The sequence below is a fragment of the Antennarius striatus genome, chromosome 1 (assembly GCF_040054535.1).
Source record: "Antennarius striatus isolate MH-2024 chromosome 1, ASM4005453v1, whole genome shotgun sequence".
NCBI lineage: Eukaryota > Metazoa > Chordata > Actinopteri > Lophiiformes > Antennariidae > Antennarius > Antennarius striatus.
Genome location: NC_090776.1, coordinates 28,928,747 through 29,202,623, shown reverse-complemented (window position 1 = coordinate 29,202,623; position 273,877 = coordinate 28,928,747). Strand labels below are relative to the sequence as shown.

The 273,877-nt window shown below is 40.6% G+C and overlaps 12 protein-coding genes and 1 non-coding gene across 22 annotated transcripts; 5 read left to right on the top strand and 8 right to left on the bottom strand.

Annotated features, from left to right (window-relative positions):
* The first annotated feature begins 81,919 nt into the window (after window positions 1-81,919).
* On the top strand, window positions 81,920-89,208 carry LOC137598872 (proline-serine-threonine phosphatase-interacting protein 1-like). Of its 5 annotated transcripts, none has more exons than XM_068319410.1 (15): window positions 81,920-82,057; window positions 82,595-82,695; window positions 83,513-83,587; window positions 83,800-83,834; window positions 83,927-84,033; window positions 85,152-85,214; window positions 85,453-85,545; window positions 85,855-85,900; window positions 86,185-86,264; window positions 86,485-86,583; window positions 86,713-86,809; window positions 86,926-87,007; window positions 87,355-87,443; window positions 87,622-87,749; window positions 87,863-89,208. In XM_068319410.1, exons 1-15 carry the CDS (start codon window positions 82,025-82,027, stop codon window positions 87,992-87,994), a joined length of 1,260 nt encoding a protein of 419 aa, XP_068175511.1. In that variant the 5' UTR covers window positions 81,920-82,024; the 3' UTR covers window positions 87,995-89,208. The 5 variants fall into 5 exon arrangements, with proteins under 5 accessions (XP_068175511.1, XP_068175503.1, XP_068175530.1 ...); XM_068319402.1 differs by having other exon boundaries at window positions 86,926-87,037; XM_068319419.1 differs by having other exon boundaries at window positions 81,956-82,057; window positions 82,642-82,695; window positions 86,926-87,037.
* Window positions 89,209-89,395: 187 nt separating this feature from the next.
* Window positions 89,396-93,552, bottom strand: LOC137598896 (tetraspanin-3). Of its 2 annotated transcripts, none has more exons than XM_068319451.1 (7): window positions 93,430-93,552; window positions 91,959-92,150; window positions 91,734-91,808; window positions 91,256-91,357; window positions 90,897-91,049; window positions 90,650-90,733; window positions 89,396-90,241 (listed from the first exon to the last, which is right to left on the bottom strand). In XM_068319451.1, exons 1-7 carry the CDS (start codon window positions 93,490-93,492, stop codon window positions 90,134-90,136), a joined length of 777 nt encoding a protein of 258 aa, XP_068175552.1. In that variant the 5' UTR covers window positions 93,493-93,552; the 3' UTR covers window positions 89,396-90,133. The 2 variants fall into 2 exon arrangements, with proteins under 2 accessions (XP_068175552.1, XP_068175562.1); XM_068319461.1 differs by having other exon boundaries at window positions 89,396-89,901.
* A 2,934-nt stretch (window positions 93,553-96,486) lies between these two features.
* Window positions 96,487-97,248, bottom strand: nmbb (neuromedin Bb). Its single transcript, XM_068322665.1, has 3 exons — window positions 97,054-97,248; window positions 96,694-96,881; window positions 96,487-96,582 (listed from the first exon to the last, which is right to left on the bottom strand). The coding sequence occupies exons 1-3, from the start codon at window positions 97,217-97,219 to the stop codon at window positions 96,529-96,531; spliced, it is 408 nt and encodes a 135-aa protein (XP_068178766.1). The 5' UTR covers window positions 97,220-97,248; the 3' UTR covers window positions 96,487-96,528.
* Window positions 97,249-98,696: 1,448 nt separating this feature from the next.
* Window positions 98,697-102,420, bottom strand: sec11a (SEC11 homolog A, signal peptidase complex subunit). The gene is made up of 6 exons (XM_068317826.1): window positions 102,241-102,420; window positions 101,733-101,842; window positions 100,244-100,393; window positions 100,013-100,132; window positions 99,352-99,409; window positions 98,697-99,247 (listed from the first exon to the last, which is right to left on the bottom strand). The coding sequence occupies exons 1-6, from the start codon at window positions 102,289-102,291 to the stop codon at window positions 99,197-99,199; spliced, it is 540 nt and encodes a 179-aa protein (XP_068173927.1). The 5' UTR covers window positions 102,292-102,420; the 3' UTR covers window positions 98,697-99,196.
* A 5,073-nt stretch (window positions 102,421-107,493) lies between these two features.
* On the bottom strand, window positions 107,494-122,215 carry alpk3b (alpha-kinase 3b). Of its 3 annotated transcripts, XR_011035584.1 has the most exons (16): window positions 122,032-122,208; window positions 119,905-119,998; window positions 119,515-119,739; window positions 117,669-117,790; window positions 117,432-117,549; window positions 116,035-117,268; window positions 112,492-114,403; window positions 111,965-112,112; window positions 111,671-111,798; window positions 111,541-111,576; window positions 111,176-111,450; window positions 110,923-111,011; window positions 110,615-110,817; window positions 110,450-110,498; window positions 108,769-110,347; window positions 107,494-107,686 (listed from the first exon to the last, which is right to left on the bottom strand). XR_011035584.1 is itself a non-coding variant. In XM_068317503.1 (15 exons), the coding sequence occupies exons 3-15, from the start codon at window positions 119,640-119,642 to the stop codon at window positions 110,032-110,034; spliced, it is 4,758 nt and encodes a 1,585-aa protein (XP_068173604.1). In that variant the 5' UTR covers window positions 119,643-119,739; window positions 119,905-119,998; window positions 122,032-122,208; the 3' UTR covers window positions 108,665-110,031. The 3 variants fall into 3 exon arrangements, 2 of the variants coding, with proteins under 2 accessions (XP_068173604.1, XP_068173681.1); XM_068317503.1 differs by lacking the exon at window positions 107,494-107,686 and having other exon boundaries at window positions 108,665-110,347; XM_068317580.1 differs by lacking the exon at window positions 107,494-107,686 and having other exon boundaries at window positions 110,160-110,347; window positions 110,446-110,498; window positions 122,032-122,215.
* Window positions 122,216-122,402: 187 nt separating this feature from the next.
* Window positions 122,403-126,306, bottom strand: cry5 (cryptochrome circadian regulator 5). The gene is made up of 10 exons (XM_068317699.1): window positions 126,098-126,306; window positions 125,739-125,933; window positions 125,384-125,502; window positions 125,095-125,249; window positions 124,797-124,937; window positions 124,450-124,617; window positions 124,138-124,278; window positions 123,889-124,040; window positions 123,583-123,803; window positions 122,403-123,468 (listed from the first exon to the last, which is right to left on the bottom strand). The coding sequence occupies exons 1-10, from the start codon at window positions 126,304-126,306 to the stop codon at window positions 123,416-123,418; spliced, it is 1,554 nt and encodes a 517-aa protein (XP_068173800.1). The 3' UTR covers window positions 122,403-123,415.
* A 676-nt stretch (window positions 126,307-126,982) lies between these two features.
* Window positions 126,983-127,054, top strand: trnah-gug (transfer RNA histidin (anticodon GUG)). The gene has a single exon. It is a non-coding gene; the product is annotated as a tRNA-His (tRNA).
* Window positions 127,055-127,948: 894 nt separating this feature from the next.
* Window positions 127,949-167,123, top strand: LOC137596428 (FERM domain-containing protein 5-like). The gene is made up of 14 exons (XM_068316958.1): window positions 127,949-128,050; window positions 155,655-155,759; window positions 156,359-156,401; window positions 156,509-156,587; window positions 159,791-159,888; window positions 160,582-160,705; window positions 161,766-161,853; window positions 161,972-162,060; window positions 162,952-163,015; window positions 163,163-163,254; window positions 163,336-163,410; window positions 163,535-163,603; window positions 163,681-163,787; window positions 166,102-167,123. The coding sequence occupies exons 1-14, from the start codon at window positions 127,949-127,951 to the stop codon at window positions 166,683-166,685; spliced, it is 1,719 nt and encodes a 572-aa protein (XP_068173059.1). The 3' UTR covers window positions 166,686-167,123.
* A 4,038-nt stretch (window positions 167,124-171,161) lies between these two features.
* On the bottom strand, window positions 171,162-176,049 carry wdr76 (WD repeat domain 76). 2 transcript variants are annotated; one of them, XM_068317465.1, is made up of 15 exons: window positions 175,915-176,049; window positions 175,561-175,671; window positions 175,376-175,480; window positions 175,175-175,273; window positions 174,769-174,827; window positions 174,392-174,512; window positions 174,157-174,258; window positions 173,876-173,913; window positions 173,636-173,789; window positions 172,763-172,921; window positions 172,426-172,541; window positions 172,228-172,326; window positions 171,990-172,142; window positions 171,856-171,909; window positions 171,162-171,737 (listed from the first exon to the last, which is right to left on the bottom strand). In XM_068317465.1, exons 1-15 carry the CDS (start codon window positions 175,960-175,962, stop codon window positions 171,482-171,484), a joined length of 1,674 nt encoding a protein of 557 aa, XP_068173566.1. In that variant the 5' UTR covers window positions 175,963-176,049; the 3' UTR covers window positions 171,162-171,481. The 2 variants fall into 2 exon arrangements, with proteins under 2 accessions (XP_068173566.1, XP_068173569.1); XM_068317468.1 differs by having other exon boundaries at window positions 174,392-174,509.
* Window positions 176,050-180,777: 4,728 nt separating this feature from the next.
* Window positions 180,778-208,379, bottom strand: LOC137596539 (ras-specific guanine nucleotide-releasing factor 1-like). Its single transcript, XM_068317181.1, has 27 exons — window positions 208,104-208,379; window positions 202,301-202,407; window positions 200,594-200,741; window positions 199,908-200,000; window positions 198,982-199,235; window positions 198,812-198,891; window positions 196,948-197,141; window positions 194,383-194,492; window positions 194,133-194,251; window positions 192,480-192,640; window positions 191,923-191,986; window positions 191,393-191,535; window positions 190,093-190,175; window positions 189,582-189,830; window positions 186,921-187,294; window positions 186,486-186,602; window positions 184,734-184,907; window positions 184,325-184,431; window positions 184,112-184,224; window positions 183,607-183,667; window positions 183,363-183,469; window positions 183,186-183,270; window positions 182,891-183,088; window positions 182,073-182,152; window positions 181,844-181,961; window positions 181,629-181,697; window positions 180,778-180,900 (listed from the first exon to the last, which is right to left on the bottom strand). The coding sequence occupies exons 1-27, from the start codon at window positions 208,377-208,379 to the stop codon at window positions 180,808-180,810; spliced, it is 3,777 nt and encodes a 1,258-aa protein (XP_068173282.1). The 3' UTR covers window positions 180,778-180,807.
* A 17,102-nt stretch (window positions 208,380-225,481) lies between these two features.
* Window positions 225,482-227,947, top strand: tmed3 (transmembrane p24 trafficking protein 3). Its single transcript, XM_068334279.1, has 3 exons — window positions 225,482-225,689; window positions 226,009-226,254; window positions 226,794-227,947. The coding sequence occupies exons 1-3, from the start codon at window positions 225,531-225,533 to the stop codon at window positions 227,025-227,027; spliced, it is 639 nt and encodes a 212-aa protein (XP_068190380.1). The 5' UTR covers window positions 225,482-225,530; the 3' UTR covers window positions 227,028-227,947.
* A 2,634-nt stretch (window positions 227,948-230,581) lies between these two features.
* Window positions 230,582-236,186, top strand: LOC137608078 (isocitrate dehydrogenase [NADP], mitochondrial-like). The gene is made up of 11 exons (XM_068334152.1): window positions 230,582-230,934; window positions 231,963-232,054; window positions 232,153-232,318; window positions 232,393-232,553; window positions 232,648-232,791; window positions 232,902-233,038; window positions 233,116-233,267; window positions 233,382-233,494; window positions 234,119-234,216; window positions 234,320-234,412; window positions 234,538-236,186. The coding sequence occupies exons 1-11, from the start codon at window positions 230,640-230,642 to the stop codon at window positions 234,620-234,622; spliced, it is 1,536 nt and encodes a 511-aa protein (XP_068190253.1). The 5' UTR covers window positions 230,582-230,639; the 3' UTR covers window positions 234,623-236,186.
* Window positions 236,187-236,641: 455 nt separating this feature from the next.
* Window positions 236,642-256,551, bottom strand: znf710b (zinc finger protein 710b). 2 transcript variants are annotated; one of them, XM_068334022.1, is made up of 5 exons: window positions 256,442-256,551; window positions 239,706-241,301; window positions 238,818-239,009; window positions 238,188-238,359; window positions 236,642-238,060 (listed from the first exon to the last, which is right to left on the bottom strand). In XM_068334022.1, the coding sequence occupies exons 2-5, from the start codon at window positions 241,257-241,259 to the stop codon at window positions 237,879-237,881; spliced, it is 2,100 nt and encodes a 699-aa protein (XP_068190123.1). In that variant the 5' UTR covers window positions 241,260-241,301; window positions 256,442-256,551; the 3' UTR covers window positions 236,642-237,878. The 2 variants fall into 2 exon arrangements, with proteins under 2 accessions (XP_068190123.1, XP_068190037.1); XM_068333936.1 differs by lacking the exon at window positions 256,442-256,551 and adding an exon at window positions 242,654-243,371.
* Window positions 256,552-273,877: the final 17,326 nt, after the last annotated feature.

The window sequence follows — 273,877 nt, the reverse complement described above, 5'->3', positions numbered from 1 at the left end:
AGGTCAGGAGCACCTTAGATTAAAGTGGGAGTAAGTGTGAGTAAGTCTGAGTGAAGATGTAAAGACATGTAAAGTGACTTATGGCACAACACACAGCAGTGATAGCCTGTCTTCTGTCTCTTCCTTTTCCTATATATCAACAGTAAATGTGAACACAGAGGGAAGACAATTGTTTATATTGTACATCCTCTTTGCAGCTCACATGCATACATTCACATGATGTATATATATAACCTGTCGGTAAAACTTTAATGTAATATAAACATGTTCAACACAAATTTTCCAGTGTTTACTGATTGAACATAGTCCTTGATTGTTTTTTTAGTAAACATTTACCTTGAAATGTGGGGAGTGTAAACAGCTCACCAGGATTTAAATAACTAAATCTGATGTATGAATTCTAATTGACAGATAATGGCAAAAATACCAACATTTTAAATATGATTAAAATTGGAATATTACTTTAATTATGACTTGAATAATAATTAGTTTCTTACTTATTTAAAGAAAACACATTAAGCTCATTTCCCAATCATTTCATTGAGTTTTTTTTGTCGCAAATATGTAAATGCAGCTGCCTAAAGCCCCCCTCTTTCTTTAATATTTCTGGTATGTTGTAGCATGTTAAAATCTGCAGCAGAGCAGCGTTACCCTTTGATGAGAACTGTCGGAATTTCAAAAACAGTGGCACACATCACAATACAAGTGATTCTGTGACAACAGCCACCTTGCTGATCGTCACTTTGTTTGCGCACCTGTGATCAAAAACATGCCTCAGCACCAAGATCCACCTGGCTTCCCAGTGATGTGTTCAATCCTGCATCCTTCACTTTGATACCACAGACACCAGATGCGTGATGATGATGATAAGGAACAATACTATTCAGCTGTTGCTCATCAAACACTTTCTTCATGTTAGTACACCAAATCTAAATAAATAGGTTAAAAAGGTCAAGATTCTTAGTCTTGAGAGACTTGAGTGCATTTTGAGTCCAAGTTTCAAACTTAACAACCCATCTCTGGCAGTAAAGACTTGATGTTTCAACATTATCATGTTAAACAGAGGATCAAGCTTTGTTGTGATGTACAAAAAAAAATCATGGATGTACCTTTTGAGTGAAGTATAGGACTTGAAAATGTGATGTATGAATCCAACATGTTCCCTTCTGTTTGATAGAGAGTAAGCGCTGCAGGGTAAGTGAGAAAAGAAATCTTTGATTGTATGTACTTGAATCTATGAGAGCATGGTTTTCAGATCAAATATATTGTTAAGTTTTAAAATTCAAACCTGCATTTTCATATATTAGAAATGCAACATGTAAAAGCCACCAAGCAATGCTTTATTTGACTTAGTATTTGTCAAGATATAATGTATTCTCATTCAGTCACTTGCGACTAGATAAGTTAACATGTATTTTATCAAGCTACACTGAGAGGACTGGAGAGTAGACAGGAGTACAAGGAGATGCAGAGTAAGGTGAAAGTAGAGGTAGCAAAGGCCAAACAAGGGGCTTTGATGACTTGTATGCTAGGTTGGACAGTAAAGAGGGAGAGACTGATCTATACAGAATGGCGAGACAGAGATGGGAAGGACGTGCAGCAGGTTAGGGTGATTAAGGATAGGGATGGAAGTCTATTGACAGGTGCCAGTAGTGTGATGGGAAGATGGAAAGAGTACTTTGAAGAGTTGATGAACGTGGAAAATGAGAGAGAACAAAGACTAGAAGAGGTGACTGTTGTGGACCAGGATGTAGCAAAGATTAGTCAGGATGAAGTGAGGAGGGCATTGAAGAGGATGAAGAGTGGAAAGGCACTCGGTCCTGATGATATACCTGTAGAGGTATGGAAGTGTCTAGGAGAGGTGGCAGTAGAGTTTCTGACTGGGTTGTTCAACAGGATCTTAGATAGTGACAAGATGCCTGAGGAATGGAGGAGAAGTGTGCTGGTGCCCAGTTTTAAGAACAAGGGAAATGAAGTTATGGGAAAGAGTAGTTGAAGCTAGACTAAGGGCAGAAGTGAGACTTTTTGAGCAGCAGTATGGTTTCATGTGTGATGTGTGATAGAGGAGTTTCAGCTAAAATGAAAGGAAAGGTGTACAAGACTGTGGTGAGACCAGCGATGTTGTTTGGTCTAGAGACAGTGTCACTGAGGAAAAGACAGAAGACAGAGCTGGAGGTAGCAGAGATGAAGATGCTGAGGTTCTCTCTGGGAGTGACCAGGATGGATAGGATCAGGAATGAGTACATCAGAGGGACAGCACATGTTAGAGGTTCTGGAGATAAAGTCAGAGAGGCCAGACTGAGATGGTTTGGACATGTCCAGAGGAGAGATAGTGAATATATTGGTAGAAGGATGCTGAGTTTTGAACTGCCAGAAAGGAGGCCTAGAGGAAGACCAAAGAGGAGGTTTATGGATGTAGTGAAAGAGGACATGAAGGTAGTTGGTGTGAGAGAAGAAGATGCAGAAGACAGGGTTAGATGGAGGCAAATAATTCACTGTGGCGACCCCTGAAGGGAAAAGCGGAAAGGAGAAGAAGATGTTGTGACCACATAAATAGAAACTGCTAATTTGTCACATTTATTCAGACCACATAATTACAGGAATCTCCCATGATTCCCTTCACCTGATTTTATGTTGAACAGACAGTGCAAACCCAGTAGTGTTTATCTTTCTCATTATGAGTTTGGTAGTCCACATTAGTCAGAGCAGTTGTATAAATTGCAGACTAAACAACTGGAACCTGGTTTTTATGGTCGTTGAATAAAAACCTGATTCACTGACAGCAATGTCTGTCGGGGCTTCCTCCCTTTTCCTGGCTCAGAGGTCAGCTTTGACTCAGCCTGTATGAAAAAGTTTGATCTGACGTGCAAGGAGGAAATCATAGATCACCTCAGATATAATCATCATAAAAAAACTCTTCCAAACTCCTGCTTCTTCCCCTCCTTTTTTTTATTGTTTCTGGTTTGATGTTCATCTTGTTGATTTCTACTATTATCATTTGTCACGTCTCTGTCCTATGATTTTCCTGTTTGTTTTACTGCCACTAACATGTCATATCATTCTAGATCCTGTCTCATCTTCAATCAGTTCATTCCCTGCATCTGCTGTCTCTCCAGACACCTGTAGACACTCTCTAATCTGTCTCCACACTACATATACCCAGCTCAGCCCTCAGGACTCTGCCAGATTGTTTAGTGTCTGCCCTGACTCTCCAGCCTACGTATCCTGCCTGCTTTCGTGACTGCGTATAAATCCCGTCTGCTCTCTCGACCCAGCCTGTCGTCTGCTCCTCATCTGATTTGTCTGCCTGGTTTGTTGATTGTTTCGTGCCTGACCCTGCCTCATTCTGGACTCTGCCATTTGCCTTTCATTTATTGGCTACTTCTTCCTATCGGACTGATTATTTGGATCCTGACCTCTGCCTGTATCATTAAACCCTTTTTTGATACTTTACCTGCCTGCTACTTTGTCTTGCTTTTGGCTTCCCCTTGCCGGTCGTGCTCGAGTCGTGACAGAACAATCTGGCCAATATGAACCCAGCCAACAGCATCCCCGCCCAGACCGAGTCCTCCATAGACTCAGACAAGATCCAGTTCCTCGACCACCACCTTTCCTTCTTGTCTGAGGCTATGCAGTCCAACAACGCCTGCCTGGAGCGCAACATAGAGGCCATCTGGGAATGTCACGCTTCACTTTCTGCAGCGCCTCCGACCAACCCGGGTTCTGCTGGTGTTCCTGTTCTGTCTGCTAGTCCGCCCAGCCATTCTGAAGCTCGGATTCCTCTTCCGGAGCGCTATTCTGGAACCTGTCATCCTTTTTTGGTTCAATGTTCTCTTGTTTTTGAGCAGCAGCCCTTGGTTTTCCCCATGGAGCGGTCCCGTGTGGATTACATTGTCTCCCTGCTCACGGGGAAGGCCCGTGACTGGGGAACTGCGGAATGGGAGCGACAATCACCTGTCTGTGCATCTGTCCAGTCTTTTTCTGCTGAGTTTTGGAAAGTGTGTGATCTTGTGACCCCTGGGAGAGAGGCAGCCCGGGGGATGTTAAAGATGTCTCAAGGGGGAAGATCTGTGGCCGAGTACGCCATCGACTTCCGCACCACTGCTGCTGAGAGCAACTGGAATCCTGCTTCCCTTTTTGATGCCTTTTACCACAGTCTTTCCGACCGAAAGATGAACTGGCGACATGGGATCCCCTCACTGATCTCGACTCTGTTGTGGCCTTGGCTATCACCATTGTTGGCCGCCTTCGGGAGCAAAGAAGAGAGAGACTGCGCTTCCCCGAGGCTGTCCAGGCACCTCGCGACCCTCCTGCGGCTTGGATGCCTCCACCGACGACGGAGGAAGTCCCTGGAGGTCAAGAGGAACCCATGCAACTGGGTCACTACCGTCTGCCCCCAGTGGGGAGAGAGCGTCGCTTGCACAAAAATCACTGCCTCTACTGCGGCCAGGCCGGCCATTTTGTTTCTTCTTGTCCGGTAAGAGGGGTGAGCTCATCAGGTAAGCGGAGGGTGCTGGTGAGTAGAACTTGGAATGCTGATATGCCTTCACGACCCCTGCTGTACGCAACTTTTCGTTGCTCTGGACATGAAATTAAGGTTGGAGTTTTAATTGACTCTGGGGCTGACACCAACCTGCTTGACTGTTACCTGGCAACTCGTTTAGGGATTGGCATAGAGTCCCTAGATGAGCCCTTTCATGCCACCGCCCTGGATGGTCAACTTCTCTGCCGTGTCACTCATCAAACTGTTCCTCTGTCCATGTGCGTGTCTGGAACTCATGGGGAGTCTCTCACTTTCCATCTTATTCACGCTCCCCAACAACCAGTTATCTTGGGGTATCCTTGGTTGAGGAAGCACAACCCTCACATTGACTGGGCATACGGAACTGTGCTGCAATGCGGTGCTGCTTGTCAGAAGAACTGTCTCAATTCTGTCTCGTCAGCTCCTGATGCCTGTCATTCTGGAGGATTGTCTGACTTTGCAGGAATTTCAGAGGAATACACGGAACCTCGGGGGGGTCTTGGTTCTACCTCCCCTAGAAGCAGACTGCATTTCGTCTCTGCGTCCAGATCCCGGCCTGCTCCTGTCTCTGGACCTCGACCCGCTCCCGTCTCTGCGACCCGGCCCGTTCCGGTCTCTGCGACCCTGCCCGCTCCTGTCTCTGCGCCCAGATCCCAGCCCGTCTCTGCGCCCGAATCTGGGTCCTCATTTTTGGGACATCAGGGGCCGTCCGTAGAAGGGGTGGTTCCATCACGTCCTGTCTCATCTTCAATCAGTTCACTCCCTGCACCTGCTGTCTCTCCAGACACCTGCAGACACTCTCTAATCTGTCTCCACACTACATCTACCCAGCTCAGCCCTCAGGACTGTGCCAGATTGTTTAGTGTCCGCCCTGACTCTCCAGCCTACGTATCCTGCCTGCTTTCATGACTGTGTATGATTTCCATCTGCTCTCTCGACCCAGCCTGTTGTCTGCTCCTCATCTGATTTGTCTGCCTGATTTGTTGATTATTTTGTGCCTGACCCTGCCTCATTCTGGACTCTACCATTTGCCTGTCGTTTATTGGATACTTCTTCCTATCGGACTGATTATTTGGATCCTGACCTCTGTCTGTATCATTAAACCCTTTTTTGAGTCTTTACCTGCCTGCTACTCTGTCATGCTTTTGGGTTCCCATTGCCAGCCCTTTGAGTTGTGACATCATTTGAACTTTGATGACAGGGTTTGTTTTCACGAATCCTCAAAGGGCTTCTTCAAAAGCTGCAGGTCTATTTTGCTTGGCTGATGTGCTAACAATGCTGTCTCTCACCCTCTCCTTGTTTGTCAAATTGACGGATGAGCGAGGGTCACAGGGCACACAACGGAAACATCCTTTCATGATGACAGTTTAGAGGCATATTATAAATGCTTTTTTCAATTACCTGTGTACTGTGACTGTGCGAGGTGCTTGAAACACGGAAAAGCGTGTCGACATGGATAGGAGGCTTAGATGCATTAGCTGCTGTGCACTGATCTGCAATGAAGTGTGTTAAATTGCATTATGCAAAATCGCTGGATTAGTAATGCTGATTTTAAACAAAGATTGACATTGTCTTTGTGATGATAAAGTAAGTATAATATAAACTTGTTGTTGATTTGTTTTCAAGTGTTAAATGTGTTCTACGATGAGTTTGTCTTTATTTCTCCAGCTTAGCTTTGAAAATACTGATGTAATAATTAAAGTTTTGTTGGATTATTATTTTTTATCATGAAACTGTCAGTACAGTATATGATAAATGTCGTGTAGTATCTTGACACTTTAAATTAAGAGTTACATAGAGGTAGCTCTAGACTCCAGGGTGTGGTTAGGTCTAGAGGGAGTATACATAACACTTTATTTGTGGCATTGCACATGTAGTATGCTTTTGAGGCTTAGTAAAAAGTTCTGAAGAACTGCTGCTGTTACATCTCTTCCTTATTTTTGTATTTACAATATTGGTGATGAAGATAATCTGGAGAAGCCTGGAATCCAGCAGCTGGGGTGTGGATCAAGAAATTGGATTTAAGATTCAAATCGGACAAAGTACTGGAAGGCAAACAAAAGAGCAAGCGGGGGAGTAATATTGTGAAATAATGGAGCATGTCTTACCTGCAAACGATTTTGATAATGAAGATAGAAGAAATCCATATTGCTCAGTGCTGAAGGAGCACCAACTTATAGTTTGATCAGAAACCTCCTCAGTCCTGAAAAACCAGGAGAGAAAACTTTTGCCCAGTTGGCTACTTTGTCAAAAGACCACTTTGACCCCAAACCATGTATAAAGTCCAATGATTTTAATTTAATTAACGCATCAGAAAACCTACCGACTCCATGACTGAGTATGCTGCTGAGTCACGAAAACTAGCACAAGATCATAATTATAGGGAGAGACTTCCACAGATGTGAGGGACAGACCTGCATTTAGGAGTGGCAGATTAGTGACCAGGGGGTAAGAAAGAGAGGGAGTAGTGACCGAGCAGTGAAGGAAAAAAGTTGTTACCGCGGCAATGAGAAGCATGCACCGGCACCTGTTTGTCAGTATAAAAAGAAAAACTATCATGCCTGTGGCAACATTGGACACCTGACCAGAGCATGTCGTTCTAAAAATAATCCAAATGGGAAGAGAGAGCTGACAGGAGACCCCGAAAAAGAGAGGACACTTTTAACAGAAAAAGGTGCATTATTGTTCTCCTAGTGTGAAAACTGGACGAGAGCCTCACTGGGATGTGGATGATGAGAAAGATTAAGCACACTCTTTATACATTGTCCTGGTTGAGGATGGTGAGGGAAGAGGACCTCCATATAAGGTGCGTGTGATTCTATATGGGGAACCGTTGACTCATCTAATTTTGAGAAAATATACCTGCGATAAAATACAGGTGCTGGGGAAAACATGTTAAGTGAACTAACATCAGCAAGAAAAAATACTGCCTATCATTGTAGTTGAGGGTACCGGTCAAATTTTCCAGGATGAAGGTGGCTGAAGCAAATTAAAGAGAGAAAAAGCATTACCGACGCTCCACAGTCGATGAACCATGAGCAGATTTAACTAAGCATGAGCAAGTTTTTAAATAGGAGCTGAGGATATTAAAGGGGTTCAATACTACTATCCATGTACCTGTTAATACTGTCCCTCGCTTTTATAGACCCAGACATGTTCCCTATGCTATGAAGCCCAGAGCTGATGCTCAGATTGACAGGTTTGGTAAAAGAGAAAATGATTACTCCTGTAAACTATTCTGATTGTGTAGCTCCTCTGGTTCCATTGCTCAAACCTGATGGCACTTTCAGATTATGTGGGGATTATAAATTTACTGTTAATCAAATCTCCACTCTTGAGTAATACCCAAAGTGGAGGATCTGATGGCTGTATTGGCTGAAGGGAAACAGTTCACAAAACCCAGACTACAGTAACTGAGGTAAGGCTTATTTGGGTTTGTTGAACTATTACAATAGATTCCTTCCCAATCCTCCCATCTTGCTGGGTTTTTTACATTATCGACTGATAATGGATATGATCTTCAATAAGTCTAAAGACTAAAGACTTATTGAAGTCATCCGATGTTTTAGTGCATTATTCAGGAGAAAAGGCTCTGATTTTAGCCTGTGACGCCTCACCCTATGGTGTGGCTGTAATCTTGTCCTGTAGTGTTGTAGATGGAACACAAAAGAACCACTGGATTTGTACCTTGGACTGTCACTAGTGAAAAATACAGCTGGACAAGGAAGGTTTAGTGGATTGCCACAGATACTGGTGAGTGATAATGCTTGCTTTACAAGAGCAGTTTGCTGATTTCATGTCAAAAATGGAATACGTCATGTGACCTCAGCCCCATTCCATCCATTCCTCAAATGGACTGGCTGAACAGGCCACACAAATGAATGAAGAGAATGCCAGGAGAAAATGAGTGTCCGGACAAGTGTCCAGATTCCTGTTCAGTTACAGAACAACTCCACACTCTTCCACAGGCTTATCTCCACTGGAAACGCTGCTGTCTAGGGGACCATGTTCTGTTTTTGACCTTTTGCTTCCAGACTTGAAAAGTAAAATAGAAAAGAAACGGTGGATGCAAAACGTTAACCAAGATGCACAAACCAAGATCACAAGTTTTGCATCTGGAAATCTGTTTTTCAGAAAAAACAATGGATATGGACCCAAATGGACACCCAGAAATTTGGAGTCGCACAGGTCCCCTGTTATATAGAGTGCTCAATGGGAATGGACAGTGTCTTGAGGAGACATGTCAACCAAATCAGGAGGCTGGAGCTAAGTGGGATTTCTGATATAGTTCCCAGTACACCTCATGTTGGAAGTACCCCATCGCCTGTGAAGCAAGAGCAAGCTCTGTCCCCTGAGGTCAGGGTCTCTGATTCTCCATCCTGCGTGAAAGACTCTGTAAGTGGGCACACCACAACAGGAGAGTGTGTCTCCAACAGTTTCACAGTAACAGGCAACAACAGAGGCGCCCTCCTGATTATTATAGAATCTAAGTTAAGAGAAAAAAATGCATATCATAATCTGCAGACCTAAAGAGGGAGTAATGTTGAATCCTGAGACTTGAACTTAATAGTTACCTAGAGGGAGCTCTAGTCTCCAGGGGGTGGTTGTCTGCAGGAAGTATGCAAACATAAGGAAAATCTTTTTCTTTGTAGGGTGGGTTTGAGGCCTAGTAAAAAGTGCTAAAGAGCTGTTTTGCCTTTCCAGTATCATCCTTTTTTGAAATTTTTGTTTACAACATTATATGTTATATAGCATTCATTGATGCAACCCAACATTCAGACTGGATCTCCATACCAGCCAAATATGACCTGATCTGTCACAGTTTGTTTTCAACCTCTGACAGACAAGCTCACCTGTTGTATATTTACTGCAGAACCACATAAAACAACCAAAATGAGTTTGACTGCTGTTCACCTTAACACAACACAGTCAACATGCATTTTCTTAATCGCAGTTAATAAATAACTAAATTACCTGACATTAATTTGATAGCTGAAAATCTGTGCAGCGATGATTGGTTCAGTAAATTCCAATTCATAATATTATACAGTAGGTTACTCCTTTTGAAAATGTTTCTCCTGCAAATCGTCAGTGTGTTACTGACTCTGCATGGTCCAAAAATGACTGGAAGCCTGTCAGGCAAGCATATAAAGATATTAGATGTTGAAAATCTGCTGTCTAGTTGTCAAGTTCCACATACTAAAAAGAAGTCCTTGTTCCCATATGAAAGTCAGGCAAGCAGGTTGGAAAAGTGATGCTTGGATTTAACATATTTATCGTTAATAAAGCAATTACGTAATTAGCCTCTAATCTCCAGTTCAACCCAATAAATGGTTGTTCACATCAGGAATGAAAACAAGCACAAGTCTTTCTGATCTCTCAGAGTGCCACAACTTAAACCTCTTTCAGGATTCATAATGACTCAGCAAACATTTTTATTGCACATTCGGACCACTTTCAGACTTAAATGGGAGACCTGCATTTCCTCCTATAAATACTTCAAACAGGTATCTCTTACTCAGCAGCATGCTGAGCACAGGATGGAGACCTGTATGCCAATACCTCCAGAGTGTAAGGGCCTGATTGTGAATGGGGTTGCCTGGTCAAACGTAATGCTGCACAGAGACACCTGAGTCTGGAGGATAACTATTGTACATCAGCCAGCACCGCTCCATGGCCCTCCTGTCCTTGAAAGACCATGGAAGGAGGGAGGAAGTAAGAAGGTAGGCTCATTTTCACCACCACCCACAAAAATCAATGCATCTCTTGGACATCGGAGGGTCAGGACTGTCAAATGGTACTAAAGAGACACTATTAGATCTCCTAGAGGCCATAGGTCACTTCTTGATGTACTTGTCCAAGACAGCACTAAAGACAAGTGTGCCTCTGTGAAAAGGTAATGTTTTAAGTATAGATATGCAACTGAATAAAAAGAGCATACCAAAAAAAAATGTCTCTCCTCTCCTCTCCACTCTATTCCCAGACATCAAACGTTTTCATATTATCCACGACTATAGGTTACATTTACTGGCTACTGTTCAAACTGTGGTTATGGTAGGACTGTGAAATGAGTGAGGGAACAAATGGCAGGTTTCTCACACATATTCAGTGACAGGCATACAGCCGATCAAACAGCTGGCTGTCATTAGAGCGCAGCAGCTGGGGTTGACATGGGCTCTGGCTGCAGGATGCTGACACTGACACAGACCGGAATCACTGACATAAATGTGAGATTCTTTAAGCTGCTGGTATACTTTCTGATGTTAATATTAATTAGTGATTTACAGAGATTTTCAAAATGATATGTCACAGAAACAGAACAAAATACACATCTCAGTGTCTCGATATTGGTATTATTGTAGTTTCCAGTTTTGTTTTTCCATTTTGTAGAGAAATTCATGTCTTTCCATTATATTTCTCAGTGGGTGCCACTTAAGAATGGAAGCATTTCCCCCAAAAGTATTGATGGAATTTGTGCGAAAGTGCTACTGTTTTGAACTAAATTGCCTCAATGGGTGAAGAAAGTTTATTTCAACATATTTCAACAGCATGACATTTTAAGTAGTTTACATAAAGTGCAGATAATTTCATATAAAAAAACAAAGAAAGACAATTTACAGAGATTTTTATTGACGATTTTATTGTATAGGTAGTCTTCAACATTCAAACACAAATGATTCCAAGAGGTTGTTCGTAAGGTGTATTGTCACTATTTATGAACTTTCAATCTATAATCAGCATTTGGGGTCATTTAAATGCCATTAATACTCTAAATGTGAAAGTACTTTTCCCTAAGACTTACCAGAAACAATAACAGGACATAAAAACAACACATAATATAATAAAACACAGGTGCAGGTCTTTCGAGTTAAAGTTGTTCCTGATTATTTGGCTGTTTAAAAGAAAATACATGGAAAAATGAAGATCAAGTTTGCGTCTTTTCACTCGACCATACGTATGTCCACCACAAATACTGGACTCTCTTAGAGGGATTGAAAATACTTCTCTTAAATATTCAACAATGAACCTGAAAACTTGTTTTCACCACCGTCATGGACTCTTTTTTCCATTCTGACTAGTGCGTCATTTCCCCATGGAGACCTTTTCTCACCAGAGACAACCTTCACCTTTGTGGATGCAATGACACCAAAAACATGTACTTTAAGAATCCAAATGATCTACAAGCTCATTAACCGGGACACAAGAGAAGGTGTGGAAGAGAAAGCCAAATAAGTACTGTAGATATTTCACTGGTTTGTTCAGTGATGTATTGTTTTGTAATGACCTCTCTTTCAACATCTATCTGCATGAAGATTGTGTTCTTGAAGAAAATCTCAGGAATGATCAGAGAGGACGACATCAATCACAGATACCTTGGAATTCTTCTGACCCTTGGAGATGGTTAAGTCCAGAGTGTGCCTTTTGTTGTGTGCCAGTTCTGTCACATACTGAGTCATTCAGTAGTTATCAACAACACGCTGGTGGATGTCAACATAGATGTTAAACCACCAGCAATAATTACACAGTCAAAGTCATAGCCCCCAGATATGAAGGAGCATAACTCTAGACAAGGAATTGAATTGAAGAGCGGCACTCAGAAGAAGGAAAATGTCCACAAGGTGTCTTCTTTCATGTCTCCTTGAATTGTAGGGATTGTCTAAACTTGATGTTTGACAAATCTATATTTAAAGTGTTTTGTCTGTTTGTCTGACTGTGGCTGGAGTAATGTTAGTTTTCATTTTGCTGTGTTTTCTTAGGCTGGACAGATAGAAGAGACATGGAAGTCTGCTGACGTCCAAGGAGTTAACATTAGCCTTGCCCATAAGTCTACTTACCCCTATATCCTGTGCATATCATAAATCACTTTTTTTTTAGACATATTTGAATGTTCTGATTTTCATGTCAGTTGATTCACTTTCATTTTTAACAGAGGAAATGATCAATCCACATCAGCACAAATTTGGTTTGAAATCATAGTAAAAGCAAGCAAAGAAAAAGTTCAAACAAAGTGAACACAAGACCCATGTTTGACCTAAGCCACTGTATTATTTCTACTTTCTCTTAGGAAAAACATTTCAGCACTGTCGAGTTGTGTAGGTCGTCCCCCCCCCCCCCCCGAAGGCATTCTGTCAATGTTCATCACAGGCATACTCACATCAGTTTCTGAAATCGAGTTCATGCTGAATGAGATGACTGTCTTCTAGATTACTATCGTCACCTCTCTGCCGCAGCAGACTGCTCACATCCCACATAACACTGATTAAAGCTCCGTGAGCAACATCAGCACCTGAATGCAAAAGCAGCCGCTTACACCTTTCATTGCGCCGAATGAAAAAGAAATTCACCAGGTGACAGTGCTGTTTGAAGGAGGATGGGAGAGGGAGAGGAGAACCTGATAGTGTGAGAGGAAGTTCAGGCTGTTCCTTTCAGAGGTGGTTTGGATTGAAGTGGAGCCAACATGTTGAAGTCGATAGAAGATGGATAAAAGAGACAAACTGGTTTTGTGTGACTATTCCCATCTACATCTACAGTATAAAAACCTAAAAGCCTATAATTTTCTCCTAATCCCATAGTGCGCTTTATAATCCAATGGGCCTTATATATGGATTAATATTAATATTAGTATTGGTTAAAAACAAGTTCCCTGAAAAAAAGCCGGCAGTCTGGTCGACAGTCATGCCACACTACGCCACCAGAGGCATCCTCATAAGGTATTTGGGCCGATGCCCCCTAACAACGGTAGTCAAGGGGCGTCGCCCCTGGACGGTAGCGCAACTACAGCCACAAGTTTTTAAATCTTTTTTTTTTTGTTATATGCGCCTTATAATCCAGTGCGTCTTATAGTGCAGAAAATACTGCCTATATTGTAATTAAAGTTAAATGGACTTAAAGGTTCACCTGCTAAACATGGCAGCAGAGCACAGAGGAGGCCACTGAGTATATATACAGATTCCTCCACTCATTACAGCCGAGTTGAAATTCAATACACTAAGAGTCTGACATGACAATGCGTTATTGTGATATCACAAATTTGTCTGGCAATGACAGGTCCAGAGAGCATTCCCTCTCCGCCCACTGCAGTACAAATCACAGTTAATTGGCCTATTACTCTGTCGCCAGATCTGCCTCAGCAGTCGAGCTCACTGAGCCTTGGGAGGAGCTGCTGCCGGGATTCGTCTCACCTTGTCTGAGAGGCTCAGGTATGTCAACCCCGGAGGGACTGCAGCCCACTTTTATTAAAGGGACATCCAGCAGTGAGAGCCGTCGATCACCAGACCTCCCAGTGTGTCAGGATTCTGGGAGTCAGCTCTCAAGGCCGAGCAGCATTTGACTGTCGCTGCTGAGAGCATTTAAAACAGATTTCCCCTTATCCAAGACAATCCCACTGCTCTTTCACGTCTTTGTTGGAGCTGTCAGTCATTGTGGACTTCACATATACCAGTAATTACATTTTTAAACTGCTCCCAACCTGGCTACTCAGTGTGTCACATGTCACTTGGGCTTAAGCTTGTTGTTATGACATTCTCCCCTTAAATGGCTTTACTAAGGGATCCATTGTCAATTTGTCAATTTTCCTAGACTCCAAAAAACTGGGAGTATTTAAGGTGAATTTAGGAAATCACTTTGCTACACACACTGAATACAGTCTTTAAAAGCGTTATTTCAAAATTAAAAAAATATAGGTAAATTTAAATGTTACTGAATATAATGCTTAATGCCATCAATTTTCTGAGTTGTGTCATTCGGTTTGCTTGATGTTTAGCATGACCACCATCTGTTTGTTTTTTTGTATAAAATACACAGTGATGATCAGCTATTTATCAGAGTTTGACTCATAAAAAAAGTCAACAATTTCCCCTACTGAATTAAAAAAAAAAATCAATTCCACATATAATGTATAGCAACTGTTTGGTTATTTGACAATGAAATTATATTAAGTTTTATTCTTCTTGAAATATTAGTACCAGAGTAATCCTTGCAATTTAAACATTACATCCTACATTGACAGATTGTTTGAATGTATTACAATGAATTTTGATGTTTGTGCTGACAGATGTACAGAGTTACTTCTGTCAACATTTAAAGTTTATTTATAATTCTATTTATTTTGAGTTTTTTTCCTGCATTTATGTTTCCTGTCCTTTCAGAGACTTCTGAAATGACAGAGCCTTCTCCTGGGGGTGAGCATGACTGCACCCAGTCAAGATCACCCCCTTCTCCTGTGTTTCCTCTGTCACCTGCAACCCATCTCTCAATCAGTCTCCATGATAAGAAACGCCCTCTAAACACTACAGACTTGTGTCACACTCACACTCACACACACACACACACACACACACACACACACACACACACACACACACACACACACACACACACACACACACACACACACACACACACACACACACACACACACACACACTCACACACACACACATACACACACACACACACACACACTTTTTAGCATCTCAGTTGATATATTCCTGGCTGCTTGGCCAGTTAAACCTAAAACAATTTGATTTGATAAATTGTTCAACGGTGTCATTTAAAAGGGAAAATAACTATATACGTATTTGTGTTACCCAATGGGGCCTTCGATAATGGACAAGATCATTTACACTACAGGGCACCATCGGAACTCTGTCCCTTCCAGCACCTAGTGAAAAGTTGGCTCAATTAAAAGCCCTTCATAAATATTATACAACAACTATCTGTAGGTTTTTTCATATAAATGATGTATATAATCGTAAGCATAGACTATCAACATCAAAACGTTCTCTGTAAATACAGCTCAGTCACGGAACCCTCACTCTGCTGTAATTTCAGAGCCACCCAGTTTAAAATGGGCATGGAGCCAGGTCAGCACTTTGCCATGCTAGTTAACAGAGAGGCGGCAGCACTAATGTTTGGCTCTCGCATGTATAGTAAGTGATCAGTTTCGTCAGAGCAGGGGGATCCCTGCACAGGGCTGAATCATCTGTCACCAGAATGAAGGAGGCCCGCTGAAAGACACAAAATGCTTGGAGGGGAAAATAAGACTGAAGAATTTATTCATAGTTACACAAAGTTCTTTGATATTTCACAGCTGAATTTGGTCAAATTCCATATCCAATTGTGGAAAGATATAGCATATCTAAGTACCCTGTAGATAGATTACCAGCTATTTAGTAATAACAAATGATAATACTTACAGATGTTTCAGCTTATAATGCACCATAGCACATTATTCACTTATAATAGAATGAATGTATGTTTGAAAAGGGAAATTTACGTTTGTCAGATTCATAATGAAATAAAATTTCAGGGGCATTTTGCGCCTTCTCAGTGACAATTTGCCTCAGAGTGAATCCTACAGCATTGTGCCATGAATAATAGCACAAGTCTCTTTATTATTTATCAGCTCTGGGCTACAGTTGATCAGTAGAAGTTGCAGTGACAGATGCTTTCTGGTAAGGTGCCAAAAGCAACCACGTAAGAAGTCTCGGAAGTGCTTGTAGCAACCATAGCTAAACACACGGGCTAACTAATATACTGTAGCTGCACAATGAAAACACAAAATTAACCCTTGTGTCTCAGGTGGACAACATAGTTGTGTGGTTTAAGTGTGCTTGTAAGATGAGAGAGTGTGATGATAGAAAGCAGCAAAAGAATTTGGAAAAAGGTTTAATCTTTAAATAAACTGGGCACTGCTCTTCTTGTTTCATAACCAACCTGGTCAAATAGGATGAAAGAAACACGACTAAGAGGGGCTGCGTATGGTTTGTAGTACTAGGCCAACAACATATGTATATCTTGTACAACTTTCTCTTTATGCATTTTGATAAATGTTCTTTTTCTGCCAAGTGTTTGTTTGTCAATATCCCTCTGGAATCAACAATGTGTAATTTAAAGTTTAAAGGCATTTGAAGGTATTTGACTTGCTGCTCTCATGACCACACAGGCAAGAAGTGAAACAGTCAATGCTGTGTAATGTAGGTTTTCCTAATACGAACCACATGTGTTGTGTATTTGTGAGTGATTCTGACAAGTCTACATGTTTAGTCTGCATGGTTCCGTTTATATGAAAATGTGACAAATTCAACATCCCTGCTGTCTTTTCGATCAAGAGATAGGCTTTAAGAATAACACATTACCGCAATATGCAACAAATTAAGTTATCATGAAAAACAGAATTTCTGTAGTTAACATGTGTAAAGAGTTAGTAGTATGGGGGTGAAAGCTCAAGGCTCTTTTACTAATCTGTCACTTAAAATGTTGAAAACAAACATCAAATTTTATTCTAAAAAAAAAAAAAAATTAGGCATGCCGGTTGTTGTTGTTTTTCATCAAGCAACAAATGAACTCAAGAAATGATCTAGAAAATGTCTTTAGTTAATCTGTCTTCAACTCTATGCCTGTAGAGGATTCAATCATGCCAATTATGAATGGTGCAAATTCCACAGACACTGTATTCAATTATTCATGTTAAGTACATAACTTTTCTATTAAGTAATTGCCAGCCTCTGGAGAGATCTAGTAGGACTCGGGCAGCCATGGCAGAGATTTGTTCATCTGGTTTCTTAATACAGAGTGACTTATAGAGAATAGTATGTAGTAAATATTTAAGAGAACAAAATGAGCTTTTATAATAAGACATCCACCGACTCCAAGACTTTTGTCATGCATGAACTTTCACTGCGAGGCACATTCAAGAACAGATTCACTGAAGCCTTTTATAACTTTTCCATAACTGTGTAGTATAGTTAAAACATTATTCATAAATATAGCTAGTCTATCAGTCCACAGTGGCTGCAAAGATATCTTGCGAATGTGTTGAGATACAGATTAAAGTCCACAGTCTTAATTGTTGGGGAAAAAACCAAATCAGGTGCTTTTACAAATTAAATGATTATAATCTACTAGTGCAACAGGACATGATGGAAGCTGCATCTATGGATGAAGAAAAAAGAAATCTTTTGCTTCTGGTAATATATTTATTAGTGTGACTGGTGTTATCTTAAACTTCAGGGTTTTTTTTTTAGATCTAATGAGCACAGGAGGTTTTTATCTCTTCTCACGTTGTTTCAGTTATTTCCTGAATGATGTACAATAATAGATGTCCATATGGATTGAGGAACAATTAATAAAATGACTTTGATTTGAATCTAGACATAAAAACATACATATTCAAGGAATATGATAATTAATCAATGTGTTTTTCATAGTAAAATAACAGCCCGGTACTTCAAATTTAGTCCTATTTTCAGATCATCTGTGGTATAAAGGATGGCGCAGTGGGTAGTGTTATTGCCGTCCAGAAGGTTCCAGGTTTGATCTTGTTCTTCCTGTGTCTGCGTGTGTGTGTTCTCTCTGGAACATGCAGCTTAGATGAATCGGTCACGCCAAATTGTCCGTAGGTGTGAATGTGTGCGTGTTTGTCCTTCATGTGTCCTCACAATGAGCTGGCATCTTGTCTTATGGATGGATGCATGGATGGATGGATGGATGGATGTGTTATAACACAAAGTCTTTGGTGCTTAAAATTAAACAGAGTCTGACGTGAGCAGCAGAAACTCTGTCGTCAGTGGGGTTTAAGGGTTTCATCACTGATCTTTCCAGTGCTCTTAGACTACCTCCAGCACAACAACGATACATTAATGAAGGCCTTGTTTCTCAAGCTGTGGCCTTCTTGCAGATGCCATTGCTTTTTAGATCTGGGGATTGGATAATAAAGACATTGTGTTTTTTTATTGTATTTTTAGACTCAAGACTGCTCACAAAAAAAGCTTATAAAGTTGTCCAAACCTTATAACTTCAGAATGAAAAGAAAACCTGCCCTACAATTACATGAACAACAACAACAACCGTTTTAAAATTGAGGAAAAAGTTTCTTTAGTTTGGCCAAAGAGTGAGTGTTTTCTTTGTACCAGTACTGTCTTAGTATGATAACCAGTGCATTGAAAAGGATTATTTTGTCTTTTTTTTTAGACCATTCAGAAATGTTTCAAGTCTATAAATTTAACATTTAAATAACTCCACCATCGTAAAACAACAGAATACAACAGGACTCACTTTTTGGTTGTTCGTTATCGTAAGAATTGTTCAGAAAATAATTCTGGTAATGCTGGGTTCTTGTCTTGAAAGTTGTTGAAGAGAACAGCAGTTAATGTCTGAATTGTAAACTAGCAGAGGGAGAGGGAACTGTGAATGGAGAGGAAGTGTACAGTAGACAGCTCTTAAAAAACCCTTTTCAATTCCTTGCCAAACTCTGTCAGGTTACTGACAATCTAATCTTTCTGACCTAATGACCAGTCTGCTCAGATAAGAACCAGGGACAACATGGAGGTCGCATTGTGGCGCTACTCTGAGAGGTGATGGATACACAGCAGCACTTATCTCTGTTGTTACAGTCTGTGCTTACTGAATTTACCACCTTGCAGAGATTAAGTTTTACCTGGAATAACCAGCTAACCAGTGTTAACAGGCCATGTAAACTTTCTCTTTTAGAAACATTAAAACTACAAAGGCCAATACCACACATATAAGAATGTTATCGGCGTTTTTTTAATGGGGTTATGTATGTATCCTCCCGGTTTCTCAAGAGCTCAACAGGAACAGGAAAATGGATGAGAGCTTTGAAAATTCTTAGATCTGTAAGACTTGTGATTTTACAGAATGCAACAAAACATACACAACAAAATATAACTGTTTTTTGTCTTTGTTTTTTTTAACCAGAAATGGAATTTGAAAGGAAGTGATATTTCACAGCAAGCCCTTGTTTATTCTTTGTCCTAAACATTTCAACATCCATCATTTCTTTCCCCATCTGGTCCTCATTCATAAACCAATCTTCACTGGAATAACAGCACACATTTTGAACCACACAACATATCATCTTATAGAAGCTACATGGGGACTTGTGGTCGCTGCGGACCAACTAGATTTGAATGTAGTAAAAGTTCCGCTACCTCTGCTTTCAGGCAGGTAAACAATGTAATAGGAAACTGTCACAACTTATTTGAGGAGTGCACAGCCAATAGAATGAGACACTATGATACTTCTTCAAAGATCACAGCCCCCTGATGCCCCTCTGCTAAGGTGGGGAGCATGTAGGAGCAGCAGAGCGTAAGAGGAGAGGGGGTAAAACTGGAGAAAGAAGAGAAATACTACTAGTCCAAGAGCAGAATAGGACTGAGATGACATGAGGAGAAAAAGCAAGGGCCGGAGGCAGAGGAAAAGAGAGGAGGTGACAGGGTGAGTGCTGTACAGTGATAATACTGGCTCCTTTCAGCCGGTGCACATGGGTAAGGTGAGACTCCCTACAAACTGTGCTTTCTGGGCACCGACCCAAGCCTGGAGCTGCCTGATTGATTTGCCCAGTAAAAGGCACATTTGTGCAGCTGTGCCAAAACTGATCTCGGAACATGCCGACAACAGCTCCCACTGCAGAGAAACCACACTGCATGGCCCGAATGAGGGTGACAGCACTTTACCACTGTCAAACTTTGAATTATAATTCAAGAACATAGGTAGCAACATAAAATATGGTGTAAAGAAAAAAAATAGAAACCAACAACTTTAAAAAAAAAACCTCTTTAATCATCAAATATGAGTGAAAATGAGCAGACCGAGTCAGTAAGATATATTTACTGACTACATTAACATGCAGGGAGTGACTGCGGTGTCAGACTCCATGGCATGTTTAAGGTGACACTGTTTACAGCCTGCCGTCAGCTATCGAAGTTTCCCTTATTGCCTTGACAGATATGGAACTAATGTGTCACTCATTTAACTAATGACAGGCTGTCTCAGTTATGAGGAAACATTAGGTACAAAAGTATCTCTGTAGTGGTACTTAGGGAAATGTTTATGCACCGTCTGACCTGGTAATCAAACCAATTATAACATTAAAAAGCCCATATTTTCTGGAAATTGCAATGTCATGGACAGATGCTCACACATCTCATTCATCCATTGAGGTTATTTGAGATTTGCTGGTGGCAAAGAATGTCTCTATGACTATTAATAACACAGAGAACATCTAACTCCCCCAGTGCCATCAGCAGAAAACCCTGAACAATCATAAAATAGTTTCCGTGAAATGTCAAAACAAAGTCTTGTAAAAGCTTTCAAGGAAGATATTCTCAATTGCATCATTGCACCCAGGGGCGCAGCACACAGTGTTGATGCTGTTCAATGATGACTTTGCTTCACTCACATCTGTTTCAAGCCTAGTTTTAAGAATACCGCCTAAGATTATATACACACAGGGTTGAAATCATTCCCAGCAGCTAGAATCATGTGTTTATCATCAGTTGTAGTAATTTTCATTCTTCCTGTTCTGAATCCATACTCACCTGGATATAACCTCTTACCTTTCGCACGTCCATTTAAATGACTTATGAATCTGAATTATCTAAAAGAAATAATTTCCTATAGGATCAATAAAGTGTATTTCTTTCTTGCTTTCCAACTGATATCTTCCATACAGTCAAAACAACAACCAACTCTCACTGGTGTCCGTCATGTCAAACGAAGCTTCCATACAAGCAGCTAAACGTGTTTCCTTGTGGACTACTGAAGCCATTTATTGGCTTGTGGAGGTGCAGGTTTCTGGAGCTGCGCTCATCCCTGTGTGAATCAAACCCTCCCTGATTTGCCATTCAGAGTAGATGGGATAAGGCAGGCCCCAGCTGGCCCCCTCTGTTAAATGGGAGATTAAAGAGTACACAACTAATTTCTTTAGCCTAATCTTATTAACAGGGGAAAAAAAACAGCTGTCAACTGTCACCATATGAATACAAATGGTCTGCAACAAGAGTAGAAGAGAATGTCCGTGCTGGGATGGTCTCTAACATTGCATTCACAGAAAATACATATTCATAACCTCAGAAGATTGATGCCTATTCCATGTATCCTGTGTTTAAAAATAAGTATTAATTTGGAAAATCTGATGGTGCAGTTTTAAAACTTGACTTAAATCCCTAATTATTATATAACTAAATGAGAAACAAAGTAAAATTGGTATTTTTACATTTAAATTGTCCTGTAATGTAAATGTAACTAATAAAAAAAAAAAGTATGATGAAAATATTTACATACAGCATGTATGTAAACAAACTACATATAAAAATACATGCATTTTATTTTCAGCACTGTGATGTAATTTCTCATTCTACCTAAATAGACTGAAAAAAAGTTTTTACAGAATCCATCTGTACCTTTTCACCATCATCACTTGCTCACATTCACTGTTCAAACTTGGAATTTTCTGGCCCCCTGCCCTCTGACATGATCCGACACCAGGTTCTCGGGAACCCAGAGGTCTTTTTGAGATTGTTCATCACCTCTGAATCCCCTCCCATGAAATCCTACCACCCCCATATGCTCACACAACAACTCATGCACACTGCAGCAGCTTCGGCTGCATCACCGTGATGCATAAGGAAACAACCATGAGAGTCTCAGCATCTGAGAAATTGTTGGTTTGAGTTGGTTCACAGAGGCTTATGACACCTTAGTACCCCAGTCCACACACTCTAGTCCTGCCCCATCATAGCCTTCTGATTGCTCCTCTTCTCTGTAATTGCCAGTGATTAACCCTGGCATGAGAGTAGGGCAGAAAGAGTCTTTCCCCCTCTCTGCTGACAATCTTTGTCAGTGGGTTTGAGGGGCAATTTGGCTGCTGACATGCCTTCACCAGTCTCTTGTTACTGGGAAGTATGACCCGGTAGTAACTGACAAGCCAAGGTTTTTGAATTTCTTTCTCTTTCTGTCTTTATCTCCTCTCAATTTGCCCCTATCCTCTCTGTTTGCCTGTCTCTGTTCCACCATTACTTCTCCTGCGCTCTGTCCTCCATCTCTTTCTCAACATTTCCTTCCCTTTCTGCTAGAGTTCACACCGGACAAACAGACTCCCTGGCTTTACTGCCCAGGCTGCCTGAATCTACCTGCTTGCAAGACTGCACAAGGGCAACAAACAATGAGCATATTGTTAATCTGTCCATAAGAAAGACTTATCTTGTTGTAGACATCGTATTAAATTTCAGTGTGGCCCCATGCAGCCAGCTTTTGGGAGGAGTTGTATGTATGAGGGAGAGAGAGAGAGAAAGAGAGAGAGAGAGAGAGAGAGAGAGAGAGAGAGAGAGAGAGAGAGAGAGAGAGAGAGAGAGAGAGAGAGAGAGAGAGAGAGATGTGGATAATAAGCTATTTAATCTCCTCACCTACTCGAAACAGCTTAACCTTGTCAGTGGCTGCTGGATAGAGGGATAACATATGGTAAATATCTACTGTATGGAACTCTTATTTTGGGTGAAGTTGGTGACACTGGACGAAGTTCCTGTATTCATTGATGTGATTTCTCTGGAAAATTTGTTCTGTAGTATATCATTGTTCCTACATTAAAATATGGTGGCTTACAAACTGCCAAACTCACAAATGAGAATGCATTTTTTTCTCTCCATTTTTCTTCAAAGGGTTTAAGGGGTTAAGATGCTGGGAATTTATCTCATTAGTTGAGCTTTCTTATCTCTGTTTGAAGTCCATTCTGAATTCTAGAACAGATGGTATATCTGGGTGCGAGAAAAGAGGATTAGAGGAGCTACAAATGACAATTTTTGCTCCAGACAACGGCCGCATTGCCCGCGGTGTCAGGACATCAGCAGCGGCAAAGTTGAATCTTCATATCGGAAATGGAATAAATTTAATCAACTGAGAGGAACCACACGTGATTAACAAACTCCGTGATAGAACGACAAACTATTTATCCTATCATTTACGGTAATTTGAATGTTTATAAACCCTCCCCATACCGTATTACCATCTGTATTACCTTTTCCCACACTCTTATCGACTGCTTAAAGCGCTTTTTGTGTCTCATGTTAGTCTGAGACTCATGGAATATAGCGCACTTCCGGATGCTGTCAGCCAATAGAATGCACATACGTTATCACGTGACTGCCTACCAAACATCCGCGATGAGGTGAAGTTGCGAGCGTTGATGCGCGAGGGCACACTATACTGTAGATTACGACATCAAGCCATGAATATGGTGCCCTGGTGTTTTTGTAAAAACTGGGAGACATGGGAGACAGACACAGAATCTACCACAACATGTGTCTTATAGTTTGAAAAACTTTTATATTACAGACATAAAATGAAACAATGTTTAAATATAAAACATAAAAGGCAACCAAGTCATTTGAGACATACAAAAAGACACAATAGTCAAATTCTTGTTTAAATTAATCTTTATTTTTATTTGCCACCGAGTTTAATCAGACCCTTGAATACATTTGTGAAAGATCAAGAGCACTACTGTGGCTTCGTGCCGTTGTTACAGCTAAAGTAATTTGCATTCGTATCCCAACCTGATGAGGACACCAGTTAAACCAGTTACTTGACCAGTTTGAAATACATGTGAATATTTGAACAATTTAAAACAGTCAGAAACCTGTGGAAATATTTGACACATGGGGTTGACTTGGATATTTCTTTGTCATTCCTATCTGCGGACAGCACAAAACCACTTAATCAGTTGAACTGTATTTTGCAGATAGTGTCTCAGGTGTGAATTAGCACTTAATGTTGCTGTGGCTTTTTCTATCAGCGTCTCCCTGGAGACGTGGTGAGTCGTGGTCTAGTACGCTGACAGGAGGTTGGTGGGGAGCCCATACTATGAAGGCTGACTCACACAGACCAGTGTCGACTCTACTGCTCTCCAGCAGCACCTACTGGAGCAGGCCTGAACCAACAGTCAACACAGTCACAAAATGCTCATTAGGAATTATAGAAGTGCATTTTATCGCTGCTGCTAAACCACAGCCACGCGTGTAGTTACACATTAAACATTTATTTGATTAGCTGTAGGAATATTATTGAGAAGAAAGAGCATCCTGGGCCACAGAGATAAGAATGAGTGTAACTGTAGACTATTACATGTGCTTTATCATAGTTTTTAACTTTTGCATGAATAATCGCTGCTGAAAGGGAGAAAAACACCACTGCACACATAAGAATCATCACACATAGCACTTCAAAATTTATAAAATGCATATTTCCATCCTGAACAATTACGATCGATTAGGTCGAACATAGGAATTTACATTTACATACGTGTGTAGCACCTTCTTATTATCGCTCTCCTCCACATGAATTACAGCCATTGCAGGGTCAGTTCAAGGAAAAGAGAGTGGGGGGTGGGGGGATTATATAAAAAAAATCAATCATTATTATCCATTTGAAGACAGAATATTATGTGTGTGTTTTCTAGAGAGAGAGGGGGGGGCATGAATGTTGGGCATAAAGAGAAATGGTGAATGCCACTAATGTACGTAAGCTTGTCTTTATTTATTGGGGTCATTTGGGGTCAATGTCTTGGAGACTGTCCATGTACATTATATGCATATTCCTGCTGCACATTCAGGATCCGGTTATTTATGTGGATCAGAGCAGCTGTTTCTCTCTCTGAGGACCACAGCCATCGTCCTCTGGGTACGACAGGAGGGGGTCTGTGCTGTTAACAGAGTCACTTATGATTGTATTTTACAATTTAAGCTATTTGACATGTAAACATCAGTCACAAGAGCTTTTACGTTGGTTCTAGGCTTTAAAAAAAATTTCACAGTCAGAAACTGTGAGATTGTACAGTAATGGACCACAGGGAGGACACAAAAGCCACATCCCTCTAAAAACTAGGATCACTGACGTCCTAGTTTGTAGAGGGATTTCAACGCACCACACTTTATTGAAAAGAAACTGGTTCCCTCTAGGTAGCACACTTTGCCTTCTGTAGTTTAATCCACCTTGAACAGGTGATGATCAATAGGGTACACTGGCTTAAACTTCTGCCACATGTCCAACCGTCACGTCACCTTTGTAATCATCTGTCCACCAGTTTCTATGTAACTCCCTTGAAAAACAAGAAAAACTCCTCAGCTGGGATGAAATATATGTCAGTGATCCTGGTTTTTAGAGGCATGTGGCTTCTGTGTCCTCCATGTGGTCCATTACTGCAGAACCCAGGCCTTGAAGGAGAAAAGTCCCAGTGGACCACCATAGTGGTCGTGAATTTTTACAGCTTCCTGGTGTTCATGATTGTGTGTTTTTGTGTGAAGTGACCGTAATTTCTTATTTTTCTTTTAAACTATACCTGGGGATGAACTGATACTCATGTAAACTGGTAGTTCACAGTTGTGATTATTTTTCTGTTTTTCCAAAAAATCACCCTCAATGGAAAATGACACTTTGTGAATGTGTGTGTGTGTGTGTGTGTGTGTGTGTGTGTCTGTGTGTGTGTGTGTGTGTGTGTGTGTGTGTGTGTGTGTGTGATTGGACTGCCACAACATCACATCGAGCTGAAGGCACCACTGATGGAATTCCTCATTGTGATACAATCCCCTGTCACACACTTCTTAACACCAGCGATAGCACAAGAGATCTGAAGAGCGCTACACACACACACACACACACACACACACACACACACACACACACACACACACACACACACACACACACACACACACACACACACAGGAAGCAAAGGTGCTGGGAAAGCCCCCTTCAGACCAAGAACAGTGCCCCTTTTGCTTATCTCTGCAAATACTCTAAATTAACATTACTCCTAGAAATGTGAAAACCCGCCGGACACAACCCAGACAGAACCCACTGTGAAACTGTAGAGACTGTGAAATCATTCTGGTGTGTTTTTTGTGCATTCACCCATTTTCATTTAAGTGATGATTTCAAACGGTTTTTCAGTAGTTTTGGATGGTCTGCAATATCTACCTTTGAAAAGATTACAAAAAGGGAGGCTGGGCCAACACTTTCTAATTCAAAATAGCAGATTTCATAAACAGTAGGGTGTACATTTTTTATTCTTTATTGTTCATCTACCATACCAGCATATACTATATGTTTCTGCTCTGGACAGCTACCACACCCTTATCAAAGTGTTTTCTTGTTTTGCAACTCAAACCAATAATTTCTCCCTAATGCCCAGAAAAAACTTACTTCATATTCCACAATCATGTAGATTATGATATTGATCGTCCTGTTCTGTAAAAGCATTATAAATATAAAGAGCATTTCTCCATTAACAAAGAGTAGGAAGCTGGCTAATGCTAATGAGCCTCTGAGTGCCCATTCCAGTCCATTAAGGGCTCTTAGCGCTGGGAAATGATTGTGCTTTCGCAGGGAGAAAAACTAACAAGGCCACACGGACCCACAACTTGCACACAAGGAGGTTAATGATAAATGAAACTAATGGACTTTTTGTACATTTGAGAGGAAAAAAATAGGAGATTGAAAAAGGGGAAATGTATTTGTTGCTGTAAACTTGAAATGCTCAATTAATTTTGGGATCTAATTTGATATTCAATGCCTGAGGTGAAAGGGTAAGTTTTATGAAGCAGAGAAAAAAGTTATGCTCATGTTATGTCAAGGATGTGATGTGACTGACTCAGTATATCACCTGCGGGACCTTGTGCCACGCATGAAATGACATTTCAGGTCACAATGATGTAAGCAGACACATGAAGATACAAGTGCAAGAGCTACTTGAACAACATGCAATTAGACACAAAACTGATTTTAGGTTAAACAAATTCCAGGTGATTAAATTTTTAAAAAAAAATCAACTTTGTAAATAATTACTTAAAACAATTATGTATTGTTCATTGAAGCACCCTGAAAAGGTTTGACAAAGAGATCAGAGCATTAAACAAAAGAGCGCTACGTAATGAATGGTGTGTTCAGCGGGGGTCAGGCTGCTTCTGCTTAACACTGAATTTAAGGAATGCAAATGGGGCTGTGAAAAAAGGAGTAGATGGGTGGTGGAGCTGGTGGAGTAAGAGCAAACTACCTATCGACTGAACAAACAGAAGACAGAGCGGGTGAGAGAAAATGAGGAACACAATCTCAATGTAAACACACAGGAGAGAAGGGGAAAAGAGACCAGGAAGGATGAGAGTAAGCATGTTAGAAGAAAGAAATGGAACTGGTTTGTTAGTGTGTGCAGAGGAGGACAAATAAGTGGGGGCTGTGGGGAGGAGGTAACTACTTGTCTGGAGAATCTGTGCTCCCCTCTGACCTGAAACGTTACTCCATTCGCATTGTTCAGTGATGGACAGAACAAGACACAGTCAAGAACAGCGCACCAAGCCGAGGGATCAAATTATTCTCACAGAGGTAAGATTTACCCTGAACACCCCCACCCCACTTCTACCCCCTGCCCTCATCCACCCACATTCTCCCTACTTTTTCTTCCCTGTCCTCCCCCCAAACTCCCCTCCTACCTCTAAAACTGAGGTGAAATTTGAAACAGTGATCTCTGAAACATTCCTGCTAAATCTCAAAAGCCAGTGCATGTGCCTCACCCGGACCGACACACACAAATACACACGGACATCCACCAAAACACACAACATACCAACACATTCTCACACAAACACACAACTACTGCGTGTGCGAACACACACACAAACACACACACACACACACACACACACACACACACACACACACACACACAAGTGAAATTGAGAAGAAGCAGATCTGTGTGTGAGCGGCAGCAGGGAGGTCTGCTAATCCAGGGCGTCCATGAAGAGGAAGAGGAGGAGGAGGACACCATCCACAGAAGGTCATCACTCATACACCAACAAGAACATATCCACAGAAATATATTGTAGATTATGTACCTGTTTTGTGTTTATAGTCAGAAATTAAAAAAAAAAAATTCCCGGACCTAAATCATAAAACACCCACAAAAACACACACACACACGCACGCACACACACGTGCACACGGATGCACGTGCAAATTGTAGTTATCAGTGATTGTTTGATTTGTGAGAAGGTTTGTTTCCAGACCTTAGTCAGGTATCTGTCTGGGCTTGCATATAACATACATAATCAAAGAAAAGCGTTCCCACAGATAAGCATCAGAGGAAACTTTCTTCAGATTAAATCAGTCTTATGCTATACAGTTCTTAGCTGACAGGTATTTTAACCCGTATCATTGAAGAGTATAATAAATAACAATCGCACTTTGATCAGTAGAGCAGGAGAAAATCAGCCAGCGTACACCACTCCTCCCTGCTGTCGTTTTGAAGCATACATAGAGGTAATGTTTGTGCTACTATTTATGATCTCTAAAAGAGCTCACCTAGAAAAACTCTAACACTCAACATCCTGTCACTCAGTAAAGATCAAAATCCTGTGCTTATTTTGTGGGGTTTTTTCTTAACAACTATACAGAAACAAAAGCACAAAAGACATCCTGGTTAATTTTTTTTACAAGCTTCATGCAGCCTTATGAGATACATCAACTCTCTGGAATTGACAAGATAAATACATAACTGTTTGCAAATAGACTAAAATATACAAATGTGGAAAAGTAGGATAATGGCTGCAGCAGCAGGCCTTTATGTTCTGTTTGTATTGCTGACATACTAACCTGTTTCCTGGACATGAACCCTGAAGGCTTTCTGTTTGTTCTCACAAATGTTTTTGCAGTGAGAGCGCTTAAGCTCAGAGCCTTGTATGAAACTAATGCATGACTAAGAAACGGATCAACGTAGAAAAAAAAATCAACTCAATGTGATTCAACATATATGAAATCAAGCTTATCTGCTTCGATAAGTTGAGAATTCTTAAATATTATCTTTAAAATGTCTTATTGCTTTTATTGGCATGACTCATAACTAGAGTCAATCTGATAAATGTTAAGAAAAACAAAAACAATGATGATGCATACTCAGATATTGTATCAAAGAGAAAAGGCGTTCTGGGCCAGTGATATTTCACAACACTTGGGAAATGGTGGCAAGAGGGTTCAAAGATGAACAGTACAATTCTGCTGATCCAGCTTCAAACAGACTGCATGACAGTCATGCTAGGGATGAGTGAGTATATACACCACTATCTGTATCTGTATCTGTTCAACCATACAAGTGATCTGTATCTGTACTCGGAATGGGCGGGGCTTAAATTGGTACATTAATTTAACTCTGACATTGATATGGATTGATCAGAAGTTGATATATTGTTTATTTTAAAACTATTTACAGAACAGCCTCAAAATTAAGATTCAAATCAATGTTTTTAATCACAAAAGTAAGAGAACTATTTCCAGAACCATTTTTTTATGAACTCAGAACATGAATATTCTTAAGTGTATGAATGAATATTTACAGAACCGCCTCAGAATTGAGATTCAATGCTTTTGATCACAATAGTAAAGGAGCTATTAACAGAACAAGTTATTTATGAACTCAGGACATGAAGTGCATTCATGAATACAACGCATGCCGTAGGAAATTATGAACTACAAAGTATGCATGAGAAAAATTTGTCACACACAACACAACTTACTAAATTTTTTCCTTTTTATATATATTTTTTTATTTTCATGAACTTTTTTTTCCCAATTATTTATTTCTTTTTAACACCCAATGTTCTTGCCATTTTTTTCACGCAAAGTCAAACAGTTTACTAAAGGTGTGTGTGTGTGTTTGTGTGCGTGCACGCGCACACGCTATGTAACAGTTAAAATATCTATATACAGTATGTAAATTATTAAATTATATAAATTATTAAATTGAACTGAAGTGAGAAAGTGTCAAACTAAGAGCAACCAGGTAAAAAAACAAAAACGACTGGAGTGGAGGCGGTGACTGATGCGACACGAGCAGTTTTCAGCTCTGTCTGGTCAAATGCACCGCGTCCGCACAATAAAACAAAACAAGGAAACAAGTTCACCAAGTAACCTTAAATAGACCGATATAGGGGCAAGCTGAAAAAAATCTAAGGAAAGCAACATGAGCTACAGTGAAGCCAAGCACAGAGAGATCAGTCAATGTCTGTGTGTGTGTGTGTGTGTGTGTGTGTCTGAGGATGGGGCATAGTGTCCCTGTAGTGTCTCTGTAGGGAGGGGCGGGTGCTGTGTGTGACTGGCCAATCACAGAGCGTGAAGACAGTCAGTTAGGAGGATTTTCCTTCACCTATGCCAGCTGGGATTGGTTCCAGCTCCTGCGCAAGCGGATGAAGCGGTCAGGAAAATGAATGAATGAATGAATGAATGAATGAGTACGAGTATTGGCAAGTTGTTTTTTTTACTCGTAGCATGCTCGGCTGAAACGAGTACCCGGCTCAACCCTCGCGGGTACATTGTTCTATCATCATGCAAGTTTCAACACATTTTAAGAGGGAAACATGGGAAAGTTTGAGTTTCCCTCAGTGGTATCCAGGCAGCTTTCTGTCCATCACTTCAACTGTCTCATCATGCAGCAGGAGCCAGGAGGACAGCATTTTGGCATTTGGTAAAACGCTTTGATGTCGTCTGGCAGGAGTCCACCTACACATCTGGCTAGTCATTGAACTGTTTCCTGTGATTCCATGATGAGACATGTCCCTCTGTGTGTTTACTTACTGCCATGCTGTATGTGTAGCGAACCTCTATCTGAATAGCATATTTATCCCAGTGCAGGACAGGGAAGTCCCTTGTACTGAAATAGAGTCTCACTAACAAATCAATAGTCATTACAAAGTGAATCTGCTGTGTAAGTCATCAGCACCTATGCGCCATAGCAAACCTGCTGGCACCCTTTGATTAGTAGAACAAGACAACAGTGACCTGAGTTTGGCTGGCATCATTCAGTTCGATGAAATTCTCATTGGCCTAAACGCAGCATATTGCTGCCCTGTCATCATTAATGTTATTAGGTATTTAATGGGGATGAAGCCAGCATGAAGACATTGGGCTTGCTGAAAGGACCAGTTGTGACACACTCCACAAAAATGCTAGAATACAGCCTTAAAAAAAACTTCCACTTCCTCCCATTTCATGCTGTAGCCATGCAGAAACAGGAGTCATCGTTTGAGTTTATCTCCACTGATTCATTTTTTGCTACATGGCTTACATAAAACATTTTCTTTAAAAAAATATAATTGTGGATTGCTTTTATGATGCATGCAGTATATCAGCCCAGTTTCTCGAGGCATTTGTTTCATACATATGTGCAGTGGCACAATGGTGCAGTGGGTAGCAAGAGGTTCTTGGTTCGATTCCTTTCTGTGTGGGCTTTGCAAACACACGCAGTTTAGGTGATTTATCACAAAAGGGCACCAAATTGTCTGTAGGTGTGAGCATGTGTTTTTTTTCTTTTTCATGTGGGCCCCACAATGAGCTGGCATCTAGGGTGTACCATGTCTCTCACCCATAGCCAGCTGGAATATGCTCCAGCAGACCCATCACCCGCAAGGCAGATAAGTAGCCAAAATGAGGTATTCAGGGTGGTGGATGTACGTGGAGAACAGGAAACACTGTGCCAAGAGATACTTTTGTCACAGACTTTTTGTTTTAGTTGATTTGCTTTGATTATTCCAAGATCAATGCAATTGCCTCGACATTTTTTAAAGTTAACAATAAAATATTCTCTCTGCACAGATATGTCAGAGTTCTTGTTGTCTGATGATCAAACTGTATATTTTCAATGTAAGCAGATTTTTATTCATTGAAAAATATCATTAGCCAAGTATTTAAAAGTTATGAAGGGCAAGAATTCGAGCTACTCTATGATGGATCATTTGAATGCATTTAGTTTTTTTGGAATTAACAGAAGTGACTGAGAAGAGATGCTTCTGCTGCATAGCAAATCAGAACAGTATGTCTGTCAAAGACAGACTGAGAAGGAGACTGTGTGCCTCGCTGACCAGTGACTAGATTAGAGGCTCAGTTTGTGAGCAGCAGACCAAAGGCAAACAAGAGAAGAGAACAGGGTGGAGCGGGAAGGGGACCATCCCAAAGATGAGTGACACAGCCCAGCCAGTTGTATCCCATGATTAGCCCTTTGTGTCTTGGTGGTCTTGGCCCTAATCAAAAGACGAAGATGGGGCTAATAGCAAGAAATGATGGGTCACAAAAAGGGTGGAACGAGGTCAGCGGGTGGGCCAGACGGTCTTTGTACTGCCCTTCCCGTACTCCCCATAATTAGTTGACACTGGGAGAGGAGGGTGGAAAGGAGGGCAGGGGAGAGTGAGGAATGAGATGTATAGGGGTGGAAGAGAGAAGGAACATAGAGGAGGAAGAGGACAACAAGAGAAATAAGAGAAGTGAAGATGCTACTACTGATGATCTCAGGCAACAGATGGAAAACAACTGGGGGGTAGTTGACCACAGAGCAGTGGGAGTGATGCGGGGCCACCAGGCCTGCTACTGTTGCACTGTTATAGCACATGTAACACAAAACATAGTGTCATGGAAATTGACACAACCTCACCAAACACCCAACCACATGGCTTCAAACCATTGTCTGGAACCACAGTTCATTTGAAAATCATTGTACTTTTTGGATTCTAGGTTGGTGCATTGGATTTTCAGGAAAAGCAAATTTGTAAAATGAGACATATTTTACAAATTTGATTGATTAGTTTTGTATCCCAAGAGTGTCTTTTGTGAAAGCAAAGTGACGTGACACATGATGTGATGACTTAAGAATGTCTCTACATGGAAAGCCAGTCAGGCAGCTAGAGAGCCAGCAAACTTTACTTCCATAAGATGTGACTGACATCCAACACTCAAAATACCCCCCCCCCCCCACACACACACACAAAAACCCCAAAAACTTAAATGATTAGGTAAAAGCAACAATAGTGATATTACAATATACACAAACACATTGGGGGTGGGGATTTATGAATTCATGTTTTTTGAAAGACACTGGAACTCTGAAATGGGAGACCAAGAGCTGATTCTGGCCTCATCAGGGGAGATTTATTCTGAAAATAGCCTGTGTTCTCAACAAGGTCCTTTGAAAACAGCCTTACAGGAAAACCTAGTCGAACTCAACACGATATTTAAAAAAAAACTTCATGGAAATCACATATGGCAGAAATGGTTGAATGAATTCCCATTTTAATTTATTCATATCTTATTTGTTCAAAGGCAGAGCAGCTCCATAAAGGACACTGGTCCATTGAATGTTAAAGGTGGTCATGAAGCTGCCAGGCAGACAAAGTCCAACTGCATTGGAAGGCTGGGGAGGGCAACCTTCAAATTAACCTCGAAACACCATCCCAGTGGATACAACTGCCAGCCACAGTCCCCGAAGACTCCCAGCATCCTGTAAACACTGTCTATCTTGGCTACCTTTTATTTGAAAGGTGTGACAAACAATGGTAGCCCTGCACTGTAAACATGTGAGCTCATGACTGGTTTGAGTTGCACAACTGCTGAATTTGTCCTGCAAATTTGAGCATAGTGGAACCAAAATGCAATTTGACACAAAATAAACCATTACCAGTCACTGAGGGAGCTGCACTACGAGGTCAGGAACCTCGGCTAATTAGGAGATGAGGAGAAGCAAGGGAGGGTCTGAAAGCAGAGGGGCAATAGTGGGGTAGGGGAACAGGAGGGGAGCTGGCTGCCTTCTCTACTCACATTGCTTTTGAGCAGACATGTGGTACAAGATCAGATAATCCAGAGAAAACAAACTTTAAATTAGGGTGGCTCCAGGACACCAGAGCTGGTGTTTATGGTCTAAGAAATAAAGATGTATTTTTTTGCCAATTTGTTGGTCAGCACAGCAGAAGGTTGTTTTTTATAGCCACCATTGATTGATCAGACGGTTCGGACTCTGATTTAATTTCAGATTCATTCCCAGCTTTAACAGTCAGACTTTTAATGATTTAATGGGTTATCATTATAGTAAAGGGAGTGCTTTCATAAAAAAAATACACAACTCAGTTGAATTACTTAATCAGCAACATGCAATGTTCATGCATTGATCTTTATCTGTGATTTTGGAGGAGAACATAAAAGAGATCCAAATATACTGTTAATCGATGTGCAGCAGTTCCACAGTCTGTCTGTAGAGTCTATAGAAAAGGGAACAGTATTGTCAGTGTCTGCAGCAGTGACAGCAGACAGTTTATTGACTGGACTGGATATGTGATCTGAGGTCTCTGCAGGGGGACATCTTGCCCTTTGACCCTGCAGCCCTCAGGCATGGCCCTTGTGCACGCTGGCAGATGTGACTTACTGGAGCAGACTGTCCTGCAGTGTGACAGCTTGTTGCCCCCACCCCTGCACACACTCACACCCCTGACACACATGGCTAAACACACAAACTCCGCCTCCAGCACCTCCCCTCCTGTCCCAGCTCCTCCCTTCCACTCAAGCCCCACAATCTCTCCTCTCTGGGGAGATTCATTAATGAGCCTCAACCCCCCCGCCCTCTCCAATGATTGGCACCATCAACCACCTATCCACTCCGCCCCTTTGCACAGACGACGTTTGTACTGCTCTCTTAGAGACTGTAAAGTAACAGCTGGAGAGACAGTGGAGATTAGAGGATATATGTGTCGTAGTAAGCACAAAAGCAACTTTTGGAATCGAACTTGTCTGACCTTCCATATAGAATACAAGGGGAGGGAACAGGCGTAAAACAGTGACAGTAACAAGACATTGATTATCGGTCTGTACCCTCCGTGTCCAAAAATCCCTTTCCTCATATATTTGTCCTTTCTAGTAGGTAAAGCAACTCTTACATCATATACAGAAGAAAACGTACCTGCGTCCTCTCCATCAAGATATTTCATAATAATCCATAAAACACTTTCAGCCTTGTAGTACCGGTTTACTCAAACCGCCGTAAATACATAATTAAATACGTAATCATGCAGATAATGAGAAGTATCTGTCCTGCCAGTACAGTGATGTCTCTACAAGCCATGAGATATCGTCTTTCTCACTGGGTGCATATCTTGCACGGCTCTGCCATGGTTAAGTGGAAGGAAAACAGTGAGTGCTTGCCAGAGAGAGGTGTCACTTGTTCTCAGTATTAGTAGTGGAGAAGATAAGAAAACAGATGGGACAGGGGAGGTCAGAGGGCCACGCTACGGTTGACAGGTTTGTTTATTTGGCCTGTCTCTGATATCCTGCTTTTCTCTTCCACGCCCCTCGCTGACTCTGCCTACAGCCTGACCTGGAAGTGACCATGCAGAGATGGATCAAGGCCACTTTTCACCACAGAGTCAACACTACCCACCTCAGTGATCCCACAGGCCCACTCAAAACACATGGGGCAAGTGTGGACTTATTACCCTATTCTGACAAGAACAACAATGGAGTAACCTGTGCTGAAGTAGATGTGCTGATTTTACATACAGTAGGGGGATTTCAAGAAAAACAAACATGGCTGGCACCAGAAACAAATATGCACATCAGATTAATCTGATTTAAATGAAAATAACTTCAGGCATGTTGCCATGTACAAATTTATGTATCTACATTATTTATGTGTTTGATAAGTTTATTTATTGCAGGAAAATTTTCTAAAGGAATTCCAGGCTTTAAGTCCAGTATTCCCTCTCCTCTGATCTGTGTGAGGTCTGAGGTCTTTATGCCTGAGGTACGCCAGAGCAGATAACGCTGCCTGGCCACTGACAGATAAGACCATTCAGTGAAATCCTACCAACAGCAAGTTGAATAGACTCTATAGGCAAGAAGAAGATAAAGTGGATCCAACATTACAGATATTCTCAGTTGATATGAGTCATTGTCTTTCATGACAGATTGCAACACACAGATGGTGGAAGTTGGGAAACAAAACAATGTGTCTAGGGAGACTCCTGCGACTAATCACAGTGCAAGTTTGCAGCAAAAGACGTTTCTTGTACATATTAGCCTGGGATGAACTGAAATTGTCCAGAGTTGTCCAACATCTGAGTTTGCAGGGTAGGAAGTGATGCTGCAAGACGCAAGACTAAACCATGCATTGATCTCATAAAAAGTTGATCCCCTTTAGTGGTGTTTAACTAAGAAAATACATGCAGACAAAGGGGATAAAAGAGTAAAAATGGAGGGAACTGTGTTCGGACAGGACAGGGAGTTTTGATGACAATGGTTTTGATTTAGTTTGTTATCCACAACTCAGAGAATTAAAAAGGGACTAGTTGCAGTTAATTCAGAAAAGAAAAAAATCGACTAAAAATATCCTCAAATTTGGGAGACAACATGGGATCTCCTCACCCAGTAGGGAGTGACAAAAAGAGCCATGTTACACAATTGTAGTTACTTTCTTCCACTGCTTGATATTAGACTACACTCCAATAGTACTCTGTTATATGCCACCAGCGGGAACCCGTGGAAATTCCACGATAAAACAATAATATCAGAATTCATACCAAACATATTAAAAGAATAAATAGCTACCTTGTTCTATGGAGCTAACGCTACACTGCTATCGTGGAGAGCTCCAGCTAAACAACAGCCAAGTGATGCTAGCAGAGCTTTTGTTGCAACACAATGTGAGACACGGTGATGTCATGTATACTAGATTACTTTTCTACCTGAAAAGGGATTTCTACATTTTATTAGAACAATAAAAGTTGAAGTTTTTGATGATGTAACTTGGAAACATCCTGTTGAGAAAGTTGGACACCAGGAACCAAAACCAGCAGGACGTCCGTTACGGTGCCAACGCCATCCTGAGTCCTTTCAAAATCATCCGTACATAATGAGATCACAGTAGGGATTCAGCTCATCTTCATCGGAGGAGCATTAATAAACTCAACAGAGTCTGCAGCAGAAACACAACTGGATGATCTGATGATCTGATGATCTGATATAATATTTAAGTATTTAGAATAGTTAACTTATGAATGAACAGTTTGAGACACCACCTGCCGGAAACAAATTCCTCGTCTGCTTTTTTACAAACGATGGCCAATAAAGCTGATTCTGATTCTGATTCTGATTCTGATGTTTCCTTGTTTTTTTGGCCATAGATTGGTTGTTGATTGCGCACATGAGCAAGGCTGGAGGGAAACTTAATGAATGTGCAAAGCGAAGCTTTCATTTAATCCTTTTCAGTTGAGTTTTGCCCATTTTTTTGACGATGGCACGGCAGCATTTAGAAAAGTTTTCTCCCCTTGCTGTTTGCCAATGGACGGACATCGCAAATATTTCCTTTTTGGCCGGAGCAGTATTGTGTAAACTGCCATACTTTTTGTATACCCCACATCCATTGGCTCTGGCTAAGTAGCACTTCCTCTCTTTCAGTTGGAGTTTCACTCAGAAATTGTTGCTTTCTGTGTCGTTCCTGCTGTTTGGACTCTGCTCAAAAGCATGAAAATTGTTGGAACAGTTATGACACTCTAAAATTATGTTAACTGGGAAGTCCATGCATAGTTATTTCTTCTCCTAACATAGCAGATGCCTTACAACATATTGTTCATGTGATTCCTTCTGGCAGATGCGCCGTGATTGGTTGGGTGCTTGATTGACAGCTAGTGGTTCAAATATATAGGTGAGGAGATGCCTTTTTCGGTGGTAGAATACAGGCATGATCTCTAAAACCAATGAAGTGTCACCATTAGTTTATCCAGTGTTCAGTATAGAAATAGGGCCTTCTTTACAGCACTATTGTACAATCCCTTTTGCTAAATCAATACCAGATCAATTCACAGGATTGTTTCATGCATTTATTGTCACATTCAATGTGGGCTTTCTCATTTGTAGTTAATTCAGGAAACTGCTTGTAGAGAAGTAGTTCCAGTGGATGGAATTCCACCATGATGAAAATCTCTAAACTATGTAATCCAGAGATCTCAAATAGGAGTGTGCACAGTATTTTTCACATCATAAAGTTATATTCTGCAGACACCACATTCTTCACACAATGTGAACATCGAAAAATAAAATCATATTTGTGATGGTTATGGGCAAGAAGGGAAAGAGTTATTTTTGAAACCTGAGTTCTTCATACGGTGAAAGATAAGCGAAGCGGCACAGACAGTTTTATAGGCAATGCACAACACTGAGACTTAAGTAACACTTCTTCAAGTGTCTCATAGTGGAAGGCTTGTAATCCCCCCAGTTCTAAACAGATGGGGGGATATGAAAAACATAGCAGCCCTGGAAACAGCCAAAACATCTGTGGGGCTGCCACGCCAAGGCAAAGGGGGAAATCAAGCACGCACATTTTCTGCCAAACAGATGGTTCATCTCTGCCGCCACTCTCACACACATATTCTGCTCAGATACACACTCATAGCCCAGCGTCCATACACCAGGCCTTGCCTGGGAGTGTCACTATGTAGATCCAGTCCAGCAGCTGGGAGGATGAGGGTGTGTCTCATAGTATGTGTTTGAAAAACCAAGATGAAGTAAGACAGCGGTCAGTTCAAACCTTGTGCTAACATGCAGCAGTTGTTAAATGCACACCCCAATATTTGTGCACTCATAATAAGTAGCGTAGTGTGTGAGATACACTCTTAACCAGGGTTGCTTATTCTGTCATTCTTGTGAAAATAAGATTGTGGAAATCTCATTTACCCGTTCACAGTAAAGTGTCTCTAAGTTTTTGTACTCAGGGATGCAGGAGGAACAGGGTGCTAATATTTTCCAGCTAACTGCAAACAACAAAGGCGTGTGTGCATGTAGCATGACAGATATATGTCAAGGATGGGGGTCGGGGTGGGTGTTTTTGTGAGTGTCTGAAGCTCTTCTTCTATGTCTCTCTTCACATGCCCAGTGTGAATCAGACCTGTTCAGACAACAAGGACTTACTCCTGTTTAGACTGGGCCGGCGCCAGTCGTCCCCTCATTTCGCCTCCGCAGCGACAGGTGAGAGCCTTCAACTGACTATCATCACCCTCACCACTGACAACCCAGCGGCACTCCACAGTCGATCCATCACTGCTGTCACACAAAATAACTTGTATTTCCAATGTAGCGTTAGAGTATTAAAAAAGGATAATTTTTCTCTTGTTTTCAACTTTTTTTTTTTGGGGTAGGGGGAGAGATTACAAGCCATGACTCGAGAATCAGGGGTTACAACAGCAAGACCACACGACTTTTAGACAAAAGATAGAAGAATCAAGAAGCAAAGAAGAAGAAACACATTTTTAAAATTAAAAAGAAACAAAAAGAACTGGAATTGTACATGACTTAAATCAATAATGTGATATAGTTAGATCACAATTCCTATAAATTAATACCTTTAGTATTCCATAATTTGTGTTCATGTACTCACATACAAAATGTGCCTTTTTTTTTAGCTGTTTGCTAATATAAATAGAATCTGTGTCATACAAGAAGTGAAACAGAATTTAAAACTTTGTACATTTCTTTCACATGTTTCTCTTCAGAAATACTTTTAAAGGAGATGTCATTGTCCAGATATCAGTACATAAAGGTGTAATGGATGCACAAAATGTTATAAATCAAAACCAATACAGGAAATAATTTAATGCCACTTCCTCTTAAGCTGCTCAGTGTTAATTGATAGCATATATCAATCTCACTGTTCTGAGAAACCTGTTGAACAAATTAAATCAGAACATATTGTATGTATGTATTTTTTAATTTAAGATTAAATGTTCTTTTATCATCTAGTAAGTTATTATTTTCTCTGGTTATGACCAACATTTTGTCCCAAGAGGCAAAAGTTCTCTTGGGACAAGAGTGATCAATCTGAGGTGTGAGATTGTGGTGTAAAGTTTTAGACTGTAGTGGCAAAAGGCTGCGCTATAGCTCACCCTCTCATGAAGGTGAATATGACGCTGTTCCTCCAAGACAGCTTTACAGTCTGAGGTTAAATGAGAACGAATCAGGAAGTAATATATTATATGTAGAGTAATCCCGGTTAAATGGGATGATTATAAATATTAGTAATCAACTCTAACAACAAAGGAGGAAAACACAAAGCTTCAAAGCTGCTCTAATAACCCATTAATCAAAACTGTCCTCACATTCACCCTTTGGTAGGATTGATCCAGACAATCCTCATCATAAAAGAGATCACTTAGGAATTCGGTTCTCAGAGCTGCTTATCATTCACTGACAGAATCTGCTTAAAAGGCATCGTGAGAGCATGCTTTCATTCCTCATAATGTGTTCTGGAACACTCATTTAAGTTGCATGGTTTCCTATAATGACCGAATTAATATCTATAAGTGTGAGGCTTTCTACAGAATATAGTGTCTGCTATGGAGAACAAAACCAGGTCATTTATTATCATGGATGATAATACAACACCATGATCCATGCAATGTATTTTGCTTTTATGATAGAGATATACTGTTGACAGAAAGTGAGTGAGAAAAGTATAGACTCTCTTGTTTCAAGCAAAGCTGGTCCCAGACCTAGAGACAGAAATAAGACGTGGCACGGGTCCCTGGGTGCTGACAATATGGCCTGTGGACACAGAAGCTCTGCTTTATGGGCTACATGGCATGCTCTATTTAAAAGGCTAATCCAGCCTCACCTATGTAGCAACCTGTTCCCCCTAACTCCCTGCTGGGCATGCTCAACACACGCACACACACGCACACACGCACACGCACACGCACACACACACACACACACACACACACACACACACACACACACACACACACACACACACACACACACACAGCATGAAATGTCCATTGTGACCCACCTTCTATTTCCCATTTACAGCCTCTAAAAGCCTTTTCCATTTACCAGTGGGCCTGGGGCTGTGAGTGACAGGGAACAGAATGGACCTTATGTTGTCACTTTCACGGCACGGTGGCCTGGAGGGAGGCCTGGCACAGTGGTCTGCTCCTGGTGGTATACAGGCTGATGGGTGTGGGAGACAGTGAAGGTGGGGGTACGGCAGTTCACCTCAGAGGGCACGAACATAAACTTGGCCACAGTCTCAAATTTACTTAGAATATGGCCTGGAGGGAGGCCTGGCACAGCTTGCTGGCCTTTTGAATTCAGAATGAATTGAAGTGAACAGAGATTTCTCTGGGTTGAGTGACATTTGACCAGACAGAGGGAGAGGCTAATGGGAAACCAATGGTAATGTCCTCAGCAGTCACCAAATATAATGCACCATAAAAACCTACTGTCGAGCTTGCAGCCAAAGCCTTGAGTAGATAAAAAAAAAAGAGAAAGAGGCAAAACCCACTAAAAGATCTGCTGAACTGGGCGTGTTGTAACCGGAACACAGTTTCGGTCATCAGATGTCACAATCGGTTATGACGTGATGGTCAGCCAGTTTTTTGTCAAAGTTAGGTCTGTCCACATCAAAGTTTCTCAAATTGTCAGTTGTCAACTGAGCTGTGATCACATGCACCTATTAAACACTATGAATTTCTAATTCGGGGTATAGTCACTAACTTCTTCCCCTGTGGGTCTTTGCAACCATCATCGGCCCAACATTGGCTCAACATTCAGGTATGCAGTGAGGATGGAGATGCGTGACGTTGACGGATGGCTAGGTGTTGACAGTGAGCCACAGGTAGACTACCTGCGCCACAGTTCACTGAGAGATTCATTAAGCATTTTGGACAGGCTCCTTTTGGAAAGACCTCGCTGAGGTGTAACTTGATTCCAGCCTGAGGGATACTGTAATGTTTTTACATGACTCACCCAAACGGGATAATTGGTCTGTTCCAGGCCAGGGGAGAGAGAGGGAAGAGCAAGGGTGCAAAGGAAGAGGAGGCGTATAAGTTGGTACAGTTTCACATCTCTGTTCTCATCGCTCCTCTTCTCTGATGATAAATGACCTATCCCACAACTCACTTTCCATTCATACCAGGTTCCCTAACTTTTTTTTTTTTTTTTACGTCTCCCCTTCATCCCCATGTTGTGACAGGCTCCTAAATTGATTAAGCTCTGCCCCAGGATCTGACACTACAGCGTGTTGCCTTCTATTTGTTGATTACTATTGATTTTCTTTGATACTTCATTTAAAGATCAATAGCCAGAGCAGGAGAAAAATGGGCGCAGTTTACGCACACTTTAACATACTATTGTGCAAGAGAGAAGGCCACAATTTTGGCAGTAGCTGTGATGGCAGCAGCCAATTACGAGGAAAGCTCTTAACAGGTGAAAGAGAGAGGCCGAGATCGATTCTAAGCTTTCTTCTCCAATCACAGAAAGTGGTCATAAATTAAAGCGCATCTGTTTTGTTTTGAAGACAGCCATGAAGCATGAGCTGCAAGTTTTTTTTTTTTAATTTCTTGGTATCCTTTACTCTATATGGAGCGCCTCTGAAGTAACTGTTCTAACCTCCATCATTATATGACAGACAGAAAGGACAAGTGTCAAATAACAGGCAAACAGCCTGCCTACAGAATGATATATCAGTGAAATCTGACCTGTCTCACTGCATCTGAATTTACAATAGCAGTGCGAAGTAATTTACAGTAAGTTATGTTTTTGTACTCCTCAGATCTGCCACTCTCGCTGTATTGCTTCATAACCAAGATAGGAATTTTCTGCATTTTCCCCTTAAACAGGAGCAGAAACGTGTCTGTCTTTACTGACCCTCTATAACATTTCAGGATTGATATTTTTGTTATGAAGAACAACAATAATTGTAACGCTATGTGGGGAAAAAAGAGAAAAAGGAGTCACTGGTTGCAAGAAACAAAAATTAAATGCTCCAATTCCTTGCAAACAGTCCAAATTTGATCTCAGTCTGTAATATTATTTGTTATGTCATAAGAGGAAAAAAATTCCATAAGCTTTTGGTGTGTGCTGGGTCTTATGGGCATTATCCCTGGACAAAAAATCTTGTTACTGTCCTTATTCTAAAATGGTAATAAATAAATAAATAAAGCAGCTCTGAAGGAACATTAAGATCCAGGTCACCGCCAGAATCTGCTGATTGTTCCTTAGGTCATTACTCTCCAAAAAGAATATCATCAAACAATGTTCTTAACTTTGTTGATAATCTTGCGTAAAGACTAAAAAAGTCTTAAGATTTAATTGGGACTCGTCGTATGCTTTGGATGTATTAACCACTGGTCTAAATATGTTTAGTTAGTGTCCACACAGGATTCAAACAGTCGCCAACCCTGAAAAAAAATGGATAGTTATCCGGCCAGTGACCTAGGAACTGGTGTAAACTTGAGATACCCTTAACCTTTCTTTGTTTCCTGTCGTTTGTCCTCAGTTGCACTGATCTTTTCCTCTCATTGCTTTCTCCTTCTCACCTTTTCTCAGCCCCCTTCCTTACGCCGCCACCCAAACTCAAGCATGGAGAACAGAGCAGGCAGGTCCTCTCTACCAGACCAGAACGCTCTGTTCTCAGAGTTCTCACCTTTCACCCGGGGTGAACGTGAGGAGGCATCACCAGGGCTCCCAGAGCCCCGCGGAGACCAGAACACAACACCAACCTGAAGCGCTGAGCTCTATGGAGACTCGGCGGTGCGCTGAAAGACGAAGGCTAGGAGAACGAAGCAAGGAAGAGTAAACAATTGACTGACATCATGGAAGATACACGCAGGTGACATGGTAGCATTCAAAGCTGGTTGAATGTATGGATGTCAGGCTTTGGCCTCATTCAGGAAGCAGGTGTCATTGACACGCAAAGCCCTCCAGGGGAGGAGACAATTTGTCATTGAAGACCTACAGTAGGTTACGATGTATGGAAGTATATCTGCAAAGTCTTCCTGCTGTCTAATGATGGCAGGTTTTCACAAGAAATCATCCAAAGACTACCAGAAGTCAGCAAACATTGACAACTTCTGGTATTAAAGTCAGCAACTTGTGAAAAAGGCTACAACTACCTGGTCGTAGGAGTAGAATATTATTACCAAACATGACCTGTTTGCTCACATTAGTAAGTCGTAAATCTGGTAAACTTTATGGCATTATTAGATCAACAAAACGTGTTTGCACATTATACGCGTGGGTGTGTGATTGACTGCCTACAGGCCATTGCGTTGGTGTGAGTCTATGTGTGTGTTCCAGCCAAGAGCCCGGTCCCCTCCAGCAGGACTGACAGATGCTTGGTAATCTGTGTGAAAGGAGATCCACCACTTAATGGGATTGTTTCTGTTACACCTTAAAGAAGAGTCAGCCGACGGACCAGAGATGAGCAGTCGTCCTCCGTAACTGCTGTCCTGGGACCTCAGGTGGACACGGCAGATGAAAAGATGCAACACAAGCGTGTGGTAGGAAGAGGAGGGGGGGGCTTCATTCATCAGAATCATAAAACAGTCCAGACCTCCCCACCCTGCACAGTACATTGTCTTATAACAGATGGCTGACATATTGACAAGGCGCAGAGAGTTGATATGGTTAGAAAGTGTGAAACCCCTTGAACATATGGAAGCCTGACTGTCGCAGATATGGGTAAGTTTTGTGGTGCTGTCAAACAGGTGTCTTCAGGCTAAATCCATCAAAAGTTCAAATATCAGAACATTTGTCCCTATTTTTTAATGACTATTATGGCTATAATAGTAACTTTCTAAGGCCCAGCTGCCCCAGAAATACTTTAGAAAGAAACTAGAAGCAGTAATTTTGTCTGTGACAGCTCCTTATAGACATACTGTAAATAACCTCCTGAAATGATTAGCCAGCAGTGTGAGACATACGCTAAAACTCACTTTCTAAATAAGAATTAAATGAGATTGATGACTCACTCGTATCTGCAGTGCAAATATGAAAAAGCTCCACCAAGGTCACAAAATCCTCCTACCAGCATGACAAAATCTCACTAATGAACATGGAACATCAGTTGTTTACCAAAAACTATTGTAATAATTCATCCTGGTGTCAATAAACCTTTTAAACAGCGACAGATAAAGCCAGGAAGAGCACTGGATGCTTTAATTGATTTGTTATTTATTACTGCCTTGTATACGTATTTTTTTATGTACTTTAATTTATTATACACGTTCTGTTAAAATGTATTTTTGGATGAAGAGCCCTAGACAAATCTCCCACAACATTTTTTTCTATTATTGGACCAGTGAAGCAAAACTGTGTTGCATTAATGAGGTGAGACAATGGACTGCTGATGGAAACTTTACAGCTGCCTGACAGACATGAGAATGGTATCAAAATGCTCAGCTAACTTTGGAAAATCGTGGAAATATGCTTATATTCTAAAAAAAATCCCTTTTAAAGTCGTCCTCTCAACACAATCCCTGAAACCAAAGCTATCCCGCATTGGGCGGAGAGATCAGAGAGACAAACCCTCACGTACGGACAAAGAGAGGTGATGATACAGAGGAGAAAGATAAAAAGATTTAAAGACAGGACAGAATCTGTATGCTCATAGTAACCTGAGAAGGAGTTTCCTTCCTCCCTCTCACCGATGGCAGCAGTAAAACTGTCTGTGTCATAACGCCCAATGTGTCAAAATGATATGTTAAACCATCTCATGCCTATTATACAGAACAATAGTTACCCAGGATACATTTCATCCGAGTGTGAAATGACAGATTCTTCTTCTTTCTTGCCGATTGCCCACTCGGCTCAGCGCTCCTGTTCAAAAGACTGCGACTATGTGTCATCCGTGGATGTAAAGACACGCTAGACGTGATAGAGTTTCACAGCAGACCTCTATTCAGGCTTATGATTGTTTTGTTTGGTGGAGAGATTTTAGTGTCCACAGGGGGCAGGGAGGTGGGACTTTGGCTTTATAAATGAGCCTTTACTTTGTGATCACAACAGGGAGGTTTTCTCATGCTGCAGCGAGTTGATTATCAGTATGATTGTAGTATGGTAATTATGACGATATACATCTGAAAGGATCAATAAATTATTATTAATATCATTAAAACAACATGCGCATGAAGTAACATTTAAAAGCTATTATCTGTATTGTGTGATAACAAGTCTGGAAAAAAAGCCTCCTCCATTTGTCCTTTTTCATCCATTGATTATCAATGTTCCCGATTCATCACAAATAATTTAATTGATTTGCTAAAGAATATTTGATTGAGACAAAAATTGGTTGCCTAGCAGTTATTTCCTCATTTGTTCCTCATTTGCTCCCTGGTGACTGGTCAGAAATGTGAGCCGAGCTGTGGATGTGGTGTCATGATTATTTGTTCACACGTGTTGTTGATGTAGCTCAACCATTATGTCATTCTATCCCTTTATGTAGCCGTGTGAGATATGACTGGAAATAAGGGGAGTGAAAAATGTGAAATTAAACAAAGCTGGTTTGCTTAATACGAGCTTGTGATGCCAAGGTTTATAGCTGGAATGTAAATGATGACTTTCATTACAGATGAAATTGATTAGGATTTCCTTCCATTTATTTGAAACGCAGTTTGACTTTCGGAACAGGCTTCATCCTGATTTAAATTAGTTTTGAAAAATATTAATGGTCTCTTTTCATCATGCTTAATATCCTGACTGTTTCAGAACGGTCACAGCACTGAGATACTGTAATACACATTTACATCTGATATACATTTAGACTAACAGCACATCTATATAAACCAGACAAAAATATCTAAACAAATGAGATGAATGCTTCAGGTACCTTTGAGAAATTTATATTTTTGAAACTATATTTGAGGTCGACACGTTGGATGAGTAAAGATCTGGAGGTCATAACTGAGGGGTGTGGAGCCACAGATCAGGGGTCCCGTTCCTTCTCTAGCCTTTTCAATTAAGCCTCAGCACACTGGTAACAATTTATGAACATGACCTTCCAACTCTCTGGCTCCTGTACGCAGCCCTGGGAGCCAACCTCTTTCCCCCTTCCAGCTACATCAAACCAACCCCCAGCACCCCTCTGACCCCCTGACCCACAACACATACCGCATCTTGACAAGACAAACATAATGTCATACATGCAAAACTATATATGTATTATGTATGTTTTCAAACAGGCGCAAAGGTGCACACACACCCATCCGATCCGAGTCCCCTGTGTTCACATTGAGAGGTCAGTGTTATTCTTCAGCACAGGCTCAAAGGTGAGTAATAAAAAAATCCAATAGAGTAAATGCACAGGGTCACCAGCATATCAATATATAATACAGAAAGGGGACAGATGACAAGCCATAAGACGATGGAAAACGATTGAATTCTCTGTTTCTCCCTATCTCTGGATGCATCAATCTACAGTTGTTGATAATTGAATTAAGAAGGGGACGTGATTAACAAGTTAACAAAAAAGCTGGAATCGCCTTCAATCTGGCGCCTGAAGACCTTGATGGGTTTCTTTGGGAACGAAAACTATTTGTGACATCTCCACAGTTCAGCCAGCTATCTTCATTTTAATTAAAAATCTTTCACGGGTGTAAGAGTTATGGAAGGTACAGCGAGGGCTTCTGGCAGCTGCCTGAATGAAATACCACATAACAAATTGTGTGTGTGAATGGAGTAAGCAACAGCTACATCAATTGGATCTGATGAGGACGTGATTTCCCAAAAAGGGGGCATATACAGCCAATATTACTGGGCAACTTTATTAGAACTATGAAACTTTATATGATATTAAGAGGCCCACCATCATTAACCTGAGCTCATTGCATTACCAATATGTTTAATGCAATGCCGTTTGACTTTGGAAGGACTATTATAGATGTGCGTTTCTTATCGTGACTTTTATTCAACCTGAAACATGAATTCAGACCTCAGTTATAAATATAACATCAAATAGAGGCAAAACTTTAGGGCTGTGATGGAAAGGTCATCAAACTAAAGATGCCCTTAGATATACGATTGTTTTAAGGGCAAGGCATTCTATTCCGTCATGGAACAGGACAAGACAGGCTTCACATGTTTCACATGTACAACAGATTGATGTCGCACTCAAATAACTCATCGACACAGGCAGAGGAGGAATTAGTCGAGGTCAGGAAAGATTAATTAAATCTGAAGTTGGTTTGCTCAGGTTTGATATCATTGTTGAAGAAATTCCAGGTGGTTTCATGTAGCACCAGTCCAATTCTCACTGTCGTATGTCGGTGACTTTTGTTCAATCTAACTTCATTGTTTTTGTGTGTGTGTGTGTGTGTGTGTGTGTGTGTGTGTGTGTGTGTGTGTGTGTGTGTGTGTGTGTGTGTGTGTAAACTGCATTGAAAAAAATAACAGGACAAAAAAGCAACAAAGGCAATTAGAATAATCTGTACATTTTTAATGCGATAAACATTAGTAAAATGTATGTCACCTGTTATAAACTTACTGTATTGAATTACTAGATAGTTTTAACAAACAAAATTGTAGTAAAAAAATTTTATGTATATAATTAAATGCAATAATTCTTTTTATTGAAACATTGGCAGAAATTAGAACTGGTCTTTTGCATTGGTGTATTTACTGCACAGGATATACCAAAACATTTGATAATGTTTATACACCCCTGAATTAACACATCTGTTGTCCATTAGGTGAAAGGAACATCTGGTTCATCTAATGTTAAGGTCTTTATGTCAATTTAAAGTAAAAAAAAAATGATGTGGCGTGGTTTCAGAAAACTGATCCAAGTGAATAATGTTTCCTAACTTTCACATCATATTCATTCAAAGTGATGGAGCGTCTTGCAGTACAAAGGATGTTTCACAGAAACGGTTCATTTGCCCAAAAACAAACAAATAAAAGGAAATAAATGACGCACGGAATTTGCAGAAAATTACTCTGCCTGTAGAGATATTGGAAATAATTTCTTAAGTTTGAGCCTCAAAGCTCTGCTCTCAGTTGGCATCACATCACAAACAGATGTTAATCTCTTTAATACTATGTAAGATAAGCCTGCAGAGAGGAGCAGAGAAATGTGTCCATGCAAACCTTTGTTGAACGACAAATAAAACTATTGACATCACGCACTATAAATATTTGTAATGTTAGATTATTGGTAATCCTAGATATTTCAAACAGCAGATGCCTGATAGGGGGCTGAGCTCAACCACAATCATCATATGAATAACATCCATGCCAAGCTCAGCAAACGTAAGACACAGCAGGTCGTTCATTTGAAAATTAATTGTCAAATTAGTTCTGATCTCATTGCTTATGTCATGTCTGTGCTTGCCAATGAATATAAAAAGACAATATGCTATAGATACAATATACAGGCTGTGGCAGTAATTTGAGACACATGAGTTTAATGACTATTTAGTATGGTGGGGCCATATTTGCAGATCATTTTAAATACCAAAGGAGTGGGACATAACTGAGTGACCTTGCTGCAATTAGACCTTATCTTATGTCAGATAACATCGCTTGTTCAACAAGTAAGAGACAGAGAAATGTATTTCAAAATGTGCCTTCTTTGTTTGAAAATATAAGAAAGCAAGGGCCCATTTCTGTGGTTTTTTTGCTATTTTTTAAGATAAACAAATTTTATCCTCCCCACCTCCCATCTCTATTCAAGTCCACTTGAATCATAACACCTTCATAACACTCCCTGCTGCTTCTTAACAGACTTAAGTCACCACATGGTGACACCATAACTCAGTCACACATCTTAGCTATTGTTGTTCTCACCTTTTCACTGATCGTCTTTCACCGATTGGCTGCAGCCACAACAATCCGTTACCAATGAAAGTTTGTAATTACGTGCCTCATTTTGGTTTTACTTTGACTCCATGTCAGCTTAGTGTTTTCACACTCTCAACACTCTGATCACTGCCTTCACATAAACAACCATACATCAGCGTGCTGCGCCAAAGGCCAAACGCAGGCCTCGGCCATAATAGGGTCCACTGTGGTGCAAGTCATTTATATGACCATGGCAGTGCAAGGGGAAGCAATGAATTAGAGTGGAGCTTGGAAGGCATTAGAGATTAGGCAGCAGAGTGGGCTCCACTGAGAAATGGCTGCAAGGTCAAGGGTTAGGAATATACCACCAACTGTTGTTGGACAACCCCAGCATGTTTATTAAGCATGGGGCTGCTTATGGTAGAAAGGGAAAGGACAGAGATGGACTAGTTTCTACTGCAAAGCCAAGAGCCTGTCCAGTTTTTGAATTTAGTTTTTACAAGCAGTTCATCTCGGGATGGCACAGCCTATATGTTGCCAAATACGGGACACTTTCAGGATGAGTTGCTCAGACACAAAAATTTTTTTTGTAATACTGTATTTTATTTTTCTCAAGAAAGTTTTCTCTATTAATGAAGACTTTAAAGTGATAGCATGCTTTACACAATGATTAACATTTTACACACAGTACCTTTGTAGTGCAACCACAGAAGCAACTGACATTTTTATCTCATTTGTAAATCAAGCGGTATCTCTTTCTTTAAACCTAAATCAATGCTGGATTCATTGCTTTGCGGATCTGATCCTTCCCCCTTTGAATGTAAAGAAGCGCTCTCAGGCTGCTGACGAGGTATAAATTGTGAAAAACTCTGTGACGAAGACCTCATTCTCTCTCCCTTTGCTGCCTGACCCATAGGTGCGACAAGTAAAGCATCCTCATAAATCTGTGGTCACCAAAGAAGTTCTGCCGCAAGGCATCGTAACCATAGACTCTGATATGAGACACAGAGGGGTCAGGAGCGCAGGGCATCCTGACTCACACAGAGACCGTCAATAACAAACTCCTTCTCTGACCTTCCAGCTTTCTGCGCTGGTTTCTTCTGACACATCGTTTTGTTGTTCTTACAGTGAAACATTACACAGATTACAGCCATCTGACGAAGTCGTAAATGATGACTGTACCCAGACGTGGGAATCCTTGTGAAGTTGGCCAGGCTTGTTGTGATGTCATTTCCTGCTTGCAGTGATCATGACTAGTGACATGTGTTTAGTATTAATCATTATATATATTCTTTTATGACACTGTTTTCCTATGATTCTTGTCACGAGATCACATAGTGTCTGAAACACCTGGATGCTGGTCATGGCTGTGGAATGGAAACTTGGATACACGTAGAAACATTTTCTTTTTAAATTACATTTTATGGTACATGTGCCATAAATAAGTAGGAATAGCTACAAGTTTCCTTTATAGCATTTAAAGACTTGACATTGCTCTGATGCATCTGCAGATGCCTCTGACTGCAGTTTGAAAAAAAATGTTCTAGTGATTTTGAAATGTAAAGAAAAGGAAGAGGCTCTGATGATCCATTCTCCTTTTATAATAACAATGTAGCCTCCATGACAAATAACTCATGATTACCAGAACAAAAATTAGAATAGCACTAAATGCAGACTCTAGTCCCTCAAAGGACTAACACTCTCTAAGCTGTTTGATTTCTACACCAAAAGCTCGACACCAAATTACACTCACAGATACCAGCTCCCTATATACTATATATATATATACAGTATATATAATTTTTTGCTTTAGTTAAAAAAATAAAAAATAAAAACAATGCTAACATGTGTCACATGGAGATTTGTTAACAAAATACAAATGATTTGTATTCTCACTGTTCTGCGCATCATCTGGCAATAGTAGGTTGAAATCTTGTGCATATGAGCAGAAGCTAAATGCTGACATTTACAATTATTAATGTTAAGCCTGTTTCTGCGTGCCAGTTTTTGTAAAAACTGAATTGTCTTTCTGTGTGAATGGTGTGACTCCTCTGTGAAGCCTGGCTGTACAGCCATGGCTAATGTCAATTAAACAGAGTGGCTTAGTGACTGTGACCTAAAGATGATCGCTAGTGTCAGCTGCTTGGCCAAGGTCATGCCACAGTGTTAACAAGATTTGATCCTCTGAGCTCTCCGCTGCACTTTCCTTGCTCCTGTCTGTTTATCCTTTTGTTGTGTCCTCTTTCCCATAATAATATTTCACTGTCAGGTTTTTGTTGCTGCTTGGTTTTTACTATAATCTCTCTTTTTCCTCCTTACATTTGATGTCCCTCTTTGACCCCCCCCCCCCCCGTCTGTCTGCAGACTTATTTTAATCAGCAACATGCCGGGTGACATTTATTGTCTCATCCATTCCATTTTGTTCCATTGCAGATAAATGCCCCGCGTATTCTGATTTGTGACTTGCAGCCCCTCTTCTATAACTACTAAATATTCATTTATCACCACTACACTACACATTTAATGAAGATACTTAAATCTTCATTTAAATATGGTCTGTGCAATAACAAGAGTACAGGGACCAACCTCTGCCTCCTCAGTATGTGTCCAAAAGCAATATAAATTGATTTTATACTGCATTCTAGACAGTAAACACAGACTTTCTTTCAATTGCAGCATAATTTAAGGCACCATTGTTTCATAATATTTTTATTTTAGTACTTTCAGGAAAATATTATGTAAAAGCTTATTTGCTTTGTTTACAGTCAAATCTAAAATTGCCTTTACACAACAGACAATTTTACCTGTATAGAAAAAAGCATATAATACTAAACACTTATTAATGACCATGCATCAGCACCATGAAACCAAAGCAGCTAAATGGAACTCTGTCATTAACTGTATTATGCTTTGCACATGTTTTTTCTGCTGTGACAAGTTAAAAATTCTCTTTCTTTTTTTTCATTCATTTTCACAACTGCTTCATCCGCCTTCGTCGCGGAAATTTTGCTATATATATATATATATATATATATATATATATATATATATATATATATATATATATATATATATATATATATATATATATATATATATATATATATATATATATAAAATCAGCAAAACACTGCAAATACATTACTTACAGGGCAAGGATAAGGACAGAGAGTAGCTATTCTACTGATCACAAAGATTGTTGTTCAATCCAGAGACCCCCCAGAGGGTTGAATGATGAAGGGCATCTCTAGTTTTAAAAAAAGCCTATGCCAAATCAAATATGTGGATCACAAATCAGATTTACATGCCGACTTGGATGATGTCCGGTTAGCCGATAAGATGAAAACAGATGATCCATATCTTTAGGTATTAATAACAGACTCTACTTTTTTTTAAGTAAAATATGGGTTGGTCTCTCTCTCCTCTACATTTAAACATACTGTCAAATATTTTTTCCACAGTAGCAATGGCATTTTTTTTTCTCTGATGAGACATTCAAAAGCAGGAAACCATAAAATTGACTACTGGTGTCATGTATATACTATATATACTATATACACTAATATATATATATATATGTGTGTGTGTGTGTGTGTGTGTGTGTGTGTGTATATATATATCTGAGCGAGTTTTTTGGGCTTAATTTTGGATTTTTTTCTGTGTGTGCAATTTCCTCTGGAATTAATAAAGTATTGATCTATCTGTCTATATATATGCTGCATTTATGACATGTATGACTCTAGATGTTTGCATGTATATATGTGGTTGCATATATATACACTATATATGCACCCATATACAGTATATATACACACACCTGCTTTTGAAATTTGCTATCCAATCACATTGTGCATCATCCTCTGTTCTAAACATTTAACCTTGACAATAACTGCCTGTAAGTCTCTTACAGTTTCCATGAATCACGATGGGGCAGATGATGACTCATCAATAAACACAGATGATATTTTTATTTTTTAAAAACCCAAAACATCTGATGAAGAAGTGGTCATACAGACAGGCAAGTAGAAATGTATTTAACTAATATCATATTCAGTATTGCTGTGCAGTATATACTAAGTACTGCAGGTTTTATCTATAAATACATACAAAGGGTATGATACATGTACACATGTGCATTAGCATAATCTACATCATCATCATCATCATCAGTGGCAGCAGCAGTGGGCATAGCAAAGACACGTCCAGGTTGTGCAGGTCTCATTCAGATAATGTGATTATCTGCTCCACTGGTCACTGGTCGTATGACTGGTTGGCTGGCTGGAACACATTAGGGACCAGGATATTTCTGCCTGGCAGCACCACCACTCCAAGCCTCACTAAGACCTGTGGGTGTGTGTGTGTGTGTGGGGGGGGGGGGGTCCATAAATGGTTGCATTTCCTGACTGGAACATGTTAACAACCTGGATGCTTCTGTGAAGGAGCACCAACAGTTCACACTGCTGCTATGTTATACGGAAGTCACGGTATTTCTTTGTTAGGCTGTCTATTTGTGTGTGTGTGTGTGTGTGTGTGTGTGTGTGTGTGTGTGTGTGTGTGTGTGTGTGTGTGTGTGTGTGTGTGTGTGTGTGTGTGTGTGTGTGTGTGTGTGTGTGTGTGTGTGTGTCCTCACGTATCACAACTATTAATATGAATGTATGTGCATGCGCTGAATGCCTGAGTCTCCCTCTGGACAATGCAGCTGCACCAGCATCCTCTCGGTCAGTAGCATCAAAGTGAGGCGGTGATCAAGCAGACGTGTCGGACTGAGACCTGCTGGAGCTCCCTGCTGACCCAGCAGAGACTCGCTCTCAAACACAGCAGCACTGTGAAAACAGCCTTTAACACACCTGCACGCTTCACTGAAGCCACCACAAGTGTGAATATCTCAGCTCAAGCGCAGTAAACATGAATACACTAATGAAAATATGATGAAGGGCACTGGACCCTAAATAATTGTTTCACGATGCAAAGACTGATGTGTAATTGTAATTAAAAATTTGTGCTAGACAACAAATTTTGCATTTTTGTTGCAATCTGCAGACCTTTTATCAAGCAGAATCAACAATAAAAGTTTCACAAATGTTGGTAGAGCATAGATTTACACTGCACCTCTAAATGTGAAAATGTGAAATGTGGGTCTGTTGCTACTTTAGATTTAATGTCAAATGTCATGTAGTCAGGTGTTTACACTGGTTAATATTAGTCAAATCTGGTTTTTTTAAAGTGCAATATCTTATTTAACGCTCCTGCTATGTTCCGGGGCAAATTGACCCGTTTTAAAGTTTGAAGATCTAGGAAAAATAGTTGAAATATTTTCTTTTAGTATGAAACTTCTTCTGCTTGGCTTGATTATGTAATCAACATATGAAAATGGTTCATCTCACATATTAGCAACTACCCCCTGCATGTTTTTAAAACATTACTGTACGGGTCAATCTGACCCAGCAACCAGGACTATTTTCTTTGGAACTGAGAAACAAATTTCACCCCAATCTCTCTCTCTTTCACACACTCACTCTCACACACACACACACACACACACACACACACACACGCGCGCGTGTGTGCAAGTGTGATTTGACAGGAACCATTTTGACGGGAACCATTTATGTTCACGCGGGAAACTCCACCCTCATTCAGTGGACACTGAACAGTGGAGGGACAAAATATTTTAATGATTCTCTGCATGGCAGTCCTACCAATATTACACTCTGTCATGCAGACCTTTACAAAATGAGCAACAGAAGCAAAAGGTGACAGTCCGGGAGGCTGTGGAACTCATCTTTGATCATGACAGTGATATATAAGAGGATGTGTCCAAAGATGAAAACTATCTTGAGATAAATTCTGATTGTAATGATTCTGATTTTGAACCAGATGAGGAAATTGATATTCCTATTCCCCAACTAGACATTTATGTCAGAAAATATGCGTCAGGCAAAACTGTCTGCAGAAAACATAATAAAGACAGCGCCAGGGCCCACTAGGACGGCAGTGACATGTCTGACAGATGTCAAGTCAGCTTTTGAGCTGGTCATGCCTAATTCAGTACAGAAAATCATGTTTGAAATGACTAATCTAGAGGGGAGGTGTGTTTTGGGGATGGAGTGGAAGGAGCTGGACAAAACACATTTAGATGCACATTTGGAGCTCCTCATCCTGGCTGGGGTCTATAAGTCAAAGGACAAATCAACAGCCAGCCTGTGGGATGTAGAGAAAGGAGAGGACTGCACCTAGTACACCAGTGTGTGAGGTCTGTGTGCGTGTGTGTGTGTGTGTGTGTTTGTGTGTAGGTGTATGAGAGTGCATTGTCTTGGGATCAGCAAAAAGACACCATAGTAAAGGAATCATGGTCGTCTTGTTTCTCGGTTACTTCTGGGGGAAAAGGGAAGAGAAACAGGTGCCAGGTCTCCAGGCCATCTGATGATGTGGAGACAAGCATGACCTGTGTGAAATATGCCAAATTCAATTACACAAAGCACAGACATGTCACTTATGTGCTGTGTAGATGAACAGACAGACAGACAAACACAGAAACATACCTTGTTCTGACCCACAACATCAATGTCGTTTGTGACAGGTCGACATAGAGGGAGGGTTAAATGTATGGAACTAAATGTGTGTGTGAAGCTCAGCAATGCCAGCTATCAAAGCAGTGAATAGACACGAGCAGTATCCAGGTGAGCTAATCAGAAGTGAAACCACACAGGTCATCCAGTCACACTTCATGGTCTCCCTGAGATGTCCAAGTCTGTCAAGTGCTGCCAAGAAACCTTGTCTTAGCTGAATAGTCCACACTTGTATACAGTATTTGTCACTTTTAGATTCTTGACATGGGTCATTGTCTTTGGTTAAATCGCCTCCAGCCTCTGGTTTGTATCTCCAGCAGCACCTCTTCAAGAGCAGCACACACAGACCAACACACGATACAATACAAACTGAATTCTTGTCCCTCTGGTGTCTCTGCTTGCAGACACCAAACCAACCGGTACACAGCAATCTGGGACATGCTTGACAGCAGATAGTATGAATTATTTCCTGGTGTCCTATCCTAGGGATCAGGGCACATTGGTTTTTTGAGGTGAAATATTTATAGAGCCAGTGCTACTCGAAGCAGACGGGTACCTTGTTGTTCTTTGTGAGGAAATTAAGGCCAACCACAAGCACGGGGTAGAGGATCTCTCTGCAAGATGAGTTCTGACTGGTCTCTCGTGTGGTATCAGCACAGACACATCAGCTATGGTTATGTTAGATGTCAGATAGGTTTAGCTCCGACCATGACGAAAAGCTCTCCTCACAAATGGTAAGAGATAGGGCATCTCATTGTGCCGCAGTCTGCCAAGACTCATATCATCTCTGCTGCCAGATGAAACCTCATACGCCAACTTCATGTTTCAAAAAATAGGATCCATGTGGATTAGAGGTTTTTATTTTATGGACATCGATTATAGTTGTTTCAGCAATGGATCTTTTCTACAGAAGAGGCATGTTATATAATATATAGAGTCTGTGTCATGGAAGAAATTACAACAAAACAAAATCACAACATCTGTAAATGTAAATGTAAACTTTCTAGTGTAAATTAACTGGCAGTAGATTTGAATACAAAATACTGTATTTTATACAGCTTCTAATTTCCTTTTAGGATTACTATAGATAGATACTTTATTAAATCCAAAGGAAATCATTCTATATATCATGACTTCATTACTGTAATTTTAGGATGCAATGCAGACAGTTTTGACTGTAAATAACTTTATAGATTATGAATCAAGTATTAATGTATCCTCACGAATGAAAGCACAAACCAAAACAAACCAGTATTCACCCAACGGCTGTGAACTGAACCAACAACCTTCTCGATGACCACTCCGCCTCCAGATTGAAATTACTATGACTAATAACAGGAATAATCATAATAAAAGGTAAGTGACTGGTATTTGTTTATATTTAGAACAGGGCCCTTTTCTAAATTTTTCACACTTTGGCGGGAGATTTGAAAGTGAAGAACGATTTCAGTTAAAGAAGTTTTTCTCTGGACGATTGTGTAAGAAAGTAGAGGAGGTTGGAGCGCGTCAAAGATTAGTTACTACAATTTCCAATGATGCTCGGTTGTTTGCAGTTATATTTAAAGTGTTGTTTCTGTCATTTCCTCGTCTTGGTGTGCGTATGTGTCTTTTTTTCACCACCATGAGGGAAGCAGGTGCTGCCTTGCTGTTGGCTGCCAGGTGATTGATCAGGATGTGGAACCTCGACTACTTGAACCCCGTCCAGAGAAGTTAGGGTTCATTTAGATCCCATTTTATGTTTATTATGTTGGCTTCTTTTCTCCCTAGAAGTTCAAATAAAACTTTTTTACGCTTACACTTCTACTGACTGCTGCAGGTCTTTTCCTTCTGATGGAAAGGGAAGCAAGAACTGTATACGGTATGTGTTATATTTGTTTTAGGTCTTACTTTCCAATTGTTTTTTTGGCTACAATCCATACTGCCCTTTCCTCGGATACTGCATTTTCTGGTATTACAGCAAATTAAATGCTACTAATTTACAAGCTCATTAGCCTGAACTTTATTACTATCCTTAAATTAAGGATGTAGTTCTGATCAATAAATACAGCTAAGAGAGGAATTATTGTGGTAAACTTGATAGTTGACATTTTTAATTACCGTAGGTTGCCTATGACGAGGCCTCTGTGAGATAAGGTAGCTCTTATGTGCATTCCCATATACTTAGCTGATATTAAGGGTTCAAGTGGATTGATGGTTCACCAATTATAGATTTTAACTTTTTAAAATTCAGGCAAAGCATGCTTAAAGGTGTTATGGAGGCCGGCTGTCTGGGCAGCATGTGTTTGGTTTTGAAATGCTTATCCTTCTGCTGACAGACGAGACTGGTTTTTCCATGACAACCCACAGACTCAGGGCACCTAACAATAGCTCCCCCAGTCTGGTGTCTTCAAATGGACTGCGACAGAAAGTAATGAGGGCAAGAAGAGACATGGCTCCCTTAACACTCGAAGTTTCAACCATGAAGAAAAAATCTGCTCCATGCATACACAGACTTGAAGAATGAATTCAAAGCAAATAAAATGTCATGTAAAAACAAAAACTTTAAAAAGTACAAACACTTAATTATGACAATGTCAAGGACTCGTAGCACAATAAATCTATATCCCTCCCATAAATTATTTTGTGTACTAACTGCCATATTCTGTAGTTTTTCAATTTTTGAACCACTTTCAAGTGAGTGAGTGAGTTATAACTTTTGACCCCTAAGATTACATCACTGAAATACTGATTGATGGAAAACAATTTTCATGTATTTTTTAATTATATGTAGGTTTTTTTGTGTGCCATTTGGGAGTGTTGTCATCGAAGGGCTGTCTGCCACCTAATCTGGTGCCTTAGCCCACACAGAGATAGAGCCAGACCAGCCTCCTTAGATTAGCATCAATCCCTGAAGGCTATTAAAAAGCCATTTGTCTCAATACAAATGGCAGCAAGTCATACACAGCCCAAGTGATGCTTGTTATATTTTAACCCCTCTCCTGTGTCTGCCATAATGCTTCTTATGTTACACCAGTCTCCTGTTTAAAAAAGCAGTGGGTGTTCTTACCTCATTCATCCTGAGGTCCCACCAATCAGTTCTTCTGATCGGTCAGTTGTTAAATACCTCCGTAAAATCAAGGACTTTGTGATTTGTCCAGTTTGAGATGGTGAGGGGTGTGTTTCATGGTTACATGCCCACAACCCAAAAATTAATGCCTACAAATGTCACCAACACAGCAAAATGTGAATAATGAAGATAAAAATGATCTTAGAAGAAAAAGTACCCACACAAAGAGAAAACAAACATCTATGGGTGATAAATGATTGAGAAGCCACGCTGATGCCTCAGCTTCACACAACCGTATTCTGATATTAGTTGTGAAACTGCAAAATACAGTGAAATTACTGATACACGAGCTGGATTTGAGAATCTAAATTCACAACCATTGTGGCAAAAAATGCATGGAATAAAATGAAGTGATACAAGTACAGTGTCATAGCTGTTTCAAAAGCCTCAGGGTATTTTGAGCCCCTGGATTAAAAGAGAGATTAAAATAATTACCTGATACGTAATCATAGTTGAGATATTTATGTGTACATGGAAACCTCTGATCAATAATTGATATTTTCATGACAGAGCCACATCAACCTCAGTGATATGAAGGACTTCAGAAGTATGCCATACTGTTGTCATCTACTCGTATAATATACGTTCACATTTCCTCTCAGCTGTCTTTTCCTGTCCTTCCAATGACTCACTCACCTAACCTGGACAGGTGACCTCATTTTACCAGTAGATTTTATTGAAGACTCTCTTCATTTCAAGTACTGTATTACATTTAGAATCAGAGTTGTGCTGCAGTGAGGGTGCACTGGCATTTCACATTATTGAATAAGACTGGAAACAGAGGTTTATTACTCGCATGACATAGTAGTTGTCATTGGAATATGTGGCCCTTGTGACTGAGACCATAGAGACTGAGGGAAGGACGGACAGAATAGTGGAGAGAATGGCAGATGACAGAAGAGAGAAAGGAAGAAGAGATTAGAATACAGACAAGAGCAGACTGAGGCCAGGAGTTGTAGAGAGCAGGCAGGTTGGAGTGTGCTGGCCGGGCCCCAGCGGAGCCATCGATCCAGGCTGGCCTTACATCAGAGACAGGAAACCTGAGCTGCATGCTTCATCACCTTCCCCACAGAGTCTCCTCTCTCCTCTCCTCTCCTCTCCTCTCCTCTCCTCTCCTCTCCTCTCCTCTCCTCTCTCCTCTCCTCTCTCCTGTCCTCTCCTCTCCTCTCCAGCCTGTCAGCCTTCTTGCACAAACTGCTGTCAATTCATCATTCTATGGCAGAGGCTGGGTGCACCCAGTGCTAAGTGCACACAGTCGTCCATTCACAACCACTCATTCATTATACCGTGTGTGTGTGTGTGTGTGTGTGTGTGTGTGTGTGTGTGTGTGTGTGTGTGTGTGTGTGTGTGTGTGTGTGTGTGTGTGTGTGTGTGTGTGTGTGTGTGTGTGTGTGCACATCAGTATGTATATTATACACAACTTGTCTTGCCTGTCTGCTTTTGGTGGTGGTGGTGGGTGGGTGGGTGGGTGGGGGGGTGTTATAGAGGCCATGCGACTTGGGGGTAACAAGGTTAGGTTATCAAATTTGTTTGGGCGTCACAGTCTCCTCTGGGAGTCAGCTCAACCCCCACACTCCACTATGCCCACCCTCATCTCTCACTCAGTCCAGTCTAAAATATCTCAGCAGGCCAGTGTTAAGGGGTCTGCTGTGTAGCAGCTGGGATGTTTGCTTATATGTTTCATGACACTGTAAGACTCCATTTACTATATAGTTTAAGAGATGTTATCATTTACACTCGCTAGTTAGCCACAAGAAAATGCAAAAGACTAAAGAGTGTTTGTCTCAGCTGTTGCACAGCGGAGTCTGGCAGTTGTGACTGATTTTAAAGCAATTACACAGTCAGTGTGACAACAGGGGGGGCGGTTGAGAAAACCTGAATTCAAAGTCAAATGATCATGATGTTTAGGTACTTGGAATTGTATTTTGTTTTCCAGATTTTTGGAGAGGAGTAGAATAGTTCTTTATTCCAAACCCCCTGTGGTGTTCGGGTATATGCACATATTATGTAAAGGATACCAGGTGCCAAAAAAAAAAAATTAAACAGAGTAGAAGTCATAATTCTTAATCTAACTTTTCCTCTAGCACCAACAGCACATCTTTGGCTTTACTTGATGTAAAATATATACAGTGGTACCTCTACTTAAGAAACGCCTCAACAGGAAAATATTGCCTCTAGTTACAAAGAAACTTCGAGCTACGAAAGGTAAAAATACAGTATGGGCTGCTACTCGCAGCTCCCACAGGTTCCTGGATGAAACATTCTAAAAGCTGCTATGCTATTGGCTATTACCTAGCATCCTGGCATCCCATTGGCTAAGAGGGACCTCTGTGTGTAGCTAGATAGGTGTCTATGCAGCGTCCTCGTCATTCAGCCCTGTACCCGTGATGTGTTCTGATAGTTTTATGTAAATATATGAACTTTTACAGTATTCACTATGGACCCCAAGAAAGTGACGGAGAAAAGAGGAAAAGAAAAGACGAAGAAAAGAGTTTTTTGTCCGTACAAATAAAGCAAGAGGTAATAGAAAAGCATGAAAAAGGGATGCGTTTGGTTGATCTCACCAAAGAATATGGCCGGAATACATCTACATTCGCCACGTTATTAAAACAAAAGGAAGTTTAAGGCGTTTAAGGCATCGTGTGGGTGGTTGGAGAAGTTCAGAAGGAGGACTGGAATTCACTCTGTTGTTCATGGTGAGGCAAGAGCACATGAACCAACGAGGGCAAAAAACAATGAGGACAGCAGTTAAAAGGTAAATGACCACCTTTTTTATTCTTTAGTCTATTCTTTGTTTTTTACAATATGCACAACTCTCATTTATTGTGTAATCATCTAATTGTAACATGTATTTGTTACATGTTTTGATGCATTTTTATGCTTTATAAAACATTTATGTCTGAATTTTGGGGGGCTTGGAACAGATTAGGGCATTTGCATGGAAAACGCGTCTCTACATACGAAATTTTCTACTTAAGAAATTTCTTCCAGAACCAATTAATTTGGTAAGTAGAGGTACCACTGTATCTTAATATTTACAGGATATTGTGGCACAGAATGAGGTGTAGCATTGATGTCCATATTGTATTCAAATGTGGGTGTATCTCTGAATCCTTGAATGTACCCAAGTTTGCTCCAAATCACTTTGGTGAAACCTGCTCTTTAAATGTTATCATCTGCTTGATCTTTTTTATTGTGTATCATTGTTATATAAATTAAACAATAAATTGTCACCAGATCAAAACTTGATTTTGTCAAATACGTTTGTTTTCAATGAAATTCCAAACTAGTCCTTCCAGGCTGAGCTGTACTTCACACTTTGTGCAAATTACAAAACATCAGTATGCTCACACACTGGTTTAAAATGATAAACACAGTGAATCTCTCACTCGTTAAACACCATCTGGGATAAATATTGTTAAATTGAAACAGTGCAATTGTAATTGTATCATCAGGCAATGCTGCATAGCTGCTAACTGGTTGTATGTTTTGTTTTTTCTAACCAATAATAATGTTTTGCATTAATTTGCAACAGCGCGGAAGACTATGTCTGTGTTTAAATGTCATGGGAAAGCCCTGTCCAGATTTGACCGCACATTCTGCACAACACACTCTCAGTTTTCACCAGGAGACATGAGCCTAATGAGCAACCCAAACAGGACAAACACATTTTACTCCTCTTATTCTGTATTGATTTTTTTTTCTGTTGATATCACACTGTCGCTCGCCTAAACATCACATCACATCTAAAAGTTTAGCTGCATTATTGGACACAAATCCTCTTTATTTCACTGCTGTTTCATGTCCTCATCCTGCACATCCTGTTTGCCTGATGTCCAGATCAATGCTGATGGATTTCCCTGGACGAGACCGGTGGAAGAAAATATGTATACATCTTACTATGAATAATACATTGCCCAAGAACTGCAGAATGACATCAGTCCACATGACTGTGTGTTTATTATGGGAGATGAAGTAAGAGCTGTATTTTTTGTGTTGTAATGTGACATAATGACCGTTGTATTGAGAGATTTAACCTTTGTGAGCTTTGTGTTATTTTTCTACAGTATTCATGTCAAGGTCTCATCACGCTAAAATCTGCAATGTCCATCAATCCTATAGATGCAGGCTAAAACACAGTACCGGCTTTTTGAGTGTTAATTGTACCCTAAGGTAAAAATCCACTTAGTAGGGAAAATGAACTGCTGGAATTAGAGGTAAACCACACACACATTGATAACAGTTATGAAATTAAACCTTGGGGTTTTACTGTTTGCGGCATCTTGGTCAACTGTGGTTCTGAAACAGCATCAGCCTTTCCCTTTTACCTGCATGACTAGTTGTAGCATTTGGATGCCTCTAATGAATTTTTCAAGATCACAGGTAGGTTGAGGAGCCTGGTAAAAAAAAAAATGCAGACACTAACAGAAACTGAAAGCCCAGCCTTTAGTGTCTGGCCAAACAGATTTCTGGAATATTAATAATGTAAAAACCATAAGAGAGGATAGAAATAAATAGCTGACAGAAGAAGACATGGCTCCAGTTCAAATGGGATTTAGTCACAGACTTTGCTGGTCCTGTCAATGGGCCATGGCACAAAGGTTCTGGTCTGATCATTATGAGAAATTAGAGAAATGCATGTCATGCATATCCTTGAAGGAAACAACACAGTTGTCTGCATCAAGTCTTAAAGGCATCGCTGCTATCTTGATCCAACTAGGGATCTTCTTGGCGGGTCTCGCTTTGCCCCTCTACATGGCCACAGAGTGAGTAAATGGTCATCATGATCAATATCTATTTCCTGTGGTGTCAGGTTTCAGAATAATGTCCATATTGAACCAATGTTTCAGCAGACTCCCAGTTTTTCTCTCCTAGCTGTGCAAGGTTTCCATCACTGAGGGAGAGAAAATCCCTACAAATCAGATTAAACAAATTATTTTCAGAGAAGCAATTGATCGTCCATCTTGCTCCGTTGGTCTAACTGGGAGAGCCTTACAGTGCAGACTGGGTATCTGAGAAGGGAAAGTGTCTCTAATCTAGTTTGCAATTCCTGTTTATCCTGCACAGATCAGCAGTGTTAACTTAATAGGTGGGAACTCTCGATCTCACTGCTACTCTGAGTATGAGACAACCCTTAACACAAAATTCATGTGACCTGCTGGAGTTTTTTGATTTAAAACAACGCTCCAGAGTGGATAACCTGTGATCCCAGTAAAACCAGCTTACTTTCCTGACATTCCAGTCAACACTAATTTTACAAAATTTACAGTAGACCAGGTCACTGCTTTGTGTTTCTGAGAACTGTAAATCAAGAAGTGGTTCATGTTTCCATCATGTGTTTCTGTGGGGAAAAGTTCAAGTCTGACACCCAAGATCAAAGTAATGAAAAACTATTATACTGAAAGTTTGAAGGACATTTAAGGATTACGTATTTTAAATTAAATGCTTTTGGGAGACAATATTTCTTACTGTGATATTGGGTACAATTTTCCCACTGTTTTCACTAGTTCTACATTGTAAAATGAGTAATTATCTTCATGGGAAAGAAAAAGGCCAGATCTCCTGCAAACCAATCAATGTACAGTCTGCGCTAAAATCACATATAAGGGAGAGGGTACCTAATCAAAAGCCTGCACATTTATGTCTTAATCAATTCAAGGGAATATGGTCTTTCTGCTAACGACAATAAATGTTGGGTTACCTTGGTACTGCACTGCTGTTTAAATGATGGGGCTTTTCTGTTTTTTAGGCTGATAGATGTTATCATAATAACAAATCAAAGGCCCTGAAAACTCAACAGGCTCTTAGTAAGCAATGAAACTGGATCTATTGTGTGTGAGTATTAGAAATGCTTAATTCGTTGAGCTCATTTGAAAATGTATGAATCCATGTCAGAGTCTCAACGGGATTTTGTGTGATCCATCTGGTGACGTAAGCCCATTATGCTGACATCTTCTGCATTCATTTATATGCGTTTGGGTACAATTTCGGGGAGCTTAAGAAAAATGGATGAAACAGAAGAAATACTGGTGTGTAGTAGTAGTGTAGCTACAATTCATAGCACAGCATCACGTACTCCTCTGACCATCACCATATCTGTGGTCTTCAAAGCATTTGAAACTCCATTACGCACTGGGCTTGTATATCAAAATGTATGCAGAAGCAAACTGTTTCTATTGTTCAATTTTAGTAATGTGGTATGAGTGGTGAACTTGGTGACCTATTTTTTTCTTTGTCAACTGAAATTAAAACCTGATAAACTAGAAGCATTAACCAACACACCAAATTGAGCTACTGGCAAATGAGAGGTGAAGGGGTAACTATTTGTCTAAGCTAAGGGATCTATCAAGGTGTTTTACATCTGCGTCAAAAAAATAACATAGCAAGACCTGTCATTTATCTTAACATTTAAATCTCCTGGTTGTGGGCTGCTGTGCCACACTCCCAACCTGTCTTACTGCAGATGTCTGACATCCATTGAATCTTTATTCAGGCTTTATTCAGGGTGGGACAGAGGTGCTACAGCCCATCTAGCTCCACCTTGAACAGGCTATGTCAAAAGGGCTGCATTACCGAATGATGAACATGGTCTTGGGCCTGATATCTAGTCCCTGTTCAGTTTCATTTCAAGCTTGCACTTCCCTTATTCTTCCTGTGCTCCTCTCTTCTCTCTCCATGCTCGTGCAGGCAGGAAGTGCCAGGTCAGGCCAGGTTATTTCAGGCCTAATTGGGAAATTGATGTTCCTTCAGAAACCTGGCACCTTGACATGCCTTTCATCCTCCCTCACACACTTCCTCCCAAATAGCGAGAGCCAGACATGTTGACGGCTTTCTGAAACACAGACAACTGTCCTTTTTGAGGACTTTCCTCACCAAAGGCATGAATGACACTTGCGGGATGAGGAGCAGGGGTAAACCACTAGTGGCCCAAAAATCTCTCAAGAAATGAGAGATATCTCAGACATTTCTATCTTTATAATAACAAAGCAACACAAATCTTGAACGGAATAGAGTATCCCTGAAAGGTCTCTGCTAATGGGGCTATTTGTGGGGAATGTCTGGAGGAGAGTGGTAAGCCAGTGGCTCTACCGTGTCCCCTATCACCAGGTTGTATCGGAGCGGGCCGTAACCTGAACCCTTCATCGACTACTTCCACACAACTGGCAAGGAGCAGCTGATGCAGACAAGGGCCAGTGGACCACATCATGGGTAGTCCTGATTGTTTAAGTAGGATGTGACTCCTGTCCCACACCAATGCACCTGAGGTGAAATGAATTTTGTTTAAGAAGCATACGACAGACAATGTCCCAGAGACTATAATTTACCAAACTAACTATACATTTTACATTGAAACTACATCGTAAAGTAAGTTACCAAACAAATATGTATGAAAACTTGCATTGGCATTGATTTCTGTGGATTATTATGAATAATGCAAACTGTTTGAGAAGGGAGGTGGCACAGCAGACATTCTTGTATCATTCTAATCTGTCATCTAATGTCTGTAATGTAATGTACATGTAAACGCTCTACAACACTATTAAAGACTTGTTTTGAAAAATTGAAAGATTTTACAGCATTTATTGTTATAGCTTCAAAAGAAGCTCGTACAATAATGCTGTAAAATCATTCAAATTTAACATAAAGGGAAACAAACAAAATGCTACAAGCCAATGTAATGCACTTGAATCTGTACAAAAGTAAAGTTGTTAAAGTTAATTTAACTTTAGCAGCGGATCTGCAGGGAAACTTATTAGAATTGCCCACTGGAGATCAGTGCATTATTTAAAGGGTTTTATTTCTAATATTACATCAAATCAAGTCATAGTTTGCAATAATAATCCGAATCTACACATCAGTTCACAAATAAAGTAGTGAATAATAAAGTAGTGAATTAAAAAATAACATATTAATTGCCTCTTAATTGTAAGGAAGTACAAGCATTAACCTTAGTTAATACTCTGCACCTTCTAATTAATAACAGTACTTGGGCACAGAGAACCAGTGGGTTTATCCATTTTATCAGTGACCCTGCAAAAATGTGGCTCTAGGCTTTATTTTTCTGGGCACAGCTACGATGAACAAAAGCCTGTCTGAGGGGCTCCCACCCAGAACACCCACCAACACCGATTGCCATAACTCGATGCCCATCCATGACTGAATGGCCAGCTGAAATTACCAATTAGTTTACCAATTGGCTGCAGCAGATTCGATTGGTTTGTAAATAATTCTAGTTACTGGCCCGTAGAGCAGGACGGATGGCGCCATGCCTTTGTCCTACTGACACACTATCCCACAGAGCCGGGCCTTGAGGGGGAGGCAGCGGACATCAATACAGGCTACCGAACCCTCCACCTCCTCCCACACACACACAAACACACACACACACACACACACACACACACACACACACACACACACACACACACACACACACACACACACACACACACACACACACACACACACACACACACACACACACACACACACACACACGTATTTAGACACACAATACCTTGTGCACACACTCGCACTCCGATACACAAACACACGGACCCTCTTGCAGCGCTCGGCTGATTCCAGAAAAGGCGAAACCTCAACCGCCTGAGAAGGTGCTGACGACAAACCAAGACAACAGGAATCTTGTGTGTCGAGACCCTGAATCTGTGTATGTGTGTGTGTGTGTGTGTGTGTGTTTGTGTGTGTGTGTCTGTGTGTGTGTCTGTGTGTGTGTCTGTGTGAGTGAATGTGTGTAAAAAGAGAAAAAGGCAAATTCTTTTTTATGTTATGCTGCTGGAGTTCAGACAGTTTAGTCCAACAGTTGGAGACGAGAGGGAACTTCACACCTTAATTCTCGTCTACACCACCTTGTTTTTGTTTTTTTGTCACTCAAGAAGTGTGCACAAGTACGTATTTTGGATTTGCAAACATTCGTGTGTCACCCTGTCTCTGTATGACCACGTGTGAGAGGATAGTGGTTCAGCACTCGCACAGAGTGGAGGTCACATGGCTCATTTATACCTCCCACAGTGAAGGTCAAGCCTTCTACCCCCAGGAGCAGAGGAGAGGAGGTTGAAACAAATCGATCATTCAGATAAAAATACCCTTGCACCTCAGCCAGTCTCCTTTATAAGTGCACAGACACACTTTCACAAACATTCACACACTGCCAACACAAGACTTAAATGCCACAACAAAGGATCCTGGCCTGATTATAATGAAAGTGATATCAAAGTGAGAGCACCGACTCCGTAGCTTTTAGGATAAAGATACTGTAATGGACGACCATTAAAAGATCACAGTCGTTTAAGTTGTTGCTCCTGTCTGAACCTCATGAAATCAAGCCACTATTTGCACTCAATAGGAAGGGAGGGGAAGCTAGGGCGGTGAAGTTACTTCTTCTCATTGTAACACATAGAATTCAGCAGAGCATGATGGGTAAATATCCTTGCAGGATGAAGCTAGAAACTGCAGTGAGCAATAGTGGACTAAGAGAGAGAACATCGGCCAAGAGGCAGCTCGTGATAGACGACAACGTGTGATTTATGCGAGCAGAGAGAGGAGTGGTAATTGGGAGTAAAGCTCCACAATGCTTTTAGTTAATGACAAGTCAACTAGTGAAAGATGTGTGTGCCACCACTGCTTCTATCATGGATGCTGGTTAACAGTGAGAAGAGGGCTGTGCCGGTGAGCACTCATCAGGTAATGAATGAGGACGCACACTGAGAAAGGATGGGGGCCGCGGCAGCTCCAGAGCAGGAGACAGGATGTGACTCTCTAATCGGACAACCTTTCATTAAATAATACTGTCAAAAAACAGACTGATTAGCAATAGTCCTACACTTCCTGCTGCTGATCTGATAAACACGGCTCTGTGTTCACCAATGTGAAAATAAAAATTTCAATAACAATAAAAGGCCATTAAAACGCAGCACTGCGAGAGTGACTAAGTGCTCTCAAGTCATCCGGGTAAGGAAACGACCACGTAATCCGAGAAAATGAATGAGCAACACATCTGATCTCACCGCACTCCTCATCATCAGCCATCAACGGCAAAGACAGATGAGCGAAATCACCGCAGGAGAGTTAAAATCAATATTGTTACTATATTTCAGAAGGAGACAACTGCTGGCATGAAGCTGTTGTTATTAGGATAAGTAAGAACTATTGCCATTATACATTATCCCAGATCATCAGAGCACAGGAGAGGACCTAAATTGTACTAATCTGAGTAGAAACATTGATGAGTTTTGTCCCATCCAGGCCCTAATGCATTTGCTGTCAAATTATGCAAATAGTGTTCATTTGCAAGATGGTCAAAACTGCCTTGAGTCTTATGATATATGAAGTGACATAAATAAAGGAATGACAGTGACATAAATAGAGACAGAGTTTGATAAAAACTAATTATGTGTGTATCTGGGTTGCAGGGGTCATAGTGTTATTCAAATAAATACATTAATCAGAAAGGGGATGTCATATAGAGAATGTCATGACTGAGCTCATGCTGATATTTTTGCTGATGTTACTGAAAAAAAAGGATACAGGAATCCTAAACCTCTTGGCCAACACTACATTATTATGAATCATCAGCTAACTGGTCTCAATGTTACCATTAATTAAAGTTCTTTTCATTTATTGTGGTGCATAAACCAGCTCATGCTTTGCAAACTGCTATCTGCAGACCGGCAGGCCATACTATAGTGTACCAGTTGAGAACTGCATTCTCTCACTTATCGATTCTCTCAGAGCATTAATGTTTGTGCAGTTAATGCAAAGTGCTTGTTGAATCTCATGATTTCAAGTAAATTTGTTTTACTCAGACATGGGGTCTGGTTTTAAGTTAATACGATTAAAGAGAAAGTAAAATTATAACGTTCCTATAAGATTTTATTTCACCAACATGTCAGCATAATCCTCGATCACTACAGATGTATGTGGATACACACACACACACACACACACACACGGAGGCTACATTTATCCTGATGGGAAGAAAAAAAAAATCCTGCAAAAGTGTAATAACGCCAACAAAACCACAATCAATATTTCCACTGTGTCGTGACAAGAATCAGTCACAGTCAAGGATAAAATACATCACATCAAGCAACCGGCTTGATATGTCTCCATTCCAATATGGCTATATCAGAGCTGCTCAAGCTTGCAAAACATCCAGAAGGGGGGTCAGAAGAAGTGGAGGTTTAGGGTGCTCGGAGCATGCCTGTGGCAAACCTCAGTCAGATATAGTTTGTGTTTAGCACTGGGCCACATGAAGAATTGATGAAGCTCTCTGGAACGGTGCTATCATCAAGACGGGGAAGAATCAGAGCATGGTAAAACTGCATTTTTGCCTCCCCCGTGCTAAGCTCCCACCATTGTGTGTGTGTGTGTGTGTGTGTGTGTGTGTGTGTGTGTGTGTGTGTGTGTGTGTGTGTGTGTGTGTGTGTGTGTGTGTGTGTGTGTGTGTGTGTGTGTGTGTGTGTGTGTGTGTGTGTGTGTGTGTGTAGAGGACAGGAAGAAAAAAAAAGAATGGGCAAAGCAAGTAAAAATGTAAGTAAGGTAAAAGAAAAAAGGGGAGGTGAGAAGGAGACAGTTATACATTATGTATGTGATGACTTGATAAGTGAAGCGATAAGGTGATTGGCTGAAACCGTGAGCCATCACACAAGTAGGACCGTTAGAACCAGCGGACTTTGTGAAAGTAAGACAGAAGGAGGAAGAAGTAGCATCCAAGCAGGTGAAGAGATAAAGAAATTACAATGAGATAAGAAGGAAACAGAAAGATGGTAGCAGAAGACAAACCTGCGCACACACACACACACACATACACACACACACACACACACACACACACACACACACACTCACACGGCTGATCTTCTTACACAGCCTTGGCTGTCTGTAGGCTAACCACAATCCTGCTCCCTGCAGTGGTGACCGCAAAGCAGTCAACAGAGGCACACTGGGCCTTATCCTGCATGACACGCTGGTCAATAATCATGCACACCGCCGCATAGCACAACACCGCTGGAACGGCTATACCTCGGCCTGTCCGCCTGCTGCATAAACAAACATGCCTGGATGGAGCCACTCTCACACAAACAGCAATTCATCATTTGGAAATCCAAGATTTTTTTCTTTTAAAGTTATTCAATATTTGATTTCTTGTCTGCGTTCAAAGCGTTTGTACAGGGCAATAACACAATTAAGCTATTTGTAGACAAACACACAGTAAGAATGTGAAGAAAAAAGACAAATAGGACAAGAAGCTGTTTGATAATCTGCCAATCACTGTGTAACAAAAGGGCCTCCAGGGCCACACAATTCATTGTTTTATATTTAGTTTGCGTTTCATAAACGCATATTTTATTCATAATACGTGGAAACATTTATTCATGTTTCAGCTGCAGTTCAATGAATGCAGATGTTTGATTCCAGATGTTGGCGGAGGAGGTATAGATAAAATTACACAGCTGTCAACTACTAAAGATAAATTCACAAAAAGTAAATAATAAATTATTTTGCTATGTACAGTAATAATAAATTGGAATTTTTTTTAACATATCAATGATCACATATGAATATAGACATATCCAAGTTATATAAAATACAGAGAATCCTTCTGTCTTTTTGACTGCAAAACTGTCATATATTTTGCCAGCTCAACAATCCAGATCCAGCCTGTGAGGGAGGTAAAGAAAAGAACCCCTTAACTTTGAAACACCATCTTTTCATCTTGTAATATTGTAATATGCAACCTGTGGTGTCCTTAGTTTTACCATGACAATAAAAAGTATGAGAAATGGCCAACAACTAACCTTGGACTGCAGACAGTGATGCAACAAAGAAAAATTGTCACATAAAGCTCCTGATTTAGCCTTACATCAGCAGGCATCACCAAAACTGCTGCTATCATCAACTCCCACAAAGGTTTTTTTTAGATCAAATTCAATTTAAAGTTTATTTACAAAAGTAAAAGAGTCGACACAAGACATGATCAATGGTTCATGTGCTTGACTGTGCATAGAGCTAAGCAACGTACATGACAGTTACAAAAAACAAACCAGACATCACAAAAAGACCAAATTGAATAAAAATCTGGATTTTGAATTATAAAGATTAGTGTAAAAATGTAGTGAGTGTGACGAGTCTCGGACGGTATTATCGTGATTTTCTATATATTTTTAAGAAGCTGTTGAAACTGGTGAAGAAGACAGTTAGAATACCAAACTGTCTCTCAGGTATATAAGAAAAATACAATTTTATTAATACTTAAATACAATTGTCATAAAGTCATGCATTGTAATTGGAATAAATGAATCAGAGATGCAGTGGTTTACTAAGATAATATTTAAATAATTACTAAGTTAAGTTAAAATGTCAATGTGTTGTATGTTTTGTGTTTTTCACAGCTTTTAGACTTGCCTGTGAACAGTTGGGATCATTAACTTGAAACTAGACATTTAGAAATTTGGAAACTAAACAGCACCACCTGCTGGTTTATATTTGCACCGTAGAGAGACACTTTAAAAATACACAACACTTTTACAAAGGACAACACATCCAAGAGGCAGCAAAGGTATTGGCTATGTTGAAGCATTCAATGTCATATATTATCCAAACCCAATGTTTATGTCAATTATTTTTACTGCCATGCCAACAACTGAATATTCAATTACAAGAAAATGTAGGCTGACGTGGAGCCACCCACATCCTAATTTTGTTTGTTGTATCCTCAATACTATGGTTGTTATGTTTGCCTTTTGGTCACATCTCAGAGAGGGAGAAATGAGAATAGCATCAGATGGATTATTGTATTATTATAAATCCATGATGACATCAGTAGAACTGTAACCAATGGTAAAAAACAAGTTGTTCAAGTCAAGATTCCAAGATTCAGTTTACAGGCAGACCAGCCCGATTTAAAAAAAAAAAAAGTTTCTAATTGAATTATTTGTGCACTAAAAAAAATACTGCTTTATTTTTAAAACCTTTGATGGTTTTTTACAAAAATTGAGTATTTGTACAAAATAATACTAAAATTCTAAATTATTGTGTGAAGCGAATTAAAATGTACCTGTACAGTGAAAAAGATGGAAGCGTAACCCCATAGCTTTGTATGTATACACACGTAGGAAAACAAACCTGATACCTTTTATCAGTGTATCCCATCACAGATCACTTTCCTCTTTACAGCCTCTCAAACATAGCAAAGACATATAGAGAGACAGTTCATTATGTTACACATAAGGTAAACCTGCCCACACCTACAAACACTTACAAAAATCCATTTTGTAGTATTTACAGCGAAACAACAGAGTGAGGAGCTGATCCAGTCTGAGTGGTCCATGTGTGCTGGTCTTCTTCTGGGCCAACGTTGACTCCCCTTGTGGCCTGGATCAGACCAGTGAAGCCATGCACAATTCTGTTCCTCTGTCAGATGGTTAAAACACTTAGCAATCTCACAGAGTTCCCTTTCTGGATTTACAACAAACACGCAACGCAAACACAGCGTAAAAGCACACATGGAGGTATTTGCACCAGTGCACGTGCACAAACAAGCAACATGGAGTGATAAAAGGCCTTAAGAGACCATCAGTCTCAGAAACATCTAGAGGCCAGACAGAGAAGTGGGAAAGTGAGAAAGAAGAGAAGAGCATGAGGAAGGTGACATCCGACAGGAGGATGATGGCTTGGGGATGGGGGAAATATGGAGGTGAAAAAAAATCTACAAGAGGAAAGAAAGAGGTCAGGGTGTGTGCTGGTGGAGAGTGGCCACTGGGTGACTTAGAGTAAGATTAAAATGGGGGGGGGGTTAAGAGGCAAAGAGAGGAACGGCAGGAAGTAAGAGCATCCCGTGGCACGCATATATATATATATATATATATATATATATACACATATAAATATATATAAAATTTCCCTCTCACCCTTTCAGGGTGGTATCTGTGTGTCATCCTCAAGCTCGGGTCCTCTAGCAGAGGCCTGGGAGTCTGAGGGTTCTGCGCAGTATCTTAGCTGTTCCTAGGACTGCGCTCTTCTGGACTGAGGCTTCAGATGTTGTTCCAGGAATCTGCTGAAGCCACTCTTCCAGTTTGGGGGTCACTGCCCCAAGTGCTCCTACTACCACGGGGACCACATTAACCTTAACCTTCCACATCTGTTCCAGCTGTTCTTTCAACCCTTGATATTTCTCAATCTTTTCGTGTTCCTTCTTCCTGATGTTGGTATCAGCTGGAATCACCACATCTATCACCACTGCTCTCTTCTGCTCTTTGTCCATCACCACTATGTCCGGTTTGTTAGCCAGTAGATGTTTGTCGGTCTGGAAGCTGAAGTCCCACAGGATCTTAGCCTTGCCGTTCTCAACATCCTTCGGTGGTATGTCCCATTGGGATTTGGGTACTTCTAGTCCATACTGGGTACAGATGTTCCTGTACACTATCACAGCTACTTGGTTGTGCCTTTCCATGTATGCTGAGCTGGCGAGCATCTTACACCCTGCTACCACATGCTGGACTGACTCTGGGGCTTCTGCCTACTGCAGGTAGGTCATTTCATGTGAGTTCATGCACTGTCCTGGTTTTGTTCTTTGAAAAAAGTGACATTAATGCACCATTCATTAAAAACACCAGTAAAACATATACTCATGTCTTAAATTTGAAAAAAAAATTAAAAAATTTTCTTACTAAAGAAGGGTTCAGTGAGTGAGCATATGAAACCGGCAGGGTTCGGTACCTCCAACAAGGTAAAGAACCACTTCTCTAAAAGTAAGCTAGATGCTAAATGCTGCAGTACCAGATGATACTGGAGATGGTCATCAACAACTGACTGGCTGTTGATGTTGATGTTGATGCGCTTAGAAAACTGGTTGAGAGCTCATTGAAGTCTTTTCTTCTTCTCTCCTCAATGATTAAATGTTAAGGAGCAAAATCTTATCGTAAACTAATATGAAGTCAAAACAACTGCATGAATTACCGATAATGTGCCAATAATGTTTGTATGTTAAGGACTACCTCTGTGTGTGTGTTTGCGTGCTTGCGTACATGCATGCGTGTGTGTGTGTGTTGTATAGTGTACAGATCAATGTGTGTGTGTGTCTATGTCTGCACACGCAAATACTTGTACAATTTAATTAACAGAAATACATAGAGGATGACTTTACGTGACATCACTGCTAATCAATTATTTATGAACATTCTGCGTGCGTGTGTGTGTGTGTGTGCGTGCGTGCGTGCGTGCGTGTGTGTGTGTGTGTGTGCGTGCGTGCGTGTGTGTGTGTGTGTGCTGCCTTCATCCTAGTATCCAGAGAATCACATCAGGGAATAACGGACACAAGAGGATCAAATTGATGAAGGCTGGAGTTCTACAGAGGATCAGGCCGGCTAATAAATGTTTCATTCAAAGCCAGATGAAGATCAAACGTGACACAGATCCCTGGCTCTCCGGGGTCAGCATGATTCTGCTCTTTCCTCTCCTCCTCTTCTGCTCATCCATCTTCTCCTCTACCTCCCTCAGCTGTTGGTTTTTCAGCTGTATTATGACATCCACTACAGATCGCCTCACTAGCAACTACAGGCCCTGCCCTTGTACCTACACATCATTAGCTCTCCATCTGTCAGCTTCCTAACAGGTTCCCACTAATGCAGCCAAGAACTCACTTCCTACCCATCAGACAGCAGCAGTCTACTATGGACTGGCCTCAATCCAGAGATTCTCCTGTCCTTTACTGTTCTCTCCTCCCTCTTACATCCTCTTTTGCCTACACCCCTCCTCTTGATCCACTTTTAACCTTTCCGCTCCAGTCCTCTCGTCCCCCACTCCTGGTTCTCCTCCCAACTTGTTCCCTCAAGTATTTGGCGAGATTCAGGACTGGTGCCAATGGTCAACAGGGGATTAGCAGGAATGGAGGTTAGAGAATGTGTGAAAAACCCCTTAAGTCCCTCACTCTGCAGGCCAGGGTTTTTTTCCTCGGTCTCTGTCACACATGCTCACACACACAAGAAATCCCACACCTGCACAAACTCAAACAGCCAGGCGAACGCTGCATCTGGCATCACGCGTTTGTCACTCAGCATTCGTACTCTCAGTCAACACGCTGGCTTTCTGAGCATAAAAACCTACAAGAAAAAATAAACAATTGTACAGTGTTGTACAGTTAACACAACCCAGAAGGTTCTGGGTTCAAATTCACACCTTGAGCCTCGCGTGTTCTCATTGTGCCTGTGTGGATTCCCACCAGAAAGTTCCACTTTCTTCCCAAAGTTCAAAAACATGATTGTTCCCATTTGCATTTTAGACGTGAATGTGAGCATCAGTCTATTTCAGCCTGTATTGAACTTGTTCAGAATGCAATCCCTGTTTCACTTGATAGCTGGAACAGATTTCAACCACCTAGAAAAGAATAAATGGATGGATGGATGGATGGGTGGATGGATCATATCTGTTGACGCTAAAATGATTTCTAGCCTAAAAACAAATACATTTCTCAAATGTGTGTCAGAAAGATGTAGTGGCTAATGGCAGCCATGGTGACACTGGTCCTGGCAAATGGTCTTTGTGGCTCTGTGTGTAACTCTATCTGTGGAGAGGGACTACAGCAGCAGTTGGGTAATGGAAAGGTCATTTAGCCAATCCCCCAGGTAGGGGGGCTGGTCTGACACAGCTCGTTTGTCACAGTTCAATAACTGCCACTCTAGGGAGTGTGAGGGAGAGAGAAATAGTGAGAGGGGCAGGAAACTGAAGTGTGTGCGTGTGTGAGCGTGTGTGTGCGTGTGTGTGTGTGTGTGTGAGCCACCCCTGACTGCATGAACACACAGTGGTAGCACAGCTGATTCCCAGAGCTTGTCCCTCCATTAGACGCCTGGAACGGGGTCACAGTGAGGGCCACGCACATTGGACCCATGTTGTCGTGAAAACTCGTACTCCTCGGTCTGAGAGGATTATCTTTGCTCTAACTAGTAGATGTTTAGTATTACCATGTGGGAGAACTAGATACAGTACAGAACCTTTAGATCAAGCAGCAGAATGAGAAATACTCTGACATTTTCCTGGTTAAATGGTTGCACCAAACACTACAGCATGCAGAAGGAGAGCTGACTCTGAGTCTGAGTTTTGGTAAACTGTGATGAGCATTTCATTTTTAAAATTGATTACACAATCAAGACAATTTATACACTAATATAGCTATTTAAATGGTGTGGACCTTTAAATTGGTGTGAGAAACAAATAAACCTGACACATTAAGCACTTTTTATACACTAGATTACGATCTAAAGAAAACATAGCATCTGCATATTTTTCTGATAAACCAAAAGTTAAATGCTGATTTTGAGATAAAAAATATTTTACACTTAATAAATAAATCATTAATACATCAGTGGATAGGCCTATTACAGAACCTAATTTCATAGAGGTAAATGTGTTGCACTAAAGCTCATCAATGTATCACCAGTATTACAGTTGGTCTAGCTGATCAAATATTAATAATAATAAAATAACGATCCATTTTTCTGGCTGGACAGAAAGTATTAGTATTTATAGAAATTACATAAAAAAAACGTAAATAAACCAAAAAATATTGATAAAAAAATATGTTGCATCGTTATCCTCAGTTGGTTGCATTGATTTGTAGTGTCCCTAACATGTCTTCATGTGTATGACAGAATGATCCCCATTTTTGTGAAAGAGCCAAAGATAAAGATTTTCACACATCTCATAGAGCGACTGGTGAGACACCACGGTGTCCTCCCCACTTTGGAAATCAATATGAAGCTTCTGTGTACTCATTCACGTCTGCATGGCTTCCCGCAGAGATGCCCGAGTCACATATTTTTAGCTTTTGTGTGGACCCCTTGTGGATTAAAGAACTTCTGACTCGATAAGGTTTAAGTCTGAGTCTGAACAGTGCGTTCATGCTGTCACGTTTTTAACAGGTCTGTGTCGCCCTCTTGTGGTCAGAGGAAGAAGGTGCGAAACAGTTGAAAGACAATGCTTCCATGTTACAAGTCTTTTAGAAATATCGTGAATAATTTTAGTGACTTAACGCATATACGCCTTAAGTCCAATAAAAATAAAAAAGGGAAATGATCAGAAAATATCACTGTCATCCAAAATGCATTTACAGTGGTACCTCTACTTACGAAATTAAATGGTTCTGGAATTTTGGAAGTAGAAAATTTCGATGAGTTTTCCATGCAAATGCCCTAATCAGTTCCAAGCCCCCCAAAATTCAGACATGAATGTTTTATAAAGCATAAAAAATACATCAAAACCAGCTAAAATGAAAGGAAAGGTGTACAAAACTGTGGTGAGACCAGCGATGTTGTTTGGTCTAGAGACAGTGTCACTGAGGAAAAGACAGGAGACAGAGCTGGAGGTAGTAGAGATGAAGATGCTGAGGTTCTCTCTGGGAGTGACCAGGATGGATAGGATCAGGAATGAGTACATCAGAGGGACAGCACATGTTAGAGGTTCTGGAGATAAAGTCAGAGAGGCCAGACTGAGATGGTTTGGACATGTCCAGAGGAGAGATAGTGAATATATTGGTAGAAGGATGCTGAGTTTTGAACTGCCAGAAAGGAGGCCTAGAGGAAGACCAAAGAGGAGGTTTATGGATGTAGTGAAAGAGGACATGAAGGTAGTTGGTGTGAGAGAAGAGGATGAGAAGACAGGGTTAGATGGAGGACACTGATTGGCTGTGGAGACCCCTGAAGGGAAAAGCCCAAAGGAAGAGAAGAAGAAGAAAAAATCATCAATACATGTAACAGATACATGCTACAATTAGATGATTATACAATAAATGAGAGTTGTGCATAATGTAAAAAACACAGAATAAAGAATAATAATGATGGTCATTTACCTTTTAACTGCTGTCCTCATTGTTTTTTGCCCTCTTTGGTTCATGCCTTCTTGCCCCACCATGAACAACAGAGTGAATTCCAGTCCTCCTTCTGAACTTCTCCAACCACCCACACGATGCCTTAAACTCCTTAAACTTCCTTTAGTTTTAATAACGTGGTGATTGTAGATGCATTACGGCCATATTCTTTGGGGAGATCAACCAAACGCATCCCTTTTTCATGCTTTTCTATCATCTCTTGCTTTGTTTGTACGGACAAAAAAACTCTTTTCTTTGTCTTTTCTTTTCCTCTTTTCTCCGTTGCTTTCTTGGGGTCCATAGTGAATACTCTGAAAGTTAATATATTTACGTAAAACTATCAAAATACGTCATGGATCGAGGGCTGAATGAAGAGGACGCTGCATAGACAGCTATCTAGCTACACACGGAGGTCCCTCTTAGCCAATGGGATGCCAGGATGCTAGGTAATAGCCAATGGCAGAGCAGCTGTGAGAATGTTGCGTTCAGGAACCTCTGGGAGCTGCGAACAGCAGCCAATACTGTATTTCACTGACAGTAAGAATGAGAATTTTCTGACTTTATATTAAAGCCCTTTCATACACATCGTTTCCATAGCGACAAAACTGTATGGTGAGGTATTTATTGTACTTACAGGAACATAGATACTTCAAACTTATAACAGAATAATTTAACAGGTTTTTGTCTGAAACCTCCGGGTTATCCCTCCTTACTTCCTCATTAACTCCCGCCTCCAGCAGTATACTCGTCGCTGATTGGTTAGAGCAGAACATTGACATCTATCTAACCAACCACAAGAAAGAGATCGGCAGGTTTGAACTCTCCTCTAAAGATACGGTATTTCGATAGCGACCTAATCCAAATGCAAAATCATTACTGAGCCAGTCTATGTTTGGAGATGTGCACTGTAACAGAAACATACCTAACATTAAACAGCAAGGAAATCAACATCCTGTAATCCTGTTTAATTTTTGTAATGAAATAAAATTAGTTTACTCAAAAACTAAGTGTCAAATGCCTGAAAAGACACATAGCCAATCATGGTTTAGAACACTGAGGTGGCAACTGGGCCTAACCCTAACCCCTAACACTACCCTAAGCCTAAACCTAACCCCTAACCCTACCCTAAGCCTAAACCTAACCCCTAAGCCTAACCCTAACCCCTAACCCTACCCTAAGCCTAAACCTAACCCCTAACCCTACCCTAAGCCTAAACCTAACCTAACCCCAAACCCTACCCTAACCCCTAACCCCTAACCCTACCCTAAACCTAACCTAACCCCGAACCCTACCCTAACCCCTAACCCTACCCTAAGCCTAAACCTAACCTAACCCCGAACCCTACCCTAACCCCTAACCTCTAACCCTACCCTAAGCCTAAACCTAACCCCTAACCCTACCCTAAGCCTAACCCTAACCCCTAACCCTAGCCGAAGCCTAAGCCTAACCTAACCCCGAACCCTACCGTAACCCCTAACCCCTAACCCTACCCTAAGCCTAAACCTAACCTAACCCCGAACCCTACCCTAACCCCTAACCCTACCCTAAGCCTAAACCTAACCTAACCCCGAACCCTACCCTAACCCCTAACCTCTAACCCTACCCTAAGCCTAAACCTAACCTAACCCCGAACCCTACCCTAACCCCTAACCCCTAACCCTACCCTAAGCCTAAACCTAACCTAACCCCGAACCCTACCCTAACCCCTAACCTCTAACCCTACCCTAAGCCTTAATGAGCGCAATTTAAAACTATGGGGCCAGAATAATTCAGTTGTTGACGTGATGACAGCCGTTGGCTCTTTCCAGAGGACGCTGGATATTTGGAAAGAAGATCTTTAAGTGGACTGAACACTTCCCAAAACTGCAGGAACAGATCCAGAGTGAGAGAGATGTTTCTCCATATGTTCAGCTCATCAACAAGCTCATTGGAAAACTTCAGTAAAAGGTTCAGCATCTTCGCCCTGGACAGCAGCTCTACCTGCTAATCTAGAATCCTTTCCTCATTAGAGAGGTCAGAGAAGAAGATACAGACATTCAAGTGGGCACACGCAGGATTTCTATGAGACAAGCTCATTGATCTTAGGAGATCTAGTGTCAACATTATTTAGACCATTTAGACAATAGTTCTGACCACTTCTATTTTAAGTGATACAAAGGAATCACATGCTCATCTGGTTTAGAAATGTTTTCATTACTTGATTTCTCTTTCACTTGTATAACGTTTGCACTGGTGTGATGCTGAGACTGAACGCAGCATCAGGAGGTTCCAGTGGAGTCGTGAACCTGTTGGACTGGTACTACCTGCATGATGATCCTTGTCATGGAGAGGCCAGTCCCCCCTGCATGGACATGTTGGATTATATGAAGGAAACAAGCTGCGGCCTGCGGAAGGTCAGGCTGAACCAACACTCTTCTTTTGCAACCGGAACAGATTATATCAAATATCCACAGAAACATGCTATGTTATAGACACAGACCCTACTGTATATATGCTAACTATACGTAATCTTATTTATTTGACCCATATGCACGCTTTAAACATTACTGCAGGGCTTTTCAAATATGTGTCACACGAGATGAAGTGACTGAAGTCAGTGACATCATGGGACAGAGGCACTTCCTCTTTGATTCACAGTCATTTGGGTAACTGACAGTTCTGAAAAGGCTTCACTTTGCTGCACAGCCCACAACCTTCAAGAAGTTAAAAGAGTCTGAGTTCAGCTGAAGGAAGTAACACCCCAGATGACACCTCTGATGTTTAAAGATGCTTTCTGGGTGAGTCCTTTCAGTTAGTATCATACTGTTGTTATCAAAACCTGAAAGCTTTTACAGTGTATTTATGGCCACAACATAAAGAATTCTCATGGGAAGTAAATTACAACCTAAATTATACTTAGATTGTCTAGGCAATCTTTATAAATACTATGTTTTTATTTATCTCAGTCTTATTCCAGTCTCTATCATATTTGTGTAATCTAAACCACAAATATTCTGTTGATCAGCATTGAACCTTATCATGGAACAGTGTACATGTTAATAAGTACAAATACATTTCATGAGTTCACAAGTTAGGACAAGTTTGAAGTCAATTACAGTGAGTTCTAATATTTTTACTGTTCTGTACACAGAGGCTTCACTGACCAAGTGTTTCATTTTGACAGTCTACTCAACCCGTGAAGCACGAGTACATATATCCATATCTTTACTTCTGCATTTTTACCGCATAGTGACTGCAGGCGTGACTCAAGGAAATGTTGCAATGCTTGCAGTTTTAGTATCTAGCACAGGTTTTTCTGTCTCCTCTCAAAACAGGGGTCTGAGTTCACTTGTCATGCCGGGTATGATGCTGTGATCCATAGGTTACAAGATGGAAGGCAGGTGTGCAAAGATGTGGAGGAACTTTTGAAGATGAGGTAGCGTCAGTCTGCATTTCAATAGCTGAAACTAAAGCTTCCCATTTGACTTGGGGATTTGAGAAATGTTTGCAACTACTACACATTTCTGTTTTATTGTGTTTTATGTTGGAAGTATGAGACAATAAGAATCTCAGTAAATACAGAAATGTATAATGCCTAATCTTTAATGTAACTGTGCTTAATCATTTGTATTCATGCTTACAATCAGCTAGTCTCACCACAGTTATTTCATGATTTAATTTTTAATAAAAATTTGACCAAATGTTTTGATGATTATAAAAGAACAGTAAGTCCTTTCTACATGAAAAAAAAACATCTGCACCACTTACACTGATTAACTATTGGGAATATATGGTAGTCAATAAAGATTTAATCAAATCCAGAGAAAAAAATGTGCCAAACCAATGCAGGACATTTCCAGCTGAGAAATATTTGTAACACATTACCAATATCTGATGAATGTCTTATCATAATGTGGAATCTATTGTTGAATGGTGAAGTTCATCTTTAAAAATTAAAAAAAGAAAAGAAAAAGAGTCATGTGAAGGAGCAAAGTCGGCCTCTTTTTGGGTGAAAGACTAAATAAAGTGATGAATAATGCCTGTAGGTTCTCAGTCAGCCAGGTTGAGGTAAATTAAGAAGAGCAAAAAGAAACATCAAGTCCAGTTTATTCCTTTTGCTCTCCTTGAGCGGTGAGGAATGCTTTGCTCTTATTATGACTGTTCATGTTTTTGCCTCAATTAGCAAATTTATCTAAGTTATTTATTTATTTTTCCATAATCTTAAATTGTGGCCATGTATTCATGTGATGCAGGGCATTGGCGGAGGAAAAGTATGGGAAGGAGCTGGTGTCTATTGCTCACAAAGCTGGAGGACACTCAGAGATTGGGTAAAGTCGTCTACCGATAGATAATGGCTTTGCATCGACGATGTCTTATATTTAATATTTGGTTTAATGGTGAATTAAACTATGGGCAGTGTAATGTATAAAAACAGTAATGCACCAGGTTTTGTGTCATATTCCTTTTAGAGAAAATACACAAAAGTACAGAAAATGAATGTGGTGACAGAATTATCTCTGATTTTAAATTGTCTTTCCAGCACCTTGAACACATCTTTTCAGCAACTAAAAACACGTGAGTTCATCCTGTGGAAACATTCAATGCTGTCACTAGTTGCGGAAAGTGCTGCGTTATTCATGATGATCTCTTAATATTTTTGGCTGCAGAGATTGAAAACATCGGAAACTTTCACATCCATATATCTGATATATTGAAAGAGGAGGTGAAAAAGATTGAGACATTCAGAGAACGACAGAAAGAGCAGAGGAAGAAGGTACTACACAATGCGTGTTGCTTAACATTTAGTTGAATGCGCAAAAGGGAGCACTGATGGCTGCGGAACATAAAAATCTCTCTTGTCCTGCCTCTTTGTCCACCGGTCAGGGACACAGGAGGACCTGTTAAAGTAATCCAACCCAGATACTTTTCACTGATCTTGTATGTTGCATACACCGTCCTCGCTTTGACCAGCTTGTCAGGGGCCCCACAGATATCGCGGAGTAGAACATAGACGCTTCTACAGCATCATTGCTTATTTATATCTCATTTGAGGTCAGCGGCAGGAAGTTGTATCAAAGGCCTACTAGATCCACTTCTTTATATAACTTAATTTACATCACTTAATATTAGAGTTTTCTCCAGGAAGACTCACTTTTAAAGTCATCTCTTCTACTCAGCTCCATTATGTGTTTTACAGAGACAATAAGGGTAAGTGTAACATGTGTGGATTTTGTCCATATTTAATGATGATTTTAGTCAGCCAGACTAACTGTAAACACGCTAGAGGTTTAGCAATGACATCACCGTATAAATGTGAAACAGCTTCTTAACAAACAAAACTCCAAACGTAAAAAAGAAAAATTTTTCATGCTTTTGATTAAAAATCTGTATAAAAAACGTCTGTCTATATTTCGTACAACCACTAGACAGCCAATCTGCAATCTGCAGACACAGATATACCACTGAATGACACGATCCACTTTGTTACTCCAGATTCTGATGCGCCTCAAAAAAAAAAAACATTATTAGAAGTCTGGTAATACATAAGGACGTCTCCAGTCATATGATAATATAGAACAAGTAGAACAGAGGAGAAAGGTGATGCTTCATAATCCATATTAAAAACCTTTTTCATGACAAATGCATGACAAAATCTTTTATAGCCCTGCCACCCTGTAAAGGATAAGTAGCCTTAGAAATGAATGGACTCTTTCATCAAAGAGCTAAATATGTTATTGACTGCAATGTTCCCTAAATATCTCTGCGAAGTAGCAGTTGTGACTCAGATACAGATCCCGATATCAGACCAAAGGACTAATTTGCTGTGTTTATGTTTGTCGCAAAGCAGTTTGTGTTGTTGCTGATTGCTATGTACTTTGCGTCCCACTATAGTTTCAAAGCATCATGGACAAGGTTCAGAAGAAAAAGGTGTCATTGTACAAGAGGACCATGGAAGTAGGAATCATTCATTAATTCATTCATTCCTCCCTCCCTTCCTTCCTTCCTTCCTTCCTTCCTTCCTTCCTTCCTTCCTTCCTTCCTTCCTTCCTTCCTTCCTTCCTTCCTTCCTTCCTTCCTTCCTTCCTTCCTTCCTTCGTTCCTTCCTTCCTTCCTTCCTTCCTTCATTCCTTCATTCATTCATTCATTCATTCCTTCTAATTTCCTAAGTCTCTGTGTTTTCTGTTCTTCACAGTCAAAGAAGAACTACGAGCTGAGGTACAGGGAGGCTGAAGAGGTAGAGCAAGGGGCCGAGAAGATGATTCTTTCATCCAAAAACCCCGACAGGGTACAGTACATTAAATAATCCTGCTACCTCATCATAGCATTAATGATAATACGGTTTGTTGCTTAAAGGAACGCAGATAAGATTGTATAGCATTATTTTTTGCATGTCAGTTCCCCACTAAAAACAGTCATCATTTGATTTTTATTCATGAACTACAGCCAATGTAACCTGTCCAACATGTCTGACACGTTCTGTGTATTTTGGTGGGATGTTGTGAATGAATTAACATTGTGAGTTCCACTGGTTAGAGATCACAGCTTGTCGTGCTGGTCATACATGTTTGCTTCCTGTGTGCTGCCTGTTTCACAGATTCGTCACAAGGCCAAGCAATGCAGACAAACAGCAAATGAAGCAGGTATGATAGAGAATCATCTCTCTAAATTTATCCAAAATATATATTAAATGCGGATTTCTTCCAGATGCGTAGATGACTGTGTTTCATTTCTAACTACAGTATTATCTTTGATGGAGGTTGTCAAAATTAGAGGCAAAAAGTTATTGTTGAAGAGCCTTTAAATTTACAGCATTATAGAAGATTGTTTTCTGTTTTTCAAATTTTTTCCACCACTTGAGACAGACGAGCCCCACAGTGTCAGACTTATAAAAACGGATTCTCTTTAAATCTTTGCTCTTTCACAGAAAAGTTATACTTTACCAACATTGTACTGCTAGAAAGTGTTCGCCAAGATTGGGAGGAAACACACAAAAGCACAAGTGAGGTAATGTGGATTATTTTCCTGAAACAGTATCACTTTTATCTGTTCAATGCAGCAGCTTCCTACTGCTGACCAGAGGGTGAATACAATTGATTTTAGATCCATAATCAAATTACACATGATCAATTTCTGGTAAATGCAAATGACACATTCAGTGTACAATGAAGGTCTCTGCAGATAATTATGGTGCAGTAGAAATCAGTGATGTGTTCACGCTTGTCAGGTGTTTCAGCAACTGGAGGAAGATCGCATCAGCATGCTAAGGTGCACCCTCTGGAACCACTGCAATCATTTCTCTATGCAGTGTGTCAAAGACGATGAGGTGTGCACATTTTCTTATAATATATCAATATCAGGTTTTGAAATGAGCGTCTCCATGTCAGTCATTGGCCTACTGAGTTTCATAGAGCAGTCCTGATTTCAATGAGATTACCACCTGTTTTCAAATTAGTGCTATGAGGAGGTCAGGACAACTCTGGAACAGTGTGACATCACTGCAGACATCAACTGCTTCATCGAGATGAAAAGCACTGGATGGAGACCTCCAGGTGAGCTGTTCAACACTGGACACGACTCGTCCAAAGAAAATGACGAAATTCAAAAAATTTAAAAAAAAACAAAGCTTGGCCTCCCTTTTGAAATCAGCTCCCCCCCCCCCTTACAGATCCCATACTGTTTGAAAGCTGCTACCAGGCGGAGGCCTCCGGGAACACCAATGGCCAAGCTCCTTTTGAGGAAAGAGGAAGGTCTGATATGACGGAGACGTCACATTTACGGTAGTCCTATAATGTAGTTACATGAATACAGTGGGGTCAGTAAGTATTGGGCAACCTAAAAAAAATCATACCATGTGATTTCCTGGATTTTTTTTATTTTTTTTTTACATTCTGTCTCTCACGCTTGATGTGTACCTATGATGAAAATTACAAACCTCTCTTTGTCTTTTTAAATGGGTGAATTTTTTTAGGTTGCCCAATACTTATTGACCCCACTGTATGAACGTGTGGTCAAAGTAAGAATATTTCCTCTTCAGTTGACAATTACAAAAAAAAAAAAAGTGACATGACTAAATTCGACGTCTCTACTATCTCAGGTGGTCCGATTTCCCTCTTACACCTGCTGTAAACATCGATGAGGACAGTGTTCAAGACTCACAGTCTGCATTAACATTTGCTGATGAGTGTAAGTACTGGAATCCCCTGTTAGATCTCTCTCAATATTTTCCCACTTTGAATAGAGTTCCTTCTCTGTAGCCTGATCTAATGGGCTATGAGGCTACAGACAATGGTATAATTCCAACCTTAATTTTTCTATCCTGTTCTATAAGAACTCAACATTTTTCATCTTGTTGTCCTTTTAGTTAGCCTGTCTGACACTCCTTCAGCTGAGAACTCAGATGGGGGCTACGCGCCACTTCCAGGACCCCTGAATGCAGCCGCCACATTGCCTGAGGACAGCTACGTTGCGCTTTATGAATACACTGCACAGGTGATCACTCAGAAGAATAATTTCATGTCTAATTGTGTTGACTGTGCCGGATGTTAAAGAAAAGACAAATCATGACCCATGTGTACTGACTTTTATCATCTGCTGACCATCAGGAGGGAGATGAGCTGTCTGTCAGCAGAGGGGACATTGTCCGAGTGTTGGAGCGTGGAGAAGACGGCTGGTGGAAGGTGGACAGGAATGGGCTGGCTGGTCTGGTGCCAGGAAACTATCTGGGGAAAATCTAAACACACACACACATATACACACACACACACACACACACTGTCCATTACATTTGCCCTGCTGCCTTGTTCCAATGTATTGCTGGATTATTACTGCCCAAACTCCATACAATAGCCAGTGTTGTACACCCAGCATAGTCTCTTTGGATGTTATGATTGCCTATGATGTTGCTTATTGAAACTGAATGCTTTAAAATGACTTGTACACGTGTGACATTTTTAAAAGTGAAGAATATTGCTTAACTTTTAAACCACAACACAATCTATAATCTTCAAATTACAAAGAAATGAGTTAGATCCATTTATTTCAAATTAACAAAATCACTTTTTTGTATCTGAGCTCCTACTCAACATGATCACGTGACGTCACCCATTTATTTTAAGAAATAGTTTTGTCTAAATCACATCTTTGTATAAATATCATTCAGCTGCTGGTTTAGGATGAATACCATGTTGGACTACTGCCAAATTTATTTGATCTGTCAGGTCGTTTCAGTTTTGTTTGTGGACTTCAATCTGCTGTCCATATGCTTGAGTTGCCTGGCAGATGATGGTGACAGCAGTTTAGAGCTCAAAATTCAAAACATTTTTCAAATATGAGGAAACGACTTTATTTCCACACATGTCAACTGATGGCAGAGGAATGTTATTATAATACATAAAGTTAATTCAACTGATGAAATATCAAATCATTACTGTATGTATAGCTTAACTGAACTTATTTATGTTCTTATACGACCACATGAAAGAAATTCAACAGTTGAAGTGTTTATTTGTCTCAAGTCTGTTCTCCAGTATATACACAAAGATCAACTTACCATCTCAAATATTAACAGTTTCACAACTTCACAGCAATGTAGAAAATAATGTCATGGTTCTATATAATAGGTTTATATAACTAACAAAGGAAACAAAAGGAATTGTCTATAACAAATGGAAACTACACAACAAAAGGTCTTCAGGTAACACTGATAATACTAATACTAATGTTCTTGAGACTAAACGGTTCATTCTCAAATTGTATAAAGTTGAGAAAATGCCCACACCAAAACTAAATGTATATTATTAACCTGAATATTTGTGATTATGAGGAACTCTTTCTACCAAACATGGCTCTCGGGGGAAAAATCTAGAGCTGCTCCACAAAGTAAAAACAAGAATTAGACAAAGGTAAAAAAAAAAAAAGAAGAAGAACAAGAAGAAGAAGAAGAGGAAGAGGAAAAAGAAAGATGTCTTTCAATGGAAGTATTTCTCATTTTCACAAATTCTGGTCAAACCAAGTTCTTAGGAATAGTGTACACTTTCATTTTAGCACAGATTGTCTGTTTTAACAACTATGAAATGTCTCCAGAGCTCCATACAAAGTGCAAAAAAGCGAGCAAAACAATACATTTCATCCAGTACTCCCAACCACAATGTCACATGTGCTCCAAACTATTTTTGATCTTCCTCACTTGGGGTCAAGTCAATATTTTAAGAACCAAAATTAAAATGAAAACATCTGCATTCACAACATTAATGTTAATCAGCCAAAAAAAGAAATTTGGCTTCTTTAAATACTGAATTAGTAATGACAAAAAACAAAACAAAACATACATTTAGAATACCAGTAACTTATAAAGCATTTCAATAAATAACTGGTTTCCCCTTGAAGCCTCCACCCACTGAAAACACATTATTAGTGTACGCTACTTTTTTCATTAATTGTGCAAGGTGTGCTTGAGCTTATGTAACTACAGCTGAAATCTACTGTGGACTTGTCCCGTGACGCTCCTTTTGATTTTGCGAGTGCCGTGTTCGTTTGGCCGATGTGTCCTTCATGCATAGCTGTTGGTGGTGACCAGCAGCTCGTAGGCCGGGTCATGACTCCTCCTGCATAACACCACGCAAGCACAGAGCATGCCCAGCATCTAAAGACAGACAGCAAGGGGAGGGTGGAAGCAGATGTTATTTGAGAACGAGTGTAAGCTTCACTAAAGCACCAATCTTGTAATCATTATTTTAATAACTGTTCTAATCAACCATTATGATCATTTCATTTTTCCGTTTTGCTATCAAGGGAAATCATACAAAGTAAATGATATTAAGCCAATGCTCTTTTCCCACTTACAACATGCATAAACTGTCATTAATATTAACTAATCAGCCATGCTGGTTTTGTCTGTGGGTTGAGAGCGGGGGTTTCCTGGTCAGCAGGAACAACAGAGCAGACATCCTGCTGCAGTAAGCTCCGTTTGTGCTGACAGATTGCTGCAGTTGTAAACACACAGTAAACACTCTTTCACTTGATTCAAGTGAGTTGCTTTGTAAAAAATGAATTTTATTGAGTCACTTCTGCTTGTATTGGCTGTTCTATGATGTAGGATTGGTCACCTTTTCCCCTAAAGGTTTATTCCCTGACTTGGATTATAACTCTGAAACAATTCCACTCTTTTTGCGTTAGAACAAAATATATTTGATCAAATGATAAAATAGCGACTCCAACAGATTTGTGCACATCACTAGTTCAATTGTAGAATTTAAATTGCTTATTTGTGAATAGAAAATAAGGTCTGCACATAAGAAATTTTGAACTGTAAACATTTAAATCTGCAGTTAACACAGCACGACTGAGCATTATTGAGTTACTTTTCAGGGTACAATCTCTGCCCTTCTTACCTGTATAGATGCAAAAGTGAGAGCAGCCCAAATTACATACATCATGATCTCCTTTAATTTCTTCACAACAAGAGCTTCACAACCCTAAAACACACACAAAAAAATTATGTTAAAAAGTTTCACACCAACTAAAAAGATGGGCAAAAATGTTAGAGAGACCACAGAAAAAACAAAGCTATGACTAAGATACTGGTCTGTAGTTTTAGTTTGCACAGCCTTAGATTTGCTCAAAGCATTTTATTTGTACCTCTTGGTATAGATCTGCTGGTTGGGTGAGAGAACCGCTGCAGTTACTGACGCTGGGCTGACAGCAGCTGACTGGGACACTGTTGTTCTTGGACTCTTTAAACCAGCGTGTATTCTTCCAGTCAGAGTAGTTATGAATGCCACAGCAGTGAAGCTAACAGAAGAACGGAGATGAACAATGTTGGGGAAAAAATGGAGTCAAAAGTTTTTCCAAGAAATTTCAACCTCTTCGCAAAATGTGACACAACGAATAGAAAAAAAATTACAACGTAAGATCACCAATCATTAAAAATCAAATGCCTGTTCACTGGGTTTTTATCCAAAACAGTAGGAATAGTTGAGGCAAGAGTTTCTTCCCACCTGCCTCTGCACATAATCAATAGCACGACTGGGGGCATCAGCATTGGTACCATTGTACTCATTGTAAACCTTCTGGATGGAGTGATTGACTTCGTCTTCCACCTGCAACACAAACACAGCACCTCATCAGACATTGTCCAGCCACTGAAACGTATAATTTCCAATGAATAGGTTTCCCACTGCCTTAAAAAAATATTTAGGTGTATAAAAATTAAACACATCCACGATAATTGATCCCATATCATGTGGTAGCATGGTTGATCTGGAGCAAATCTATTTCTACTGAGAACAAATAAACTAGACAACCAAAACACAATAAAACACAATATGGTTGCAATGTCAGATAAATCTGTATTTTATAAAATAAAGGATAATCATCTATTTAAATCTGGGACACAAATGTGCCAAACCTGAAGCCATTTTCACATAACTTTATCTGTGCAGAAACATAATTTAATACATTGATTTGAATATTTACCTTTGCCCTGTATATGTAGCCAACAACCACCACCACACATTCTGTCACAAACACCAGCAGGAGGATGGCAGCGAACTGAAACGACAGCAAGTTAGTGAGGCAATATAGAAATGAAAAGATAACTTGATCTTCCATCCATCCATTGATCCATCCATCATCCATCCATCTTCCTTGTTTGTGCCTGTGTGTTCTGATTCTACATTCAGGTTGTGATTTCAAACTCACAGTTGCGAGCCCACAAGAGCTTTCACGTATTGTAGCGCAGCAGCCAATCAAGCCGATGATGAAGAGAAGAGTCCCGACTGCTATTATTGTGACAGCAGGAATCAGAGTGTACACATCTTCGAAGAAGTGGTCGTAGTCATCGTATGTGATGAACACATAGGCTCCAATGTAGCATAAAATTCCAGCTGCAGCCTGTAGGAAGAGCAACGAAGATCTTTGGATCTCACACAATGATTAAATTTCATCATCATATTTCTGTTCTGATATACACTCAAGGTAAAATGCATTCAGACACATAACATAATGAAAGTTCTTGTTGACAAGGAGAGGATGCAAACCCATGCCAACAGAGCACATTGTATTAACAGTCCATGGCCTTACCACCTATATCTAATAAAGAACAGCCTCGTCTGCCATGACAATGTCAGACACTGCCGTGACCCGGATCCGTGTTATTCCATGGGATCGTGACCCAATCAGAGCTGCCAGAGTTTCTGCAGATTCTACAGAGGATATTCATGTTCATCCAAAAACAACTCAGGTTTTCAACTGGCCTTAGGTTGGGAGTAGTGAGACTAAATCCAGGACAGCTCCCATCACGCCATTTCCAATGCTAATCACAACGCCTCAGCCTTGAAGGTAATGCTTTCTCACCAATAATGTCTTTTAAAACGGGTTGATTCATTTACCAAGTGTTCAGCTGGGATCAGCTGGATAAAGACATAACCACTATTTATGTAAAAAAACAAACATTTTTTTACTCAAGAAAATACACCAGGCGTGACTTAACGTACAATTAGAACAATCAGAACATCTGTTCTTCATTTAGATGTTCAAAAACAGGGTTTTCCTTCAAACTGGACCAAAATGGTGCAATTTTTAAAACTCCTCAAGAAATGACACTGAATTCAGAGTACAGAAAAGGTTTACAGTACAGTGTATACTGCTGTGTGTACATATACTACTGCATATACAGTACTGTAGATTCTGGATGAGCAATTTGTGTTTTTCTTCTTCATACACACAATTATTATGTCTAAGTGCTGGAGTCTGGTCAGAATATTAAAAAGTATGTCTGAATTGAACATAGACTGATGGTAAATTATTTATTAATCAATACAAATTGTCTTTTTTTAACAGCTTGTTTTTGTTCGATCTTAGCTCGATTCCCTGTTCAGGTGACCTGCAGCGGGTCGCATCAGTACCTGGAAGCTGCGGCACAACGTCACGGCCACAACCTGTGGGCGACAGCTGCCCACACGGTCCGGCCAACACCCGTCACGTCAGCATCTCCCTCACCGGTCCTCCCCCCCCCAACAAAAGTGACTATCTGTAATGTTTTGGATCAGAACATGAGCTCGTCCTTTCGCGGATCGCCAGCATGCGGCGCGTCCCTGGCGCAGGTCGTTAGCTAGCTAACGCTCCCATCCGGGATGCTGCACGTTGGTTCGACCGTCTGTTGTTTTCTTACCCAAAATATGAGGTTGAGAAAAACCAAAACCGTCTTGGATGACGTGATTCCACATTGGCCCATGCTGCCGTGATCAATAATATTAAAAATGTAACTATTAAAATATATATTAATGCACCTGCACCGTCGCTCTTATAATAATAAAATGGCTCCGTGGTCCTGCCCAATTGTGCAGATTTTCCTGGCTCGACCAATGAAATCGTCACGATTTAAAAAAAAAAAATCACGTGATCTGATGACGACACATTCTAAACAAACAGTCCGGACGTGTTGACAATAGCGTTGAAGTCATTCATACAACACTCAGTGTCATCATTCATTCACCTATTTAAATATTATTGATCACATCTAGGAACGTTAATACTGATCGACTACAGATGTTCTGATGACGCTGGCTGAGTGATTGCTTTAACGTTCGCTGTTATTTGTTTTTATTTGTAGCACCCCTGTTTTGAAAACGTAGGACTAAAATACATACAAGGCAGTAGCAACGGCAGTATGGCCCGTTCAGATGCAGTACAGGTAAGTCACCAGGAGGTGGCAGTGTAGTGCTGGTATTTCTACAGCACTGTACTTTAGTGCAGAAGGAAGATAATCCTTCAGCTGCATCATCCATATCCTGACAACATACTCTACATTTCACAGATGTTTGTGTTTAGATTTGAATTTTATTGTAACTGTCAGACACACATTCCAAACATGAATGAAATTGACATGATGTGCTCTGCCTCTGCTTGATTTAAATAATACTTCCTGCCATGGGGTGATTGATTACTCCGTCGAATGTTAGTGCCTTAAAGTCTTGGTTTTATTGACTTGAATATTGGCACATTTGTGTCTGCCGGTTTTCGATGACAATCAGTGAGCAGTTACAGATTTCAAGATGAGTAACCATGTCCAGAAGGTTTGACACAACATACATTCATGTTGTGAATTATGCATCTAGCTTTTGGCTATAGTTTGACTGATTCTTAAGTACAACAATAAAAAGAAAAGCAATAACACGGGTGCTGGTGACAAAGAACAACCTAAAATCCCACGGGCTCCAGCTTGTTTCTATGACTTTGACTCATTTACCCACTCATGACCTATACTGAATGTGTCTGTTTATAAGATTGTATATACCACATAAAAAATTTAATTTAAAAAGTATTACAGTGAATATGGCTTCACTTGTGAAAAAGTAAGTGGGTTTCCATACTTGTAAATACTTTGCCCTTATATTGCCCTTAAGATTCATTTCAAAATGAGCCCAAATATCCTTTTATATCCTGTTTGCATGGCAAACAGAGCAATAATAATATTGTCCGTTTGTTAAAATTCAGTGCCCTCACGGGACACCTAAAACACATTTATTACCAGTCAGGTAATTAGTGAATGACAATACTTATCACTTAACTCCTTTTGTGGAAGAAAATGATGAATGTAAAAATCATGCATTATTTAAAGCACGAGTAAATAAAGACATTAATCATTCATTACTGAAGTCACTTTTTCACACAGCAGCAGTTAACAAGCCGTAACTTTGATGACAGTGCGTCTATTTAAAAAGTTAAATGAACAATATTAATATTAATATTATATCCTTGATATAATAGCATAAAACCATTAACATCAAATACAATAAAATTTAGATAGATAGATAGATAGATAGATAGATAGATAGATAGATAGATAGATAGATAGATAGATAGATAGATAGATAGATAGATAGATAGATAGATAGATAGATAGATAGATAGATAGATAGATAGCCTTGGTTTACACCAACATGGAAAGTAGAAATACAGAGTAGTTCATTTGTGTGCTGACAGAACTAGGGATTAAAGATTAATCTGAGAAAACAGCATAGAACTAAAAACGTATGTCTGATGTTTCTATTTTAATTCAACATAATTTATTTATTTTACTTGAAACCAATTTAATGTAAATTTGATCCAAACGTACACTGAGTAAATCGCAGTGGAGTTATTCGTTTACTTTCTGGAAGCCAGTGTGAGTACTTCTTCTGTAGAACTAACGTTTTTCTGACACACGATGGGCTTGTTGTTCAAATTGTACCCATTTTCTAGCCTACTAACCTACTTGCCAGCACCTGAATGGTCAAGGGTCTCAGCAGTGTGTGACAAAAGAATCAAACCTTAAAATGTTTTTTTCATGGGTAGAAAAAAACCCTTCTTGACCTTAATTGACTAAAGATCTATTTACATATTATTAAACACTGTCAAATTCACAACTTGTTAAAATGAACTAACAGTTCAGGGGTTTTTTTGGACTATAATTTATAACAATAGGAGCAAACATGTTCTGCACACCCTCCAAAATGAATTACTAGATATTGACTCTTCAAAACCTTCACATTGGATAGTTATTATACACTGATTCCTCCTGTACTGCTTAGTGCTTCAGATAAGGAGCATTTTCCTGGTGTTGGACAACAGACAAGGCTTTGTGGGGGGGTTGTTGAAATAGCAGCTATTACCTACAAAAAATAAGCCTGAGGCAAAGAATGGGCTGTCTCTCCTCAATACAATTGATCGTATGGACACACCATACCTTTATGCAAAGCACGATATATAAAAAATATAGCATCGATGTCAGATATTCAGGGAAGTATGAGATATTATTTATATAAGCTGCCTACATTTATGTTTATGTAAGAGTTATTTTAGAAAATGCATACTGTATAGTGTACGAAAAGAAAACAGTTTACTGATTTTGTTTGTCCTAAGTCAGAAGGGATGCCAAGATAAATCAGGTAGGATGTATTGATCAGTTTACAGTATATCATGTGCTGCTCATGCCAACTGGCAAAATGTCTCAATGAATCAAAACCACAGTCTGTTAGTGTGTCACAATTTATCTACAAAAATCAAAGCAGTGCAAATAATTATTTTATTCAATATAAATAATTTTAAATGACAGTACAGTGTGAAATATAATCAACGAAAACGGAATATTGCAGATGTAGGCTGGATATGATAGTTACAGTAAAATACAATCATAATGATCACGAGAATGTCTATTTCTTTTTTTTTATTATTTACTTAGGCTAACCAGATGACCCGGGATCTGTTTCCATGCGTTATCAGATGTTCATCACTTTGTGTTTTGAAAGTAGCTGTCTAAAATCTTCAACAACAAGTTCGTCTCCTGAAACAGAATATAGAAATTACACGATCAGTCATTTCATTCATTTTAGCGCGCAAAAATAAAAAAAAATAAAATAAAAAAAAGGGGGGGGGGGACGTGCGTCGGTGGTACCTGATTTCTCGAGCGTCTCTCTTGCGTGTCCACCTGCGCCTGTAGCGCTACCCGCAGGAACTCCTGGATCAGCTCCACTAGGGCGCTCTGCTCCGACGGATCGCTGACCTCCAGCGCGTCTCCATCCTGTCCCCCAGCTGACGGCAGCAGTGGCGCGTCCACAACGCTCTTCTTACCCATGAAATGTCCTGTGGAATCAAATCATTATAAATTATTATGTGACACGATGAATTCAAAATCGTCTTTGGTGATTACAATTAAAAAAAAAGTTTATTAGATTTTTTTTTTTAAAAAGCAATATGAAATTGCATCCGAATCAAATGTAATTGACTCATACCTCTTACACCAAACTATTCTTACCTGTAGCCCAAAGATTTCCTCTTGGATTCACTTTTATTTTTGCAACTTTATTCCTAAGCTCAGTCAGGTCGAAACTGACAGCGGCGGTAAATGACATGAAAGAAAATAAAATAAAATAAGTGAATAAGCCACAGTGGAAAGGATTACTCAGTGTGAACCCGCTCATCTCAATGCGTAGCAACGTGCAGTCCTCCGGGAACTTGGAAATGACTCCGATTTAGCGGTGATCGTTCAGAGCGCCCTGGTTTTGTAGGCTCTCCTGGGGTGGGGGAGGTGGGGGTGGAGGGGGGGGGGGGGGGGGGCGGGACCTGTTTATCCTGCGTGGACATTTCGCCAAATGAAATGCAGGAGGGCCTACACGTGGGTTCCACGCACCGGCTGTTTTTGCGTCTTTTACGCACGACTGGCTTCATCTAACTTGTATTTTACTGATATTGTTAATGAGGATGATGATGATGATTACTAAATGAGATAAATATATGAATGCAGTTACTCATCTATATATAGCTATTTCTTGAACAAAAATGGCATCCCACCCCCCCCCCCCCCCCCCCATCATAATCTTACACATCACATCAAACCAATCAAGTAGCTGGGCCACAAGTGTGCATTTTATTCTGTTGGTGTAAATTGTGTGACCAGATCAGAATATCATAGGTGTGAGTTTGTGCTTACCCCTAGGGCAACACGTATTGTTTTCACCCATTTGCTCTTACAGATCCATGCGTGGTCCACAACCCTGAGCAATAGGACATTTCGCCAGTTGCTGCGAGCCGCTGCGATCATCATCGCTCCTCAGAGGACAGGAGAACACACTGATTCCCTCGTCTAATTAAGAACTGAAGACATAATGACTCTTCCTCACTTCAGGGTGCTAGATATCCAAATTTCACTTGTATTTGCTCTTTTCTTGACCTTTGACATTCACAAATACCCAGTATGTTAGTAATTTCTGAGATTAGGCACATCTGAATGTCAGTACGATTAGGAGCCTGTCTGATCATGACAGAATCATTCACAAGTTCACCAGATGGACTCAAAGACAGCCAAGGTTTTCCTTAAAAAAAAAACTCCGGGCATATATAAAACCTCATGTTCATCACTTTGTACCATAACGGACAAGCTTATCGAGAAAACAGAAACCTGTTTCATTTCCTAATGTCTGTTTTGTGAAACTAACTACCAACGCATCTTTTTTTAAAAAGTACTGATAGCATCAAAAAGGAAAGTAGATCACTTTAAACCAGAAATTTGAAGGCGACAGCAGCCAATCTCCATTCAATTTAAGATGTAGCTTAAGTACCGAAATGGTTTCAACTGAAAGCATTTGAAAGTTGTATGTTGAGCCGTCTGTGAGTACAAACTGGTGCTGGACAGCCTCAGCGCATTTCCCTTTGGTTTAAGGAATACTAAAATATGCTCACGCTAAGTGAAGAGAAGAGGACCAAGGCTTTTGCTTAAAAGGACTAATGAAAAGTTTGACTTTCCTGAAACATATCATCTTTTTAACCATTTCTTTTCCATGGAATAAATTTCTCAATTTCATACAAAATGAAAAAAACCTTTCTTCCTAGAAAATGGGGTCTTTACAAAACATTTCCACCAGAGATATTACTCAACACCAGCATAATAAAAATTAAAGACATTACTACTTTTATTTTCACAGATCAAAACTGCTCTACTACACAGTCAAATAGATCCTGTTAATTTAAGAACAAGGGACAAAAAAAACCACAGAGGTTAAATAATCCATAATGGACGATAAACAGGTGTCATAGTTTAATATCATCCTTATTCAGTATTCATAAAATACTTCACATGATTTTTTTTTTCCAAAGACAATGGCTCAAGGGGAATGAAATAATACATGATTATTCTAAATGAATGCGTTTCCACATTCTGAGAATTACAAATACAGATCGATTACAAACTTAAGGTATCCAAGTTCCCTCACAAAAATATTTTAAAGCTCAATTATTATCCAAATGTAAACACCGTATGCACATTTCTACAAAATGTTCAAATAAATGGTACAAAAGCGCCAGTTGGAATCGATAAGGTCAAACTTAATTCCGTCTTAAAAGGCATGACTGAGGTTTCTTGGACGTAGTTTATGCTTCTGGAGTCTTGACATTTGAGCACTTCACTCCCGATGGACCAACACAAAGAGACCCAGCATGAAGAGAACAGCGTACTGCAGAGAGATTTGACAAATTAGATAATCACATTCAACATCTGGAGGCTTAAAAGATGATGAAAAACCTGCGGGTCTTTTGAATTGACCACTTATTTACTTACTTTGAACTTGGGATAATCATTCATGAGAATGGTGACAATTCCAATGTATGGCACAAACCTGGAGATGCACAAATGCTGACAGTCAAGAAATTTCTTCAATGCATAATATACTGTATGTAACTTTTAAACTGATAACTATCTGTAAAAATACACTTTACATAAATAATAAAATAATATACAGTAGTACAGTTTTGTGACAGAGACAAAGCATGAAGACATTTGATGATGGTGCATTTTTCTCAACAAACTAATCAGAACAGTTACAGAACCATCCTCTTTTTTTTCTGGCAAGATGTCCTGCAAAGACCTCTATACAGCATCACTTGTACATTTAGACAAGGAATAATGGCGAAGAACTTTTACACAGCACTTACTTTATGAAACATAGATTAATCAGAAAAAATAATACAACTCTAATCCCCAAATCTTCAACTGTAAGCTGTGCACTTGCGTCTTCTTGACTTTGACCAGTCTTCAACCCAAAGTAAATACGTCTATCAGGCTTGGTTCCTTGCCCTGCCCTTTATTTTAATTGGTCGCAAAGCTGCTCATGTTCTGAGGCAAAAATAACATCACTGACGCTTGTGTCCCCTAATACGGAGGACAATGTGAACTTATCAATACATCTGTATTATTACATTTCTTCCCTCAAAGTACTTACCCTCTAGCTCGTCCAACTACGTCTTTTTTCTCCAGCCAGTGTTGACCCTGCTTGTACAGCCCTCTGTCATCCACTGCATTGTTGTCCCCTTTGGTCAAGAACTTAATGTCTCCATTTTCTCTGTGGACAACATAAAAGTGACATTTTAGACCTCAAGTCCCTTTTAACAGTATGTCCATGTCTAGATGAACATAGTGTTGACAACAATCCCGCTGAAATGAGTATCCTTACTTTTCGTGGATCTTTAGTACTCTGTGAACAATGGGGATCTCTCTGCCTTCTATCCTGAAGACAACAATCTCTCCAACTCTGATGGGATCCTCTACCCGATTGGTCAGAAACAGCAGGTCTCCTCTGTGGAAAGCCGGCTCCATACTGCCACTGTATTAATAGTACAAACACATCACAATTATTTAAACATTGAATAACATACAGAGGTTTTCCTGGAAAAAGCACAAGTATGAGGACAGAAGAAATCTTGTGAGAAAAATGACATGGAAATCAAGCCAGTTCAATTGTAGGGACATAATCATAGAAGTATGGAATTTGAAAGTTTTTGACAAGATGTAGACAGTACTCAATACCCGCAATTACCAGCAAATCAAAAAGGGTCACCGTATGTGGTGGAGGTGAGGATCTAAATAATAATTTTGATCAAACACGATCCAAATATTTGACCAGGTATAATTAGAACTAAAACAATCAGACAGAAAATCAGATTTACTTTCCAGGGCTTGCATTTTTTGGTACTTGTTACACTACAAAAAAATTCTGAGAGGCTTCGGCCACTTTGATATCATGAGTATAGGTGTGGCAATTGTCTATTTCCCCATTATTCCTATTTGCAGTATTAATTATGGAGATGTTTAACCTTGATTAGCCATGAACCACAGTAACACTGAGGTACAGCCACGAACTGCATTAAGAAGCGAACTGCATCTTTTTCTTTCCCTTTCGTCTTGTCACGTTAGAGGTCGAATCATCTTTTTCCATGTCAGCCTGTCTTCTACATCCTCCTCTCTAAAACCAGCTGCCCTCATGTCTTCCCTCACTACATTCATCCACCTTCTCACTGGTCTTCCTGTTGCCTGGTCGCTCCATCCTCAACACCCTTTTACCAGATCTCTCCTCTGAATGTGTCCAAACCATCAGAGTCTGCTAAGAAGTGAACTTAATAAACAGTAAAATCAATCAATCTAAACTTCAGGGGAAACATCAAGGACAAACTGAGCTGTCTTTTATGGGGGGCTGTGCTCTCTTAGCAATGTCAAGTTCCTCCGTGATTAAACATCTTATACAATATGAAGATGAACCAGATAGGTGACTAGAAAACCTTTTTACATGCAGAATATCCTGATTTTAAGCTCGCACGGAGCTAGAAGTTTCAAAGACAATCAAATTACATGATTTCTGAAATTAGCTGTATAGGCATATGCCATTTGGATTTGTTTATCTGGATGCCGAGTTGCGACAGAGACTTCAACTGTGCATTGATGAACAAATCCCACTATTGCAAAGCAATACTTACAAGTTGGCACACAACAGATGTGTGATGATCAACACTATTGAGACTAAAGCATGGTAATTTACTAAAAAAAACCTCTAAAATATGCATATTTAATTACTGTTGTACAACGTGCGTTCCATTCAGAACCCACACGTGGAAGTTTACTGCAAATTAAGGTGGAACAAGAAATCCTAAAGTATGCGATTAACTTACCTGAGCACAACAACAATTGGACTCTCACTGCCAGTGACAACCATCAGTCCCTTCCAGATCATCAACGCAGAAGAAACAATCATACCAAAGTTCAGAACCTGGTAATAGAGCTGCAGACAAACAAATAAAGTATAAATCAAACCTCAAAGACTGGTTAAACAACTAAGGATGAGACAATTCCAGGTGTAGACCAGCTCAAGGTAAATTCCATATGCCTGAAATAAGATCAAATTCTTTGGTGAGTCATTCATCATCATAACAGTCTTTAGAGGGCAGTTCGTCCTCATTATCTGACAAGTAACAACAGAAAATAGCTGGCTGCACTCAGTCCACATGCATTTTACGCTGCTTTATAATGGGAACAAGACGAAAGTCACATGTAGGTGAAAACCATTCACTTTTATCAGACGCTAACAAGTGACAAATAGTAAACAGCAGTCGGTGGCTACAAAGCGTTAGCTTCATACAAAGAGGCGGTCGTGGGGTGGAATAAAGCTCGAATACATACCTGCCGTTTATTCATGCGACGAACATCGTCAAGAAAGTCTAAGGATAACATCTTTGTAAATTCTACAAGGAGGAAAAAAACACCAAAATCATTAAAACATTTGAAGTAACGAGCATATGGATGTACAGTTCGAGCAGGGGGTCTCGCTTCCGCTTTTTCGGGTTGCGCTCAGCCGGAAGTCCCGCCTCCCGGAAGTGTTGTGTTGAGGTGTCAGTTCAGGATACGTGAGGGAGAGGGAGAGCGTGCAGCCCCACAAACTGACACGACATCTGTTGTTGGAGTAGATAAATAAAAGAAGAAAAATAGATTATCATCCATATCATCATTCTTCACTTCTCCATCCCACTTTACGTCATATATTATGTTGCTAATATATAATAAATACTGTCTGTGTATTCTTTTCCTTTTCAGCTTTTCCCTTCATGTCCTGCATTATATACTGTGCATGTATTAATCAGTTAATTAATACAAAGTATTCATAAATACATAGTATTTATTAACTGATTGATGACTTAAAACCAATTAAAAAGCAGTCTCCACATAAGACGAGTCAAACGTGACACAACTATATGTTTCTTGTATTTATGACCTCTTGGTAGCAGAATTTGCAGCAGAAATAATCACTGCAGCACCTCAACGCTTGAACAGTAACCTGGTGTTTTATAACATTGGTATTAAGGAATCAGTCCTAACATATGATAAAACAGCCTAAACCCTTTTCACTCCAACAGCACTGCCCGTTTATCCACTACCTTGTTTGTGTTTTCCCTCCCTGTCTCCTTTTGCTTTCCCCCTTAACTCACAGAGGTGCAGCACTTCCCTCTCTGGCTCACAATAGGAAATTATAATAAAGACTGACAATTTAGTTCCCAGAGAGGACTGGTGATGGTCACATAAATATTATTAAAATATATAAAAGATTTTGCTGCAAGACTAAAATAAGCATTGATCTCATAAAAGGTTGACCCCCTTTTTATGGGGTTAAACTATGAGAATAAAAAAAAAAAAGAACACGCGTGATGCACTTCCAGAAAGGTAAAAACAAACAAAAACAGTTGCATCAATTTGGGGAAGGTCAGCTAGTACGTGACAATTGTGCATCAGATATTTACTTATTTGTCTACTGTTTGGGTGGAGGCCATCAGCATTCACTGAGTTCATCAGGATTACAACTCTAAAGCTCATCACAGAAATGAGTTGGACAGTATTTTTCTGTAGGTGTGCTGATACAAATGAGCCCTAGATTGCTTAGACTGATGAGTGCTGCTTTAAAAATGTCAAGCCTCTGCAAAACATTCACAACACAAACAATAGTTTTTCCGATGATATTTGTGAGTCATACGAGATGGAGCTTACACTCGGTGACACTGAATCAGGAGCTATCTCAATTCAAACAACCACAAATGAACACAATCACTCAGAATCAATTATTTATGTCATGTTAACGGCTGCCTTAACAGGCTAGTAAACACTATAGTGCAAATAAATTTGTGCCTAAAATAGATATAGGTGACTTTAATTTCCATAAAACAAATGAATTAAAATCTGGCTTGCCTCTTAATCAAATTTTAATAATCAAAACAATATTGGTTGGCAAATGAAAATCTTCCATCACTACTAATTATTAACTGCTTTTTTTTATGGTGGGCCACATCCAATTTCCTGGAGGAAGTGAGTTTGACTGGATAAGTGATAATAACATTAGTAACCACTCATCGGAAACAAAGAAACACAGTTGCCTTGTGCCTTGTCTGTGGTGATTATTATAATGTAGCACACATGTTTCATGTGTTTCTGCCATCCTTAAATAGTCATGTTTTATTTCAACATTAGTATGAGTCACACCTGATTCTGGTTTTCCCCCCCAGTGTTTGTTTTAATTTCACGATATGTACTGAAAAGGTTTGCTTGATGCAATGATATTATTGGTTTGCCTGGTGACATGTGTGTTTGCAAGACACATGTACTGTATGTCAATAATGTCAGGGCCTACATCAAAGTCACACATTGTGGAAATTTGCCTTGTAATAAATATATTAACCCCAGATTTAAAATTAAAACCTATTCCATTATTTGCAGAAGTTGCTGAAAACAAATGTAAATATGCATTAAAAAAACATAAAAATATACGTTGAATGAGTATTCAGTTGGATTTGTAATATGCAGGACTAGAAGGATCAAGAAACTAAATGGTATTACCTAATTTTTTGTGACGCAGATCTAAGTACAGTGACATCTTGGTGCGACATCACTATAGTGTGCGCATTACCCTGGGTACAGTGACACAACAGCAACAAGTTCCTCACTTTGTACTATTATTTTTCAGTTTATCATTGACAGGGGTGTAAGAAAGGTTTGGGCTCTTTGGATCTTTACGTTCTACTTTTTTTACCCCCTCTCTTTTGTGTATTGTGGAAGGCTTAGTACTATAACTAGCATTATAACTCATCTTTGGTTTTCACATTTCTAAGTGTAAATGAGAAAGTGACATGAGGCGTGAATGCTAGATGTTGTTATCTCTTAATGTGTTGTTGGAACAGAAGCTTTTTGTGGCTGCATGTCCCTTTACAGTTGCGTTCAACCCGCGTTCTGTTGCCAGGTCTGGGCAGTAGTTGTGAGGTCACACCAAATACTCTAAAGACAATGAACAGCAATACTGTGAAAACATGTAGTACATGTCATCCACTCAAGCTACTTAAACTAGAACTACCAATGCAGTCATTTTGACTGCTTTCAAAATTTGCAACGTCATAATTTGGTTTTTAAACAACTTTCGTACCGATGGGACCCCAACTTCTCCTAAATGTGTGTATATTTTATTCTGACATCGTTTGATAATTAACATTTTAAAACACAAAAGAGATCTGAGTTTTACTACCTTGAATGACCATAGCAGTCATTTTTTACTGCTATGGTCGTTAATTGTATATAATTTGGATTATCGTTGAAATACCTAAGAGTAAATTGGTGGAATAGATTAAAAACACATCGGGACACTAAATTAAAACTATAATGATTGAGTGTTTTATTTATTTAAGTTGCACAAGACAACTTCTCTACAATTACACATCCAAACTCAAATTGTGAAATATAAATAAGCGTATATCTGTTGAAATAAAAACCAAATGTATACGTCTTCAAAACAGGTTGGTGTTATCATTAGACCTTAACAATGAAACTATAAATTATTATGAACGTTCCAAAATGTTGTGATGGCTGCAAGCCAGCTGGAGTCACAAACACTCAATTAACGCAGGTAACCTGTACCTTCCTTGAGCAGTTTCAACTATCTTGTGACATTTGACACAATTATTTTTCTTACACATTCTTCTCTTGGCACTGCCTTCACCGAATAGAATGGAGACATATTTATTTGTTAGAGTTGCGCTGTCACATTTTGGAATGTTCATATTAGTAAATCAGTCTCATTGTTAAGGTCTAATGATGACACTAACCCAATTTTGAAGCAGGATACATTTGTTTTTATTTCACAATTTGAGTTTGGATGTGCAGAGAAGCTCCGTCGTGTTAATTGAATAAATAAAACACTCAATTATTATAGAATTTATTTAGTGTATTGATGTATTTATACCTATTCCACCAATTTATTCTTAGACATTTTTAATGATCCAAATTATGTACAAATAATGTCCCAGCAGTCAAAATGACTGCTGTGGTTATTCTAGTAGTTGCAGAATTCTGGTAGAATGAATGTTAAAGGTTATCCACATGATGTGATGAATATCAATAATATGAATATGAATTCTACTACATCTGTACAGCAGGTGATGGCCAGAGTATTTGTTTAGCTCTTAACACACAGATGTCACATGATCTTTAAGTCTATCTTTATCATTTTATTATAAGCCCACTGGACAAAGATTATTTTTGTGGTTTGTTCTAAAATCCTTCACCTCTGCAATATTTGAAAGAGAAACAGCCTAGCCCTATATATCATGTGCATATCAATGCATTTAGACATCGGAGATTTTATTCAGATGTAGCCTTTAAGTTCCCCTATTAGAGGAAATAACGCTAGATATTCATCAGAATGTCAATTTTTCATAGTCAGCAAAAGCTCGCTGTGATATGGTAGATTAACTCAGCATAGACAGTCAACTTGGGGATGGGACAGAGACCAAGCAGCCTGCGACTTTTGGTGTACGGAGATAACACTTATTCAAATGCCAACTAGTCTGTGGCATTTGGGGAGGTGTGATCCTTTTCATATAATCTGACTAAATGGTCACAATTTCCCTGGCCCACCAATGTTAATTGAGGTCAGTCAGAGGGAGAGGGGGTGGGTCTTAGATGCAAGTCCATGCCCTTCTTTTTCTACCTTATTTTTCACTGTGCACCTGATGTGAAGTGAATACATCTGAATGTAAAGATATGACACTCTCTCCCCATATAATCTTGTTCATCGGCAGCTTTTTTTGTACAGCTCCTCTGCTATTTGTTGCTGCCAAAATGGAATGTGAGTATGATTTGTTCTGTGTGACTTTTTTTCACATATTGGCACATAATGAGCCTGAATGTGAGACCGACTGCAGCAAATCATGTTTAATGTGCTACAGATTCAGGCGCTGAATGTGAGATCTTCACATTAACTCTGTCCTATTAAATTAAATGACAATTAATTACACAAAATTTCAACAGTTGGGGACTAACAGTTCCCTCATTTGCTGTATTTTATCCTCGGTATTAACACTGGAATAAATGTGAATGATCCTGTGCTTTTAAGAACTGTCTGTCAAAGCTATTGAGTATAGCAGGAAGAGCTGTGATGGTGCATATTTTCTCTGTGATTTCCAACCTTCGCTGATAATTTCATCTGTCATGCCTTACAGGAAACTGAATTGGATTAAGGTTTGCCTCATTATCTGAAATGATTCCTCTCAGGCAAATGTAATTCGTCAAATTGACAAAGGCGATGACAACGTGAGGACGTTGAATTTTTAAAGCGGATGTGGTGAAGTTTAACGAGATTTGAGTTAATTGAAATAGAAATCAAACTTTTGAATTCGTAGCATTTTGTGTGATGATTATGTCACTTGGTAGAATGAAATACTGTATAAATAATGTAGCTTAAAATTTTTAATAGCAGTAGGTATTTGATAGCGCCAGATGTGCCTCAGTCATTTCATACATGAACCTTAAAGATTCCACACTGACTAGTCAAATAAAAGCCAACACAATTTGATCGGGCAAATCAGCGGTAGTTTTACTCATCCTATATTTTCCTCAATGGTTCGGAGATTGAACTAACAGTAGGTGGCAGGAGTGTCCTGTCTCATGATTTGCCCAATGTTTGGCATGTTGCTGTCACACCTAAATTAGTCCTCATCCAGTCTGTTGTCCCAGCAGTGCGTCATCATCTACGGCTGCTGCTGTGCTGCTCCAAGTGGGGTTTTTGTTGTTGCTGTTTTTGTTGTTGTTGCAATGTCTAGTTAGTAGATAAATAAAGAACATATACGTGTCAAAGATGACGACAAAAAGATGCTGTAGCATGTTAGAAAATTAGATTTCCTAAGAAAAGCATCAGCTTCCTCCCACTAACGCCTGTCCCTCAGTTGGCAGCGTCTGACCCTCTCACGCCACTGGACAACATTAGAAGTGGCACCATGTGAACTTTTATGTTAAGCACACATTTAGCTTCCAAGCACTGTTCACACTTGTGTGAGTGACACACACACACACACACACACACACACACATACACTTACGTAAATGATGATTCATTCATGACTGGGAATCACAAACGATTATCGTGATGAAGTTAACCTTTAACCCTGTAAACACACACGCTGGTCGTGAGTGTCTGTGAAGGAATCGGATTTGCCCCTGAGTTAAAGTGCAGTTGTGCATGTAAAGCCTAACAGAGGGGGTGTTTATTTCACACTAGCCACAATGTGTCTTCCCTTATAACAGTTGTTTATAACATGCTACAGGACACAGGGGGTGGGTGCATTCTAATCGCATGTGACTGGGTTTGTGTGTGAACATGTTATTTTTGATTTGTTGATAAAACGTATTCACTTGAAGTATTTCAACATCTACCACATTCCCATAGATAATTGCACAACCAATGAATGTATTGTGACTCCACCAAGCCCCTGATATTCATCAAGGGGTCATCATAAGGTTGATTTTTGTGTTTCAGTGAAATATTTCAGTCGCCCATTACAGGGATATAATGTTGTCCCCAAAGAGTTCAGATGGACCTACAGTTTTAGTCCGTTTTTATTTGATACCAATCCCACTTTGCTCTGATGGACTTTCTTTAAAATACCTACATATGATAGGATTCTACAGAAAAGTGGATTAACTGACATCTTTAGTAAAATTCATATGCAGCTAAAAAGAACAGACAGATATGTATAGTTTTTGTAATAATCAGTCCTAATATGGAACACTCTGTCATGGTGTAAATAAAGGGTGAAATGTCACTGCAATGACAGAAAGAAGTGTTAGTCCTCTAAGGTAGTAGGAGTCACTGAGATAGCGCAGGTTATAACTGATCCTTACCGATAAATGTGATGAGTGACTGACATTAGATGAGTGGGAAAGCTTTCAAGACAGTGATTCATCCCCGCTCCATATTTTGCAAATTTCTATTAAAAATGACACTGGGGAAAAAAACAAAAAAACAGGTGTCATGTTTGTCTCAAGACTTACAAGACATTTTTTTAATTTTACATCCAGTCAGATGCAAAGGAGCAGTTTCCAAAACGCAGTGCAATGTGCATAGAATGGCAAGTGAACATGACAGGTTACAAATCACATCTCCATTAGCCACTGTACAACAATGTTACACAAATGGAGTTGGTACATTTCTGAAAAAATAAGGTTGTTTACTGCCAGCCTTAAAAACATTTCAGAACCATAACGTTTACCTTAGGCCCACGTCATAATTATACTTTTAAATGGACATAATAACTCCTACATTCTCAAAAAACATGCTTTAACAAGTTAAGTAATGCTTAGGCTACGTGTAAAGCCACTCCACCTCACAATTTCTTATCTTGCACATTCATGTAGTACAAATACACTGACCTGAGACTGGGATTCACAAGCTGTGACCTATAATGGTGCACATATTGACAGAATACAAACGTAGGAGGAACGCTTCAGGTCACTACTTTACAGACCTTACTTTCATAACATGTGAGGGCATCAATCATCAATAACTGATTATGGCAAGGAATGATGGCTGCTGAATTTCAGTACTAATGTCAAAGCATTTAATTGACCTCTCTCCAGTTCTTTGAAGATTTTCTCCTCTTTTAGAAATAGAGGCATAATCTGTCTGTCTTATTCCTTTTACAGTTCAATCTGTGCTGTTGTGCCGACACACATTGTCCGTAACGCTGACCCATATCTGTTTTTTGTGTTGTTGTTCTTTTTTTCATTTAGGACAAGGGTCTCCAAAATTTTTCCTGTAAAGGCCACATAACTATTCCCTTCTCTGATGGGGGAGGGGGGGCAGGGTCAGTTAGTAACAGAACATTTATTGTCTTTCAGAACCAAATATCAATAACCCTTTCCGGATATTATGTCATTTGGGAGGGCGGCGTGGAAGTCAACCAGACCGTCTGGCTTGAAAGCGTCTTTCAGAACATGGCAGTTCTGATTTCTGAGTTTCTCCTTGTAGCTGCAAGTTAAGGCTGTTCTATCACGTCTGTTCTGGGGGGCCGTGGAGGTGGGCCACATCCGGCCCGCAGGCCTGAGCTTGGGGACCACTGATTTAGGATATTTGTAGCCATCACGTCCCACTGAGTCATAATTACTCTATTCCATTTTTACATGTGCGGTAGCATCAGCAGCTTTCTGTTTCGTGGGGGTCAGTCCTCCCTCCTGCTCCGACTTCCTGGGCAATCTGGGACTGCCTCCAGTTTTTCTGCTGGTCTGAGGGCTGGATGATCCGGCAGCCATCTTGCGTTGAAGAAGTGGACTCTTTGATCCCTTTGACTTCGTTGGCGTCGACAAGGAGTCCATGACCTTTAGTGACCTCAGACTGAGCAGACCACAGAAGTAGTTACACTGGTGCTGAGACACAAACTGCTCAAAAAGTCTTGGATTCCCCTCGATAGAAAGACCTTGATGCCTGTAACAACCCACAAAACAGAGAATCTATAAGTTGTTGCGTCAATGGATGTAAATTACCTGTTAAATCTTTTACGTTATAACACAATACCAACATACGAACCCTGTTGATTTGACTGAGATTCCAACGTTGGTGATCTTCGACTCAAAACCTTTGAAACAACAACGCACAATTTGCTTTATTGTCCGGGTAAAATTCTTACATGTTTATTGTCACCAAAATAAGGTCATGATTAAATACAAAAATGGAACTGAACATTCAGCTAACCTTCCAGCCGAGTAAGGAGCAGATTGCCATTGGTCCACTGAAATATCCAGTGCTCAAGGGCGCAGTACTTCTGCTCCACATCAGAGCCCGTCCCCATATGATCCAGGACACAGTATTTGTAATAAACTCCTCTCAGGTCCGCCTCCACAGTGGCATAAGGGACGGTGTTCGCAGGTCGGTACATCAGATAGGCTGGAATCACCCTGTGTAGCAGTGATTCTCATGACGTTCAGACACATTTAAAGACTGACCTGCTAATCCTGGATACTTAAAGAGGATTCAAATTTGAGTGAATAAATCATACTCACTCAAGAGTAGGGCCAAAGTTTTCAATCACTCTTGCCTCTGCGGAGAAGATTTTGCAGTATTCACGGGCCAAATTCTGAATTTTACACTCCTGTTTACAGAACATTGGAAAATGGCCAGTGAAGATAAGCTCTGCCTACGCCGGTATATGAATCCTCTATTAGATTCGTATCACACTAATCCCAGGTGGGTGGCAGGCATGACGCCTGATGCTCTTTGATGCTATATTTGACGTATTCAGTTTATCATACGCACCTGCTTGACAATCTCCAGGTTCCTATCTAAGAGCAAGCTTTCTCCTTTACCCCCGTACAAGATGGGGTTGCGAGTTTTAACGATGCACGTGTTCCCAGACTCGAACACAGGCTCCAGACCATAGATAACTTTCGCCCTCCAAACTTTATGTGAGCAACCATCACCAATATGGGATTCCTGCATCATTATACGGCCAAAGAATCTGTTAGCCCAGCTGCCAGAATCCGCCACACCCTTATTGAAAATCATGGGTGTCATTTCGATTTCCTCCCCAACTGAGTACAGAAAATTAAAGAATCAGGGTTAGACGTGCGTTCTGGTAGCAGCGCTAAATAAAAACAGTGATATCCACATTTGCATCATACCACCAAGGTCCTCCCGTAGTGACATTCCACCCAAGACTACAGCATCGAGAGAGAGAGAGAGAGAAGAGTGAGTAGTAATGCAGTGGAATATGTCAGCTTTAGGACAAATGTGAGTTCAGAGTTGCCATACTTTCTGAGCTAAGAAGACAGTCTGTTGAGTCCGTCCCATATTCATTTGTAATTGTGCATTTGTAAACACCTGAGTCTTTGGATGATGCCTGAACAATGGCAAGATTGACCTGACTCTCATCACCAGCACTGAGATACAAAGAAACGACAAAGAAGCCACAATACTTCAGATGAAAAAGACATTGTGTTCCAGAATAATCGATCAATCAAGCCTGGAAGTAGAAAAACGCCTTGTGATCATTATTATCTAAACGACATTAATACTAGTAAAGTTGTGTTGCTCTGCAAAACTTACTTTCTTTTAATCTGACCAATCTCCTCTTCATTTCTGTGCCATTTGATTGTAGAGTCACTGAGAACATTGAAGAACTGACACCACAACTTTAAGTGTCCTGAAGTATCTGCAAAGGTTTCAGCCCTGATCTTACGGATGACCTGAGGAGCTGAAAGTAAAACACGATGATGATACACAGTCGCCTTACATTCTAACCAGCAAGTAGATTTAATTTACCCAGTTGGACAGACACTGCATGCATTATATTGCAAAATACGGTATACTGTAATTATAAAACAAATTTACTGGGGTGGCGGATCAATCCTGACTGATTTTAGAACGAATGCAGCTGTACTTGGATATGGATTTTCCATCTTTCATAGAAGCAAAGGAATCATTCTAAGATTACAAATATTATATACAAAAATATACAAAGTAATGAGGGACATTTTATTGAATTTCTGCCAGTAGATGCTCTTAAATCCTGCTTGTTTTTAATTTTTAATGCAACATTTAGAAACTACGTGTGGACTTGATGGCCATTTTACCTTTAAATGGGTCATGCTTCACCTTCTCTGCAGGTTTCCCCTCAGCTTTGTCGGTGGGAATCTCCTCTGTGGGTCCCTGGCTCGTTGCTAGGGCGTCAGCTGTCATCTTTCTCCTGTTGATCAGTGGAGAAATTCTCTCCACAGGAAAGATTTGCTCACTCTTGGGTTGCAGACGTGGTGACCGTCGAGTCAAGCTCGGGGATGGGGAGGAAGTCATAGGACTTGCTGAAATCTCCTTTTTCTGGGTTTCATTATCAAACGGTGACGTGGCCTCTGAGGCTTCTTCAGGTTTAGCTTTGGGTATCGTGATTTTCCGTCGGGCACCAGAGGCTAGCTCTTGTGCTGTTGCAGAAGGAATAGGGGAAATATTTTTTTTATCTTTTAACAATGAACCAGTCTCAAAAACTGGTTTGGTTAAGGCATCTTCTTCTTTTAATTCCTTCACCGTCGAGCTGTCCTGCTGTAGTTGAAGACTATTCTCTGGTGTTACTGTGATGTTTCCACTTTGACAATCATTACCGGTCTGCAACAAATTGTTTTGTGGGTCGGGTTCCTCTGTTTTAGATGGATCTAAATGTGTTTCAGTATCTCCACCTTCAGTCGAGTGGCTGGTTTTACTTTCTGCACGTATTTCTTCATGACATCCCGTATCTTTGTCTGGAACAACTTCATCTTTGGTACGATCTAAAACAGTAATATGTGAATCTTGATCACTGGCTTTGATAGGTTCTGCTACAGGAAGAGTCCAAGATTCTTCACATGTTGTAACCAGATTTTCTGCCTGAGTTTCCTGGCAATACACTCTCTCATTAGGTTGTTTGGCAGTGCCATGAAGTCTTGTACTCTCTGTAGTGGTGTCCGTTTCTACGACGGAGATAGGTGGGATTGCAATTGGTTTTTGTAAAGCCTGAACAGATGGCGAAGTTGGGGCTTGAGACTGAATTTGTTCTTGTTCCATTTCATTTAGCAGCCGATAAACCTCCATAAGTGTTTCTTTTAAAGTTCTCGATGTAGCATCAATACACGTCACAGGCTTTGACTCCTTCCCCTCCAGTTTACATGTGCTGTCATTATCTTTGAATTCCTCAGGCGCGTGGTCAGCATGGGCCAGGATAGACGACCCTGACTTTGCCAAGGTGAGGTCAAGAGCCTTTATTTGTAATCTCAACAGCTCAGCTATAGACATGATTTTTGTTTCAGGTTTTTTAACCTCTTGGAAGTTCTCAATTTGGAGTTTGGACATCTTTTCTGGAGCATTTGTTAGTAGTGGAGAAGCAGGACTAGTTTCCTCCTCCGTTTTTAATTTACGTTTATTATTTTCATTCCTCTCACTTTCTTCCTCAGCTGCATCCATGACGATAACCTCGATGTCTTCAGCTGCTGTGTCTTGAGTATTCTCTGTTTGAGTGTGTTCAATTTCATGTACAGCAGACTTTTCAGTGTCCATCTTCACTATATCACTCCTCATCTCATTTGGGACAATAGTGTCAAACAGCACAGCATTTTCACCTTCCTCCTCACCTTCTACCTTCTCACTAACTTGTATTTCTGTCCCTTGGACAGTTTTTACAGCTCCATCCACTTGGTGTTGGTGGTTTTTAGGGGAAAGATCACACCCATTGGAGCTCTCCCCACCACTTGGCCTTTGGAGTGGTGACATCTGCAGGTCTGCGAGAGGAATCGTAGGTATTTCATTTGATCCTCTGGAATGACCCAATGAGTCCTGTGTCACTTTGTCAACGGCTGCTTGAAGACCATTGCTCAAAGGAGCAGTCCTCAATTCACCTGATGGGGCGTGTCCCTCTGATGGAGGTTTTTCTGGTGGTTGTGCATCCATCACATGCTGGTTGAGTGGAAGCTCCTGGCTGACATGTGCATCAGTTATTCTCTTCTCTGCATGGTGTTGTGTGACCTTGGAACAAAATAAAAGCAGAGATGTTTATGTAGTGAGTACTTCACTCTGTACCCCTGGCAATGAAGGGCATGGAAATAAAACAGTATGCAATACAGAAGCAGCTGCACAACAGTCAACAAATAAACCAAAGAAAGGTGTAATTATAAAAAAAAATAATCTAATTACATTTAAATTTTGATTAAATTTACTCAAAATTTAAATTTGATTAAATTAAATTAAATTAAAATTAAATTACATTAAAAATTAAATTTAATTAAGAATTAAATTAAATTATAAAAAAAATATGTTTTCACCTGTTGTAAGTAATTGATAAGTGACTGAAAAGTGTACAAAAGAATGGGATATATGGTCACATAGTGTTTGCATTGGAGTTAGTGGAGGAGAGAGATTCCGTTGTGTCCAGCTGTGAGACAGCAGATTGTAAGATAGACGATGGGAAAGATTCAAATCGACTGAGAACCGTGGAGAGTAGAACATCCTTCTTTTCACAACCATGCTGTAATATCTAGTTTCTGCAGGTAGGGACCGTCTCTGACAAACTGGGACTTTAAATTTTTTTTTTTTCAAATTTTGAAAGGAAATAATAGATTTTGAAATAGAAATTAATTATTTATTGTCTCTAAATGAGATTCTGCTTTCTATCATCACAACACAGTGGAATGATACTGACTTCTCAAAGTGCTTCACAACATTTCACACACAATTGATGCTGGCCTGCTGATGGGGGAGTGACGCTCCATAATATTCCAATGTACTATCATTCACATGCACACTCACACACTATGAGCAGTCATAAATTGAAGGAGACACATATATCCACAGCATGTTGTGGTTAACTGTTAAATTCTCATTATTAAACTGATAGCATGAGAAGTTCCTTGTGTCACATTTCACTTCATCATGAATGAGATGAGACACAAATGAACTCAAGGGTCGTTTAACTCAAAAAAGCGCCCTCAAATGTGACTATAAAATTCTTAATCATTAATACTATATATAGAGGCCTCCTCTCATGTGAGGCTGCTATTTTACATTTATGTGTGGCCGGAAAGGAATGTGAATCATTTAAGTGGCGCTTCAGCTGTGCAGTTTGTTTTTTTCTTAGCTCACAATGAGGTCAGGATTCAGCCATTCAGATGGAGCCCGGGTGATTGCATAACTATTGGACAATAATCATCAATTCACATGAGAAGAATACAGTATTATTGTAGTTGGAGAAAATAGCAGTGATTTCCTCATTTATTTACTTTCTAACCTACTTTTACATTTAAAAGATTATATTGCACATTTGGAAAAACGTCTGATTTTCATGACTTATATGAAAAATACATATCTAGTCTGCTCCAAGTACATACACTGTTACAACAGAATGCCTAACTCTAAATAAAATTTCAGATCATAGAAAATCTTGTACTGTTAACGGCCAACTTTCAGCCCTTTGAAATGACGAGATCAAATGGATTGCGTTAATATTGTGTCTGGCAGCTTGTGCATCATTTCATTCTCGTCCCCCAGTGGGAAACATGTATGAAGGCCACAAATAGCTTCAGGTTGCTTGTGTTACTGATGAGGATTACGCTGGCAGCACAAAGGCCTCATGAGCTCACGATGTAAAAACGTTCACTCACCTCACTCTGTGCCACCGGCCCAGGCGCAGACCCATTTTTTTGCCAGGGGCTTATTTCCTTCTCGGGCAGCTGGTTTTTATCCGGTTCATATGGTTGCAGAAGCAAGGCAGTCTCGCTTTCATGAGACGTATTCACAGAGTCTCTGCATGTTAACAACTCTCCAGAAACATTTGATTTCTCATCAGCATCCATGACTGTAACGTTTTCTGTTGGGATGGGGAGGGTTTGTTGGGATGCTGCTGTCGTATTTGTCTTTCTTTGTGTTGAAGGCAGATAAGAGCTTTGTTTCTTGATCTCCAGATGTTTCCCTCTCGATGTGTATTTGACTTCTTTCTGATGCTTTGCAGCGTGTTTGCTTGGAGTTCCGGACACATTACGACCAGAAGAAGTAGGAACAGCAGAGGGTACTGAAGCAGTGGGCTGTTCTTTCTTTGACGATGCAGTGTTTCCATCCTTTAAGCATCTTTGAACAGGCAATGCTGCCTTCTTTTCAGATTTCTGATATCCTGTTCCGTTTTGGAAGCCTGATTCCACAGCTGATGACGAGCTAACAGTGTTCTCTACCTCCATGACCTCCTCTGCTTTCCCCTCAGACTGCCTTGGCTCTGTGCAGGTCAGAGATTCAGATACGGAAGCCTCATCCTTTCCCCTTTTGCCCTCAGGTGCACACTCTCTGGGTGGCTCTGATTTAGCAACTCTTCCAATGTTGGAAATCTTAATCTTCTTTTTGACAAAGGGATTTTTGGGTTGGTGCGCAGTAAACATCTTCTGGGCAGCATCGTATTTTTGTGTCACACTTTTATTAGCCTTTTCCAAATCGACCTCTCCATTAGTTAAAGGAAACGGTGCTCCGTTAGTGAGAGGGACTGGCTTTTCTTTCACTTCTTCCACAGTTGCCTCCTGCAACCTGGCATCGGTTTCCACAGCTCCAGCCTGATGGTTCTCCTCGATGACATCATCCTCCATGGAGATGGATGTGCTGAGGAAGGCCTCAATCGCAGAGCGGCGTTTCCTCTGTGTGCGTTCCGGACTGACGGTTCGTAGCGGCTCCTGATTTTCTTTACCTTCTATTTCATTTCGTCTGATTTCGGCTTTTTGTTTGAGCTTGGTAAAGTAGCGCTGATGGATCTTAAATTCATTCATTTCACCCACCTCCAGAACCCCAGAACAGGACACAATACCTTTAGTATTAATTGCAGAGGCTTGGTATATAGCAGCGTCCTCTATAGTGCAACTGCAAAATAAATAAATAGATAAATATATACATAAAAAAGCCCATGTACATTAACCTTACTGAAATTACTTTAATTTATTCATTTATTTCTCAATAAAAAAAAAATCAATATTCCTGAAAAAGAAAAAACAACTGTCATATTAATCCATCCAAATTTACATACTTGTAAATGTGCAAGGAATGGCTTTCTCCATTGCGGAATATTTCATATTTTGGTAGTCCACAGTATCTGTCTAACTGCACATCATCCTTATACCAAATAACTTGGGGAACGGGGTGTCCTGAAAGAAGCAAAATGAAACCAGGAAATCATTACGTTCAAAATACAAATCTTCACCGAAGTTTGGTGTTTTTCGTTCTTACAAAGCTTTACTGCACAGTGTAAAATGTGTAGTCGTACCTGTAACAACGCAAGAGAACTTCATGTTGCTGTTCTCACAGACAGCTTTCGACTTGAGGGTTGTTTCGAAGGAAGGCTGCGTTTCCTCTGTCAGCTGCGCTATAATACTGCAGAGTGTGTTCCTGTGCAAGGAAAGGCCGCAGGTCTGTCATCTATACATTATCATATCATATCATATCATATCATTGAAACTACTTTGAGCCAGCACACCTTCAAAAAAAAGGCTAAACATAAAGAAGAGCATTGGCTCCTGTATCTAATTTGAAACAAACGCAAATCTTCTTTGTTTCAGTTTAGATGCAATGTCTGAATTTATGAGTTTTCATAAACCACGGAAAAAGAAGCAAATGAAAAAAAATATGATCTTTGACTCCCTTTGTTGTGAATATAAATTGTCATTTAACTTGTGCTTGCAGACCTCCAGTTAATCTGAATGACGTTAATTATAAAGATGAAAATCATCATCATCACCCATCTAACTATTATAATGTCTGGGGAACCAAAGGGAGTGCCACAAACACTGCACTGAATAACAGAAATTGATGTGGTTCTCTCTGCACATCAGAACAGCCTTCTCATCACGTTTGTATATATTAATGTACTTGCAGTTGATCCATGTCCAGTGTCGACATCCATTTTAGTGTTGGTTCAGCGCACAGTCAAAGTGTTCAGTTACACTTCACTAAATGTTATGCTTGATTAAGAAAACCAAGCAAGGCACTAATAATACAGACAGTTACCATGAAATATTATACTGTGTATACAATTTGCAGTTTTATCGAGGTGGCATTAAGTGCTGAGCCATACTGTAAGTCCAATAGAATTCTACAGGATTTAAAATTTAGTTTGTGGGTAAACTTTTGATTTATGTCCACCAGTATTTTGTCTTCATTGTTTAAGAAAGTTTTTTTCCTCACAGTTCATCCCGATGTCTGTCTGTCTGCCTGTCTGTCTATATATTGTTTATATGTGTGTGTGTGTGTGTGTGTCTGTCTGTCTGTCTGTCCGTCCGTCGTTAATCAGTTAGTATGTTTGGTTGTTCCATGTAATTTTGCAAAGGTGTTGATTTTGGGCCAAGAAAGCATATCATGAATTCTGAGCTGAATCCAGGTTTGAATGTGGATTCTCAGTCACTTTGTAATTTTCTCACGATAAAAATATTTGTCTTAATAATAATAATAATAATAATAACTATTATTATTATCATTATTATCATTATAATTATAAAAATAATTATAATAATAATGAGATAATGCAGATTCAGAGTAATTAAAGTCTGTAAAATGAAAGCAATTACATCTTGCTGAAAAGTATATTTTACCTATACAGAATTTGCAGAAAATCTTATTTTTTGTTGATAACTGATTTACTGGTGACAAACACAAGACTATTACTTATTGTCATAAGGAATAGTCTTGTTAAAGGACAATAAAAACCGATGCCAGCCTAATTATTATTATTATCATCATTATTATTGTTGTTGTTGTTACTAATAATTATTTAAAAAGGTATTTTACTGCTTATTCCTATCATCTAAGGTATCATTAGTGAGTTACTCCAACAGGTCAACAACTCTTGTTCCATGAACAAAAGTTTCCATGCAGCGGCTACTGTTAACATTTGCTCGTGGTAAAACGGGGCCCATGCTGCATACCTGAGCTGCTGCTCTTAATCAGCAGCTTATTTAAACTCTGGTGACCATAGCAACAAACAAAGACGTGATATGGATCACATGTCCACCTCAGGAAAACCTTTAAAAGGTACAAATGTATCATAGAGCACAAATTCAACCAACCAGGTTTCTATGGGTTGTAAAACAGCTTGCTGTGCGTATGAAGTGCTGTACCTGTTTTCCGGCCTCACGTTGGAGATGTAGCTGCAGCCACCAGGGCGACTACTCCCTCTGAGGTCATCCCCATTGCTGGATCTTCCATTGCCAGAAGGGGAGCGTGACAAAGTCCTCCGTGAATCCATTTTTCACAGATACAGAAATTCTCAGGGAAAAAAAAAAGTTCCCCAGTAGCAAAAAGTTTCGGCTTATTGTTTGTCCTTTCAATGAAGTTAATATGAGCTAAAAGAGAACCATGACAACATGAAAAAACAACTATTTCACCACACGCAAAATGACAATGGTATTTCAAAAACTCCATAATTTTTCCAAGTGGTTGAGATAAAAAACAAACACCAACAAAGAGATGCTTTCTAGAAATATTCCTCTACCCTAGTCTTTACTTACCTAAACAACATCCAGCAGTTATTTCGTACTGTAGACGAACCATTTACAGGTTTCCTCCCTTCCTTTGACTGATACCCCACTGCACTGACTGGCCCTGCAATTTCCAATCAAACATGAGCATGCATAAGCTGCTGGACTATTTTTAGCAGGCCTGCAAATAGGCGCAGGAGCACACCCAAAAGTTGTCTTTGGGCCATTTTATTAAAAAAAACCCCAAACAAACCCCAAAACACAATACAGCAACACCCCCAAAAAAATCAGAAGTAGTTCTGAAAATTAACTATGGAAAAAGGAAAATCCTTTAAATGAAGAACGCCTCACGAAATGGTCCAGTGCTTGGTCATTCCAACTGGCGTCTGTCCGAACAGAAGGAGAGGATCTAATAAGGGTTGTTTCTCATCGGTTACTGATGGATTACATGTTCTTTGAGAAGAGAACGGACACTTTAATGGTTGGTAGTTAGCTCTGTGCAGACTGTAGTAAAGAATCATTTGAGCCTGCCTGTCTGGAGAATGACACCATCACTTCTCTTCCATTAATATGAGCAGTGCATTCTGTCAGTCATCCAGACACACGGCCAACTTCCCAAACATGAAAGTGTGGAGTTACAAAGACTTCTATTTACCAAAGGACACAGTTACAAACAAAATAAATTAATACATAAAAATATTTCCTATTAAGTTTAATTTCTAGAAAACTTATGCTATGACATAGCGTAAGAGGGTGAAGACTATCCCACACTCAGGCATGCATTGTCCGCTGAGTGACAATTGCATCGGTTCCCCAGTGGGAAAGCTGTAGGAATAGAACAGCCTTATATAGGCAGATCCCAATGACAGCCAAACAGCTCTTATCTTTATACAAGTATGCACATACACACAACCTGTCAGAATGAAAATGAGAAGAAATACCTTCAGGAAGGATTTTTGTTCAGCATATATTTGTATTTTAGGCAAACCCTTAAAATCCTTAGAATAATCTCAGGTGACACAAAAACCATGCAGCATGAATTGCAGCATCCAACCTGTGTTCTCTGTGAAGTTTTAATGGTCTTGATTTCATTTTTACGTCACGCGTCATCCGTGTGTCACGTGGAATGCTCAAGTGGACTCCAATGACTCAAGACATCCAAGTCATGTGATTCCCACTTTTCTCAAAACAAATAAACATGTCAATGTTATCTGCATTCAAATGGTATCTGTTGGGGGCATGATTTCAACACCACATGGCCTCATGTTTTGCTATGTATAGCGCCGGTCAAAATCCTGTTGTGGCTTAGTCTGACAGATTTATAGAGGAGCTATAGTTAATGCTCACTGACGTCATGACCTCTGGCATTGATGATACCCATTATCTCTCTTTTACAAATACTAATTATTTGCACTATGCCTTGTATAGACGGAGGTTACCATGAGGCATATGTAAACTTGTTGGAGAGCTCTAGTGCAACCATGCCACTTTGACTGTTACATCACTACTCCCAAAAAGCAAGTTACAAGTTTGATCATAAAGATATGACTCGTGCTCCATACCCGAATCACAGTGCTATTATCACCAGAGTCATTACTAGTTTGTTATTCAGCAGAAAATCAATTTCTTCTCTGTCGCAAGTCTGTAATACATCTGTAATACTTCAAGGAGCGTCAAGATCTCTAGAAGTCACTGTAAAATTATTGCCCAAACACTGGAGGCATTACTAATGAAATTAAAAGCAAACATTTTGTATTTTCTTCTGTCTCTTAATGGCAAAAAAGTTTTGATCATGATGATGATCCAGAATATCACCAAAATCTAAAGCAAGCTCCCAAGTACTTGAGGCCATATTCATGTCCTATGCAAGATCACTGGAGTATGCTAAATAGACAGAAATAATGTACACCTATGGGCATTTTAGACATGTTAGAGTCACCTTTATTGTCATTACACCTGTACAATGAGGGAAACCCATGCAGACAAGGAGAGAATATGAAAAAGCCACACAGAAAACTCCGATCTGTTGTAAGATCCAACAACCTTCCTACTGAAAAACAGCGTGTCCCTCATCAAAATCCATTCAGAACATTTTGACTAATTTGCTAAAAAAAACATGTTATTTTGTTGTGTAACAATCCATCAAGGAACACCTACCTTCAGCCCCCAGTAAACTATCATCTCTTTGGTTTATATGCCATATCAGCCATCATAAATTTGCAAAAACAAAGGATAGTTTAGGATTAAACTGATGTAGCTGCCACTGAATATAAATCACTCCAATTAAAGCTACTTGATACACCAGCTGCGTATTGAACACACTGTCCTAATCCAAGCGGGATATCGCTGCAGATCCAAAATGGTTTCAGTAAACTTTTGGCATGGTCAGCGATGGGGGGGGGGGGGCGGCATCATTGGACAAACAAGAGTTGAAGCTGTATTTGGGGGATTTGGATTCACACATTCGTGAAAAACATTTTAAAATTGAAATTCCAAATCCGTTAGATAAAAGCAGTCGTAAAGTCTTAGACAATATCGAATAAAGCTACAGTTTTATTTTAGTTTGAGAGGACCTGAAAGTGTTTTCGCAGAGTGGCCGAGGGCCAAATGTATCCGTGAACACCTCCCACATGTATGCACAGTTGGACAGCAGCTTGTTTTGATGTTTGACAGGTCTCTGTGGAAACTGAGCTTAGTTTTGTACAGCCGTCTGGCCCGCTGCTTAAGTTGTGACATCATCTTTTGAATAGTCACACCAGCTCTTAGGAAGCAGAAACAGAAGACGACTTAACCTCGAGGGACAGCTGTGAGCCCTGCACACCGACACACAACAACATGGCTTTTTGTAGTCCCGCAATGCTTGCACAATCTTCAGTCGATCACACTAAGATTGTAAACATGCAGAAGATCACACAGTGACTAAAGGGCCTGTGTTAATATAGCAGAGATCAAGGAAACGACGGCCGTTAGGACTTTTTGTAATATAGGCAGCCAGCTTTGAAAAAGCCGGAAATGCATTTTGGCTGGGATGACTGCACACTCGAGGTAAATGTATATTAACTTAGTTGTTTATATAATAAACATCTCAAATATGTAAGTCTAGAAAATATCACTTGATTACAATAAACGTGTTTGGAATATAATATTCTTCTGCTGAAGTTTTTCACTGTTGAGCTGACCTGAGAAAATTCTTCCAGTTGTTGTTGCTCCATTGACGAATGTAAATTTCCTAAAGTCAAAATCAGACTGACTAAAGCCATGAAGATCCTCGGTGAGTGGTTACCCAGCCTGCATCTCTTTCACAAATTAATGCAGAATAAGAGAAAAATACAAATGACAGGTTTTGGTAGCGATGGAACTGCTCTGCCCCCTGGTGGTCATAATGCTGACGCGGACACAACCTGCATTAGCAGTAAGTAAACCCTTTGAACAAGATGAATGGAAATTAAAATTTATACACAACTGAACATGGTTTTTTATCATTTACCCGAATTGAACTTGAGCAAATGTAAATTTAACTGGAATACGTCTCAGAATGTCTTTACTTCTTCTTCTTCATAATGTCAACAACAGACGGTGCCTTGCGCTTTACACCTAGGAGGAAAACGTGCAATAAATTTCACAAAGAACAGATATTTTGTAAGTGTGACAGACATCAACGACAATCACATTCATGTTTATTCTTTCCTACACATTTTATGCAATTACCTTGCTTTTTGCTGGGCGATCCAGCGGAGTCTGGGGACCTCTTGGCATAAGCCAACTTCATCCTCTGGATGTTCTTCTTGCTAATCACCTCATGCTGTACAATCGGATGCGGGTAGTCTTTACCCACAATGCATCCTGCTGCCTGTTGGACACTGTGTGGAGCTTTCCAAGGCTCATAGATATATGCAGGTGGGAACTTCTTAAGAAGAGGAAGGTACTTTCTTCACAGAAAAGCAAAAACAACATTATTTAAAATGACATAAATACGTTTTAAAAACATTGGGAATGTTGGGGTTACCATCTTACTTGATGTAGTCTCCATTTTTGTCCGTCTTCTTGCCAAATGCAACAGGAGAGTAGACTCTGAAGAACTGGTGGAAGAAAGTGCTGGCTGAAAGCCACTGCCAGTTTCCGGCATTTAAAGCCCAGTCGCCATCCAACAGAAGCTCCTCGAAGACCTCCATATGAACAGTACAAACAGTGTGGGTCAGGCATCAACGTCTGGATGTGCAAATCATGTCTGTTCTAGCAATTAACGCAAACTCATTTACACACCCTCTGGCCTTCCTCCCAGCTGATCCAAAGGTCTCCTCTGGTGAGAAAACAGGCAACAGCATGCCTGGCGAGGTGGTGGATCCAACCCTCCTGCCTCAGCTGAGTCATGACGGCATCGATGAAAGGGAAACCAGTCCGAGCCTTCAGGGAAATCAGGAACATATTTAAAAACTTCTAGCATGGGTAAAATTAGATTAACTCTAATTAATTAAACAGCGCCGCTACTAAATTATCCTGAAAACGCTTGTAAAAGCATATTGTCTCCTCTTTTTATTTATTGTCATTTCATTAGTATTTCAAAGAAGTCAGTACCTCTCTCCACGCAGCCAGATACTCAGCGTTTGTGTCCCAATCCACCTGCGTACAGACAGGGTTACCCTCCATCCTGTTAAAGTTAGGGATGCCCACGCTAGCGGTGTAGAAGAACTCTCTCCACAGGAGCTGGCCATGCAGGGAAACAGGAGGATCTGAATGCTTCTTCTGTAAAGAAAAGACATGCAATACAGTTTGATGGGGTCAAACTATAAAGTTAGGAAATGTTGGAACCACTGATCAACAGCAGATCTTATTTTTCTGAAGTTTCTTTATCTTAAACCAACAGTTATTCTTCATTATACAGTCTCACTGCCAACAAAACCTGCGTGTGTGATGACGCTCACCCCCTGATAGACGTCTGTCAGCCTCCACCAGAAGGTCCGTGCAGAAAGGCAGCCAAAAGTCACATAGGGGCTGAGAACAGTGGTGCTGGGGCTCAGTGAGTTTGGTGACGTCTGTGGCTTCTCAAAGCTACACACCCATTGCTGAAGTGAAAACATACGTGCAGCGTGTTAGACCAGACATATCTGTGTGCATGCATGTCAGAAGTCTGAGATTCAGATAAGGATGTTGGTTTTATTTCACAGTGGCTGATGGGTGACACTGCAGCATCAACAAAACACAGGCATGGAGCTGAAGTACCGTTCTTTTCATATGTTCATCTAGTCTCCTCAGAGCTTCCTGTTCACCTCCTGGGAACAGCTCCTCTCCTGTAACAGCTGTTTCATGGTGCAGCTCCTCCAGTGAAGGGATCCCATATTCCTTCTCATCGGTTTCTGAACAAGGAGTCTTAACATCTTTGACAGGAGAGAAATCCCAATTAATCACTCCTTGAAATTTTGACATTTGAACTCACTGGTTTTGGTTTCATTTTGACAAAAAGTTATTATAATTCAGTTGTATTGGGGTCTATGAGTAATAATTGTAGTACCTTTCAAATCTTCTATGGTGGGTGCAGGGATTGGCCTTTTAGGAGGACCAAGAGTCTTCACTATGGCCTGCATGCGGTTATATGTAAGGGGAGCCTTCCCGTTGTTTTCCTCCATAATCCTATGAAAACATGTCAGACCAGATCCTCAAAAGAAATCATTTCAAACAAATATTTCCAAAGTAACTAGAAAACCTAGAGTGTGTAGCTCCACTGACATAGCTTACATGAAGATCTGAACAACAACTCATAATCGTGTCAACATGAAGTCCTGTAATGATCCTCCAGTAGATGATGACATCAATATAGGTTAAGCATGAATACCTTGATCTGAACACATGATCAGTGTGAGTAATACCTGTCAGTGTCATAAAGAGTGTGGGAGATTTTGTAGATGACTTCAACTCCACGTTCTTTGGCCAGTGTGGTCACTGCTTTGTCCCGACTCAGACTGTAGGGCTCGGTGTCGTACTCGTAGGTCAGCTTGGTTACTTTCCACTGGTTGATCAGATTAGGAAAGATATCTTCTGGTTTCCCCCTGAGGACAAACAGCCTGACAGAGTGACAGCATGAATAGAACAGCTGCAGAACAACCAGCGAGTGGTCACAGACAAGACCTTAACAAATGTCATAATATCAATCAGGATTTTTATTCTAACATGTTCTTTTGTCTTAATTTTCTCAACTTGGATGTGGATTTATTCAGTGTGACTCTACCTGGAGTTGAGTTTCCTAAGGCTACAATCTAAATCTTGGAGAGCTCCAACGAGGAACCTCCATCGGTTGATGCCGACACTGCTGTGGAGGTGAGGGTCCAGGATGAACACTGGGTAGAGCTCCCTGCAGTCCCTCAGAGCAGCCATCAGAGCCGGGTTGTCATGCAGCCTGAGTCCCTTGCGGAACCAGTGTATGCATGAATGAGACATGTCTGTATATGTGCAGATTTTATCCACCAGGAGCCCTAAACAAAAAAAAAATGGGGGGGGGGGGTGCAAAAATGCAATGCAAAAGTTTGTTTGGGCTGGATGCCGGTAGTTTTTAGTTTCAATTTTTCCTATCGAATCAAACTCGATCCGGTAAAAAAAAAGATATCAAATCCAAAAGACACCCGTGAAGAGACTTCACTTCGCGTTTTTTAGGGAATAGAGTGGATTAACAAAACTCGACGCGGCAGGAATAATTCTCTTCGGTGGTATGGAGCCTGCGTTTGATAACCTGCACGTTGTTTCGTTACAAAACCAGACGCTGCCTACGTCAGCTGTTAAATCAGCCAATGAGAGGAGAGCTGGTGGAGGCCTAAGGCGTCCACCGGCAGTTCGCCAGTCCGAACACTAGATGTCGCTGTAGTTTAGATGATAGGTAAAGTTTACCGCCGTGTGGCTGACTGCTAGCGCTTCTTACGTCAGCGAGGTTGGTTTCGTTGTCAATAGAATTGCGGCTTTTCTGAATACCTACGTAAATAGCGTGCGCTGTATGTAGTAATACATATAAAACATGCTCGTGGACAGTATGTATGGAAATACACCAGCCATGTACCAGACTGGGAGTTTACGTATAAATACGTATTTTCAACCTCCATCCACATCCAGCTCATCGTAGCTCGCCGTGATCGTATAGTGGTTAGTACTCTGCGTTGTGGCCGCAGCAACCCCGGTTCGAATCCGGGTCACGGCAATGTTCGACATTGTCACGGCAGATGAAGCTGTTCTTTTCTTTTTTCTTTTTTTTATTTATCGTAAATGATTTGCAACCTAACGTCGTGGCCAACATGCACATTTGGGTTTTTTGTCTCATGGATTTCAAAATCAGCTTCACTATGAGGGAATGAGGATGAGTCTGTGTGTGTGTGCGTATGTGTGCGGGGGTACATGAACCTAATTCCACCAACTCATCTCTTACATTTGGGACTTCATGTCTCAGTTTTTGTTCATGCTTCCTATAACCCTCCTCCTGGGCTGCTTATAGGTGCAAGAAAATAAAAAAAAACATTAAAAACAAAAAAACAAAACATAAGATCGGTGCGTTTTTGCGCTGAAAGTGAAGTTTCCTTAAACTTTCACCTGAACCACCACATAGGATGCTGTGCATCAGCGTCATCCTCCAGCGTGTTAGTATTCCCAACCATGTGGCTTCAGTCACGACGACCAGCAGCCTATCGGAATCCCGGCTCCTGTCGTCAACTCATTGAAGGCAGCCCCTCACTCATCGCTCAGTTGGTTGACACACTCGCCATTCACCATCCGCATCCCGCCCAGCAGTAAAAAAAATAAAATTAAAAAAAATAAAAAAGGCGGCATGGCAACGGTGAGGAGACGTAGGGGAGAAGGTGTGGTGGTGGGGTGACAAGCCCGACCGGACCGGAGAGAGGACCGCAGCAGCAGCACCCTCTTCCCGCGGGAACCTCGGACGCTGAGCGCTGGAAGCGATGCGCCACCGACCCGCACAGCCGCTGACCAGGTGTTGGACCAGAGGACAGGATCGCCGTTAACGTCACCGCAGATCAAACTTGTGTGTGTGCATGCAAGTGTGTCCTTTCTCCCCTGGTCCCGTACCCAGACGACCGAGAAAATGCTGAGCCGGCTGATGAGCAGCAGCATCAGGAGCTTGGACCGGGAATGCAACTGCACCGTGAGGCTGCTGGACGACTCGGAGTACACCTGCACCATCCAGGTCAGTCGGGATCAACGTGTCCTGCGTGAAAATCACCTTGTGGAGGACGGGCTGTCGGCACATATCGTGGCGGGGATGGTGTCATTCCATCATCCGAATGTCCGACTGTTGATTTGGGGTTTATTGCCAGACGTATGTCATCCATGGGGCTGCCGACGTTACCTGTGCGGACACGTCATGACCGCATGTGGTGTGCACCGCGATTGCGTAACGAACGATTGAAGGATTATGAAGGAGCACTGTTTTGGAAATGTGGGAAATGGGGAATAAGACACAACAGTGCGATCGTGTCTGCAGCTGCATGCATGCATGCATTGATTTCAATGTAGTGCAAAATGAATCTGGATAATCTGATTTCAGTGGAGTGCTCAGAGAGGATTTCTGCATCATTGGCAGCGGGAGAGGGACCAGAGGCACAGCTTTTTGGTGTGTAAACAGATGCTGTTTATTTGAAGCACAGATTGGTCAGTTTGCCCTTCAGATTGACCCTGCTTTGATTACGGTGTACCAGATCCCTCTGCTTCTGGGCCCCCGAATGAATGAATGAATGAAGAAAGAAAGGTGTCTCTTTTATCATCTATGACAAAACCTTATATGTAATTTTGGCAATCAAGTGAATTCACTTTAAAATCACTGATCCAACCTTTTTTCTGTACAATAAATATTGAAGTGGTTTCACAAAAAGCCAGGTTTGGAGGAGATCATCCGTTTCTTAGTAGCTTGTTGAAAATTAGCTGCGCAAACAGTGTGTGTTCATTTATTCCACCATTACAATGGACTGGAGTAGAGCTGCACTCCTATTCAAGAATACATTTATTAAAGATGGATGTTGGAATGTTTAGGGTGCAAAAAAAGACAAGTTCGTTGTTTCAGTGCCACTGGGATGTTGGTGTAGGAAACCAATCTCCTTATTCTCGGCGTTGGCCTTTAGAGGCCTGTTTCTACTGCTACGAGCCCGTCGTTGGTTTTTTATTTTCTATTGATACAGGTGCCTCTACTCTACTTAAGGGTTACCTCTGATTTACTTGTGTTCCCTTTAATGGTAACTGACTGTACCTGTTTTATTTGATTATGTGGTGTAGATCAGTATCCTTTGCCTCTGCAATAGAGTTACTTATTCAGCTCCCTTTTACTCTTGTAATGCCAAATTTATGCTGCTCATTGAATTAATCAGCCACTCAGTGAGTATCCAGCAGACTTGCTTTGGAGAATGCCTCTTCATTTCTAGCATTGTGTCTCAGAAATCAATAGTGCATTGATATGGATGAAGGTGAGACATGACTATATCATTAGTAAACAGATCAAGAGTTTATAAGTGACAGAGTGGAGGAAGCAGTTGATTAACGTCTTTACCTCGTATCAGTCAATGTGTGTTCATGTCCCTGCAACGTCTTTAGAGCAGCTGCATCATTCAGGAGTCTGTCGGCTGCATCGTCTAACCTGCTCCTTTGAGTTGCTTGTGCTGCGTTTGATGATTGTTACTCAGTGGGATTCCATTGCTACTGAATCCGGGATGACAGCACACAAAGACCATCACCACCTGTTCGTCCCGCTGATGTGACAGCAAAGACAAAGCAAACCTTTCAACATGTTAAAACTTAAGGTGGCGGTGCTTAAAGGACGGGTGAAGCGATATTCACATCAGTCTGCAGCTATTTGTCCCGGTTTGTCCTTTAACCAACTGTTGTTGTTTTAACTTTAACCAAACATGTTTTTTTAAAGAGCTACATTTAGAAAACTAATTATTTTCACAGTGTTAAATAATGAAATACAGTGCGCCCTCGTTTCTCGTGGGTAATATGTTCCTGGAACCACATGCGATTAACAAATTCCTCAATAGAACGACAAACTATTTATCTTATTATTTACGGTAATTTAAACGTTTATGAACCCTCCCCATACTGATATTAAACCACCACCTATCTGTATTACCTTTTCCCCACACTCTTATCGACTGTTAAAAGCCGTTTTGTGACTCATGTAAGTCCGAGACTCACGGAACGTAGCGCACTTCCGGATGCCGTCAGCCAATAGAATGCACGTACGGTATCACGTGACTGCCTACCAAAAATTCGCGATGAGGTGAAGTTGCGAGCGTTGATGCACGAATGCGCGAGGGCGCACTGTATACCATTATACTGTATTACGCTGCGGTGCTCTTCATCTTCTCATGAAGCACTGGTCGAAGTTGATCAACAGGATAGTCGGGTTAATCGATCCTCCAGTGTTGACATCACATCACTATTTACTCAGAATGGGTGAACATGACAGGATGAATAAAGGTGAATATGTCACTTCTCCGCTGCACGGAGGATGTTATATTGACATTATAATTAGGGTGTGATTGTAGAAAATAGGATGTCTGCCTTCCTTCCCTGCAAACCCTGGAGATGTGGCCCAGAATAAAGGAACCCCACGGGGCTCATTGATGGTCATGTGCTCCATTTAGCTCAATTAACCTTCACCTTGACCTGCCACTGGTGTACTGGAATCACATCATAACTTAATGATGGTGGATATGACTTTCATAACTGGAAAAACAATCGGCGACAGGCAGCGTGGAGTAGAAAAGGTGAAGGAAGAAAAGTCTTTTTATTTTTTATTTTATTTTTTGAAGATGGTCTGTTGTTATAGATTGATGACATTTGATTCCGTACAAGAATAAAGCCGAAATATCCGAGAAACACGTGCTGTCATCTTGCACTGGTGATGTCATTTAGCGCTGGAATCTGGCACAGTAATGATCTGGTGGTGGATCTGATCATTATAAGGACTACCTAAATGTCAGCAATCTTTTGGGGGAATAAAAATCCCTGTGTCCTTCAGGGGGGAGAGGCTTATGACCTACTCTGACCTATTGTGCCACCATCCACCATTGAAAAGTCTATGTTTTACTTTTGGAAAACTGTTATGTCATCAGTTTTATATCCAGACCACATTTCTAACATTGATATGGTGCAGCAGAACACTTACCTCACCCATCAGCTTGTCAACCTTAAAGGTAGTATCCTCACACTCTGTATCTGCTGCCCCCCCATTGCCACGCTGAGAATTTTGCTGATTGATACGTCATAGCCCTTGAAACACGGGAAGTCCTATATTCATTGATTTCTCCTTTCATTTCAAAACTATTCAGCCCTCAAGGATTTTCAGAGGCCTCTCACCACAATTCAATCCCTCAAAGCGTCAATCCAGGACTGGTGTAGGATTTATCCAGCAGAGAGTTTGGCTGGGAGGGAATCGATGAGGCTGTATTATGGATTATATGGGTGGGTGTGGAAAAATAAGCTGTAGACAAGCAGCTGGATGTAAGGAAAAGAAAGCACAGCAGAGCCAGAACCCCAACTGGTAAATGTTCAGTTGTGTTGTGTTGGTGGTGATTATCAGTGGAAATGTTCTACCTGGAATCCTAGAAGCGAATTTGAAAGCCAGGGTTTTAAAAGATGGAGAATGATGCATCACTGAACACGACGTGTGGAAAACCATCACAGTGGACACATCCTCCACATTAGAAGGAGTTGATTTTTTTTACCGTCAAATTTGGTCAGAGTGGAACCTTCCTTTCTATGCACTGCTCCTTAGAGTTGATCAGTGCTCAGAATGGGAAAGTAATAGAAAGTGATCCAATTACTTTTTTTTTTTAAATTAAAGTTAAGAATTTATGATTGTAAATGCAGCGTATAGATTCAGCACACATTTTATTGTAATTAGAAATGGTTGATTACGTAACAATTGGGATTTCATAAACTTGTAAAGTTTTAAAAGAAAAACTTTCCTCAGACACGTCTCCACCCATCTTCAGGAAAACATCTTTTCAACCATTTCCATAAAAAAACAAGACCAACAATTGATTGATTTTCATGATACTATATTTTTTGTATAGCACTTTTACCCTGAAAGGTTTTGAATCATGTAATCATGGTTATAAAGCTCTGGGTTACCATCAGTCAGCAGTATGTCACTAGATTCTGCCCCACCTGGTGTATAAATAGAATCTACTGACTTTGTTTTAGTCACTTTTTACTCAGTAAACACAAAATGTGGATCAGCGTTCACCATCAGGGTCAATCACATTGATCGCCTCTCAACAGCGCACAAATAAAACTCATCATCTGAGGAAGGACCACTGCAGCCAGTCAGGGAGTAGACTACTTTGTTCGATGCCATTTGTTCTATGTCAATGTTCGCTCCATGAACCAAACCATGTAGTTCAATGACTGAAAGCAAGATAAATGGTAGACTAGCATTCCACCAGAATAGATTCTTCATCACTAAGTGGTTCAGGCATTTGGCAGCGACTCAAGTCCTACTGTCCACTAATGAAATTAAGGCTGTTCTTTTGAAGCCAAATGCAGAAGTTGGAAAGGGCTCCGTCTGTTTTGCATTGCCAATGCATTATTTAAATTGTCTGCTCGTGTCTCCTAAGTGGTCTCTTTGCATATCTCATATTGTTTTCTTCTTACTGCTAAAATTGGAAGGGAGGCTGTAGCATAGTTTGTTTTCATGTCTGAGAAGGTTTGCTCTCTTTTTGCTTTCACACTATTATAATGGTAAGTCCTACATTTTCTTACATTTTATCCTTATTATAGTTTTTAGATTGTCTAAATTATGTCAAAAACTTTTTTTTTGTGGCTGATCAGTATTTAAATAGTTCTAATTCAGTTCAACATTCTTGACATATTAAAATCCACTTCAAGTGTCAGGGAAGATTTTGGCTGTTGAAATTGGAGTGATAGGAAATTGATGATACTGAACATATTTCACATCCTAGATTACCAGCTTAAAAAAGTATCCATCCCTTGAATTTAACAGCTATTTATGCGCTCTTCACCTGCCATAATTGCAGTAGGGGGTTTTTTTATAACTCACCAGGCTCTGACATTGCTCTGGTGGAGTTTTTTAGTCCGATCTTTCATCAGATTTACATAAATGCAACCAAATTGGGGGTTTGTAAGTGGGAGCAAATTCTTCGTGGTTCTGCTACATCGCAATGAGGTCAAGGTCAGGACTTTGACTAAGCTACTCCAAAACCTTGTATTATTATTATTATTACTACTACTATTATTATTCTGAGCAGTTTATGGATTGATTTATTCTTTTGTCATCATTATCATTGCCTTGTCTTGCTGTTTCATCTGTGATTGAGCTCCACCTCACAGACTGCTGACCTGACACGAACAGAGAACCAAATTCAAGCCTCCATCATTTTACGACAAGTTATCCTGACCCTGAAGCAGAAAGCCAACCCCCACAGTATTACACTTAAATGTAATATTCCTTTTTTGAGGAATATTCCGCTACATTTGGTTTATGCCCACATTCCAAACCATTCGACTTTCGACTCATCAGCCCATGAAATGTTCTACCAGCTCAGAGGCTTTTCTTGACGTTTTGTGGCAGTAAGGTCAGGGCAATTTTGAGTGGTTGAATCAGATATAACTTGACTTTTTTTACTTGAGGTTTGAATAAATTTCACACATCCAGACACATCTCCAGTTACCAGGCCACATTCTATAATCTGGTCCATGCTTTGACTCGAACCAGCCACCTTCCATTTCCCACATCAAGTCTGTGGAAAATGAGCTTCATATAGTGCCAGAAAACGTGTTGCTTGAGTTGTAGGTTTTCTGTATGAGGTTCCATGTCTTTCTTTCTGCTTACACTATATCTGATCTGTGCCATATAGGAGGAAAAAAATCAGAAATACTTGCATCAGAGTAAGCACAGCCTAAGAGACTTGGGTTATTACAGCACATGTGTCAAACTCAAGGCCCGGGGGCCAAAAGTGGCCCCCCACATCATTTTATGTTGCCGCGAGAGCATAAAAGGTCAGAGTATCTAAAATAAGTCTAAAGTGTGCTTTGACCAAAACTACATTCCCCACAATTCAATAATTCAGCCCATTTTAACTTGTTTTGCACAAAGTTAAGGAGTAGTTAGATTACATTTACATTTTTGCTTCTGCCCCATTCTAGTGATCATGACTCAGGAGGACTTTGAAAGTTCAACTCAAATTTCTACTTTTTGATAGTAATTGTTAACTCTTTGCTTACGAAACACTTTTGTAGCCATGAATCTTCAATTCATATCTGTATCTCATCAAGTTGTGAAAATTAAGTCGTATTTTACATATATTTACATTTTATATTATATTATATCTGCAGAAATATTTTGGCCATTACACTTTACAGTTGTTAAAAACTCAGCATAGAAAGGACCCCGAATCATAACATTCAAGAGAACACAGCAGAACATGTTTGCCATATTGATAAGTGTTTCTCAAGGTGAAGGTCGGCCTGCAGCGGTACACAAACGGTTCTCTCTGAGCACGGAGAGCTCCATAGTGAGGTCAGCAGATCACCGGCTTCTTTATCAAGCAGCATCAGAAAGAGCTACAGAGTATAGCAAAGATTATTCTGCAGATTCTGATCTGTTTTTACATTCTGCTCTACGTCTCTCTCTTTGTCTAAACCTTTCATTGTGTCTGGTTCTACTTTTTTTGTGCTTTTTCTACAATTGGCCCCTGAATTCCACCCCTCTTTTATTCTTTCCCTTTGATTTCTCTTTTTCTTCTTTCTGTCTTTACAGCTGAACACAATAAGGAGCTTGCCCCGCCTGAACCCGACACCCAATACGATACAGCAAAGACACGCTTTACGTGACACAGCAGTCTAAATGCTGGACGGATTTCACTGTAGGCTATAGGTGGTACAACACGTTAGCAGCTGAAAACGCTGGGGTCCAACCCCAGTGTTTAGTTCAGCACTAATTCTGTGTATAATAGTGAAGAAATTTGATTTTCTGGTTTTACCATCTCTTTTTTAAGTCACCTATTTCCCACATAACATGACCACAGCATCACTATTTAAAACATGTTTCAACCGACACCAGGATGGATTTTTTTAATTTAAATAAGATATAAATATGACACGACATGGTCATTTCAAGGGACAAACACATTTCAAAAGGGGCTTGTGCCCCTTTGCTCCACCCCTGAATCTCTCCATGTAAGGAGGCCATGCTAAGTGCGTAGAAAGGGTAATTACCACCCCATTGTTTCACCCTGGTGACAATCACAATTTTCCACACCACTTTGTGTGAAAATATGCATTTAAATACCCTGCACATGGCTCCATTTAATTTTCTAGCTGAAATGTAATGAAATGATGTTATATTTGTGAGGCATCACAGGGCTGGTGGGTTAAGATGGGGAAGTGAACGGCATCCAGACTCTAGCTAAATTTCCCTACAGTACTTATGACATCACTTACAGCAGGAGATTATGGGTAAGATTACCACAGAAAATGGTCTGAGAGCTGGATGTGTGGCTATATTTCTCATTTTCACAACATTTTTTCATGTATGACATGTACTGTAGGTCTCTATCCACAGCAGTGAGCCAGGCCACGGTAGGATGTGAGGTAGTACAACACGTCCTCAGAATGCTGCAGCAGACCCAAGATTAGTAGAATAAATGCATATATTATCGTCTCTACGCCCAAAGTGCTCACCCTTGCTTAGGCTCCAGAGCAGGGAAGTCTCAGGCTTCAAAGTAATAACACGTCATTTTTTTTTGTTCACACTGGAGAGCTTCTCTCTTTGCCTTTCTCTTTCTTCTTCTTTAACGTCTGACTTGAAAGCGGAGAGGGTTATTTGGTGGAGGCAGAGGCTTGCTGTGGAGCTGAAGACGTCAGACATCATGAGCGGTTCATCTGACATTCATCTGTGTAGACGAATGTCAGCCATGCTGAAGTGGGAAATCATTCTGTCATGATTTTTACTCAGACATGGGCCTCATGCGTTATTCATGATCCTGTTCCTCCTGGCTCCACGCTATTTAATCACAATGCTAATGATGTTTTCACTGTGTTTGGGTTTTGTGTGCTGTGTGGTGGTGTTTCGGAACGTGTCAGACTTCACGTTTGTTTTGGGGTTTGGTTTTTTTTGTTCCTCTCTATAATATTTTTTGTCAATTCACGCATAATTAAAATATAGCAACAATAATGCAGCTGATGTCCTGCTGCAGTATACTCTGTATACACCGTCCTGCCTTAGGAAGAGGAAGTGCACTGGACAAGAGGAAAATGGAGACGTTACACCACAGAGACGAGAGTAGTGACTCAAGGAGTCTCACAAGGGCAGTACACGGTGTCTGCTAGTTGGCTTTGCAGCAGAGGAACAAAATGCAAGCATCACTATTTAGTGATGAGAGTCACACACACACACGTATGTGTGTGCGTATGTGTGTGTGTGTGTTGTGTGGTTCCCTGTTTTGCCATCTCTGTCGTGCCAGGGTGAGTTCCAGAGAACTACATGTATCTCTCTGCGTATGACTAATCCGTGTTCTAATCAACTCCATATTGCTTTGTCACTGAGGAGACCTAATCACGTCAGTAACGTGGACGTTTAAATGCATGCAGTTTTTGCTTAGCATGTAATTTGTGTGTTTCTCGCTTGAATTAAACTGAGTGGTTTGACTAGGGCGGGTGAAGTGCCCCTGGTGTCCCAGGTCTTGTATATTAGCCTCTGCCACTGCTGTATTGATTATGTGTGTAAATGTCTAAATGGTGCTGCTTTGAGCACTCGGTCCGGTTCTGTCTAAGTGCAGTTTATTTACTCAGTTGCTGTAAAACTGTTGTTTTAGGGAGATTTAGATCCCACGATGGACACTGTCTGCGTCTGAAATTCAGTCCATCAATATAACATGTGTTGAGAACCTGGAAACACCTGGTTTGACAACAGTTTTACAGCAATTGCTTTTTGTTTGGCTCTTGTGAAACCCTGAATGACCTTTAATCGCATTCTACTATCTAGTAATCAGCATATCCATCATGTCTATACATTTATATACACATCTTCCGCTCACTGTAGAAATGCTTTTTAGCATTTTAAACTGTAATTTGATGACATTAGGTCAATCTAAATTTCAGTTACGTACATGTTTACTTAATGTGACATGTCTTTCAGTGACATTACATGTTTTGTAATGCCATTACAGAAATTGCTATGCATTTTTATGTAGATATATACATTAGTTTATGATTAACATAGTGACAACAATCTCATCCTGTTAGTCAGCATTGGTTAGAGGTTATGTTGTTTGTTGTCTCTTGCCTTTTTGTCAGTGTTGTGCATGTGGACATCTTGTCTTACTAACTTACTGGAATTGTCTTGATAACTGGAATGTTTTTATTTGACACCAGGTTAGTTTTCTCACTCCATTCTAAGTTAATCTATTGGCTTTATGTATTATGCTTTCCTGCCAGAACATAACCATATTTCCCAAAATAGTGCATTTTTTTCCCTCTCCACAACAAACCTCCACCTCAACCGAATGGGTCTTCATTTATGAAAAATGCTAAGATGATTGGAATGAAAGAATTTTTTTCTGTTGCGTGGGTTCTCTCCCAGGTTATTCCCCCCATCTAAAAAAAAAATATTCAGGTTAATTGGTCAATATTTATCATTGCTGCATTCTTAGCACCAACAAGTAATGTGTAGTACACACTAGTTACGAATCACAGAAGATGATGTTGTCTACTGTGTTTTCTAAAGGTCTGCATTAAACAGGAGGGATACAGTCAATACTTCATTCTCAAGGGCGTAGCCATCCATCCATCCTCCTCACGTCATCCACATCAGTCTGGATCGCCCTGATTTTATGCATTGGCATGCTCTTTTTAGCTCAGCTCATTAGTCCACAAGTCTGCTGCTGTCTATTTTTAAACACTTGCTATAGCAGAGCAACTGAATGAGCATGGAATATTAAGTGCTTTGACTTGGATTCGCTCAGCCCCTCTCAAACTGTGTGTGACTGCAGCCATCATCTACTCACTTCAGTCCACAGAACGCTGCACACTTCAGTCAAGTGCCAGTCAAAGAGGCCTCGCTCTTCTTCTTGGCACTCTTGCTCTCCCTTGTGTACTACTTCCTGCACACATGAACCCACAGGCGGTATGCTGTCTTTTCTCCTATGCTGCGTCTCTTTCTCGTATCTGCCTGTCATGATCTCTGTGATGTCTCCTTGTTGAGTTTAGCTTATTCAATCCCTGCTGGCGTGGGAAAGCTGTGGGACCAGTGAGCAGAATGGTTAACAGACTACTGTTTAGTCTCATAACGTCTCTGGGAGATCTCCTGTTGGCTGACCAGAACAACGTTACATTGAGCGTGTGTGTTGCTTGTAGACCCATGAAAGCTCTTTGTTCCTTTCTCTTTTGTGAATAACTGCAGAGAGGTGGACCGCATTAGAATGAGTCATGATATATACTGTACAGTACTTCATTTTGGCATCAAGCTCACATTGTTGCTGACTTTTTAAGTGAGATGCTCATTCATTGGCACTCAGGTGGTCTGTCTTTTGAAATGAAAGATTTTTTCTTGTATTTTTTGTTAAATATTTTTCAGTTCTTTGCTTTAGTATGTCATTGATCCTGTGAAGGGGAACCTCTTTTCTGCATTTGACCAATTTGTGAGGAGCGGTGGGCGTCCCTTAAGGCGCTTTGACTTGGGCTTAGGTGTCTTGCTCAAGGATAAATGGGCAAGTAGACTGGGGGGAATGGGGCCTGAATTCCCCTCCAATGAGTGGCTACCACCACTGAAGTCACATCCAAAGTGGAATCAAACCTATTTGTTCAGTATTCATGACATGTGATAAATGAGTTTGTCTTGTATCCTCATGTTTACAAAAAAACATATTTGTACATGTGTAATGGCGGAGACAACAACTATAGAATGTATAAACACACCCCCAGTCAAACTCATATCTTCATCCATTTGTAACAAGGCAGACACTAATTTTTAGTTGTGTTGTTCAAGCTGCAGACATTTGATTTCATTCTGTTAACAAAGAAGAAGTGATGGCGTGTCGCTCACTCTCCACCTGTTGTTTGTGCCGTTTCTTTTTCAAACCAAGTCAAACATCAAGGATATTACATTTTTGATGTTTGCATTAAAAAAAAAAATCTTTTACTTTGCTTCTGTCAAAATGAGTGAGAAGAAAATTATTGTTAATGGAGAAAAATACCCAGACCTCTACGTCCAATGACAACCAGGTGAAATAAGCCCTAAAATGCTCCTGAATCCAGGGCAGCAGTTATGTGTAATAATTGCATAGTCTTTTTATAGTCTAGTATAGAATAGTCTTTTTATCATCTGATTTTTCTTTTTATTTATTCTACTGTATTTTGCTAACGTTCAATAGATTCCTAGCATGTTTTCCCGTGCATCAGACATCCTGATAAGTTCACCACTTCATTTCCCTGATATGAAACAATCCCCAGGTTCTAAATTGTGATTAGATTACGACTGTTGCAAACCCTTTCTCTCGCTGTCTATAACCTTTATTTCCCTCTTCCTAGAGGCTTGTCTGGATCTCAAACCATCCATGGCAAAATAATGAAGAGGTTGTCTCCAATTAGGGCTAAAAATTGACTCGGAAGAGCACATAAACGACAGGTTGCTGATGCAGACTGCATGGGAAAACTTTGTACTCAATTTATATTTGCTGTGCATGACTAATGTGATGAAACACAGAGGAGACTCATGAAATGCAGCTGTTCTATTTTCTCTCCCCAACCAAATCCCAGTCAGCCTCCTGTTTGAGATGGAGGCTCAGACTGGAGTCCTGCCTGATTTTCACACATAACAATTTTAAATTGACACAAGGTTTATATTAAAAGAGCTGAAACTTAACTGTGTTAATGTGGTTAATTTCATGTTGTTTAATCATCTGCATAAAGTGAACATCTTGGTCCCAGGCAACCCCCTCCCTGCTAAAGCGTCCCTTCAGATTGACAGAATATTTGTAAAATGTGTGCTTATAATAATGCTGACCAGCGGAACAGGCCCAGTTCCTCCTTAGTTACGTCCAGTTTACCAAAGTCTGGGAATGAACCAAACATTTCCATCTCCTCTCCTGTCTTGTTTTTACGCTATCATATAATGTCCATCCTTTCTACTCCATAGACTCACCTTCAAAACGATCTTTGGGAGATCGTTCCAGAGTAAAGGGGCAGGTAGCTGAAGCTTCTGCCTCCTGTTCTACTCTTAAAAACCCGACGGGTCGCCGGAAATCCTGCATCCTCTGATTGAAGTGCCCTGGGGGGGTGATACACTTCAATAAGATCTTCAATGTCAGACGGAGCCTTACAGTGGAGAGCTTTATATGTGATCATGAGGACTGAATTGTATTCTCCAATTAATCGGGAGCCAATGAAGTGACGCTAGGACAGGGGAGATGTGTTCTCTCCTCCCTGTCCAGTCAGTCAGCAGCAGCTGCATTCTGAACTAACTGTAGAGTCCTAATAGAGGAGCTAGAACAGCCCATAATAAGGAATTGCAGTAATCCAATCTAGAAGTAACAAAGGCATGAATGATTTTCTCTGCGTCTTTAAAGGATAAGAAATTTCTAACTTTAGAAATATTTCGCAAGTGAAAGAAGGCTGTCGGGGACACAGACTTGATGAGAATCAGAGGACAGATGTTGATCACAAATCACTCCCAGGTTCCTGACTTCATTGGTGGAGGACAGAGCAATGCTATATAAGTGAATTACAATGTTAGAGAGATCATCTCTGAGATGCCTCGGCCCAATAATAATAACTTCAGTTTTAATAACTTCAGTTTTGTTGCTGTTCAACAAGCATCCGTGATGAAACCCATGCGGATGAATGGGCTGCAGGCTGAGGCCCAGCTAGAGGAAGAAGAGGAGGCCGGTCAGGAGAGTGGAAGGCTCAGCAAAAGAAAAAGAATAGATTAATGGCCATCCCATCGACCTGAGGCTGGGTCAGAGAGATGTCCACGGGGCTGTTAATCAGTGAAAAGGCCAGACCGACTGCTGAGAATCATAACGCTTGTATATTAGACTGAAGAGATGTCCTTCGTATTTATTATTGTGGGCAAACCGACATATTGAGTCTTCACCTAGTATTTTTTGTTTCCTCCTTGTGATAAGGACTCATTCATTAGTTGAACAGTGTTTGTGTCATTATAGAGCGTTTGTGTTGAGAAACTCCTCGGTCTGACAGCAGGTTGCTGTTCGTTATCTATTTTCATGGTTATTTTCAGGTTTATTTTCAGAGAAACGCCAAGCCTTTATTTACAAATCAGTCTGTTACCCGAGACTTTAAATCCATACCCCAAAAACTCATGTAAGCAGTCACTACTGCACATATTACTGAATAAAATACTATTGACATTGAGGAAACGTGGTGGAATGTTTTAACACTTTTCTCACCTCAGTCTGTCTCTTATTTTGATTTTTTTGTGCTGTTCAGAGAAATGTTGCAGAGATTTAAATGAGAAAAATTAAAAGAATGAAAAATCTGTGAAACAGGATTAAATAAATTTTTCTCCTTGAAAAAAGACCGTTTCCAGGGATTAATTAACATGAGACAACCCGGTGCTGCGCTCCGTTGTGCTCCAGAAGTCATGATACTCATTTTAATGAGAGCTTATTTCCATACGTTCAAATTAACTACCCTGTATTCAGAAGGAACTGAAGGAAACTGGGGTCAAGCATTTCTGCAAAGTCAGAACTCAACTAATTAATGAATCACAACATCTGAGACATACAGTATAGACCCAGTGCAGAGAAGAGTTCAGGCGAAATGCAAACGATGGACCAGACAGAGACTTTTTGTGGAATGAATTGTACCATATTTTTTCAGACTACACAAAATAAGGCTATGCATCACCCATGGATGTTAGCTTCTGATTCAGCAGAGTAATGGAATGCTAAATGCACTAAAGCATATAAAGTTGAATTAATTAAGGCAGCCGGATGGTTTAGCGTAAGTCATGAATTTTGTGCTGTTTACTGCAGCATGCATCTGGTGATCAGGCTTTATGTTATTGTTATTAATGACTCAGGGTGTAGCTTCTAAGCACACTACTTATTTTGTAAGAATTGATTTAATATGCAATATAGATTCTTATGAAACAGGAAAAAGGTGACACTCACCGCAAAATGATGACCAACTGTCCAAGCAAAGAATTTATAGAAATGTGCAAATAATCTGGAACAGAAATGTCCCATAAATGGAGTATCGTACTCTGCACAGATGTGTATTTTTGTGATTCACGTCACAGAAATACTGTTTGACAGTTTGTCTATGGATCGCTGATGCAACCATCTGCTGCACAAGACTGACATATTGTTAGGATCACAGCATGATTGAGTATCCACTTAATCAGGTTTTTTTTTTATTTTTACTGCAAACACTACACTAGATTTTAGTTATTAATAGCCAATCATTAACAATTACTTAGGAGAAATACGATTCATTAGTGATGTCTTCATTAGGACACAGTGTTGAGTATGTTTATAAAGTAATTTCACTCATCTTAACCAGTGGCACAAAGACATGCCAGATCATCTAATTTAGTAATAATATCCCACAGACTTGAGTCGGTTTGTCTGATGAGGGTTTGCCCTCATTTGACAAACCGCACATATTAGAAAAAACTGAAATGTTGGAAGTAAAATAATTGCAAATCCTTGAATTATTAAAATAAACAGAAAAATATAAATGTGGAACAAAAAAGAAAATCTTAACATATCTCAAATTTACTATGTCTGGTATAGCAGATTTTCTGACTCACTGCCAAGCAGGTTTTCAGTTGTGGGGTAATGGATCTGCTGAGGATTGCTGGTAGCTGACTCCCATCAGGCACCTTTCTGAAATCAATGAAAACTGTAGTTGTTCCCCCTTTTGAAAGAAAAGCAACTGAGATCATTCAAAATTAAATATGTAAAGCTCAACCTCTACCGGAATTACAAAAACTGTTTTGATTTCGTACATGGGTTGTTGTTTCTTTCTCATTTGCGGGTGGCAGTGGCTCAGTTGGTAGAGCGAGTTGTCCAATGATCACAGGACCGGCGGTTCAATTCCTGCTCCATCCCAGCCACCCGGAGCACGAGCTGACAGTGGGAGGTGTCTGCTCACCTCCTGAGCACTGCCAAGGCTATATATTAAACTAAGTCAAATACTATATTTGTTTGTCCTACACATTATTTATGCTCAATAAGCTTAAATAATGAAACGTAAAAAGGCTGCAAGGCCTATGTGACGGTGACCCTACTGGTGGTTGCTGACGTTATAGACATGGACCGTGGTCTTAGTGAAGGATGAGCTGTTGTGCTCAACATAGAACAATCCCGCGTTTCATCCCGTTTTCCCTTTCCTTCTTTTCGTCTCTCTGTCCCCGCTATGTCTGTCTCCACCCATGAATACCTACCCGGACCTGACCTCTCATTCTCTCAATTTTTTTATCTACACGACCCATGACTGTCCTACAGACATGTGTGCTGATATTGTAATCCTTATTGTAGATTTGGTCCCAAATGTACCTGGATTACGTACAAACTGAATGATCTTGAGCAAAATGATCACGTGAAAAGCGTATGCGGGACTATTTTAATATACAGTAGTTATAATACAGTCTCAGCTGCAGCCAGGTGAAGTCCGCCTCTGTCTTCACCTGTCCATCTCCCCTTCCTCCTCTTTCACACATCAGATGCCTACATGTGCTCCAATCACTCCTGTCCTTGAGAGAAAGATCTACACCCAAAGGAATGTTCAGTGTGGAGGGTTCATTCAGGTGGCAATGCCTCACTGACCTTGGCTGAAGCAGGAAACACACTAAGGCTTCTAGGATATACTGTCCTGTCCTGCAGCAGTAATGGCAACCTGATGAATGATGGAGCTGGGGGGTGGGTGGGGGTGCAGTGGAGTTATCAACCTTCTTGCAATGATACAATGATATGAACATCTGCCAGAAAATGTACATTTATGCTGTCAAGAAAGATCAGGAAGTTAGATACGTTGCCATCATTTCACCAAAAAGGGCCACTGATAAGGTCCATACATGATCCGTAATCCTATATGGACTTTTTCTAGTACTCATTCTTGTGTTTTCTTCTTTGTGGTTGTATTTTCTCCTTTGGTAACTCAGTTTGCAATTTTTTGTGTGCACTGAGTTGTTGCTGGTTTTATTATTTGCTGGTATTATAACCAATCATAAGACTGAGCAGTGTCGAAGCTGTACTTCAGTCAAGATGCTCTTGGACCTTTTTTGTTACCCATCACCTCATCACAGGCGAGTGCTAAGCTTCTACCATCTATCACAGGCATCCACAGGGACGCAGCCTCCTGAAAATTGGGCTAACAAAGACTTAACCCCATTTAAACAGAACTAAATGTTTCAAGAACTAATCTTCCCCAAGGTGAAAACAAACTAGGTTAAAAAAAAAAAAAGAAAAAGGGACCGCTGCAGTCTGACACAGATTAAAAACATCTCACTTCATCACCATATGGCATGTTTTGTGTTTTATAACTACTGTGAAAATGTCCTCTCCCCCTTCCTCCTCCTTCTCCCTTCTTCCTCTTCTTTTTCTTTTTCATATCTTTTTTCATTGACACATCAATAAGTTATTTATTGTAGAAAATATAAAAAAAATTACTTGGCTTCTAAAGGCCCACATTGTTGTCCTGAAATGCTCATTTTTTTTGACGCAAGCATTGCCAGTGTTTGCTGTGTTTATCCCAAGTTTTTTTCATTGTACTGTAATCTAACACAAAGGATGGCTGAATAGGCCCACAACCATTAAATACTTCACATTTTTGCCACTGATTTTGAATTTAGAAAATTGCTCCTTTTGAGGCCTTGCTACATTGACGTTGCTTGAATGCAGAAATGTGAGACGCTTCAGGAAAGTGACCGTTTGACTATTCTTTGTCATCAGAGATTGAAACGGCTCCAATCAAACTCTGATTGGACACACGGCCGTGATCTCCCAGGGTGAAAGGCTTCAGAGTGAGGATTGGCCTTGGTATGTGTATACATGTACGTTGTGATGAGTGTGTGCTGCAGAGCTTGGCTGAAGCACCAGCTTGATGATAGCAGCTGGAGAGTAGTGATGCAACGATCTTGTTGTCATGGAGACTCAAGATTCCCCAGCATCTCCAAAAATCCAAGGGCGGTGGAAAGTCACTGTGTTGGCTGGGACATAATACTGCTGTGACCAGACACACGTGGACATCTTAACCAACAAGAACCACCATTAGTCACACACACACACACACACACAGACAGGACACCCACCTCCCCACCCCGCCACCTGCACGTCAACACAAACAGTCTGTATCACAACTGAAGACTTCTTCCATTTGGAAAGTGTGTTTTACGTTAGAGAAGTGTGTTGTTGAGCGGCGGGCCGTGTGACAGGAATAAGAAACAGCCCCCGGTAGTCCTCTCAGGGGGTCAGTGAGTCTTCCGCTGTGTGTCTGCATTCTCAGTGCCGCGGCGGTCCCTGTCACAGGCTGTTGATCGTTCCTGAAGCTAATGGAGAAGCTTCTGTAAAGATTATAGAATGATTCGATCTAATACCACGTAATAAAACCAATAATCTTTAACAAGTGATGCATTTTTTTTCTTCCTAAATGTGTTTTATGTTATTTCTATAAAAGCAACCTCCTGATAATTGTCAAACAAGTGACTGATTATCTTCCTTTACATTCAGATGCTCATTTGCATCATCGTTCTTTGTTCTTGTGCTTGTCTTTGTGTCGGATCCTGAATGCAGTCGGCTTTGTGAGCTGTGAGTTTCTCTCTCTGAGTGTTTGTTCCCCAGACGGCTCTCCATCTCCACTGTCTCTAAACGAGAGCAGTTTTATCTTTATTATCTTTCCCCGAGGACTTTAATGACTCCAGAGTGGTGTTTGGGGTAAAATAAAGGCGTTACACTCCTGGCTGGTTTCATTGTTTTCTTGGGTAAATTGGTAAACTTTTCATGGTCATATGAAATGTTGAAAACTTTGGTGAAACTTGAGTAGATATCTTCTCAATAGACGACTTTTATTCTGGTGCGCTTTAACACATAGTTGCACAGATTTGTATGGCTCTATAGTATAAAAGTACTTGATATCAGTCGAGATATTAAAAGAAATTGAATCACTGAGAAATTCAGTGACATGAAATTACCACATTTTATTAGCCTCGAAGGAGCTCAATTAATTTCTTTAGTATAACCAAGGTGGAGAGGACAGCTGGAGGAAAAATGTCCTGTGTTTTCTTCAGTGAGTTACATTCACCTCCCTTTTATTCCTAAGAATCACCAACACCGGTGTTCTAAAAGCTTTCTTATGGTGTTATCCAGTTATCTTGACTTTGTTAACACTCACACATTTTAACAAACACTGCTACCAACAAACAATTCACACTAAGATCGGTGAGAAACTTTAATGATTCAGTCATGGATTCAGTTCCAATTTGTAAAATGGAGTTTTGGCAGCCAAATAGCAAGGGGAAGATATTCTAAATATAGTGTGCACTGAAAGGGATGTCTTTTTCCACTGGTGCACATTTCAAACACACTACAACACTTCATGTCAGGTCTTGCTCATCCTCCAAATTGCAGTTTGGCTTGTAAATATTCGAGAGATTTTTGTTTCTTGTTCTAAAGTTTCCTATCTTCTTTATTTCTTCTGCTGAAGAAGAAATGCAGGTTAGCATTCAGTACATCTTGAATTATTGGTTAATGAAATTCCTGGTAATAGGGGTCTGTGATTGACAAATTTAGTGACATGAAATTTTAGATGTATTCTAGTTCTTTTCTCACAATTTTCCTGCACATTTAAATTTAGTAATCCAGTTTTTGATCCAGTTTCATCTCGATGGGAATATATACCATTGGAAATGAGATGATAAAATTCAGGGATCTTCTGCAGTTTCATGCCTTAGCGAAATTAAAGCTGTGACTGCTTTTGTGACAAAGCACGTTGTGAATGCTCAGTAGCTCCTCTGCTAATGTAATCCAGCAGCCTGGACATACTGACACGATGCGCTTGGACGTCCAGCTCGTTACATGAGTTACTTTGGCACCATAGATGTGATGTGACAGAACTGGAGGACGGCGATGAACGGCGGTGTTAGCGCTCTGAACTCTTCACAGGGCAGTGGTGTAAATCTGTAGAATGAATGTGTTGCAGTCAGTTTAAATCAGGGAAAGCTACTTTTAGACTGGAATAATATTATTGTCTGTGTCTGTATTAAAAGCTATGGGTCCAAACAAAAACAACACTGCTGGAGGTTAGATTGTACTGTGAGGCGTTGGACTACTGGCCGTGTCCCCGCTGGAGTGTGTGCAACGAAAGTACTTGAATTTCCTCTAAAGCAAATAAGATGACCTTTCGAGCACGTTATGATAAAGCTATGTAGTTCTCAATCAAGTGCTCTTTTTGCATTGACCTGACTTATCTTGGGTGCTCCTGCACAAGCATTAGCATTTTTTCCAACAATCCATTAACTTATTTGGCATAAGATCCTCACCTCTTGTCCTTTCATACCGAATATTAAAACTGTTATCCAAAAAATTCAAAGCACGGCGTCATAAACAATTTTCAATCAGGTTTTTAAAAAAAAAATCATTGCTGTCGTCAACTTTCAAGTTGCATTCACTCATTTATATTTTTTTGGAACCGTATTTGCTCATGTACCTTCAGTTGTTCAGCGGTACAAACTTCATCAAGTTCATTTCTTCAAAGGATCTAAATTATGTTTGTCAAATGGTTTAAAATGGCATTCATGTAATGGTTGTCACTGCAGTATGACACTTTAGTTACGATGACTTCACATTTTTGAAGTAGTCCATGGAGACATGAGAGAATGGGGACAGATAGTCGTAGTTAGCACAAGGTCAGATGGTTGGTGAGTGAGATGGTACATTGCCATCCTTGTAGGCTAGGACACAGAAAAACATAGAACTGTAATAATGTGTGAATGTCTTCTAGAAAATAATTTACCTTACAAAGGGTTGGATCAGAATAAAGGTAAGAAGAAATGCACTGTGTAAAGAAAATTTTGTAATGTGCTGTTAGGCTTGTCTAACTGCATATTTTTTTCTAGTATTTATAAAGAAGGTAAAGGTGTTCAGTTGAAGGTTTTCCTCTAAGACGATGGGTTTCTCTGTGACAACACTTTAAATGGTGCTTTAAGTATGTGGGCTATTATCCCAGTGAGAAAATTACTTTAAGCAGGCATTTATTGTGTTTCTAAAATAAAACTCTTGAAGAGCTTATCAACAATAAAAAGTCTCCCTCTAAATTCATTGAGTCAAGGTTGAAATTAACACTGAACAGCAACTTCTTTATCCAGACAATACATGCAAAATCTGTAAAATGTCCATAGCTGTACAATGCAATTATTTCATTTAATCTTCAAACTAGCTTCCATTCATCTGTGTAAAGACATTTATTTCCGCTTTGTTTTCCATTGTTTGAGAATTTTTCCATTACCTCGAAGCTCCTTCCCCGTTGTGTGCAGCAACCTTTACTAAAGCTTAAATATGAACCCAATAAAAATTTATCAATAAATATCTTTATTGATGTGTTTTCAACAGTTATTGTAAAAATATTGTAAAAATACCAGCAAAGTAACTGTGAAGTCTGCAAGCACAATGATGTTGATGTAATAAATGTCAGAAATGGTATCCACACCACAATATTGAATGTTTTAAGTGTCTGTGAGGAATCATTGTTAGTGAGAAAGTACTTTAAGCTTGACGGTGAACGGATGGACAGAGAGAATGTCTGCTTAGTGGTTTGCTTTTTTTTTTTACGTCACATCGCTGTCCTTCCAGGAGACAAACCTGAAAGACACTCGACTGGGTCAAAAGGACCTTTTGTGACATTCGTCTTTCTTTTTGTCTTTCTTTCTCACCTCCGCTCCTTTTTTCTTTGCTTCCCATGGACATTTCTTACCATTGTATTCAGACAGTGGTGGGAAGACTAAGGTCTTGAGGTCTTATTCTGAACCACGTGGGGGGCCCGAGACTGCCCTACCAACACAGACTGGGAAGTCCCAACATCACAAAGAGGACTGTGTATTGCAGTACAAAGCAAACTTCCATACATGCTTTACTTGGATATGAAGGTAGTTGGTGTGAGAGAGGGGGATGCAGAAGACAGGGTTAGATGGAGGCAATTGATTCGCTGTGGTGACCCCTGAAGGGAAAAGAAGAAGTGTTCTATCGTCATTGTTGTCGTACAAGTCAGAAGTTGAGCTCTGGTTTTTCTCTGTGGAGGTGTGATGTAATACAGCCATATGGTTGTCAATCATATTTCAAGAGTAGGCACATTTAATAAAGTTGGCAGATTACAAACACACCAAAGGGTGGCAGAATTTACACATATCTTTGAACATGGGGGCAGTGGTAACCGTTGTAGTTCAACAATGGCTACAGGCAAAGACTACACACAGTCTACTTCCTGGAGTGCTTTCTCATAAAACAACTTGTCAATTCTTCCTTCTTGAGCTGATCTCCTTCTAGCTTCATGCTGAATGCACAAATATGAGAGTGATATCGATCTTCTCATCTAACACTCCAAAAGAAAGTGAACAAAACATTTTTTATAGAAAAAGTAGAAGTAAAAGGACCCAGGCAGAAGCTCAGACACATTGAATATCCTCACAGCACTACGTTTTACATCGCTAGGTGGTTTTGAGTTGTGCTACAGTTAAAGCCATTAAAAAAAAAAATTAGCAATTTAAATAGCGCTACCCACTGGGCTGTATGCCAGGAATAAATGCATGATGTTAATGTAATGTAATTGTTAAGCAGGCAAAAAGGATCCATTTTAAGCAGTTGTTTGGAATGAAATGAAGAGGAGAGAGTGAGTATAAGTGATAGAATGGTTATGCCTATAGGAGTGAGTGGAGGTACTGCATACTAACCCTTTTTTAGGAACACTGGCAAATAAAGAGTTCACTGCTGAATGCTTCTATGGTAAATAACACGGACCCACTATGAAAGACAACTTGATGGTGTCCTCAGAGGTGCTTGTGCAGTGAAGAAGATTTGATGACCAGCACGTAATATGAGACCAGATCATATATCATCGTATCGTATCACAAATATATCATATCACATATATCCAGAGTTCATTCAGATGCTGACTGACAGAACGATCCTCTGCCGACATCCACATCCATGCCAGGTCTCCAATGTATACAAAATACACAGATTACTGAAAGCTACTCCCTGGCTTTTGGAGGCAGCCACTTATAAGTTATAAGTTGTGGCTTCCATCAGAGGGTAAGGGAAAGCATGTTGAGTGCAAATCTTAAATCCATTTAGTTGCAGACTTACTTCTGGGCCTGTACGAAAGCACACAATACCGTATGATAAGATTACAGTAAGCCTTTTGCTGACTTTGCTGCATGGCATTGGAGGCAGGGAAAATCAGCATTATGAGCACGCATCGGGGCACGTGCTGTTCAGGACCGCCGTAAGTGATTCTGCTACCAAGACATTCAGAGTTATGTGTAAATACAAAACTAAATACAACGTTGTGGAGTGTCAGCATTAGCAGCAGCCGTAACCTTTCAGGACCATTCACTCGGTTTGTTGCAATTTCCTTCCCTGTGCATAAAGAGACACCATCATTTATTGATGTGGTGTTTCCCAAGCTGATATGGAACCCCTCTCAATAATTAATCGGTAGCAAAGCCTGGCCGGGCAGTGGTGGCGGCGTGCTGCTGCTCATTTGGCCCCAGTATGGGTTATTTCCATCTCGCTATTTATCACTTTTATTGTAGCTGTGATGAACGCTGCGCATGCTTCCATGAAGCACTTAAGGCCTTCTGCCTGTTTCTGTTTAATACATTCGTCTGCCACTGACAAACTTTAGCTGATCTAATTTGCCCATGAGTCACTGGGGGTAATATCACGACTGCCTGCAGCACACACCCTTACTGTTACTACTCACATCAAATGTGGGACATGGACCGTCTTGTGAATACCAGCCTAGTACTTATCTAATCATCCTCATCACATCTCCGTCAATGTTTGTGCATGTAAATTACCAGCAAATAAAAACCTACTTCTGACTGCAGAAGGCCAACAATCCTTTCATGATTTCCTCTTGGGTTGAGATGTAAACAAGATAATCACAGGCCCAACTCATTTGTACTTGTCAAACATCCCAGTGTACACCACTCCATCATAATTCAAGCTGTACTTTGGAAGCAGTTTGGAAACCAGGTGATGAATGGGGTTTAATTACTGTGGGTGATTACGTTAGGTCAGAGAATTTGATGAGAAGCGCCATTTTTCATGTATTGTTTTGGGGTAGTTTTCACACTTCTAACCCCGATAAATCTTACATGAGCGCCAACAGCAGTTCTGTGATGGGAAAGGAAAAAGATATTTGTGGCGCGGCTGAATAAGCATGTCAAGAAATCTCCGCAGTCATTCAGTGACTTCAACAGATTGAGATCTACATCTAGACTCATGGAAAAACAAAAATGTAAGTGTGGCAGTGTGACAGTGTGTGTGTGTGTGTGTGTGTGTGTGTGTGTGTGTGTGTGTGTGTGTGTGTGTGTGTGTGTGTGTGTGTGTGTGTGTGTGTGTAATGTAGATGCAAGAGGGCACAAGCCAGTGTCTTATTGTGCCAGTCCCAAGCCGGATAAATACAGAGGGTTGTGTCAGGAAGGGCATCCGACGTAAAACTTTTGTCAAATCAGACATGCCAATCAAATACATGACTTCCATTACGGATCAGTCGAGGCTCGGTATGTCAATGTCTCAGCTGATTTTGGGGTACACACAGGAGTGACCACCTTTATTTCTTTAATCCCCCCTTGGGGACAAATAAAGTTTTTTGAATTGAATTGAAACAACCAGTGGGTAGCGCTGTCGCTGCAGAGCAAGGCAGTTCCGGGTTCGAGTCCCGCTCTGTGAGTAGTTGGCATGTTCTCCCCGTGTCTGTGTGGGTTCTCTCCGGGTTCTCCGCCTCCAAAAAACATGTGCTTGAGGTTAATTGGTCGTTCCCAAATTGCTTGTAGGTGTGAGTGTGTGTGTGAGTGTTTGTCTGTCTGCATGAGACTTCCCGATGCACCGGCGTTGTGCCCAGAGTGTACCCTGTACTACAGTCAATTTAGTTACCAATTAATCTATTTTGTGTTTTAGGCTTTTCTGTATTTGGTGGTTGAGAACCCAACACAAGAAAAACACGCAAATTCTTACCAAAAAATTCCCAGTTCTTCAGGAGAATCTGAACCCAGGAACTTCTTCCCACTGAGGGAACAGCACTGCCTAAAGCGCCACACATCAGTAGTCCCAGTTCCATGAAAAGTGGTGCGAAGAGATGCTTTGTTTGTCGAAATAAATGTCACAACTTTTTTTTTTTTTTTTTACATATTTTCCTCTCCATTTTAAAAGTTCATAATGAAAATGTAATGCACTCTCCTAAAATGTCGAGGCTAGCAAAAGTGACACCGACTGCATTCCATGATGGATTGGATATTTAGAGGTAATGGATCTGAAAACAAAGACTATTTGACACAATGAGGTGTATCCTAAATAATTTATCAACAATTCATCCTACAGTTTGTGTTTAGTCCCTGTTGAGTCAGTAAAATTGAACTTACAGTATATCTTTACCTATCTATCTACAGTATGTGTGTATATATATATATATATATATATATATATATATAAGTTCTAAAGTATAAATACATTTATCTCAATAGCAATTTATATTATTTCCAGTTTTGATAATGTGATAATACAAGGGTTTTAATCTTAAAATAGTGTGAATATGATTATTTCCCCTACAGCACTAAAACCTAAGAGAGGTAAACTATAAGAGATTTAATTCCCACACTAAAATCACGTAAGCAAATAAAAGAAGTGCCGTTTATCTACTTGACAACAATAAAACAGTTCTTTAACAGGCAATACATAATAATTCCTCTCTGCGGAAACAAGTGTGTTGCAGCTTGGCTCTTGGTTGAAATCTCAAAGATGTTGAAAACACTTAACGTGTGATCGATAATGTATTTGCCTCACAGCCTGCCTGTGTGTCCCAGTGGAGCCTGGTCAGCTCCCCGGAGTTCAGCGTGGATCATTGATATTGGACAGCGTTTGGTCTGCTGCCTATTGGCGAGAGACTGTCCTTTTATTTTACGACTGTTTATTTAAGCTGGACAATAAGCTTCAATCTCATCATTACAAACATCTGGATCTGTGAACTTTAGGGTCATGTTAATTACCAGGAATAATGGGACTACAGTACCTGAATATCTGCACTCAGAATCAGGGATGTTTATTATACGGTAGTACAGTTTATCCTCTTCTTCTCTTTTCGGCTTTTCCCTTCAGGGGTCGTCCCAGCGAATCAGTTGCCTCCACCATAGTAGGTGTGAGGGCCTCTTTTCTCTCACCAACTTCCTTCATGTCCTCTTTCACTACATCCATAAACCTGTGGAGCATACCCACTGACCCATTACCCACTGACCCATTCCTAACAAACTCCTCCTTCAAGATAACTCCTACTCCATTTCTCTTCCCATCTCCACCATGATGGAACAACTTGAACCCTGCTCCTAAACTTCTAGCCTTGCTACCTTTCCACCTGGTCTCCTGGACACACAGTATGTCTACCTTCCTCCTCTGCATCATGTCAACCAACTCTTTACCTTTTCCTGTCATAGTTCCAACATTAATAACCCATTGTAATGCCTAGGAAATAAATTATACAAATTGTATCTGCTTGAATTGTGCTGATAATAGAGCTCTTTTAAGATTAGTAGTTAAACATAATTAACTACTTGAATGAATTCTATTCATACATTTCATTCCCTCTCCATGCTGGACAGATAAATCTCCTTACATCTTTTTTGTTATTTACTTCCCACCAACTTGGATATTTATAAGAGATATCAAACACACATGCATGCAAATGGAAAGGCAGATGCAGACACACACTTAGGCATGGTGTGGTGCACAGAAGGCTTTTCTGGGTATCTTTGTGCTTGCATACTACAGTGCAGATGGAGCGAGTGGGAGGCACAAACTGAGGGTTCACAGGTGTACAAAAGACATTTATAATGGAGCAAGAGGGATTGAGACTCTTTGTGTGCATGCGTGAGACTGCACATGGATGTGTTTCTATTTCTGCTACTGGACAGGCCTGTCTTTGTGAGTCAGAGTGACAAACAGACACGCCGAAAGAGGGGCGGTAGGGTCATCGGGGTACTTCCTGGGGTAGGACTGGCAGGTGACACAAGAGAACAGAAGAGGTTTAAAGTGAGCACCATTGCATTTGAATATTTTATTGAAAATGTATTTTGGTTTCATGTAGTGTAGGACGGAAATGGACTTGTGGAATATCAAATCAAACTGTTATTAAAATAGCAGCTGTCAAATGATATGTTTGCCATTCAAGGTGCTGAGACTGTTGAGACATCTGAGTTTTAAGGAGAAACTAATGTGTTGGGTGACCAAGAATGAGTGTAAGTGTCGGCCTGAACACACCTCAAGAGAATTCCAACGGTTTTCAAATCAGTACGTGTTGACAAGACTATCTGTTCTCTCACTCCTTCCTTTCTCCCTTGCATTTCATTTCCCCCTTCTGTAGCTGGTTTTGGCTTTCTCTTTTCCCTGCTCCGTTCTCTGAGTCAGCAGTATTCTGTCACTTATATAGATGTCTCAGTTCGAAGGGCACTGTAGGATAGTCCATTTGTCCACTGCTACTAAAGGAAGAAAAACTATAGAGTGTGTAGCAGACTCACTATGCAGACATGCACATCTCCTTTGTGTTAAGGTCAACCTACACATGTTCAGCTAAGATTATGAGGTGTTTGTGGTTGTCAACATGGGAATGCACTCTGGACATGCCCTATAGAGCATATAAAAGCAAACCCTCACCATAATTCTGTTCCTGATAGCTTGAGAAGAATGAAACTACTGCATTTGGAAGTCCAGTACTTAATTAGGCATTCAAGCAAAAATTGAACATTTTAGGAACTGTGCATATTTGCTTTCTTGCTGATAGTTAAATGAGAAGAATTAGCCACACAAATATAAGACAACAGGTGATTACAGAGAGGAGGAAATGGCTACTCTGATTTCCATCCCATTTTCCAATTATTCACAGATTCGACAAATAAGATATGTTCTGAAGTGAAAAGCTTGTGGCCTCTAGCTGGATCTTAACACTAACCCTAAGAGTTTTTATTCTCTGCACTAATATTTTGCTAAATAAACGAACAAAACCTATGCAAAGGCTACATTTGAATTTAGATAGGTAAAATATTTCCAAGTTCTTTTATCATACAAAAGGTAAGGCAAAGACATTCATACTTTTCTCAGTGCTTCTTCAGGTTTTTGGGGTTGTTTTTTTTTGCACCAGACATTTCTTAAAGCTTTCACAGGTGGCTGCTGCTTCAGAATGAATATTTGATGTCCCTCATGCATCTCCCTTGAGTGCTGTAAAATATTAAAACAATTTCTGATGACTGTTTGGACTTCTCAGAGCCTCTAAAATATGAACTTCCTGATGAGTGGGTTACAGAATAATGTTGACGTGTTCCTTATTTCTTAGTTTAAATGTCTTCTCTGTTTTTTTTTAATCTTGTGTGATGATGAAGACTGTGGTTTGAATGCTTACATTTAAACTGTTGACCTACTGGGGGTTCATTAAGTGAGTCTGTGAAAATGCAAATATTCAGAGGTGGAGGGTTTCCTCACTCGCCGTCTCTCTTTGATAGCATTAATTAAAATGTGGATTAGATGAATTTTCTCATATCATTTATCCTCCAGCGTGATGCCAAAGGACAGTACCTGTTCGACCTCATCTGCCACCATCTCAACCTGCTGGAGAAAGACTACTTTGGAATTAGATATGTTGACCCAGACAAACAGAGGGTAAGTAGTATTGTTTAATGATAGATTAGTAATATTATCTAATTACATACCCTTCTATTTCACTTGGATACTAAACTGTTTGCCTACACAGCTTTTCATTGAGTGATCTTGCCCTGATCTTAGCTTGCAAATGACTTTTTGAAGATGCCCCTCTAATAATAAATTGTGATACTGAGTGAACCTCTGTGAATGTGGAATGATTTTCATTTCTACTCTTTTAGTGCCCAATGCACACCTTTTTTTGACATTTGTTGTTGGTGTAATATTCAGAATTAATTCTGTGTATTATTAATCAATGAATCTGATGTGGTGGTGGAACCAAAGGCCAAAAAAGGATTAGGAAATCATTGCATTCTGTTTACACATCATCACAACTGCTTTTAAATGAACTCTTCCATACTAAAGCTGTGACTTACCCATCACAGCTATCTTCCTTCTAAACGGGTAAACAGAGCTGCAGGCCATTTGTGTAACATTGGCAGCAAACACAAAAAAACAAAGCAAAACATCAGCAGCGAAGCCACCACAAAAACATAGTCAACCAAACGCAGGTCTGTTCTCCCACGGCAGGCGTTTATCAATCCGTCTTTCTCTTTCAGCATTGGTTGGAGTTTTCAAAATCAATTGCCAAGCAAATGAAATGTAAGTATTTAATTTATCATGTTTAACTTTTACGTACAAGTAAAGGAATCCTATCGGAACATTAGAAACATCACAAGAGAGAATGACTGTTTCTCTGTCTTTGCCAGCCCAGCCTCCTTTCACCATGTGTTTGCGTGTCAAGTTTTACCCTCCTGACCCCGCTGCCCTCAGAGAGGAAATCACCAGGTAAGATTTCAAGATATCTCGATTAGCCAGCAGTGCAGGTGAGGTGGTGGAGGGGGGGGGGCGATTGGAAGTACGATTTGACATTTTCTGATGCTCTAAATTTCTTGTGACAATGAGAGTTCTGATATTTTCTGGCCATGTTAGTCAAAGGGTGGGATCATTGTTGAAGATTGTTAAATGATTGGTTGTTCACATGATTCTTGGTAGAAACTCCACGATCCAACGCCAGAAGAACACATTTGCTTTGTTGCTCTATCAGTATAACATCAGTATGACACCAGGGTTTGAGAATCCTCACATCCACATTACATCACCCTTAATATGGGCTAATCAAGCAACACTTAATTTCCGGAGCATTTAAAATAACTTATTTTTAGTATTTTTTGACATTTAACTTGTTACCGATGACTAATCAACATGTCAAAACCCTTTAAAAATAAAAATACACTCACCAACGTGGATCCACACACTGCCTCTTTATTTCAAAATGAAATCCATCCTTCTTCCTTTCTTCACAAAAAACTTCCATGGCTCTGTCGAACAACTTGTCAAACAGTATTCCATCAAGATGGAAATAGAATGCTTTTTTTTGGCGGACATTTTTCCCAACATGTTATGGTCCTGAAATTGATTCCGTATCTGAGAGCGAATGTTACGTTACGTGACGTAACGTAGGACCAGTGCGAGCTGTGCCCTGTTCATCAACCATCACAGCGACAAAAGGGGGCACTCTTGATCTCCGTTTTGATCTGTTCTCCCATCACTTCAGCAACAGAGTAAAGGAGGTCGTTTTGGATTTGTCCTGATGTCCCGGTAAACACCCTGTTCGTGGAAAGGTGGTGGTGCAAGTCTGGGTCGAATTCAGCAACGACCTCCGCTCACAATATCCGGTTTTTCTTGGAACGTCAGTCTTGAAAATAGTGTGAAAAGTAAATCTGCAACCGGATCGACCTCTCTTCCTCCGTCAGCCATCGTGGGTAGCTGCGAATATCCTGGTTCAGGTTCAATGTGTCGCAAAATCAACCTAACCCAGCAAGTTAGGTTTCAGGTAGCAAGTTAGGTTTACCCCACAAACCATCGGAGTTGCGAGTCCGAGCAGCAACGCTGTCCGCCCTGCAATGACTCCTTTGCACCAGCAGGTGTCAGCGTCCTAGAAGGCTTCTAAACAGGACCGGCATGAAGGGCCTGAGGTCTGCAGGTCTGCGAGCTGATTGGTCCAACGCTGTACACTGAACAGGCTGAGTCCATTCATTACAGCAGGCACAACCATCACTGTGGATTCTTGAAGGTCTGGCAGATTTTAATGGAACCTGACAACCCTAAAAAGTTTTATCCAACTTTTTAAATGGGAAAAAAAAACTTTTTATATAAAAATGCTATTTTTCTCTTTTATTGCAGCTTTGTGTCTTCATGTGTGCTTCCTGTTTTTGTTTTGTTTTTGTTTTTTACAGTCAGTGGATGTTCCAAGCATTATGTGGAAAAAGGGATGTCTATTTTAAAACTGAATCTAACAGGTCTGACCTGATAATAGCTTCTAATATTCAACTAGGGACACATGCATCACACATCATCATTGTTTGGAACTCATAACCTCACAAAGATGCTGACTTGGAATGAGTCTCCACAGCACCTCAGAGACCGATTACATTGAACCGCTGGATGCCTCTGTTTTCTGGCTCTGTTAACATCCTCATCTCATATGAGAAAATATCTTCTTAATTTCCTGTTATTATCTTTTTGGCTCTTCAGTCAGCTTTTACATAATTACACAACATAGCACGGTGCAGCCAAAAAGTTTGAAAGAATAAACATTGGCATTAATCGGAAATGAGAATGTTTTTCTTATGCCTAATAAGCTTTACTTTATTGAGTAAAAACAAATACAGAATTAAATACCTCATTGATCATTTCCTTGATTAACCTCAGTTTGCAACAGGCTGTCTTTATTGCTGTGTGAAATAACCATGAATAATGCAAAGTATAAAGTTGTAATGTAATTCAAATATACAGCATGAGTAGTATGATGTAAAAGTCATATTATAGGCCGTACGTCATGACAGCAGCAGGAGGAGTGAGGAGCAGGATTAGATTTATTCCCTTTATTTGGAGGATGCAGCGTGATGAAGCTCGTCACCACTGCAGTGCTGTGTGCCGTATCTTTGACAGCTGAACAAACTGCTGTGAGGAGTGACCCTGGAAGCCCACAGATCCCTATGAATCACATCCATCCAGTCTTTGTCACACAGTGAAATCTCAAATTGGCAATCCAGGCCTCATTGACAGAGTAGAGCACCTGCAGTGTAAAGTTTCTCCATCCTTTGCCATCTGCTCTAAATGCGCTCATAAAATACGTTGCATACGGCAAATCGTGGAGGGTCAATTAATTCTGCCTCTAGCCATTGACTTTCTTTATATGATTGACCAGAAGGAGACATGCTCGTCCATAGGCAGCTTCATGAGCTGCTGAAAAATATCAACTAATATCAGGTAATAACTTCAGCATCCTCTAAAAAAAAAAGTTCTTTTCCAACTGTACCCTCACATTTATTACAGCAAAATCCCGCTCTGCTTTCCTATTTATTGCTTTGTTGCTTGGAGGGAAGTTAAATCCGAGGGATGAAATGTGACACATGAGCAGTCTCTGTATCGTCAACGAGACCCGGACATTGGTTTGGAACTTCCATGATAGCAAAACCACCAAAAAAAACAAATGTGGTGCCCAACGTCACAAGGACGCTGCTAATAAAGTTGTATTCACATTGGATTCATGTTTATTATCATATTTTTTAAAAAAACTATGCTGTTCATATTTTATGTTAGCTAAACAGGTATTTATCCGCACACTGTTGTAAATGTGTTGAAGGGGGTAAAATGTGGCATTAAAATAGAATTTTGGGGAGAATCTGGGAGAAGAAGAAGCATCCATGATTTAAAGTTCATCATTTTTTAAGTAGCTTGAAAGATCTTCATGAAATTTGCTGTGTGACTGAATATTAGATTTTGGATTTTATTTTTGAAATCATTAGGAGTGGAGCATGAAAGTAGCCATTTTCATCAACCACAGACCTCGCTGAAATACGGATTATTTTATTTTTCCAAAACTCTTTAAATATCCAAAATGTGTTTTGCAAAAAATGGTAATTTTGATGCTGATTCTATCTAAATAATGACCCAAATCAGTTTGTCTGTGCTCCACTCCACAGATATCTCGTCTTCCTACAGGTTAAGAGGGATCTCTATCATGGTCGGCTTCTGTGCAAGACGTCGGATGCTGCTCTGTTGGCTGCCTACATTCTACAAGGTACGATAGTCATCATTCAGATACTAAATATGGTGCACTGCCCTAAACTAGACTACCGTGCCTTCATTTCCATTTAAAAACATGTCACTGGTTTATTATAGAAAATAATCTTACATGTCTTTAATGTTAATCAACAAATGCACATTTTCCACTCATGTTGAAATTGTCAAAGCTCACAACTGTAGCTCTGAATGTATCGCTCTAAAAAAATAAAGTTATCTAATGGTGGCTAAAGGCAACTGTGGCTGCAAAGACGACACTGGCAGGTGGTTGTTGGCCACCTAAATAACTAATGCATGAAAAAATGTATGAGACAGTGGTATTTTTATCCCCTGCCTTAACATCAAGGATTTGATAAACTTGTTTTATTAAATTAATGCCATCTACTTTCTAATGCTTCAATAGATGACTATAATCTGGTTTATATCAATACAATCTCTTACAATATGTTTATATCTGTCCGTTTAAGCACTGGTCATCGGACTATTGATTATGCACCCTATTAATTTGCATTTTGGAAATTAATATCATTGCATTTTTCTGTCTTTATACCAGGGCATTATCTATGACCATTCACTGTGGCTCTAACCCTCTTTTAATGCAGACAACCACTTGCAAAAAAGAAAGTGGCAAAATATCTTTGGTGCAATCATTTTATCAAACCGTTCTTTCACGTTGTCATGTATTTTCCAGCTGAAATTGGTGACTATGATGCTGGGAAACACCCAGAGGGCTACAGCTCCAAGTTTCAGTTCTTCCCTAAGCACTCAGAGAAGCTGGAGCGGCGGATTGCTGACATCCACAAAACTGAGCTAATGTAAGGTGACACCTGTCCATGTCGCTGCACACCTGAGTAGTCCTTCCTCCACAGCAGCCAAAGATCACAATCCCACTGCTGGCTCTCCAGACTACATAATAAATCTTAAATTCAGTGGTTAGTCATGGGGAAACAGAAAAAAGCAGACATTTTTTTCTAATGATGCAGCCTCAAAGTGTCATCTAAAGGACCGAACACTGAATGACCGCCAGCTACAAACCCTTTCAAAGATAACTTGTATGAAACAAACTATTAACAAAGTTACATTAGATAACTATAAACTTAGCACCTTGTTTTGCTGCTCCTCCTCCAGCTTGTGACCATATATGGTTGATAGGTGTCTTGGGTACCATAAGTGTTTGGAAGAACTTTTTTTAATTGGCTGAAATGCTGTATGCAAATTCCAATGTGTCCATTAGTCTTGCTATAAAGCTGTACCTGTGTTCACAGAGCCACAGCTATAAAGGGTAGTGTTTGGTTCGTTAACAGATAATTACTTAATGATAACACACGAAGTACAAGCTCATCCCAGGGGTTTGATCCTACACTGCCCTCTGTTGCTCAGGAAAAGTTTAAAAGTGGAAAAGATGATCCCATTGAATTCAGAACTGTTCTATGGTGGGTGATTTTTTTTTTCTGCATGATGAGGTTCACAAAAAGATTATTTAAAATCTGGATAAGCATGAGTGACGAGACACAGTATATATATTATTCAGTTGATTCCATGTCTCATGGTTTACTTACTGATGCCAAGTAAGTAAATAGTGTCAGTCATCTTTATCCAGACTTTGTTTCTTTACCTCATAAGACATCTTTAATTGCAGTAATTTTCTTTCATCCACTTCTTAAACCATTTCTGTGGGTTACTTTGCACTTTATTGACAAAGACATGACAGACGGGCTGAATTTTCAAAGGGCAGGCTGCAATAAATCCTTAGGTGTCTGAGAACAACAATCCACATGGATTCATTTGTTATGCCTAGGGTTCATGTCAGGACACTAAAATTCAAACTTTGACATCCTAAGTTATGACATTTTTTTTGTCTTTTTTTCCTCCCAGAGGTCAGAGTCCTGAAACTTCAGAGCTCAACTTCCTCCAGAAAGCTCAGATGCTGGAGACGTACGGCGTGGACCCTCATCCATGCAAGGTTGTCTTCATGTCAGAAATTTAATATACTGCTATAGCTGCAGGCTTTTAAAGACAGTTTAGTCTGACTTTAAAATAAAAATCTGAACTAAGGAAACGATGTTTTGTGTGCCTGTCAGGATGTGTCTGGCAACCCAGCTTTTCTGGCTTTTACTCCCTTTGGATTCACTGTGCTGCAAGGAAACAGGAGGCTGCATTTCCTCAAATGGTGAGTGGAGATGAACGGTTTAAAGTGGACCGGGACAATAATATTACTTAAAAAAAGTTTCATGAATATACTTCTGCCGGCAATGTTTTCATGTTCATGCGTTGACAAAGCACACAGCGAGTGATCTGGAACCGCTTAGATATACTCATAAATACAGAAGGGCTTCAGAACATGCTGTTTAGGCTGCCAGCAAACACAACAGAACCCGAATGGCAAAAAAAACCAAATTGTTGCTCCAAATTCAATCTTTGCTCTAATCGCCTTCTCAATTCAGGTTATTTTTAGTAGAAATTAAATAACTTAAAGTACTGTGAATTAAAGTAGTTCCAAATATCTCACTTTGTAGGGAAGTGACATATTGTTGTATACAATTTGAGACTTTATTTTGGTACGAAACGGAAGTCAAACTGCTGCAATCAGTAACACTACGCTTTCTTGCTAGTTTTGTGGCCTTCTGTTGTGATTTTATACTTATTATTCTCTCAAACTTTTCACCAAGCACACTTATTTCTAGATGATCTGCTTTATAACCAATAAAGCAGGAAAGGAAGGAAGGAATCTGATTTACTCTGATCTGCAGATTAGAGGATGTTGGTAATCTTTGTCGAGCCAGCCGTTGTGATTCTCTAATTACTTGTTTTTTTAATTAGAAATCTATGAAATTTCCATTTTTTTCACCTTCTTGTTGTAATTTAACTCACGGAAATCAGACTTTTGAACACAGACATGAAAAACTATTTGTGTATTAATTTTCCTCCTGCCAGATTTAATATTTTACCACATCTATCTGTTATGTCTTCTGTTCATTTATCATTCTTGTAGTTTTGCTGTTTCACTTTTTGTCTCCTCTACCCAGCTGTCCTCATTCTCCTCTCTGTGTCTCGTACTCAGGGAGGAGGTGACAAAACTCAAGTTTGAAGCAAAGACATTCCATATTTATGCAAATCAGTCAGAGGTATGTGTGGGCCTGATTAAAACACTTATCTTTTCTGGATGGTGGATCTCAGGAAGTTTAAATGAGTGGAGCGTGGAGAAGCTACCATTGGGGGGTCCAGTATATTATATAATACATGTATGAATTACTTTTTTCAACATGTCACAGGATAAGAAGATCATACTGACATACTTTGCGCCCACACCTGAGGCCTGTAAGCATCTGTGGAAGTGTGGGGTGGAGAATCAGGCCTTCTACAAGTGAGTTTCAGACCAAATAGGAAGGACTTCGCCCCGTTTGTGTTTGTGATTAATTTATCTTCTCTTTCCTTTTGCTCACAGGTTGGAAAAGTCGAGTCAAGTACGAACGGTGTCCAGTAGTAATCTGTTCTTCAAGGGTAGCCGCTTCCGATACAGGTGTTTCTAATATTAAATAGAACTGCTATTATTATTAAAATCATATCTACATAAACATAATAATAAAAAAAAAATCTCAGTCATCATAAATAAACAGGTTTTCTATCTCTTCTGGTACCCTCAGTGGAAAGGTTGCAAAAGAGGTAATGGAACAAAGTGCCAAAATTAAGCGAGATCCTCCTGAGATACACAGGTCAGCATTCATATAAAGCATTTGCCGAAAAAGATTTGGACTAATTCATACTGACATGTGTATGTGAATTTGTCCAGGGCCGGCATGGTACCGAGTAGGAGCTGTCCATCCATCACCCACGGGCCTCGTTTGACCAGCGTGCCCAGGACCCGACGGAGAGCCGTACACATCTCCATCATGGAGGGTAAAACCCACACTAACAATTACCCTAGTAGTGTCCTCAGGCTCTCTGACTGCATCTGGGCTGGTTGAGTAATGAGGAAAATATCATCATTCATACATGCACACACACCACCTCTCAGTTTATGAACGTGTCCATTCAAATTCCACGTAAAGGGAATCTTGAATAACTATTATTATTATTATTATTGTTATTAGAAGATGAATCCCCCTCAGTGGAAATTACTTCATTCCACTCTAGTTACTATTAATCACACGCGTATATGTTACAATCATTATTATCATTATGATTATTATGATGATTATATTATTATTATTATTATTCAGTCATTCACAAACACTCTTATTCTGTGGGGCTTCAGCAGATCAGGGACTGTTCAGTTGTACATTCTGTCTGTGAATTGACTTCTGTTATACTTTCGATAGGGAGCTCCCTGATAACATAATACCAGCCAGAGTCACAAGTAAACTGTAAAGCACTTCCGTCACAATGAACATCTACTTTTTGAAGTTAAAAGTGTGACGGCATTACAACATTTCCAGCCAACTGCGTTGTGATGTTATCAGAGTAACAAGCTGAGCTAACAGAGGAGGCAGCTCCGCTCACAGTTCTACAAATATCTGCCAAAGTCCATCGGAGAGACGTTGATTTGTAATGAAATACTGCTTAGTTTGTATTTCAACAGATTTTATTGAGATAAATATAAACAGGCTGGACTCGAGGGAACAAGCTGAGCTAACATTTACGCAGCTCAGATCGCAGCCTGTCTTGTCGTGCTGTGTCCAAGTAAATGTGTTTCCTGTGTTCAGGGAAGTTTGTTACCTCATGGAGTTATCCGATCATGCAGAGCAAAAAAAAAAAAAAAAGTTATGTTTTCAACATGCAACCCAGCGACGACAATAATAATGACGATGATGATGATGATGATGTCGGTATTGACTTCCTGCTGTCTCCCAGCTGGTCTGCACCCTCAGCACTGATAATCCAGTGCTGATGACACATGAGTGTCATCCTGTCAGTTCATAAAGGACACTCGCTGTCTCCTCTTTCCTATAACAGGCTATTAACCTCGTATCAATGCAGCTACCGCCTGTTAGCTCGGAGCCAGTCAGCTTAGGGAAACCAAACAAACTGTAAGCATCGTGTCGTTCCATTATCCCCTCAACTTCACACTGACACGGAGCGCCGGCCCTGACATTTCACCCCTCTGTTACAGCACTGAAACAAACACCCCGTGTCTTACCCTCTTTCTTTATCAGTGCTGGTATTTCCACTGCTAATAATATGGCAGTCTGAAAATAGCCCCTGCTGTCAGGGGCCATTCCTTGTGTGTCACAGCTGACAGCAGGTGGGGGACGGGGAGGTGAACTGGGGCACAAGGGGACCACGTTCCCGGACCTTGTCTTTCAATCTCTGTCTTTCCATTCACGAATCAGAAAGCGGAGAGCATCTGTGGGGGAGCGACAGGCTCTGAGCCGGGAAGCCACAGTTGGAGACAAAGACAGACAGCAGGAAGACAGACAGGGACGACAAAGACAGCGATAAAAAGAAAAGTTGTGGTGGGACACATCTGTGTTTTTTCACGAGTGTTTACACCGTCTGTGAGTCATGGTGAAGTGTCTGATCCGGATCAAGACCAAAGTGAACGTTCACTTGCGGATGGTTAACCACTGCTATCGAGATGTTCAGGTGCGTGTGCTCTCTATGGGACCCAGACTCTTGGGCAAAGCTCTGGGAGTCCTGCCGCTCTTTCCTGCCCTCCCTGGGGGTTCTTCTTCCACTTCAGGATCAGATCCTGGTTCCAGGACCCCCTCCAGGCTAGCTGTCCCTCTCAAGCGTGACAGTTCCAGCATATCAGCCAAACATGAAGGTAAAAACTTGGTTTGGTTTGGTCCAGGTGGTCTTATTGAGTACAGTACTTTCTGTTGGAAAAAATATCCCTAAAGATTTTCTGAATGTTGTTTTTTTTTAAATTATCCAAACACGCATTAGTTAAATTCAATGACAGTAGTTTTTGTATATAAGACCCACTGGATTATAAGGCGCACCGTCAGTTTTTGAGAAGATTAAAGGCTTTTAGGTGCAGAAAATACTGGATATAAAACCATGTCCTACAAGCCCTATTTTTGTCATCATAACTTTTAACTAAATTGTACCCATACCCCACAGGAATATCAATAAATAAAGATTGAGATGAACACAACAACTTCTGCTCCCAGCTTTTTAATTCCTTGACTTTCCATCAATGTTGTGTTTACTTATGATAGACTTGTTTAATATTCATTATTGGAGGTTCTCCTGTGCTGTGTGTGATCAGGTCTGGAGTCCCTCCGAGACAGTGCCCACTCCACGCCTGTGCGCTCCGTCTCCCACGGCGACTCCTTCATGTCCTCCCGAGGCCATATGGTGGACGGCAGCGAGGCGAGCACCTCGGCGGTCATCTCCGATGAGGCCTACAGCCCGTCGGACAGCGTGTTGCCCACGCCTGTGGCCGAGCACGGGATGGAGATGCCTTTGGCTCGTCACTTGAACGGCGCGTCCTGCAGCGTGGATGAGGAAAAGGAGTCAGACGCATTGAAAGAGGGACAGGCGGCAGATTTCAGCTCCGCCAGGAGAGCACTGCGTATGGTCCGGAGTCGGCCATCACCACCAAGCGACATACAAGAGCTGAATAAGTTCATCCTGAGCGTCATACGAATGTTCCTGGTTACCATCGGACTGCTGTTCGTTCTGCTGCTTCTCCTCATCATGCTGACAGAGTCGGACCTGGACATTGCTTTCCTAAGAGACATCCGCAAAACACCTGAATTCCAGCAGTTCCACTTTGAATACTTCTGCCCTCTGCGGCGCTGGTTCGCCTGTAAGTTACGATGGATGGGAGGGTTCCTCATCAGCAAATGAGGCCAAGTGAGGAATGACTGGATGTAGGGACAGACACGTCAGAGTAAAGGATGGGATGATTAGGATGACAGGACGATTAGGGGCCGTGATCATCAGTGCAAGGAAAGGAGGTGACATTGGAGTTAGGAAATTCAGGTCATTTCAAGGTATTTTATTTTTGCACAAAGTCACAGCAACAGGGTTTCATTTTAACCGCGAAATGGTCGAATCAATCTTATTTAACAGTTGCCTTTATTTTTATAGTAACTACCACCGTTGTCATATTATTGTAACACAAACTCAATAATTCTTGGAGACAAGATGAAAAATGGCGCGATGGGTCATTTTAGCTCATCTAATTTCAACACAACAAAGCCAATAACAATCATTATAATGAATATCGTCATATATTTTCAAAAACAAGTAATAACTCACAAACCGAGCAGCACTTACTGAATGTAGATAAGTTCTGAGTCAATTCTTTTATATATATATATATATATATATATATATACATACTGATTATAATTATTATAATTAATTATTATTAATTATAATTATTTGCAAATATTTTTTCGTGTAAAGACACGCACAGGAAAGTAGAGGAAAATTCATTCAACACGTGACTATTTTCTGGCTCCCCTCTTGTGTTATAGTACTGTTATAAATAAAGAAATACGGAGGAGTGGTCATGTTTGTGCTTCTCTGGTAGAAGGCCAGAAAGATCGTTTCTGTAATAACCCCTTCCATTTCCACAGATGTCCAGCTACCAATTAAATTTTGGTGTCATGAAATTAGTATAATTTGTAAGGAAATGGGATTGCTAGTGCAGGTTATATAGCATAGCAACCAGATACAACTAATGTCAGCAATCAAATGTGTGTGAAGAGCAGGTGTCACTTTGCTGTTGTTACTTTTACAGTTTTAAGGCGATTGGACTGTAGTTTGGTTCACTCTCGACTATCACAGGAGCGTTAATTTGATGTACAATCCTGTTGACATAAAAACATTGTGTCCGTTAGTTAGACTACAAATCTTAGTGCTATACTCCCACAAAATACAGCCAAGAATTTGTTTTTCATTGCAGAAACATGCTGATTTTTAAGCCTACTATGTTCACATTTAGGCATCTATTTGTAAAGTCTGCTTATATAAAATCATATTTTCATTTTTTCTACAATTTCATAAAGATGGGCCTTTCCTCACACTGACTTCTAAAGGACTTGAACTATTATTTCCCACAATGGAATTACACTTTTCTGCCTCTCTTGCTTACAAGACCACCGAACTTGCTGCAATCTTCATCGTCACACCTACCAAAGAAACTTCTGTCATCTCACATTTCTGTCAGTTTACTTCAACGGATGGAAACTATTTTAGTGTGCTGTCTTTCTTCAGACTTATATATTTGTTATTTAACAGTTTATGTGCAGCGGGCCTTTGACATGCAACAACAGCATCATTTGAAAACATAGAGCCAGATATATAATAGTTACAGCCCCCTGTAGGTGATTAAGATGTGAACATTGTGTTGGTGGAATAGAAATTATAGGCTGATCAGCAGCTATATAATGCCGCAGAATGAACAATAAATATATAGCTAAAGAGGAGTTTAACATTAAGGTGATCTGTTTTTAATAATAGTAATAATTCATTTAATTTACAGAGACCATTACATAGCACAAAAAAATCATCAAGAGGTACAGAAATTAAAAGAAAACAACATGCCAAAGAATAATCAATATTATACTTCACAATACAAATACTAGCAGCTCAAATGATAACTACAAACAAGAAATTACAAAACGCTTAAACATTAAAATCATAGCTGAACAGGTGAGTCTTGAAGGTTTGTATGACTCCAAGGATGACTCCATGGTGTCAATACATGCATGGATGGAGTCATGGTATAAAGGTAGAAAGGAGGAAAAAAGTTTATCTATTTTTAATTTGGACCTATAATGAAAATCTTATTTGTTACATTTTAGTTTCAGAGCTTTTTTAAATTTATTTCTGAGACAATCGAGATGGAATGAGTTGAGGCTCTTATGGACTGAGGGTATATATAAAGCTAAGTGTAGCAGATGACACGGAGAACGTGATGATGCATTGTCAGGAGAGAGAAGGTAGAGAATGTGGAGGAGATGGCTGAGAACTAAACCTTGGGGGACCTTGGGACAGAGGAGCAGTGTTGGGGGTGCAGTTATTGATTTGGATGTACTTTTTGTTTCTGTGATATGACTTCATCCAGGAGAGCACAGCACAAAAGGTGCTTTTAAAATTCCACAAGTACTTAATGCATCGGGGTTAAATGTTAATTTTATTTCTATATAGAATATAATGTGTTCAAGTATTTAAAAAAGAAAAGAAAACAACCTCGTGTTGTGACGCTGGGTTTCAGGATTAATAAATAAGTGGATTTACCAGCTTTAAAGAAGGTGGTTTTTGATTGATTTAAGGTAAGACAAGACTTGACTGATCCTACTTTGGGGAGAATTGTGTGTTACAAATTCATACTATCATGTTACCAATCAACCTGCCCAACGCAGGTCACCAAAAAATGTTAACCTGAATCATGTTGCTGGTATCATATTAAAAATTAGAATATATTTGCTGAGGTAGGACATGACGTATTTTGCTTGTGCTGTTTATCTTTGGGTAAGGCTTCGTAAATGATCATGTTGTTTTATGTAATGTCCCAACTGCCCGTAGATGCAATACAAGGGCAAAGGTGTCCTCTGCTACTGATGATCAAAGATATCTATTGTCAAATGTAAATCCTGTCTGATTGTTGTCCGATCCTAGGCCGACTTGAGTCATAGAAGCATTAAGTTGTCTTGTGACAGTACATGTAAACACGTGTAACAGTGGATTAATTTCTACTTTGAGCAGGCTTTACCATAATAAAGTGGAGCGGTTTGCATTTCTAATCGATTTTAAAAACAGAAGCAGCAAAGTAGCACTTTTATTATCTTAATATTTCTTTTTGCATTATTGAGAGACGGCAGCTCTTGTATTCATTTTATTTCGATAATATAAACATGAATAAGAACTCAGATGTGGTCCAAGGTCTGCATAAAGCCTCAGGCCACATCTAAGGCAGGTCCCCTTCCTGCCTCATGGAAACGTCTTTGTAAGCATGTGTTCTGCATATATTACCGCCAAACAGGACTGCTTATTTCAAATCATTCACTGAAGACTGGTGTAAACTGTTTATGAATAAATATATTGATTCTCAAAAATGGCGGCTGGTTTGTGATCAAATTCAATCTTCAGAAGAAAGAAGTTCTGCTGCTTTTCAGTCTCTTTGACAATAATATCCACTTTAAACTAGCACATACTCTCTTTTACATAACAATACTGCCATCTAGAGGCAATATCACATTATGACGTATCGGATACAAAATAAAAAAAACACTTCTCACAGCTCATATTTTTTAAGTTTGAAATCACTATAGAGGACCTCTATCGATTCATCATTGGAGAAACAAATTATAGAACAAAAGTAAACCACACTCATCATTTGTTACATTCCCATAACAGTGCTACCAAGTCTGGTATTTTCACATTTTGGATTTTAATAATGAAAAAAAACCTCTTCACATTATTTATTCATTCTATGTATTTATAATTATCATTGACTACTATCAACATGAAAAGGTATTGGTTGAAACTGTAGTTATATACTTTATTTTGTTTAAAACTTTTATCATTTACAGGAAAAAAAAGTTATTTAAGTGGTCAAGTTACAGATAAAATGGGTTTCTGCAAATGTTTTGAAAATGTAGACCTTCTGGCCACCATCTGTAATGCTATGTGTGATGAATGCCAACCACCACACACACGGAGGAAAAACACCTCCTCCGCTGTGAAGTCTAGCAGTGACAGCATCATGCTGTGGGAAAGCTTGTCGCAGGAAGGTCTGACAGCTTGTGATGGGAGAAGGATGGAATAAATGATCCAGAGCAGAGGTTAATCCCTGAGCTGAACTACTAGCCGTCCAAAGAGAACTGGGTCTTACCATTTTATAATGTAGTGAAAGAAGCAACATTTAAAAGCCCATTTTATACAGGAAAGCATACAGTTCAGTATCATCCTAAAGTACAGATGTCTATTTGGTGCAGAATCTGTTGCTAAAACCTGCTTGATCACAGTTCCCACACAACCTGACAGTGTTGGTCTGTTCTCCATTCAAATGACCCCCTGAAGTTAACTGTTCTTTATGGTATGTTACTTAAATGTGTGACTTATTCCAATACTGCTCTAGAGGGGAGACTGGGAAGGAGACAATAGTGTGGTTTAGTTTTCAGCAACACTCATTCAGTCGCTACTGATTCAAACCAACACCCAGTTTGTACATCTGCTGATAGAGCAGCATCTTATTGTAATTTGTTTACTGCATCGTGATGAAAAACAGTTTAGTATCTTTGTTTTCCTAAAATTGTAAAAAAAAAAAAAAAATTTTAAGTAAAAAAACAGTACAGATAAAGGCAGATATAACTTTTATGTGTAATTTATTATTAAAAGAAACAATAATACACCAGCAACTTAATAATGTTAGAACAAAGAAGATGCATAAACAAGTAAAAAAACACCCAACTCAAATCTAAACATTTATGTTTGGTGAACTTGTCAAATGAAAATGAAATTGACTCAGTTGTCGCTATCAACAGATATTGTTCATATTACAGAATCTCTATCTGATCTGATCACAAGTGTAGAACCTTAACTGGGCCAAAATATTTTCATTATGTGATTTTCCGATCCTGCTGAAATAAACTATGATTGTCTTTGCCTCACGCATTTTAGTCCTCCTCTCAGTCAGTGAAGATGTGCACGCGCCCCGATGCGTTGCCACCCAGCAAGGCGTTCCTCGTGGGATGGAAAGCTGTGACCGACAGCACTGTGTGGAGGTTTTCTCCATCAACAAAGGAGTGTTGCAACTGACCGTTTTCATGGAACACCTGCACCCTCCTGGGCCTCGACATACTCCCCACTACGAAACAGTCCTCCCGTTTGGGGTCCCACACTGCTGACAGCTTAGTCAGCCAGCGACCCGTCTGCATGTCATGTCTGTAAACGGAGAATGAGGAGATAGTTTTGAGTATGTCCAGGTTAGACAGGCCTCAAAACACAAGACACGAGACCGTGGGATAGCGATGCTTGAAGTGTTGGAAACAAGTGGATGTACCTGATTGATGTCAGGAGGGGAGGTTGGGTAGTCATAGCAGATGTATCATATATCCTGTTGTACATGAAAGACAGTCAGCAAACAAGGACTGCAAAATAAAAGCAATAAAAGTATACGACGATTGTCTGCCGTACCTTATGTAGTCATCCATACAGCAGGTAAGAACTCTGTTCCCGGTACAGGGGGAGAAATAGGCACTGGATACACTTAAGGAGTGGCCAGACAGCTGGGAGACTGTTCGGCTGTTGGTCTTCTTCAGGTTTCTGCTGTCATAAATATTCACATCCCTGAAAACGAGAACAAAACATTGACTGAACGATAAAAAAAGAAAAAGAGACAAGATGAACTGAGGATATCAATAATGAGACAAACCTGCTTCCCGCCACAGCAAAGTAGTGCTTCTGTGTAGGGTGAACATTAACACAACGCAGCGTCTTGGGGTCCATTGAGTGGAGGGACTCATGCGAGTTCCTAAAGAGGAATATGTCAGTGTATTATGTATATAAAATATCAGTAACAGTACAAATGAATGTTTTTCTCCAACAAAATGAAGGGTGACTAATACATTACCCTGGGGTACGTCGATCGATAACGGCAACTTGCCCATAACTGTTCCCAACTACTAGTGTCGAGCAGTCATGGGACATGAAATCAAATGTTTTTAGAAGGCCATCAGTGTCGTACACCTAAAACAAAAAAGAGACACGTTGATGTGCAAAACTAGAATAAATTACAGTATTTCCCGCACTGTAAGGCGCACCTAAAAGCCCTTAATTCTCTCAAAAACAGCCAGTATGATACAGCTCTCAGCTGTAACCTCAACCACCACGCTGCTGCCTATCTGGTCAGCAGCCCCGACAGAATACACAAGTCTAAATAACCCCCCCCCACCCCCAAGTTATCTTACATCATCAAAGACAGCTTTCTCTACGTCCATGCAGCGCACAGATCCGTCATAGCTGAGGCTCAACAGATGGGTGGGATGAGCCCTGGAGAAGGCCATGCAGGACACTGGACGGGTGTGAGGTTCAAACAGCAGCACACCATCATTGTCCCAATCAGTGCCCTGAGTGAAGACAAAAACACAAGGGGAGAAAGAATCAGTTCACTTTCATAGGAAATTAAACAGTGGTTTGTTTTTTTTTGTCTAACTCTGTTGTTTTTACATTCAAATTCTTTGCAGTTGAAGTGTCGTCCCTAAAGGCCTGGTGCCTTTACTAAAATGCATGACTTACGGTTTACTTCAGGGTTCACTTCAGTACCGTAACGTCAGAAATGCTGCAGACCTAAAGTTGGCTAACCGTTAACGTTTTTAAGCTCACAGATCATTCATTTTTCTCTCTTTTCAGGTCAATTCCCTGAAACAAAACATTAATTAATTGATTCCTTAAAGGTGAGACGATCACAATCATCTTGTCATGTTGCAGGTTATGCTGGAGCTTATTCCAGCTGGCTAGCAGAGAGAGGTAGGTTACACCCTGGACAAGTTGCAATCTTAATGCACCTACAGAAAAACAAGCCTACTTTTGACACTTTGAAATTATTTGCAATTGTCTCTCGTCTGTTTGACACGGCTAAAATGGTACCCAACTGGACTTACTTAAATTGATAAAACAGTACTTTGAGATTTATTACCATTTTAAGGTTAAAGAACACATCATTCATCCAGGTCATGGTAATATTGTGGCTTTATGTAACCTGCCCAACATCTGTTAATGATTCCTTCCCGGCCAACTTCCTGCCATCTTAAAACCATAACTTGAACATGAAGAAAACACACCAACTTCCAGATGCCAATTTTGCCCCATGTGTCTCCTGCGGCGACTAACAAGCTGCTGTTGCAAGGATGGAACGCAGCAGAGAAGATGCGGTCCTTCACCACTTTGGCCACCTGATCCTCAGTGAGCCTCATGTTCCTCAGGGCTGTGCAGTACCTGAGGAAAGACAAGTGTTTCATTAACTTTCCATTCCCATTTCTAAATTGACACCATGGATGCAAATGAGGCACTAAACTTTTTACCCATTCAGATCAAGGTTCCTCTTCTTTTCTTTTATATCCTATGGAAACAAATTGTAGAAATTTAAACCATTCTGGACAGATCAAATGCAAAAACAGTTGTCACCTTCCAAGGGGGCTTCAAATATCAAGAATAGACCTTTCCAAAACACTTTTTGGTTGTTGTGGCGGTTAGCAGGTAGACAGCACTACACGCAATTTGCATACAAGGGACAATCGACTGAAGCAAAGAAGAATTACCTACAATTTATTAAGGAAATTAAAGATTGAAAGGCAGGTCCTACTTGTGAGCAGATCTTAAGAAGCTGTGGCGGCAGCTTGCTTCCCTCTTCCATATTGATCGGAGTCATGGTCAGAGGGCCGCGGGGCTTCTTGAGTGGCTCAGCCTTCAAAACAAGTAAAATGACTACCGTGATTAGAAGCACTAAATAAACAGAAAAATAGCCGCAACAGAATGACTTGTATGAAAACTGAACACAAGCAGATGAACATGAAGTGAAGCATGAGGCATTTAGCTACCTGTTCAGAGATCAGCACGCCTCTGGGTTCAGGGGGAAGGGTCAAAACTTCGGCTTCTTTATTTTGGAGTCGGAGGGATTTGCGAGCTGGCAGCACCTCTTTTACCACAGCCTGTGACCTGCTAACAGATAGAATCACATCAAGAAAACAAAGGTCTAACTTTAAAATCTCTTTCTTAGATCTGAGACTGAACAGAAAGTAGTGATGCAAATCATAAACATGGTAATGGAGGATACGTGATCTACTGGTGAATTTGCCGTGCAGTGCATTTTAGAGGAAATGTGACAAGTCTCTTGTTTTGTTTGTTTGTTTTGGTTGAAATCACTTCTTACACCCCCCCCCCAACAACTAAATTCACAGGTGTCAGTGAACTGTACCTCATCAGACCCCTCTGTGACGGCTTCGGCCGCATCACCTTCTTAAACTCCTCAGTTGCCTTTGTGACAAGAAGATAACATTTAACAAGCATTACCACGACTACATGAAACACACAAGCAATTCTAATTCACAATTTAATCTTATGAATGCAAAAAATAAATATTTATTTCATTTGGACATGACCTGTAGATATAAATCCACTGAGATGTGAGATTAAATCCTGACCCATTCACTGCATTACACTATTAAGGCTTGGATATCATGATCCATCCATAACAATAATGAAAATATTGATTAAAAGGGGGTTTCTTGATCATAGATAGACTAAAATATGAGTAAATATTTTCCAGCCCTGAAGACGTGTCTCTGAGATTTGTGGGGGGGGGGAAACCTGGAACAACAAACCTGGAATAAATTGATGGAGGACAGGAAGGCTTTATTTTGCCTGATGTTCTCCAGACGCTCCAGCTCGTACGCTGAAAGTCCTCCATGGATGTGTGATGTCTGAAATAAAAAAAAAACAAAGTCACGTCCATTAAAACCACTCATTCTGGAACAGAAGCACACAGCAGGGAGCGGAAAAGTTCTGTGAGTTTCTAAACGTACTGATGGATGTTCTTCATCACTATTTCCAACGTCGTCCTCTTCCTTAATATTCTTTTTGCTCTGCTTTTCTCTCTTGGTGTTGGTGTCATTGAGCGTTTTGGATCTCTGTCATCCAAAAACAACAACACATGGACATATTCATCAGAACACCATCAAACACCTCCTGTTCCAGACGTGTCTCTCACCTTCTTCTTGACGACTGCTTCACTTTCAGGAGAATACTGGAGGCGTTTCGGGAGGAGGGTGTTCCGTGAGGACCGTCGGAGGGTCGCGGCCGCTTTCAGGGGGGTCATATCCTAACAGGGACACATCACCAACGTCAAGACGAGCAAGCAACTTCACGTTGAAGACGAACGCGCAAATAAACGTGTTAGCAAAAGTCACTAAAAGCTGCACTTCCGCTTCCGTATATAAAGCCCTTTGATGTGTGTTGCCATGGCAGCTACAAAGACCTACCCCTTTTAACGTGACCTCAGGTTACCGAACATAATAGAGAGTAACGGTTTATATTAAAGCCCCCCCCCCCCCCAGCGGCTTACCGTCACCGACACCTCCAGGATAGCTTCACGTTTCAGCCGTGTTGTCATAGTGGAAGCTGCGGTAACGCAACGTCCAGCCTTCACGTTTAAAGCGCGTCAAAAAAAACCCAAACAACTAGCGTAGTTCGCGCCAATGCTAAAATGTTTCGTAAGGATCCCCGCCCACCTGTTGCGAAATACAGCCGTGGCAGCTCATTGGTTAGTTTTTCCACTACGTCACTTTGAGGGCGTGGTCTATGCTGTGAGAAGACGCCAGAAGGATTTGATTGACGTCTCATCGTGTCGATGCGTTTAAGGCTCTGTCCAGAGTAGGAAATCATAAAGTCAATATATGACAGACAGGAAACTGACCGTGCAGCTAAATGCGTATTTATGGGTTGTTTATGTATTGGAACAAGCCTTAGCATGTAAACTTGGTTATGTTATGCATTGCCGCCAGTATTTATTAATTAATGGTGAGTTAAAATAGAAAACAGATTCTGTTCCTCAACAAAAAACATAAAATAAAAAAGAAAGAATTGATCAATATTTGATCTTTGTTCATGTAGCCGCAAGAGGGCAGAAGCCAGTGTCTTATTGAGCCGGTCCCAAGCCTGGATAAATACAGAGGGTTGTGTCAGGAAGGGCATCCAGCGTAAAACTTTTGACACATCAAACATGCAAATCAAACCTATGACTTCCATACAGGATCGTTTGAGGGTTAACAACGACCGCCATCGGTGCAGTTCACCTGCAGGGTGCGGGTGGGAATTGGACTACTGTTGGTTGAAGAAGGACATGAGGAAAGTGTGTTCATAGGAAGACAGAGAAGAGGAGCGCCAAGAGTGGAGGACTGAGAGTAGGGACGTTGAATGTTGGAACCATGACAGGAAAAGGTAGAGAGTTGGTTGACATGATGCAGAGGAGGAAGGTAGACATACTGTGTGTCCAGGAGACCAGGTGGAAAGGTAGCAAGGCTAGAAGTTTAGGAGCAGGGTTCAAGTTGTTCTATCATGGTATAGATGGGAAGAGAAATGGAGTAGAAGTTATCTTGAAGGAGGAGTTTGTTAGGAATGTCCTGGAGGTAAAAAGAGTGTCAGATAGAGTGATGAGTCTGAAGCTAGAAATAGAAGGTGTGATGTTCAATGTTGTTAGTGGGTATGCTCCCCAGGTAGGATGTGAGCTGGAGGAGAAGGAGAAATTCTGGTTGGACTTTGATGAAGTGATGCAGAGCATACCTAGAAGTGAGAGAGTTGTCATTGGTGCAGACTTCAATGGACATGTTGGTGCAGGAAACAGAGGTGATGAGGAGGTGATGGGCAGGTTTGGTATCCAGGAGAAGAACGCAGAAGGACAGATGGTAGTTGACTTTGGAAAAAGAATGGAAGCGGCTGTAGTGAATACTATAGCCGTTCAGGGAGACAGGTAGGAGAATACTCATCTGGAAGGAAAGTAGATATGGAGACTTGGTGGTGGAATGAGGAGGTACAGGAGTGTATACAGAGAAAGAGGTTAGCTAAGAAGAAGTGGGACACTGAGAGGACTGAGGAGAGTAGACAGGAGTACAGGGAGATGCAGCGTAAAGTGAAGGTAGAGGTAGTAAAGGCCAAACAGTAGCTTATGATGACTTGTATGCTAGGTTGGACAGTAAGGAGGGAGAGACTGATCTATACAGGCTGGCAAGACAGAGAGACAGAGATGGGAAGGATGTGCAGCAGGTTAGGGTGATTAAGGATAGGGATGGAAGTCTATTGACAGGTGCCAGTAGTGTGATGGGAAGATGGAAAGAGTACTTTGAAGAGTTGATGAACGTGGAAAATGAGAGAGAACAAAGACTAGAAGAGGTGACTGTTGTGGACCAGGATGTAGCAAAGATTAGTCAGGATGAAGTGAGGAGGGCATTGAAGAGGGTGAAGATTGTCGGTCCTGATGACATACCTGTAGAGGTATGGAAGTGTCTAGCAGAGGTGACAGTAGAGTTTCTGACTGGGTTGTTCAACAGGATCTTAGATAGTGAGAAGATGCCTGAAGCTAGACTAAGGGCAGAAGTGAACATCTGTGAGCAGCAGTATGGTTTCATGCCAAAAATGAGTACTACACATGCAGTATTTGCTTTGAGGATGTTGATAGAGAAGTACAGAGAAGGCCAGAGGGAGCTGCATTGTGTTTTTGTAGATCTGGAGAAAGCTGATGACAGGGTGTCCAGAGAGGAACTGTGGTATTGTATGAGGAAGTCTGGAGTGGCAGAGAAGTATGTTAGAGCGGTGCAGGACATGTATGAAGACTGTGAGACAGTGGTGAGGTGTGTGTAGGTGTGACAGAGGAGTTCAAGGTGGAGGTGGGACTGCATCAGGGATCAGCTCTGAGCCCCTTCTTGTTGCTATGGTGATGGACAGGCTGACAGACGAGGTTAGACAGGAATCTCAATGGACTATGATGTTTGCAGATGACATTTTGATCTGTAGTGAGAGCAGGGAACAGGTGGAGGAGAAGCTAGAGAGGTGGAGGTTTGTCTTGGAAAGGAGAGGAATGAAGGTTAGCCGCAGTAAGACAGAGTACATGTGTGTGAATGAGAAGGACCCAAGTGGAAAAGTGAGGCTACAGGGAGAAGAGATCAAGAAGGTGGAGGATTTTAAGTACTTAGGGTCAACAGTCCAGAGCAATGGAGAGTGTGGAAAAGAGGTGAAGAAGCGTGTCCAGGCAGGATGGAACGGGTGGAGGAAAGTGTCAGGTGTGATGTGTGATAGAAGAGTTTCAGCTAAAATGAAAGGAAAGGTGTACAAAACTGTGGTGAGACCAGCGATGTTGTTTGGTCTAGAGACAGTGTCACTGAGGAAAAGACAGGAGACAGAGCTGGAGGTAGCAGAGATGAAGATGCTGAGGTTCTCTCTGGGAGTGACCAGGATGGATAGGATCAGGAATGAGTACATCAGAGGGACAGCACATGTTAGAGGTTCTGGAAATAAAGTCAGAGAGGCCAGACTGAGATGGTTTGGACATGTCCAGAGGAGAGATAGTGAATATATTGGTAGAAGGATGCTGAGTTTTGAACCCCCAGGCAGGAGGCCTAGAGGAAGACCAAAGAGGAGGTTTATGGATGTAATGAGGGAAGACATGAAGGTAGTTGGTGTGAGAGAAGAGGATTCAAAAGACAGGGCTAGATTGTGGAAATTGATTCGCTGTGGCGACCCCTGAAGGGAAAAGCCGAAAGGAAAAGAAGAAGAAGTAAACAAATATTTGTTTTGTTTTAAACTAAGTCATAGTGAAATGGTGATGACATGATAACTCATTATTCACATATACATAAGACCCATAAGTAATTGTGACAGCATTTAGAGACACTTCTCCCCCTGAGAAAGAATAGATTTATTGACAAGAGGTAATCAGGAAAGAATACACTTTTTTACAAAACTGGAAATACTACTCAAGCTGTTGAAATAGACTGAAAGATAATTCTCATACCACTGGGTATTGCTCACTGCGAACATCTGATGTGCCTGTTAGAGGGTAAAGATTCCTGTGCAAGGATGGCATTTAAATACAGTACACATACTGGTCTAAGTATAGATTTGATTTGAACACATTAAAGTGGTACATGCCTGCCACTTAAGCTCTATCTGTGTTTTTTTCTATACAAAGCCTGTAAAAAATACGTATAAATATTCCAAGAATAAGCACAATATTACTACTTCATAGTTCCTGCTAACACATTGGAATAGACAGGAAACAGAATGTGTTACTTTCCACATTTGCTTAAAAGTATTGTACACAGAAGAGTTATTACAGAGTTGAACAATCATAAGGATAACACATTTCGAGGGATATGTTTTAACACATTACACATTAGGAAATGCATCAGACTGCCTCTATAGGGCTTGTACACAGCGAACATTTCTGTTTCATTGGCAAATTGTAGGACAAAATAGTTTACATATGTCTGTGGTATATAATCCATTTCATGATTAAGGCAAAACCATAATGCACTGGTCAAAGAGGAAGGGGATTAGTGTCTGAATGGAGGAGCTGGGAATTTAACCTCCTGAAGTGGCCTTACATTAGTGACATCTGCTACATGCACTGCCCCGTGCTTAAACTCTATGTACATTATGCTGATTACGGTGATAGTAACTAAAAACATGTGTCCCCGCTCAATCATAAATCAGGAGTTAATCTTTTATCTTAACTTAAACTACATTTAATTTCTGATCTTTTTCATTCAGTGGTTGTATAAATCCTCAGTACACAAGATCAAACTCAAACCACAACAGTAGCCTCACATGTCACTGCATTTATTTCTTTGCAGAATCATAAGGTTGTAATCTTTACCTCCACGTTTAATACTGTTTTTTATGCAACAGCTAATCAATATAATCGTAGAAGATATGTTATGCTATGTTCTCTTCTAATCAACCAGACTGAAATTTAAAGGATTTGAGGCTAAGGACATAGCCACTGCAATAATAAGACAGGAAGTTAGAATGGAGAGGTTAAATGTGGTCAAGTATTATTCTCTCTTTGACTCTGGAATCCGAGCAGAAGAGGGGAGTTGGTCGTCATGTGTCAAAAGTGAGCACCATCTCTCATGAATGAGAGCCTTATTATACCACACATTCCTGTTAGGAAGTGACTAAATATCATATCTGTACACTCTCTCATGTGTTTAATCTGTGGTTGAAAATAATGATCATAAAATGTTCTTTAAGACAATAAATAACATATAAATACTCTGTACCTATATAAATAAAACCTCTCTGGGCTTCTACTCAGTCTCTAATAACAATTATATAGAACGAGTCCATTAGGAGCACATACTACAGTATAAGAGCACGGCCTACTGTGTCTAATACAAATAATATTATATGTACACTATTATATATTGTACACTCTGTGTGAGTTCTGAGAGAGAGGTCCCCTTCAAGATGAAGTTTTGGGCTCGATTCTCAAAGATGCTTCATAGAGGCTCTCCTCATCCAACGCTCTGCTGCTGTCCAACAAGTACTTCACAACCTACAGCAGAAATGAACACAGACAAAGATGTTAGTTTAAGATTTCTGTCTCTTTCAGATTCAACCTTTACAAGAAACATGGAATCACAACTGGCACCTGAAAGTAGACACCATTACCAGGCCGTTTAAAGTGATTCAGATAGCGATAGAATACTTCATTAGATACCAATCATTTCAATGGAAGTATTCCATTATCCAAAGTTGTTTAAGAAAAGATATACTTTATGTAAATCGATCCACTGGACTTGTAGAAAGTTCCTTGAAGATGTTTCACCTCTCACCCAAGAGGCCTTTCCAGACTCTACTGTTGTATAGAAGAAGCTGAGTTTGATTTGGTGGGAGAGGCGTTCTATATACTGGTTATGGTCACTGGCAAGAACAAGGGGGGATTGCATGCATCCCTAAATGTAATGTATCTTTAGCATGCTGCCTGAGACGCATCTCTACACCCTGTTAGCACAAGCCTGCTCGCACACGCAGACACGGGGAGAACACACAAACTCTGCACAGAAAAGACTCAAACCCGAACAGCGTCTGCGCTAACCACTGACACTGTGCTGCCCGCAATTATCGATTGAAACTGAATAAATAACAGCCTCTTGGAACCAATTGTGTTCATTAGTTGAGGACTACCTGCATATACAATATCAGTTCAAGTAATGCCAATCATGTAATCAAAGTCTACTACTTGTAATATACACAAATCAGTATAGGAAAATAATAACCAACCTTTGGTTGATAATCGATCTTGTAAGCTGTTTGCTGAAATTGCCGTATCTCACGGATAATGTGTGAAATCTGAAGACAGAAAACGTTCATCAGTACAGGTGAAACATTTCTGCTTCTTCTTCTTTTCAGATTGCCGCCAAAAAGTGACAAATTACATTCAAACTACCAACAATACAGAATGCATGTTTTGTTGTTAGCATGCTGGTGTTCCTCACCATTCTCATCTTGGAGAAGTTGACCAGGTTGTCCTCGGTGTAGTTGGGCGTCCCCTCCTCAATGAAGGCCAAGTCCGTCAGATACATTCCCAGATAGGGAACACATGGAGGGTCACAACTGAGGACAGAAGGAATGGACCACAATGAAATGCTGGCATAGTTCAAACACAGAAACAAAAGATTCTGCACTTCCAGTTAAGCACAGGGAGGTGAAGATTTGGAAACCCACTTCTTCAGAGCTTCTCTCAGGTTTTTGAATCGTCCCTCTGATGACACCAGCTTCTGCAGCTTGTCAATCACTGTCTTTGTCTGGAAGATTGATAAAATTCAAACCGTTACCACCAACGGTTAAAAATTTACAGTATTAGGAATTTTTTGTTTGCTGAAATTTTAAAAACTGAGGAATAGTATTAAGTATCATCATCGTAATCAGCCTCTTTAAGAGCATGTTGTCTTCATTTAGTTTTACAAGGTTACATTTTTGACAGGTTTCACAAAAACTATCACTAGAAGAAAAAAAATTAAACACTAGTTCACTTTCATACCTGTAGAATAAGTATGAAACCAAATCCACGAGGCAACTGGCTTATTTTCACTTTCAACGGAAACAGAATAATATATATTCCTAAAAGCACTTCTGATGCTTACTAATACTTTTTTAAACAAGGTGTACATCATTTGCTTAATTTGTGCATCACAGTGTAAAATGAGAGGTTTTAAGGGGAGTTGTTTGCTGGCACAATGCCGTTTCTGGTAGCAGTGGTTTCCTGGAGGATCTGATGGCTACTCACAGTGATAACTAGTCACATGGAAGTCACCGGATCCAGAGAGTCGTACTTATAGTTATGTTCCACAAAGTATTTTTACTGATATAACAGACAAATATATTCTCCAAAAATGAAAACTACTTTTTGGTGACATTAAAGTGCTGGGCCATTGGAAATCTAGAGATTTCTTCAAAGCTAAGTTATAACCTGGCAATCCTCCACCCCTGAAAAATATTGATTGACTTCACTGCTGGATGAAAATAACAGAAGCAACCAAAACCTGCTTGGAGACTTTGAGCCAAGTCTTCTTGAGACGGAAAATAGAGCTGCGGTTGAGAGAGGACGTGATCTCCAGCATGGCGTTGTAGTTGTGGAGGCAGCGGCAGATGTCAGCCACAGCCACCCATTTCTCAATCACCCCCACCCGCATGTAGACGTCGTCCCAGTGTAGAATCTCTGTGGCAATCCTGTTGCTGATCTGATGAAAAAGGAGAATAGTCATAAACACTGAATATTCATCCATCCATCTGTCCATCTGTTTGTCTATCTACCTACACACAGATCCTGTTACATACGTCATTGAAATGCTTGGTTGTTTTCATTATGTAGGGCGTTCTTTCATTCTTGTCGTTCTTCATCCAGCCCTGACCAAAGAACTCTCTGCAGAAAGAAAATAGGTTTTCAAACAGTCAACAATTGCACTGACTTACGGAGACCGTATTTGCAGGAGTCACACATGGATGTGTACTTACTCATAGGGGATGACTTTGAAGACGAGGTGGTCCAGCAGTGTGAGCTGCTCGGCTATCTCCAGGGCTGAATGGTTCTCAAATGGCTCAGTCTTGCAGTCCTCCATGGCCTAAAAGACCGTCACAAGCACCACAGAGTGAGAAACATTTTAGGAAGTAATGCACAAGTCAATTCAACAGCACACAGTAATTTTAAGAAAGTAACAGGCTTTTATAGTAGAAAAGGTTTTTATAGTCTTTCTCTTACCATCTGTGTGATTTCTTCCAGGGTGACCTGGTTGTCTCCAGGGTCCTCCTGAGTGAGAGTTCTACATGCATGAAATGAAAAGTCAGTTATTTGACAGCTTTGTCCACAATTGCTGTGACCTGAACAGACATACAGTACATGGATTTCACACATCTCGAAATGACTAATCTGCCCCAGAAAACTGGGTGTTCTTTCCTTGTCTTGTTCCGTTTGGATTATGGTCTCCTCAGGCTGAAATTGCTTTGCAGCAACGCTGCATGCTAACCGGTTGTTAAGATCACACTCCATCTTTTCCAGAGGAAAGAAAGCAACCCAAATATTTTCAGCAAGCACTGCTCTCAATGACTTAAACCACAGCCTGAGTTTGAGTCACTCAATTTTTCTAGTTTTTTTTTTTTCAATATGACTGAAAATACTCATTGTTTTTCTACAGTGTTTTGTCAATCAGTTGTGTTATGTTATATGACTCTGAAAGTGATCAAAGCAATAATAGTAGAAAAGCAACCTGATGATGTTGGCAGCTGCCTTCCTTTCCTGTGTCAGGAGCTCTGGGTCATGCATCACCTCCTCCAGGAACCCAATTACTCGCATCTTCAGTTCTGTGTTCAGCTCAAAGTCCTGTGGAATGACAGCAGAGGAATTAGAGAGTGTTGTTCAGCTTGTGTAAAGGCACAAAAGATGGGAAGACAAAAACAGCAGAGGAAGAGGGGAAGTGCACCTGCGAGTGTTTGGAGACCCAGTGGCGCAGCACATTCAGGACTCTGTTTGTGGCAGCTCTTCTGATCACAAACTCTTTGTCCCCATTCCTCTGGTCTGTAGGAAAACCTGGAACCAGATTTAAAAAGACCACAGTCAAAAAGAGATTTCAGTACGAAACACTCCAGATCTACACATTCATCACTTAAACCTTTGCTATTTAGTGTAGCTTTCCATCTAAAACATTTAAATAATTGTGTTTGTTAAACGTTCATTGCTGGTTAAGCACCACCTTAAACACAATAATATTTGTATTGATTTTTTTATAAGTAGTGCTGACAGGCTGCCTAAAACGTACATGGACATAAGAAATTATCACAACAAAGTTTGAGGCAAAAGTATTGGAAATTCTACCCCTTAGTGTGACTGACCTGTACTGGCGAGCGACATGCGCCGGTACTTCTCCTTGGTTGGAGTGCCTTCATTGGCACCAGCGGTGGCGATGGCAAATGCTGAGGCAGCAGAAAGGGCGCTGCGATTATTGTCCAGCTCCCGGCAGGATGACACTACCATTCCATTGTTGAAAGAAAACAGGGAAAAATCTGCTGGGAGGGAAAAGAATAATTTAAAGATTAAAACCCTTTGTGACTACTTAAATGTTTAAAGCACTGAAATGAGAATGGTTCATATTTTCTGACATAATATTAACAACCCTTTAGTTTTTGACCCTTTTAGAGGATTAGGCACAAAGGAAACCAACCGCGGTGCATTGGTTGAGTGACTAAAAGTGATTAGATTTCTTTTTGTGAATTGCTTCAGATAGACTGTACACTATGTGTATAACCAGACAAACTTGTTGGCCATTGAAGGGCAGCAGAGAGCTGAAACAGACCTAGAAGTGTGTCCAGCTGCTCACACGGTGACGGTGTACACTCCATTGGGTCTGCCTCCCTCCCTCTCCCTTCCTCCCTACCTTCCTGTGTTAAGCCGGGGGCGGTATAGAAGAACATGCACATCGTTGCTAAGGTACAAGGTTTCCTTCCACCTACTCACACAAGGCACTGGCTTCCCTTGTATCCAGCACCGTGGGAAGACAACACACTGGGGATGAGTTGTGCCTGACTACCTACGGATGCTCCCTCTCTGTGCCGTATGGGGAGGGCCAGGAGGCTGTGGGTGGTTTTTATCAGGACCTTATTTGGCTATAGCTATGCTTGCAATTTAAAAAAAAAAAAAAAAGTTTGCTATTCAGTTAACTGTAGCAGAGTTTACTGAGTTCTATGAATTATTCTTCTCATCCCAACATCAGGCAACTTCAAAATACAAAATCTGATGCTGCTGGGTGATTAAAAAAAAACCCAAAAGACATACTTGATATGATTTATGCCCAATTCAATGTGTAAAGATAAATGTGATGAACATAATATAACAAAAATTTGACCATTTGTGAAATATACAGTACTTACTCATGTTGTTCTTTTTCTGTTGATATAAAAATGACATCAATACCACTCAAACCCGTAGTGAGCAGCCAGTTACCCTAGCTTAGTACAAAAAATGGAAAACGTGGGCAGTAGCCGACATGAGTCTGCCCAAAAATATAACAAAATCTGCCAACTGGCCCCCCCTTGGGTTATGAGCGGGATCTCATCTTTACTGTGCACATTACCTTTCTAGAGACTGGTGTTATCACAACCTCTCACAGAGAACAAACATCAAGAACCACATAGTCCAGTGCATAACACCCATTAGACCACGTCTCCTTCAGCTGCTTTGTTTGCACAGATCACACAAATGAGATCTTACTGTTAGTATTTGTGTTTGTAAGCTGATTACATGTGGACAGATATGAGATAGTAGCTTCTTTTTCAAAACTTTTCTGGCATAACAGTGGCATCATTCTTCTCTAACTCTCTGCAATGATCTTATGATCTTTTGCAATTAATTTCATTTTTATATAGTGAGATGATGATGCAGTCTTCTGGCAAATATTGTTTGTGAGTGTCATTACAGTCTAAATGACTGTATTTTTCTTTGTGACGATTACTTGATGATTACTTGATGCTCTTGGCAATGTATTTACTGTATTTTTTAACCGCTGGGTTGGGCTTTGAAAGGATATCATCAGACGTTCTGACATCACAATTTCTACACAATGATGGAGAGGTAAAGTCATGCTGTACCAGAATTTTTTGACTTGATGCTCTTGGGTGTCGATGGTGACTTGGGGGGAGACATTTCTGCTTCTGTTTCATCACTTTGACTTGGGTCCTCATCACATTCCTCTCTGACCGACAGATCTGAGCAGAAAAACAATGTTTCACAAATGTAAAGAGGAATCAGTGGGAGAAGACAGACAGATATATAGTTGTCAGTAGCTGGTAAAGAAATCAAAAGCTCTAAATACGCTCATCAAGTCTGGAAGAAGTCTGCATGAAGAAGCATGTTTTGTTACCATTTCATTTGTAATGTGTACTCTCTAATGGAACACAAACTTGTTCCCTTTAGACTTCTCATATGAAAGTTACAGATCAATACCATTGTACAAACATTTTAAGTGCTGTAACACTATCATAGTACAAACTAACCTCATAAAAAAATACAAAAAAAATTCTGACCTTGTTTATTTGGGACAGATTCCTCCACTTTGCCCTCAGCTTTGGTCTCGCCATCATCAGAAAGTTTGATGGCCATGTTGCTGGACACGTAGAGTTTATTGATGTCCAGGGTGGTTTTACTGAAGGGTGACATAGTGGAGTGCATGCTTGCATAGCCATTGGGTGAACAGCTGAGTGCCGCCAGGTCGAGGGCTTTGCCCCCCGTGATGATGGGAATGTTGAGCGAAAGTTTTCGTCGACGATTGGGTGAGGATGATTTGGAGATAGAGAGGGGAGGTGGCGAGGAGAATTTACGGCTGGCACGTGGCGATGTGGGAGGTTCACCATATAGGAGTTTGTTGCTTTGACTGCTAGCAAAGAAAAGCTCCAACGAACTACCATAAAGAAGAGAAAAAAGATGAATGAGTTAGACAAGAAGAGGTATTACGGCAAAAATCTGTCACCACCAACTAACAATTCTTTTTTGTTTTTGGGTTAATTACTCCAAGCAACCTGAATAGGAGAGAATGTAAACTGGAGAACTGGTGATAATAGGGGTGCACGCCGCTCTTAGAGTCTGTATACAGAGGCAGAGAGGGAACACATTAACCACAGGGCTCTTCAGGAGCTCCTGCCTCTTTTATTTAAGCTACATTGTTTAAGACAGCATCCTCCTTGCACTGAGAGCCACCCCCTCTGAAGGCCTATAAATAGTATGTCAAGTGACAGTGTGGGAGGCACGGGTGCTGCCAACAGCAACCAGCCCAGGGGAGGCCCACAGAGACACGGGAAGAGACAAACGGAGAGAGAAAGGGGAGACGGGTTGAGACGAAGAGGGAGAGAGAGAAAGAGAGAGAGAGAACATCGGTTAAAAAAAAAAAAAGCAGGGGCAAAATCACTGAGACTGAGAAGGAGGGGGCACAAGACGAACAACATAGTGGATATGGATTCCACCACAGTGAAGGCTGTTATGTTGAGAGTGGGCGAATGGGAAGCCTCCATCCCTGTGTGATGTTAGCTGTAGCCATGTTGTGTCTCCTTACCTAAATTTGAAAAACAGTAGAAGAAAAACGATGTGAAGTCAAAAGTTGGGAGGAGGGGGGGGGGACTCAAAAAAGAATGAAAAAGCAAATCTAAATGGAAAGAGCACAGCAAAGACAAGACACAAGTAAAGTGGGATTAAAGGAAGGCAGGAGGTGGTGACTAAGCTGAAAGAAAGACAGGAGTAAGGCCAAATAAAAGAGGTAAGAAGAGGAGAAGAAGAAGAAGAAGATTTTTTTGATTTTGATTTTTGCAAAAACACTTTAATCACATTCAAACATTTTACAATTTTACGTAGAAGAAGAAGATTCTTTTTTTTTTTGCAAAAACACTTTAATCAGAAGAAGAAGAGAGCACAATCTGGGTGCAAAACACAGCCATCAATATTTAATACTGTAGAGTTGCTGCAGATTATGGGAGAAAGGGGGAGAGAGGGAGGGAGAGAAAATGCGATGAGAGAGGGGGAGTGAGGGAGGGAAAAGAGAAGAGAGGGAGAGGGTGGGGTCCTGCAGCAGAGTGAAGGGTTTCCATGGTGACGGCGCAGTGGAGACAGGAATGGTCAGAATTGTGAAAAGAAAAATAAAAGTGAGAGAATGTAAAAGGGTGAAGAGAGGAATGACAAAGTGGAGGTGGGGATCGGGGGTGGGGTGTGGGGGGGTCAGGACTCAATTAACTGGTGGTGGTTAGACAAAGGGAGAGTGGACGAATTGGTACGATCTGTCTGCTGATGCTCTCTCCTCACCTGGACAGGCTACGATGTCAGAACGGGCTGCTTACAGGAAGTCCATGTTAGACAAAGACAAATTTAAACACTGGGGGAGTCCCTCCTTTTCACTGCACCATTACTGATGCTGCATCCCCAGGAAAAAAAATGCGAAAATGTCAAACTTTCTTCCTTTTACAGAGTCGGCAAACCGTAGGGTCAGAGAGAGCTTCTGGGATGAAACTAGTGTAACAAAAAACTCAAGTTGTGCTGTTTAAAGGCATCGATTTTAACTCTCCAGTGACTCGATCACTTTGCAGACACTACTGGGACATGCACCCACCCATTTCACTGACAGCATATCAGAATTTAGTGGGTTGAGGAAGAGCAGCCGTTATGAAGCATTGATGAAGGGGTGCAAATAACAGGCTGCACACATGACACTTGTGTGCTTGGTCTCAGCCAGGTAACCTACTTCTTACACTTTAACCTGCTGCTCAGACTAATGCCATGAGTAGCTTAGAATCAGATTATGAACGATGGCGAAAGGTCAGTTATCGCCAGAAGTCTCAAAAAAAAACAACTATAGGTTGTTCTATTGCTCCAAGAACTTTGTGACCTGTAGAGTAAAACTATTTTGGCCTTGACTGAGGTCATCAAATCAACCAGGAATAACGTTTTTAGGATTATCGGCGTGGAATCAAAACAATGATGCATGAAATATGAAGTGAAGACATTAAAATGTATCGCAGTCTAACAGATGATCAAAGAAATGAATGTCTGCACACGAGAATGCAGAACGCAGAGCAAGACATGAAGGGTAGAGTTGGCATTTTAAAACAGTTTTAACGTGATTAATTCAGACATTTTCACACCAGTGAGTTCATAAAATCCCTGATTTAACCTCCTGGAATCAAATCTCTCTGGGGATCTCTCACCGTGCAGGGATGGCACTGATGGGCTTCTTGTAGATGGTGATGAGCTTGTCCAGCACTACATCAGCACTGGTGAAGACACGGTAGGAGTGGAGGAAAGTGTTCAGGAAGTCAATGGAGAGGAAGCGCAGGTCGGTCAGCCTCTCCAACAAGCGCTCCACGCTGGCGTAACGGATCTGCAGCACCTTGCAGGAGTTCATCATTTTGCTGAAGCGAATGTCAACATCATCGCAGTACAAGCTGGTGTCTGACCTGTGTTAGAAGTTATGTGACGTTAGGAATGTAAGTCACAGGGATTTACTTCCTGGTATTTATGCAGCACGCTTCTGGTCATGTGTGTGTCAGTGGGGAGAGCATTAACATTGTTGTGGGTATGTTGGTTTCCCACTACAAACAAATCTGAAGAGTTATAGAAAAGACCCCAATATAACTTTTTGAGCAAATAATAATTTGAATAGTTGACACCAGTCTTCTTTTTGTGTACATGATGTACATGTGTGGGGGTCTGACTCACTTTATCATCTGTGGAACACTGACTTTACTGTTCTCCTCAAAGGCATTCATCATCAGACCATTGCATCGGATGTTGTCAATGCACTGTAAAACAAGAACACAAAGGTTAAGAGTCAAAATCTATTTCGTCGTGACGTTTGTAATTTCTATGTCTTCACCCACTGGCCTACAGTAAATCCACATTAACACAGAGTGTAGTTGTTGCTCTTCCAGTTGTCACCTGTCATCAGGTGAGGTGGAGTCTTGACAGGGTCCACGGTAAAAGGAGAGGAGAATAGTAACATGTCCTTTTCGATAGTGGCAAAATCCCAAAAGCAGTCATTGAACTCACCAGCGAGGGACACGATGTCGGCCGTATAATACTTTGTTTGCACAGCCGCATCACCAGCCATGACATCCGAGCTGGGAAACATGTGGTGCAGGGTTCTGTTTGTGACTGGTGTCTCTGGAAAAGTTGCAGCTTCACGCCAAAAACCTTGATGTGTGAAACTAGTTAACTCACTCCTCATCCTTTCATTGAAGGCTGACATTCAGCGCATTCAGACATTTTGTTAGGTCAACCAAAAAAGCCAAGTCTATCCATCAGTTGTCCCTTTTCAGCAAAAAACTGTCCAATTTCTCCTACAAAAGAAATAAAATCACTGCAGTGTGGTTCTCCTGCTGAGCCACCTCACATTTTTGAGATAAATTACATCTCCATATCCAGCATGCATTTGAGTTGCTTCAATTTTTCATCGCAGTTGCTCGCAGACAGTTTGTCATCTGTATTAACATGTACAAGTATGAGCACTATTACAATAAACGAAGAAAAAACAGTTATTTTAGCTTTCAGTGGAAAAATATTGTAATTTCCACCTTCCCTGGAAGTGGTGGCCTTCATAGTCAAATTTGCTTTTTCTACTTTTTGTAGCCATGACAACTGAAGGGTCACAGGAAAATCCATTCGGACGGTTAAGCGTTGGCTGTGAACACCTGAAGAGCTCTCTGGAGTTTTGACCCCTCTGATGAAAGAGTCCACAGAATCACACACATGGGCTGTGATTGGTCCATCAGTCAGTCTTCTTCTTCTTTGAGAGTTTATGGCAGTTGACAGACATCTTTTACACGACGATGCCTCTATGAGTCGAGAAAAGGAACTGCATGCTCAATTTGTGGGCCGTATGGTGGGCCATAACAAAAACATTTGGACTAAAGAAGCAGGTCATATAAAATCCAACCTTGGGCCATGATTGGTCTGTGGCTCAGACTTTGGATTTTTGATTTCTATAGTGGTTGCTGCAATTTCCTGTGTCAAATCATACCTGACTAATGTCACTTGTCCAGGCAGATTTCTCCTGTCGGGATGAAGCCACTAGGATGACGGTGTATGCCTGGCTGTCTTTGGGCTCCACCATCACTTTAAAGTCCAGGTGCTCTGTGTCCTGTCCACTGCGCTCCCCTTTAGCTGAAAGGTAAAAATTCAATGACTTTCACATTAATCTGAAATAAAATATATTAAGGGGTAAAAATGAGAAAAGGACCAACAACTGTGACTTCTTTGGTGTCATCTGATGGTAATGAATAAGGAAATAATATCTTTGTTGTAGTTGTATGTTTATTATACTGACTTATTCTAACCGCTCACTTTTTGCAACTCCCATCACGACTGTTACTAAGGGAGCGAAGGAGAAAAGGTAGAAGTAATGCATGTGAAGGTCAGCAGGGATAACAATAACGAAGTGCAGATTAGCAGATATTGATTAATATACATAAATACACACACACATAAAATCTAAACCTTAAAACAATTGAGTTAATTTACAACAACATAATCAGATATCCTGTAACTTACACTCATCATCCGTTCCCTCCGGCTCCTCCATCAGTGTGCAGTCTATGAGAGAGACCACTCCGTTCTGTGGCAGGGTGAAAGGTCACATAGAGCTGGTCACCAGCTGATCAACAGTGCATGGTTCTATATCTTTTACATTATCTATCTTTATAAAATTTTAAATCATGATCAGAACAATGTAGGATCAAATTTCTGCTAAACACATCACATAGTCCACATCTTACAGGTATGATCAAAACATTTTCATGAGGCAGGAGTGTCACTAAATCACCAGGATTATCAGCATCTTTGGAGATCAATAAACATAATTTTAGTTGTAGTTGCATTACTAATAAATTATTAGAGTGCATTGAAATTATTTGAATTTTTGAATAAACACAACTGACCAACAAATACATTTGTTAGGGTTTAATTTAACAGCTGGGTCAAATGTAATGTTTTTTCAAGCTTTTGATTTTCAATATCTCCCCCCACCTTTACAGGAATTTCAACCGCCAACCCCCAAACTGTCTGTTATGTGAGAGTTGATTTGTTTAACATAATAATTTCTACTGTACCTTGGTGATGTGAAGTTTTCCCCCTGAGCCGCGGGTACAGATGATGAGGTGTTTGGAGAAGAGGAAGCACTGCCGCTCGCCTTCTTTCTTCAGAGACAGAGAGCCGAGTCGGCCTCGCGTGATCTTCCCTTTCTCACTCATCGGCACCTGGATCAGAGAACCTGTGGAGCATCAGCATTACACACATGCAAAAACACACACACACACACACACAACATAACTCAGTTATTTTGCTCTCAACTTCTCACAATGACAATCTGTATCTAGACTTTGAGAGCCTTTCCATGGGAATAACAAAACGGATTCACTCGGGGACATGATTTTGAATTATCACCCATAAGCAGTTAAGGGAAACGGTAAAAATGGTTGCTAAATGTTTCAATTGTTTTGTCAAATCTGTCCAACCCCTGCTTACTTGTCATTTGTACTTAAAGTAAAATATAGAACAACCATGTGTCAGCTTTCACTCTTAATGAATTATTTTGTTCACATGTCTGCGTAGATGGGGGAAGGTGTTGAACATCTGGGAGACAGTACATGTGGTACATCACAACACAAAAGGCTGGAGCACAAATGTGTGAGGAGGGTGTTCTATGCATAATGGAGAATAACTAACTTCCCTGATTTTAATTTTAATTCTGAGAATATGACAACTAAGAATACTATTTTTGCATATTGATGACTATGAGATCAAATCTATCATGTTCATGATTTTCAGTTTTATATTTGAGACTCAAGCCTTGAGTTTTGCCTGTTTTAAGTCATTCTACATGCTCTGTCGTGTCATTGTTTCCTCAAGGACATTGTCAAATGACTTCAAATGTTTAATGATCTATTTTACATTACTTAGTATTTCTGTAACTTGGTATGTCCCACTGAGTTAAAGGGTCTGTCTTAAAATTGTATCAAATATTTTTGGTCAAATATCAATGCTGCTTTGTAATTTAATAGATTTATTTACTAGATTATTTTGGATCCAGTGTTGAGTTCATATTTGATTCATCTGCTGCCACTCCACATATTAGACATAGATCATTTATCAGTTTCTTTAAGCTGACTATATCATGACTCATTATTGTCACTGACTAAATTAGCTTTGATCTGCTAAACTGTGTTTCACAGTTTTTCTCTTTAAAAGCATATAAAAAGCTTCAGAAATCAATATACAGTAATGTGTAACATTTTAATCTATTAAGGAAACGTCTTGTCTTCAAGAAAATGGATGGATGGATGATGCTGCAGAACAGTATTGACTATAAGGTCCCATGCTTCATAATGAAGTAAAATATTGTTCCAACATAGATTAACCTTACAAGGTGTTTTGATCAAAATCCAAACTTTAATTCTAATCCTGGCAGCAGAAGTTTCATTTGAGGTTGTTTAAAAGTCATTTTGAAAAAACTGAGCTGAGAAACAAAAGTATGAGTCTGCTCCCATGAGTCACGAGTGATTGGAAAGAGTGGTGTATTACGGTTTTCAAATAAATTGGTGACTTATTGTTGGTGCAGATGTAGAGTTTTGAATGCATTAATGAGTTATCAGAGTGAGGCATTCATGTCCTTCAATGCTTACCCTTAATTGTCATGACTTCAAAAACACAAAGTTTTTGTGCTTTCAGGGTTTTCCTGTAATCTGAATGCAAAATGTATTTACCTTGCCTAACAAACGTCTGACTGGTGTCCAGCAGCACTTCACAACCCTCAACAATCATACGCTCGATGGCAAGGTTCTTCCTAATGTTCTCCGTCTCGCTGACCTCATCGTGCATGATCCTGAAAGGAAAGATTTTCATAAATACAGACACAATGCTGACACAAATTATTTCTACAAACTTGTAGATCCTATATGGTTTGAGTTTTACAAGATCACCCTTTTCATTTGGTTCATAGACTGACTGGCTTACCTAGAAAGTTCCTCCAGTTTTGACTTGGCATAGTCTAAACTGTTTCTCTCCACATGCTCATGGGGGGTGTGAGCCAGCAACTCATGCAACGTCAAGATATAACGGGGAATCTGAGGGTGAACCAGAAAGCAAGTCTTGACAAAAAGTTGTAGCATTAACCATTGAGTCTGCTACCCATACTTCTGAAAAAGCAGCAGAAGATGAAAAAACTAGGATTATTTCATCTTCGTGAAGATTAACTAATTAATAGGAACTGAGTGTAAAACATATTTATGTACCAGAAACTTGAAACAGTCCGTTTAAGGAACTGTTATTTAATCCAATCCATAATTTTTCATTTTTAAAAACCCATATGTGGTCTTGTATTCCTACTTTGACACAGGAATCCTGCATTGATTGCTTAGGAAAGGATTTTTTCCCCTTAAAATTAATGTGTCCATTGATCACTGCATACATTCACTAGTTCAAATGTCCAACTGTGATGTCTGTTGAGATAGCACTACTTCCCTACAACAGTTTTCTACTGTTTTTATTTCAAAAGGCACACAGCTTTTATCAGTCAAATCCTGATTTAGCATGATGACTTTTGTTACAGCCATTCGTTCAAACAGTGGAATTTAAAATTATATTTAAGGAAACATGAACTTGCTTGACGAACTGGATGCATTAGTGTTAAAGTTGGTTTCTGAGGGAGAAGAAGAAGTTTGACTGCTGGGTGACGTTTTTATAGAAGAACTAGTCAAATGATTTCAAGCTATAAGGACAACTAAGTCAAACAGCTCCACCTCTGGTCTTGCCTGCATCGTCTTCCACATATCGGTCCAACCGCTCGACCGATGATGCCATCTCCACTGCCCTACACTCAACCCTCACCCACCTGGAGACCAAAGACTCGTACGCCAGATTGCTGTTCATTGACTTCAGCTCAGCATTCAACACAATCGTCCCCCAGCAGCTCATCCACAAACTGGACCAGCTCGGACTCAACACCTCCATACGCACTGGCTGCTGGACTTCCTGACAGGGAGACCATGGGCAGTTCGAGTCAGCATCAACACCTCCAGTACCATCACGCTGAACATGGGAGCCCCCCAAGGATGTGTTCTGAGCCCCTTCCTCTTCACTCTGCTGACCCATGACTGCACACCGACTTCCAGCTCCAACCTCTTCATCAAGTTTGCAGACGACACGACTGTGGTGGGTCTCATGAACAACAACGATGAGACAGCCTACAGGAATGAGGTGGGCCTCCTGGCTATGTGGTGCAAGGACAACAATCTCCATCTGAATGTGGAGAAGACGAAGGAGATTGCTGTGGACTTCAGGAGAACACGCACCCAGCATGCTCCACTAACCATCGACGGTGCTGCAGTGGAAAGGGTCAGCAGCACCAAGTTCCTGGGTGTGCACATCTCCAAGGACCTGTCCTGGGACTGCAACACCACATTACTGGCCAAAAAAGCCCTACTTCCTCCGCAAACTGAGGAGAGCAAGAGTGCCACCCCCCATCATGCTCACCTTCTAAAGAAGCACCATCTAGAGCATCTTAACCAGCTACATCACAGGGTGGTACGGCGCCTGCACCGTTTCCTGCCGCAAGACCCTGCAGCGCATCGTGAGAGCAGCTGAAAAGATCACTGGTGTCTCTCTCCCTTCCCTCACAGCCATTTACAACACCTGCCTCACCCGCAAAGCCATCAGCATTGCAGGTGATCCCACCCCCCCCCTCTCACAGCCTTTTCAGCCTGCTGCCATCAGGTAGGAGACTACAGAGTCTGGGGCCAGAACCAGCAGGGCTCAAGGACAGTTTCTTTCACCAGGCGGTCAGGGGGCTCAACTCCCTCCCTGCTCTGCCCCCTGCCACAGCCCTGAACTCTACCCTCACTCTGCCCTGCCCTCCCCCCAGAACCTGACTACCTAACTCTCTCTCCCCCCATCAACTCAGGGACTATGCACACGTCACTTCCCCCCTACGGGATTAAAGAGTGCATAGTGATGTTTACCATCCCTTGTGTTTCGTCCAGTACTTCGTGCTGTACTGTCTGCTGTACTACCTGTGCTGTCCTGCCTGTTGTACCGTCTGTGTTGTACTGCCTGTTGTACTGCCTGTTTACCGTGGGTCAGAGAGGACTGCAATTTCATCTGTGCTGTATGTCGTGTATATATGGCACACTTGACAATAAGGTCGACTTTGACTTTGAAAGGTAGCTGAAATGAGACAATAACTTCATCTTCATTAAAATAAACCTACGATACATAACAAACTACGCAGCAGGGTGTTCGATAGTACTCTGTAAGGTTTCAGGCGGACCTTTTCACAATGACGTCTGGACCACCATAAATGGGCTGTTGTGATTGGTCCAGAATTCATACAGAATCATTGTCTCATCAATGCATCTTTAGAAAAGGCAACATATGTTTTAGTCACTATTGCATATTTTAAAGTCAACTGTATCCACCACATGCCTTACAAGCTTGAGGAATGGCAAAGAATACTTGACGATAGTTTAGGGTATATGGATCGTGAAATAATACTTCATCCACACTTGAACCCAGGAATCTTACCTGAAACATGGGGTAAGTAAGAAAGGTCTCAAGTGTCCTCTCCTCACAGTCAGGCTTGGCCTCGTACTGCTTCAGCAGCTTGTCGAAGTCCCGATTCTGTTTGCAGTGGGCCAGGATCTGCAGGCTGTACTGGTGGTTCCTCACAAACTCCTGGTAGATGTTCAACATGGGCAGCAAAATGTCAAATAGGTCAGCTGTGAATAGAAAGACACATGCTGGTGAGTACCTACCTGGTTTTCCTTCATTCTTTCATATACATTTCATTTACATTCATCAGAAAATATTTCCTGTGACTGAAAAACAAAGACAATAACAAATATTATAAGATTGAGCAAAAAATATAGTTGAAAATGTTTTTTATAGGTATTTTTGAACTGACAAACACCTCAGTTCAAAAATAAAGGTGTTTTTATCGACCTGACTTTAACCAGATCTGTGCAGTGGTTAAAGGTCTGATATTATACGCTTTCTAATTCATTTCACATAGCTGCCAGATGTCCTACTACGCTGTATTTGAAATGCATTGCCCCAAACTGATCCATGGTCTTTAATATCTTCTATTGGAATTGATAAAATGAGCTTCCTGTAGCTTCCTGTACCCGTACCGGGTACTCGTTTCAGACGAGTATCCAGGATGGGCAAAGCATTTTTGACCAGTACAAGCAGGACACGAGTAAAACTCATCAATACTCCTGCTCGTGCTGAAGGAAAATCCTCCTAACTGACTGTCTTCACGCTCTGTGATTGGCCAGTCACACACAGCACCCGCCCCTCCCTACAGAGACACTACAGGGACACTATGCCCCATCCTCACACACACACACACACACACACACACACACACAGACATTGACTGATCTCTCTGTGCTTGGCTTCACTGTAGCTCATGTTGCTTTCCTTAGATTTTTTTCAGCTTGCCTCTATATCGGTCTATTTAAGGTTACTTGGTGAACTTGTTTCTTGTTTTGTTTTATTGTGCGGACGCGGTGCATTTGACCAGACAGAGCTGAAAACTGCTCGTGTCGCATCAGTCACCGCCTCCACTCCAGTCGTTTTTGTTTTTTTACCTGGTTGCTCTTAGTTTGACACTTTTTCACTTCAGTTCAAATAAATGTATGTACTGTATAGATATTTTAACTGTTACATAGCGCTCACACACACACATATACACACACGCATGCTCTCTCTCTCTTTCTCTCACTCTAAACTTTTTTAAAAAATCAAAAGGAAAAAGAACAAAAAAATTAGAAAGTTATGTTGAGTATGACCATTCTTGTTCATGCATACTTTGTAGTTCATATTTTCCTATTGCATGCGTTGTATTCATTAATGCACTTCATGTGCTGAGTTTATAAAAACTTTTTCTTTAAAAAGTTCCTTTACTATTGTGATCAAAAGCATTGAATCTAAATTCTGAGGCAGTTCTGTAAATATTCCTTCATAGACTTAAGAATATTTATGTTCTGAGTTCATAAAAAACTTGTTCCGTAAATAGTTCTTTTACTTTTGTGATCAAAAACATTGATTTGAATCCAAATTTTGAGGCTATTCTGTAAATAGTTCTAAAATAAACAAATATAGCAACTTCTGATCAATCCATATCAATTTCAGACTTAAAGTAACGTACAGATTTAAGCCCCACCCATTTCCATTTAAACCACACGCACTTCCGGGTTAAATCCCACCCATTCCGAGGACAGACACGGAGGCAGTTAATTTAGATGGTTGAACAGATACAGATACATCCCTAATCTCTATACTTATGTACAATCTTCTATGGTTCACTAAATGCATGTAAAGAAATCAGCAGATACAAGTCTGTAGAACTGTCTGGATGAGTGAGGGGTTCGTCCCCATCTCTTACCCAGAACCAGCGTTGGCCAGCTGGCTATCCTCGCCTTCAGTCCCTGATAGAAGATCTGATGGAGGAACATGATGGTCTCACTGATGAAACAAATAAGCAAAACGGTGGTCAGGAGATATCGTTTTTCACTCTGTGTGAGTCACACCTTTATCACAACCCATTCTCACAACCTGTTGAGGAAGATGCTGCTGACATCATCATGCGTGATGGGCGGCTTCTTAGAGCTGGCAGCCATGCGAAGCGGCCGCAGGAAGTTGTTGACCAAGATATGGAGCTGCTGGACGTATTCGGCCTCTGCTTCCAACATGCTGAACACTACCTGGTTCCTCTTCCTCATGCTTTCTGCGTGGGGTGAGCGGATGTAGTCCTGGATGATGGTTTTCCACTTCCTGCGGCATATCCATCCTCGTAGGAAACTCTGTACCTATTATGACAAAGGTTAGAACACCATCTATGTTTTAACACCACAACATTTCAGACCTCTCTGGTGTTTTGTAATTGTGCATTGTTTGTTATAGTTTTGTAGGACGTTTGCTTGTTTGTTTTTAGTTCCTTGCAAAGTGCTTCTGCTCCACTAGGGCAAAGAAGTTACCAGCACAACTTCCACTATGTTGGTTGAACAATCTAGAATTGAGTTGAAGCTGAAACCTCAGACTTTAGGAGCAGGGATCATCGATTGGTCACCTTCAGGACTGATCATGACCAATGTTAAATTTGATCACAATCACATGCGCAAGAATCACTCGAGCAAGTTCACGCCTTTATTTTGCTTGGAGTTCAACTTTGCTGAGACTTCATGATTCAATTACAGTGGAGAGCTCCTCATCCACTACAATCTGTCCTGATCTCTTTGAAGCAGCTGTCTCCTCCACAAAGCTGGAGAGTTAAGACATTTTTATTCCAAAATAAATTAAAGTTAAAAATAAAAACCTTCGTGTGCCCACAGAAGATGCAGTACTTTAAAACCTTTTTTTGAGAAACCGTATGTTCACCTGCTGGAAAAGATCCCTCTCCTTCCTCTGAACATCATTTTGTCTTTTAAATAACAGAACAGCAGTGAGTTCCTGTAAAACATGTACTGCACCGGATCACTCACTTTTTTGATCTTCTTGATCTCTGTGTCATCTTCACTGGGTGGAACCTCTGGGTTGGCTTGGATTTTCTCATTGTCCTTGAGCAGTCCAGCAATCTGATATTCAATACAAGTCAACATTAGAATGGCCAAATGTACTCATACTGTATGCAGCTAAAATGCTCTTCCACTTTTCATGTGCTTTTATTACGTTTAAGGTTCATTTCTGTCTTTTTTGTTCATTTTTTTGTTGTTGTTCTTCTTGGACAAAATATCCCAAATCCATTACTACAACACACTGTAGCCATGAAAACTGAGACAGGGTGATTATCATTTTCTGGTACAGACTGCCGTTTCATGTACAATAGGAGCTGATTCATGCATATTGAAAACATTCAACTGAATGTAGCTATTCATTAGCACATTAAAGAGAGGTGCATTTGATCTACTTCACACTGAATAATTAGTATACAAAACACTCAACGCTATTATAGAGGGTCTAACACGGACAACCCTGTGTTCCTGCAAGTTATGATGCTCCCTACAAATCCTCAACCTTGTAGTTTGTAATTTCTGTGATAACTGGCATCCTATGCCCCCTTTGTTGTCTTTATAATTTACATTCACTTCCAAAATATCTGTCTGTCTGTGCAGTAAAACAAAACACACACACACCTGTGTCATTAGCATAAAATTACAAGGCAAGTTACCTCTGATTTTAGCCGCTCGATCTCGATTTCCCCATCCTCTATCTGTTGTCGAAGTTGCTTAGCAACCGTTTTCTCTGTCTCAACTATTTGGAGAAGATGGAGATACTTCTGCATGAGGGTCTCATGCTCTGTAGCCAGGTTTCTGTAACTAGACATACACACAGACATTGAAGAGACCTCATTAATGCGCATTTCACAGATTCAACAAAATAAAAGCTGATGTCTGTTCAGCATGTGATTGAATCACAGACCGTATGTTTTCACAGAACACAGACACTCACACAACCAGAGCTAATAACACCTGTGGGCCAGGAAACTAGATGTAAACGCTGCTTTATGCCCATTTGAGTTGTTGCTGTTGTTGTTATCAGAAAACCAAATATGATCAATATGATAAAACTAGGTGACCAATAGGATCATATGTTAATATAAAATTTTATTGCTCTGCTCTGTATTACATATTTACAGGCCAAATTACTCATTTGGTAAGTGCCACTGCCTTGACTGGGCACTAATCAATATAATCCTCAATGAGTTCAATCAATTAACCTTTCACCATACGAATGCAAGCTGCTGACATTTAGCATAATTGTATTGCTCAACTTTCATGACCCTCTTTTGTCTCAGAGTCTTAAAGGTGCATTTCACTCACTATACATCTCAGGACGTCAGAGGGCAAATCTTTTCTTTTTTTAATTTATTTTAAATTTCTTGAAACGGTATATTAAACTATAATAATGATAGGAATCCCCAGGTTCGACACTTAAAGGAGTACATAATACAATTATTTCCAATGCAGAGGGCAGATGCACAAGATGTAATGTTTACTCTACATTATTTTCCAGCAGGTTCTGGGAAAAAAGTTCATTTAAATTCAGTCTTGACCCCAAACACAATGACCTCTACATCATGTACCCAGTGTGATTGTGGCGCTGACAAGAAGTGGATGTGATAATGGTAGAGTAAAAAAGAATGGTGAAAAAACTCCTTGTCTGCATCCTGATTTCACACACTTCTCCAACACCATCATTTGATTAGGAAATGCATGAAAACTTTTGTAATAGAGCTGGAGTAACACTAGAATATCTGATTCACACAGTGATTCTGTTTGGGGTGTTAGCATCCCCTCTCAGTTCATTTCTGCTGCTCTTCATTCTGTGCATTTTCTCAGATAAAATATTTCTTCCAACTAGTTTGGTTTGACACTGCAACGGCTTTCCCCTACCGCTTTGTTGCATTTCATAGATTAAAGTTGAAATTTTCCCAATTGCTGATTAAACCCGACTCACTGTCTAGTAACTTATAGCTATCATAAAGGTAATATATCATTCTTTTCAACAAACTTAATATTTCTGCACATCTGTGCAAATGATTTGATGAGTGTTTCCAACATCAATTAAATTAAGTTGATCAAAATGTGTTTGCAGGTGCTCTTGACTCTAGCTAATTGTTCATTTTAGCACTCAAAACCATGGAGGCAGCTGTCATAGTCAAGAATTTAAATGGTAATATTTTTATCAGCTTTTTATTTGCTAAATAGCAGCATATTAACATTGTGCCTCAACTGATGTGAGATCACAAGGTATATACACACACACACACGAACAAACATACATACGCAGAATATTATTGTCATTACAATCTTCCTCCTCAGAACATCTTGGGCTTCTGTGAACGAGGAGGTTAAAGGTCATGTGTGAACGGTACCTGGCCTGTGTGATGGCAGCCACCCACTCATCACAGTCCTTGACGTCCTCTGTGCGCAATTCCAAAGCTTTCTGGTTGTCATGATTGAACGTGACAGTGAAGTAATACTGGAAACAACATCACAGAACAAGTTACTATGTAATATAGAAATTATATATTATTTCAGTATGTAATGAGACAACAAGTATATTATATATATATATATATATATATATATATATATATATATATATATATATATATATATATATATATATATATATATTATACACACACACACACACACACACACACATATATATATATATATATATATATATATATATATATATATATAATATAGTACATTTTTATACATGCATACAAGAATGTTTGCTTAATGAACAGCCGACAAAGTGATCAAAGGGAGACTCTTAGAATTTCTGCCTTCTTTTCAACCGATATTTACTGAAGGAACATGTATATATATGCATTAAAGCATGCTGATGTTTGTTAATGAGTGGAAGAGAGAGATCCTGGGGGAAAGGTCTCAGGGAATTCATTATAAAGCCTCTGTGCATTTAGTTAGTAACCTGGCAACTCACCTTTTAATCGGTGGAAGCCGCTTGACTGACACCACGTTTGGTTTAGTTTTGTTTTGCTTGATTTGGCTGCATATTTGTGACACAAACACCTCCTTTTAACTCCCTCACCAATTATCTCCCACCTACATCTCCCACCTACTCTCATCTCCTCATCCAAAAGTCCTCAAGGTTTGGTAATAATAATTGTGGCAAGTGCATGTAGAATTGTTTTGTAATAGGCTTATTAGATAAAAATCCTCAAGTCAACAAAGCGGTGGTCATTGCAATAATGAGTAAGATACCCTGTTTGTGGTAGAATGCATCAAATTATATAACTGTGATGCATTGTAAATAAACCCCCTCAAATCCAATATATTGGATTTTTTTATCCCTTCAAAATGCCAAGAGCAAATCATTTGTGAAGGGGAGTAATGTTCCATATTTCCTGATGAGCAGCAGAATGGGCTTTTGTCAATAATGTGCCTCCCATCTCTCGCTTCCTGTGAGCTAGTGTGTCAAGCCTTTTAGGGTGCTAAATTTAGCTCCACGTCACAACAATTTTTTTTTTTTTTTGCACACAGAGACATTACATATTGGTAAGCGAGACAACGTATTAAATCCTTGTTTAAGGACTATTTACAACAACCCTGTAATTTCATTCAACACAGAGAAAAAAAAGAGCAGATCAAACATATTTACTTCTGAATTAACAGGTGATAAAAATATCTTCAAATGACCCAGGTTCTAAGCAGTTCCAAAAAACCTGTTCGGGAGTCACTCCACAGTCTTATTTATATACATATATAATAAAAGATTTTTTAAACTCTATGTGTGACTAGTTCTGACTTATTTTACAGTATTGCTCTTAAAATAGAAAAAGACAAACAAAAGTAAAATACTGTTAAAATAACACATATTGTTTGATGTGGGTCTGGGGGACCCCCTATAGCATACACATGGTTATTTTTGTTTCGCATAAATGTACCAGATGAAGCAAACAGACTAAAAACAAAAAGTATTCCCACTTCTCCCCCCACCTCCACCAGCTTCATCTAAAGCAGCCCACCTCACATCTCTCATGCCCATTTTTGCTGTACTTGCTAAGAGAGGCACAATGCCGAGGCACGTTGTTGCACATTTCATTGGTCCCCTCAAATGCACCTTTTCAGATGCAAATAGGGGTTGCCACAGTAACTGTGGGCTTTAACGTATCTTGCTTTCTAAATGGGAAATGAGAACACTTACAAAAAGTAGAAAACGCAAAAGAAACAAATACAATGAAAACGGAGAGACAGACAGAGAGGGAGGGAGACAAAGATCCTTTGGCTTTCTGAGGACTAAGGGCTATAAAAAGCGCTGTTGCCTGCAAGGTGGCAGTTGGCTTGGCATCTATTCACTGCATTGTCCCTGTCCCTGTCACACACAGATAAGATGCACCACTTGCACTGGCCAGTTCTCTGACACAAATACACACAGACATACAGTCCATGTATGAACTACCATTAACAAGCTCAACAAAAGCTGGAATCTGTTGCGATCTGGATGTATAACAGACATAATGTCAGAAATATACTGTACAGTATCATCACCTCAGATGACCTCTGGACTCCCCTCACTGTCTTGCGTGTCATTCTTCATTTATCCAGAGCAGGGAAAGGGAAAAGGAAATCTGTATGCCTATAGACACCTGGAGCATTGATTACTCTTTCCGTCCTCATTTCACCCCCCTATAGATCGACATCAGTACATATCAGAGGACACAGCGCAACGGATGAGACATAAGGCCCACAAGATGCACAAAGGTAAACACAAACTGCAAACGACCACGCTGACACGATCGCCAGCACTTCTTCTTCTTCTTCTCCTTTCGGCTTTTCCCTTCAGGGTTCGCCACAGCAAATCAGTGTCCCCCATCTAACCCTGTCTTCTGCATCCTCTTCTCTCCTTCTGCATCCTTCATGTCCTCTTTCACTACATTCCTAAACCTCCTCTTTGGTCTTCCTCTAAACTTCCTGCCTGGCAGGAGGTTTAGAGGAAGACCAATATATCTACCAATATATCTACCAATATATCTACCAATATATCTACCAATATATCTACCAATATATTCACTATCTCTCCTCTGGACATGTCCAAACCATCTCAGTCTGGCCTCTCTGACTTTATCTCCAGAACCTCTAACATGTGCTGTCCCTCTGATGTACTCATTCCTGATCCTATCCATCCTGGTCACTCCCAGAGAGAACCTCAGCATCTTCATCTCTGCTACCTCCAGCTCTGTCTCCTGTCTTTTCCTCAGTGACACTGTCTCACGATGTGTGCGTAATAAAATTCAAATTCAAACAATACAAATACGTATATTATTTTATATATACTGTATATTCAAACAGTTGTTACACCAAAATTCCACATATACAATACAAAAAAACCAAAGGGACTCACACACTCCGTGACGCTCCGTCTAGACTGCGTTCTGATAACTGAAGGCTTTCTAATCATTTTATTCACAGTTAAAATAACTAGAACAGCCTGCATGAACAGCTGTCTTTGGAGATGACATTCGGTACATACAGTATTTCATCCCCAGAACAGAGCACACCTTTTGCCTCCATGTCTTTTGAAGGAAGGCAACATATAGTGAGCAAGGTTGGGAAATATAGGCAATGAAAAGCAATAAATGGCTTTTCATTGCCCAAGAGCAACCAGACCTTAACTAAAGCTCCTAAATATGTCCATAAGTTCTCCACTCTGTACAGAGTAGTCATGAGTTCAGGTCCACATGAAAGCACTCGTGGGGAAATGATTTCACTCTCCACTGCTAAATACATTCATAATAATCCTTTGAAACTGGCCTTAACTTGTTTCTCCACAAATCCATGGCAAAACATTGAATTTATCAAAAACTACAGTAGAGCACAGAGGTCTTCTAATGATAATGATCCCGACAGCTTTCACAGGAAGGATGGTGATCGCTCTGATGATGTCAGCCACAGTACAATAAAACCCCGTCACTATGCTTACAGCATCCTTTTCATTATCCTTCAACTGTTTCCTTTAATTCAATCAAGCCTCTAAAAATTAAATTCATAGTCCATAAAAATTTAAATATGATGGCTCTGGATTTTTATTTGGATCCACGCCACTCCTAGATCCTGATCCCCTTAATGTGATTGATTTTTCCCCCATCAATACCCATGCATTATTGCATGAGAATATAAAGAAAATGTTGACAACCGTGACCTCTCACAACATTAAACAAAACCAAAAAATTTCAACACGGACAAATGTGACCTGAGACCAGGATTCATGGAAATTCTTTCAGTAAATTTAACCTCATCACGCTAACATGAGTGAAAACATAATCTCTGTGGATTATCACCTGGATGCACATCATATCACTGTAGTGTAAATTACAATATGCCCATGTGCAGTCGTCACTCTGCAGGACATACTGTCAAGGACAGGAAATCAGCTCCTACACATCATGTTACAACTTTTTACTGCTTGATATAAAAGAAAAATCTCATAAGGCTGCGAAGTTAATCCAGTAAAATATACATATCATGATATGACTGTAGTGTTGGGGCCTCAGTTCAATTCAGTTCACTGTGATAAAATAAAAAGATCAATATTTCAATTCCTAGGCCTGGTTTCTTTATGTTACTGATAGTTAACTTATCTCTGTCACCACTGGCTCTTGATGCATTGACATGGAAGAGGCAAGACAATAATAATATTGTAATACTCAAGTATGTTCTTATATTCTCGTGTACCTCCTATGAAAGATTCTTTTCTCTGACTAATTCAAAATGAATCCATTTAACGTTGAAACTTGTTTGCCTTCTACCACATGAACTCAGTGTATGTTTATTACACATGCGTGTTTTGGAGTTCATTAAGGTGGGTTTGATTTGTTAGAAGAGGAGAGACTTTTAAGGATAGTCATTTAAATCAAATACAACTTAATATATACTCAGACATTTCCTGTATTATTTCTTTTTGTACCACACTTCACAAAAACGATACTGAACCGCCATCTCTTTCTCACATTATTCCTCCTCAATCAATCATAAGGACTTAACAGATTTTCACAAGGGACGGGTGATCTTAAATTTGTGCAAACTTTCTTTGCTGAGAATGCACGCTTAAACTGTTTTCTCTTCAACAAACATGACGACCGCAGTTCTCCCAACAATGTGTTGGACATGTTTGTCAAATCTCAGATCGGAAAACCAGCCTGAGGGGTGATCTAGTGATCCTCACAAAATGATGAAGAAGAAGCAACTGCCAAATTTTCTCATGAGTGGTACAAATGTGGCCTATTCACGTCATATGCAGAGATTATGATGACAGAACAGATTAAATTAGCAGTCACTGGGACTTCTGACTGTTTCTGTGCCGGGCTGCAGAGGCAGCAGAAGGTGACTGCAGTCATAGCTCACAGCGGCTGGACCACTCTCTCTGGTCAGGCTCTAGGCTGGCTGTTGAATGCTTTTATGGCATAAGGTTGATTTCTTGCAGCAGCCACCCTAAAATCCTCCAAAACTGTCTCTTTGGAGATTATTTCAGCCTGTGTCACAGTGGAGGAAAAAAAAAATAAAAAAAAATCACTGGTAAATGCATGTTTAATCCATGGCACTGAATTGCAGGGGGGAATTAAAACCAATGGGGGATGTACTGAGGAACAAAAGCATGCATTGGGAATGTTTGCTTTTCATTCACCACCGCTGTTAACAACCCAATGAAAACCAGAGCTGTCAAATGAAACAAGCCGCGACCAACCGAGAGACGCAGTTGCCAAGGTAGGATGCTATTAATATCAAGACAAGGAATCAAATCAATACGCCAAAACGACAGGGAAGGGGGGGGTGGGGGGTGGGAGAGAAATCTCCTTCTCCAAAATGGCAACCTGCAAAGTTTGAACGCTGTTTTTAAGTTTCCCCTCTCCATTTGATCCACGTCTGCAGCTTTTGAGATGTGTGTGGTTATTATAGGAACATGGATGTGGAGGATGTGGCGCGGGAAAGGGAGAAGGGAGAGGTAAAGTAGTTCCCGCGTTTCTGAAGTTTGCGCAGACCCCCCCCCCCCAAAAAAAACCCAAAAAACCAAAAAAAACTGCATTCCATCCTGCATTTGATGAAGTTACATTGGAGCTGAATGGAGACGATCGATCAGTGACAATGACGCCATTGCGTAGCAGCAAACGTCAGGTGTGAACTCCGGAGATCGACTGGTCTTACCTGCTTCTCCAAGCATTCCTTCGCTGACAGAGAGGGTTTCGGTGACGGCGCCCTGTCACAAACGCATCCCTCCAACAAGTACAGTCCGGAGGGTCGTGAGCTGGAGTCGTTTTCGAAATAAAACAGCATGTTCTGCAACAAAGCAAACCACTTTGAATGCCATTTTGTGTTGTCTGAGCTTTTCTTACTCAGGCAACCCCGTCTCGTCCCGTCCTTCTTCGCCAGAAGAGCCAGATAGGTGATGTGGCCATCATTGAGTCTCATCCCTTTCTGCATTTTTTTTTTTTTTATCCGTCAGTCCGAGCGGAAAGCTGCGGGATTCTTACATGATCTCCTCCTGAGCACAGCCAGACCTGGTGGGCAGCAGCAGGAAGAGGAAGTTGTGACCAGTTCAGCTGTTGGAGCCGCGAGCTGAGGTCAGACCACAGCGGCTAACCCCGACGCTGTGCGTTCCTCACGAGCCCGACCCGCTCGTGAGGAGCGCTGAGGTGTCCCCGCGTGCGTCCTTGCACGCGCGCACAGAAAGACGCTCGCGCTCGTGCGCGCGCGCGCACACACACACTCAGCCAGCTCTGACCGAGAGGAAGCGCAGTCACGTGACCCGTTCTCGGCGCAGCTTATTTCAGCACCTTGGAGAGAAACTCCGCGGAGCACCCAAAGTCAGATGTATTATTATTAATATAATAATAACAATAACAATAATAACAATAATAATAATAATAATAATAATAATAATAATAATAATAATAATAATAATAATAATAATAATAATAATAATAATAATAATAATAATAATAATAATATATATATATATATATATATATATATATATAAATACTGAATAAATATACTGCACTCTCTCAAACTATTTTCTGGTCCACAATGTAGAAATAACTTACAAACACACAAAGCGTAGAGTTTCTTGGAGGAGTGTAGTAATATGTAATCCGCATTGTGTGGGTATAGTGGTATGTGTGAGTGCTAAAGAAAGCAGTTCAGGTAGTCATTGATGGAAACCAATCTGGTAGCTATCACATCAAACAGTTGGTTGGTGTTTATAGAACCTGATTGTTGGTCTTATTAGTTCCAACATTATATCTGCTTTAGGCGAGTTCTAGTCTTCACTCCCACAGGGGAAATTCCCTGTCATATTTAGTTTTGCACTGATTTCCAGGCATCACTATAAATGTACTCGCCTCGTCCAATGAGGGTGGACGCTGTTTTATTCCAGGAATGACATAATTCAAAATAATCTGTTGGCTAAACCTTTTTCCCTCCTCCTGATATCCTGTGCCATCCTGTCTGTGTTGTAACACTCAGAGTACACAACATTGTCCACTGCTGCTACATTTACATATCCAAGAGGGTGGGAGACATACTCATCAGGGTTGGCCCATAATCCATCCTGGATCAAACACAGCAAGATTCAATAGTTGCTGGTTTCAACAACTCTTTTTTTGGTGTCCTTTTTATTGATAAAGAGAGGGGGGACAGTCAGACCTTATAAGTATTTAATTTCCTCTTTCTTTATATGCTGGCAGGCACAGTGATGAGTGGCAGGGAAATGAAGGGAGAGATACAACTGTGTCAAATTAGCTGCAATTCAAGCTTGTACATCCATTAGCAGACTGAGCCATCAGGACGCCCCTGGCTTGGTACTATTCCTTCCATCCCATAATCAGTCCTTCAGACAGGGGCGGTAATGAGGTGGTGATTCTCCTATCTGAATGGCACTGATATTAACGATTATATTTATGGCTTCCTATAATAGACAGTATAAAATAGAAAATGACACAGAAGGTTGGAAAGACAGAACATGGTGACATTTGACAAAGGTCACCAGTGGGATTCAAACTCATGAACCTGTAACCAATCAGACGGAAGCTTTCAGCTTTGAGGTCATTTTTAGACATATTGTACAACAGCATTTTGAGGAACTCTTTCTGGGTTTCTAGGTTGCTGCTTGTCAGAGATCACGCTCAATTTTTTTTTTTGGTACTGGATCCTGAATATTCAAGTTATTCCACATTTTTCTGATTTTTGTGCTGTAGATTTCTGGACCACAGTTTTTAAATTTTCATTAGTTGTTGCTACTTTTATTCATGTCACGTTTAGTTTCTGGAGTGTCCTATGAACACCAAAGCACCAGTTTACCTAAAGGAGGAGTTCTTCACTGGCCTCTTGTCTCTGAAAATGTCTGAAACCACACATTGGAGGACTAAAAATCCTTCCATGACTGAATCCTTACAGCTGCATGCAGTGATTGTCTGAAGTCACATCCCGTTAGAGATGCTTTCAATCATCAGGAAACACTGAAGTAATGCAAAGTCTTTCTGGATTAGGGTAGCAGCCTTTACTATCAGCTAACATTTGTCAATGAAATGCCAATTACAGTACTTACACTGTGTGCATGTCTACATCAGCATATTTCATGCATGCAGAGAGACATTTCAATTAACTGAAGAAGAAGAAAAAAAGAACTGAAACAATCCTGCTCATTGTAATGCGTGATCTTAGTGATTTCTATCAGCTTTTTGCAACTAGACTATGTGACAACATACTCTGCTTATTCTTTATGGTGGCAGACTGGCCAGCAAGGGCAGCTCTTGGACCAGGATTTGGCTCTATGCACTCTGTTGTGTGCCAGGTGCTGCATGCAGGGTCGCCACCTGGCTGCAGCATCCTCAGGCCGAGCAGCATCACAAATGGCCAATAGCCTAAGCTTTAAAGAACACAGCCATAAATCTACTCATGTCATGCTGCACTAACAAATATAAATCCAACATGAGGAGTAAAGCAGCCAAATAATAACTCAGAACTGATAATGTAAAATTAAAGGGCAGGAAATATGGAATTTCTGAAAACATTTAGCGATCCTCGTTCATATATGTGATTTTTAATGCATGTATGTTGTAGATGAAGGTTGAGCTATTTGATATTATATACGAGGCAACTGGGATTTGTGATGTCTTAAGCAATGAAATGCAAAAACATTTTCAATTTCTTTTGTATTTTCTAAAACAAGGAATATTGTAGAAAAATAGTTCAAAATCATTTAGAAACAAATTGTGAAAAAAAAAAAAAACCCGGGGCATCACTGAAACTGGAAAACACTCAGAGAGAGTCCATTAAATAAAGTCCAGGTCTCTGCCTCTCTCCGTTTCAGCATTGTATTTTAACATACACAGCCCCTCCTCCAAATACATACTTTAATCTCTACGATCCAGATTATGATAATGGAACTGGATTAAATTATGCAAAGTGGTTGATCATCCTAAAATGTTATTTGTATTTTTTAATAAAAATAAAGAAAAAGAAAAGAAGAAGAAGAAGATATTGATTGGCCTTATATTACTTTGCCCTATTATTTGCTTGTTCCGCTTATGGCGGGTCGCGGGAGTTACTGGAGCCTTACCCAGTCGATTTCCAGGTGAGAGGCGAGGGACACTCAGACATCTTACAGACAAACAAAGGTGATTGTGCAGTCCCAAAACTCAGTCCACAAAACTGGTTGTTAAGTTTTGACTTTTTGTGAAGACATATTGGGCTGGAGCATCTGTAGAACAAGGAGAAGCAGCAGGCCATGCTATTTGCGGAATACAGAACCATCGAGCAAGGCAGCAAAAGTGAAACTAGGAGACTGAGAAAGGGGCAAACCCTCACAAACAAACAAACAAACAAGAAATACTCACTTATCCATAGTGTTGTGTGAACAGAAATTTTGCAAAGAGTGGAGTGAAGAGCCAGCATTTAAATACTGTAGCAGCTAGTTGCGTAGATGAGATGGACAAATGTGGGTGTAAAAGTGGATGAGCAAGAGAGGGAAGTGGGAGGCCACACCCACTCCAACACTCAATGGCACAATAACAGGTAAGGAGGGAAATGGCTTTTTATTTGAATGTGAAAATCAGATTTTACTTTTCAGTATGTTCATCTGTAACCAAATGCAGCTCAATGCCATGTCACCATATGCCCCCCAAAAACCACTTACACCCCTGTCACCCAACCTGGACTCCGTTGTGTGACCTGGCATCCCACTAGCTCTTCACACTGCAGCGTGCAACAGCTGGCCCAAATACGTATGATAATATCATGCAAATTACAAACAGCAGATCTGGTGGAGAGAGATGTTAATGAAAGGAAAGGTATGGGAATTTGCCAGAGAGATGTACCGTCCTTGACAAGTGCTCTGCCACCTCTTCAAATGTTACTGAAGGTCAGACGCTGCAGACGCCTCAGGCAACATCTGCTGTGACACGTGGCTGGACTGACACATGCATGAGGTCACATGTACTCAGGAACATGCACAAATTCATGAATTTGCACCATACGCCATCACTCACGCACACACACACACACACACACACAGTCTTGGCTGCGTAGTGAGGGAAACTGACTCATACAGGCATGTGTTCCTTATTATAATATAGTCAGCGTTGAGCATCTTCAGGTCATCATTTTTTAGATGAGATGAAATGTGACTGAGCGGTAGATGTTTACAGTTTCTCACTGCTTCTTTACATGAAGATCACTTTGCTGTGTGAGTGATTCACTTGCTGGGCATTTAGCCTATAAAGAGGCAGAAATTCAACTCAGGAGTCAGAATTAAAGGGATACTGAGTGTTGGACATTATTCAGTGGACATGAATAGCATTAGAAATGACTGTCATTGATCTTTATCAGTTATCTATCTATCTATCTATCTATCTATCTATCTATCTATCTATCTATCTATCTATCTATCTATCTATCTATCTATCTATCTATCTATCTATCTATCTATCTATCTATCTATCTATCTATCTATCTATCTATCTATCTATCTATCTATCTATCTATCTATCTATCTATCTATCTATCTATCTATGTCATTTTGGAATCGTTGTGGGGAAATTGCAAAAAACAATACATTTACAAAAACCTAATCCAAATCAATTAAATTTCACAGATACATAAACCTACATCTCAGTCATTGGAATTACATCTAACAGAATTCTTGATTGCCAAGACACAAAATGTAGCTGAGGTTTGCATTTGATTTGTACTAAAAGCTGTGCAGCACATTTTTTTTGGTGAGCTTTTTTTTCCTGGCTGTATTACTCTCTATTAGGACACAAACCATTCAGTATCAAGACAATTTATCAAAAGTACTGACATTCTGGTTTTCTGAATGCTCCAAAACATAACAGTGGCAGACCTAATATGTATTATGAAACGGCACATCTAGTTTTTTTTAAGTCTGAGATGTGTTTTAGACATTTTCTTTATTTTGTCAGGGAATAATTAATATTGAAGATTGAAAAAAAAATAGTCACATTTATACTGGTAGGGATCTGATTGTTTGCATTACGTGGGGATTTAAATAAAAACTTGGATCCACCAGATTTAGCTGAAACTGTAGCCTTACGGGAACAGATGATTGAACATTCTCTGCAGACACACACAAGCACACAAATACAAATAGGCACACGTACATGAACAATCTAAACACACACATGCAAGCAAGAAGTGTCATCAACTGTTCAGAATCTATTCCGTCTTGTTCCTTTCATAGAAGCTGTTTGTTGCCTTATGGCAGGTCTGATACATGAAGAATCCAAATATCCAAATCAAAGTGGAAGCAAAACAGGAAAGATCAAATATTGACAAAAGGTTCTGATACAAAAATCAATCGGTAAGGTCGAAGGGAAAAGAAAAGCAGAAGGGCAGGAAGTATAACAGCTAACTGATTTTCAAAATAAAACACAATGCAACATTTGAGATCACAGTTTTTCAAGTTTTTAACTTGTTTGTTGTTTGCACTTTTTATAACTTGTGGCAATTCTTCCCGTTACCTCTGTTGTGTAACATTTTCTGTATACGTGTGTGTGTGTGACACCGTTGACATAAACATTTTGATCACTTGAGCACATATTTGTATATGAAGTTCAAACGTGTATAATCTGTGATGCAGACCTATGTACAGATCAGTGACGTGCAGTCAAGGGAGAGCAGGTGAAGCAAGACAAAAAATGGAAATGGAAGACATAAATTAAATTTCCATAGCTTAGTTAATGTATATAATGTACATTGTTTTTGTCAACAACTGTATGTGTGTAACGTCTTTCTTGAGTTGAGCGGTCATGAAACCGTTGGGAAAAGGCACCAAGTGAGGCGCGCAGTTCTCGTGTCTCATGGTAGGGGGCGCTGGTGATCCCAGGGATTTGGCCGAGAAAAAGTGACATCAAGCTACAATCTATAGTCAGCGAGTCAAGTGAAGCCACTCATTTGGTTTTTTTCCACTCGCCTTGCCTTACTACAACAACTGAGGATTACACATCTCAAATCAGCGGGCGCACTGGCGTTGCACCCAGAGTTTGCCCCGCCTCAGGTCCTATGCCAGCTGGGATAGGCTCCAGCTCCCCGTGACCCGATACAGTGGCTAAAGCGGTTCGGAAGATAAATGAATGAACATATCTCAATTCAAATTTTTTTTTCGATTCAGAGCGGTGCATGGACTTCATTTATAAGTATACGTAACATATAAACAAACATGTAGGTAACAATATAACGTTTTAATCAAATGTGCTTATTTGTGTTTTACAGTTTGTATGTGTAAATAATTCTGCTCTGAGACTTTAAACATAACCCACTCACTGTTGCTAATTAAAGGGTGAATAAGATGAACTGTAGCTTCATTTGTTTGTAGGTAAATGTGATTATGATGAAGTCCGTGCCTCACCATCCATGAACCTCACCGCACGTCACTAGTTCAGATGATCCCTGTATTTATCGGAGCACAGAAATGGACAGATTTGTTTAAAATGAATGTGTAATTAACCTCAGTCTTTAGGACAGGTTTTGTGGTCAACCCTTGCAGGAATGCCATTCAGCACACTCTTGTTAACTCTTAGCAACTCGGGAGGCAACGAAGAATATGTCACAAAAATCTCGTTCGGGGCTGAAACTTGAAGATTATTTTCTCAGTTTAAATTTTCTAGGTCAGTGTTCAATGTGTTTCCAAAGCACTGACAAACAAAGGCACTTCTTGCCCTCTAGTGGTCAAAGGCTGACAGTGACAGCAGGGATGTGTTCAGTTTGCTGGGCTTCTCACCTACCGGGTCCTGATGTGTGCTGGCAGCCCTCCATGATCACATTTCACCCTTCAGTAAAAAGCAGGGTGTAGCACAACACAAGAAATGCAGATGATCTGGAGGCTCCACGTTGTTGCTTCCCATCAGAGTAGCTCAGCAACACATTTCTTTATCCATGGCCAAATTGTGCGGCGTTCATATATTATTTTTGCAGTGCTCACAATCAAACGTAGGTGTTTACTTTGCACAAATTGTGGGGCCACTAGTCACAAAGTGTCATCTGTAAGATTCCTGTGCGTGGGCAGAGATTTTAAATGTTTTTCATGACTCCACATCTTTCACAATGTTCCTGTAACTCAATGAAACATGTTTCTGATACAGATTGGAGTCAAAAGGTTGATTACATGATTTGTTGTATTTAGGCAACCAAAGCAAATCCAATTTGATTGCTGCGTAAATATGGTTGTTACAAAAATACCCTTCAGTAACGTAGAAAATGATATTTGATTACAAAATTTAAGTTGCTCTCGTGATCAGCATAAATTACACTGTATCCTAATAAAAAGCAATATCAAGAGTATTTATTTATTTTCAATGATTTTAACATATGGATATTTCATTCAGATATTCGAAGGCACATGCAGGCGATGAAGGTCAAGCACTGGATTTACAGTGATTTGTTTAGAGGGGATAAAGGTTGTTGGAACAAAAAAAAATCCATCAACAAAATTAAAGTCTGCTCTGAGCTGTCTCCATAGTGAATAATCAAAATAATAATCTAAATAATGTGAGGCAAAAAAAAAAAAAATTCACTAGAAATTCTTTTTTTTTTAAAAAGAAAAGAAAATGTAACATCAGTTTCCTCTTCGGGCCACTAGAGGACAATGCATCCTGATCAAATCAGTTGATGTCTTACATTTTGTGCATCGTTTTAAAAAAAAAACCCTTCACAGATTAGACATTGTTGCCCCACATTGGGGCAACAATGTCTAAAAATAACAAGTGTGATATGAGATTACAAAAGTATATATCAGTATATATATATAAGTACTATGTTTCTTGAGGGTTTTTTTTTTTGCCATAAATACTAATCTATCAGCGTGGTATTATTTTAGAGGTCTGAATCAGAATTATGTTAACTGTATAAACCAGGACCTTAAGGAATATTTCTACTTTTTGTCAAGCAGGAAATGTAAGATTTAGAGATAGTAACACTCTAAACTAACCTTTTCACTATTCAAGTGCTGTGTTTTCACTGGATGTTTGTTCACCTGATACCTCAAGGAAGTTGGCTCCCAGATTCATTGGACCTTCCCCAGCAGAGAAAATCCTTAACCCCAGTGCCATCAGATTCCACCCCCCAGCCCCCCTCTAGGTGCACACGGTCTTTCAGCCAGTAGCACCTCCTCCACCTTCTCCCCACATGATTGACGGACATCCAGCATCCAGATTTTTGCAATAAGTATCCCAACAAACCAGTTAATATGCTAGGTGGCATCCCTTGAAGGGGGGTATTTTAGTTCCTTGATTCTGTCTCTGTCTTTTGTGAGTATTCCCCTTTAAGGTGGTTGAAGGTTTATTTGTTCCCTTTGAGTATATTTCTCTGTTGCTACTTTGCATATTTTTGTGCTTACTTTGTTTATCTGAGTTCTGTGTCCTTGTCTGCATCTGGGTCCAGGCTTTCTATGAACATACCTCAACACCAGATCTGTTTCTCATCGTCTGGACATAATGTTTACTCTCACAGCTACTCTTCATGTAGAGATTATCTCCATTCCTCTACTGTGACTTGACTCTCTTGCATCTGGAAATGATCCGGATTTGTATCCAATGACGTTTATCGGTGCAAAATCAAGAGTTAAATCTATCTTATATTCACTTATGATTTTTTATTCTTGGTTTTTGACAAATGGTTGAGAAAAATCTGGATTTTGTGAATTGTTGAGTAAGTGATCTTGAATCCACATCTGTACCCTGATCAGTCTCTTCAGTGATCTCGCAGACAAACCAAACAAAAAACAAAACAAATCCGTGCATCTTCCAGCCACCGTCGGTGACAGCAAATACCTGCAGAACCATCTGAACTGGGCAGATGATCCGTTCTCCAGGTCCAAACACTAACCAGTAACATTTACACAGTAATCATTTTTTTATAAGAAAAACCTGCTGCTATGCTGGAGGGAGCATGCAGAGACATTCCACAGGAGTCCATCCAGAAGGAGGATTTCACACGCCGGGGGGTACTTCCTCCATGGCCTGGCCAGGGCTAACATCGCGTGCCACGAGTGAATGACATTTTATGTACTCATAGAGCCAGAACCCTGAAGCTGAGACAGATAACGTGAAGTTAACGTATTTGTGTGGTAAGGTTTACAGCATTGCATAATTCACGTGTGTTCTCATCAGCAGTGTGGCCCAATGTGCAGTCATGTCATCAAACTGTTGAAGACTTTGGAGATTTTGGTGGAGATTTTGTGTGAATGATTTCTAGTGATTTAAGATGACGAATGTTAAAAAAAAAAATCACACAAGTTTTTATGTATTTAATCTGCTTTATTTCTGTAGCACCTGTTTAAACTGTCCTGTTTGGAACTGATAATATACAGTCTGTGTTTTCTGTTGTCCTGAAGGAATGTTTCATTTGGATGAAGAATGTGTGCTTGATTTGTTGTGTAAGATACTGGTGAATTTATCTATCTATCTATCTATCTGTCTATTTATAATTCATTATTTATTGTTTTGTTTTGGTCTTTCCATTTTGAGGAAGATGGTACTAAAATTTTGATGTGAAACATGAGGCGCGAGCAGCAGAGCACAGGGAGCAGGAATGTGTCCTTTGTAATCTCAGTGAGTGACAGAAGATGTTTTAGCAGATCTCCTCCCGTTCACATGAGTGGCCCTGCTGTCTGATGCTCCTGCAAACCCCGGAACTGGATAAAGAGAGGCCAACGCCTGTTTGTTTAGCACCAGACTTTCACACTGACGAGAGGCACTCAACTAAAAAATTGACAACAATGCAGGCAGAGATGGCTCCGGTCCTTCCTCTTGTGATGGTATGCCAAGACATCACAAAATATCAAGACCAGATTGTCAAACCATGCGGAAGGAGGCTGCACATGTCCACCAAAATTATGAAAGTAGTAAACGTGAAGAATTAAGGTTAAATAACCTGAAATTGTTTCTAAACCTGACAAAGCTAAGAGCTCATCAAACATTTAAATGAAAACAAAATCTCAAAGATCAAGTTTTTTTGCTCAGGTACACACACACACACACACACACACACACACACACACACACACACACACACACACACACGTACCTTAAAATAGGTATACCCAAAAGAGTTTCGAAAACTGGCAGTAAATTTTCATTAAATTTCTCTGAGGGTGAATCTTTTTTTTCGGCTGTGCAGGAAATGAACCTTGTGAGATCAGAGCTTAGTTGCTATATCATGAATAGCAACCAGAGAATAAAACCAGAGAAAAAAAAAAAAAAAAAACCCTGACATGGACATCCCTTCATGTTCTGCTACTAAAGACAATACAATCCACATTTACATAATCATAATCTGGGAGATTAAGGATCTCAAAGTTTTCTAGTTTCATTTGTCTCTTTGAATGGAAAAGTAAGAGCCACAATTCTTGCCTTGAGAATCTGACGGCAAATGTGTGGTAAAAAGTCCAGAACAGCAGAGTTTATGCTAAGTCAGGCGGACAGTCGACTCAGCACCTCTCCTGTTGCCCGTGTGCTCGCTCAACAATATCTTTATCCCCTGTGACAGATTACTGCCTCAGGTCCTGAACAAACTGTCACAGCCTTCTCAGAATACTCCTCCCTGCCCAGGCCCGGGAACTCTTACCAACAGCCCTGATCCCGTCCTTCCTCCTCTTCCCACGAACACGCAGATTAATTAGAGAATTAACGAAGCACCAAAACCGAACCACTGGCTGAAACTTTTCTTTTTCCATGACTACCTAAAACAGTATTTCTTGAATATGTCTAGGGGGAAATAACGTTACAACTTTATAGCATCAAATGAAAATTTCTTGTTTTTCAAGTTATGCATGAGCCCACATATTTTCAATTAGCATTGTGTCAGAGATCACACAAAGTTTGGAACCAAAAGAAATAGAATTAGACTGCTTAAAATAGAGGACATACTTGTCATTTGGTACTTAAGGCATGTTTTGAATTCTATGCATTTGTTTTTCATGAAGTGCAGTACATGTACGTTTAGAGCATTTACTTTAATTAAATAATATAGTGGAATTCCTGCCCATCACTAATCCAATGTTTAACCAATAATAAAAGCAAACGGTGGTTCAGAGTCAAATGAATATGACACAGAGTGATGACAGACACCATGTGACATTTCAGTGAGTTAAATCTGCACATACTTCACAAATAATCCCTTTATTACATTTAGATAAAATCACAATCATCGCTAGCATTTCTGAATATGGTGTCAAAACAGTCATTACCCATGTTTATTTGATGGCTCAGCTTATTTTTTGTGATCCGTTTTTCTCTCAGATTGCTGCTGTGCCTTCCACTGCTGCTCCTGCCTTTCATTCATTAGCCGCCACATATTTCATGTGTTTTCTGGAATATTATAATAATAATAATAATAATAATAATAATAATAATAATAATAATAATAATAATAATAATAATAATAATAATAATAATAATAATAATAATAATAATAATAATTCCTTAGTTAGAGGTGTGTACCTCATTGTTGAAATGTTTCATGTCAAAGACAAGTTATCCTCAACTTATCCTTAAGAAAAAAGCTTAAAAATAAACCATGAAGTATTCATTTTTGCGTTGTTAAACAAGTGTGTTTTTCTAATTTTACTCAGCTTTTTTGCAACTTTATGATAAACAATTGAATAGTTGTTTTTTTTGCTACAAGCGTATTTCATTGAAGGTTAATTGTCTATTTTTATTTAGCATATACCTTCAACACTTCAAGATGAAAACGAATGATGGCTATATAAGAGCTGCTTCAGGCTGGTGTGATGAGGCGTATGTTTTACAATCAATTTACGTGTGATCCGATTAGTCGACTAATGGGAAAAAAAATGTGGTCATCAAATTATTTGGGAAAGTTGCTGATTTTAGCTGTTTAATTTCATGGGTTTACATGAGGGGGTGGATCTTTGACTAAGGAATAGTGTTTAATCCAGGAGCTTTGTGAAATAAAATGAGCAATAAAATGAGAATGCAGCTTCACTATGGAGAAGGGTTTGGGATCTCAGATGAGCTGAGTCATCGCAGCAGCTCTGATTCAGCACAACGCATGCACAGACTTGTCCACGGGTAATCACGGCTTGGGCTCCTGTGCTCTGCTTTAGGCCCATGAATCCTACAAACCTAGGTTCCCACACCTGCCTGAGGGACACTCTGTTCACTTCACCACTCCCGTGGGGAGAAACACAGAGAAGGGGTGATCCACTGCCAGATGAAGCCCCCAAAAGAGAGAGAGGTGGAGATAAAGACATGATGAAAATGAAAGAGAAAGAGGGAAGCTTACATACCGGAGGGACAGACAGAAAATACTCCACTTCACACACATTCCTTTTATGACTTTATGATCTCCAGAGGGAGAAAACAGTCGCATATGATCTGAGCTTCTTTGCTGGGGGGGTTGGAAAGCACATGCCACTGCCTGCACCTGCAGCAGACTGACTCCACATGTCACAGTGAATATGAGATACAACAGAACAATACTTTGCATTATATGTAATGCCTTACAACAGAGGACTCCTGAGGTTTTGACGCTGAATGGTGCATTGTAACTTTTAAAGGAGAGCAATACTTTAGCAATAACTAAAAATAGGAGGGCATAGGGAATTATTTGTGAAGCTGAAACATGAGCTATTTCCTTCTACCCCTGCGTGGGCCCCGGGAGGAGGAAAGGGGAAAGCGAGTGGTCAACAGAGGTCTTTCTAGGAGCAGCTGAATACCAGGGAAGCGAACAGGTATGTACATATTGGAATGTGCTTCTCAGCCACACCTGTAAAAAAACACACCTGCCAAGTCTGGCCTCTCTCATCCCACTGGCTGAAATCCCTCTGATTGACAACTGGAAGAACTATTTGGCTCCAATCCACAAAGGCCAGGGGGCAGGTATGGCAAGTTCTGAATGTGAACCAATGGCAGTCGGAGAGATCTCTCCAAGCCAGGCGGGGCTGCGGTGAAATAAAACTCATCAATGGGGTGTGTCTCAAAAGTTTGTCAGCAGTCAAGCAGTGAAGGGTAACTGCTGCTGAAACCCTACTTTGACTGGTTTTGGCTTAACTAGTTCCTCGCTGCACAGGGACAACCGGAGCAGCTCTGTGGCAAACCAGCCTCTTGTCCAGTTCAACGATGGAAGCCAACCAACGCATTTCATCTGCTTCGACCTTGAGAACTCCTCTTTGGGTGTCTGGACCTCAGTCGGGAACGGAGAGGCGGCTTTTTGCAGTCCATGCCTCGGGACGTTTTCACCTCTCGTGACAATAGTGCCTTCATCAGTGTGATTTAACAGTTGTTGTTGTGTTGTGGTCACTCACATCTCCTTATCACTTTTCCAGCCCAGCTATAGATTCTGTATCCGTTGGACGGAGAACTGATAAGGGCATGTGCATGACAATACCTACAAATACTGGAGACAACATCTGGCTCAGAGCCTTTGGGTAAATTAAGTCATTATATTTATAGCTGGTGATCACATTGAAGGGTGTAATTAGTTTTTGTGCGATGGTTACACATAAAAATTGTTTGTGGAGAGTTACTTTTATCAGCAATTTGTTGCTTTCAAATATTTATTAGTTCATGATAAAATATTAATCAGTTCATGTTGACTTTGTGACTTGGAGGAATACTCGTATATAGGTTGCACTGAAGATCAATACTTACATTTTTTTAAATTGTTAAATTATCATGAGTCTGTTTTATATTAGTTTGTGCTGGATGCATTTACTTGTGATTTGCAACTAAGGACTGTGTCTTGGCCTTAATGTCAATGTATTCCCTTCGATAATATCGCCAATGAGTGTTACTGTCAAAGAGTCAGAGTAAAGGCAAGATTAGAACGCAACACAATCTGGTATGAGACGCCAAAATGAATAGTTAAAATAGTATTGTTGTACAGAAAGAGATTTTATGCACAACATTATAAAAAGTTCAGTAAATTTTGGACAATAAGGTTAGAAGTGAACTCAGACAATCTAACATGATGCAGCTTGACTGTCACAAAATTGAAGGATGACGCATGTGCTTAACTGGAATACAGAAACTAGGTGAGTAATTTTAATGTGACGCGTGATAACAGAATTTGGGATACACAGTTTTCTGAAACTATTGTGTTGACATTCTGCACTCATTTTCTGGCTCTGTGACTGAATAGTTTCGCACAGAAGAATGCATTTCATTTTAGTCCCGCACAAAAAAATAGACACATAGATGGATCAGCATCGTCAAAGAAAGGAGAAAGTAAAGTATTGGAAACTTATTGTTCTGACTTCCTGACATGACAATTAAGTCTGTGTAAAATTATTGATTGACAATACCTTAACCTCAGAGAATACTTTATTCTTCCTGATGCGTAAACAACTTCAATTCATTCTATACTGATTCATTTTTATACATCTGGGATGTTTTCAGACTCCTCCTGTTTCTCCACACCATCTTAAATTCTCCTGATATTCAGGTCAACCCTGGTTTTCGTTTGCTTCAGCTACTGCTGATGTGACCCGAAAAGACCTTCTTTTATTTTCTTTACTGTTGCTGGTTCTTTAGTGTCAGAGTTCCTTAAAAGCACATCCAATAGTTTTATCTCACCTGTTCTTTCATACCTGCCAGGGGCAAAGTTTTCAGAATGACATCACTGATGCTTCCCATAGTAGATTTGTTCATTTTGAGCGTATTCAGTTAGCAGAGGTGCACGGTTAGTGTCATTTAAAAGAAAACACACGCGCACACACACACACACACACACACACACACACACACACACACACACAGGTATCCCCACAGGCATCCACTCCCTCTCCACACCCGGTGGAGGATCCTCTCTCTGCTGACGTGCATCAACCCTCTCACCACAGAAGCCCAATAACCTTCACACAAAGAGACTCTCATCTTTCTGTAGCCCATAAGAAAATATTGAATTTCCTTTCACCGCTGTGTTTTTCCAGCGACTGATTGTCCAGTATTTTCAGTCCATGTTTCCAACTCTTGTTTGATGAATAAAGAGAGAATCTGAAGTTCTATTTGTTTCTTGACATTTGTAGCATAAATAACGTGATGAAAAAAATGAGACAACTATTTGGCCCCCTAAGCAGTTTATCTTTTTTTTCATCAATCAATCAAAAATGAATGTTATATTTAAAAACAGTTATTGTCTCATTTTTTAAGGTTATAAAAGTTTACCATAAGCCGACAGATCTACTATCACCTGTCTTGGATGACTGAGAATGCCCACAGACACACCATAAACAAATATGTGCAAAATAAATTTAAAATAAAGATAGAAATCAATGAATGATATAAATCAATACACCTAATATCAATCTAATTTCATTCATTCATTCATTTTCTTGAAGATGAGACACAATCACAAACATCTCGTCTTCAGTGACTTCTTCTGCTTTCCCAGGTCTGCTGGAGCTCATCCCAGATGGCCACAGGTGAGAGGCAGGGAATACCCCATAAGGCCAATGTAGTGTCAATAATCAATCAGCTAACTGCAGTTGATGTTTGTGCAATACCTTCCATTCATTAGCAAATCATTTCAGGTCTAAAGGACTTGACTGGGTGAAATCTCTCACTGAGGTCTAACAACATCCCAGTGCCACACAGACATCAGCAACTGTTAACCTCACTTAACCTCACAGATGACATGATCAACTTCCACAGCGCTGAAGTAGGGAATAAGTGGTGGTCTAACTCGATGCAATGTACAGGAGAACTCCTGTAAAATACTTGCATTATTCATAGGACTGAGGAATTTAAAATGAAATATGGATGATGGAAACACACATATCCAGATTATGAAACCACAAGGGGCAATAGGTCATTATGGGGACCCCGGGAGCATCGACTGAAAACCCAGCATCTGCGTGAGGCAACAGCCAGGAAGGAGAGAGATTGCTGTTGTGTAAGAGATTCACTGAGAATGAAACCAATAAAAATACAACAGAAAGTGACATTTATTATTAATATATTAGTATTACATTTAGATGGAGTCAGCCTGTCTGATATCAGCAGGAAGGCTTTTCCCGAGGAAGTAGGTCAACATAGGAGGTCAATTCAACAAATAGAATCAATTGCCTTAATCAAGTGAAATGTTGATGCTACACAGGTTAAGTCTCAGATGGCAAGAATGATTCTGACAAAACACTTACACAAATATGACAAAACGTTAAAAAAAATAATCAAAAAACAGTCGTGGAAAGAGTAAATAACTAGTAATCTATGGACGTATGCAATAAAACAAGGGGGAGTTTTTCACTTAATTTTTTTACAAACTCACTTTTGTGAGTTGGAAAACACAATTTTTAATTCAACAATTGAATTTTCTTAACACACAACTCTAGTGTTTTTTTTTTAATCAAATGAATACAATTATGAGGAAATTGTATCTTCAACAATTTTGCGACAGAAGCAACATTTCAAGGACTTTTCCAATGTGATGGTCTGTCAGTCAGGTTTACCGTGCAGTGAGGACACAATCACACAAAAGCGTGTCTATGCCAATGTTATGTATCCAAAAAAACGTGAGTAACACACTCTAAAGTGTACTGTATATACAACATTATACATGAGCAAGCAGTTTCTTGAATAATAATAACGTCCTAGTTGTGGGGTCACCTGGAGTCAAAGGATGAAACTATCCTCAGAGTGATGCCTTTGTGGACTTTTCCCATGATGGGAAATTTGAGCATTCTCCGTGGAGTTTTCCGCTATGAGCGCAGTCTGGCGTTATAATGCTTACACTGTCATGTGAAAGCTTTTGGACACTGCCATGGCAACAAAAGTTCATCATTAAAAACTGCGTAGTTTAATCGTGGAAAAAAAACGTGTTTTAATTTTACGCTATTTACAATAAAAGCTGATGTGGTTTCATTTTCTGACTTTGGGGCATTTTCCTTCCCGTGATTTGGTTTCGTTTCCGTGACAGTGGGAGATTATTTGGAAATAAATGTAGTTTCATAACCGTGTTTTTTTTATTTTTTTTATTTTTAACTCTAAAAACTAACAAACCTACCCCGGAAGTGGTTTGAGGTCTTGCCACGTCAGTGTTGTGCGTGTGAGTGACGCGCCGCGGAGATCCGAGCGCGTCTCCAGCTGTTCGTCCAGCATGATGCCGCTCCTGGAGCTGATCTGTGCGCTGCTGCTGCTGCTGCTGCGTGTGTTCGTGGTGTTTGGGACCGAACTCACATTCCAGCTGCCGGACAACGACAAGCAATGCTTTTACGAGGAGCTGGAGAAAGACGTCAAGTTTGACATAGATTATCAAGTGAGTTTGTCTTCTGCGCGCACAAGTTGGAGAGCATCGCTCCTTCACGCCTGCAAGCGGTTTGTCTCACGATGATGGAAAGAGGAAATGCATTTTTTTTACTTCTTTGCTTAATTATAAAAAGGAGTGGTAGTCCTTTTTATCTGCCGTGTAACAACACAATTTAATTAATTGCAAATGTTTTAAATTCCTTCTATTGTTGTCGCCTTACTGGTGTTCTGCCTTGACAGTCCACCCAGGAGCGCACCGTCCATATGTTCCAACAAAACATGCCGCAGCTGTTCCCTCATGTATTAATGGGATTGTTGTGGTCTTTGAGGTCATTTCAGGAGGAAACTACGACGTGGACTCCTTCGTCACGGATCCCCATAATAATGTCCTGTATAATGAGAAGAAGAAGCAGTACGACAGCTTCTCCCACACCACAGCCATGAAGGGAAGCTACAAGGTCTGCTTCAGCAACGAGTTCTCCACCTTCACGGACAAGACGGTGTACCTGGAGTTCCGTCATGGAGAGGAGAGACCTCTCCTGGACAACATGGTTCATGCTACAGCACTGACTCAGGTGAGTCACCATGGTTTGCCTCACACATAATTAAGAAGTACCTCCTCATTCCTTGACCTCTGAAACCTATTATTAGAATCTGGAGTCATGTGTTTGATATCAGTAGTTTCTGAGTTACCGAAAATAATCTGACTTTGTTCTAACGATAATCCGGCTCTGTTTTCTGTCTCTGTCTAATTCGCTCCTCCAGATATTAATTTTTGAACCAGAAAGCTGTTTTTGTCACGATACTCTGGTTATTTTTATTTATTTTGATTGACTCATTATTATGATTAATATTTTTTCATGATCTTACCGATACATTACAAACCAGGCTCTTGTTCATTTCCCAGTTTTGCCTAGCTCGTAATCTGCTATATTCCAGGATGCTATGTATATGCTCCATCTAGACCATTTATGATCTTGAGATTTTTGTGGTAAAACTCTAGAGAGATGATGTGAATCCCTTCCGAAAACAGTTTGGAAATCAAACTAAAATGTGTTTCCCTACCTTTCAAACTACATTTTGTGTTAACCTGTGTGGATCTCTCAACTTCCAGTTGGAGTCATCTTGCGTCGCCATTCATGAGACCTTAAAGGTGGTAATAATGTCGCAGACACGGTACAGACTGAGAGAGGCGCATGATCGCTCAAAAGCAGAGCACCTCCTGGAGCGGGTATCCTATTGGTCCATCGCCGAAACCCTCTTCCTGTTTGTCATCGGCGTCGGTCAAGTGATGCTGCTCAGGAGCTTCTTCACGGAGAAGAAAGGCTCCGTGTCGGTGACCACTTAGACTCCACAGTTAATCAATCTGCCTCACACACACACACACACACACACACACACACACACACACACACACACACACACACACACACACACACAACGAAGGCCTTGGTCAATGTGAACACGGAAGTGATTGTGCTGGTTTGTTGACACCCTGGGTTTTCTTCTTTATATTTCCGTTTGAGGGCTGGTGGAGGAGTTTTTCTTACTTTTCCCTGCTTACCCTGTGTCAGACTATTTTCACATCCGTGGGGTGTTGTGTGTCATACGCTGTATACTGAAAAGAACCGACATTCCTGTTGAAAATCTATCACATTTTAGCCTCACACAAATGTATTTATGGATTTTTATGGGATTACAGATTAGAGCAGGTTTGGTTTGATCTGTCTCTTACTGATAGATTTGTCCATAGTAGTAGGACTGCCTTGTATTTTCACCTAGAAACTAAGAGATTGCACAGAAAGTCGTGGCACATTCACAAAATGAAGAGTTGTTGAGTTTATTGAGTATCATCTGTCACATTACGTTAACACCTTAAAATGATGTGTGAAATGTCTGCCTCTCAAAGTGCCTTATGGAAAGTTTGGTTTTTCTGTTACAAGCTAGCCTGTTACTGAATATTTGAATTCTCTCTTTTTCCCTCATTACCAGTTCATGCTACTTCATAAAGATTCATTTAGTAATAGACATTAAATGACCAATAATGATTTATTCTTTAGGCTCTGTATCTTTATCTGTTTGTCATTTCTAAAAAATAATGTTACATTACATTTCATTACAATTAAATGGAAGGGTTTTTTGTTGTTGTTGTTGTTGTTGTTGTTGAAGTTACAAATCTAAATTCTTAACATTGCCTGAATTTGAATTCTGAGCATTCATGTTTTTTTGGTACTGTGTTAATTAAAATAAGATAACATAAAAATTCAATGCTGATTCAGTAATTTTCCTATAATATCCTATTTTATAATAATAATAATAATGGTTGACTGTGTTTTTCAACTGACAGATAAAGCGCACTTTACAACTCAGACCTCATTTTTATTATTGCGTAGCAGCTTTAGTACACAAAAGTCACATTAAAGACCATGATAAATACAAAATGTATTAGATGCAGATCTTCATTGATTTCTTCATTGCAGTGACTCATATAAAAGTGAACCTAACCCGAGAAGCATGTACAGAGAGTGTGTTTATGACACAAACATTGCTTGATTATCACTGACATGCGTGAATGCTGTATGTCACCTTTGTGGGTACCCAATAGCGTTTGTCACTTCAATCATGAAGTTTGCAGATGTTTTGGTCATTTGCATGATATGAAAATAATAAATTTTTGTTCCATATTAAATTTTAATTATTATAGTGTCAGCGATAATTGTGTCAGTAATCCTCTTCCTCATGGAGTGGCACAACCTCCCCCTCGGTCAAAGACGGGCTCAGTGATGAACTGAGATGTGGCTTCACACACACACAGTGTGAGTTGCGTGCACTCAAAAGTTCATCATGCCTCACAAAAGTTCTAATTGCTGCGGCCAGTCAGAACCTGTTCCTGAGGCGCAGCAGACGGATGTAATTATGGGTCATTATTCATGTTCAATCAGGGTAAAAGCAATTTGTCACCATTCCTCGGCATGCGTGATGTTTGTGCTGACAACCATGGAATAACGAGCATTCACCACCCCAAGGCGACACGTCAAAACCAACTGCCCCACCTGCAGCATACCGATGGGGTAGTCCCAATCATGTTTGCCCCACTGGTGGAATTGTTATAGGATTTGATTTCTCCACAAAAAACTTATTCCTCCACAAAGGAATAAGTTTGTTTTTTTTAAATAACATATTGTGACTGCGTCTATTTAAAATGTGGGTTTTACACTCATTCAGATGAATTAGTCAAGTCTGACCAAACATTGAACGCTTCAATATATCAAAGTGTGGTCTGGATCTAAGCCACAGTCTGAATATGATGATCCAGAATAGTTTGAATTTTCTACCACATGATGTCTCTGTTGAACTGCTGCATCCCAGGAAACTGCCTTTAGGTGCAAAGATAAAATGAGGAAGCTGAGCTGCCTGTGGAAGTAGGGAAATAAATATCATTATATCAACCTGATGCCTGGGTATTGGTTGATTAGATATCTACTGTATATTGTGAGGGATTGTGGGGGAAGCAGGAGGAGAGGGTGACGAACTAAGATAGAAATCACTCAACGATTCTCTGATTCACACATTAAAAATAATAAGTACTAGCTTTAATATTTATTCTGTAAGCCCAGGACAAAAAAAGTTCAAATGTAAAGAAATTTAAAAAAATATAGCCATACAGCAGCAATCATTAAAAAAAAGATGTGATAAATATGCAGGGAGTGACAATATGGGAAATGCAAATACAGAGCCAATTTTTATAGCCTGGCCTGTTAAAAAAAAAAAAAAAAAAAAAAGAAGAGAGAAAAAACAGCATCAATAAAGTTAGTTCAAATCTCTGAGGTAATTTCGTATGCAGAAGCAGTGAAGAAAATACCCAGACAGGCATTTGGAGATTGTAATGAGAGCAATAAAAGGTTCTGTGTGGATGTGAAAGATGATTATTGAGGAAGAAACAAAACACTAACTGGAGGAACAACTAATACAGAGTTATGTGCCGGTGGCAATTCATGGTAGAGTTGTTCTACAGTAGTATGCTAGAAGTCGTTCGGCTGATGAACGAGTAGGAGATGAGCTTCGGCATATCAGAGATGAAGATTTAGGCTTTTTTGATGTCAATATATAGACTTTTTAAAGTTTAATTAAGAAATGCTTAACGCCATACAGCATGAAGCTGTTGGTCAGGAAGAGGATGAGGCTAATAATGTGAGGCTCAAAAACTTGTGTTATTGTGTACTGTTCTGTAGATATACACTCACCAAAACCCGCATAGCACGTTCTTCTTTACAAATGTTTCAAAAAATCTGAATCTGGGCACACAGGTGCTGCTGGATTCATCCCTCATGGTGGGATATCAGTGAAAAAGATCAGGCTGTCTCTCCGTAGGATTATTTTTGTCATCTGAAATTGCAAAGAAATTAATGAATTATTAGTTATTGCTGCCCTTATTGTAGAAAATAAAAAGTCTAGTATCATAATTTCAGTTTTTCAGGCCTGTTAAAAATCTCAGCTGGAAAAACATAATGCAAACAATTATTGGGGGGCATGACATCTCCTTTTTCTAAGCTTTTACCCGTGTGTGTGGGGGGGTGGGGGGGGTGAAAAGATAGATAGACTGGCTGAAGATACTTCAAAAGTTGACTGACATGCTTGGACTAAAACAGAAGACCAAACTCTCAGGTTAAACCTGAGAGTGTGGTTTATTTTGTCCGGTAGGTGGCGGTAATGCGCCTATAACGCAGTTGTAACGAGCCAATGGGAGGAGAACAAGAAGAAGGATGCGGAAGTGTGATTACAAGTGTACAAAGACTGGAGGAAGACGTGTCCGGGATTGGATATTAGTTTTGTTTGGGGACTCGGTCGAGAAGAATAAGACTTATTGAGGTTCCTGAAAATGATAGGACCGTAAATAAAGGCTTGTAAACATTAGAGACCCCAAGAAAAACTGACGTGAAGAACTGAGAATAACCACAGGATGGCAGCAGAGCGGCGAGAATGGATGTCAACAGAAGGAAGAAGAAGAGTTCACCGGGCACTGACACGCCGGCACTTCATTCATGAGGTGTCAGGATACCGCCTGACTGACAGCGTGTGTGTGTGTAGGGGTGTGTGTGTGTGTGTGTGTGTGTTATCACTTCCAGTTATCATGGCGTCTTATCTAAAATCGCTGGCTACGGTTTCGAGAAACGCAGCTGCTGTACTTTCACCGAAGCCTAGCGTGTTCTCCCCGGCTGCCGTCTGCCTCCATCACCGCCTCCAGCAGAGGAAATGTAAGTCCGCCGAAACGAGACTCGGTCCGGGGCAGGAGGTGTTCCTCCGGTCGGTGAAGTGTTCTCCTGGTTGTTCTCTAACAGTGTCAACAGAACACAAGTATCGGTGTGACAAATGGAAAGCTGTTAGTGGACGAAATGGGAAATTGGCGATTTGCCATTAATGAATCATCAATACCAGATCAGGTGAATGTGATCATGTTGAATAATAAGCCGGAAGTAGAAAAAAAAAAAAAGTACAAGGAAAGGTGGAGACAACAGAACACAGGTAATAACACAGGTAATAACACAGGTAATAACACAGTACATGATCAAACAAAGAGCTCTCAGTTCAGTCTTGTCTTGTGTGTCACGTGTTTCCAGGTGCACTAGGCCTTTACAGACAGGTAGGCAGACAGGTAGATCCATTATTGATCCCGAGCTGAGGTCACAGTGTCTGTTGACTTTGTGACAGAAGTCTGACGCGCAGTGTGATTGATTATATAGTGAAAAATATACATGAGTTTCTTTTATAATGTTCTTTTGTACTTATATATATATATATATATATATATATATATATATACTATGCAAATGTAGAGAAACCAAGACAAGCCAAACCGCAGTCCTCCATCAGGGACATGGGTAAAAACAATTAATGTAATATTACATGTTTCACAAGGTTAATAAAACAACGTTATGAAGAACAGTAGTCATGACCTACATCCACTGTTTAAAGGGTGTTTAACGTTGAGATTCGAACCCACGTCCCCCACAGAGGACATGAGTGGGGGACATGGGTAACACTCATCATTAGTCTAAATATTAAAAGGATTTGAACGTAACTTTCCAGTTATACGTATCTGGAATTAATGAAATGTATTCTTGTGAACATGGTAAATAAAAAACAACCTAAATTCAGTAAAATGACTCAGAGGAGTTGCTATAGGCAACCAGGAGCTGCCTCAACAGCATGCAAAATTTGAAAAGGAGTTCTGCATCTCCCTGCAACCACAATGTAAAGATTTTTTTTTAAAAAAATGTTTCAGATGCCACGGGGCGCATCAAGGTGGACCAACCGGTTGTGGAGATGGACGGAGATGAGATGACTCGCATCATATGGGAGTTCATCAAAGACAAGGTGAGAAGAAGAAAGCTTTAATAAGTCGATTCAGTGAGAAACTGTTTTCGTAGCTGTGCAGTCTGACCAATCACACGCTGAATCCCGTACATGTGCAGCTCATCCTACCAAACGTCGATGTTGAACTGAAGTACTTTGACCTGGGTCTGCCCTACCGGGACCAGACAGACGACCAGGTCACCATTGACGCCGCTATGGCGACTAAGAAGTACAACGTAGCTGTAAAGTGTGCCACCATCACCCCGGATGAGGCCCGGGTTGAAGGTAAGTTGAACTTATTCTGAGATTCATTGTGTGTTTTCAAATGGTTTAAGTGTATACTTTTTTTTTTTGTTTAGAGTTCAAGCTGAAGAAGATGTGGAAGAGTCCAAATGGAACCATCAGGAACATCTTGGGCGGTACTGTTTTCCGTGAGCCGATCCTTTGTAAAAACGTCCCTCGCCTTGTTCCCGGATGGACCACACCCATCACTATCGGCAGACATGCGTTCGGCGATCAGGTAAATAAAAACGCAAATTCATGTGTGTTTGCAAGGAAGCGTTCAGGTTGACAAAAGTGTCTCACATACTGGGTTCAACTTCTTGATGTCACAGTACAGGGCCACTGACTTTGTTGTGAACAAGCCTGGCAAGTTCAAGATTACATTTTCCCCAGACGACGGAAGCCCAGAGAAGGAGTGGGAGGTGTATAACTTTACCTCAGGGGGCTGTGGGATGGGAATGTACAACACGGATGAGGTAAGAAGGAATGTGTGTCAGTTTGGTTTTTACACTGTCTGTATTTTAAAATAATCTTCTGACTCCTAGTTATTGAACTTGGATCTTTATATTCCCATATATCTGTACAGTCCATCAATGGATTTGCCCACAGCTGCTTCCAGTATGCCATCCAGAAGAAGTGGCCTCTGTACATGAGCACCAAGAACACCATCCTCAAAGCCTACGATGGCCGTTTCAAAGACCTCTTCCAGGACATCTTTGAGCGGTACGCCCCAGACTGGATGCTGTCAGTGTTTTCCCACTCAAGAAGTGGAAAACACATCTCTGTTCTGTCATTTCCAGGAACTATAAGCCAGAGTTTGACAAGCTGAACATCTGGTATGAGCACCGTCTCATTGATGACATGGTGGCGCAGGTCCTGAAGTCCTCTGGAGGATTTGTTTGGGCCTGCAAGAATTATGATGGAGATGTTCAATCAGACATTTTAGCTCAGGGTATGTGGACTTCATTTCACTGACATCTGACCGACATGTTGTGTTTTTGTTCATGTTTTGCAATAGGATTGCCTTGCGATTGGCTTGTTTGTGTGTGTGTGTGTGTGTGTCCAGGTTTTGGTTCTTTAGGTCTCATGGCGTCAGTACTCGTGTGCCCTGATGGCAAGACTATTGAGGCAGAGGCTGCACACGGCACCGTGACCAGGCACTACCGGGAACACCAAAGGGTTAAGTAAAGGACCACAGCAGTGGTTGTACTTTGGGACCAGAGACTTCTGCATCTGCGCATCAACATTTGTTCACTCTTGCACTTTTACCTTTTGGCACAGAGTTGGTTTTTAATCGGTGAGAGGTGAGAGTGAGGAAATGTTTACGAAGAAACCCGAATTCTCAGTAGAGCTTCGATTTTAGATGTTTGGTTTTTGTTGACACTGGGGGGGGAGGGGGGTGACACCATTTTCATGATCAGTACATATTGCATGTCCCTGTTTTGCCCCTGGGCTTCATTTATAATTGCAGCTGTTGCAGTTTGGATGTGGCGTTTGTCCATGTTGTCATGTTAATAGCATGATAATCATGGAATGGCAGGTGTAGTATTTTTCTTAGTCTTAATGGGTGACTGGTGAAGCGTATTCAACATTTTATTAGTCTAACATTTTCAGCAGAGCCTTCTAGCATAATGAAAGCAGAATGTTTTAGTTTCAGTGAGACATGTCTTTGTTTATCGTAAATCTCAAGTCGCAAGCTGCAAGTTGTTCAGCTCCAAACATGTTTTTTTAACGTCAGTCAATCTGAACGTGAACCAGGTGTAGTTTCCAGACTCTAATCTTTGCTGTGTTCTTTCTTTGTAGGGAAGACCAACCAGTACAAACCCGATTGCTAGCATCTTCGCTTGGACAAGGGGACTGGAACACCGAGGCAAACTAGATGGAAATAACGACTTGATAAAGTAAGTTAGCTGGTTATTTTAGCATCATTCATTCATTCATGTCGGATAGACTTGTGTCATCTGACATTCTAATAATTCATCACTGCTCATCGTCACCCTCCAGGTTCTCCCAGGTCTTAGAGAAAGTCTGTGTGGAAACAGTAGAAAATGGAGTGATGACCAAAGACCTCGCAGGTTGCATTCATGGTTTGGCCAAGTGAGTTAACGTGTTTTGAACGCATATTTTAAAATGTACATGACTTTTTTTTTTTTTGTAATGGTATTTCTGCTATGCAGACAGATTTCACTTTAAATGTAACCCCTTGCATTGTGATGTTGCAGCTGTAAGCTGAATGAACATTATGTCAACACGACAGACTTCCTGGACACCATCAAGAACAACCTGGATAAAGCTTTGGGCAAATGAAGAGACATTTGACCACGTGGAGACCAACCCGTCTGCAGATTTTTAGCTGGCTTTTGTTTTGAAGAACCAAAATTGACCACCTTTTTTTGTCATTTCTGTATTTCTGTAGCTCAGACTCATGACTGTACCAGCAACCTTGTGCAGTTCTATGTTGCACACTTATTTGGGTTTATTGTATATACATTAATATTACTGCTAAGGGTGCCTTAAAATGGAAATCTAAAATGTTAATCAAACACATCAGTGCCTTGTTTTAACCCAGTGTGTTTTACATCAAAATTTTAATATTAAAAAGTGATTTTCAGATCACTCATTCATGAGCATTAACGAGTCTCAGACTTATGTGAGACACGAGTGCTTTAAAGAGTCGATGAGAGTGTGGGAAAAGGTAATACAGATAGAAACGGGTTTAATATCAGTATGGGGAGGGTCAAACGTTTAAATTACCGTAAATAATAAATAGTTCATCGCCGTATTGCGGACTCTGTTAATCGCGTGTGGTTCCTGGGACGCATTAACCGCAAACAACGACGGCGCACTGAATACGTTGAGATAGAATCACAAAACAAAAAACGTTTTCAGGAAACCAGAGGCACAATAATGTGTAAGTCAGGGTAAAATGTTTGAATTCAGGGGTGTCGTGGGATGATGCAGTCTCTGACTGCCCTGTTGCATCATCCGTCAAAGCGGTGATGTAATTGTCAGTGTTTCAGGGTACCCTGACCTACCCTGAAAGTAGATCAGGGTAAGTCTCTGACTGCCTCGGTTCTAGTTTGCTGTGGTTTTGTGTCCAGTGTACTACAGTATTAGACGAAACCAATCAGATCACATGAAAAGGATCTCCTCAGGACCGGCCGATGGTGCGATCGAAAGCTTCCAGAGCACAAAGACGCGCTGACAAGAGGAGATAGTTCCTGCTATTCACTCAAAAGTGTGACGCAGAATTGGAATGTCAGGACATGTAGGTGAGGCTGGTGCCTCCATCACAAAGTGACCAGAAATTAGCATTTAGATTACCTCCGCCTCCCTCTTTAGTTTCTTCCTGGAGGAACAATCCTGGGGAGCCAAATGTTTAAGAACGTCCCACTTAATATGATGATGAGAGTCACATCTCTGTCCAAAACTAAAAATCTAAAAAATCTGCTTTGATGCCAACATAATTCTTTTTATAGTGCTTGTAGTTTGTTCATTCATTCATCTACAACCGTTTCCTCTTTTTGTGGGTCACGGGGGTCGCTGGAACCTACCCCGGCAGACTTGTAGGCGAGAGGCGAGGGACACTCCTTTAGTTATATAAATACTTAAAATCCCTCAAATACCTAAAGGCACCGCTCCAGTACCTGCAAGATGTGTTCACTTTGATTAAAAAAAACATTGATCAGTCTTTGAGTTGTGCCCCAGACAACCTAATCTGATTCAAATCTGTCACCGAATAAATTTAAATTATACTCGTTACCAAGGAAACCAAAACATTAAATCAACCAAAGTCCTGAAATGACAGTTTTCTCTTAAAAACCATTAAATGTTGTCTCTGGTGTTTTGAAGTGAAGATGATGATGCAGACAGTCGAAGTGGTGAAAACGTGATGAACAGAATATCAGACCAGCACAGAGCCGCTAGCATGACACCAATATCAGATTAAGGATTACCCTCCTCACCAGTGACAGATTAAAACACAAGTCTCCATAATATAAACTAGAGAACCTTTATTAAATAATTCATGGTCGATTTCCATGAGGTCTCAGTTTGATGTTTCTCATCTCAAAAAGGAACTAAGAGACCATTCTTCCTGTTGAGTGTGCATATCGAGGCTGACCTGCATGGCAGGACAGGGGCCGTCTTCCCCGAAACAGATGTAGGAATAGCATGATGGCTGATCGATCACATGATCAATCAGATCGCTTTCAATTGAAACAATTTCAAGTATAACTAAGGGCATTCCAACATTATTCTTTTCTTCGTTAACATTTTGGTGATCTGATGTTCATAGTCAGTCTTTTTTTTCCCTTTTTTTGTCAATGGGGGGGAGGGGGGGGGCTTGAATTACCTGAACTGAAAGCAGCCCTGGATTCAAGAGTGCCGACACTGCAAACCAAACTGCTGATTCACCGTAGAAACATTTTTCAATTCACATTTGCATTTGCATCGGTGGAGTTTTTTTTTTTTACCAAGAAAATCTGCGATCTGCAAGGAAACCGTGTGAGAAAGAATATCTGTTTGTGTTTAATAATATTGCCTCTATCTGGGTTTTACTCCCCCCCCCCCACCGGCTATTCTCCTTGGAGGGAAAGCAGTTCGCTCTGAAGACAGCCTTCACAGAAACCCCACACATCTCAATGAAAAAGTGCTTCTGTTTTTGTTCACTCAGTTATTCAAAAAGCTAGAGCAGTATATTCACTAGACAGGATAGGAGTATTAATGTAAAGCTACACCATGTGAAACAATAAAAAAAAATATATAAAAAAAACCCCAACTAAAAACAAAACTGAGGCTAGCACACTGCGTGTCGAAGAAACATTTGTACAGTGAGAAGGTTTTTGCATGTCGGTGATGTTGTTTTCTGGTTTTCCCGACATGGGACAGCAGCAGCAGCAGCTTTTGTGGCTTTAAGTGCCGTGAATGCTTTCATGTCCTGTGCAAAAAAAAAAAAAAAAGCACAAATGCACTTGAACAACTGGCCGGTTTAAACTGAAGGTAACTACGTTTAAGAAGTGTTTAGTAAGAGCTTTCAAACCTATGCTGGGTCTATGTATCAAACGTTTGATATACAGTGATTACATCGCTGACACGGTGGATGTCAATGTGTCTAGCTGGCACTTTCAGTCAAAAATAAGGGCATACATTGAGTGTGAATGACAAAAACAGGCAAAATGTTAATCACATCGAGTGTAACTGACGGCTCCGTCACTGAGCTTCTTGTCTTCTTTTTTCAAATGACTGATACATACACATAACACATAGTCATCTGTCCTCCGGTCAGACGGGTTGAGTCCAAGTAATCCTGAACGCAGGAGTTCCAGCAAAAACGTTTCACGAGTCTCTGAAATGAGCAACGGAGCTGAAAATGTCTCTTGTGAAGCGCGTCTCCTTCCAGGCCTCCTGTCATAAACCACAAGTTCCGGTTCTTCTGGATGGAGACCCAAAAAAACCAACTTCCCCACTGTCTCCGAAAGCTTCAACAACAACGCTGTTTATTTCCTTCTGCCTTAAGAAATTAAAAAAACCCCAAACCAAACGTTCCCAGGCTCGTCGCCGCTCAGGGCGTGGTGTAGCTGCTCGTGTCTTTTCCAAAGTTATAATACTCCTCCATGTCCTCCATGTTTGCTGTAGTGAGTTTAGTGAGGTTTTGGGAGCCACTATTGTCCATATTGTCCGGCGATGTAAAGCTGAAGTTCTGTCCTTCGTACTCCCCCTGACTCTCCATTTCTGGAAGAACTTCTGTGGGAGCAACAAATCACAAATTTTACTTCACAGGTTTCAGGGAACGTGTTAAAAAGTTGGGTTTGTGAAGAGGAAAACCTTTCATTTGCAGAATGCATTTAGAATATGAGAATATGTGCCTCACCTTGTCCCTCCGGTGAGACGTCCATGCCGTGCTTGACCTTCATGTGTCGGCTGAGGTTTCCCTTCAGGTTGAACTTACTGGTGCAGTAAGGACACTTAAAGGGTTTGCTGCCAGCATGAAGATGCATGTGGCCCAGAAGGTTATACATTCTGTTGAACGATTTGCCGCACACCTGGGAAAAATACCCAAATGGATTAACAATGTTGAACATGAACACACACACACACACACACACACACACACACACACACACACACACACACACACACACACACACACACACACACACACACACACACACACACACACACACACACACGCAGACGTGTCTATTTGCAGCTGACAGATGCTGCTGTCTAAAGTAGAGAACCTGACTTTGGGGATATTCATCTCCATGGAGAACAGTTTTATTATAATATTATTATACAATAACTTAAGTTCTACTGCAGTAAAACCACTTAACCATCTACCCAGCAACACATTTTCTGGATTCTCCTCTTCACATAATCATATTACACTAAATTAAATAGTCAAAATGCGTCATCAGATTCAATTTCGCACCACATTATTTGACTAAATCTTGCACTTCATCCTGTCAGCTACGGGCCAAAATCAGATCCAACAACTCACCTTGCATTTGAAAGGTTTCACAGGCAGATGGACGATCATGTGGGTCTTGAGGGTTTGTTTCTGAATGAAGCTCTTGAAGCAGACGTGACACTGAAACGGCCTGACGCTGTTGTGGATGAGCATGTGTCTCTTCAGGTTTGCCGACAGGGTGAATTCCCTCGAACACACATCGCACTTGTGGCCTTTCATCCCCTAAGAGCCCAAACAGAAGGAAAATATCTAATAAGTGTACGTCACAACAGAAGCTGCTGTTCTGAAAGCAGTTTGATGCTCATTTAATCAGGAATACAGGCAGGAATACACTTCTGTGATGCTGCACAACATTCCTACATGACATTTGTGTGAGTGGTCAGTTCATTCCGTTTTGGTTACTGGTTAGTGTCCCTGTTGTCCACCAGGGGGCGTTGAATGTGTGCGATTTATTTTCCTGAGATCTGGCTGAAAAGATGCGATCCGGCCATCCATTATCTGTTCAATGACATACCAGATACTCCATGACAACTAATCTAAGGAGGGATTAAGGAGGAGATCTTTGATGAATACAGGACCAAACAGTTCTAGCGTGTTGCCCCTGGAAATGACGACAGGCGTTGATCACCCACGTTTGTTTGTCTCAAACTCATCTCAAAAACCTGATATCGATTTAACGACGGGTCTTGGGTGAAGGGAACGTCGAGTGTTGGGGCTGATCTGTATGCGTATGCAGAGCCTAGATGTCTTTTTTGCTGTTCAGACACTTCACACTTTATATATCTTACATTTTAAACTTTTTTTTCTCTTGTTTTTATTATCTTATTTATCAACCGGGCTTACCAGGACCTTCAGAGACGTATTTCCTCCTGTCAAAATGTGAAAACGTGCAGACGACCCTGCAGACGGCGTCCATACCTTATGAGTGAGTGAATGCTGACGTAGGTGGTGGAGCTGCACAAACTCCAGGCCGCACTGGGAGCACGTGTACGGCCTGGGGCTCTGGTGCTTCAGTAGGTGGTTCTGGAGCTGGCTGCGGTAGGCGAACGACTTGTTGCACTCGGTGCACTGGAAGGTGTGTGGCCCCTGGTGGCTGGTCTGGTGGCGTTTGAGGTGGGCGTAGGTGGGGAACTCCATGCCGCACTGCGAGCAGACGTGGCAGCGCCCGCGCTCGTGCTTCACCTCGTGCGCTCGCAGCTCGCTGGGGTAGGCGAAGCCGCGGCGGCAGAAGCGGCAGCTGTAAGGTTTGACGTCGGTGTGCTGGAGCATGTGTCGCTTCAGGTGGCTGGTTTGGGTGAAACCCTTCTTGCAGACGGTGCACTTGTGTGGCCGCGTCCCTTGGTGGGTCAGCAGGTGGGTCTGGAGGTGGCTGGGCTGCTTGAAGAGCTTCCCGCAATGAGGACAGGCGTGCGGTTTGATGCCGTTGTGGCCCAGGATGTGTGTGACCAGGTTGTACTTGGAGGTGTACGACTTATCGCACATACGACACTTCCAGCGTTTCAGGCCGTCTCCCACGTCCACGCAGTACGACTCGTCGATCTGGATGTTGATGTCCAGCCGGTCGACTCTACGTCCCCCGTGCCGCCGTGGAGGTTGTTGGTGCGGAGGCTGCTGGTGCTGACCTCCACCGGCTCCCCCCCCGTCCGCCCACATCATGCTCTGACCGCCGTCCTCGTACTCGGCCCCCATCCCCATTTCCGCCGAATCATAGCTGCCAACTTCGCTGGTCTGGAAGTAGCTGCTGATGGCTTCCTCCTGCTGCGTGGGCTTCATCATGTTGCTCCCCTGGTGTTCCACGTCCTCCTCGTCCTCTCTGCCGCCCCGACCGTGGGCCCCCATGGGTCGCTGGCCCTGCAGGCCTCTGTGGCCCTGCTCCCCTCCTCTATGGCCCACCTGTGGTGGAGGAGGGTGAACGTGTGCGTTGGGTTGTTGTTGTTGTTGTTGTTGTTGTTGGTTGGATGCTTCCCGTTCACAATCCGCACAGTTCTTGTTGGTGCCTCGGAGGGTGGCCGGATCCACTTGGACCAAACCGCCCCTGGGAGCCAAGCTGTTCAGCATGTGCACACAGGACGACATGGCAGAGTTGACCCCTTCCCCTTTCACGAGGGAGGAGGACACGTCTCCACCTTGGAGGCTGTGGCGATCGGGACCAACCATTTTCCCATCTGGATGCTGGGGGGGCCCCGGCTGCCACCGCCTCTGACTGCAGCTGGGTTGCATCTGACCGTCTTCTCCCAGGTTATCTCCTAAGTAGTCTCCGTTGGCTCCGATGAGCTGGTCCGCGTACTCGTAGTCCACGCCGTCTACTGGAGGTGCTGGGGACTCTTTGGGTTCGCCGGTGTAGAAGCCGTTGGGTGCAATGGTCGCTCCAAACACTTCATTCTGGGAGATGAGACCTAGCACGGCGGCCTGGGCCAAGGACAGCACAACTACCGGATCTGTCTGTGTGCCTGTGTCCACCAGCCTGGCCATTACCTTGGGCTCACATCTACCCAGGCGCCGGCTCGCCTCCTCCTGCATGAGAACGAGACACACGGGCGAAACATCAGCGCGACAAGGAAGGAAACACACATCGGACTCTGAGGCCGGGAAATGGAATTTGCTATGACTTATTCAACTGGACAGGATCACGGGGAAAAAAAATTAATGGAATTATGTATTGTCTTTAGCTGAAGGCTGGTTTGTTTGAGACAAACCCTCAAAGACAGACGACTCGTGACAACTTCACATCCGCCTCCATTTATTAATAAAGAACAGGGTAAACCACCGTCATTGGGTAATGTCCAAACCGCAATGGACTTTTCTCCAACAGTCCTTCGACAAAAGAGAGCCAATAGGAACAAATAACCTGGCTCATCAGCCAATCACTTTGTTCAGGAGAAGATGAGAGAAACACATTTTGATTTTAAAGAGATATCGATCAGAAATAATTGCTCTACCTGGACAAAGAGTGTCCAATGACAAACCTCCAGACCGGCTGACTGAGACATCACAGCCATGACCGACATCATCCTAATCCAGCGTGCTAACCATGTATGCTGTATGTTTGTGTGTGTGTGTGTGTGTGTGTGTGTGGTGGGGATTAGATGGCCTACTGATCTACACACCCACACAAATTGAACTGCACAAGAGAGGGTGGGGGGGGGAGAAAAAAGAAAAGAAAAAAAAAGAGGATGAAGAGCTAAGCAAGATTAAGAAATGCAAAAAGAATGGAAAAACCAGGGGAAGAGACAAAAAAAAAAGAAGAGCAGAAAGAAAAGAGAGGGGGGAGAGAAGAAGAAAAAGCTCAGACAGAGGGAGGGAAGGAAGCTGAGAGCAGACAAGAGTCTAGTGGGAGGGAGGGGGAACGGGAAAGAAGAAAAGAGAAAATGAAAGGTAGATGTAGAGTGAATGAGAGATAAGGGGAGGGGAAGGGAGACAGGAGAGATGGGGGGGGAGCTGAGAGAGAGAGACTGGAGAGGGAGGGAGGAGAGAGCTGAGTGAAGGAGTGAGAGGGTGAGTGTGTGGCAGCAGTCAAGAGAGAGCAAAGGAAGAAAGGAAGGAAGAAAGATGTGTAGAGGCAGTATGACGGGGGGGGGCATTAAGCAACTAGGAAAAAGAAGAAAATGACAAAATGAAAGCCAGGCAGACAGAAACAGACCAACGACAGAGAAAGAGGAGTGAAGAAGAGTTGGGAAAAGCAATGAAGAGCAAGAGAAGAGAGAAAAGAGGGCAAACACCGAGTTTGCACCAGAGGCAATTCTTCCATCTGTGAGAAACCAGGAATCAGCACTTTTGACACCAGATCAAATCCAAAAAGGCATCCGCCTTCCGATCCGACCTGCGACCAACAAACCCCTTCACACACTACGTACGTACGTACTCACCACGCTCCTCCTGCCGTGGGGCTTCAGGTGCTTTAAGGACCTCATTCTTCATTGGACGTGTGGAGTGAGAGCGAGCCGTGTGTTTGCCTCCTATTTATACCTAACAGATCTCAGGGGGCGGGGCCTAACTCAGCCCACCCCCCCCCCCAACCCTCTTCTTCCAGCACAGTTTCAGTAGTGAGTCTGGTCACACCGGCAACACACACACACACACACACACACACACACACATGGTCTTCTGACAGATGAGCACACTGCCAGCAGGTTTAAAACAAACTAATTAAAAAGGAGCTCAGGTATCAGCCGTGGCTCCTTGTTAGTCTGGTGACGAGTGGGATTAGTCACCTTACAGTCACAAGATCGCACAAACCGACAACGGCAACAGAATTAGCAGCACGGCAGTCACAAATGATGGACCCACCAGGTAACTGCCTCCCACCCTTTTACCCCTCCGTCTGTCTCTCCATCTCGTTTCTGTTTAGTCCTACAGCTCAATCTGTGCTAGGATCTCTCTCTTTCTCTCTCATTTATCAGTTGAGCTTATGGAAAAGTGTTGAAGGATTGTTTCGTGCACGGACTTGGATGCAATTGTGTGACAGGAAAGAGAGAAGGAGACAACGAGAGAGAGAGAGGAAGAGATGGAAGGTGACTGACAAGGAGATGAGCAAATGGAAGGAAGATGGAGAGGAAGAGGAGGAGGAGGAGGAGGAGGGAGTGGAAGGGAAGAATACTGAAGGAAAAGAGAGGGGAGGGGTGAAACAGAAAGAGAGAAAGAGAGTGGGGGGGGATGGGAAGAATGGAGCAGAATGCAGTAAAAGAATAAGAAATAATGGAAGATGGATGAGAGAAGATGGAAAGATAGAAATGGGTGAGCATTAAAGGTTTTTAAAGGTTTTCTACAAGTCCCATAAAGGCCATAACTATCACACACACACACACACACACACACACACACACACACACACACACACACACACACACACACACACACACACACACCCACACCCTGACACCTCAGCAAACATCAAGCTTCCAGTTTGCTTCCACTTCCTTCTCCCCACGTCTGCCAGCAGAATTTGTCATGAGGTCGACGCGGAGAGGCGACACGGATGAAACTGAGACGACACAAAAGCTGCAGATTACTGAGCAGCAAACTATCCAAAGCCAAAAAAAAAACAAAAAAAAGAAAGAAAAAGAAACGAGATCCTCCAGAGAGATGAATAAAGCTGCGTTACCCAGCATTCATTCTGTGGATGTCGTTCTACGTGATTCTCCCGCCGGAACTTCTTGAACGGAAGCCTCCAGGTGAACGGACCGTTTACGGTGGATGACAGTCTGCATTAATTATGAGCATCCAAGTTCATGCAGAGTATGAAGAGTGTGTTCTCTCTACATCACCGTCACACACAAACACACACACACACGAGAAACTCCCGTGTAAGAGAACACAACTACAGCGGTGACAAAGTTCACCCGTCGCTCGTGCAAATTTCCACCACGTTTCCCGAAAGTCCCTCAGGTACTTTATACAAAACTGTCAGAAAAAAGTCCAAAATGGACTCATCCTGCAAAGTTCAATACAGTACACTCCTTCACCCCCCCCATCCACTCTAAAATGCAAGTTTCATGAAGATCCATCTGGTACATTTTATGTAATCTTCATTCTCTTTGCTGGAGGTAATTTCAAAACTTAAAAGTTTACCTGCTTCCCAAACGTGAATATCTGATTTATCATCTTTCATTACGGTCCACTAAATATCTTTTGGCTTTGTGGATTCAGTAGACAGCTTTAATTTGTCCAAAGTTTCAATGTATGATCAATACACATTCTAATAATTATCTCCTATTGTGTCCTAATAAGCTGTTTCTCTCTGTTATTAATAACCAGTCATTTCTCTACTAAGCTGCATCAGTTAATAGAATTTTCAAAGACAATCATTTTTAATTATGCATTGTTTGGTTTTTGTGTGCTTTAATTTAGAAATACTGCCAAAGTTTTAAATGTGACTGATGTAATCAGTCATGATTTCCATGATTCCACTTGCAAAATAAAACTTTTAATAAATAAGCTGCCATTCTCTGGGCTGACGCAGAACGCCACAACAAAAGCACAGATGAGGCTTCTAATGATAACTGTCAATAAAGTTTGGCTTAATTTTAACCTATTGTTGTTGAGACACACACAGACACACACACACACAGGACAAAAGAACCGACAAGTGTGCAAAACTTTTTTTTTCTCCCCCCCCCATCAACAGATGCACTTTTATAAAGATAAAACCCGCAAATCATATAATCAAAGGCAACATTTGTCTCCGAATGTAACGGGATCATAAATGAATCAACCAATCGATGAAGATGAACAATTACTTACACTGTTGTTGCCGCGCTAACTTGTACACGGAACCACTCGAGCAGGCGTGCGATGGGATGTCGGTGGTCACCACTTTTTGGACTTAGCAACCAAAATTTGTCCTTCTTTTGAAATAAATTTTGATGAACTTTTATTATGTATCATGATCCTAAATGTTCACTTGATCATGTACCATCAGCAGTGTTTGATTCATCCAGGAGATTATTTTTTGCCTCAGACAGAAGAAAACACGACAAGGAGCCTCGACCAGCATTCCTTTGGTGCACGAGCTAACTGAAGGTGTCGATGAAATGAAATACTGACCTGAAATTTCCTCTTTAAATTGCATTAATTACAACTGCAAAGCAAAATAGAGAAACTGAACTCATTGAAATGGTGATTGTCAGCCATATCCAAGCTCATCCTCCCTGGATAATTAAAACACTACTTGCGCTTCAAGTCAAACATCTTTAGCCGTGTGTCCGAGTGTCCAGTTCTGTACACGAGATGGGAAAGAATAAAGATGGCTCACTCCTGTTTTTTTTCCCACTTTCAGGTTCACAAAACCCAATATGCTAAATTCTTTCTTAACACCTGTCTGAACAGAAAATGACTTGCTAGATTTATTAGCTCCCGACTTTTCTTTTTTTTAAATAAATCTAACAAGAATGTACCTGAGATGCAATCTGCAAACTGACAACAATTAAATGTTATCCAACAATGAATGCAGCTTCCAGCTGTGCAAAGTGGGTGGATCTTTTTATCACGTTCATCCGATTAACATTTATCCGATTTTCTTCACATCCGACTCACCTGAGGAAGACGAGCAGCGGTTGAGCCGAACAACTTCCTTACTTGTTGAATATAAATAAACAGAAACAACAACCAGGTTGAGACAAATGGGCGGCTTTAGGGCGGATTGTTACAGGAAGCAGGCGGGTTACATTTGGGTTAATGTTGATAACAGAGGTCAGTAAACGCAACATAGAAAAGCTGAGCTATACAAAATAAATAAATAAATAAATAAACATGTAATATTGTGGAGACTCAGTCAACATGCAGCTTTTATTGCGTGTTTCACCCCCTAATATGTTTTTTTTTTGTTCATGGGAAATCCGTTTTGTTTTTGTTTTGTTGTTATCACGAGTGTCATGGGGGAGTGAGGTAAACGATGGGATGGAGAGAACATGGAGGAAAGAGGGAGAGAGGGAAACGGCAGAGGACAAAATGGGGGCGTGATAGAGAAAGCAGAGAGAGAGAGAGAGAGCAGACATGGCATGGAATGAAAGAGGGATTGAATGGGGAGGAGATAAAGACAACAGAGAGGGGAGGGAGACCGAGTGAGCGAATGAGTGAGTGAATGAGTGAGTTGTGTAGTGAGAGAGGAAAGAAAAAAAATGGTAGGGAGCAGTGGGGGAGGGGAGGATGTGGAAGGAGAGTGAGAAAGAGGCAAGAGAGAGAGACGAAGAGAGAAAGGGTATGAAAAGAGAGAGAGAGAGAGAGAGAGAGATGGGGCAGGGAGCAACGTGAGGGAGACGGGGAGAAGGAGGGAGCGGCGGTGTGCAACGTGAGAGAGGAAGAGAGAAAGAGAGGGAGGGGTGAAGCGTGATGGAAACCCAAAGCGAGAGGAAAAAAAGAGAGAGAGGGAGGGAGGGAGGGAGAGAATGGAAGAGAGGAGGAAAGAGCAACAGAGAGGGGGGAGGGGAAGAGAGCTGGAAAGAGAAAATCAGAAAGAGGTAGAAAAAAAAAAGAGAAAGGGGGAGCGATTGTGGCAGAGAGGGAAGACAAACCTCTCTCCCTCTTTCTGCTGTTTGCTATGAGGCACGGCTGCAGCAGGCGAGGAGGGAGAAGAGAGCGGTGTTGTTGGTCCTTCCTGTCATTCACACACATCCACTGACGTTACGCCGTCAGAGCATCAGCTGTGATCACACACCACCATCATCATCATCATCACCATCATGATCACCATCATCATCATCATCGTCGTCGTCGTCGTCTGGAGGCGAGAGCTGGTCTCGCTGTGAGGTCACAGTCTTCACTGCTTCTGTCCAACGGTGCAGGTCAACTGACCACTGACACCATCAGAGAGACGACGCCAAAGTCCGTCACGGCTCTACAACACGGCCTTGTCATGTGACCAAACATTTTGGCGATATTTCATGTTGTACATTAACCCCCCCCACCCACCCCCCAATCCTCGCTATACTGCATGGGTTTTGCCCCACTGAGCCGACACCTTTCCCTGCCCAGAGGAAGCTCCTGACCTTAAAGGATCGCAGAACGAGTGCCAAACAAAAGGCCAGTGGGGGTGGGGGGGTGGGGGGAGACATTGGGGGGAGAAATTGTTAAAAGTTGCACTTGACAACACAGCAAATAGTACAAAGCGTACACAACAAGTCGGCGGTTGCTTTTCGTGGGTGTTGCAGCTCAAAAGGGAAGTATGCTTTAGACACCTTAAACAATTGACCTTAGCTGAATTCCTAGACTTAAATCCGATTCCAAATCTAATTAAAAACAAAGTGAACCCAGATAAATAACACCAACCTTCTCGAGAAGGGTCAAATGAAATAAAGACCGTCACAATCATGAACTTTCATATAGAGGATCAGTTCCCACGCAAATAATAGTAAAAACTGTTTAGTCTTCTCTGTTCATTTTATCCCACCATCACAGCATCAGTCTAAACCTCCCGGGTTGAATTAGAAGCAACTGCACTTCTATTTATGGTTTGAATACATTTCACCTCTCATCCAACTGACTTCCTCTAACCAAAGACATTCAGATATTCCAACTCCTGTGAGATCTTTAAGGTCAAAGATCTCAAACTCCCCAGCATTCAGTTAGAACTGACGACGCTTCATAGATAAAAGGTGAAACATCTTCAAGCCCTGGACACAAGTCCAGTTACTTGTGATTCAGCCTTTGAGGAATACCATAAAAGAGAAGACACCTTAATTGAGACTATATTTGATTCACTTATGAAAGCTTTTGTGAGCCTACATTAATGTGACTTCAGTTTGACCAGTTGAGTGAACTGGGTGCAGTGGTGAATCGTTGATGCTTTTAAAATATGCTTCTGATTGACACCGATTTGCGAGTTTTTCGTCTGTCTTTTATCATTTGGTTGACAACAAAAATGTACGCTTCCTGCCATGTTGATATATGGTCATTGTAAAGTTCAGGACCATGAGAGTAATTGGTGTTCAAAGCTGGTTTAATGCTCTATTCCTACCACAATAAATGCAATCACAGTTGAAACTAGAGACTGCAACATCCCCAAAAACTTACCCTGACTTACTTTCAGGGTAGGTCAGGCTACCCTGAAAGTAGTACCTGACAGGTGCATAGACTAGTGCATATGGAGAAGGCCAGTGTGAATAAGACCATAGATCAAAGCTAGTGCATAGGTAGATCAAAGCACTAGCTTTGATCTAGAGTCTTACTCACACTGGCCTTCTCCCTCGTCTATCCTATCTGGCCCGAGTGTACAAAAGCTGAAATTTGACCATGACCTACTTTTCTTAAGGTCAAGGTCATCTCATCTCTCATCTCTTTTGCCGTCAGAGTAATGTGCTTTATGTTTCGTCTTTCTATCTGCAACGGTTGTGAAGATATTTGGCGGACAAACGAGCAAACACTGACAATCGCAATATATCACCGCTTTGAAGCGGGAAGTAAACATGTGGAAATGTGTCTCAACTAAGCAAACACGACACACACACAGAACACACACACCATTCTCCAACACTGCCATGAAAGCACCTAGAAGGTGAATATCATCAGGGACGTGTTCATCCCACCAGTACAGAGGGAAGAGCACTGCAGTTCTGCAGACGCTCAGCAGCTCTTTATAGTTTTTTCCTTTCATTTATATCTTTCCCACATCTCCTAGACCTCCTTTGAAATGACTGAATCTATTTGAAAATGTTAAATGTAGATATATGTTTATTGTTGATCAAACAGTGAACAACGGTTTGATAGTAAAGTATTTTACACCCCCAATGCACTTCAGTGAAAACTCTTACAGGCATTTCGAGTCACAAGGTGGATCTGACAGTACCAAACACCGCTAAGAGGGGGTCCGTAAGGTCAGGAAATTAAAGGAATGTTCAGATACGGCCCTTTCTAATCGATTGTTTGGGTCCCTTGGACTGGAATCGTAAATTTGCCCAATGAGTTCCGCCAATGTCAAAATGTACCCAAACTATCGTACCCAAACTATGTCAAAGACCATGTTTTGGCATTGTTGTTTCGACGAAATATCTCCCATTCCCAGCCACTCAGTGTACATGAGGACTCCTCTCTCACACATCCTCTAAAGACTCATTTATATCCCCCTCGGTACGAAAACAGAGCTGTTTCCATCAATGTTTCCATGAACTCCACATACATCAATGACCTTCAGGTTAGCCTTAATGTTACACAATATAGGCAAGAGCCTTAAGTTTTAAAATTGAAAGTGGGCATTGCGGAGCGAAATTTTGGAAACACACATGGTAAATAAAACCAGCAAGGTCATTAAATTGTGACACGCAGAGGTGTTTTCAATTCCAACAAACATCAACAGACCGTCTTCTTTGCTGTGTCCAATATTTTTTGTATCTGGCTTAAATGATAGCTCATGTTTGTCATCGTCCACAAACTCTCTGGCACTGCTTGAAAACGGTACTGCTTCACCAGTAATACTGAAAACCTGTCTAATTATGTCTTCAAATTTTATTTTCAAAATGCGATCATCCCTGATGTCTGCCGTTCACTCCTTTGTCCAAAGGAGCAAACAAGAACCAATGCAATCAGAAAATGCAACATCCTGTGACACCCCTGAATTCAAAATTTTACCCTGACCTACTTGCATATGTCAAAGATCAAAGCTAGTGCTCTGACATACTTTCATAGATCAAAGCCGTAGGTTTGAGCTACGGTCTTACTCAAATTGGCCTTCCCCCTCGTCTATCTTATCCAGTTTCTGAGTGTAAAAAAGTTAAAATTTGACCTAGGTTTCTCAAGGTCATCTCATTTCCATCCCTTTTGCTGCCCGAGTAATGCGCTTTTTGTTTCATCTTTTTATCTGCAACGGTTGCGAAGATATTTGGTGGACTAACGGGCGGACTAACGGACTAACAAACACTGACTATTACAATACATCACCGCTTTGAAGCAGGATGTAATCATTTGTACTTCCTAGTGGGGACACACACCCTGTCAAACAGCACCAAAGAACTGATGAAAATGATTCAATCTCTACTCTGGATGCTACTGTTCAAATGTTTACAGCATAAGAATCTGTTATGTCCCACAATGGAACATAATGTATTGTGTGTAGGTGACATTTTTATTCTTTTTTTAGTCATATGGTGACCCTAAGTTGTACTTTGAAGTAGTGACATGGAGAAAATGGATTGGGGAACACATTTTGAGCAATTATAAGGCTGGTAATTCTGTATTTTTGACCAAAATATGTTTTCACATCATCCCAGTAAGTTTAGGGACATTTGGAACATAGAAGGGTTAAAGATGATATGTGTAAATACAGTGACGTGAAAAAGTGTTTGCCCCTTCTGATTTTTTTTTGTGCATGTTTATCAAACTTAAATCTTTCAAATCATAAAACTAATTTAAATATTGGTCAAGACTACATTTATCTAACAAAAAAAACCCCAAAACGTGAATTTGCCAGTTTGGGATTATTAAAGTATATCCAAATCTAACACACAAATACAAAATAGTTTTTCTGTGTGTGCATAATTTATAGATATAATTTAATTTAGTTCATTTATACAGTGGTACCTCTACTTACGAATGTCTCTACATATGAAATTTACTACTTATATTGCCTCTAGTTATGAAAGAAATTTCGAGTTACGAAAGGTAAAAATACAGTATTGGCTGATACTCGCAGCTCCCACAGGTTCCTGAACGCAACATTCTTATAGCTGCTCTGCCATTGGCTATTACCTAGCATCCTGGCATCCCATTGGCTAAGAGGGACCTCTGTGTGTAGCTAGACAGGTGTCTATGCAGGTCCTAGTCATTCAGCTGTCGACCCATGAGGTGTTCTGATATATTTTTTAGAGTATTCACTATGGACCCCAAGAAAGTGACGGAGAAAAGAGGAGAAGAAGAGTTTTTTGTCCGTACAAAGCAAGAGATGATAGAAAAGCATGAAAAAGGGATGCGTTTGGTTGATCTCACCAAAGAATATGGCCGTAATGCATCTACAATCACCACGTTATTAAAACAAAAGGACGTTTAAGGAGTTTAAGGCATCGTGTGGGTGGTTGGAGAAGTTCAGGAGGAGGACTGGAATACATTCTGTTGTTCATGGGGGGGGCAAGAGGGCATGAACCAAAGAGGGCAAAAAACAATGAGGACAGCAGTTAAAAGGTAAATGACCGTCATTATTATTCTTTACTGTTTTTTACATTATACACAATTCTCTTATTGTGTCATTATCTAATTGTAACATGTATTTGTTACATGTTTTGATGCATTTTTATGCTTTATAAAACATTTATATCTGAATTTTGGGGGGCTTGGAACGGATTAGGGCAATTGCATGGAAAATGCGTCTCTACTTATCATTTAAATCATCTGGGCTTGCGCTAGCTATACTCCACTCCGCCATCGGCGAAGTAAATTCCAGATTGGCTACAAGGTTTTTAGACTTTTTAGCCGCAGTGGCGTTCTTATTTTTACGGAAAAAAGGCTAAAACTTACAACTTTTTCGCTCGCTAGCGGCGCTCGCTATTTCCTTTAGGCTATTTCCGCTAGCGAACGGCGCTAGCGCCGCTATTTCCGCTAGCGAGCGCCGCTACTTCCGCTAGCGAACGGCGCTAGCGAGCGCCGCTACTTCCGCTAGCGAGCGGAGCTAGCGAAAATAGCGCCGCTATTTCCGCATACCGACGGAAATAGCCGAAGTGACCCGAACGCTGCCGATCATTAAATATGCACTCGGGTCATGACCTCCTTTCGTCCAGTGATAAACAAAAATATTGTTTTTTTACAAGCTGAACCCGCGAATTGGTGTAAGACAAGACGAGGACGATCGATCAAACGAATCCAGTGTTTTCTAGTAGAGTTTGTGTTAAAGTCCTCATTAATAAACAAACGGTGAATGCTGAGAGGGGGGAGGAGTGGTGACAGACCGATCAGAAGGTCAATGAAAGATATTATCAATACTTGTTTGTAGTCTTAGACTTTTGTTCCCTATGACCGACAGGAATAGCCAGCGATGCATGTAAATATGTATTCACTCCGCTTGATATTTTTCATGCCTTTTTAAATTGAAATGAAAAATCATTTTATTGAATTAAAAAATAAATAAACTATGGCATACCAATGGTGTTGGTGGTGCTCAAAGTTGAAATGTCTTCTAGTCTAAGTAAAACTTAGCCATACAAAATATTACTCAATGTTTACTTGTATCTTCACATAGTGAATGGAAATTTTCAATTGTTGAATCTCGCATTCATACCTGCATAAAGTAGGACAGAAATAAAGATAGTTCAGCTTCAACTGTTGACTTTAGTGTATTTTTGTAGGTAAACTGAACAGAAGATTTTTCCCTCAGAATGCAGGAAAACAACCCCATTTTCTAAAAAAAATCCGAGTTCATCTCTGATTTTTCTTTATTCATCCAAAAAAAGGAGTACAGTACATACTCGCACATTAAAACTCGCAAAGTCATCTCATCTCAGATTTTTGGAAGGCAGTCACGTGATACCGTACGCGCATTCTATTGGCTGACTGCATACAGAAGTGCGCTATGTTCCAAGTGCTCAACGTACGTATGCACGTAGTCTTGGACTTCTGTGAGACACAAAAGTGCTTTAAACAGTCAATAAGAGTGTGGGAAAAGGTAATACAGATAAAAGGTGGTTTAATATCGGCATGGGGAGGGTTCCTAAACATTTAAATTACCGTAAATAATAAGATAGTCTGTTGCTATATTGCAGAATTCCTTATTCGCGTGTGGTTCCTGGAACGCATTAACTGCAAGTAACGAGGGCGCATTGTACATCATTTCCATCGAATTTTTAAGCTTTTTGATCAAACTGCACCATCGCTCCAGCCATCCATCTGTCCATAGAGTATAAAACAGCTACAGAAGGATCACAAGTAAACAGGTAATTTCTGTAGCATCACCGGCAAGTGTGAAATAACGCAAAGGGACAGACAGAAAATAGAACTAGATAGATACTTTAATGATCCCAAGGGAAATTCAGGTAAACTACAAACAAAAGTTAAGAGGATAAAACTGGAAGCTGTCCAATTACACGTCCTGTATGTACGTAGACAGAGTTTACTTTACAGTCGGGATGGCAAGAACTAGGCCATGGCTGAGGGTTTACGCTGGAGCAGCTAACCAAATAAATAGACCTCAGACACCTGAAGGCCAACACTTAAAAAAGGCACCAAGGGGTATCTTACAACACACATGTATACATACATGTATACATAAATACATGCATATATACGTATACATACATACACACACACACACACACACACACACACACACACACACACACACACACATTTAAGTATAAGAGAATGATCTCATCACAACTGAGCATCAAAGTCAGTTCACTTCATCTTGTGGGGATCATGAATTTGAACAAAATGTTGTACCAACCTAACAAGCGTGACTTGTGTCATTTCACAAGGTAATAAGTCTCAAAATCGCCAATGTCATTCAGATCCATCCTCTGGGCACCATGAATATCTCTACCACATTTCATTGCAGTCCATTCAAAAGCTGATGACAAAGTTCATTAAAACCAAAACTAATATGGGATCATCATTAAGATACATCCAGTGGGGACAACTGCTGTCAAATTTAATAGCAATTCATCCATGGTTGTTTAGATATTTTAGTCTGGACAACAGTGGTAGATCCTCAGATAATGATGACAGTTGTGTTATTAGCTCCAGCACACCAAAGCTTCTGACAGACAAATATAAGGTTAAAAATGCCACATAAGCAACCGCTTTACAAAATAAGGCTTCATTTTATTGTTGGATGTTCAATGTTGCGAGACTTTTGTTCCAGAAGCCCTGAGAAATGTGCACATAGAAACAAAATGCACATACAAACAAACTGCCGTTACACCGTGTAAGTCAATCAGCATAGCTGTAACCACCAGGCCTGACACATTAGGCCTTTGTGCTTTGAGAAACATCAGCCTGTTTTTTTTTAAACCCTCCCTGCAGCAAAGCCGGGCGCTGCAATGTGCTGACACCATCATCAGCTATTCTAAACCCTTTACCACAGTTATAATTCCATACCCTGATAGAGAAATGAGGCAGAGAAAAGAGAATGCCTAATTTTTCTGAATCTACAACAGTCTGATTTTCTGGCTTGATGATTGTTTTATATTTTTAAGAACATTTTGGTTGTCTTGATGTTCTGCCTGGTTTTGATTGGACATTTAACACAGTCGCTCTGCTGCTGCTGCTGATGATGCATGGACCGATGTCTCTTTATCGTCCGTGGAGCATACAGACTGTGTTGTAGCAGCTGCAGTGTAATAACAAATTACTGATAAATGAACTGTAAAAACTAAAGATGAAGCATGGATTCTGCAGACAAACATGAATATTTACTTTCCACCAATGCGCTTCTAGATCCTGAGAATCTTGTCATTACTCGAATGACATTATGGGACCATCATAGATCAAGTCAAATAGCATTCTGTCTTCTGGTGCAGGAGTAGGAGAAGAAAATACCACAGAGAGCACAATGCAAAAATCACAAGGCAGAGAAGATTAGATAGAACATTAACACAAGGTTAACACAGAAGCAACAAATATAGCAGCCAGCCGTAGAGACACCAAGTTTGCAGAGCAAATGATTATTTGGCGAGATGCCATGAGGCCAAAACAAACTGGAGATTTTATGATTAGATGGTGCAAGTCAGGGAGGCTCCAAACTCCCCTCCAATCCAACCATCTGGATGTGATTGGTCATCCAGCTGAACGCTGGACAACTCAGGAAGAAAACGCTTCCGCCAGACTGAGATGGCCCCCACAGTGGTCAAATACCTGCCCAGCGTCACCTGACCGAGACTGAAGACATGACGGCCACAAAGAACCCCGTGAAATTAAATCTCCTGATGTAACACTAGAAAAGGGCCAGTTGGCCAGGACTGGGTGACGCCCTGCAGCTCCCTCAGCACCGCTGTGAACAAGTCAGTCAGGTGTCATCTCAGGACTCTATCGGCTGAAACTGACGGCCAAAACCGGTCACGTTCAGAAATGATCGGCACGTCAGCGGTACCCTCAATGAGCGACGCCGAGTCTTTGCACATTTCCATCCAAAACGACCATCAATCAGACGACTCCGAGACCATAAGGGGAGGATGTCTTTTTAATTACTGCCAGCCACTGAAGCGCACTGACACTGAACTGCATCAGAGAGCATCTACAGGCCCCAGGCTTCCAACTGGTATGCTCAGCATGCAGCTGCCTTCCTGCATGCAGGACAGGACAGCATGCACCATGCATGATTAGACGCTGCATGGCTGGTATGCAACGGGTGAGTGGTGTTACTGCTCCTTTAGGAATGGATAGAATCCAAAAGGAAATAAACATGCACACCAAAATGACCCAACAGGAGCCTCCCTGCCCTCATGGCTGCAGGTTGAGGATACCTGTGGGCCCATCGGGGATCTCTGACAGCCCCTTGCTGAGGAGTCAGAGCAGCCGGGCTACAGGTTATCTGCTGCGGACCATCTTCAACATGAACCCCCACCACCACCACGCAGATTGGGGGTCAAAATGTGGTCCTACCCGCACAGACGCGCACAAAGCCCACCGGAGCGCGCCTGTTTTCCACGTTGGGGTTGTGGGGTTTCTCAAAAATACCCCAATATTTTACCCTGAAAGCAGCGCTGTGTCTTTAAAAGAAAAGGCCCGACAACTTAAAGAGGAAAAAACTTTGTTGAAGACACGCCGGAGCGAGACATGTCGGCCTCCCCGGGTCTGGGCTCCAGGAGGCGGGCTAGTGTCGGCCAGAGTCGGGCCGGTGTGGCCTGGTGTCGCCCCGACTCCTTTATGCGTCTATTTCCCCATTCTCTCCATCCCCCCCTCCTCTCGACGCCATCTGTTTGAGGCATGAGAGAATGTGGAAGTAAAAAAAAAAAAAAAAAAAAAAAAAAAGACGACATTTTGACTACACGCTGACCTACATCGACCGTTTCGCGCAGAAAAGGCACCAAAACACGTCGGTGTGACGCGCAGCAGCGCCACAAAAAAACACAAAAAACAACAACCTCCAGACATTTTTTCGCAAACGTTCCCTCACCCGGTCAGGAGGAATTTAATAAGTTACGGCTGAAACACTCCACCGCCTGGCCGGGCCGGACAAGTCCGAGCACATTTCCTCCTCCTTTCACGTCCACGGAGGAGAAAAGAGAGAAAGAATCACAACTCACCTGATTCCAAAAGCGGTTTATGGTGGCGGCGCGGTGGAGGCTGATTTTAGTGCGTGGAGACAGTTTGAGCGGGTGGTGCTCGGTGTGGAGCAGGAAGGAGGGAAGGAAGAGAGGCGCTGACGTGAATGAATAAACAACCGAGCTCCTCCTCAGCCTCACAACTACAGGCGGAATGTGGTTCACTTCACACAATTCATCCCCACGTTAATTATCCCCTGCATTGAGTCTGTGTCATACCGGATGTGTGGTTGTTATTCACGTTCACAACCTTTCATATCGATTATTATTAATATTATTATTATGGATGAGGTGTCTATTCATATATTCGTTTTGCTTATCGCAGTCCACAATTAATTATTTTTTTTAAATATAATTTTGATGTTAATATTAAGTTAAATACATTTTAAATAAATGCTGAGTAATTTTCTTTACAGTAAAACCGATACAGTGCACCGTATGTGACATTGACAAAGTCCACCAGATGGCGCTGTGTCCGCTTCATAGTTGTCAGTAGCAGACGCAGACACACACGCACACACGCACGCACACACGCACGCACACACACAAACGCACACACACAAACGCACACACACACACACACACACACACACACACACACACACACACACACACACACAGTAGACACACACACATAGTAGACACACACATATAGACACACACATACAGACACATAGTAGACACACAGACACATACAGACACACACATAAACACACACACACACACACACACACATACACACACACACCCACACACACACACACACAGTAGACACACACATATAGACACACACATATAGACACACACATACAGACACATAGTAGACACACAGATACATACACAGACACACACACACACACACACACACACACACACACACACACACACACACAGACACACACATTCACAGACACGCTCATAAGTAGACATACATAGACACGCACAGACACACACATCCACGGACACATACAGACACACACATCCACGGACACATACAGACACACACATCCACAGACACATACAGACACACACATCCACGGACACACACCACTGCACACCAAGAAAAAAAAATCAAACCAAATAAATATGCTAATATTTTCCGCCCTGTGTATCAACCAGGTGCTTCAAGTTTCTGCATCATACGACGTCCTCCAAACTTTCGAGGTCACAGAAGCCTGCTCATGCAGTAATGAGCAAAAATATTCAATCTCCGTTACACGTTAGATTAATTGTTGAAATTCACTATTTAGAAGAGTTTGCAATAATCAGTTCAAACAGAACAGTTTAAAAAGATCAGTTCAAGACCCTTTTGCTGCATTGAGCTGTTGTCAACATGGCACATCCCCAGACACCAACTCGTGGCAGAATATCACTTACTAAGAAGAGTAAAAAGTGGGAGATTTCTTATGAGAGAGAACAGCTCGAAATCAATAAAAAGCTTGAATGTAACACTTATCAAGAGAGATTTTAAAGCTACTACTCATTATACAATATTTTTTCAATAATACCTAATACATGTGAAATGTGTTAACTACTTTTGATTTCTTAATCACTGTGTGAACCCAGCACTGCACCATCATAGTAAAAACGAACTGTGCACCCTGGTGTTAATTCACACAGACCACAAGGTAAGTCTTGTATTTTGTGTAAAACTAAAGTCCTTTGAGATTATGAATTAGAAAAAAAGAATAGTTTTCCTCATCATTATCCTCTTTTTTATCAATATAACAATAACTGCATTTGATATAACCTATAGATAATTATCTGCTTGGAGCTGTCCAGGTCACCTTTAATGTCAGCTAGAACTGGCAAGAAGTGTTTATAGACAAGCAATGGATGGATGGATGGATGGATGGATGGATGGATGGATGGATGGATATGCTAATCTGCTGCCTTGTAATGTCGCTTGTTAATGGATCGCAGCAGGTCAATACAGGGAACATGTGCTCGTAAAACACATCATCTAATGCGAATCAAATGTGAATCAAATGCTTTAAATTTCTTCTTTTTTCACTCCACAATTGACAAAACTGTCTATATATAGAATCTATCATTAATCTTTTGATTTAAATAAAATTTTTAACGCTCTTCACAATTGAATTTTCCTCCCCGTTAGAGGCCGTTCTCTGTAAATAAGTGTCAGATAATGTTACTGAATGACTGCATGTTAAACCTGTCTGCAGCCGCTGTCCTAGCAGTAAACCTTTTGGACACCAGGGGGCGCACACACTCCACTGAGCGCCTGTGACTGAACCAATCCGGACCTCCAAATGATTAACGCGTCCTGCGATTAATTTCCCTAAATTGATTAAGTGACTGGGGATTATCTCAAGTGACTATTACAGTCAGATCTGTCCTGAAACCATCAGATCTTCGGATCAATAAAGCTTCATTCCGCTCTGATTCACAACTGATCAGAGAAACAGAGAACTGAGGTTTAATGTAAAATAATTGTAAAGAACATTTAGTGTTACTGTCAGTATTTGCCTCCTTCCATCGTGCTGTTAGTCCCAACAGTGTGTACTCCCACATAGTCTATAATTTTATTGTGTTATTGACAGAATAAGATGCTCCGTCCCCTCCCGCATTCAGAGGCGCATCAACACAAATAGGCTGTGGATGTAAATGTGAGCGGGTTAGTGCTCCAACACTGTTGGCAAAGAGAGATGAGCTTTTATAGATTGTTGTGTTTAAGAGCGCTGAACACGCCCTCAGAGGGAAGCACAGGTGGAGGACAGCACTGGAGTGTATCCCAGTCAGTGTGGGGGTGTTTCCATTACAATTTATACTAACAGTCATTTGAGCCTTTCTCACACCTTTTTTCATAATCATACATGCTTTATCTGTCAGCAGAAATAGTGCTGTTCACATAATAGGTGAGGTAATGTGCAGCAAAAGCTTGCATTAACACATGCCCCCCTTTTCACCACGCCAACGTATTAATATTCCAGTCTGGTACAGGAATAATAATTTGACTGCCTGCTTTTAGCACCGCAGGAATCTGAGCAGTGATGTTTCTTTGAAAACGCTTTAAAATGTTGTTTTTGTGAGTGGTTGATTTAACAGCAAGGGACACCTCTTTGTAGCCATCATTCTGTCTTCCCTGCCTGTCTAGACTGTGTTTACCATCTGGTTCATCACTCTGGATGGTCATCTGTTTGTTGCGCCTCTCCCTATCATGTCTTCCTCTCACACACATACACAAACAAATAAACAAACCAAAACACACATTTAGAAACGAAAGCTAATTCTTGTCAGATTTATTTGCCAATAAAAACCAGCATCCCTATATCCAAAGTAAGATCATTTGTTAATTACAGAATTAACAACTGGCTTTATTCCTATATATAAAGTATTTCCAGACTGTGCAAGACTAGTCTGGTGAGCACAGAGTGTATCGCTGCATTTGTTTCTCAGGATGAGAAATGCATTGCGCAGTGACTAATCTGAAACAGATTTTTTTTTTTTAAGGGAAAAATACATCAGAAAGAGTCTCTTCCATGTGATGCTTGTTATGGCCTCAGCTGGCTGAGACCCGTTTTCTGATCGAGCGTAATTTTTCTTCTTAAACTCTGCAGAATCGAGCCAATCATGATGTCATCTGCAAGCAAATTGTGTAACACGCTGATGAGAGCGAGTGGATTCTGTGACAAAGAACAACAGGAGTGTGGGCAGGTTCGTACAGGACACGTGGAATGTGGTAAAAAGAAATGTAATAGTGTTATAAAAATGTCCCACAAAATCATGGAAGTCAGGTAATTTGGTATAAAAATGTAGATTTATCCTGGTTGCACCCTCTTCCCAGATTCAATCTGGATTCATTCCTGACACGCATGACCTTTGGGAAGGCTGAGTGTCAAAATGAAATGGAAAATTAATACATTGTAAAAGTGCTCAAATTAAAACTGCGAGCCAATAATCCCACATGAAACCCGTGATGAGTAACATGCTTTGTCTCTTAATTAAAACAGAGTTTACGTTCACATAGCCTTGGGACCAGGTGCACCAATGTTTATCAGACTTCTTCTTCGTCCTACGGTGTGGTTCAAACTTTGGGAATTTAGCTCTGTAGGTCATTCTTACCTTGTCATCAGGTGAGCAGGAGGGAATGCTTTGATGCTGTGAACATTCATGATCCTCAGAGGTTTGAATCAGACCGACTCTTCCTCTTGTGCCATCAGGAGGGAATTATATCCGTCTTTTAACAAGATATCTCCACAGCTCTTGAATTGATTGATCCAGATTTGAAACAGACGTCCGTGCTGTCATGATTTCTGTGGTTGTTTACATATCGTTTTATATTTATCAGTCACTAATAGTTCTGTTGGCGACTGAATGACTGACTAGTCACTGATGGTCTTCCCATCTGCACGACCCAGAGGTGTGGACCAGATTGGATAATGTGAACCGGTTCGTGGGCCGACAGTCCCTGGTGACAATATTTAAAACAATCAAAGACACACATGTTGTGTTATGTAATATTTATATTTATGTGCAACAATATATTTAAGTTACCAAATGTAAGCATTCAGATGAATGTGTATATATATATATATATATATATATATATATATATATATATATATATATATATATATATATACACACATTCATGTATATATATATATATATATATATATATATATACACACACAGTATTTTATTTATTCATTCATTCATTCATTCATTCATTTATTTATTTATCTTTTGTTTGTTTATTTATAGCCATCCACTTGGTGTTTGACAATTTAGGCCTGCTTTGTCTTTTGTGTTAATAGGACTTGTTAGCATGTCAACAGGCAGATGAAGATGGTGAACACGCTGTATTAAACATACCTGTTTAACATCAGTCTGCTGACAGTGTTGTTTTGAGCACGATGGCGTGTGAAGGCTCACATTTAGCTCAAGTCACGGCGGCAGACATTCAGCTGCATTCTATTACGGTTCATAAAGCAATCGATCTTAAATTAAAGTTTAAAACACACGGCATAGTCATCAAACACTAAATGACATTTCTCATTTAACTGCTCAAATTTAAACTGCATTGGAATGTCAGATACTAAAGTCCACTAGATTTTAACATTTGGCTGCCATGTGTTTGTTATTCATTGGAGCCAGTGTAGTACTCTGTTTTCCCATTCACGTGACAGCGTGTTTTTATAGGGGTGTAACTGTATTACTTCATTCGTCCTATGACAGCCCGTTCAAAGCCTTCACTGCTTTCCAGAGATGAACAGGCAGGGCGTGTTGGGGCAAACAAAGTTCACATGTTCCAATTCAAACCAAATCCCCAGAGGAGCTGTTGCATAAGACCCTCATTTAAAGAATTATCCTGCATTGTCATGAAGCATTTAGAACAGAACACATTTTTTTTTTGGTGTGTTTTTTCTGAAAAGATGTGCATGTAATGACAGATTAGGATTACGGCATATGCAAAAAGGTTAAGAATGCACTAGTCTGTTTTTTTTCAATGTCTTTATTTGTCATTCTCTATGAAATACCTTTTCAAATATGTTGAGTAGAAGGTGTTGCCCACATTCCACAGGGTTTGCTGGAAAAGCATGTGGACTACTGCTAAGAGAGACTGGAGTATCTCAAGAATCACACTCCAGAAAGGGGTTTGACTGAGAGCTGAGGTCGTCCTCAGCCTCAGACGGAGAGGTGGGATCCTCCTCTGACAAGACACACCACCTCAAAGTCCTCTCACCTTGTTCTTGTGCCTGTTTCAGGATTTACAGTCCAGTTAGGCTTGTTCAGGAGAGCGTAGGCAAGTAAAAGAAAAAGACTTCATTACCAGCTGGACAAGAACCGTAACCTGCAGGGCAATCTACTCTGTGGGCTTCATTTGTAGCGTGACAACATTGCAACCAACCATGTGATTGAAAGTGACACCTCTGGCCATGACACAATCCCAAGACGAATAACACTTTGAGTGTAAAAACAGCGAAATATTCACTCGAAGAGAGATTTCATGATTTGATTGAAGCTCGCGATTCATCGCTTTTCAGTCCACCTTAAAATAGAGTTATGTATCATTCGCCAAGTGTGATAAATCAAATGATTCTCAGGGATTATGATAGTTGTAAATGTATCAGTCCTGACAAATTAGCCACCTGTTTGGAGTTTGGAAACACACAACCAGGAAGTGCACAAACAGATGTTCGTAGGAAACGTACATAAACAGTCATTCAACACATGCTCAACAGCCACGAGGGCGGGATTGTTTTGTTCTCGGAGAACTGGACCTGTGTCTCACGGCACACACTCTTAACAAACACTTGTGTAATGCAGCACTTCTTCCAGCAGAAGAAACACACTGATGTCACTTTCCCATCGGTACACACCCCCTTCACTTTCAAAATATCCTGCAGTGCTGTGCTGCATGTTGGGGAGCAAAACTGGGAGTAAATAAAGATGATATTTTATTACTGTAAAATGAAATTAAAGTGACTGGGCACGTATAGGCATTGTGGTTGACGTTAGACATGGTGGTACAAGCATTATTTCAGAACAACTTGGAGAAATTCGTATTTTTGATGTTTGACTGTTCATGTATGTGGCATGAAACTTTGTGCATTTACGTTAATGGCACGTGTCCTACAGATGTATTTATGCCAAGACATCCCAAATCTCCCAGGATGCATCACTATTAATGATTTAGCATGACAGGCACCTCCAATGTGTCACGCTGATGTTGAAACCAACTCAACAACAACAACTTAGTAGTTTGTTCAGCTCTCCACCAGACTTTCTGTCCTGCTTTACATAATAAATGCCACATTTTTAATAGAGTTCTGACAAAAGGACAAAAAGGATAGATCAAGCATTGTGGTCCTGCAGGATGTTGCTGCTGTGTTGTTTCCATGAATATCTTGCATTTGTATTTAATTCAAACCCAATGCAGGAACAGCTAACTCTAGTTTCTCCACTTGTACCCTTGGAAACAATTATTGTTCACAATTGAAATGTGTTTTTAATAGACCAACATTGTGCTGTAATCTGTCCAGTATGGGGTTTGTTTTTTTCTTTTCTGTTCTACAAATGGAAATGTGTTAATGTCTGGGAAGGAAATCCTCATTACATGGTGTTTGAAATGGCGCTGACCTTTTCCTTAAAAACTGTACTTATAATCAACGCAGGAGTCACAAACACTATTGTTTCTGTTCTGCCCACAGAATTCCTTCTCACTTCAATTCAGTTCCATCTCTCTTACCTTTGTGATAAAAAAAGTAGTACAGTGATATGTTGAATATATGTGAGATGGACTTAGAGAAGATAGAACAGGTACTATTATATGTATTATATTATTTTCTGGTCAGCTCTAATTACAATTGTTAGTAAGAGAAAGGAGCACTGTGTTGATCCACCATTATCCTGTCTAAAAATAATACTGTACATACTTTGAATTTCTGCTGTACTTTAGACTCAAGAGCTCTTAATGTCGTCAAGAAGTCTGCAGTCTGCTGTTATCGTTTAGCTGTAAATGGAAGAAAATCCTTTTCAAAAATTAGCGCATCTTAAACTTTCTAATGTGGTAGTTATTTCTGTGCTCCACAGTCATTGACTTTCTATTATATTTCTATCTTATACTGATTCAGCTTTCCAGTGGACCTGACATGAAGTGTTCATTACCCCTCAAAACTAGACAACCAAAAAACCAACCCTTTAACCTTTAAAAGTCCACATCAGTAAAAGGAACATCCATTATAAGGCATTATAAGTCACACTGATCAGTGATTCATTTGTCATTCAGACACATCCCTATGAGATAGTTTTAAAAACCCCTCTATGAATTAATTAACTTCCATTATTCAAACGTTATCCAGAGTTAAAAGACGAGCTGGGACGATGCCTCAGCAGCTCCTGCTCCAATGACTCCTTTCAGCATTTTGATGTCAGAATCTATGAGGTCAAAGATATATTAAAAACCACTTAACGGTGCTACAAGGGCACTGTTTTGAATCTTGGAAACTGTAATTCAGTTCCATTTTCTACTAAGCCATTCTTTAAGAATAACAGACTATCTAGTGGAACAGAATAGGAGTTTCGTAATGCGGATGTTCCAGCTGTTCACTCATTCTCTTTCTTTCTTGGCTAAAGAGATTTCAGAGGAGTAATAACTTCTCTATATACTGACAGCTGAACAGACTTACTGCTTTCATCCTGTGACACTGCGTTTAGTCCCTAAATCACACCATTATATAGCCTCATCCATTTTTTAATATTTGTAATCGTTTAGCTTCTCTGCATCATTCTCTATGATTACCATGGACCAAACAAGAAGACAAACGTGGTTTACGGATGATGTCAGTGGATACCGTCATCTTGAAACACCATAAAAAAAAACCAAGTGACAAAGTTTTCCTCATTTGGAAGTTGATTGGCAGAGTGGTGTTATAGGACAGGATATGACACACATTCTTGAAAATTACAGCCCTCATTGTTACAGTCCTGATGTATGTTGCGTCATATCCTTAGTTCTGCCTCTGGGCTGGGATCATCTCTGCTGGGATAGCCTCAGCTGGGCTGGACTGCAGTGACTCCTCCACTCCTCAACAAGGTCAGACCTCGGCAGTGTGAGACTCAATCCGCTCTCCCCGTCTTCCTTCTCAGATGTGTCAGTCAATTAATGATAGATGCCGCCCCTGAGGACTTGATTCATCTTTCACCTGCTGGCTAGCTCACAGCTGTTCACAGTGAGCTCAGCACAGGCCCACATGCATGAAGACACAGCTCTGAAAAGCATCATGTGAGCTCCTCAGAGGCTTATGTGGATTTTGGAGAGCTTCTACATGAATCACCTCACATCCAGTATTTCTCTCTTCACTGAATTTATCCCCCTCCGTGTTTGTTGCTTCTTTTCTTGATTGGGAAAAGATTTAATAGTGACAGATTAGTCAAAATGCAATCTGTGCCCCATTTCTGCAATATGTGACTGTGTTTGAATCACTCCCATTATTCAGTGTATGTCCCACCCTTTATTTCTATTCCAAGGAGCATGCGAATAAAAAGCCACTTTTCAGCTGCAGAGGCTGTAATTCCATGTTGTCAGAGCCCATTGTAGTGCAGAAGCGGCATCTGTTCTTCTCTTGTATTGTCTGTTGATGGTTGTGGGAGCAGCGAGCAACTCGACAGGCAAAAATCATGCCGCTTCATAAACTTTTTTTCTCCACACACAGATCAGTGCTCTCTTGAAGCAAATAGTGAGAAAAGGCTGGATAAATGCGATAATCCTCCTCGGCTAAGGATCTCAAAGCTTCATGCTAACCCTCAGCTTCAATGAACCTGAAGTTACAGATTCACTCAGATATCATGAACTGGTCACATATTCACAGATGTTTGGCCTTGGTTTTTAGTTTAGGGAAGAGATTGCGCTTGCAGAGGGCCGTAAACCAAAATGTTACCTTTAACCAAACAATCAATCCTGTGTTTGTGACGATGTCTGCAGTGCATTTGAAAAGATAACTGATTAACAAAGATATCTACAGTATTGTTAATCAGCAAGTCTGAAGCATTGCTTCTTAATACTGTGAACAGAGCTCAATAATTGTTTCACAAAGCACTCAGACCTGAAATCTGTAAACTAAACATTTGTCATCATTAATAACATAAGTAGTGCGAAAGATGTCAAGTTGCATCACAAGAGTGATTTTTCTTGAACCACAAACAACCTTTTAACCCCAAAACAAACTAAATAATTCCGATGCATAAACATAAACATAACCATGTGGATTTCTAATGAAATCAAAACTGACATTGTGATATAAGCCAGCTGATTTTATCTCTCTTTGAACAGCACTCCAGAAACACCCGAAAAGCTTAAAATGTGTGAAGTGACACACATATTGGTCAGGCTCCAGACTACATTAACAGAGACTAGCATACCTGATCTAATGCGGCTCCCAGATTTTGACAAGGATGAAAAATGTGTGGGATAAAAATATTTTCTGGTTCTGCTGCACCAACTTTGAAAATAATGCACTAATAGATAGGAGTAATCTTGAATGAATGAATGAATGAATGCTTAATTTCGAACATGTGTGCAGAATAACAACAATAATCAAGACAAAAATAATAATAATCAAGACAGAAATAATAATAACAATACACAAAACTTCTTTTAACCGAGCTCCCCTGTTGTCAGGTTGGAGAACCAACATGTAAGAATGTGGTCGGGTTTTGTGTACTTCACCTTATTGTAATAGGTTTTTTTACCTTATGGATCTCTATAGCAGCATTCATTATTTAAATGAACATGTAAAAACTTATTACAAAGAGCAGCAACTCATAAAATGACTGTAAAACACTCCAGTTTACTGTTTTAACTCCAACTTCAAAACAGACCCAAACAGTAAATGTTCAATAACTCAAACCATATGCCTGGATGTTATACAGTTGTACGATGGATATGCATAATAACAATGTTCGATGAGTCATGTCTCCACAACTGTCCGTATGAAACAGGATACAAATATCCTGGTTGTTTGTCTTTTCCTTTTTATTTCTACATGTTCTCTTTCTGTCTTCAGAAAAATCCACGAGAGTCAAGACAATTACGACTGAATAACCCTGACAAATAACAAATAACACAAAACCAATAAATAAATCATCATTGCTTTACTGAAATATGACAAATATTAGCAATGCACATGAAATTAATGACTCAGTTCTATATAGTATTTCTTGAGACGTGTGCATTGCAGAAAATCAGCTAGGGATGAGTGTGTTAGTAGTTAAATGGAAAAAAAAGGGGAAAAAATGCTTGTTGATATTTCTTTTATTTCTCTAGCATATGAAACCCAATCGGTTAAACTCTTCTCAGTCACTTTATATTTGAAATCAGTTTTGAGAGTCAGCATCAAACACCGGTAAACAAATACCGCATGACTTTTTCATCACGATGCAGTTATCGTGAAGGTATTATAAATAAAGCTTTTTAAATAAATTTAAAAAAAGCAAATATGAAATCATCAACATACGTAGTTGACTGAAAAACTAAATATGAGACTAAATACAGAAGATTTGAAGAAGCATTTACAGCCAAGAGCAGCTGGAGTCTGTTCTCATTTAGGCGGGAGGAAGTTGACCTCATCAACATGAGAATCATCAGATGTCTGACATCATGGGGAACCAATCCACAATAATAATAGTTCCCCTGTCACATTTAAAAGACTTTCCTCTCCTGCTGTTGGTGTGAGTGTGTCTCCTGTTTAACGGCACAGAGACGACTGACACAAAACGCCATTGGGATGCGAACACAGAGCTGGGACAGCGAGGCATTCTAAACAGGCTGGAGGATAAACAGTTTAGAGGTTTCTCATTGTAGTAAGAGAGAGATTCACATATAGCATGCACCATTTGGGTTTGGCCTCAGGTTTGCAAATACAACCACACACAATTCACCAGTTTAATCAATTCCAATTCAATTAATTCAAAGATGGAACTAATTTAAACATTAATTAATTCAGTTACTCAGCCACTCAGTCATTTACAGCCAGTCTATTTCTTCTCCGCTGAAGCGTGTTAAGTGCTTCGCTTCTGTGAAAATATTTGTCGTCACTGAAGGAAAATCTTTCGTCAGCTTCTTCTTTTTAAATTTTTCCGTTCCCTTCCGTTCCCATTGTGCCATTAGTCTTGTGGATGACTGACTGCCAAGCTTGATTAATAGGCTGACTGGCTGCTTTGCAATCAAACTATGATTTCGTGAGTGACTGGCTGGCAAAGAGTGTACGACTAACTGTACAGCTGGTCGGCTCTTTTTCAGACTGACCGTCAAGGTGACCGATTGGCTCATTTAGCCAACTCTGTGATCAGCTGATCTCACAAAGCACTGATGTGTTGGAAAATGATTTAAAGGATGAAGTGAGCATGTTTCTATATTTTTCCTATTATAATTATTTCTCATTTGTCTGTCTCTCAGTAGTTTTGTGGCTGTCTTCTACCCTCAGCACCAAGCTAGTCCCAGCTGAGCACATCTTTTTTTTTTTTTTTTTTCAAAAGTAGCTGGTGTTTTTTACATTTAGCAGAGAATTAGAACATTTTCAGTACAAAGTACTGTATATGAGATTGATTCACATTACGGTAATTAATCATTATTGTGTTTGTAATAACAGTATTCTGCTCTGTGCCATAGAGCAGAGTCCACCAAATGATCAAATTCAGATCTCAAGAGGCTTCTTTCTAGTAAACAAAACTCTTTTTGGGTAAAAATGTCAATATCTGTCTTCTTACCTTGTCATCGTGGGAATGTGAACTGACATCCTTTTTGTACAGCTGCTTACTTTGAACCAGATGCTACAATGCCCTGTTAACATAAGTTCTTACACATATCCTATGCTACATTCTGCACAGAGACAACAATATGCATAAAAGATGGCGTTATCAGATATGTCAAAAACTAACAATGAAAACCGAGTCATCGTCCGACTGGGGGTGTGTGCTGCATGGAGAACAGATGTGGTGGGCAAAATGAGGGCTGCTGTCAAATCAGCTTTATTTATAGAGCACTTTTCATGCAAGAACACGCAGCACAACGTGCGTCACAGAATTGAAAAACAATAAATACACTCCAAGAAAACAATATCAGAGGTAAGCCCCTCCCACACACACACACACACACACACACACACACACACACACACACACACACACACACACGTAGAAGGGAGGTTTCAGAGATACCTAAAAAGGTATAAAAGTGAAAATCTGACCTTGACCTAGTCTTTCCAAGGTCAAGGTTGCAATCTAATTTTCATCCCCTTGCCTCCCTGAATGTAACGCCTTTTGTTTCCTCTTTCTATCTTATCTGCTTCCTGAGTGATGTGCAAAAAGTCAGGGATCCGTGAAGGTGCCATATTTTTCACTTTTCCTAACAAGCTGTATAGAAACAGACCTAACTGTAAAAAAAACATCCCGCTTCTCTCTTCGCTCACATCTCTTTGCCCGTCTCACTCATAGTCACTAAAAGAACCACTTTTCTGCTCTCACTGTACCTTTTGTCAATTATTTGAACAAAGTACAACGCAGAACAGAAACCAGCGATACACCAGGCTAAACTCCTCAGTGTTTTTAATGCAGAATGACCTTCTGGCTGCACCTGCCCCTCTGAGTCTTTGTTCAAATGAGGTCTGAGAGACTCTTGACCACAGAATCTATTAACCTGGGTGATCTCGTTAAGAACAGAACAATTTGTTCCACCGAAGGGGAGACAAAACAGAGACATGCTGAGAGTAAAATTTCCTTCAAGACAAAACCAGCCAATTAAAGCTGATGAGTTACAACCGAGGAGACAAAGTGATAACCACCATCTCCTGACACTTCATTAAATCTCTGGAAATGGCGTGTGGGAAAAGGCCCTTCGTTCTGTGTATGTTGTATTTTTCTGGGGTTCTCGTGAAACTGGATGTCAGACTCCAAGCCGCAACATTGCTTTCCCCTTTTTCCATCTTGAAAATATTTTGTTCTAGATTGGATGTTTTGATATGATGAAGCTTCAAACCACAGGTTTTTTTTGTTGTTGTTTTTTTTAGCAGTATCACACCAGGCAATCCGTTCTGGTATTTTCTAATGTCACTTTTGACTGAAGGAAAATCTTTGCCGTCCGGACAGTTTGGGCATTTCCCAGAACCTGCAGCCTGGCCTTTTACAGAAACTCTATCTGATGTCAGACAAGAGCAATGACATACAACTGACAGTGCTGAACTCATTATTCAGCAGTTGTAAGCACATAACAAAAAAAATATGGTTATTGATTAAACTGATCCTTAAAAGAGGCCCATGACACACAGCAGACTGAAGAAACCACTACATTTTGTCATTTGGAAAACCTTCATGTTTCAAATTGCTGATAAAGCTACATTCTGTTGTTTGTCATGTTATGTTTAGTGTGAATATTTCCCTAACAAAGCTCACCAAAGTAGCTTTACTATTACTTAGTAGCCACCTCATTAATATAATTGACCTATCATTATCAGCAGGCGTACTATGTGACACTACTGTACTACTATGTGTCTACCAATTATTTACCCCCCCTTCTCCCCCATCCCTATCTCGTTTCCCTCTCTCTCTCTCCCTCTCTCTCTTTCTCTTCTTCTCTGTAACCCAAACTGGTCAAGGCAGATTTCCAGCCCCAGGTGCGGGGGTCTGCTCGGGGTTTCTGCCTGTCAAAAGGAGGTTTTTGCTCCTGGAGAGGTCTGTTGGGTTTCTCTAAATAGGCTTGAGAAACTGCTTTAGACCAGCTTATGATTTGGTGCTATGTAAATAAAATTTAGATAGCAGGAACTTCAGTATGTCTGCAAGCAGGTCGTGATTGTGAAGTTGGTTGTATAGTTTTTTTATTAGAAAATCAGATAAGACGGATACGTCTCTCATTAATGTCTGGCCAGCTGATTCCCTTTGCATCCACTCTTCATGCTAAGCTTATTGCCTCTTCACTCTTATCTCTGTCCCTAAAAGTACAGACATGAAAGCAAAATAAATCTTCTCAAATAACTATCTGAAAAGGAGCTTATTTCCCAAAATGTTAAATATTCAAAGCTGAACCTTTTGCCCTGGACAAAAAGCTTTATCTGAATGGATTAGACAGTGAATGAAAGCAACAGAGACACTATGTCTGAGCTCATGCTTTACCTTAATGGACTGTAATCTGTTCTCCAAATGAGATCAATGACATCACACGCAACCTCATTGTTTGTTGCCACCATTCGATCAGAGCATCCATCCAAAACTCAGGGGTATTGAACCTTAAAGGCATTTGACATTTAGTGTTCAGACTATATGTCCAGAACAGGTTTCAGAGCGAGGTGGATGTGTACAAATGCTTTTATTCGGTTTGAGAGCTATTTCATTTGTAGTCCTACAAGTGTCTCATTAGGGAGAGAAGACAAGGACAAGCATGTACCTTCCTTCTTCAGCTGCTTGGGGCAAGAACAGAAGTCCCTGTGTATCTAAAGAGAGGGAGAGAGAGAGGCCATCAGGCTGCCTAGGCAACAGGGAACAGTGCAATGTTGGTGAAAGACGGGGGGAGGGTGATAGGGATAGCTGGAGATGCCAGGGGACACCTTTATGAATTAAGATATTCCTTCTTTAGAAGAGAATTTTCTTTAACCAAACTAAATATTACTGGTTAGGCAGCGTCTGAAATTGAAGAATCCAATGTGATGGAATGTTGCTCCTGGGAAGATATGGGGCATTTTCCAGTATCCAGACGGCAGTGAAAGGGTACTTTGATCTCGTTCTCATGTCTCTGTAATGCATGAAACTCCAGTGTACAGAGAATGAACACACTGTGGGAGTTTACGCTAAATACAAATCTTAACACGGGTTCATCCCCCCTGTGTGATAGTTTTATTTATCTAGAATCAAATGATTGTGTGTTTGTGTAGCTTCCAAATAAATACGAAAACATGTTGAGTGTGATGTGTTTCTTAATGAACACCAATGAGATGAGTTGGGAATATATCGCTATCTAATGGTGATGACAAAGCGTGAATCTGACACTAACAGTCACCATCTGAAAGCCGAGATCTTCGATCCAAGACTCCCACTTTCAGAGGGTGAAACCCTTTCTGGAAGTCGTGTTTTTCCAACTGCAGGTTCTCCTCAGGCTGTTAGACTAATGATGTGTGTGTGAAGATGAGAATTAACCCCTTGGTTCAGTTATAACTGAATAAAACAAATGATGAATGAATCCTCAGGTTACTCAGATCCTATTGGAGCGGGAAGATCTTATAAAGATATTAATATTAGATCCATTCGTGACTTACTGTATATCGACAAATAATAAAATGAATGATGGCTGGATTCCATTGAGCTGCTTCACTTTCAGGGCTCTGCTGTTATTGTATTCGTGGCTCACGGCCACACTGCCGTGGTTTTCTGGGACACTAGCAGAGCCATCGTGAACGCCACCAGTAACATCTGTGCTTTCCCTCCTCATGAAGTCTGCTGCCAACACACTAATTATCTGCACATCACCTACTGTAATTTCATTCCTGCAGGATTTGTGAAGAGGCACAATGATAGATTTATGCTATAATTATTTTTTAAAAATTGAAATTCCCACTATTTTGGCTGATAAATAGGTTGGAATTGGTTCAAAGAGGCATTCCTCTGACCTCTGACAGCCCGCTTCACAGAAGATGGATGGATCTCTCAACGTCAGCAAGTCTTAATGTGGGAGAATTTAAGGTCAGAGACATAAAAGGAATTATTCCTCAACCATTTGTTGATGATGCCCGAAGTCTGACTCGAAATGAAACATCAGCGTAGAATCAGTAGGTGAAAATACCAAATGTATCATCACATGATATTAGCCTGACCTAACAGCCTATTTGTATAATCTGTTTCACTAAATAAAGTCCACTGGTGTTGTATAATCCACGTCCGTGCTGAATTATCAAGGTTGTGATCTAACTTTCATCCCCCTTGCCTCCTTTAATATAACAGCTTTTGTTTTCTTCTTTCTATCTCATCCGGTTCCTGAGAAAGGTGTAAAAAAAATTGTACAAAAGTTGAAATTTGATCTTGACCTAGTTTTGTCAAGGTTCAAGGTCATCATCTCATTTTCATCTCCTTTGCTGCCTGAGTAATGTGCTTTTTGTTTCATCTGTCTATCTGCAACGGTTGTGAAGACAATTGTTTGACGGATGGACGAACACACACACGTTGGTTACCGGCAGAATCTGCGTCACCACTTTTCCAGCTAGAGGTGAGATGACCACGGCGGAGTTTAACTCTGAGAGAGCAACATACTGTAAGTCATAACAAACATAACTTATGTAAATGAAAATGAATGGAGTGAGCTGGGAGAAAAGACTTCCTTATCTACATGTTTCTAGCTCCTGCATCTGTCTTGCCTCGTTTTCTGCCTGTCTGGTGCCAGATTGGTGCAAGAGGTGCAAGAATGACCCTGAGCTGTCATTGTTTCCCTGCTAATGCCCTTCTTCTCACTCCTTCTTTCTCTCCTTCCTATTCTTTTCATTTTTGGGGATGGCAGGCTGCACAAAGACAGGTGATATGGTTATAGGGTATAGGAGGGAGTGCTTTTTTCACCTCCTCCATTTAGAGATGTGCTGTGTCAAAAGCTGCAGAGAGTGTTTGGAATCACTCACCTGAAATGTCACTGACTTCCTAACAGGGTGTCCATCAGTGCTTTTTAAACTGACAAGGGAGCCATTAGGTAGTAGCTGGATGTGTCCCGTGGTAGAGAGGTTTTTTTGGGTTTTTTTTCAATGTGTCTCTGCAGGAAACTGTCTGCACGACATCCATATATGAGAAAGGAGGACTGGAAATGTACAGGAGAGCTGGGAAAATGTTTATTTATAGCCAACGGACCATTATGATCTATGAAATTCGGCGATTGGAATAGCTTCTTGATATTGTTGTTTATTTTGTGATCATGTGATCATGTGCACAAAA

What these genes read in the sequence shown, in the direction of transcription:
- LOC137596539 (XM_068317181.1), bottom strand. Translation starts at nt 208,379, where the DNA reads ATGCAGAAAGGGATGAGACTCAATGATGGCCACATCACCTATCTGGCT. An exon ending in GGACAAGTGACATTAGTCAG is followed by an intron (nt 190,176 to 191,392) that starts GTATGATTTGAC and finishes CTTGTTTTACAG; the next exon opens with TGCATTGACAACATCCGATG. An exon ending in ATCTGTCCCAAATAAACAAG is followed by an intron (nt 186,603 to 186,920) that starts GTCAGAATTTTT and finishes TTTTCTGCTCAG; the next exon opens with ATCTGTCGGTCAGAGAGGAA.
- sec11a (XM_068317826.1), bottom strand. Translation starts at nt 102,291, where the DNA reads ATGTTATCCTTAGACTTTCTTGACGATGTTCGTCGCATGAATAAACGG. An exon ending in GTACTAAAGATCCACGAAAA is followed by an intron (nt 100,133 to 100,243) that starts GTAAGGATACTC and finishes TGTTGTCCACAG; the next exon opens with AGAAAATGGAGACATTAAGT. An exon ending in ATGATTATCCCAAGTTCAAA is followed by an intron (nt 99,248 to 99,351) that starts GTAAGTAAATAA and finishes ATCTCTCTGCAG; the next exon opens with TACGCTGTTCTCTTCATGCT.
- LOC137598896 (XM_068319451.1), bottom strand. Translation starts at nt 93,492, where the DNA reads ATGGGCCAATGTGGAATCACGTCATCCAAGACGGTTTTGGTTTTTCTC. An exon ending in TTCTCAACCTCATATTTTGG is followed by an intron (nt 92,151 to 93,429) that starts GTAAGAAAACAA and finishes CTCTTCCTACAG; the next exon opens with GCTGCAGCTGGAATTTTATG. An exon ending in TCACTTTTGCATCTATACAG is followed by an intron (nt 90,242 to 90,649) that starts GTAAGAAGGGCA and finishes TTACAACTGCAG; the next exon opens with CAATCTGTCAGCACAAACGG.
- znf710b (XM_068333936.1), bottom strand. Translation starts at nt 242,698, where the DNA reads ATGAGGTCCTTAAAGCACCTGAAGCCCCACGGCAGGAGGAGCGTG. An exon ending in AGCATTCACTCACTCATAAG is followed by an intron (nt 239,010 to 239,705) that starts GTATGGACGCCG and finishes TTGGGCTCTTAG; the next exon opens with GGGATGAAAGGCCACAAGTG. An exon ending in TGAAACCTTTCAAATGCAAG is followed by an intron (nt 238,360 to 238,817) that starts GTGAGTTGTTGG and finishes TATTTTTCCCAG; the next exon opens with GTGTGCGGCAAATCGTTCAA.
- LOC137598872 (XM_068319402.1), top strand. Translation starts at nt 82,025, where the DNA reads ATGACACCTCTGATGTTTAAAGATGCTTTCTGG. An exon ending in ACAAACAGCAAATGAAGCAG is followed by an intron (nt 85,901 to 86,184) that starts GTATGATAGAGA and finishes GCTCTTTCACAG; the next exon opens with AAAAGTTATACTTTACCAAC. An exon ending in ATTAACATTTGCTGATGAGT is followed by an intron (nt 87,444 to 87,621) that starts GTAAGTACTGGA and finishes TTGTCCTTTTAG; the next exon opens with TTAGCCTGTCTGACACTCCT.
- LOC137596428 (XM_068316958.1), top strand. Translation starts at nt 127,949, where the DNA reads ATGCTGAGCCGGCTGATGAGCAGCAGCATCAGGAGCTTGGACCGGGAA. An exon ending in GGCTGCCTACATTCTACAAG is followed by an intron (nt 159,889 to 160,581) that starts GTACGATAGTCA and finishes TGTATTTTCCAG; the next exon opens with CTGAAATTGGTGACTATGAT. An exon ending in GATCCTCCTGAGATACACAG is followed by an intron (nt 163,604 to 163,680) that starts GTCAGCATTCAT and finishes GAATTTGTCCAG; the next exon opens with GGCCGGCATGGTACCGAGTA.
- cry5 (XM_068317699.1), bottom strand. Translation starts at nt 126,306, where the DNA reads ATGTCTCATTCATGCATACACTGGTTCCGCAAGGGACTCAGGCTGCAT. An exon ending in ACTCTTTATGACACTGACAG is followed by an intron (nt 125,503 to 125,738) that starts GTATTACTCACA and finishes ATGTTTTCATAG; the next exon opens with GATTATGGAGGAAAACAACG. An exon ending in ATCTGGCTGCGTGGAGAGAG is followed by an intron (nt 124,279 to 124,449) that starts GTACTGACTTCT and finishes ATTTCCCTGAAG; the next exon opens with GCTCGGACTGGTTTCCCTTT.
- alpk3b (XM_068317503.1), bottom strand. Translation starts at nt 119,642, where the DNA reads ATGGATTCACGGAGGACTTTGTCACGCTCCCCTTCTGGCAATGGAAGA. An exon ending in GTTCTCTTGCGTTGTTACAG is followed by an intron (nt 117,550 to 117,668) that starts GTACGACTACAC and finishes TGCTTCTTTCAG; the next exon opens with GACACCCCGTTCCCCAAGTT. An exon ending in AACTTTGGCCCTACTCTTGA is followed by an intron (nt 110,818 to 110,922) that starts GTGAGTATGATT and finishes ACTGCTACACAG; the next exon opens with GGTGATTCCAGCCTATCTGA.
- tmed3 (XM_068334279.1), top strand. Translation starts at nt 225,531, where the DNA reads ATGATGCCGCTCCTGGAGCTGATCTGTGCGCTGCTGCTGCTGCTGCTG. An exon ending in AGTTTGACATAGATTATCAA is followed by an intron (nt 225,690 to 226,008) that starts GTGAGTTTGTCT and finishes GTGGTCTTTGAG; the next exon opens with GTCATTTCAGGAGGAAACTA. An exon ending in ATGCTACAGCACTGACTCAG is followed by an intron (nt 226,255 to 226,793) that starts GTGAGTCACCAT and finishes CTCAACTTCCAG; the next exon opens with TTGGAGTCATCTTGCGTCGC.
- LOC137608078 (XM_068334152.1), top strand. Translation starts at nt 230,640, where the DNA reads ATGGCAGCAGAGCGGCGAGAATGGATGTCAACAGAAGGAAGAAGAAGA. An exon ending in CCGCCTCCAGCAGAGGAAAT is followed by an intron (nt 230,935 to 231,962) that starts GTAAGTCCGCCG and finishes AAAATGTTTCAG; the next exon opens with ATGCCACGGGGCGCATCAAG. An exon ending in TGCATTCATGGTTTGGCCAA is followed by an intron (nt 234,413 to 234,537) that starts GTGAGTTAACGT and finishes GTGATGTTGCAG; the next exon opens with CTGTAAGCTGAATGAACATT.
- nmbb (XM_068322665.1), bottom strand. Translation starts at nt 97,219, where the DNA reads ATGAGCGGGTTCACACTGAGTAATCCTTTCCACTGTGGCTTATTCACT. An exon ending in AGGAAATCTTTGGGCTACAG is followed by an intron (nt 96,882 to 97,053) that starts GTAAGAATAGTT and finishes TTGATTCCACAG; the next exon opens with GACATTTCATGGGTAAGAAG. An exon ending in AGAGACGCTCGAGAAATCAG is followed by an intron (nt 96,583 to 96,693) that starts GTACCACCGACG and finishes ATTCTGTTTCAG; the next exon opens with GAGACGAACTTGTTGTTGAA.
- wdr76 (XM_068317465.1), bottom strand. Translation starts at nt 175,962, where the DNA reads ATGACAACACGGCTGAAACGTGAAGCTATCCTGGAGGTGTCGGTGACG. An exon ending in AGGAACCTTGATCTGAATGG is followed by an intron (nt 173,790 to 173,875) that starts GTAAAAAGTTTA and finishes GTCTTTCCTCAG; the next exon opens with GTACTGCACAGCCCTGAGGA. An exon ending in ATCGATCGACGTACCCCAGG is followed by an intron (nt 172,327 to 172,425) that starts GTAATGTATTAG and finishes ATTCCTCTTTAG; the next exon opens with GAACTCGCATGAGTCCCTCC.